Genomic DNA, 288358 nt, shown 5'->3' on the forward strand with positions numbered 1-288358 from the left:
AACGAAAATGAGGCTAACAGTGAGCAATGTACTGATTATTGTTGTTCAGATAAGTCATATTTTGCTGAATATTATTCCAAGTGTAAGATAATGATAATTGAAGATGATGAGGTTTTGGTTTTATTAAACAACGATAACGAAGAAAGAAGTAAAGAACAGTACCCATGTGAAATTAATGAATACTCTCACACTGAAAGCGCTAACTATAATTTTGTTAATAACAAAACAAAAATGTACGAAAAAATTAAAGAGTTTATTAAGTGTGGAGATGCTATGTCTGAACATAAAAGTGATGGTGATCGAGAAGAAAAGATATCGATTTCAGAACCTTCAACACCAGAGTATGAGTATAAAATTGATGAGTCTGAAATAGACAGCGCTAATAATAGGTGGAAATTTGGTGGTGTTTCTATGTTTAAATTGTTTTCAGATAAGTCTAAAAGAAATTGCGAGAAAAGTAAAGAGACAGAGAATTGTGAATATAATTAAAATGTTTTGTAAATTTTATCTTTTAATTTTTACGTCCGCTTGTTTTTTTGTTAAAAATATAATAAAATATAGACAGTTTTAGTGTTATATTAAAAATCATGATTTTAACCCTTTCGCTACGGGGCGATTTTTTTAAAAACTGCACCCATAAACTAGCCATGCTGTACTGAAAGCTCAAACTATAAGTAGATATATGTAATATCGTCTGTAGAAAAGAAAAGGTATCAAAATAAACGAAAAATTTAATGAAATGTAATTATGCTAAAAATAAAAACTAAAGTGTATGTCATTTTAATCTATATAAGTTGTGTGAAACACCAAACAGGTTTATTATCAAATTTTTAGTTTTATACAGTTGATATAATGCTACAATTTGAAACCATAGAATATAAAACAGATTCAAAGCACTTGATACTGGCAAAAATTGCTATATGTATATTTTCTGTAATAATTTGCGAATCCTAAGCTTTGTAGACTTTTTTTATTAATTGTTCCTTTAAATTTAATTTATTTAAACATGTTTTTTATCTTCCTAATTTCGTTCTTTTTTTGAAGATTTTTAATGAGTTTATTCCCAAGCAGTATTGTTGCTTCTTTCGTCTCAAATACATAACATTCTGTGTTTATTATTACATTATCAACATTTATTGTTATATCCACCACTTCATTTATCTTCATGCTTTGGTCAAAGACATTTGAAATTGTAATATAATCTGCATGTCTTACTATAAAGCCTTTTTCTTGTACTATCGATTTGCTTATTATGTTTACATCAGAGCCAGTATCCCAAATTGCTTTAAAAGTTTCTCCATAAAGTTCAATGGTTTTATATGATATATCCTTGTTTATCCTGTGGTATTCAGAGTTTTTTTATCATATTAATTTTGTTTGAAAAGACATCATACAATGATTGGCTCATAAAAAAGTCTCTAAAGAGAAGTTAAGAAAAGTCATGCAAACCAGTTTGAAATATTATAATTTTCCAGCAAAGTTTTCTTCCAATTCACCATCTTTAGCTATTTGTATTGTCTTTTCAAGCCACTTGCTTGTTGGCTCATGGTATTTCTGTTTTGATTCTAGAATTTTAAAAAGAACTATGTTTTTACTTTCCTTTTTTATCCTAATTTTTAGCTGTCTCCATGTTATATTTCTAAACTTTTCGATATTTTTTACTATTATGTTTATCTTCTTTAATATTGTGTATCCTAAAGTAATACTCTAACTTGGCGAAATGTGTTATGGCCTTAGCAATGTCGAATGTTAATTTTCGCCGGTGGGCAATTCGCGTCGCGAAGAACCACGAGATCTCCCACCTGCAGGTTCCTTTCGGATCGCCACCATTTACTACGTTCCTGCAGCGTGTGGAGATACTCGCGGTTCCATTGTTTCCAAAAAGTGGAGCGCATGGATTCGACCTCTTGCCAACGGGACAAGGGGGAGGCGGCGGTGTCCAGCAAACGTTCTCCCGGAAGCGCAAGCAAGGGGGCTCCCATCATGAAATGCCCTGGTGTAAGGGCCGCGTAGTCCGCCGGATCGCTTGACATCGGCGTGAGGGGGCGGGAATTAAGGCATGCCTCGACGGTGCACAACAGGGTGCACATCTCCTCAAAGGTGAGGGTGTGCTGGCCTACCACTCTTGCTAAATGGCGTTTTACTGCCTTAACCCCCGCCTCCCACAAACCGCCGAAATTCGGGGCTCCGGGTGGGGAGAAATGCCATTCGATTTCGGCCTCTCCGAGGAAGGCCGATACCTCGGCTGAGTCGCGGACCGCCCGGACCATCGCCGCGAGTTCCCGTGCGGCCCCGCGGAAGTTCGTTCCGTTGTCGGAATAAATGGCAGAGGGCCTACCCCGACGAAAGACGAACCTCCGCAGTTTTGCCAAGAAGCTCGCCGTGGTGCAGTCGCTCACCAGCTCGGGTCGCGAAGCACACGAACACCCCGGTGTATGACTTCTGGGCCCGATAACCCCGGCCCTTCCTCATGCGGGTCCAGAGGGGGCCCGCATAGTCGACGCCCACGTGCGAGAAGGACCGCGAAGGGTTTACCCGCGATAAGGGCAACGTGCCCATGAGTTGGGACGCTGGAGATGCGCGATGCCTTGCGCATGCTACGCACCTCCAGGTCACTCGTCTAACCGTATCTCGGGCCCCCAGAAGCCAATACATCCTCCTCAGCACGCTCAAGGTGAGCTGGGATCCACTGTGGAGGGCCGTGAGGTGCACACAGCCTCCACCAGCAAATCCACCACTGGGTGCTTCGGGATGAGGATGGGGTGTTTCTCGTCGTACGCGCGGGACGAGTTATCTAGACGTCCCCCCACGCGGAGCAATCCTGCCTTGTCGAGAAATGGGCTCAATCGCCGCAAGAGCGACGATCGCCCGACGAATTGGGATTTCTCGACAGCTCGTATCTTCGATGCGAAGGCGGTACCCTGCAGCCAACGGAGCCACAAGATTCGCGCCCGCCGCATCGCCGATATCTTACAATCCGAGGGACTATTCCTCCTTCGACGAAGGGCCGCGACAAACCGGTAGCAGTTTGCGGTGACGCGCAGGAGCCTCGCTCAGGACGAATCGCTGGACGGGAGGGGAGCCAGGGGGGTCTCCTCCTCGCCACTTACGCGAGCCATCCGGACGCGCACCTCCTGATCCATGCTCGGGGGAGCTTCGCACGACGGCTGCGGCCAGCCGGACCGCGGCCCCGTTAGCCAACGGGGACCCGTCCACCACAGGGGGTGGTTGACCAGCTCGCCGGCGAGCAGTCCTCGAGACGCACAATCCGCGGGATTGTCGCGTGTGGGCACGTGACGCCACGGCGTGCACGGTAACAGTTCATGAATGCGGCCCACGCGATTGGCCACAAAGACGGTCCACGTGGAGGGCGTCCGGGCCAACCACGCGAGCACCACGCGTGAGTTTGTCCACGCGTGGGTCTCTAGACGATCCTCGAGGATCTCGCCGGCGACGCGTCTCAACAGCTCGGCCAGGAGAGCCGCCGCGCAAAGCTCCAAACGCGGAATGCTAACGGTCTTAACGGGAGCGACCCTGGTTCGCGAGGCGACGAGGGTCACCTGGGTTCCCGAGGGCTCGCTCGGGAACGGTCGCGCTAGCAGGTACACCACCACACCATACGCGCGCGAAGACGCGTCTGCGAAACCGTGCAACTCGTATCGCCCCCCCCCCGCGGGGATTGAAAGGTGCCAAACCAGCAGCACATGCGCGGCGCTTAAGAGCGGTAACTCGGCGACGAGTTCGCGCCACGCCTGGTTGAGCTCGTCCGGCAGCGGAGCGTCCCAATCCGCACCCTCCAACCATAGCTCCTACAGCAATATTTTTGCTTTGATTACTGTCGCCCCTGAGTCGCTGCTCGACTCTACGGAGCATGGCTAGGGCACGGCCCTTTGACGAGCCGTGAGCGAGGGGTGGTTCGGTACGCAGGGGGTAACCGAACCACGTACCGCCTCACCCGTCACGGTGATAGCCGCGGGCCGCTTAGGAATGCGGAGGGCCTGGACGAGGGATTCGGAAACGAAGGTCGCCTCCGATCCCTGGTCCAACAAAGCTCTCACCGCCCCCCCCCCCGTCGCGTGTCTCTACCCATACTAGAGCGGTCGCGAGCAGTACGGCCCTGTTCCCGCTCCAGCGTGCGACGCAGTTGTGGACCGCGGACGACGCGGAGATGTTCGTCGCTGAATCCCGCCCGGTTTCTACCGCGGTTGACTCTGGCCCGGCACCAACCCCGGGATCCTGGTGAATCAAGGTGTGGTGCGAGCCGTTACAAATGGAGCAGCGCGACGCGAAGGGACACGAAGACGCGGGGTGTCCCAATCGGAGGCAGTTGAAGCAGCAACCGCGCGCCCTAACAAAATCCCGGCGCAGGTTGAGCGCCATGCCCCTGAACGCAGGGCGCCGGAACAGCGGGTGGTTGTCGCCGCACTTCCGGCAACGGCTCGCCGCCGTCGTCGCAATCGCGATGGAGCGTACCGGTGGTGGAGGTCGGGCCGGCCTACGCTCCGCGGAGGTAGCCGATGGCTCCGGAGCCATCCTGAGCTCCGCGAAGGACCCGGCCCGAAGCTCCAGGAACTCCTCGAGACTGGCGTACGTGAGTGGATCAACGGCGGCGCGGATTTCATGGATTCACGCCTCTCTGGACTTCGGGTCGAGTTTTTCCACCGTTAGATGGACCAGTAAGTCGTCCCAGTGGTCCACCGTCCGCCCCAAATTTCGAAGCTGGGCCAATGCCTCTTTAGTGCGACGACGCAGCAAAGCGAGGCCGCTGCTGTCGCGATCGCGAGTGAGCGGCGCAAGGGCCAGGAAGCTCGACAAGAACGCACTGACCACCAGCCGCTTCCTGTCATACCTCCTGACCAAGGCCGCCCACGCGATGCCAAAATTCGCCGCTGTCACGGAGTAGTGAGCAATCTCGGACGTTGCTTCTCCTTCTAAAGCACCCTTGAGGTACTACAGTCGCTGGACGTCGTGAAGAATCCGGTCCTTCACGACCAGCGACTCAAACTGGTCCGAGAAGCTCGGCCACTCCGTGTAGCAGCCGGCGAACCTTGGCAATGGGAGTCGCGGTAGTTGTACCACAGGCGCGCTACAGGACTCGGACTCCCTTGTCTGGCTCGCGTCAGCCAGCGCAGACGCCCCGCTCCTAAATGAAGCGACCAACTCCACAAAAAAATCACTCGTCTGTTCAAACTCTGCTTCGGCTCGCTCGAAGTACCCTTGCTTGAAATAGTCTCGGGTCTCCCGGTCTTCTGCGGTGGCCTTCAGCTCCAACTGGAGGTGAAGGCGTCAGCACGAGTCCCACTCGGTCCGCAGGCGGCGAAGGCGCTCTTCGGCGGCGGCTTCAGAGAATTTCGCCTTTCCCAGGCGCTTGAAATTAGGCAGGATACGGCAAAGTCCACCGATGGTGAACTCCTGCTCCTTAATAAGCTGCTCCATTTTGGACCCGGGAACAGCAGCAGTTCTTGTAGCGTTTTACTCGACGATCGACTGCGTGATCGTGCAGTGGCGTGCTCGTATGCGTCCATCGACTGCGTGATCGACGCTGCTGATAGAGATATCTGTATCTAAGGACCAGAAATGTTGCGCACGGCACAAAATAATTGCCGGAGGTCGTAAGGAGACGAAAACGATTTAGTCCGACGTCGTGTCGCTTGCTGATTTATTTTGGACTCCACAGGCCACGTAAACTTGTATAAAACGTGTTGCGCACGGCGCAAAAGAATTGTTAATAGTTACAATTGTTGGTGCACGGCTCCGTTCAGCGTATAAAGGTGAAGCACGGCTTCGGATGGGCGCAAGGGCGCAGAATTAAACTCGCGACGTTAACGACCGAAATCTTGACAATCCTAATTGTATTCCAATATTGCATTGTAACGGTTAGTAAGCGGCAGTATATATAGACACCTAGCCGATGTTCAAGGGGAAGCATCGTCAGGTGTCGATGGCCGGGTCATTGCCTTCTAAGGCAAAAAACGCCGCGTATACATACGGCCGAGGCGAGCGTTTGACGGTCGGGCCAACGCACGTTGATCGTGTTATTGTCTTGCCGCCTTGCCGTTTATTCGACAAAAACGGCGAGACGGCGTACACTGAATGTCGAACGTGCGTTGACCCGCGGTCCGCGATTCGGCCGGAACAGACATTTAAAATGATTCGGACAGTAATTTACTCCCGTTTTCAAAACGGGCTAGCTTTGCTAGTTTAATTATAAAATATATTTTTCAACAAACTATTTAACCGTTTGCGTACCACGGGCCACTTTCGCACTCTTCAGATTTCGTGTCGAAAAAACCCAGCACATTTCATCCATGCTGACAATTAAAGGTGGGTCAAATTTGCTAAAAAGTGCTCAGTATTTCACACTTTAGTAAGAAACGTCTGATTTCTCTGTTACAAGAAACAGGTATGTCTATTTAAGACGTGAGAACGAGAAGCGTGGTCTCGTTGCTTATTATCTAAAATAAAACCCGCCTCTCGACTTTTTTCGAAATAAAATCAAAGGGCACGAAAGTGGCTTTCGGCTTTTTTCGAATGTGTTTTTTGAAAACCCCTTGGGACCCAAACGGTAAATGTTATTTTTATTAAAACAAAATATGTTCACATTGGAATGTGGAAGTTTTGATACTAAAATGTATAAAAGCACATAAATTTTATTATATAAATAAAAAATCTATTCTAATTCAAAATGATGAACATGTTGTTCTTTTTACAGAATATTTGGATTAATTTTTTGAAAGCAGATTAGTTTTCATTATTCGTCTTTTTTTAACGTTATCTGAAAAAGAAGGTTAGTCATTGAATAGGCAAATCTGTTTTTACATTGTAAACAACAATAAAATATTTCATTAAACAATAAAAAGAACAAAATTAAATAAGTTTTTAAATGGCTTAGTTAATTTCTTTTTAAATTTCTTAAGTTGATTTTTAACTTGATTTAAATACAATGAATCATTTAATTAAATCAATAAATTTATATAAAATATAAAGCGAATGGACTACAGCAGTATCCTAAACATTTAAAACGTCTTAATTTTTGTTATTTTTTTTATAAATAAGCAACAATTTTAAATTTATTACCATAAAAATTTTCTCGTTTTAGTTTTACCATTATGATTTATAATAGACATATTTTTAAAAATTAAAAAATTCTTATTTGAAATAATAACAGAAGAATAATAAGGTCATAACATTTAATATTAATTTTCAAAAAGAAAAAATAATTTTCCGATATTAAAAAACATTTCCTTTTAAAAAAAAGCTTGATATAAAGGATATTTCAACACTTTTCTAGCTTTAATTTTAAATTAATACAATCAATGAAATGTAAGCCACAAAAAATTATCTATTAAACAAAAAATCTACTATTTAATTTTCAAAATACTAGACTAAACATCACTAGATATCAAGAGTATGAATACATAACAATACTGCTAAAATTTTTAATCAAAAAGACCAAAATTATTGCTTTTGTAGATCTATGTCTTCTACTCTCTTTTCAAAAAACTTTATTGCATTATTTGAACTTCCATGAGAGCACAGCTCGCTAAGAACTTCATCCAATAACATAAGCTTATCTACAAATGTCAACATATTTTCTTTTCCTTGATCTTTAAGCCTATCAACATTTTTCACGCAATACTCATTTATAACGTTAAATATTTCACATACATCGACGCAGCCTTTTACGATAAAAGATATCGAAGTAGTACGTAATGTCTAAGATTATACGTACTTTTAAAGAATGAATGTATTTACATGTGAGAATAATAAAACGTGAATCATGAAGAATATTAATGGAATCTAATGCATTAACTGTAAATACTAAGCTATCAAAGATATTACGAGGAAGATTAAGAATATCGTGATCGATACTTTGTGTTATACAAGTATTGGCAATATGTTTCGTTTCAGTGATTTTCTTATAAATTGAATATTTGTTGTCATATATTGCCGAATAATTCAAACCATCAACAATATTGCTAGTCAGGAATTCCTTTGATTCAATAAAATCACTTTTTATATTCGAATATGCGAAAATAAATCTTTTAACCACCTTTAAAAATTTCCTGTTGACCGTATCATCACCTTTTAAATTAAATATCAATAAATTTTTAGGCCTTCCTAGCTTATCCTCTTTAGTGTCATCTAATCCCAAGAATATCCTTCTTGATTATTTTCTTAGCTGAAATATATTATATCTTATACTTCTTATCTTTGAAACTATATCTTCTGTCAGTATATTTATTCTATAGTCATCGAAAGATATTCTTTTATATATGTTAACCTCATCAGTATAAAAAGAGATATTTTTTGACCCTATAGAGTTTAAATCACTAGTACAAATTGATTCATTCTTATTATTATATCCTTTTTGTATAGTTCTCATATAATTTAAATTGTTTTCCTCTTCATTTTTTTCATTATTCTGACGTTCAAAGTTCTCAAAACATATCTAATTTAGAATCCACATCTTCAAAATAACCATTTTTATCAAAAACACTACAAATATATTCATTATAATCATCTGTTCTTTTATTTCCCACTTCAATAACAATATCTTCTATCACAGAAAAACATTCTTGATCAATAACATCACACAAATATTTATCAAAGTCTTCTAACTTATTGAGAATTTCTATACATCTAAAATATTTTTTATTTTCGATCACATCATGACAAATATATAATCCAAGAAGTCTAAAGATCTCTTCTGTAACTTTCCTTACAGATTCAGAAAGCTCGTCGTCTGAGAAATATTTAACACCTGTAATAATGTCTAGCTCGTTACTTTTTATAGAATAAAAAATATCGCGTGCAAAACTACACGCTTCAATATATATTTTATTAGTTACATGTTCCAGATATTTTTCATACAATCCCACAATATTTGTCAGAATTCCACATATTTCATTTTTACGTCGTAATTATGCAGTAGATTCATAATACTCGCTTAATTCTTTATTATTGGTTAGTATATGCAATGTGGTATTTATATTATCAATATTTTTTAAACACTTCACCGTATAGTTATAACTGTCCATGTAAGATATCACAGAATCACAAAATCCTTTATAACCTATCTCGATTATTTTATCCATAACTTTTTGTACTTTGTGATAAGTATTTCTATAATTAGATTGCTTGTAATTACTTTTCTTATTCTCTAAAGACTGCTTGAATGGATTGAAATCTTTAGTTAGTAATGTTTCCCAATCTATTCTAAGCTCTTTAACAAGCAGATTGGCATCATCCATGGGGTTATAAAATCAGCGATTTAAAATTCAGGCTGTTTATGTGAAATGCAGAAAAAAATATTTAAAATCCAAATAATAATGACAACACTAGAAAAGATTCTAGAAAAAATAAAAATTCAATATGCATTCTTGTGAAAAGGGCAATTAATGAATTATTTTACAAATATCCTTAACTTTTAAAGAGATATAAGTATGTTTAAATATGATTAAAGTGTTACTTTATAACCAAAAATATTTAAATAATGTTCATAAATTTAAAATATTCATTTTTATAGATCAAGTAAAATTTATATACTAAAATAAGATGTTTCTTTAAGGAAAATAGTTAAGCAATGATTGGTATCTTTATAACAACTCTTAAAAACAAAAATACATATAAATTTATAGAAATATGTTTTCCAATCTTATTTTATTAAATCTAACCGCAGATAAAAATATATGATCCAAAAATTTATCATCTTTAGAATGATTATAAATGGGTACATATAAACAGAAAAAAGATAAATTTTTTATATATTATTTAAAATTTACTCTTTTCTGTATTTCTTCAATAAATAAATAGTGGTTTTTTAAAAAAATAATATTTGTATATGAAAAAATATGGTACAAAACGTTAGCAATATTCTATACTAAAATATATTTTCTATTTTTTATTTTATTAGTTTACAAAAAAAATTTGTGAAAAATGATCGGATGTTTTTAAAATTATATTATAATTTTCCATAAAAAATGTTTTTTATAATATTTCATAAATTATTACTAAAATTTTAACAAGTGAGCAAAGATAAATAATTTAGATCAAAGTATTTTATTAATTTTTATTACTAGAAAAGTCATTAATTTCCACATCTGAAATTTCCTCTTCAAAAAAGATTAAATATTCATATTCTGTTTCTGACGTGTTTGTATTTTGATCATTCTCGGTATTAGAATTATTTAACTTATCTACTGAATCAGAAGTTATTTCATCTGTCTAGTCACTAAAAAAATGTTTTATTATCAAGGCATTAATATAGTCTTAAAAATATTCACGTGGTTCATTACCTCCTTCACTCGTATCATAAAGATGTTGATCATTTTGAATCCAACTGCTTTCATTTGACTTATTTAATTCGTTGGGTATTGTTTTAGTCAAGATAAATTTCATATAAAATAAAAATACGATCAAGCAAAATTTTCTATTCATATTTTTGAAGGGATTTTTCGATAGATTTATGTATATTTTTTGTTGAAATTTTATAAAACGTTTTTTTTCATAATTTAAAGAAGCGCAAACTTTTTTTAAGATTTAAAAATTTAAACCTACAAACACAGTGAAAACAGTTTTTTTATACTTTATATATTATATGTGATTTTGATTGATGTGTATATTTTACACATTTATTTACTGTACTTTTTATTTATTTTTTTTATTAACACGTTGAAGATGGCTAATTTTTTATATATAGAATTTTTAACTAGCTGTGACCACCGATGGTAGACGCTGTCCTTAACGTATTAAACTATCTCGCTTTTATTTATTTCATAAAATCATTTTAGCGTTAATTTTGTAAATAATCTATTTTAAATCATTATTTAAATTTTTTTCAAAATCAGTTTAAAATAAGAATTAGTTTAATATGAATCATTTAGATTTTGTTTTATTGTTATTTAAAATTTATATAGTTATATAAGTACGTACTATCCAACTAATATGTACATTACAGGAATATTGATTATTGACCTCGGATATGTGTAGAACCTAAAATACTATATATATATATATATATATATATATATAACTTGAACCTTAAAAGTCTTGTTTTATACATTCATAGGAAATCCACCCTTAAAATATTATATTGACATTACTTTAGGTGACGAAAAGGTTATAACAATGTAACTATTTACAGTTGCCATTTGAATGATGATTGACACTGTGGTATCAACCACATTTTGATCTTAAATACAATTTATTCTTGATGATGAAAGTCGTAACCAATCACATTTTTATTTGTTCATTTTATATTTATATTTACTTATGATATTATTCCGATTGATTGCCAGGGTTAAAAATAAATATATAAGCTAAAACTTGGGCAAGAGATATACAAATACAGATATAACAGATGAGGTCAGGCAGGATGAATATAAATAAAGACTTTAATTATAAAAAATAATTAAACAATTGTTTATTTATTGACGCTACAGGAGAAGCGAGTCAAGAGTGTAGATCCGTATTGGAGATCTACTACAAACATAACAGCCTCCCTGAGGGTTACGCCAGACACTTCTACATATAAATTAATTTAAAAAACATACAAAAATATGTTTTCAGCTTAATCAGAGCAAATTTGTGGACTGATTTAATATAATATAATATTATTTTATGATCCCTTAACCAATCATGAATGAAACTTGGTGTATAAAAATAATGTCATGTTTTTTATTTTCCTTATAGTTTTGTTTATGAGATAATGTGATTTTTATTTGTAAATACGTAGTATAAATGTCGTCAATGGTTTATTGTCGGTTAAATCGTATTTGCATTCTCACAATTATAATTTAAAAGTAGGTAACAGAAACAAAATGTTTAAACTTATCTAAAATTATATTTTATATAAACGAAAAATTGAAATTTTATATAAAGTAATTTAAAATCTATTAAATAGATTAATACTCAAGTTAAAACAAAAAAAATAGATGAACATTACAAATTAAGAATATTAAATCAATTTTTAGCATCTGAAGTTTCATCGTTATTAGGATCATAATTTTTAAACCCATTTCCTGAATCAGGGGTTAAATATACTTTATTATAGCCATCAGAATGATCAATCGTTAAATTAGAAACATCATCTACAAAATATGACCCGCTTTTACCATTTTCATCTTCAACAATAAGTACATATTTTTGATTTGAATAGGTTTTAGGAAATTTAGTTTTTCCTTCTGATTTTACCTTAGCACATTGAGATTTCAAATAAAATAAAAATAAGATCAAGGTATAAATTCTTTTCATAATCATAAGGAAGGTATTTTAAAAACTTTATATATGTTTTTGCTTAAATTTTATAAAAAAACAATTTCTAATTAAAAAGAAAAAAGAGAAAAATTTTAATAATTTTAAATCTAGAAATGTTTAATTAATGTTAGAATTGGCTGTTTTTATTGTTATTAGTCTCGTGTTTAAAATAGAACTATATAGTTTATTGTTTTTATATATTTAAAAAATTGACTGCATTTCTCATGTTTATATTCTGATTTTATTCTTTTGTTTGAATTTTTCAAATCTTTTTTTTACTTTATTTAATTTTATTTTTCTGAATTTTAAAATCTGCTTAAAAAAGGAATAGTTTAATTAAATTATTTAAATTTTAGTCATACCTTTAAATATATAATAAAATAAAAACCTTGTTTACAATAGTTTGAAGAATAATTACTATATAGCAGCATTTTTGAAAAGCATTATTGATTTTTAGTATTTTCATAGTTACATTTTATTTTTTTAAGAAAAAAGATAAATTAATTCTATTTAAAAATCAAATAAGCAAGTAAATAAAAAACAAATAAAAAAATGAATTCAATGTTAAAAAATCCTTTTAATATAAAAAGAAACTTTTTTGGGGTAATATACATAAATTTAATACAAAATTTATAAGAAAAAGATCTTTTCTTTATGTTTAAGACAATTTATTAAATTTAAAATGTTTATAAGCGAATAAAATAATTCTTTTAAGTAAAATCATTTGCATAATTTTATCTTCTTTTATGTTTTTATAAATATTCATTATAAATATCTCAATTGAGCGAAGACGAGGACTGTATCAGGGTGGCTTTGGCGAAGAAGAGGTTTAAAGAGTTGTGGAAGGATCGATAGGAGCTCCATGGTGTTACGAAACAGTACAAGAATAAGACAGGTCATTACGTAACCCGTTAAATCTTTTTAATTAAAAAAATTTTAAAAAAAGAACTACAAATTATTCATTAATTTTTCCAAAAATTAAAAGCTCAAAGCATTTATCATACATTTTCCATAAAAACTCATCAAGTAAGAACTAGAGGTAAAAAAAAAATGACTAAGGTTTTAAGGCGTTTTAAGATGTTGATATTTTATAATTTTATATGCGCCTAAAAAATATTGAAATAGCTTGAAAATATTATATTTGAAAATTAAAAAATACAAAAATGGTTAATATTTATATTTTGTCGTGTTATTTAAATGATAATTTGTTGAGTTAAAACCAATATTAACTGTGGGTAAAATCGACATAAAATTCATAATTGCCACCTAAATAATATTAATAAATTACAATACAGTTCCCTTTTCATATTAGAAATATTATTTTCATAAAAATGTGTGAATTCGATTTATAAAAAAATCCTTTGTTTTTTATAGCATGAGAAAACTTTTATTTTTATTCAAATTTGAATACGAGTCTATTAGCGAGATGTGTTTCATATTAATTAGATATAAATAATAATCTATATAATCTAAAACATATTGTAACGGCGACTTGTCCAAATCAAGTCGCTGTAATGTGAAACTGCCCTGTTGTGAGCAACTCCATAAAGAAAAATAGAAGAAAGGGGTTGCCACAGAGGTGTTTGATCAACGGACAATCGAAGAGTCGGGATCGGACCGTCGAGCGATCAACACCATCTAATTCAAAGATCTCTAACATATTCTAATTCAGTTGTATTATAGTTCGTGTTCTCTATTGTAAATAAAATGCCGCGACGCGGGAGAAGTGTTGTAATTCGTAACATTGGGGGCTCGTCCGGGATCGAAGAATCGATCGGAAATGTCACGCCGGCATTGGAGATCCTGTTTGCAAACCTCCGACAAGAATTATGCGAGCAACTGCAGGAGCAGCAGAGGCAGTTCGAGGCGCGACTGGAAGCGGACAGGCTTCAGCGCGAGGAACGGGAACAGGCTGCTGCGTCCGAACGAGAGGCTCGCATGGAAGAGAGGATAGCAAGGATCGAGAACCAATGCCAGGTGCTATCGGATTCATTGCGAAATTCTGTCTTAAATTCTGCGGCATTCTCGTCTGTGGAACACTCGGAGGCGCGTGTAAATAGTGCGGACACTGTTGTAAATAATGTTAATAGTGTATATAACGCGAGTGTACCTATTGCTCCGAGTGTTCCTGTATTTGCTTCACAGTCGGTGCCATCCTTGCCTGCGTGTCGTGAATCTACACGCTTCGTAACTGGATTAGGATATTCCGTGAAGCCGACACGTTATGACGGTTCCACGTCATGGGATGAGTACCGAATTCAATTTGAAATGGTCGCGAATGTAAATGGCTGGGACGAAGCAAAGAAAGCTGCGGCTTTAATTGCTTCGTTGGATGGTCCGACTCGAGGAGTACTGACTTCTCTTCCCGCCGATAAGTATTTCGACTTCCAAGAAATAGTTTCGGCAATCGAGTTTCGGTTTGGTCAAAAAAACTTTTCGAAGCTAAATTACGTTCTATTTCAAAATTATAAACAGCGGCAAGGGGAGTCAATTTCTGCATTGGCCACGGAGATTGAGAGGCTGACGCAATGCGCTTTCTCAGAATGTCCAATGGATGTTCGGGATCGTTTGGCCGCCTCTCAGTTTGTGACGGCGTTGGCCAATGAAGAGATGAAGAGAATGTTGAGATATGAAAGTTTTACATCTCTTAGAGCTACGGTGACCAGAGCTCTAGAGATGGAAGCTCTCAATAAATTAAGCTCTCAAAAAACACAAACGTGTGAACGGAATTTAAAACGTCCCTTTACTTCCGAGGGAATGCTGGAACATGCGGCTGAACGGCATTCTGAACGAGTGGTTGGACATCAACGGGAGTTGCCGCATTGCTGGAGCTGTGGAAAGAAGGGCCACCTCCAACGGGATTGTTTAAAGAAAATAAGAAAGGAGACTTCGCAGGGAAACTTCAAGAAGTCGGTATAATGGGGGATAGTCCGACTTCATCTTCCGTTTTTCCCCCTGTCGTGCTGCGTTTGGAACCTATTCAGCGAGGGATTTTCTTCGTCGAAGGCATCGTTAGAGCGAAGAAAAGGAAAATCATCTTGGACACGGGTTCATCGGTTAACCTTCTACGGGAAACTTATGCTACAAGGCAGAATAGTTCGGCGAGTATGACAGGAGTGAAGATTTTTTCAGTCTCCGGTCAGAGATTACCGATTTTTGGTAAAAAGCATCTACCTGTTTCTATTGGAGAAGTCGAGACCGAAGAAGAGTTCTCCTTCGTCAGTATGATGGAAGAATGCATTTTGGGAATCGAATTTCTTAAAAAGCATGCCTGTCAACTGGACTTTACAAACGAGGTTCTTCATTTGAAAGGAATGCAAGTGCCGTTGCTGAAGTATGGAGACGATTCGGCTACGAAGGAGATAAAGAAAAACAGGAATACATTAGTACCGGATCATCTTCAGGATCTTCATCAGAGATGTTCTATAAACCTGTCCGCAGAGCAAAAGAAAACTTTTGCCGAGTTATTGACGGAATTTGCAGATGTTTTTGCGAAAGATTCCGAAGAGGTGGGAAAATGTGACGTAGTATGTCACAAGATAGATACCGGTGACAGTCTTCCCATAAAACAGGCACCCCGACGATTACCTCTTCATCGACGTTCAGAAGTAGATGAATTATTGTCGAAAATGGAACGACAAGGAGTCATAGAAAAGTCTCAAAGCCCCTGGTCTTCACCCGTGGTATTGGTCAAGAAGAAGGACGGGTCCATCAGATTTTGCGTGGATTACAGGCGTCTGAACAATATCACCAAGAAAGATTCGTACCCCCTTCCAAGGATAGAAGATACGCTGGACGCTTTGGATGGCTCCTGTTGGTTCTCGACGATCGACTTACAAAGTGGATATTGGCAGATATCCATGGATCCTGTACATAAGGAAAAGACTGCCTTTTGTGTGGGTACTGGATTATGGCAGTTCAAAGCCATGCCATTTGGTCTTTGTAACGCACCAGCTACCTTTGAACGTCTAATGGACAACATCTTAAGAGGGTTAAACTGGAAGATTTGTTTGGTATACCTCGACGACATCATAATTTTCGGTAGAAGTTTTGAAGAGGAAGTACAACGTCTGCGGAAGGTACTTGCTCGCCTAAGGAAAGCTTGCTTGCTGATGAGCCCGAAGAAGTGTAATTTCTTCTGCAAAGAAGTGAAATATCTTGGACACGTAGTATCCGAGATGGGTGTACAAACTGATCCTGAAAAATTGGATGCAGTAAAAAATTGGCCGCTGCCGAAGAATAAGACCGAGTTGAAGAGTTTCCTGGGTCTTTGCACTTATTATCGGAAGTTTGTTAAAAATTTCGCCGATATTGCGAAGCCCTTACATCGTTTGACCGAGAACGAGAAAATCTTCGTGTGGACGGAAGAAGCGGAACATTCGTTCGAGGATTTAAAAAGGAAATTGATGGAGTCACCCATTCTTTCTTATCCGTCGGTTAATACAGAATTCATTTTGGACACGGATGCCTCAAATTTTGCAATTGGAGCAGTTCTTTCTCAAATTCAGCAAGGTCGGGAGAGAGTAATCGCCTACTTCTCCAAGACGCTAGGAAAAGCTGAGAAGAATTATTGCGTTACTCGGAAGGAACTATTAGCGATAGTGAAATCTATTGAACATTTTCATCATTACCTTTATGGGCGTAGATTCCTTCTGAGGACCGATCACGCTGCTTTACGTTGGTTGCTGTCTTTCAAGAATCCGGAAGGACAGGTAGCACGTTGGATCGAGCGGAATCAGGGATATGACTTTGAGGTGAAACACCGGGAAGGAAGACTCCATCAGAACGCGGACGGTCTTTCTCGCAGGCCTTGCGAATCGCAGGATTGTGCGCGATGCAAGCGCCTGGAGGAGAAGACGGAAGAAAATGGAGACGTAGTTCTGCGGACACTCTGCGAAACATTTGATTTTGAAGAGTGGAGGAGAAAACAGGAGGAGGATGAAGAAATTGGTTTCATCCTGTCAAGAAAAAAAGAGGGTAGCAGGCCCGATTGGCAGGAGATTTCGGACAGGAATACGAGAATTAAATATCTCGTATCAATCTGGGATTCCTTGGAAGTGTACGAGGATCTACTGTTTCGTAAGTGGGAATCCCCTGATGGAAAAAGTAACAAGTGGTTACTGATGGTTCCAAGAGAAATGGTAAGCTCGGTGATGACAGATTGTCATGATACACCGGCGGGTGGCCATTTCGGAGTGAACAAAACTCTGGACAGGGTACGTCGAAAATTTTACTGGCCTGATAATCGCAAGGATGTGGAAGACTGGTGTCGTCGATGGGCGGTGGCGGTCTGTGGCCACCCAGGGCGGGAGATAACCCCCGAACTAGCCCTCGCGTAGGAGGGTTGATCGGCCGAGTCGATGGGTGTATCGGCGATGAAGGCATTAGAGACCGTCAGTGCGTCGTACATGTAGTACTTCGCATAATGGCGAGGCCCTGATTTAGCATACGGGCTGTGGCGTGTTCTTTGTACAGCACTGTATGTGCTGTATGACTTCCGACTGGGGAACTGTTGTCACTCGTAGCATCAGTTCCCCAGTTTACGTTAAACGGTTTTTCAGACCGTTTTTCGTGGGCGGAACACGCCACTAGACAACACTCCGCTGGGCTCAGGAATACATGGGATGCAATCAATCCCCTGGGCAACCCAGGCCGCAAGGGGCAAACGTGCCCTAGCCACACTTGAGCCTCCACGAAAAAGGTACCGCTGGATAGCTCGTGTTCTTAAATACGCAGCGAACTGAACGAAGTGTGGTGGAGAGGAAGAGGCAGCCTCTCCGACTGCTGTCTCCCACGTGTTTGCCGTGCGTGGCGACCCTTGTCGTCGGAAAAGAGGATCCTGGGATCTGAGGGGGCCCTCTCCTGCGGGTGAGACGTCCCCAACACGTACCTTTGGCCTCTGCTTCGGCTAGATGGGCGGCTGGACGAGAAAAGCAGCCCTGGTCCAGTCAATCGGCTTGGAACGACCACACGCTTCGGGCAAGTGGGTTCTGCTGGTCGAGGACGCGGGCTGGGTAAGGAAACCGACCCAGCCAGCAGACTATATTCGGTGCGTAGCCCTAACTCAGCCTTTGGCGGGTTCCAAATTGTGCGGGTCGGTGGTGGCCGGGGAGCGCAATGGATGAAAGACCAAGACACATTATGGGTCTGAAAAATGAAAAACAAACAAAAACTAAGCGTCCAAAGACGACGGGTCCAGCTCCTACTCGGAGTGAAGCCGTCGCCGCAGACGCGGGAACTGCAAATGCAGCTGTCAGTCCCCGCGCGTCTGTGAGAAAGACAAGATCCGGGAAGGTGATTAATATCGCCAATCCTCGTGTGATCTTGCAAAGATGTGTGACTCCCACGCGAGCGGTCTCGGTGAAAACCGAGCCCACGGTAGAAGGTACGCCGGACAACGGTAACGTGGAAGTAATCGAACGAGTCGGAGACACGTCACTCGTGAAGGTGCAGTCGGCACCCGAGCGTGTCGAGGACCCTACTGGTGACGGTTGGCAAACCGTCACCAAAAAGTCGAGGCGAGCCAAGCCGGGCGCACCCACCGGCAAGGCCGCAGTAAACCGGGCCAGGAGACCGAAGGGGACGTTCTCCGGGCAGAAGGTACGGCCTCTCGATCTCGTAAGAGACGAAGCCTTTAGGCGAGTGTCCGAAATACGGACCTTTTGCTTTCGACCTGAGTCGAAAGTCAATAAGGAGTCCGGGTCAAAGATACTCGCCGAGGTTGAGGCACTCAACGAGTTGGTTCAGGAGCTTATTTAACGGAATAGCTTCGTCGAAGGGCAACTCGCCGCGGTCAGGGCGGACCTAAAAGCACGTCCTGCCGTAATGAGTGCGATGCGACCTGGGCCGTCCAAGGGAACTCTCCCGAAGACGGCCTGCAACGCCGCGCAGCCGACTTACGCCCATGTGAACAAAGTCGACTGCAAAGGAGCTTCTCCGGAAGCGGGGAGACGGCCACAATCGCAGCATGTGGTAAAAATCTTCCCGCCGAAGGAAAAAGGACAGAGCAGCGAAGTTACGAAGGTTACTGTTCTGTCCCTCATTAAACCAGCGAAGGAGGCGATCCGAATAAAGTCGGTCCGACGCATCCACTCCGGTGGCATCGTCGTCGAGACCGACCGAAAGGAGGACCTGCAAGCCTTCGTTGGCAATAAGAAGCTCCGGAGCGCGGGTCTGTCCGTCTCCTTACCTACCAAGCGGGACCCCGAGGTTTTAGTTTACGACGTCCCGCGTCGGATGGGTAAGGACGAAATTGCCTCCAGTATTTGGAGGCAAAATCTCTGCGATGCGAACCAGAAGGATGTGCCTTCGGGAATTCGGGTCAGCCGCATGGCTGGCAAGACCCCGGAGACAGCCAACTGGGTCGTTGCCGTCAGTCCGCAGAATCTTCAGCGGGTGAAGCAGAGGGGTAGCCGAGTTTACCTTGGATGGAACTCCTGTCGTGTACGGGATTTCGTCCAGGTGCTTCGGTGCTACCGTTGCCAACGCTTCGGGCATACCTCGAAGCGTTGTAAATTCAAGGAGGACGTGTGCGGTCACTGCTCCCAAAAGGGGCATACCTTCACGCTCTGTAGCAAGAAGAGTGAACCTCCGGTCTGCTCTAATTGCAAGGACAGAGGGTAGGCTAGTGCACACAAGTCGCGGGACCCAGCTTGCGCTTCCTATCAGGCGGCGCTAGCTTTGGAGTCGTCCCGTGTCCGACTTGAGTGACGGGCAGACGTGGACTTGTCCACTCCGCCATTCGAACGGCATGCTGGGCGGACCCCTCGGGGTTCGTCCCCTCGGGCCAGGCTGAAGCCCCTCTTGCGGAGATAAATTGACTTTAACACTACTCCGTCAAGAGTGCCTGGATTGGGTTGGACTCGAGGTGGCAGCGGGAGTAGCACGTTGTCTTCCCCTGTCACGATAACGAACGAGGGTAGAGCCAGACCATCGGCACGCGTCGAGAGAGCGGCTAATATAGTCCACATAGGACCCAGGCATAGCCCATCTTAAGACTCACAACGACGACACTAACTGGTGTCGTCGATGTAATACTTGTGTCGCAAGGAAAGGTCCGAGGGAGAGGGGACATGGACCTCTCTAGATTTATAATGTCGGAGCACCGTTTGAAAGGGTAGCGCTCGACATTGTGGGCCGTTTCCGAAGTCTGCGGCTGGTAACAAGTATGCGCTGGTCGTTGTGGATTATTTTACGAAATGGCCGGAGGTAGTTCCGTTGCCGGACCAGCGCGCGACGACTGTTGCGAAGGCCCTTCTTACAGAAGTTGTAAGTCGTCATGGCGTACCGTTGGAACTTCATTCGGATCAGGGGAGAAATTTTGAGTCGGCGGTCTTCAAGCGGTTGATGGTGCTGCTTGGTATTAAGAAGACTCGCACTACTCCTTTGCATCCACAATCTGATGGGCTCGTGGAGAGGTTGATTCGGACTCTGCTGCAGTATTTGTCAATGTTTGTAGCGGATCATCAACGGGATTAGGACGATTGGATACCATTATTTTTACCATCCTATCGCTCAAGCAGACACGAGACAATGAAGAACACTCCATCGATGATTCTCACAGGTAGAGAGCTTCGACTTCCAATGGATCTTCAGAGAGGACTCCCGCCTGAATCAAGATATGAGGAGGACGAGTTTGTTCAGCAAACGCGTATCAGACTGGCTAAAATTCATGAATTTATTCGCCAGAGACTGAGAATTAGCGGAGACAAAATGAAATCTTGGTATGATGTTTACGCTAATTCAATTACGTTTGCTACAGGCGAGAAAGTATGGCTGTTCCAACCACGAAGGACGAAAGGAAAATGTCCCAAGTTGCAGTCCGCGTGGGAAGGTCCTTATGTGGTACAGGACCGCCTGAACGACATTATTTATCGTGTAACTCGTTCTCCGAAGTCGAAACCGAAGATCATACACGTTAACCGCTTGGCTCGCTACGACGCTGTACACAGAAGCCTTTGACTGTCTCTCACCCAAGAAAAGGACGTTTCTTCGCAGAAGACGAGGGAGTGATCTGTGTACTGACACGCTGAGCTCTTTCCATTTGTGGAAGTAACGGTTCGATGGGGGAAGGAAGTTGTATCCTCTGGAAGATTACGTCCTCCCATTGGGGAGTGGGGACGTGTTCTCAGGAGGGTACACCCTTTCCTGACTGGTCCACAAAATGAGATGCACCGGCTCCCATATTACTGCAGGTAGTATCCTGTGGTGATTGGAGGTGCATCCGGGGAAGAGTTTTGGTGATTGATCAGAGCAGGGAACTCCCGGGAAGTCTGCAAGTGAGAAGTTCTCAAAACTTCTTCAAGAAAGAAACGCTCAAGCCTCAAAACGAAGAATTAAGAGGAAGGGTGAGCGACAGAGATTAGAGCTGTACGCGTCGTAGAAGTACTGACGTTCTGCTCAAGGTTTTTTTGGTGGTTTTCCCTTGAGACGGAGGACAAATGTCAGGACGTAAACTGTCTGGAAAAGGCCACCTGGGTAACTAATTACATTCTTTCCTTGTTTACCTACTTTTCAGACAGAAGTACTTGCGGTGGAGGTTACCTGTCAGTTGTCCGATGGAACGATAGTTCGAGGTTATAGGACTGAAGCTGGCAGGATTAACGGTTCGATTGTCGTTGGTCAACACAAGTGAAATTTGCCGCGGCCGGGACGGCCGCTCATTCGGCGAGGAGGGCAATGTTACGGCGACTTGTCCAAATCAAGTCGCTGTAATGTGAAACTGCTCTGTTGTGAGCAACTCCATAAAGAAAAATAGAAGAAAGGGGTTGCCACGGAGGTGTTTGATCAACGGACAATCGAAGAGTCGGGATCGGACCGTCGAGCGATCAACACCATCTAATTCAAAGATCTCTAACATATTCTAATTCAGTTGTATTATATAGTTCGTGTTCTCTATTGTAAATAAAATGCCGCGACGCGGGAGAAGTGTTGTAATTCGTAACAATATCATTTTTAGTATAAATCATCAAATTTAATTATTGTCTTTTTTAAACTCCTCAAATCTATTTTTTTTGTATTTCTATGTTAGCTACTTTCTTTTAAAAAAATTAAAAGTTCTGATAGATTAAACATGAGATCTTTCAAATACGATAACTTTAATATTTAAATCATTTTATTGTAACAAGTCTGACTTTAATTTCATAGTGTTTTATTTAGAGATTTTTAGCCATAGTTTATTAGATTACTGTCAATAAATTATATATTTTTTAAATTATATTACATAAGATACTATTGCAAGTATTGCGGAATCTCTATCTTAATATTCTCTATTTAAGACATATTTCAAAAAAATTATTTAGCTGATTTTGTAAATCCTAAATTTATTTACCAACGTAAACTCAATTCCTGAATATAGTGGCAAAGAAAGTAATTGAGATTGTAAAAAACGGAACATTTAAAGGTTAAAAACTAAAACTATAAAAGATATTTATGGTGTACTCACCATAAGGAGTATCTTATTCTTATTGGAGCTCTAAACTCCAATTAATCAATACTGAAGTTTCATAGGTTAATTGCTAAAGGAGGCTGATCATCTGGGATCAAAAGGATTCTATTGGTCCTACTCCTTATTAAAAAACTATACATATATATAAGGAGGAGAAGCCCATAAGATAGAGAGCATGGCTGAGAAGATGAGAAGAGTAGAGGAGGACAAAGCTATAGTAAGAGTAGAAATGGAGACGCTAGCTATAAATAAAAATTTATTAGATTTATTTTTAAAAGTGGGATACACCACAATATTCAATATTTTATTCAAACCTTGTTAGCTCATAAATTACTTTTCTCTTTAAAAACTTAAACTTCACAGAAAAAGAAAAAATGTAAATAAAAATGTATATATGCTGAAGATCAATTAAATCTATCTTTAAAATACAATATGCACAATATAAACAATCTTCTATCTCTATTTTGATTTTATCAATATTAAACAAAAATCTTAAATGATATGAAACAAAGAGATAGAATCAATTGTGAAACATACACTATAAACCATCTTGACAAAAAATAATACATGCTGCCTCATTTTCATCCTGTTATATTTTTTTTTTTTATTTAAGACGTATGGAATAGCAACAGCAACAATCTCAACTATAGTATCAGGAACATTTGCAGTTATTGGATTGGTATTGTATGTATTGTGTGCTCATGAAATTGGACGAAGTGCAACACTATCAGAATTAGCATTAGTAAGAATGCCATATACAAAAATTATGGTGGATTTCTCTGTATTTCTCAAATGTTTTGGTGTAGCTCTTTCATATCTCATAATAGCTCGAAAACTTCTTCCACCTTTTATATAGAAACAGTTTTTGGTCGTGCACATATTGTAAATCCAAACATTCTTCTCGTTCTATTTCTTGCATTCGTGGGTCCGTTCTGTTATTTTCAGAAATTAGACAAGCTTAAATATATATCTTTTTGTGGTATTTTGGCAATATTTTTTGTAATAATAGCCACAATTTATAGGTATTACTATATAAGTAAATTATATACACCTGTAGTCTACTTTATTACACCAATATCAACTGATTACTTAGGTGGATTTGGAAAATTTGTATTTTCATTTACGTGCCATCAAAACATTTTTGCAGTACACGGTGAAATGGCCAATAATTCTGTGAAGCGAACAAATCGATTGATTCTTGCAGTAGCAACCTCAGCCCTTGTTATGTATATCACATTTGGATTATTCAACTATTTATTATATGGAGTCGCAGCAAATATAAATATAATAAGAAATTACCCCAATGATGTTCTTGCATCAATAGTTCGTGGCCTCTACATTGTTGTTGTGGGAGTTTCTTATTCACTAGAAGTAAATCCTTATAGAGCCTACTTCGTAAAAATGATATCATATGACAAACAGCGAGGAAAGGCTGTCGTTAATATTTGTGTAACAACTCTTATAATTGTATTGACATATTTTATTGCAGTGTCCGGAATGAATCTTGGTATTGTTTACACAATTGTTGGTGCTACAGCATCAACATTTATTTGTTTGATATTTCCTTCTCTTTTTTATTTCAATATGGACATAAATAGATCTGTTATGTTGGACATTCTATCGTATCTTTCCTTTTTATTTGGAGTTTTTGTATTTTTGGCTGCTATATTGAATGTTGGTAGAAAGTATCTGTAGAATATTCTTATAGCAAGAAACATGACTATTGAATTACGGTTTTAAGAAGAATTAATATATACTACTCTGGATTTATTTAAGATATAAGATTGCACAACGGGCTATATTTTATGAAACGTGCAATTATATTTACAGAGATTTTCAATTCAAACCACTATAGAACATATTGTCCCTTAAATTTATGAGCAGTCGAAATAACATTTATATATATAGCTTTTTATAAACAAGTTATATATAATTTATCAGGATATGGCGTTTTAATAAAAAGCAAAAATGATGAACAAATGGATAATAAAAAGAAAAGTTTTGTTTTCTACCCGTACTGAATATAAATTTTTATTTATCATGTTTTTTTTAAAAAGGAATAATAATAATTAAATAAATTTAGGTAATGGCCCGACAATGGGGGGAGGGGAAAAAATAAATTAAAAAATAACACCTAAAAATTTTCAAAAATATAAAAATATTGAAGACTTTGGAAGGTATTTTTACAAGAAAATTTCATACAAAATAAATTTTTTTAACATATTTACCAATTTGTTCATAATCTACTGCAGTATATTTGACCTTTATATCTTTAAATAACATTATCACTATGTATAAAAAGATAACTTTTGGTCAGTTTTTTATTTTACCCTTCATTTTTCATGAAAGTTAAAACAAAAAGTATAGAAAATATCAAAAAAACCCTTTTAAAGTTTTAAAATCGTGTTTATCCCGTTTCGGTCGATATGATAAGGTACCGTAAAATTTTATGCTACTCATATATTAAGCAACTTATGAAACTTTTTACATCTTTCTATTATTTAGAGTTTTCTTTATTTTTGGTGCTTTTTTACTTCTTGTAACCCCTATTTTTGAAAAATTTTAAAATTTTAAAATAAAAATGCCAAAAATAGTGTTAATGTTTATTTTATGAATAATAAAGTGTTAGGGATATCTTCGTATCCCTTAGTGCCTCATCCTGGCCGCCCAGAGGTCGCCGCCGGCACGTCCACCGCGTACCACCCTGCTTGTTTCTTATGGTCACAGTCTGTGTGACCCATGTGCACGCTAGCTACGTTTTGTACTAACGTTTATTAAACCACGTTGTGTTAAGTAATTTACCTGCGTCTCTCACTTCCATACCTCTTATCAGGTTATGGGCCCAGAGCACGTTCAGAATGCAATTAATTGTGCAGTGAGAGCGCATTACTAAAGAAGTGCGCGAAAGCAACGTGTCGGACGCGCATTTCAAGGTTATGTCGTTCAAAAAATTTTTTTTCTTTCTTCATCGTGCATAAAAAGAAGAAAAAAGACCGACAATGGCCGCGTCGCTGCCGGAACAAAGGTCAAGCCTGCCCCGTCCGGCGAAAACGCTACGTCGATTGCCGAATGGCAGGAGCGTGATAGCGAGGCTATGTCCGATATAATCTTGGCGATACAACCATCGGAACTGAAACAAATCAAGGACTGTCTCACTTCCCGCGAATTGTGGTTGAAACTTGAATCGATTTATCAATCGAAAGGACCCGCGCGGAAAGCATCCCTGCTAAAACAAATTGTTCTCCAGAGAATGACGGATGGTGACGACGTGCGTGATCACTTGCGTAATTTTTTCGATGCAGTCGACAAGTTGGGCGAGATGGATGTAAACATCAACGACGATTTGTTGTCCATCTTATTGCGGTATAATTTGCCGGCGAGCTTCGAATACTTCCGATGCGCGATCGAATCTCGCGACGAATTGCCAAGACCCGATATTCTACGTGTTAAAATCGAAACTTTGGACCAAGGACGACGGTGAGAAGCCCCCCTACAGAGAGCTAATAGGTGCACTAATGTACCTAGCTGTCGCAACGCGACCTGACATATCACACGCGGTCAGCGCGTTGAGTCAGTTCAACGATTCCTTCGGCAAAGAACACTGGCAAGCAGCGAAGAGGATACTACGATACTTAAAGGGTACCTCGGACGTGGGAATCGTGTTCAAGAGCAATATCAGCAACCTAACTGGATACGTGGATGCCGACTGGGCGGCGTGTATCCAAGATCGAAGATCGTACACCGGCTTCGTTTTTACAATGAACGGTGGGGCTGTGTCCTGGGAGTCCAGGAAGCAATGGACCGTGGCGCTGTCGTCGACGGAGGCCGAATATATGGCCCTAAGCGACGCCTCAAAAGAGGCGATGTATCTGCTACGACTGGCAAGAGATATGGGAATCGACGGCCCACGAACCGTCAAGCTATTCAACGACAACCTCGGAGCTCAAAAACTAGCAAGAAACCCAGTATTTCACTCTCGCACTAAGCATATCCATGTGCGACATCATTTCGTGCGAGAAGCACTTGCATCGGGGGAGATCGAGCTCGACCACCTGTCAACTGACAGAATGCCAGCAGATGCGTTGACGAAGGGACTGTCAACAGCAAAGCACTGGCGGTGCCTAGATAACCTCGGCATTCGAAGGGCGGAATCTTGAGGTCGGCCGAGTCTTCGAGAGAGGGTGTTAGGGATATCTTCGTGTGGGGACGTGGTTCCCCCACTCCGACCGCCTGCGCATGGCGCAGGCGCGGCGGCTCTCTGACCGCCGTCGCGAGGAGCACATTTCCTCCTCGTGGCTCTCCGACTCTGAACCTCGAACTGTGCACACGTATAGTAGGGAACCTCGAGTATTTAATTTCTCACCATCACCCCTACATTCGTATCCATTTTTTTTTATTTTTTTTTTACGTGGGGGAAATCTGCTGACCAGACACCCCCGCCCCGCCCGGGGGAGCGGAGCGGGGGTAGTGCGGGATTTGACCCGCTAAAACCCCCACGGCGACCTAGGGACGCTGTACCTAACGCTGGCGGACTACGGGGGAGCCACGGGAACTCTTGAAGAACACAACCGCGGCTCCCCCTCGCCTGGCCGACCACCAGGATAGAAAAGCGGTGGCCGGCCGCGTCCCAGGGGGAAATGAATCCTCCCCCCTTGAATCTTCTTGATTCGGCGGTGCGAGGGGCCGCACCCCGCACCGCCACGTCACGGCGGCCGCTACAAAGATGTTCCCAGGGCCCCCGCCCTGGGCACAGCGGCCGCCGGGGGGGGGGGGGGGCGACGAGACACCTCAAAGAAGAGGCGAGTCATCACCCCCCACTCCCAACAAGGGAGAACCTCTTCTATTGGCGGGCGGCGGGCACTAAGTCCAGCAAGAGCTGGTTCACCCGCCGCCCGCCTATCCTCAACTGCTCGAGGGCACGAGGCGTGGGCGCACACGCCGCCCCCGAGCTAGTCGGTCCCGCTCACGACCTCGCCCGGCAGCCTCCTTCTGCAACATTACCTGTTCGCAGAAGGAGATTGCTGCCGCCCATTTTCTAGGGCTCTCCAGCATGGCCCCAACTAAGCTGGAGAGAGCGAGGTCGTGACCGACTTCCCGTTTTAGGACTCGGCGCAGCGCTGAAAAGGTGGGGCATTCCTCCAGCGTATGCTGCGCCGAGTCCTCCTCCGCGCCACAGTGGTGGCACACCGTCGTCGCTTCCCTACCGATGCGACACAGATAAACACCGAAGCTGCCATGCCCAGTAAATACCTGCGTCGCCCGGCAGGTGAGCCTGCCATGCCGCCTCTCCCGTCACGAGGACATTCGTATCCCTTAGTGCCTCATCCTGACCGCCCAGAGGTCGCCGCCGACGCGTCACCGACGTGTCTGGTCCACCGCATACCACTCTGCTTGTTTCTTATGGTCACAGTCTGTGGGACCCATGAGCACGCTAGCCACGTTTTGTACTAACATTTATTAAACCACGTTGTGTTAAGTAATTTACCTGTGTCTCTCACTTCCATACCTCTTATCATAAAGGCGTTTAGAAGGATGCAAATAATTGTTTATTCCCGTTTTCAAAACAGGCTAGCTTTGCTAGTCATTATATATAAAAAGACAACATTTGGCCCATTTATTTATTTTTACCCTTCGTTTTTTCATGAAAGTTAAAACAAAAAGTGCGAAAACTGTTTTTAAATGCACTTAAATTAATGTTTTCATTTTTATCTTATTCTTATCGATATGATAAGTTACCATAAAGTTTTATATTGCTTCTTTATTTGGCGACTTATCTAACTTAAGAAGTCTTTCTATTTTTTAAAATTTTCATTATTTTTGGTCCCTTTTTATTTTTTTAACCCCTATTTTTAAAAAATACGAAAAAATATAAAAAATTAAAAAAACAACGATGATATTTATTTTATGAACAACAAAGATATTTAAAACGATACAGGTAATAATTCATTCCCGATTTTAAAACGGGCTAGCTTTGCTAGTACTTGTATAATAGTTGAAATTTCAAATATGGATTTGCGAAAAATAGTATTTTAAAACATTTAATAGATCTTCCTACACATCTCAAAACCACAACTCCAGCTTCCATGTATCGAGTGTCTGGTTTTGCCTTTTTCAATCCTCATACTTCCGCAACAAACACGATATTTATCACCTATATTTATTAATATTAACTCCGCTGCAAATTTAAAAACTTCTTTCTCAGTCTGTGTTCTTAAAAAATTATTTTTTTCATATTTTAGGGGTTATTTTTTGCCCCCCCCCCCCCATTGCCGAGTCATTACCCCAAACAAACTTCCTTAAAATATAAAAATTAAACCAAAATGATAAAAAAATTTTAAAACAAAATAAATAACCATCATTTATTCACGACTGTGTTATATCATAATTATAAGTAAACTCTATTTTGAAGACTTCTCGTGCATTTTTAAAATATCTTTGCAAATTTCATATCCATTTGTATTACAGAAACTACTTATTTTATCACACATTATATTGGGGTAGTTCTTACAGGTTACATAAAGCAAGTTTAAATGTGCAAGTCTAATTTTTTCATCTAAACACTCCAAAATATATTTTTTAACAGGAACAAGATTTATATTACACTTCTTATATAGTACAGATGCTAAAAGAATAGGCACACAGTATCGTCTTTTTTATTAATTATAAGTTCTATAACATCATCGACGTGTCCAAATGAAGTTTTAATCATGGCATTACCCAAAATTCTAGCCTCTTTAGTATTTAAGTCTAAGCGGATTATATCATATAAATCACTTTTGTGGACTATACTGCACAAATCCTTCCATTCATTCTGAGGAAGCTTCTTCTTGTTACTCAATGTTTTACGAAATTTGTCAAATGGTGTTAATAATAACAATGTATTTAAAAAAAACCAAAACACTATTTTTTATAACAACTGATGTGGCTTTGTTTTTCTCTGAATTTTCTGAAAATATAGTTCTAAATTTTAACTTATTAATTTTAAAAACTACAATTGTTAGACAAGATGAATTTTTGCTTTTCATTATAGACTTAATGGCTATTATCAAGGCATTAAATGTCAAAAATTTTTATCGAAAATATATTTTATTTTATAACGGAATTTTATGTTTTTATAATAATAAGGATCGTCCTTCTAGGAGGTGAAATGAGTGCAATGTACATAGGCCTGCGATTGAGGAGACTACATTTTATAAAAGTCATGATAATGTACCTTATAATGCGAAAAATAAAAAATGAAGGGGCCCAATTCGTTTCTTGCACCGGTTCTAAAATGTAGAAAGACGGGCCTGATACTAATCATTATTTTAAAACATCGTGTATATCGATGATATTTTAATTGCGTCGGAGTCGGAACAGGAACACATGCGTCATATAAATATTGTCTTGAGACGCCTGCAGGAACACCATTTAAGGGTGAACCTCACGAAATGTGTTTTCGCGGTTAAGGAAATAGAATTCCTAGGTTATCTTGTCAGTCCGCAGGGCATTCGTCCCCTCGAATCAGCCGTCAAAGCCATATCGCAGTTCCCGCGGCCCAAGAGGGTCATTGACCTCCGCCGTTTCTTGGGCATGGTAAATTTCTACCGGCGGAACATACCTCATGCGGCACGTTTGCAAGCGCCGCTTAATGATTTCATTCGCGACTCGAAAAAGCACGATACACGCGAGATCAAGTGGACCAAAGAGGCTATTGATGCCTTCGTCAAAACCAGAGAAGCGCTGGTCGAAGCGACTCTCCTGGCTCACCCTCGTTCGGGAGCGGACTTACGCATTGTCACTGACGCGTTCGATCTAGCAATGGGGGCGGTCCTTGAACAGCGGGGTTTAAAATCACTGTGGGAACCCCTGGTATTTTTCTCGCGAAAGTTTTCACCCGCGCAGGTGAAATACGGAGCGTATGATCGCGAGCTGACGGCAGTATTCGAGGCTATTAAGCACTTCCGGCATTATGTGGAAGGCCAGGAATTTTCAATCCTGACCGACCACAAGCCGCTCATTTACGCGTTTCGACAGAAGCTCGAGAAGGCTTCTCCGCGTCAGATCCGCCAGCTCTCGTTCATCGCGCAGTTCACTACGAACATTTACTACATTCCGGGGGCGGACAACGTCGTAGCCGACGGATTGTCACGTGTCGACGCACTCCGCCTGCCCGTGGAAATCAGTTTGAAAGAAATCTCCGAGCATCAGGAAACGGACGAGCAACTAAAGCAATTATGCCAATCCGCCGATGTCTCGATCAAATTAAAGAAACTACTGTTCGGTTCGGACAATATACCAATATTTTGTGAAATATCTGGTGAGACGATCCGCCCATACATTCCCGCGACATTGCGAAGGACAGTATTTGATACTGTACATAATCTGGCCCATCCGAGTGCCAGGGTTTCCAACAGATTAATTAGACAGCGGTACATTTGGCCCAACATTCACCGGGATGTTGCTCGGTGGTGCAAGCAGTGCATTAAATGTCAGCGAGCTAAAGTCTCACGGCATACTAGCCACTTGCCCGAGCACTTTGTTGCCCCGGATGGTCGATTCGACCACGTCCATTTGGACATTGTTGGCCCGCTGCCCGTGTCGGACGGGTACAGTTATTGTTTAACGGTCATTGACCGATTCTCCCGTTGGGTAGAAGCTACTCCTTTGCGGGACACTTCGGCACAGTCGGTGGCAAGAGCGTTCTTCGAAACGTGGGTGTCGCGCTACGGGCTCCCAAGGTCATTACTACGGACCAAGGAACCCAGTTCGAGTCGTGACTGTTCTCAGCCCTGCTGTCGCTAATCGGGTGTGACCGAGTCCGGACCTCTCCCTACCATCCGGCATCCAATGGATTAATAGAACGGTGGCATCGAGCTCTGAAAGCATCGATAATGTGCCACGCGACTAAGGATTGGACACGTATTCTACCATCGGTTCTGTTAGGACTGCGTTCGCACGTCCGAGCCGATGTTGGAGCCTCTCCGGCCGAATTCGTATTCGGGACTACTTTACGACTTCCCGGGGAATTCTTCCTCTCGGGCGATACCACGCCCGATCCGAATGTCTTCCTCGAGGAATTTAAGAAATACATGCGGCGAGTGCGCCCCATTCCCGTCGTTCACAAAAATTGTAAACGGTCATTTGTATTCAAAGAACTAAGTTCGTGCTCGCACGTTTTTCTGCGGCACATGGCCAAAAGGGCGTTGGAACCGCCCTATTCGGGACCACATAAAGTGGTCAAACGCAACTCCGAGAGAGTTTACCAAATCGACGTGAATGGGACGGTGCGCACCGTTTCCACCGAACTTCTCAAACCGGCGTTCCTCCTCGAGGAAGACATTTATTGTGAATCCGGCCACCACGAAGGTGACACGGATATGTTTCCTCGCCCTTAGGGCATACACAACGATGATTACCTACCCCCCGACGGAACACCTACGAGGGGTCCGAACGTGGGTAAATCGCCGCCTTCTCTTATCGTTCATTAGGCTGGGTACGGAAGACCCAGTCTTAACTCCGTGTCCGTGTAAGGAGTGTTTTGGTTTATTTTAAGTTGGGTAGGCAGTGTGTCCTACTCCAACTATGTCTATAGGTATTTTGGACGGTCTATTTTGCTGCGTGACCGCGGTGGCGGGTGTTCGGAACCGCACGCCACCGTCGCTTTGACGGCTTCGCCGACTGTGTTCACTCCCATGTGCCACGCGACAGCAAGCTGCAGCGTGCTAGGTAGGCGAGTGACAATTCTATTTTATGCTTCCAACATGCATAAAGATCTGACTGCCGAGACCTAGGCAGTCAGCCCATGCAGTTGGATCACGTAGAGCTCCTCCTTTTGAGTTTACGGGCGGACGGGCATAGCGATGCCGTCGACCGCGGCGGCGGGGCGGTGTGTCTCCCACATCGCGGCTCCAGCTCCACAGACCCGTGATGGGGAGGAATCTGTGATGGGGAAGGATGGGACAGGGTAGGGCGGATGCCATAGCCCTTTTTCGCCGCAGATACAGACCTGCGTTGCCCGGTCTCCGCCGCGTGGGTGTGTGGGAGACCCTGGTCCGGCGACCAGGACTTACTCACGCAGAGTGAGATTCGCGCCGACTACCAAAATGTAAATTTCAATGTATATAGTAGTGCATAAATTAATTATAAGCGTTCGGGACATTGTCCCGGTAGAGTTAGTACGCCATAAGATGTAAAAATTTTTATATTTATTAATGAAATGAGTACGTTCACACTCGGGGGGGAGTCTGTGGGGACGTGGTTCTCCCACTCCGACCGCCTGCGCATGGCGCAAGCGCGGCGGCTCTCTGGCCGCCATCACGAGGAGCACATTTTCCTCCTCGTGGCTCTCCGTCTCTGAACCTCAAAGTGTGCACACGTGTAGTAGGGAACCTGGAGTATTTAATTTTGCACTGAACCCTACACCCAGACCCACCTGCGCTCAAGGCCATACTTCCCCCTCCATACACGCCGGCGCTTGCCACGGCTGGATTCCCCCCCCCCCCACTGCCACGCGGTTCAACTTACCCATCGATCACCGTGCCTTAGAACGTTATTATCTAACCTACGTTTCGCATTGATGATTTTCGTTGATTTACGCCGATTTACGTTCCTTTCTTTGTTTCGCGTTGTTGTTTAAAACAGTATTACGTTGTTTACGTTGTTATACATTGTTTTTACGTTGTTATATATTGTTTTACATTGCTTTGCGTTCTGTTACGTTGATTTTCTTTGTGTCGCATTGATGGTTTACATTGCTCTACGTTGTTATACATTGTTTTTACGTTGTTTTATGTTGTTATACATTGTTTTTACGTTGTTTTATATTGTTTTACATTGCTTTACGTTGTGTTACGTTGTTTTACTTTGCTTCGCATTGATCATTTACTTACTTTTACTTTGTTTTCACATAGTTTTACGTTATTTTACCTTGCTTTACGTTGTGTTACATGGTTTTACTTTGTTTCACATTGATGAGTTACGTTGTTTTACGATGCTTTACGTTGTTTGCTTTGTTCCGCGTTGTTGCTTAAAACAGTAATATGTTGTTTTATGTTGTTATACATTGTTTTTACGTTGTCTTATATTATTTTACATTGCCTTACGTTGTTTTACTTTGTTATTCTTCGTTTCGCGTTGGTAATTTACATTATTATACGTTGTATTACTTTGTTTTTACGTTATTTTACGTTGTTTTACCTTGCTTTACGTTGTTTTACTTTGTTTCGCATTGATAATTGACACTGTTTTACGTTTCATAATTTTGTTTCGCTTTGTTTCGAGTGGTTGTTTTTACGTTGTTCTACTTTGTTTTTACGTTGTTTAACGTTGCTTTACCTTGCTTTACGTTGTTTTACGTTCTCCCATGTTGTCGTTTAAAACAGTATTACGTTGTTTCACGTTGTTATACATTGATTTTACGTTCTTTAATATTGTTTGACATTGCTTACGTTGTGTTACGTTTTTTTCTTTGTTTCGCATTGATGATTTACTTTGTTCTACGATGCTTTAAGTTGTCTGCATTGTTTCGCGTTATTGTCTTAAAAAGTATTACGTGTTGTAGGTTGTTTAACATTGTTTCTTCTTTGTTTTGTTTTACATTGCTCTACGTTGCGTTCCGTTGTTTTACTTTGTTTCGCATTGATGATTTACGTTGTTTTATGTTATTTTACACTTCTTTACGTTGTTTTACCTTCTTTTTCTTTGTTTCGCGTTGATGATTTACGTTGTTTTACGTTGTTTTACATTGTTTTGGGTTTTTTACGTTATTTTAGCTTTTTTTACGTCGTTTTACATTGTCTCACGTTGTCGTTTAAAACAGTATTATGTTGTTTCACATTGTTAGACATTGTTTTTACGTTGTTTTATATTGCTTTGCATTGCTTTGCGTTGTGTTACGTTGTTTTTCTTTGTTTCGCATTAATGATTTACGTTGTCTTACGAAGCTTTCCGTTATTTGCTTTGTTTCGCGTTGTTGTTTAGAAGAGTATTACGTTGCTTTATGTTGTTATACATTTTTATCACGTTGTTTTATATTGTTTTACATTGCTTTACGTCGTAATACATCCATTCGCATCGTTGATTTACGTTGTTTTATGATGCTTTACGTTCTTTGCTTTGCTTCGCGTTGTTGTTTAAAACAGTATTATGTTGTTCTACGTTGTTATACATTGTTTTTACGTTGTTTTATATTGTTTTACATTGCTTTGCGTTGTGTTGCGTCATTTTTCTTTGCTCCGCATATATTATTTACGTCGTTTTACGATGCTTCACTTTGGTTTTAGGTTGTTTAATGTCGTTTTACCTTGCTTTACGTTGTTTTATGTTGTCTCACGTTGACGTTTAAAACAGTATTACGTTGTTCTACGTTGTTATACATTGTTTTTACGTTGTTTCATATTGTTTTACCTTGATTTGTATAACAAGGTAGAACAACGTAATACTGCTTTAAAGAACAACGTGAGATAACGTAAAACAACGTAAAGCAATGTAAGGCAATGTAAAACAATATAAAACAACGTAAAAACAATTTAAATCAAATTAAAACAACATAAATCACCATTGTGAAACCAAGAAAAACAAAGTGTAATCTACGTCAATTTTCAACGCTTAACGTAGTAAAACAAAGTAAAACAACGTAAAGCAATGTAAAACAATATAAAACAACGTAAAACAACGTAAAGCAATGTAAAACAATATAAAACAACGTAAAACAACGTAAAGCAATGTAAAACAATATAAAACAACGTAAAACAACGTAATAATGTTTTAAACCACAACGCGAAACAATGCAAATAAAACTACATAAAACAACGTAAATCATCATCGAGAAACAGAGACAGACAAGGTAAAACAATGTTAACACAATGTATAGCAACGTAGAACATCGTAATACTGTTCCAAACAACAACGTGAGACAACGTAAAACGATGTAAATCTGTTCTAAACAACCACGTGAAACAAAGCAAAACAATGTCACCCAACATAAAACAGTGTAAATCATCAATGCGAAACAGAGTAAAACAACGTAACACAATGTAAAGCAATGTAAAACAATTTAAAACAACGTAAAAACAATGTATGACAACCTAAAACAAAGTAATACTATTTTGAAAAACCACGTGAAACGAATTACATGAACGTAAAACAATGTAAATCATCAATGCAACACAAAGAAAAACTACGTAACGCAACGTAAAGCAATGTAAGACAATATAGCACAACGTAAAAACAAGGTATAACAACGTAAAACATCAATGCGAAAGAAAGCCAACAGCGTAAATCATCGTAAAACAACGTAAATCATCAATGCGACACAAAGAAAAACAGCGGGACACAACGTAAAGCAATGTAAAACAATATAAAACAAAGTATAAACAATGTATAACAAAGTAGAACAACGAAACTCTGTTTTAAGCAACAATGTGAGACAACGTAAAACATGGTAAAACATGGTAAAACAAGGTAAAACAACGCAAATCATCAATGCGATACAAAGAAAAACAACGTAATACAACGCAAAGCAAAGTAAAACAATATAAAACAACGTAAAAACAATGTATAACAACATAAAACAACGTAATTCTGTTTTAATCAACAACACGAAACAAAGAAAACACCGTAAATCATTGTAAAATAACGTAAATCATGAATACGGAACAAAGAAAAACTACGTAACACAATGGAAAGAAATGTAAAATAATATAAAACAACGAGGAACAATGTAGAACAACGTAGAAGAACATAATACTGTTTTAAACGACAACGTGGGGCAATATAAAACAACGTAAAGCAAGGTAAAAGAACGTAAAACAGCGTAAAAACAAAGTGAAACAAAGTAAAACAAACAAAGTAACAAAGGTAAACAACTTAACACAACGTAAGACATTCTAAAAAAATATGAACCAACTTAAAATCAATGTATAACAACGTAGAACAACGTAATACTGTTTTAAGCAACAACGTCAGACAACGTAAACACTATTCCTACCGGGACCGGTCAAATGACCGTTTTTAAATTTTCAATTGGAATTTCTTACATTCAACGTAAGTGAATCGCCTTTAAACTTTACGACTTTTCCTCATATATATGTATGATACATTTTTCAATATTCACTTATCTTTTTATTGTTTATTTTCTGAGAAATATTTGTAGTCTGTCTTACCTACCACGACCGGTCATTTGACCGGTAGTACGATTTATACATTTTTGTAATAGTTATAAGAAAGTGCACAGAGGCAGAGGCATTTAGAGTGTTGGGATATAAATGGGAACTGTCTACTGCAAAGTTATATGCATTTTTGCAATTATGTATGCACGCGGCGCATATGAGGCTAAGAATATGGATATAGCACTTCTATGGAATAAAAAGTGGGGCCCGCCTTTTTTCTCAAATACTATGAGTAGACATGACTTTACGGAGATTATGAGATTTATTCGATTTGACGACAGAAATCAACGAAGCCAACGGTTACAAACCGATAAATTCGCTATGATTTCCGAAGTTTGGTACAAGTTTATTGACAACAGTCAAAATTGTTATAAACCAGGACCATATATTACTATTGACGAACAATTGTTTCCAACGAAAGCAAGGTGTAGATTCACTCAATACATGCCCAATAAACCGGACAAATTTGGTATAAAATTTTGGTTAGCATCCGATGTACGTAAACGGCTTTCCATATTTGGCATAACCTTGACATAACCATCAGTTCCTCTTGGAGAGTTCGTCACTATGAAATTAGCAGAATCGTATGTAGGATGTGGATGAAATATAACCACAGACAACTTTTTACAAGCCTACCTTTAGCAACAAAACTTTTAGCAAAAAAAAAACTACGATTATTGGGACAATCAGAGCAAATAGAAAAGAGCTACCAAGACTGGCAAAACTGAAAAACGACGACATGGCACTTTTCTCAACCAAACTCTATCGCTCAAATAATTGTATGTTGACAATTTACAAAGCCAAACCAAGAAAGAAAGTTCTAGTTCTCAGTTCAATGCACAACTCCGTACAAGTTGAAGTAAATGACACCCGATCACCGGAAACAATTCAATTGTATAATAGCACCAAATTTGGCGTAGATGCGACCGATCAAATGGCCAGAAATTATTCGGTAAAATCTAAATTTCGGAGATGGCCTTTGCAAGTATTTTTTAATATCTTGGATTTAGCCGGGATAAATGCATGGGTGTTATATAAAGAAACTGCGGGAGGAGAAATTACAAGACAGGAATTTCTATTCCAATTGGCAGAAGAACTTGCCATCGAATATCAACGAGAGCTCGGCAAAGAAAATCAACCAATACCCATCGCAAGTACAAGTACAGGTTCCCGTGAACGGAAAACATGTCAGATAAGGTATTGTAAAGATAATAAGACGAACAAAATCTGTCTAAAATGTAAAAAGTACGTATGCGGAAAATGTACAGTTGAGAAGCCCATTTGTAAAAAATGCGACGAAAAAGAATGAAATGTAGATTATGTACTCTTGAATAAAAGAAAATATATTTTTATACTGGTAAACTGGCTATTGGTCTGCATTCAATATTGAAAATATAAGTTGTGAAAGACCGGTCATTTGACCGGTCGCGGTAGGAATAGGTATACGTAAAGTGTCGGTAGGAATAGTGTAAAACAACGTAAAGCAAGGTTAAACAACGTAAAGCAACGTAAAAACAAAGTAAAACAACGTAAGACAACGTAAATCATCAATGCGATACTAAGATTGTATTTCAATACTAAAATAAAGTAATTAAATCACCTGTTCCGCCCGAATTTGAAGCTAAATCATGTGTTTCGCATGAATTTGAGGATAATTCATATGCTTCAAATGAGTTTGAAGCTAAATCACGTATTTCGCATGAATTTGAAGTTAAATCATATGTTTCACAAGAATTCGAAGCTGAATCATGTGTTTCGCATGTATTTGAAGATAATTCATGTGCTTCGAATGAATTTGCAGCTAAATGACATGTTTCGCATGAATTTGAAGCTAAATCGTTTGTTTCGAATGAACTTGAAGCTGAATCGTTTGTTTGGTATGCATTTGAAGATAAATCATGTATTTTGTATGGATTTGAAGTTAAATAATGTGTTTCGCATGATCTTGAATCTAATTCATGTGTTTCGAATGAAACTCAAGCTAAATCGTTTGTTTCGTATGCATTTGAAGCTGAATCATGTATTGCCCATGCATTTGAAGCCAAATAATCTGTTACGTATGAATTCGAAGCCAAATTATGTATTCCGCAAAAATTTGAAGCTATATCATGTGTTTCGCATGAATTTGAAGCTAAATCATGTGTTTCGCATGAATTTGAAGCTATATCATGTGTTTCGCATGTATTCGAAGCTAAATCATGCGTTTCGCATGAATTTCAAGCTAAATCGTTTCATTCGTATGCATTTGAAGGTAAATCATGTATTTCGCATGGATTTGAAGCTAAATAATGTGATACCCGTGAATTCGAAGCCAAATCACGTGTTTCGAATGAATTTGAAGCTAAATCATGTGTTGCGCATGAATTTGAAGCTAAATCATGTTTTTCGCATGAATTTCAAGTTAGATCGTTTGTTTCGTATGAATTTGAAGCTAAATCATGTATTTCGCATCGATTTGAAGCTAAATAATATGGTTCTCATGAAGTCGAAGCTAAATCACGTGTTTCGCTTGAATTCGATGATAAATCATGTGTTTCGCGGGAATTCGAAGCTAAATCATGTGTTTCGCATGAATTTGGAACTAATTCATGTGTGTCGAATGAATTTGAAGCAAAATCGTGTGTTTCGGATAGACTTGTAGCTGAATCGTTTGTTTTTCCATGGATTTGCAGCTAAATCGTTTGTTTCGCATCGATTTGAAGCTAAATCGTTTGTTTACGCATGGATTTGGAACTAACTCATGTATTGCTCATGGATTTGAAGCTAAATCGTTAGTGGTTTGGATGCATCGTATTCGCACCCGATATCGTCACTCCGCGATATAAACTATCTCTCGGTTCGTAAAGCCGATTACGCTGCGTGACGGAGTGGATCGATATCGTTGTTCGTTTAATTAAAAAGGGACAACTGTTTGGTTGATTTAGAATGTGCCACTCAACAAGAATGAATAAGATTGTGGCTGAATAAGTGTGAACTGAGCAACTGACAACTGATCGATGACTGGGGACTAAATGACGATGAACTGGCGAGTGACTACTGACCATAAGAAGAATTGATTTCGAGTTTTTATACTATTTCGTGGACAGAAGACTAGAAATTGAGTGGCTAGTGACGCGATGGAAGGGGACATAAAGTGACGTAGCACGCAGTGCCGCAGGTATCAAGAAACCCTGGACGGGCGATCGAAGCGGTGCGTGCTCGCGACCCTGCCATAAAAAAATGCTGCCGATGAAGGGGAGTGCATTATTCAATAGTGCAGAAATGGCTTTATTGTCGGAAAGAAGATGGCTCGAAAATCATAAATTTAGAAATTGCAAGGAAGAAGGCTATGACTCTACGACATTGAAAACCTAACGAACGTGACCTTGTGTCGATTGCACGTCGTTCGTTGAAGGACTGTTAATTTGTCTTGTTAAGCCGAAGATTCCCCGTCAATAAATGTTTTTTCGGGGTAAAAAGAAAAGGTAATTCGACCCGGAGAAAGTTAGACGGATGAAGCCCGAAAATTCCGTTGAAGGACGGAACAGTTAGTATCGCATAAATTTGAAGCTTTATCGTTTGTATTGCACGAATTCAAAGCTAAATCGTTTGTTTCGCCTGAATTTGAAACTTAATCGATCTTTTCGCATGGATTAGAAGCTAAATCGCTCCTTTCGCATGGATTAGAATCTAGATGGTCTATTTCGCATGGATTCAAAGCTAAATTGTGTATTTTGCATGGATTTGAAGGAAAACCGCGAATTTCGCATGGATTTGAAGCTACAACGTATGTTATGCATGGATTTGAAGCAAAATCGTTAGTTTCGCATTAAATTTAATTCAAATCGTTTGTATCACCTGAATTTGAAGCCATATCGCTCGTTTCGCATGGTTTTGAAGCTAAATCGTGTGTTTAGCATGGGGTAGAACTTAAAGTGCTTGTTTCACATGGATTCGAAGCTAAATCGATTGTTTCGCATGGATTTGAAGCAAAGCCGTTTGTTTTGCATGGCTTTGAGGCTAAATCGTTTGTTTTGCATGGATTCGAAGCTAAATCGGCTGTTTCGCATGGATCTGATGCTAAATCATGTGTTTGAAGCTGAATAATTGATTCAGATTAATCTGAATCTGAGTAATATGCGTCAGTTCAATTCAACAATCACTCATGAGTTTCGGCAGAATCTGAAGCTAAATCGTAATTTACTTATCGAATTTGAAGATAAATGTTAAGATTTGTCTGAATATAGACCTGGATTATAAGGTTTAAATGAATTCAAGTGTATATTACATGTTCACACGGAATCTGAATTTGGGTCAAAAAATTCACCTAAATACAAGACTAAATCAGAACCTCCAGGTAAATCAGAAGATAATTCATAAGATACGGTAGAATTCAAGTCTAAATGATAAGTTTTGTGTGCGAGTGAAGCCAACGCGGTAGTTTATGCGGAATCTGAAGACAAATTTTAGGATTTGGATGAATTCAAATCATACGTTGCGGCTGGATGCAGAATTATATCGCAAGTATCGGCAAAATATAAAGATAAATCATAAAACACGCTTGAATATAAGGCTAAATCATAATATTCGGCCGTATCTGAAGATCAATCCTTAGATTCGGATTATCTCAGGGCTAAAATTTATGTTTCGACTGAATTGGAAGCTATATCACAAGTTTGGACCAAATCTGAATCTAAATCATAAGCGTCAGATGAATTCAAGACAGAATCATGAGTTTCCGCTGAAATCTAAACTGTATCGCAAGTTTCGGCCGAATCTGAAGATAAATCGAAAGATTTCGATGAATTCAAGTCTAAATCATGAGTTTCGGCAGAATCTGAAACTAAAACGCAAGTTTGTTGCCGTATTTGAAGACAAATCGTAAGATTCGTCTGAATATGAACCTAGATCATAAGGTTTGATTGAATTCAAATGTATATCACAAGTTGTCGCTGAATCTGAAGCTAAGTCAAAAGATTCGCCAAAATACAAGACTAAATCAGAATCTTTCGTATAAATCATAAGATAATTCATAAGTTAAGGTAGAATACAAAGCTAAATGATAAGTGTTGACTGGGAGTGGAGCAAAATCGACAGTTTATGCCGAATCCGAAGTTGAATCCTAAAATTCGGATGACCTCAGGGCTAAAATTTATGTTCCGACTGAATCGAAAGCTATATCACAAGATTCGGGCGAATCAGAATCTAAATCATAAGCGTCAGTTGAAGTCAAGGCTGAATCATGTTTCTAATCTGAAACTGAAGCTAAATCACAAGTTTGTTGCCGAGTTTGAAGATATTTCGTAAGATTCGGCTCAATATGAACCTAGATCATAAGATTTGGATAAATTCATGGCCAAATCAAAAGTTTCCGCTGAATCGGAAACAAAATTATGACCTTTGGATAAAATCAAGCCGAAATCATAAATTGAGACTGAAGCTAAAACTAAATCGCAAATGTCGGCCGAATGTGAAGCTAAATCGTAAATTCAAGGTTGAAATCTATGTTTCGAGTGAATCAGCCAAATCTGAAACAAAATAGCATGTTTCGTCCGAATCTGAAGATACATCCTAAAATTCATATGATTAGATCATAAGACTCTGCTTAATTCGAGCTTAACTCATAAGATTTGGATAAATCTGAAGCTAAATATTACGATTTGGATGAATTTAAGACTAAATCACAAGTTTCGGCTGAATCGGAAGCTATAACTATAACTAACTATAATTAATTATAACTGACTATAACTAACTACATGTAACTGTAACTGATCTTAACTGATTATAACTAACTATAACTGCTATAACAAACTATAACTAATTATGACAGACCTTAGCTAACTATAACTAACTATTACTGCCTATAACTTACTATAATTAACTGTAACTAGAACAAACTAAAAGTAACTATAACTATCTATAACCGACAATAATTAACTGTAACCGACCATATATAACTACAACTAACAATACCTCACAAAAACTAATTATAACTAAGTTTAATAGACCCTAACTGTCTATAACTAACTATAACTAACAACTAAATATAGCTGACGCCCCGCCCGAGGGAGCGGGACGAGGGTAGTGTATATTGGATGATATATAACACCCCTGCCTCCTTGAGGCGACTCGTCACCCCCCCCCCCCCCCAATTCCCAACTGGGGAGGACCTCCTGTGTTGGCGGGCGGTGGGCAATGAAACCAGCATGGTCTGGTACACCCGCCGCCCGCCTATTCTCAGTTAGTGTTGTCGTCAACTGCGTCTCACAGAGACAGGCCGTTCCTAAGTCCTTGATGGACCATACCGGCCGCTCTCGCGACTTTTGCCGATGTTCTGGCTCTACCTTCGTTCGTTGTCGTAACAGGGGAAGACAACGTGCTACTCCCACTACCACCTCGAGTCCAACCCAATCCAGGCACTCTTACGGAGTAGTGTTAAAGTCATTTATCTCCGCAAGAAGGGCTTCAGCCTGGCCCGAAGGGGCGAACCCCGAAGGGTTCGCCCAGCATGCCGTACATCGCCGGAGCTGGACGAGTCCACGCTCCGTAGCCAGTTTCGTTCGTCATGTCCTTTGCCTCTTTGTTAGTCTAACAGATCGTGCGAATTTCCGGAACTCCTTAAAAAGCTGCTCGGACACCAGGCTGGCTTTGTCGGTCGGCCACTGGAAGCCTTCCCGAATCGCCGCCTGGCGTAGGAGTTCCCTGTCCTCTACGTAACGCTGACACTCGTAGAGGACGTGGTTTGGAGTTTCCTCCTCACCACACTCACATCGCTCGTCATCAACCAAGGCGAACGTCTTGAGCTTCGCACGGAAGTCTCCGTGTCCGCTCAAGAACTATGCTACGTCATGGTCGACTCTGATCCAGCTCGCGGAGAGTCGGTCTGATACCCCGCCGAAGTATTGGAAGGTTTCCCTTCCCTTCGTCGAGGACGACCATCTCCGCTGCCACATCTCTAGCGTCGCCTCCCTCAGCCGTCTGCGAACTTGGGCTTCGGTGACGACTTCGTCAGCCAATTCGGCCTGACTTACTTGATACTGGCTCTGTACACGCATCTGAACTCCGCTATCGCCAAGTCCACAGGTATCTCCCCGGCGATCACGGGGATCGCATCGGTAGAGACTGTCCTGTAGGCCTTGACGCAACCAAGCAGAACACGCCTCTGCGCCCTGGTGAGCAATTTACTCGTCTCAGAGGTAAGGCGGTCTGCCCAGCCCGCGGCAGCATACGTGACGATTGGGACAAACAAGCCGCGGTACATAGTACGCATCGTCCGATATCCCAATCCACAGTTCGATTTAGCTATCCTTGCTAGCGCGTTGAACGTTCGCAAGGACTTAGCACTCAAATACTCGACATGGGAATGGATTCCCAGTCCAGAATCGAAGTGCAGGCCAAGGTAACGCACACAGTCCTTGACGGCAATATTTCGACCACCTATTTTCACCACAGGTGGCCTCTCTCTGTTGAGAAAGCCTTTGATGAACAACATCTCGGTCTTGGCTGCAGACAGCGACAATTTCTGCTGGTCGCACCAGCGAGAAATGGTGTCCGCAACAAATTGGCCATTGCTTTCTAGACCTTTCCTGCTGTTCGCATAGATCAGAACAAGAAGGTCGTCTGCATATGCAATGGGCTCGCAAGCGAGCCCGGCGTTCGATAAGAGCTGTAGAACCTCGTCAAAGACTAAGTTCCAACAGCTCGGACCGAGAATTGATCCCTGTGGGCAGCCTTTGGTGACTCTCTTCCGCACTGCATCGCGATCAGACACCATAGTCACCACGCGGCCGTCGAAGTAGTCGACCATCAGTTTAAATAGGTTTCTTGGGCAGCCTCGCTTCCTCATCGCGTTGAGTATGCTTAGCCACCAGACATTGTCGAAAGCACCGGCTATGTCGAAGAGCAGACCCACGACGTACTTTTCCTCTCGACCGGACGCAAGCTCCCTCATCTTTACCACGGCATCAGTCGTGGATCGATGCGGCCTGAATCCGTATTGCCGAACGGAGGCGTAGTCGGGGTGCAAAAACGAACTAGCTAATCGCGTAGCGATTAGCTTCTCCAAGACTTTGCCTACGACCGAAAGCAAGCATATTGGTCTGTAGGACTTTATCTCCGTTTCAGGTTTCTCGGGTCCTTTAAGGATGGTAATGATGGACCCGACTTTCCATTCCACAGGAAAGACTCCGTGTGCCAGGCATCCGTTGTAGAGTCGGAGGAGCTCGCGTGAGATCGTATTAAACGAACGTTTTAAAATCTCCGGCTCGATCCGATCTAGGCCTGGACACTTGCCGCTCTTCAGTCGGTTGACCGCCGATCTGAGCTCCGAGAGGGTGAAGAGACTGGCGTCCTTACTCTCCGGCTCGATGGCAGCTTCCCTCCTGACTCGCGCATGATCCGGGGAGTCATTCGCGGGGCTATCGTCCGGAATTAACCCCTCCAGCAGCGCGGAAGCGGTGGAGTCCCAGTCTGTAGTGTAACCCTGGGCAGTGTTAAGATTTATATTTGAGATGACCGTGCTGGCTGTCATCTTCTGCCTCGTGATCTTATAAATGAGGCCCCAGGGTTCCTTGTTTCCCTGCTCGGTCACGAATGCACGCCAGCTGTGCGACCGAGCAGCTTTGATGGCGGCTTTGTAGGCCTTTCTCTGTTTGAGATACTCGGTCCTCTTGGCCGCCCTCTGCTCCTCTGAACATGCTGCGTTCTGCGAGGCTCGTCTAAGTTTATAGACTCGCCTCTTTTGCCTCGTCAGGTCGGCCGTCCACCATGGGACGGATTTTGAATGCCACTGCTTGGTTGGCATCGAGGAGTCGCACGCTTGGACGATCATTCTTTCGATCTCCTGTGCTAGATGTTCGACTTCCCCCTTATTGTTCAATGGATTGGGGGATATACTCCTCTTACTTTCCTGCAGCGCCTTGTCGAACTCGGGCCATTTTGCGCTTCGGAGTCGGAACCTTGGTAATAATCCGTTCCGGTTGGTGCTGCTGTTGCTACTAATTTCGGCAGCACCGTCCTCGGCGCAAAAACTCAAAGAAAACTCTATGACTCGGTGGTCGCTGGTCGTCAGGTCCTCGCGGACCTTCCAACCTCGCACCTTGTCGCAAATATCAGGTGTCGATAGTGTGACGTCGATGTATGACTGTCCACTAGGGCTGGAAAACGTCGGAGCGTTTCCAGCCTCGTTCAAGACAACCAAGCCATGGCTCACGATAAACTCTTCGAGTTTACGGCCTCTCACGTCCGTCTCCGCGCTGCCCCACTGGGCTGATTTTGCGTTAACGTCGGCAGAGATAATGACTCGGTTATGCTTAAGTGCGGAAAGAGCTCTCTCCAACCACGCCAGACCTGATTCAACGTCATCGGACAATTGAAAGTACTGGCTGATCAGGAAGAAGCTCCCAAACGAACCCGAGATGCTGACACAGGACAAATGCGTGTCGCACAAGTTAGAGACTTTGACCACGGTTAGATCCGGGTTTCTGACCGCTATTGCAGCCATCACCGGATCGCCTGCCGTGATCAGCCTCGTTCTCAAGCCTAGCCCGGGCACAGTACCCCGCCAGCTATATGGCTCTTGTGCAAGCAACACATCTACCCCTCGCCTATGCATCTCAGTCCGGACTTCGTCGGTCACGTTTCGGGCCCGCTGCATGTTATGCTGCATGACCCGTATGACTCTCGAGCGTCGCCGGTCGTTTGTACTATCCATTCGAGATTCAAATTATTCATGTCTAATGCGAGACATCTCCAAAACCAGCGCTTCCTGATAGGAGGCGCAGGCCGGGTCTCGCGACTTATGTTCAAATGGTCGCGCTCTGTCTTTACAGTTGGAGCAAACCGGAGGCTTGCTCTTCCTGTTACAGAGCGCATAACCGTGCCCTTTTTCGGCACAATGTCCGCAGACATCCTCTTTGAATTTGCAGCGCTTCGCCGTGTGCCCGAAGCGCTGGCACTTATAGCATCGGGTGACCTGTATGAAGTCCCGCACACGACAGGAACTCCACCCGAGGTACACCCGGTCCCCTCTCTGCGCCAGCCGCCGACGAATCTGCGGACTGACGGCCACTACCCAGTTGGCTGTCTCCGGGGTCTTGCCAGCCATGCGACTGACCCGAACACCCGAAGGCACATCCTTCTGGGACGCCTCAGAGAGGTTTTGCCTCCAAAGACTGGAGGCAATTTCCTCCTTGCCCATCCCTTTCGGAATATCATAAATCAGGACCTCGGGGTCCCGTTTGCTAGGCAAGGAGACGGACAGTCCCGCACTCGCCAGCTTCTTATTCCCTACGAAGGCTTTTAGGTCCTCCTTGCGATCGGTTTCAACGACGATGCCACCGGAGTGGATGCGTCGAACCGATCTGACCCGGATCGCCTCCTTCGCAGGTTTTACGATCGACAGAACAGCTCTCTTAGTAGCATCGCTGTTCTGTCCTTTATCCTTTGGCGGGAAGATACGCACCACGTATTGTGTCGGTGGTCTTCTCGCCTCCGGAGTCGCTGACTGGTTGACCTTTGCCACTTGGGCGTAGGTCAACTGCGCGGCATTGGAGACCGTCTTCGGGAGGGTTCCCTTGGACGGCCCAGGTCGCACCGCACTCATTACGGCAGGACGCGCTTTTAGGTCCGCCCTGACCGCGGCGAGTTGCCCTTCGACGAAGCTGTTTCGTTGAATCAGCTCCTGGACCAACTCGTTGAGTGCTCCGACTTCTGCTAGTATCTTCGACCCGAACTCCTTGTTGACTTTCGACTCGGGTCGAAAGCAAAAGGTCCGTATCTCCGATACTCGCCTGAAGGCTTCGTCTCTCACGAGATCGAGAGGCCGTACCTTATGCCCGGAAACCGTCCCCTTCGATATCCTGGCCTGGTTTGCTGCGGCCTTGCCAGTTGGTGCGACTGGCTTGGCACGCTTCGACTTTTTGGAGACGGTTTTCCAACCGCCACCTTCGGGGTCTTCGACACGCACGGGTGCCGGTTGCACCTTCACGAGCGTGTCTTTGACTTGTTCGAGTTTCTTGGGTTTCTCCTTCCCAGCCTTGCTGCTGGGGGAGTCCCCCGACTTGGGCGATGTCCCCACGTTACCGGTGTCCGGCGCGCCTTCTTCCGTGGCCTCAGTTTTCACCGAGACCGCTCGCGTGGGTGTCACGCATCTCTCTAAGGTCACACGAGGATTGGCGATGTTTAACACCTTCCCGGACCTTGTCTTTTTCGCAGACGCAGGAGGGCTAACAGCTGCTGTTGTAGCTTCCGCGTCTGTGGCGACGGCTTCACTCCGAGTAGGAGCTGGACCCGCCGACTTAGGTCGTTCGATTTGTATTTTCAATTTAGATCCCATAGTTAGATCTTTGCTTTCATCCGGTACGCTCCCCGGCCACCACCGACATTTTGGAACCCGCCATCAGGCTGGGTTAGGGCTACGCACCGGACATAGTCTGCTGACTGGGCCGATTACTCAACCCAGCCCGCGTCCTCACCCGTCAGATCCCACTCGCCGAAGCGTATGGTCGTTCCAAGCCGATTGACTGGACCAGGGCTGCTTTTCTCGTCCAGCCTCCCATCTAGCCGAAGCAGAGGCCAAAGGTACGTGTTGGGGACGTCTCACCCGCAGGAGAGGGCCCCCTCAGATCCCAGGATCCTCTTTTCCGACGACAAGGGTCGCCACGCACGGCAAACACGCGGGAGACAGCAGTCGGAGAGGCTGCCTCTTCCTCTCCACCACACTTCGTTCGGTTCGCTGCGTTTTGAGAATACGAGCTATCCAGCGGTACCTTATTTCGTGGAGGCTCAAGTGTGGGTAGGGCACGTTTGCCCCTTGCGGCCTGGGTTGCCCAGGTGATTGGTTGCATCCCGATTTCTAGATCCAGCGGCATGCTGCTACGTGGCGCGTTCAGACAACGAAAATGCGGCATTCCGGTCAGACCAGAAAAACCGCATAACGTGACGCGGGGGACTGCAGCCACAAGTGACAACAGTCCCCCGGTAGGGAGTAGTACAGCATATTCAATGCTGTACATGAACACGCCACAGCCCGTATGCTTAGTTCAGGGGCCCCGCCATTATGCGAAGTACTACATGTACAACGCACTGGCGGTCTCAAAATACCCTCATCGCCGATGCATCTGATGCATCCGTCAACTCGGCAGCATTCACTCCGTCGGCGTGTTGCTTTGTGGCGTGTTCAGATAACGAAAATGCGGCATTCCAGTCAGACCAGAAAAACCGCATAACGTAACGCGGGGGACTGAAGCCACAAGTGACAACAGTCCCCCGGATGGGAGTAGTACAGCATGTTCAATACTGCACAAGAACACGCCACAGCCCGCTTGCTTAATCACGGGCCTCGTCATTATGCGAAGCACTACATGTACAACGCACTGACGGTCTCAAGTGCCTTCATCGCCGATGCACCTATCGACTCAGCAGCAACATTCAATCCGACGGCGTGTTGCTTCGTGGCGTGTTCAGACAACGAAAATGCGGCATTCCAGTTAGACCAGAAAAACCGCATAACGTAACGCGGGGGACTGCAGCCACAAGTGACAACAGTCCCCCGCTAGGGAGTAGTACAGCATATTCAATGCTGTACATGAACACGCCACAGCCTGCATGCTTAATCTCGGGCCTCGCCATTATGCGAAGTACTACATGTACGACGCACTGACGGTCTAAAATGCCTTCATCGTCGACGCACCCATCGACTCGGTAGTAGCAACAACCTTCGCGAGGACTAGTTCGGGGGTCGCCTCTCAACCCTGGGTGGCCACAGACCGCCACCGCCTTGAAGCAGTTAGTGTCGTCGTTGTGAGTCTTAAGATGGGCTATGCCTGGGTCCTATGTGGACTATACTAGCCGCTCTCTCGACGCGTGCCGATGGTCTGGCTCTACCCTCGTTCGTTATCGTGACAGGGGAAGACAACGTGCTACTCCCGCTGCCACCTCGAGTCCAACCCAATCCAGGCACTCTTGACGGAGTAGTGTTAAAGTCAATTTATCTCCGCAAGAGGGGCTTCAGCCTGGCCCGAGGGGACGAACCCGGAGGGGTCCGCCCAGCATGCCGTTCGAATGGCGGAGTGGACAGGTCCACGTCTGCCCGTCACTCAAGTCGGACACGGGACGACTCCAAAGCTAGCGCCGCCTGATAGGAAGAGCAAGCTGGGTCCCGCGACTTGTGTGCACTAGCCCACCCTCTGTCCTTGCAGTTAGAGCAGACCGGAGGTTCACTCTTCTTGCTACAGAGCGTGAAGGTATGCCCCTTTTGGGAGCAGTGACCGCACACGTCCTCCTTGAATTTACAACGCTTCGAGGTATGCCCGAAACGTTGACAACGGTAGCACCGAAGCACCTGGACGAAATCCCGTACACGACAGGAGTTCCATCCAAGGTAAACTCGGCTACCCCTCTGCTTCAGCCGCTGAAGATTCTGCGGACTGACGGCAACGACCCAGTTGGCTGTCTCCGGGGTCTTGCCAGCCATGCGGCTGACCCGAATTCCCGAAGGCACATCCTTCTGGTTCGCATCGCAGAGATTTTGCCTCCAAATACTGGAGGCAATTTCGTCCTTACCCATCCGACGCGGGACGTCGTAAACTAAAACCTCGGGGTCCCGCTTGGTAGGTAAGGAGACGGACAGACCCGCGCTCCGGAGCTTCTTATTGCCAACGAAGGCTTGCAGGTCCTCCTTTCGGTCGGTCTCGACGACGATGCCACCGGAGTGGATGCGTCGGACCGACTTTATTCGGATCGCCTCCTTCGCTGGTTTAATGAGGGACAGAACAGTAACCTTCGTAACTTCGCTGCTCTGTCCTTTTTCCTTCGGCGGGAAGATTTTTACCACATGCTGCGATTGTGGCCGTCTCCCCGCTTCCGGAGAAGCTCCTTTGCAGTCGACTTTGTTCACATGGGCGTAAGTCGGCTGCGCGGCGTTGCAGGCCGTCTTCGGGAGAGTTCCCTTGGACGGCCCAGGTCGCATCGCACTCATTACGGCAGGACGCGCTTTTAGGTCCGCCCTGACCGCGGCGAGTTGCCCTTCGACGAAGCTATTCCGTCGAATAAGCTCCTGAACCAACTCGTTGAGTGCCTCAACCTCGGCGAGTATCTTTGACCCGGACTCCTTATTGACTTTCGACTCAGGTCGAAAGCAAAAGGTCCGTATTTCGGACACTCGCCTAAAGGCTTCGTCTCTTACGAGATCGAGAGGCCGTACCTTCTGCCCGGAGAACGTCCCCTTCGGTCTCCTGGCCCGGTTTACTGCGGCCTTGCCGGTGGGTGCGCCCGGCTTGGCTCGCTTCGACTTTTTGGTGACGGTTTGCCAACCGTCACCAGTAGGGTCCTCGACACGCTCGGGTGCCGACTGCACCTTCACGAGTGACGTGTCTCCGACTCGTTCGATTACTTCCACGTTACCGGTGTCCGGCGTACCTTCTACCGTGGGCTCGGTTTTCACCGAGACCGCTCGCGTGGGAGTCACACATCTTTGCAAGATCACACGAGGATTGGCGATATTAATCACCTTCCCGGATCTTGTCTTTCTCACAGACGCGGGGGGACTGACAGCTGCATTTGCAGTTCCCGCGTCTGCGGCGACGGCTTCACTCCGAGTAGGAGCTGGACCCGTCCTCTTTGGACGCTTAGTTTTTGTTTGTTCATTTTTATTCAGACCCATAATGTGTCTTGGTCTTTCATCCAGTGCGCTCCCCGGCCACCACCGACCCGCACAATTTGGAACCCGCCAAAGGCTGAGTTAGGGCTACGCACCGAATATAGTCTGCTGGCTGGGTCGGTTTCCTTACCCAGCCCGCGTCCTCGCCCAGCAGAACCCACTTGCCCGAAGCGTGTGGTCGTTCCAAGCCGATTGACTGGACCAGGGCTGCTGTTCTCGTCCAGCCGCCCATCTAGCCGAAGCAGAGGCCAAAGGTACGTGTTGGGGACGTCTCACCCGCAGGAGAGGGCCCCCTCAGATCCCAGGATCCTCTTTTCCGACGACAAGGGTCGCCACGCACGGCAAACACGTGGGAGACAGCAGTCGGAGAGGCTGCCTCTTCCTCTCCACCACACTTCGTTCAGTTCGCTGCGTATTTAAGAACACGAGCTATCCAGCGGTACCTTTTTCGTGGAGGCTCAAGTGTGGCTAGGGCACGTTTGCCCCTTGCGGCCTGGGTTGCCCAGGGGATTGATTGCATCCCATGTATTCCTGAGCCCAGCGGAGTGTTGTCTAGTGGCGTGATCCGCCCACGAAAAACGGTCTGAAAAACCGTTTAACGTAAACTGGGGAACTGATGCCACGAGTGACAACAGTTCCCCAGTCGGAAGTCATACAGCACATACAGTGCTGTACAAAGAACACGCCACAGCCCGTATGCTAAATCAGGGCCTCGCCATTATGCGAAGTACTACATGTACGACGCACTGACGGTCTCTAATGCCTTCATCGCCGATACACCCATCGACTCGGCCGATCAACCCTCCTACGCGAGGGCTAGTTCGGGGGTTATCTCCCGCCCTGGGTGGCCACAGACCGCCACCGCCACCGCCTTGAAGCAGAAGATCCTGCGCTCTGGCCGAGCAGTTCAGGTTGGCTTGGATTATCGGGCTCGGGGACACCATTAGTCGGCCGTATCCATAACCGCCACGGCCGCAGAAGCGGTGGCGTCTGTGGCTTTAGTGGCCTCATCCGCCTCCGCGGGCGCGACGGCAGTGTCAGTAGACGCCGACTGCGGTCTAGTCGCCGCGGCAGCCGCTGTTCTGGCCGCCGTGGCATTCCTCTTTCGCTTCGGCTTCTCCCGAAATGTGCCGCCTCCTCTTGCTCGCCCCGCACTGGCGGATCACGCCTGGCTGCCGAGTCGGTGGCCGGATGGCTTGCCCGTGCCCGCACAGAGCGGGCAATTGGGCGTGGCCGCACAGCCTGCCACATCGATAGCAGCAGTCGGACCTGTCCTCGGCAGCAGTGCACCGCTGCCTGGTGTGGCCAATACCAAGGCAGCGGTAACACTGCAGAGGTCGGGCGTTCAGGGCCTCCACGGCTGCCTGGGTCCAGCCGATAGTTATCCGCCCCGCGACCGCAACCTTGCGTGCGGCCGCCGCAGGACACCGGACCCAGAGGGTACCCAATCCCGAGAGTGAAGGCCAGATTTCGCCGGTGTTAATGTCCCCTTCGCTGCACCCGCCCACGCGGGCAGCAGCCGCAGCGACCTCTGCCGACGTGGTCGAATCGACCAGGACGCGCACCCTTAGGTCGACTTTTTTGACCGGACGCACGACCTTTACGCCGGTTCCCGCCAGCGCTTCCGCCACTTTTGTGGCGAAGACGATGGCCTTGGCGGCCCCATCGGTGCCAGGGACCTCCAAAATTATCCCCCGGTCACCGCCCTTGGCCTTCCAGCCAACCACCTGAGACCACGCCTCCTGGTTTGCGGAGGGTGGCGCCAGTTCAGTTCGCATGCGAGCAGGCTCCGTCTGAGCCGTTTTAGCGGCCGCAGCTTGCCCCTTCTTCCTGCCTTTCTTCCTTGTCCGAAGACTGAGGGGGGACGGACGGCCCAGATGCCACCGATCGCAGGGCCGAATCCACCTGCGGCGCAAGCTCCCTCCTGAATGATGCCAATTTGGCATCTATCAGGGAGCCTATTTGCGTCAGAAAATCTGCAGGCGCAGCCGCAGGTGAAGGCGAGGACCTTTCTCGCACGGAGCGATGAAGATCCCGGGCGCCGACGATCGGCGGCGAAACTGAGCCCTTCCCCGAGCCCAATGGCGGAGGCATTGTGGCAGCAGCCGGTCTCGCCTCCACCACCTGACGGTGCCGGGCTACCTCCGCCCGCAGGTCCGTCATTTGCCCCCTGAGGAGGGCATTTTCAGCCTCCCAGACCCGGGTGGCGTCGGTAGCTGACCACACTGCCAGCTCCGACATCCCCACCCTGCCATTTAAGGCGGCCACCCTTAGGGCGCGGTTCCAAGTTGCTCTTTAGCCCCTTGGAGACCCCGGAGATCCTGACCATCTCAGCCAGACTGTCCAATATAGCGGCTACCACATCCCGCGGTGGACGGTTGCGGAAATCCTTCGCAATTTCGGTTTGGTCCGAGAGCGGGATGCTCGACCGCGATGGTCTCGGCACGGGGGCACCCGGGTCGAAGGTTGTCGCAGCCTCTCTCGCCTCAGCCTCCAGTTGGGAGGCCTCGGCCAGCTTAAGTTTGGCCTCGGCGAGGCCAACATAGTCGCCGGTCGTCGGCGGCCGGCTCCTCTTCTTTGCGCCGCCAGTGCCCGGGGCACTCTGCGACGAGAGGTAGGCGGAAACAGAGGAATCCGACTCTCCCCCCCCCCCATCGCCGCAGTCGCCCAGGCCTGCCACGGGCCTTTTAACGCCGCGTGTTGCGGAACGCGTCCGTTAATAGGTCTCCCTATAACAGTATCCATCGGGGGGGGGCTAGAGAGTCTACCCCACCTGAAGGGCAGTCATCGGATAAGCGTCGCCCGGGGCCTGCTCGCCCACACCCGGACACGACGGGCTCTGAGGGTTCCGAAGCCCCCTGAGCAGTAAACTCCATACTTTGTTCGGACAATTCCATATAATCATCCTTGGTCGCTCTTAGTTTTCACCGCTCAGACTGGACCTTACCGGCATGGGAGGCCCTGCCAGGAACCGAAGTTCTCGCCGGCATCGCTCCAGTCTTCATTGCGGGTACTTAAGCCCCTATACCACGACAAGGTGGCGACCGCATAGAGGGAATATCGCTTTTTTTTTTTTTTTACATGGAGGTAATCCCTTTACGGATATCCCACCCCCTCGCGAGAGAGGGGGCAGGATTATGCGGGGCTCTGTCGAGCCGCTCGGTCTCTGAAGGGGAGCGATCGGTCCGACAACTACCCGCCAATTCCTCCATGTCCGTCTCGCGAGCTTACAGCGGGAGTCTGGGATCCGCGCGCGCATGCCAACCAGACTCCCACACCTCGTCTTCATTCTTCCCTGGAGGGGCAGATGCTCTCCCCCCCTGTCACCCTGATCCGAAGGCGCTCGGCGACGGAGTGCAGAGCGCCTTACCCCCCCTGTTGAGCCGCCCGATGGACTAGCGAATCCCGTTCGTTTCGCCCGACGGCTCACCGGAGACCACCACGGGCGGCCGGCCAAGACCCCTAGTGGGGCCAATGCCCACCGCCGCGGGATGGCCCCCGCTTCGCGCTGTTAGCGGGTACCCAGCGGAAGTGCGCGATCGGCTCGCACCCTGGGTCTCCGCACCCCCCTACGCCGACCAGGATCACAGGCCCGCCTGCGATGCCGCTCGGTCTCCTCCTTCTGCAGCATGACGCTCTCACAGAAGGAGGAGAACGCCTCCCATGACCTCGCACTCCCAGCCAACTCCGCAACTACCGCCGGGAGCGCGAGGCTCCATCCTACGATCGTCCGCAGGCCACGGCGCACCGAGGCCCACGCCGGACACTCCTCCAGCGTATGCTGCGCCGTGTCCTGCGGATTCCCGCAGTGATGACAGTGCGCATCCACCTCCTTCCCGATGCGACACAGGTAGCTCCCGAAGCAACCGTGCCCCGTGAGCACCTGCGTCACCCGGTAGGTGACCCTCCTTCCGAGTCCGGCATTTCGCCATTCCCAGAACGTCGGGAGGATCGCGCGGACCGCGCGCTGCTCTCCCCTCCCCCTCGCCGCCTCTAATACGAGGCGCTCCCGCCACGCCTCCACGGCGCGCCGCCCAGCGGCCGCCCGTTCGGCCGTCACCTGGAGCCTCCTCTCCCCCGGGTCCACCTCCGCCAGCCGAAGGCCGCGGTCCCGGACGAACGCGTCCGCAAGCCGCACAGCCTCCAAGTCCAGCGGAAGCAGTCCCGAGATTGCCATCGCTGCCGCGTGAGAGATGGTGCGGTACCCCCGCACGACCCGTATCGCCAGCCTGCGCTCTAGACGACGCAGCAGGACCAGAGGTCCGCCACGCCGGCCAGCGACAAGATCGCGCGCCCATACAGGGGCCCCGTAAAGGGATAATCCCCGCACCATTCCCGCGAACAAGCGACGAACCCGCCCGCCGGGTGCCCCCAGGTTCGGGAGGATGCGACCGAGCGCAGCGATCGCCCCCTCCACCCGAGGAGCCAGGAGCTCGAAGTGCCGGCCGAACGTCCAGGCACCATCGAGCACGATCCCGAGGTACCTGAACCCCTCCCCGATACCGACGCGGCCCACCCCCACATCCAGTCCGCAAAGGGGAGGCGCCTGCAAGCGACCCCCACCATGAAACCACATGGCTTCGGTCTTGCTCGCAGACACCTCTAGGCCCAGTGCCCGGATTGCCCGCACGACGCGCGCCGTCCCCACTTCCCCGCGAAGTAGGGCGTCCCGCCATGTCCTGCCGGTGGACACAATCAACGTATCATCCGCGTAGCAGATGATGTTCACACCGGCAGGCATGCTCCCCCCCTCCCGCAAGACACGGTCGTACGCAACGTTCCACAGCAGGGGCCCTAAAACGGACCCCTGCGGGACGCCGCGCACGACCCGTCGGGTCGCCATCCCCGCAGCGACCGGGTACTCCACCCACCTGTCGGAGAGGTAACCCCCTATCGCGCGTTGCAAATACTGTGGCACCCGCTGGTACCGCAGTTCCTCTCTGACGCAAGCCCAGGGGACGGAGTTGAAGGCGTTGGCGATGTCCAGAGACACCGCCAGTGCCACCCCGCTCCCCCGTGTGACGGCGTCCGAGAGAGCCCTCAGCCTGCAGATCGCGTCCACAGTCGAAAAGCCCTCCCGGAAGCCGAACTGGGCACTATTTAATCCGGGAGCAGACTCGCTCGCCAGGTGGGCCACAAGCCTCCGAGCGATGATCCGCTCGAAGAGCTTCCCCGCCTCGTTAAGGAGGCACAACGGTCGCCACGCGGACGGCGACCCCACTTCTTTCCCCCTCTTGGGGATCAACACGAGGAGGCCCTTCCGCCACGCCGACGGAAAGACCCCCTCCCTCAGACAGCTGTTGAACAGCTGTCTTATGTCGGGGCCAAGCGCCGGCAGGGACAAGGCCAGCACCCGTGGACCCCGTCCAGGCCGGGCGCCTTACCGCCCACCCCCTCCGCAGCGCGACGGAGCTCGTCATCTGTCACACCCAGCTCCTCTACCCACACGGAGGCCTCGTCCTCCCGCCGTTCCGCGGCAGGGTCTACGTCTTCCTCTTCGGGGCCTTCCTCAGAAGGAAAAAGGCCCCCTATCACCCTCTCCAGGAGCTGGGCATCCAGCGTCGCGGTCGCCGGGGGAGCCCACGCCCGCAGCTTGTTCATAACAAGCCTGTACGGCCGCCCCCAGGGATCCGCATCCAACGACGCGACGAGCTCCCGCCACGCCTGGTCCTTGGCCCTGGCGATCTCCTTTCGGAGCTCCGACAGCGCATCGCGGTATTCGTTGTAGCGCGCGAGCGTCTCCTCTCGCGCACCACGAGCACGCCGGCGCGCCCGCGTAAACCGGCGCCAGGCCGCGTGGCATGCCGCACGCAACCCGGCAATCCTCTCAGACCACCAATATACGGGCGTCCTACGGGCAACGTCGCTGCTACGGGGCATTGCAGCGTCAGAAATCGCCCACAACGCCTCTCGCAGCAGTTCGACCCCCCGCTCAGGGGCAACCTGCCCATCCCTTGCAAGCCCGGTTGTCCCCCCCCCCCCCACGATGCCGCCAATGCCGCGGCCTTGAGCAGGTCGACGTCGACCTGCCTGATCCCGCATCGCGGCCGTCGTCGGCCGGCCCGTCGAGTCACGGAATCCCGCGCGTCGCTGGGGGCAGCTCCCACGTCCATGACGATTGGGACGTGGTCCGAGGTAAGCTCGATCTCGTCGGCCACCCTCCATCCCGAGACTCGACGCACGGCAGCAGGCGTTGCCCAGGTCAAATCCACAATGGAGACCCCCTGCCACCGCACGCACGTCGGCCGGGATCCCCGGTTTAGTAACCGGAGATCCAGACTCGCCGCCCAGGCCAGCACAGCCTCCCCTCGGGCGTTCGTCCCCCGGGAGCCCCACGCCGTGGCGTGCGCGTTGAAGTCTCCCAACACGAGGACCGGACGGGATGCATATCTCGCAAGACACGCGTGCAGCCCGTCCAGGAATCCCCGGACCCTTCTGAGGGCGCCGTTCGGGGAGACGTACACGCCGACGACGGTTATATCCCCCTATTCTACCGCGACGTACCCCCTTCCCCTCTCCAGAAGAGAGACGGACGGGAGTCCAGGCTCAGCGCACGATGCGGTGATCACCACAGACCCCGCCTCGTCCCCGATCCAAAGAGGATTATCGGGGATACGGTATGGCTCTGCCATTACCCCCACCCCCGGTCCCATCTCGCGCAGGGCCTGAACATATAAGTCCTGAGTCCTGCGCGAGTGGTTCAGATTCCCCTGTAACACCCGCATATTGGGGTCTACTCCTTCGCACCTTCGGGGGCGATCTCCATCGCCACCCCCGTCTCTCTGTTTTCCCCTCTCTCGGCGTGTGCTGCAGCCACCGCTGCGGTGCCCTCCACCGTCGGGCCAGTCTCCCGGGGGAGTGGCTTCCCCACTCTCCCCCGCACAACGTACTGCGCGCACGTCGCCGCCCCCAGGCGGTGTCCGTGCGGCCGACCAAGGTCAGCACACAGCGGACACCTGAGAACCGCGACACACGCCGATGCCCTATGCCCCTCCGACCCGCAGCGGTAGCAACGCGCGCTACGATCCACAGCGCTGGTACACGCAGCCCGCACATGCCCCGGCTGCAGGCAGCGGAAGCACCGCAGCGGCCTGTCCTCTAGGACAGCCACTCTCGCGCTGGACCACCCCACCAGTACGCGCCCCGCCCCGGCGATTTTTCGGATCGCCGCCACCGGACCCTGTGCCCAGCACGCGCCCATCGCGCCCGCCGCGGTCCGGTGGATTTCCCCGGTCTTGATATCACCCACGGAGCACCCGCCGAGAGCCGCGAGCGCGCGCCTTACCTCCTCTATCCCGACGGAGTCATCCAGGCCGGTGATCCGCAGGTCGGCCCGCTTCGTCGGCTGGACAACCCTGGCCCCCATGCCGTCCAGGACAGTGGCTACCCTCTCCGCCAGTTTCCGGGCCTTCTGCTGGCACTCGGGCCCCTTCACCTCCAGCAGGAGACCGCCGGTCCTTGTTCTTCTGGGCCGCACTCCTGCCTCGATGCCCAGTTCAGACAAAGAGATCTTCTCCCGGGCCCTCTTCATCGCCTCCGCGTAGGTCAGAGGTCCTCCCTCCGCCACGGTGATCGCCACGGCCGCAGTGGTCGGGGCGCGCTTCAATCCTCTCGCCCCTCTCGGTGCTGAAGTCGGGGTCGGCTTCGCCTTTCGCGCCACCGTTCCCTCCCCCCGGCCTGCTCGCGTCCCACCCGCAGTTCCGCTTTTTGCGGTTGGCACGGCACTCGCGGGTGCCGCAGCCCGGATCGCAGCCCTCTTCGCCGCCCTCGTGTGGACCGCTGTCCACTCCCTGTTCGTGGCCGGTCCCTCCCTTTCCCGCAGTGTCATCGTGGCCCGCTCGCCGACCTCGCAGCCCCCCTTCGTCACTCTTTGGCGCGGTGTGGGTGCCGGGGTCTCCACCGCCCGGCTCGGGCAAGCAAGACCCTCCTCCACCCGTCGCTCCAGAGCCTCCATTCGGCGCACCATCTCCGTCATGGTGTCCGCGACCCTCTCCATATTGGGGGACTCCTCCGCAGCAGGGATAGTCTGCTCCAGCCATCTCGCGGCCCTCTTCTCGCCCCTTACCACCGCCAGTTCCGCTCGGAGGGTTCGCACCTCCTCGGTTAGCTTCTCAACCAGGTCGGTCAGACGGGTGTTTTCCTTTTCCACTTCATGGGGGCCACCGGTGTATGTCCTCTTGGCGAGGCACGTGATCCCCGCCCTTGCTGTGAGGGCCGTCTCCCTTAGGCTTTTGGCGAGGGTGCCCTTCAAGCCCTTCGAGACGGTGGAGACCCTCTCCACCTCTTCCATGGCCCGGTTGACGTCCTCCAGGATTTCGGCCGTCTGCAGCTCAGCCATCTCGCGGACTCTGCCCTCGACCTGGCCGAGGAGGCCGGCGGGCTTGTTGCTCATCGTCGGCTCCGCGGGTTTCTTCTGCTGCTGCTGTTTTTGTTTTTGGCGTTGCTGTTGCAGCTGCTGTTTCACCCCGGTCACCGTCCGTTTCGGCCTCTTTGTCTGCCGTCGTGGTTGCCCGCCTCGAGGGTTACGGGAATCCGTCGTGCCCTCTTCCCCAGGGCCGGATGACACCGAGGCGTACGTCTCGTCGCCGCCCCGCGAACCAGGACCGCGCTCCACCCACTCCGGCTCACGTTCGGACCCAGAGTCGCCCTTTCCAAAATCTCGATCTTGTGCCCCTTCCTACCTCGATCCGCACAGTCCCGCCGCTGTCCTCCTTGTCGGAGTCTGTGATTTGGTTCCGGGTGCGCTTCACCCCGTGAACCTCCTCCGCGCTCCCTATCTCCATCGTCGTCCTGGCCCAGGTGTCCTCCGCCGTAGCCGCCAGGTTGGTCGCCACCGAGTCGATCCCCGTCAGGTCCACTCGGGCGTCCCTCTCCGTTGTTTGGTGCTTAGTGCAAGTACTCCCAGTGTCCGCACCTTGTTTTCTCCCTATAGCCTTGTTCATCGGGAGAGCCAGGGGTTCCACCCTTCCCGAAAAGCAGTAGTCGGATGACCGTTGTGCGGGGCCTGCTCGCCCACACCCGTCCACAACGGGCTCTGGGGGTTCCGACGCCCCCTGAGCAGTAAACTCGACACTATTTAAAGACATTGTCCATAAATCTTCTTTGGCCGCTTTTAGTTTTCACCGCTCGGACTGAACCTTACCGGCAAGGGAGGCCCTGCCAGGAACCGAAGTTCCCGCCGGCATCGCTCCAGTCTTCATTGCGGGTACTTAAGCCCCTACACCACGACAAGGTGGCGACCGCATAGGGGAGAGGGAATATAGCTGACCTTAACTCAACATAACTAACTATAACTCTCTATAACTAACTATAACTAACTATAACCAACTATAACTAACTATTACTCACTATAGCCCACTATGAATAACTGTAACTACAACTAACTATAACCAACTATAACTATTACTCACTATAACTCACTATGAATAACTGTAACTAACTGTAACTAAGTGTAACATAATGTACTTAACCACAACTCAGTATAACTAACTATGACAAATTATATCTAACTATAACTGACTGTAACTAGCTATAACAATAACTAGCTATAACTAACTGTAACCAACTATAACTAACTATAACTGATCACAACTACATAACTACTTATAACTGTCTATTACTAACTATAACTATAACTGACTATATCTAGCTATAATTAACTATAACTAATTATAACTATCTGTATCAAACTATAACTATAACTAATTATAACTAGCTATAACTGACTGTAACTCGTGCAACCTCGAGCAGTCTCGATCAATTCCGCGGGGTCTCGAGGAGTCTCGAGCCGTCTCGACCATTCCCGAACCATCTCGAGAGGATGCGAGCTGTCCGCAGCTGTCCCGTGCAGCCGCGAGCAGTCTCGAGCAATCACGAGGTGTCTCGAGCAGCCTCGAGCAGTCTCATGCAGTCTCGTGAAGTTTCAAGCAGTCTCGAGCCGTCGCGAGTCGTTCGAGCATTCTCGAATAGTCTCAAACAGTATCGATCAGTCTTGTGCAATCTCTATCAGTCTCGAGCAGCCTCGAACAGTCTCGATTATTCTCGAGCAGTGTCTAGCTGTTTCGAGCAGTCTCGAGCAATTCCAAGTATTCTCAAGCACTCTCAAGCAGCCTCGAGCAATGTCCAGCAGTCTCGTGCCATCTCGAGCAGACTCGAGCAACCCCAAGTAGTCTCGTGCAGTCTCACGCAGTCTCGTGGAGTCTCAAGTAGTCTCGAGCAATTTCGTACAGTCTCGAGCCATCACAAGCAATTTCCAGCAATTTCGCAGCAATTTTTCTTTGGATTCTCGACTTGTGAATTTTGTTTTATTTTTCGAAGTCCACAAACTCGTTCTTTCTCAAAATTAATGTAATCTATGTTTATTGTATTAGCGTCGCAACTAAATAATCGCGTTGCAATAATTTACCTTTCGACAATGTCCCATCAAACAGTTCGTGTTCCGCGTTAAATCATACGTGGCTCGACCGCTCGACCCAACACCGTCCCTACCATACAATAGATTCCGAAAATTACCAAACGACCCCATCTGTACTGCAAGCGTCTTTCCACAAACAAATAAGCGACCGTAGCAATAGTATCTAATTATCCGAAAAGCCGTTATTTCCTGCCTGTAATATTTCCTTCAACGCTGCCTACATCTGGTCGCCAAAATTCTCTCACCGTCACGTATTCCCTTTACCTTCTGCACAACATCAATTACCCAAGGCAATGTCTTTTTCCCCAGTCTTATTACCTGCGACGGTCAACCTTCGAGACACGCGGATTCTTCGCGAGATTCACTCGCAGGTACGATTCATACCTGCAAGAGACTGTTAGTTCGGGACGGTCACCTTTTCCCTTGCTCACAATTTTTTAACCAATCACTCAAAATGACCGCTTCTCTTTCTAGATCCGGAAAACTTGAAAGAACATTGAATCCGAGTGTCTCATTAAAAACTTCACACCCTTAACGAATCTTCTTAAAAGGCAAAACAGACAACGAACAGACAGTTACTAACCAGACACCAACGCGTAATGACTTCGATCAAGACTCCGTCGATAGTCTCACCATCAACTCAATTCATTCTAAGCCAAGTACAATTACTCACCCTAGCGTTAAAAATTGTTATGTTATGTTAAAATATAGTGTTATTGATATCAGCCAGTGTTAAAACCATTCTTTATCAACCTACCATCCGTATCACTCGAAAGAATCATAGGGAATCGCGCAGACTCGGTGTCATACACGATTGAATCGGAGACTTACGACCTCCGTAGATCTAACAGTTCACTGTTCAATCTCACCGGGAAAACGTGAAAAAACAGTTCGGATGGCCATCGCTATTTGCATTATAGTATCGCGAAACCAACTATCGCGGCTTGTCTTGGAATCGATTTCAAAGATAGCGTTGCGAGTATAATCGCATTGCAGTAGCTTTAATTGTTTTTCAGAGCACGTGCTGCAGCTGCAACTCTTCGCCGTGTGGCAGTCGCGATTTTCCTTAGAGTCGCGAGTTGAAGTAACAACGGTTATATTGTAGCGATTGTAAACGCGAGTTGGAATCGGACCACGCGACAGAAAAAGGTGAAACACCATTTCTGTATTAAAAAAAATGCAGCCTTATTAGACCTGTGTCTTTCTTCAGTGCAGCCGTCTCTCAAAATGTTGAGCTGGTACCATCATACTGGACGAAGAGACGCATCCGTCCTGCCGTTACGACGTCCAAGCGGGTGGGTGAAGAAATCCGGGATGAATTTCAAGGGACTGGAGTCAGCTCCTGAGCTATCTAGAAGAATTAGCGTTACGAGGGATCTCCTACGCGTTGTCTTAGCACACTCGACGATTCCCTTTAAAGTTATATGAAAACATATCAAAGTACACGGAAGTTTTCCATTTTGAATTAAATAAATCAGCGTCGCGATAGAGAATGCATTTATCTCGTTTGCTTTTAGGCAGCAATGTCTGTTCCTGAAAATAGTGTTGCAGAAGTATGGTCCACTCGCGCGTTTGTTGGGAATACATATCAAGTTCTTTTTTCACGGAATAAGCACTTTGTTTGTGAAGATAGTATTAAAATCTCCATAGTCCCATTTATTCATGCGAAAGAACAGCATTTATTTAAAAAGGCATTTATTCATTAATATAGATCGTATTTTATCTTTCAGAAAAAGATATGAAGTTTACACTATTAACCTGCAACATTAGCCAATGCAATAATTAGCTCATATTCTGCTCAACTTGTCAACTCAATGTTCATTGAGCATCGTTCACAAAGCTGGAAAATGTGGTTGAGAATCCTACAAGGCGAAAAGTACAAGTCGAATATCGCGCCGCGTGTTTTACATGGAGCATCAGGCGTACGGATGCGCGAAAAGAGTGAGACCGCAAGTACGTTAAAGTAAGACGACCTCGATTTCTCGTCCGTGTGAATACTAACACACAGAGCCCACTGGGTTGTTCTATCTCTCTTAATCATCTCCTGATCTCTTTCTAAATCAATTGCACGAAGATAGGTGCGCAGTAGAATGATGGGGATAGAAAGGTTCTTGAATTAGGAAAAGAAAAAGCTCTTGAATTGAGGGACAACGACTGTACATGAAGAATTCGATCATTGTAGTTGTATATACAGTGTGGTTACCGCATAAATTTTAATAAATGTTGTCCTGTTTGACATACTCAGTAACAGTTCATCTTGTGAAGATAATTGAAAGTTGATCATTATTTTTCAAATAAACTTTCCGTCTAAAATGGCGTTGAATATTTTTAAACAGGTAAAACTGTGTTTTCAAATAATTGTGAGGTTATATCAATCTATTTTTTCGTTGTTTCTTATCACACAATAACATAATTATGTTACATATTTAGGTTTCTATGTGCTATCGTCATCGGCTGATGAACAAAGCTGTGAGGTTTTATGGTATATATGAACCTCCTTATATAATGGTATATTCGTAATTTTTTAAACTGGTATTATATAATGTGTTTATTTTACATTTATTGTATTTTACGATCTTAAATATAGGTAAAACATTCAGGACCACCTCTATATCCTGTACTGAATGTACAAATTAGAGGATATGTGTATCCTTTGCTGGAGAGTTATCAATCTTTCATTGATAAACTTGCAACTGAATTGGATGTAGACATTAATGACAGGTATTTTTATATTTATATTTCTTGTACATGCAACAGTTTATATTTTAGTAATATACATATTTTCGTTCTTACAGTTTTGCTTTCCCACATCGAGATTTTAAAATAGAAAAATACAAAAAACAAAGTTCAATAGTTGAATCAGAATATAATCTTAAACTTTTTGAAAGGGATATAATAATATCAAATTTAACTTCTACGAAATTACCTATTTTTATTAGAATATTAGAAGCAGCTCTACCTATTGGAGTTTCTTTAGAAATAATGCCATACGATCCTGTCTTAGAAGAGAAACGTATGATACCAGATAAAGAACTGTTCGATTTGAAAACTGAATTAAACGAAATAAAAAAATCTAAATAGTAGATTCATGGAAATGGAATACCTAAATTTCATCAATATATGCAATATTGCAATAGTGTAGTAATACAATTTCAAAACAGTCTGTTTTATATAAAAAATTATGTACAAAATAGGCATATGGATATTCTTACAAACAATAGAAATATGTAAATACAGTATTTTATCTACTTTCATTAAAATCTGCATTCCTCCTTTACTTATAAAAGTCCAAAGTGTACAACTTTTATTTTAGAACCCTCTTCTGGTTTTGCAGGTTCTTTTGTTTTGTCACTAATATCCTCTTCTGCAAACACAAATTGAAATCATCATATGTTCATAAAATGTTTCATACTATATAGTTGTAACAATTTTATTGTTTACTTGACAATGGTTGAAAGTCTTTTAAATAATCTTCATTACCAAGGCACAGTGGAAGACTTTCTGCTAATTCACGTTTTGGATCAGTTAGGTGTACTTGAGTAATTGTAGATCGCTTTTGTTTGTGCGATTGACCCTACACAAATTTCTAACTAAATCATACTGATACTAACTAATAAACATACCTTCTGTTTGTACTTACGGTGTCTGGTACAAATATGTGGGTTACTGTATCTGAAAACTTGACCTTTGGTTTTTCATTGGTTGTTAATGTTGCATCTGGGAAAGTAGAAAATGGGGAACAGGATATAGAACTAGATGTAGGAGTTGATATAATAGGCAGTGGAGGTATGTTCGATGATATCTTAGATTCTTTATTAACATTAATGTTTGTACTATTCTGTGGCAATATTAATTTAGAATGTCTATTATCGAATCTATTTTGAATATTGTAAGCAGAAGCATATTTTGACGTGCCAAGCTTCATATTATTAGAAGAGGAATGTATATTATCACAACTTCCATGAAATGAAATGTAATCGAGATCATAATTGAGTCTATATTTAGAAGGCTTAATGGTACCATGCTTATGATGAGTTTGTAAAATGTTAGTTGTAGAATTTTGTTTCTGGAGTAAATGCGATGAGATATTTCTTGTTCTGATAGGTGAAAACGTTTTAATAGGTTCATCAATATCTGCTAAGCCAGATGTGCTTCTGGACAGAGGAAGATTTCTTTTTGGAAGATTATGAAAGTAATTAGTATATGAAGTTGTTAAAGAAGGCGGTGGTGGTGGGATATTGATGTCTCCTAATTTCTTTTCTGTATGAGACGGTTGTATTTTTATAGTTTTGTGGCTGTCATCATTGTTAATACTTTTACTAACAATGTTGCCATGAGAATCTTGTAAATCATTGTCTAGAAAATTAAAAGAGGTTGACATGAGATTACTATGATTATTATGAAAACTTGTGTTTAACTTATTTACTATAATAGAATCAGAAAGTGTCTTCGATGTGAAGTCATTAGTTGTGACTGATGATTTCATATTCTTTAGAGAAGATGAAGATATGGTAGTATCAGGTTCACTAGTTACCAAATTACAAAAGGAAGTGTCATATGTATGTGGAATATTTGTACCAAGTGTGCTAAAAGATGTTGACATGATATTGCTATCAATACTGTCTAATGAAGATTTTAATAAGTTTGGTGGAACATCTAATGCAACTGTTTCATAAATTGGATTGTTAAAAGGAGTTGACATGAAGCTGTTGTCTTGTGTCAACTGTGTTGACATTGCGCTATCAGACATACTATCAAGTGAATACTGCATTTCATCAAGAACAGATTTATTCTGTGCAATTTCTATTGAATTTTCAGTATGTCGATTAAGCAATGTAGTTTTCTGTTCACTGATAGACACACTTCCAAATGAAGTTGTCATTAGATCATCAGAAATATCAAACGATTGTGAATTGTTAGTAGAAGTTACTGTAGATGTTTGTGTAGGATGTGCTGAATGCGTTTTATATAGAGGTTTGTTAAATGATGTTCTTGCAAAAAATGTGTTTAGAAGTGAAAGGTGAGACGAATGATTGAAAGAAGATGAAATGGTAGTGTTTGGCATATTGAAAGATGTCGACACTAAATTACAATCAGGGTTTTCACTAGATGGAATATCAGGAAATGATGTAGGTAACAGACTTTTTTTAAGATTGTGAGCATCGAGAATTGGTAAAGGTGGAATTTGACTCTTGGAATCCTTCTTATAGCTATAACTCTTAGAATGCTTTACATCAGTCTGATTTTCTTTAGAGGAATTTTCACTTTCATCACTGTAAGATTTCTCTCCTTTATCGCTCGTCGAATCAGAACACAGTGAACAAGATGCTCTGGAGCAAGTAGAATCTGAAAATTTACATTATAATTTTAATTAGGAAAAGAAACGTTCTATAAAGAATTTAATTCAATCTTACGTGAACTATTGCAACTGTTCGATCTAGTCAATATGCGTTCCGCATTTTCTTTGGCTGCAGCAGCCATTTCCATATCATTTACAACTAATGCATAAAAATGTATATCCATAAAAAGATCATGATCATTTAGATCTATAGCGAGCCTAAAGGCCTTTTCAAACATTTGATACCTGTATTAGATAATATTAGTATTCTTTCTGACTTCTTGTTTTAAATACAACAATGTGTAAATACCGTAACAAATGATAAAAAAATCTTCTTGTCAGATCTCTTATTTCATCTCCATACTCTTCTTCAATAGCTTGACTAATTGGTTTAACTGGAATGTGAAAACTGCCCAAAGCATTTTGTATAAGATCTGTAACGTTTAACTAAATGTAATATCCGTAATGAGTTATATCATATGTTAATTTGAAAACTTACTTTCACGTTCTGATGTCAATGGAAGTTTAAATAAGTGATTTAAGATCTGATTTAGAGTATGCATACATGCCCGAGGATGAGTATCCCAATTCATAGATAACAATAAAGAAGTTGCTTGCTCAACTTGATACAAAGACAGATATCTTTTAACTAATACATCACCGGATAAAGAATCTCCATCCAGTAGTTTTATTACACCTATAGGGCCTCTATCAATATATTAGATTCATATTACTGATTTTTTTATGTACTGTTTATTTGGTAAGAAAATGTTGATAACATACCGTTGAAAAATTAGCAGTAGAAGAGAATTCCCATGATTATGCCAATTAATGTAACAATTTATATCATTTTTTTTATTCCACTCCATACGTAATAATGCTGGTTGAGTTCTGCATTGTTAATATATATTTTATACATATATGACCAAAAACTCATTGCAATTAATATCTTAATAAATAACTAAAATTAAATAAACTTACCTAAAATATGATGACAAGTCTAAAATATTGGCTGGTGTTACATCTTCATTTAGTGTTTGACTTTTAATACTAGATAAAGAAATATCAAAATGTTGGAATTGACCTTTATCATTTCCAATGATAAATATTATTCCATTACTATGCCATGATGCTAATGTTGGTATCTTGAAAGTTAATATACTATTTTGTATATTTCCGAATACTGCTTATATGTGAAATATGCATTTAACTTACAAAGCCTGCTTTTACACTGGTAGTTGTTGCTCTGTTTTGATCATAAACTACTACAGAACCATCTATGCAACATAAAAGTAGTAATTCCTGATTAGGTGAGAATTTTATGCAGCTTGTATGTGTAGGTAAAGGTACTGATGTTACTGCTATTCTTTGCAATTTATCTTGTTGCGAAATTTCATATGTCCTCCATTCTATAGTCACCTCACCCTATATCATACTTATGATGTAAAACGTTCAATTATAAAATTAATGCTACAAGAATAATGACAATGCTAAATGCTGTAGAAAGTTTACCTTTCTTGATACTTTCTGTTCTACAGAATGAATAATATTATCATGACATGCATCAAATATTATACATAAAGGATCAAACTCACTACGTATGTAACAAATTAATTCTAATTTTAATCTGAAAATAAAAATACCTTGTGCTCAAATACTTTTATCAGAGAAACGAATATGGATTATTAAAACTCAGAGAAGAGTAAAAAGTAAGAAATTTCATACCCTACTAAACGATAAAGATGTATATTTGCACGATCATGTTCTTTCACAGCCGGACTCCATGGATAAACTTCATTCATTGTGGATTTCCACCATATTAATATCTATGATGTTTGAAAGACAGTCTCATAAATTATGTACTTCTAAATAATTTACAATGGGACTTATATATTTTAAATAGTTCCATAGAGCACTTTTAAGACCGAATAATAGTAAATATACTCACCAAATCATTACATTTATTAGTCTGCACTTTTTTATCCAACCTGCGACCATTTGGACCAAACAGATCAATGGTGGATAATTTTGGTTCAAGTTTACTAATTTTATCAAATACATGTTTTTTCGATCTTGTAAAATGTACAAGGCTTACTTGATTATCATTGTAGGTACAAAGTACATAACTTTTAGTAATTAACACTAGAATTAAAAATAGTAGAATATTTACACATTGCTTGGTGCATGAACATAAATTTTGCAAAGAAGTTGGTAGTTACCATCTGATATGTACTCAGAAAGTTTTCCAACAAGATATTTGTCAAAAGTTATTTTATATATATCACTGGTAGCAACATTAACTTGTATTTGTATCAACAGCGCATTATTTAACATTAACTGTAAAACACAATCATCGTACCACTGACAATATATAATCGAATTGTCTTTCAATTGATCCTGAAAAATTCAAAATGTAATAGACAAGAATTATTAATTTATAAATGTAATTTACTGCAATTTTACCTCTAAATATTTAATTGAATCTTTCAATTTATTTCCCTTTTTATTTGTTGGTACATATATCATACCACGCTTTTGACTATATGATCGTTTTCCTTCTTCGTGTATACCATCAACACGTTTATCATGATACCTATGAAAATAAGAGAAAATTTTAACTTTTGTTCTACCTTATATATGAATATCTCATAAATGGATTATTAAATTAATTTAATTTAATAAAATATAATGCAAGTAATCAGTATTATTTAATTTTGATGATACATTTATTCATTAGTATAGTTTATAACATTTATAAAATAATTTATCTTACCTAAATGCACCAAAGTCTGTACTTTTTATATTAATATTGTCATCAAAACTCCATAAATTGACTTCACCCAATAATGTAAACATTATAAGAAACGGCTACTCTAATACCATTGAATATTGAATGTAAAACTGTATACAAACAAAGACACAATACACTTTACGAAGGTTATGTTGCACTGTATAAGAAAAAACTATAATAGCAAGTAATTTAAATCAGACGTAAAAACAAAAAAACACTACAGTGTTTAGATTTAGAGTAGCCGAGGACTCGGACTCATGCTTCACCATTTTGTTACAGAGTTCTATTTTATCGATATCATTTTGCTTATGGTAATTCATTTACGAGCGTGTGCATACAATTTTAAGAATAATTCATTTTGTTTAGTACATGTATATTATTTTTGTTGTAGTTGTGTAATGTTAAAATGAATTATCTTAATAATTAATTTAAATAAATGAATTAAATTTTCCTCAAATTTAAACAATTAACCATTGTTAATTAATAAGTCAATAAAAATATAATTTATAATTTTTAAAAAATAAAGTATTTTTTACAATTTCATGTGAACACGAGCTTTTACAAATAGTTTAAAATTAATTACATTTTAAAATATTCGTGTAACTTTCGCTATCAGCCATCATGCAATAGTTACAGATTTTGTAATGTTATGTTTAATAGCATTGGGGATGAACATATTAATAATTAATTATATCACATGTTTAATTGCTTCGTGTTCAATTACATATAGTTGCCTTTTGCGAATAAGCAGATCAGTTACACTTGATTACTGACAGTTCATGAAATTACTTAATTGTAAAATTCAATATGAACGAAATTTGACGTATCGATGAATCGTTTTTTAACAAATCTGTAGACGAATTTAATTAATAGAAATTACATTTTCATCGTGCGAGGCACGATTGATAAACCGATGAACTGTCCAATAAACTGTGAGAATACACCATATGCTTCCTTCGATTCCTATTGGCAATCTACACACGATTATGTTTTCTGCTACCATATCATACAGCTCGTATTGCGACCTTTCCCTTTTCCTGGCTAAGTTGCTCGGAAAAACGTAACAAACAATTGCATTTCTGTCAGTTTAATTTTTACTCGTCTTTAGTAATTGTAATGTCTTTTAAGTATTGATATTTATAAAAATTAAAAGTCCGTTTTTGAATTTTACAGATTACAGATTTTGTGGCTTTGAATATTCAATAAAATATGAATAGTTTATAAGTTGAATTGAAAAATGTCATGAAGTAACTAGTGAATTTGGACTATTGTTAAAATTGTTCAAATTTTTTAATAATATTGAGAATTGCAGAGTCGAATTAGTAAAAAAGATAATTACATTTTCAATATTTCTCCATTAAAAATTGTGCAGAAATACTATATGCACGTAAGGTAAAATAAACTGATTAATAATGTTTACTTTTAAATTTCTTTAAATAATTTAATATTTTGTTATTTTATAATAAGTAGTGTTATTTATTCTTTACTTTCTATGCCAATACAAATAGTTTAATTTGGCTAATATAAAAATTAAGAAAATTATAATTTCAATAAACTTATTATTAAATGTATTAATACAATAAAAATTAATAACAATAAAAAAAACTTATTATTAATTGTATTAAACGTACTAATTAAGTACAGTTTATGATTACAGCGCTTTTGGCTTATAATTGTTCACTATGGTCGAATTATTCCCTTACTTCTACATGCACAAATGTAAGACACACTCCATAAATGCTAATTAATGTTATTAGTTATTTTTACTTTGGACAGCGTTCAGCTTTTAATGAGATAAATACAGCTTGGTTTGCAAAATTCCAACGCTTTTACTTTGAACAGTGTTACTTATACATATAGTGACATAAACAGTCTACTTCGTAAAATCACAACACGAATTCTATAGTATGCAACAAGAAATGCAAAATTAAAAAATTACTAAATATACTTATCATTATTGAATAATGATAAAGTATAACTATACTCTAAGTAAAAAAACAATTTATAATATAAATATCAAATAGTATCATATACTAAAGTTAACATAATTTCTAAAATACAATTTTATAGAAGTATTGTGTAACTATACTCTTGAAGCTATCTTAGTTTTAAAACAAGAAACTTATCAAAAAATACGCAATTAGAGGATATCTGCTGTCAGATAAGGAAATAATGGGAAATGCATCAATTTCTACTAATGATTCTTGTTACCGACAGTAACGACAAGGCGATAATGTAGAGAGCACGATATTCACGTTTAAAGCGAAAGATTTATCCAAGTGATACAGTTTCAGTGCACGCAGAAAACAGTTTTTATAACAATGGAAATGTGCAGCTGTCTCCTGTCATAGTTGAAGCGCGATATTTAAGTGATGCTTTACTTATTCCATTAGAATTAATTTCCATTAACGATATTTATCAATTTTTTGCTTTCGAATTTCTAAGCAAACAAATCCTTTTTAAAAACCATTTTCTATCGATGCTTTTCAATTAATTAATTTTGTTCACAGGAAAATTTTATTTTGTATTCATCTGTTTTTGTTCCATTTTGGTGCCATTTTATTACTTCGCATACTTATGCTTAATACGAATGCGTACATTTCTAAACTGGATTATTGATAACTGGATGTTCGGAAATGTTTTTTTTCCCTCGGTAGAAATAAGTACGATAAAACAGACTGATCCGCGAATTTGTTGTTGATTTACGTCCCACTAACTTTGCATCAGAAAATATGGGGATCTTTCGTCAGTGCCGAGGAAAGCTTCGCATCCATGTTATAAGGTATGTGCTGAGGTAAAATACATATTAGAATTATATTGCATTACAGTAACGTTGTCGAGAATAAACGCAATCGGGAAATGTAGTTTGTTTGATATATTTATTAAAACATATCGTCATTTGTCATATTTTATTTTTTGCAGTGTAAGAGTCATATATTTCAGCATCATTTGATAAATTGTTGTTATAATTTAAAGATATAAATAAAAATATAGTTTTAAAATTAGTCCTAAATGAATTTACTAATATACGGTGTCTGGAAAATATCTAAAGTTTAGTCGAAATAGAGAAATGTGATTATAGCTAATTGCCTTCATGTAGTATTTCACCAATGATGTCTGTAGATTGAAACAGCATTGAATTGAAATTGAAAAGTTTGTCGTGCTGAGAGACTACACATTTCCAATCAAATTGAACGTTCTATTAATAGAAGGAAAAGGAATATTTTAAATTACCAAAATGAAAAAATGTACGAGAAAAAGGTAAATGACATATATTTATAATGACTGGCTGACATTATATTTATAAATATATGCTGTAGAAAATAACCGTTGCACAAAATATGTTTTCGTAAAACACGAAATCTGTAAAAAAATGTTAACCTTAAACATTACACATCTTTTTTATGCTAATAATAGCTAAAACAACTGAAATGATTGTAATTAGAAGTGGAAAAAAAGAGCAGATTTTAACGATTATGTGAACGATTATATGAACAACTAGTTTTGTTTAACTTTTCACATTTCCATAACTATGTCAACGAAGTTCACAGAATGTTAAGTCATTAAACAAACATATTGATTTTATTTGTTATTTGTCAATCGTATTAAGTTAATCTCCACAGGCAAAATTTTTCATCCAATATAGGGTACAATGGAAACAATGTGGATTATTCCCTGTGGATATGTGTTTAGAGTTTCGATTTAGCCAAGCATAACAAGTAAGTTCTCCAGTATGGAACTTTCAAGTATGTTTTCGTCGAACTTAACTCGATCGTATCACTCGGTTATTTAAACTTCTCTGAATTACCAGCTGCACAGCCAATCAAGGTTATGCTATACATTTGTATTTCATTATTTTATTTACAGTATACTCTCGATTCGTAATGTTGCTGTTAAAAATCGAAATAATTGCAAAATGCGAGACTTAATAAGTACAGTTTTATTTTAAATACAACACGAAAAATTCAGATATTCTGGTTGGCGTGAATCTTTCTGCATAAAATTGTCCATAACGAGTTGAAAAATTTGGAAACAATTCGAAAACAAAATAAGTGTCTAAATTGCTTCGTGAAATAAAGTTCTAATTAGCATGGATGCACCTCGACTTCAGATAAATAACGTCAAATTTTATAAAATCAGGTAATATAATCACTTTAATTTGTTTATAATTCGTATATTTACACAAACCATATTTATTTTGAGGTATTAACATTTTTTATTGTATATATACCGTTGTTTAGTTAGTCTGAAAATAAAGCAATATACTAACAATCGACTTATCTACAATTATAAAAATTGTGGAAAAAAGTAACATCAAAAACGATAGAAGCAATTAAAGAATAAAATTATAAATAGGTTAATGGATTATTATTGGTTATATGCAATTTTTTCTCGAAAATGAAATTCCATATAAAAAATGTTATTCTATAGTTTTTACTCAATTTTATATACGGAATAAGTTTTTCCATTCATATAATAAATAATTGTTGATGTTTTTACATTTCCTTTATTCCTTTAGAAGTTCTTCCCTCTCAAATGAAGAATATGGACATATGAAGATTAGTGATCAGCTGTGCACTTCACATTTTTCAACGTCGATGATAAACAGGGTTAGTGGTTTCAATGTGATAACAACTCGATTATACAAATTTTATCAGCGAACGATGTACTTCTTCTCCGCTCAGATAACATCAAACCGTGTTTTTTATATGAAGTAACAGCGCAATCTTATAACGATTTTAACGTAAACTTTTTCACAGCTCTGTTATATTTCGCAAATAAATCAATAGCTATAGAAAGTTTATTTCGGTCGGATCTATGTATTGTTTATGCTTGTATTTTACACCCTTCTTATATTCCACATTTAATTGTCGCAGTTTCTTTCTGTTTTCAATGAAAATTGAGTATATTTATGTGAGGCGAGATTCAATTTTCGAGGCTAATTCAAATTTTCATTTGATATGTTCATGTTTAATCCTAGAGTAAACCTTTATACTAATTGCAATATTGTAAGTGCGTATTTTGTATCCTTTTTGACCGAATAGAAAGGCTTCAATTTTAATGAATTTCTAAAGATAATTTAAAAAATATTACACATCTTAAAGTAGTGAAATCACAAATTATATACGTTCCAATTTAAAATCGATCTACTTTTCACTTTATTTATATTTTCTTCAGATTAACTTTTTGTAATATTTCTCATTATTTTTTATTCATAACAAGATGTCTCCGACACGAACTTCTCTAATATTGTTGCCCACGGACAACAGGTTGCCGCATCTCACATCACTATCAAATTTTAGCTTTGCTTCTAATGGTCATTTCACGAAATCTCAAAAATATCCATTTCAGTAAAGACGTCATAAATAATGATACACGCATTACTGCTTTAAAAGAATTATAATATTCCAATAGCGAAATTACTTTTCAATGACCACTTATTAATTTACAAGCAGAAATGACTAAATAGGCACTGACATCTCATCTATTCTTTAGTATATCCAACACAATTTTAGGAGAAGAGAAATGGTTGTGACGCTTTTCTCGAGATGGCTGAAGGATTAAAATTGTACAATTTTAGCATGACCCATTTTTCTGTGTATTAATAATAATGTCCCAAATCAAGAGGATGGTTTAAATGTGCCATGATACCAGTGATTCATTTCAATATTTATTTATATTATCGATTTTATTTACTTTGATAAATGTAAATTTTTAGAACAGGGTGTGACTTCTTTAACCCTGTTCAATACTATCCCCAAATGGGAGTTAGAGTAAACCGTGTTAAGAGTTGATAAGTGTAAGCCAAACTTGATTGGCTGGCGATTCATTTCAATGAGAAATATGTGAAATATTCTCGAAGTATGATTAATATGATTGTATTGTCGTATACGAAAAATATATACAATAAATATCCGTGAGGGAGAAGTAAAGATATGCACTGTCATCGAAACATATGGAACAATCTTTATGTATCATGTTATTTTTCTGGAATCTATATTTTCTATAAATGTATTTTTCTATATCATAGTATTATTTTACAAATGAAAAGTAATCCTACGTAAGATTTCTCTTACATTTGTTTTAGTTCCATTTTACAAATGCAAATTTGTCGTGTAACTTATTTTACATTTGTTATAGTTTCATTTCTCAAATGAAAATCAATTCGTCATAGGATTTCTTTGACATTTGTTACAGCTTTATTTTGCAAATGTCATGTTTTCGGTTCAAGTGATTGATACTTTTGACAAATGTTGGTATTTTCAAAGTTATTCCTCAGAGAATATTCCTCACTTGAGTAGAAATGGAAGGTGGTATTTCCAATATTGGTAATATTTATTATCGGTGGTATTTCGTAAACGCTGTTTTCGAAGACTTGTCTACCATAAACTGCTGCATTTCTATCATTTTCGGAATTTTCTCGATGTTTAAAAGATAAAAAAAGGTTATTATACATATAATAGCTCTATCTTAATCATTCCTAAGTGTATCTAATCCTTTATTGTATCTTTAGTATCAATGCGTAAACATTAAGAAAATATTGTCGGAATTGATACAATGCTCTCAGACATTTTAATACTAAGAATAAATAGGCTCTCTCTCTCTCTTTATTTCATGTCACGTTTGTTTTCAGCACACGTGAAAACCAACTCTCGTATTTGCTGCACTCGCATTTATCTAAATCGACATTCCATTCTCGTTATTTCCCACATTGACTCTCTACGCTAGCTTAAGACTTACGTACTGATTATTGTTTTATTGGCAATACCCTCGTATACAGTCAAATCTGTTTTTGTGCGGGTAGATAGGAACCGCAGAAAAAAATCACACCAAAAAATCGCATAAAAAAGACGGACAAAAACAAGTTTGACTGTAATATGGTAGTTACACAATGCGATTTATAAATTGTAGCAATACTTGCATAACACGAATAGCAGTTTCCCAATAATACACCGCTCTAAGCATATAAATTCGTGCTAACAAAAATACGAAGTTGCAATTTCATGTTCGTAGCATATTTATTGCATTATGTTAATTTTATATCGATCCAGCATCATTTCTCCTATGTTAACCATCAATTATTTCACAAACTATATTTTCATCCACTAGATAAAGTCTTTTATTAAATAAATTTTTGGTTCTGCGTAAGCCGTTGCTCCAAAACTATTCCTGCAACTTTTATAATGTACAATGTGTTTCGTTTAACATGGGTATTTTAATGCAAAATTTTCGCAGACATAAAAGAGAATTCAATGTCATGCAACATCGTGACCTTGAAATCACCTTAAATGACCATGTTAAACGAAACACTGTATATACTTTTAATTAAAGTACGGCTTTAGAAGAGAGAGGAATCCATTAACGTATCAACTGTCAAATCAGAAGCTCTGAAACTCTTACAACTACAAAATAATCCTAGTCGATGATGCTGAAATTAGTAAGTTAACATTGATTTAAATGATTACTACTTTGTTCCTTTTGCTTGTCATGCGAATCTTTATGCATTGATGCATGTTACGAGTTACGTATTTTTTTAAAAGGATCATTTTATTTTAATTTTTGTAAAATGACACATGAAATTGGGAATTTCGATAAAGATCTGCAGTCTACCTACAATGACACTTTTTAAAAAGCAACAACTTTTTTAAAAATGGATCAAATGATTTGATTCTTTTTTAAATATTAGACTGTCTAGTTTACTAGACAGTGAGCAAAAAAATATTCGAATTATTAAATATATTTTTTTCCTCAACTTTAAGGACTGTTTTCATCTTGTCAACATGGACGATAGTCTATAAAGAAATACGTATCACATACATTTTTGAGAACTAGTTCTCCAACATATACTGTATCTAATGGTGAATCAAATTTGAATTTTGTATATATTTTTAGAAGAAACACATAAAACTCATAATTATTAATCTAAGGCCATTGTCTTTCAGTCGAAAACGTTTAACGATATTTGGAAAATAACGAAATACAATTTTACAGTAAATTCTTGCGAATTAACGCTAAAAGTTACCGATTAGTTATCGCCAACTATAAAAACGAGCCGCGAGGTTCGAATAATCGTATCTCCTCTTCCAAAATCGTCCAATTTTGTGCACAATCTGAGCATTAATTAGGGAGAATTTATTGTATTTGGAAATGGCATGGAATCATTCATATTTGATTCCAAATTTTGCATACACCATTTTATTACCAAGTGTTATATTTAACACCATGCAATTTAACACCTTGCACTATGATTAGCACTTCTTCCTCCTTAATCATTTTCCTAATAGAAAGAGATAATTTTTGTTCCTTGTATCACGCAAATCAAATTTTGTTTGATTCAGGAGAAACGCATAACATTCATATTTCGTAGATTATGTATGAAATTTTTCTGATGAGTCTGACTCGTCGATATAGTGCAGAGGGATAAAAAGCTAAGTTCAGGAAAAATTGTAAGTTCAAGAAAGCGGAAAGAAAGGATCAAGGGTGTTACAATACATCACATTATGTGAAAAATTTACTTGAAATTTCTCCCATGGTACATGTTATCGAAACAATTATTGATGTGTAAGTAGATACCGCTATACTCAATTGTGACGTTGAGTACGATCGCGATCCAACAACCGTCATGCATATCAGTTGATCTCAAGTGTGTTTTACTATTTCTACAATGCATTAAGCTGTCGAGCAAAGAATTTGTCCAAAATTTCTTCAGGCGATTTTTAATGATTCTGCGTTCATGAAACGCATCATAACTGGAGATGAAGCATAGGTTTATGAGTGCAACATGCAAATAAGTCATTCATCTTCGCAATATCGCTACAAAAACGACCGGATCAGGGCCATGTTCGCGGTTTTCTTCGATTATCGTGATGTTGATTTGAAATTCCTTCCGGACGGAGAAACGGTCAATAAACAATATCATTAGAGCGTCATGAGGCGCATTCTTGTAAAAATATTCGCCGGAAATAACCAGATTTGTGCAAATACAATTCTTAGTTTTTGTATCACGATAAAGTATTAGTCTAAGCAAGCACGAATATGCGAGTCAAAATGTTCAAATCACTATAATCGAGTAAAAAACATAAAATGTAGTTGAAAAACTGGAAAACGCTTAAAAATCACTCTTTTTGAATGGGACAAAAATTCGCTAGATATATCCTTATATGACTTCTCCTATTTCGTAAACTCAAATTACCACTAAGGCGTTTTGAACGATTCTGAAAGCAACTGCTTCAAACAGTTATGTACTGGTTCAAAATTGAAACAGTTATGAGTTCTGTAACAGTCATTTTTCTCTTCTGTTTCAATTATGGTTCGGTTCTGTGTGCATCCTATATCGATTTCATTATGGTTTTTAGTTCTTGTTGAATTTGCAAAAGCATTAATATATATAAAACGTTTTAAGTAAGGTATTAAATGCGGTTAAAGTTTGACAACAACAGCAAATACCTTAATTTTTATTACAGCGTAGCTATTCTATTATACAGGGTGGGCTGAAATTCGTAGTACAACTGAACAATAGGTGATTCTACGTAGAAAAATAAGACAAAAATTTGTTATATCATTTTTTATCCGGGGCTCCGTTTTCGAAAAAAATCGACTTTAAAGTTTGCTCATCTTTGTAAAGGATTTAGTTACCGTCTATTCTTCTACTACAGTTACAGAATTCCAGTCCACTCTATGTAAAACCAGGGCAGAACGAGAAGCAGAACTGAAAAATAACTGTTATAGGACCGATGTAATATCGATTCTGAAGACATATTTTCGGTTCTCATAACTGTTTAAAAAGCCGAAAGCGATATCATAATTGTTTTCAACCCTTGATTTCGTGTCGATTGAAGCCATAAATGAGAATTCGCAGAAAAAATAGAAGGCTACACACCTTCTTCAGCAGTTAAAAAATGTTTTGAAGAATGAGAGAAGCATTGGCGTATGCGTATTGTCACTTTTGGGATCTATTTTGAAAGTGACAAAATAAACAGTGATGAATACGTAAGTAGTTTGTGTTTTATTTCCAAATTCCGGGTACTTTTTTTACATAACATAAGTATACGAGGAATTCGTAAACGACGGAGCAAGTCTCGTAATAGACAGGACTATTAGTTAATGTTAACACCCCGCACGTCTATACGTGTACACGATCAGTGCGACCACCCACAGTGTCTGCGTAGTCAGCCTGCTCCATGGCGATGTCGACTGCGCCACTCTGGTTTCCACTCCCGTAAAAGAAGGAACGCTCGACGTCCCCTTCGTTCATTCACAACCACCTGCTCGCCGAGTAAGCATCGACCCTCTGGTTCACCTGGCTGTCGACCCCTTCACCGACCAACGAGAGACGAACAGGGATGAGGAGCAACAGGACTTCCGGTATCCCCATGACTGCTTCCGTTTGCGCGCTAATACTTCTACTCTTTGCCAGTGGCACAGCCCACGCTAAACGTAAGTAATTGTCTTTTGATTTCGCTCACGACTCCTTAGAACAATTGATTGTTTACCATCCTTGATACAAATATTCGATCGAACCTAATACACGTAATATATACTTTCACATACAAGTATACATACACTAAGATTTCTTTCACAGCTACGTTGACTAACACTTCTTCGTCGACGATACATTTTCAAAAGCGAAAGAAAATTAGTATTTATATCGTATACCAACATCAGTTTTTAATAGCTAAATGGAAAAAATTGAATTTTATTACCATTCGAAACCAGTGAATAACGTCCACATGTAATGGACACGTTGTTATTGTGTAACGAGTTAGGATACTCTGCAATACTAACCAGCCGACAGACTTTTTTATGGTGGAAGTTTTTCGAGGGAGTTAAAAAGAAATTTCTTTCTTTAGTAGAATTTTTATATGTGTGTGTGTGTGTGTTGACATTGTAGGAGGGTAACACGATTCTTTATGCAGCTTTAGAAAGTCATTTTTCTTGTGATACTGTTGTGTAAATTGAATTTCATTTAGACTTATGACTTGAAAGGCTTAAAGGAGTGATCATTTTGATAAACTGAGTTTTGGAATGATCGATTAAAATAATTTACTCTTGTGTATTTTTGTGAGGTGGTAGTTTGACAGTTAATATATAGTTCTTTCAATTTTTGTTTACCGTTTAAGATTTAATTTACTTATTTATGTTGTAAGTGCATAAAATATGCAATCTTATTGTGGGTATCAGTAAAGAAACTTGACATATATAAAGAATATATTAATATAAAAATAATTATGCTTATTTTCTATGAGATGCAGAACAAGAAAACTTGACTCTGACAAGAAAAGTTTTTCATCGTCTTCGAAAATTGAGGCAATCTAACTCGCATTATTAGAGTATTAGGTAACAGTGAACAGTGCATTCTTCCATATTTTGTAACAGGATAAGGACATTCATCGTTTGTTAATATTTCTTTGAAATACTGATGATTTTCTTACCGCAAAGTGTATAACGTGTGTGCAATAATAATTTTTTGTTTAATATTCATTTTAATAACATTTTGAATAACCATATTCATGATTTTGATAAAATATTTTTATATTCAACACATAAATTGAACGCTTTTAAATATTTATTTAGTGGGAGAAAATCGTCTATTCAAAGGTCAATATTATGGAATCCTAAAAGTGACGGATTACTGACAGATTAAAAAGTGACAAAATGCTGAAAATGCCTGTATTTTAAATTGTCAAGCATCTATAGGACTTACAAATTCGTGAAACAAAAAAACATTTCCATTATTGAATATTATTGACGCTTCTTCGTTGATTTAACATTAGGAATTTGTAACTTGTAAAAATGAATATTTTCTTTATCCTGATTTTTATCAAATGATTTATGTGATATTAAATCTCTCACTGTAACTTTGTGCAATTTTCTTTGTGGATACAAAAAGAAAATTTAATAATTGACAGGTGTAATAGTTAGAAAAAACGGGGATGGTAAAAATTGAACAATTCCAATGATGATTTGATTATTGAGATTTAGAAAAGTTGAATCTTTTTATTATTTCTTTAAACTAATAGAATTCGATGCTCATTTTGATTGTGTTTTGCAACGTAAAAATATGAACGAATGTACCTCTTAAAAATTTCTTGTAACTCTATCGTTACGAAGAAGAAGGAAACAAGACAATTTCTTCAATCAATCACGATTTGTATGTTTCCGTATTTAAAATGCCCCACTGAGAAAGGGGCACTCACAAGGCTAAAGCGACATATTTGCACTGCGGTGTCTGTTTTTTTTTTGCAAACGCATTTTTTCAACGCATTGGATGCATTTGACAGCATTTGGACTTGTCATACGGACTATTTGTATCTTCGCGTACTCATGGCATATACAGGCTGTCTGTAAATTGGAGGTGCCATATGATAAAGAACTACATATTAAGATAAAACAGCAACTAAAAAATATAAAATACAATCTTTCGCAATTATCCTCGTATTTCATGATATATGAATAGATTGAAAAGATCGAAAGAATTTATCGATGTACCACTTGCAACTTTTCGAAATTATTAAAGACAAAAAGAAGTTTTTAATTGTTCTTGTTTCCTGTAATTGATGCAGAAATTTTTTATCTTGTACAAAAATTCTGCAATCTACAATTGCAAATTCATGTGCAGCAACCAACAAATTTTCCATGTGATATTTACAATTTTTTGTCACGTCTATATCCCAATAAAAACTAACGAAAATATAATTTCATTTAATCACTGTTTTTTTTTTGTAAACCACGTTGCAACGAATACAAAATCCTCTTCGAAATGAGTGAAATTTTTTTAAGAATGTTGCAGCGTTATTATTATAATCGAAAAAAGCTAATTGCATTGCGTCATTACAAGTTGCGTTATTGCTTTATACATTTCTCTTAAATATGCATATTTAAAGAACATATTCGCATTGCCAAGTTTCGATTAATTTTCCATAATTGAACTTTACACATTTTTTATTTACGACCTAATAATTTGTGATTTTCGAAATTGTATGTTCCCGACGATTTTGTGGTGGAGTTCAAATATTACAAATGAAAAAAGTTAATTGATTGATTGCGTTTTACGTGCATGCATATTGTACAACTTTTTTTCGGCGAGCTTATTGCAACGGTTACATCAAAGAAATATGCACGGTCGTGATAGAAAATGCAAATATTTTAATGGCAGAAAACGTGACAATTACATCGTGAAAATATGTGTACGATATTACATGTGTACATGCACTTGAAACGATTTTCCATTTGTTTCGAATTTATTTAATTAAAACTTGTTTTTTTTTTAAATACCAAAAGATCTTCCTGACCATTTGTTGTTCCGCTAACAAACGTGTTCCCGGTAATCGCGTTTATTATTTTTTCGAATAACCTTTGACGGATGAGCAGTTCAGAGCAGTTTTATAGAAACGGGACACGCAATGTGACGTGCGAAGTTTTAACAAATTCGAACGTGTTAACAAAGAATCAAGCAATGGATCCGAACAACGGAAACCGATAAATTGAATGGGATTCGAAATGCATCTCACCCGACCACAAACGTAATTAATTACATACATTTCTATGTAGGTTTCAGACGACAACTAGAAATTAAAAGGCTGAAATAGAAGAATGAAACAAAGATATAAAAGAAAATAAAAGGTCGAAAGGGAGTTCTATGTTGGAGGCATTATTACGCATGCAAGATCCCTTTAATTTGACTCTTATAACATCCCACCTTTTATCTCTTGATTGTACAGTTTCAATTACTCGTCTCCAATATCAAAGATGCTTCTTAGCCGAACGAGTTATTAATAATACTTTCTAGTCTGGTGTTTACACTTTTTACGGCTCTCCGAAGTGTAAAACACTGTCGTCTGCGACCACAATGAATTAACGCTTAAATTGCTGCAGAGTGAAAACAAAGTAAAAATTATTAATTACCGTCTCTTTAGTTTCACTAAAATATTTATTGTACGTGATATACTGTCTGCAACAACTTCTGGAAGCTTCGCAGCTACAAACAAGATGTTTCGTCCGTTTTTCCCGCTGCATTTGTTTCACAATTTATCGCACACACGATTATTGAGAAACGTGCAAGAGTGACATTTTTATCTCACTAAGTACTTAAAACAAATTATTATTATAATTTATACGGTAAAACAATATATATTTGATTTGTGAATTAATTAGCTATGAAGGATTCATATAAATGATGCTACACACGCAAATCTTTTAAAATTACTCGACTACATTGAAATAATATCCTTGATTTTTACATAGTTGCTTTTTCATGGACATACACACTGGTGTCAATCGGTACAAAATATAGTGCAAATTCTACTCTTTCTTCTTATACACATTCAATTTAATCTTATACATTTTCAATTCTTATACAAAAATTATGTGCAATAAAAATATAATAGAAATATTTGAAAATTTTGATAGTTTCAACGTTTTCTTGTGTGCAATAAAATTACAAGTATCATAATCGTATACAAATTTTCAGTCTAGTTATACAAGATATAGGCAACTCGGATCATTCATAATCACGTATTAGGGTACCGGAGTTGGTTACTGTGAGGTAACCGATAGCAGTGCCTTTGCCCTGTTCTCGAGCATAATTAACTTTATAATTTATCGAATAAGACGTATTCAATTTTGTTATTCTTTTATTTGTTTATTTTTTATAAACAAATTTAATATGTCGTATTCGATAAATATCAAGTTGATTACGCCGGAAAACAAATCAAAGGCGGAGCAATCGATCACTTCACAGTAGCCGGCTTCGCTGGTCTATAGTTTAATTAACTCGTTTACCAGCGGTCATTTAGTCGCTCAAAACTCAAGGATTAGTAAATCAAAGTTTCTTAATAAATTATTTTCGGTAACGTTGAGTTTAATCGTTTTTAAATATTATTATTTAAAAAATGACTATCGAGTCTTTTTTTGGATATACCACGATTATCAGAAGCAGTATTAACACATTGAATGCCGCGTCGATCGCATATGGGTGACACTACATTTTTTATTGTTTTTCACAATTCATTCTTACTGTACTATATACAAACAAAGTGCATTTTACTAGGATATTTAGAATGCAAAAGAGTTAAACTACTGGATATTATGGTACATTTTAACTATCTAGTTTCAGCTTCATTAATATAATTACTTTGATATTGTTGAGATTTTTAGGACTTGATATTGGGCACTTAACGTGTTAACAAGTATGTAAACTCTTAAAATGACGTCTTCGGAGCAAAATAAATACAAGAACTGTTAATCTGGTGACATTTGTTCGACTTATATCAGTATCAAAATGTTAATCATGCGAGCGAAGACTTGTTACTTTCATTCCCTGAAAGTAACAAACGACGAAGTGCTAAAACCTTTTCACTGCCACAGATATATGTATATATGTATAAGTTTTTATAGGTCCATGAATGTATACGAGAGACGTATTTATACGTCCAATAAATTCTGGTTAATAATTCACTGTTTTATTATACTGATTTAATTGAATTTGAAATATCGAGAACTATATTGATGTCTTCTCGTTCTCAACAATGCAATTCTTGCTTTCAGTACTGTATTATTGAGAATTCTCATAGTTAGCTATAATGATTCTCATGCGAATATTCTACTGCAAAATGCCGATATTGCGAAGGGTTGAAGAACTGTAAGTGGCATCAAAAAATTGTCGTCACGAATGTTGCTAACCCCTAACAAGTGTATCCAATTTCACAGGTGAACATAACTACGAAAAAGATTATTTAAAGCAAACGGAGTGGCGATAAAATGGTTGATTCTTGTACAAGGAAACTTGTTCTCGCTATTTTCAAGTTTTTCAACCTGACAGATCTGATTTGGTCAATTTATATGATATTTGAGCAAGTATAAAACTTGGGTCCATTTTTCCTCATTAAATATACTAATGTTTATGAATTTTTGCTATCTTTTTTTGTCATGTTGATTTACGCGAATTCACGTCCAAACATAATACAATATGTAGTTGAACATTTTTGAACATCACAGAATATGCAGTTCTCACGGTAACTCGAATTATGTTTAATCAAAGCTAATCATCAAAAACGTATGACTGAATTAATAATATAATTCGTAGAGATACATCAAGAGATGATTTAAATATTTTACTATAAATATTTTGTTACTAAATTATTGTAACGAAAATTTCCTGTTACAATAATTCTTTTTAATATGGTAATGCAATAAATAGAAGGCGGCATAAACAAATCTGAGAAGCGTAACGCGCAGCATAGTAATGTAAAAATTACTAGATTGCAAAGGGTAAGGCACCGATGGAATACGTAGCACGTGCAACGTGTCCAGAAGTGTCAAGAGTTGCGACACTGTCTCATTTTCTACTATTGTTCATGTGTGCTCCATTTGCTAGGTTGTCTTCTTTATGATCACGTTTGGCGAATCACGTTCTAATAATTGTAAAATAGCCGTCTTTCCTGGTTACAATTGCAAGGAGATTCTAAAATTTTAAATAACTATACGAATTTACAATTTTACAAATGAAATTAAATAGAAGGAAATTATTAACACGTTTATGTTCAGTGCAAATAGCTGTATTCAATTTACTATGTTGCTTATTATATTATATAATTATATTCTATAATTAGTATTTCATTTGCAGATAAGTTTAACTGTTTTCTTCTTCTCAAAACCTTGTTAATAGTTGCAAGAGTAATACGAAACAAGTAAAGCAAGATTTTTGGCACTGCTTTTTAATCAGTAAAACTATTAAATGTAGAAATTCATTCGCTGCATTTTTAAAAAAGATTTAGTATTTATTTATAAAGTAATCGTACATATGTTACTTTTCTAAATAGTTTCCATTATTTTTTATCATTTCGTTTCATCTTTTCGGCAACTGCCGAATTCCTTGACAAAAATAAATGGCGATTTTGATGCAATGAATTCGTCGATACCCCTTTTCGCATCTCTTTCAATTTTTGAAAATTCGTTTCTGTTCAATGATGTTGGAGTGATCGGAATAAATAAAAGTCCGATGTAGTCAGGTCAGGAGAGTACGCTGCTTTTGGAAGATTTCCCAAACCTTTGTTTGTTTTACAATGTGTGGCTGAGCGTTATCTTGTTGCAAGATGACGTGCCGCGTTCCCTTACCTGTAAAGATAGAAAGATACTGACGCCACGTTATGTGAAATCATGTGACATTAGAAGAGTATGAGGCTACGTATTTCTATTGTCTCAAATCTGCTATAATAGGAACAGATTAGGTCACGCTGTTCATATATTGCCACGCGTGGGCGGATTTCACGTATTATTTTTTCTATCATTTCACATGATTTCACGTGATGTGACGTTAGTATGTTTCTATTTTAAACGGTCGTTCATCGCTTATGCGAATCAATTCATAGTACACTACTTCCTTCTCAACCTACTATATGCAGTGAATGTCGATGGTTCTCCAGGATTAGCCCATGATTTTCTTCGGTTAGATTTGCGATACAATACTCACTTTTCATCGCACGTTATGATTTTGTGCAAAAAATCCTCCCGTTTGAACCTCATTAACAGCGACCACTGAGTTTGTTTCTCGATCAATCCTAACTTATTGAATTACTAATAGCTTTCGTTTTGACTGGTTGTCAAATGTTTCGTAATTGTAAGTGTTGTTACTTTGACATTATAGAATGGCGGGCGATTATTTACATTCAAAGTTGATTAATATCATATTTTCTACATCTAATATATTATGTTCCAGAAAGAATTTGTACATTGAACTTTCGATTTTAGAAAAAATCCTGTACCAAGTTTCAAAAGGTAGCCGGATAGATTTAGTCGTCGCAAAAAATGTTCTAATGTTTTTAGAGACGTTTCAATCTTTAGTATTTTCAAGAAAAAAAACGTGTCTTCGGCACTATAGACGAATCTTATTTTCAGCGATCATAGCTTCAGTGGATCAAAAGTACATAAATATCGCATTAAACTCTATTGAACATTGAACTTTAGTATTTCTTAAAAACTTTTCCGGGTCATAGATGTATAATGATTCCCTTAATAACTTTTCATGTACATCGCCGCTATAAAAACTTGGCGGCTTTGAATTAATAGGATTGCTGAAGATATCGTCAACTGATTTAAAACATGTGTCTATTACATGATGTCCAAGCAATCCAAAGGAGTGGTAATCAGATGAATCCATGTCAGATGAATCAGCTTTCAGGCACTGTTTTTTTTCACTATAAACAGGAAAACCCATTAGCTTCAATTACTGTTTTCTAAGACTGAATGCAAATAGTTGAATGCAGTTATCCTACATACTATTAATTTGTAAGATTATGTCAGAGGATTTCGATATTAATTATTAGACTCAATTTTATGCATTTATGACAAAAAATGACTAGATCAAATTGCAATTGATGCACATACTTAAAGAGTTTAAAGACACCGTTATTACTATGATTCAATTCATTAAAATTAATGTGGGAAGAAATAAATATACGTAAATAAATAAATAATCTATATGTTAATAAATACTTAATAATTAAATATAGAACTCTGTTTACCCGATGTAAAATCGGTGGTCTATTGTGCATGGCTCAGATACATACGTATCGTCATGTGTAAAATAAAAATTAAAGCAAGGTATCATGTATTGTTATGAGATGAACAAAGATAAAACCAATTTAAACCAAATTAAACGTATATAACACCATGTACAGTGGAGATCAATACTGAATTAAGGAAATCATTTTTTACATGGAGCCATAAAAATGGAGCCATATACAGTGGAGATCGAAACTGATTCAAGGAAACCATTTTTTCAGAAAATCATTATTGTCTTATCAAAGCAGAATAATTTTAGAAAAAACTCAGGAAGCACATGCGGTTTCATATTTATTTCAGTTTAAGAAATGATTAATCTATTACGTTTAGTGTAATTACTAGTTATAATATCTTATATTCGTCTGACTCAGTTTTGGAAGGGTTTAAGATATTAACAAACAGATAGCAAAATATATGAAAGACAGCAGTACGTTAAATTATTCTCTTTGATGAATAATTTCTTGCTTGATTTTATCTTTCCATTAACTATAATATGAAACCAATCAAAATACATCATTCTATTAAAAAAAAAAAAAAAAAATGATTCGAAAACATTGAAAAATATTAGCTTGGAAAAAAATTGTCTCTGTCACGATAATAGCTCCATTGGAACACATCTTTTATCACACACGTTTCTGCACTATTAGAGTAACAAAGATATTTCAGAGACAAATATCTCACCCTGTGTATTCATGTAACACATACCCTTCGACGGCTCCAAATTAAAAATCCATGTTAAATTCAGCGAAAGAATTAAACACAATTTTTTTACTTATTATTAGATGGCAGATTTCGCGCATTCGTAACAACAGTGAGTAGATACAATTTAACACCAATGAATGCGTTTTCACTCATTAAAGTCAATGATCTCGTTGTACACATTTTACCGATCACACTATGCAGTTTTTTTCCAGCAGAATTTTTTACAAATGTTTTAAAATATTTGAATTAAATTTCAATTCAAACAAAATTCAATTGAAATCGCAGTCCAAAAAATAACCCTTAGACAGCGGTACCGAATCATTTTGATCCAGCCTATGTATAAATCGTTATCTACTTACACAATTATTGGCAATTAAATTAAATAAGTTCCTGTTACACTGGGGATATATAATTGGGAAAACACTAATAGATATACAAGAAGTATTTTCGAAGAATTAATTAATAAAGCTGAAAACGGTAGTAAACATCGACAATTGTATTTGTTATACTCCATTCACACCTAAAATGCAGTACAGTAGAGACTCTCATATCCGAACATTTATTTTTACAATATTCTGGTATCCAGATCTATTATCTAATCATTGTATTATTTAGATACATTATCATCTAGTAGAGAACTTGAGTGAAATTTTTAGATAATAGAATGTTTTGTTATCAGAATTTTACAAAAATAAAACTTCAGATAAAAGAGTCTCTACTGTAGTTTTACAGATATTTTCTGCAGACACCTACAGATGTCTTACAGATATCATTTTGTGATTTATCGATTTTATTAATTGTTCATTCATTGGTCGTTCGAAGGATTTTTCAATATATCACACTTTTAAAAAAACTATAATTATCAAAATATGCTGGAATTGTGTTCAGGGATATATGAACTTAACACTAAAACAGTTGGCTTGGGATAATATTATTCAGCAGATTCAATAACGCTAGTTTCTTTTGTAACAAACTGTTTATAACAAATGTTATGCACCATGATATTTATATGATTTATGATATGTAAGTACAAATAATTTAATCTAAATGGCATTCATATAACACAAACACAATATAAATATAATAACAATAATTTTATTTCCATTCATAGTTTTACGTTGAAGTGTTTGGACGTTTCACAGATTATTTATATTGTAAATTTATATTATGAATTATATTATATTCTAAATTTATGTACAAGAAAACGAAACTAATACACGTATTACATGCATAAAGCCATCAAATGAATGTAAAATGTAGATATTTTTTACTGTTTTCTCATTTTGATCAACATGTTTATACACTGAACAGTTCACCTAGTAAATGTTCAAGACTCTTAAAAATAGTAGCGATATTATAAGGTAAAAGTACATGTTATGAAACGTCGCTCAATTGTGATCCCTACTTAAAACATTAGCACAAATAGTACAATAAAAAATAGATAAAGCATATAAATGTATATTAAAATTTTATTTTATTATTTATACAATTTTTCAATATTGTTCTTCATAAATTCACTCGCACAAATACTATTATGTAACAATCAGCTTTAAAAATAAATTTTTACTCGAATACGGGTGTTTTTGAGCACGAATACAGCAAGTATACTGTTCCATACTGTGTATTTTAAAATGTTGATTGTCCCGATTTAAGGAGCATGGGAATATGGTGCGAAAACGGTGTACCATATTAGGTTCCAGATCATGCTAGACTACTTTACTCGTATTATTTTTTTATTCACGCTAAAAACAATATATGAAAATTCATTACGTTATCTAGAAACATCAATCTATCGAACAATTGTAGAAATATTTAGGAATAACAAATTTTAAGTTTTTATAAAATCAATGATTATCTTATACCCTCAGAAAAGCGTTCCATAACAGGTACTTTTATCTTACACAGTCATGCTCCGTAGTGTAGCTGCATTGATCGCGTGACGTTAATCGGAAAGAACTCGTCTCCACAGCGAATAAGATATCCAGCGAACATTAATTCTAAATGTAACGCACGGAACCGCGGACTTATCATAATTAGCTCTGCACGCGCGCGAATGAGTTTCAGCTGGTGGCAGCTTAACGGAGATTCTCAGAGAACAATACGTCGCATTGTTTCGTCATCTTCGAAGTAACAGGGGCGCGCGTTTCGGCGAATAGCCGATGCAGGGGAATCGGGACGAATGCAACCTCGTTCCTGGCGACACAAATCAGAGATATATGAGGCCAGGTGTGTTGCTGTTATGAATAGGCGAATATGTATCTCTGATAGTCGTCAGTCACCCTGGAATGCGGAAAGGAAACTTGAAGGAGGAAGTTTATTTCGAGAAGTACAAACGGTAGGGTACCGATGCGCGCCGCGCCGCAACGGCTGCATGAGAGCAATCGAACGAATAATTCTTGGCCGTTCGACGCTGGGACAACTTAAATTAGTTCCTCCATGATAGCAAACAACAATTATCCATCCGATGGATCGCGTTAATTCTAGTTCAAATGGAATCGAAATTATTCTCTGTCGTTCCACGAGATGGATTCCTATTTTTCGGGGACATATTTATGTTTGAGCTTATGCGAGATGGATGTTGAATTTGAAACGACCTATAGAAAACTTTTATCTTGCATATCCCCTTGCGAAGTATAATTTCGAGTCGTTTTATTTATTAGGTGTACAAATGAATAATCCAAACTTTTTGTCGACATTTAACCTTTTAGGCACGACGCGCCACTATAGTGGCTTCCGCGGATGTCATCTCTCTGAACGACGCGCCACTATAGTGGCTTATTCTAGTAGCTCACTCGGTCATCGTTTGAATCAAATAAATCGTCTTCATATGCATTGTTTCACACTTCTTTTGTCTTCACATCGATTTACAATATACAGACTTATCTTAACAATATAACTGTATCTTAACAATATACAGACACAATATACAGACACTCTGTACAGTACATATCAGACTCTGCCGTCCAGAGAAATAGCCTCGCGCAGAATTCAGCCGTACCTAAAAGGTTAAGATTTATTTGAAAGGAAAACCAGTGAATTTTTTTATTCACGCCAATCGCCGTTACTTCCTCTAATTTTAAGCCATATTCCTGGCTAGTGGTGAATTCCATTTCGAAAAGATTTCGTACCTTCGTATCCAGTTATTTCTGTAATTCATTCACCGATTCGAAGTACATATTAGACAAAGCGTGCTGCATCGACCAAAACAAATAAAAATCAGAAGTAGCGATGTTCGGTGAATATACTGGGTGCTGTATATTCAATAGGATCTTTTTTGTACCAAACGCAACGTGTGATCTGGCGTCGTCATGCAGTAATTTCACACGTCGCGGTCTTCTTCGGTTTTCTTTACCAGTATACAATCATTTTCGTTCCAATTAGTCGGCGATACGAAATGGTTTGTTGCGTTATTCTCAGCTGCTCTGCAAGTAGTTTTTGCGTTTGCGATGAATCCTCAGCCAGTAGTCTCTCCAAATCATCATTATCGCACTTTTGTGGGCTTCCGATGCCTTGTTTGTTGATCAGACTGAAATCGCTGTTTCCAAACCAAAAATACCAACGCATCGTATGAAACAACACCGGCTTCCATAACCTGTTGTATGGAATGTTGTTATTTCTTCCTTCCGCCAAATAAAACGCCGTATCCAACAACTATCAATCAACACTACATGGTCGCAAAATAGCGGGAAAATCATTTGATATTGTAGTAAATTTTCTAACCACTTAAAACAATTGCATTATCAATTTGTACACCTAATATATAGTTTTGTTAGCATAGTAAATACTGTATTATGTAAACGAGTATTTCATTTCAAAATATTTATATATACTATATTTAATTATTAGAATGTAGACCTTTATACAAAATAAAATTTTACCAATTGTAAGAATAAAACTGAATTGTTTCTGTTAATAATTTTGATAAGTTTAGAATAAAGTAACGATATTATTACATTGTTCTTTTGTCTTTATAATTTGATATTTCAGCCACTCGTTATAAATTAGAATTAAAGTACAGATTTTTGTGCAATATAAAAATCTTCTTTTAGTGTCTATACATATAATTTCCTGTTTCATCTACTCATTTCTGTTATAAATGCATAATATTTACGGCCTAATAACAACTAATAATAGTAATACAAATATAATATTGTAAAAACCAATTGAATCTTTTATGTTATAAGTAGACATTGCAACTGAACAGAAGGGTAGCGCGTAGGTTTTTTGAACCCATCCGGAGTTGTAAAGAGCCCAGATTGAAATATTTCTCTTTAGTTGTATCCTCGCTTATTTGCCACCTTTTTGCTAGTAGATATGCACGACGTTGATTATAAATATGTTTCTCAACAGCTAATATCTTCCTTTCGTGCATTAATATCAAAATCTACTCCTATTGTCCACCGGTTTAAAGTGTCTGAACCTACGGGTTCCTCCAACAATCATTTCGCTAGGATATTTGGGTGGTATACAAACCTGTTGGAATATTTGTTTGCGTGGTTGACAATTTCCTGTTTTATTGTCAATATTTGGAGGTCCTTCCTCAATTTATTGTGGTCATGTACCATAGTACATTTGTTATTATACACAGGACATTTTGTTTTGAAATCTTTCCAATATTTTGATATTAGAGACCGGACCTGATGTCCGGAGCTGAATTTACAGTGGCGGCCATAAACTTACGGATACTTGAAAAATTCAACTTTTACATACGAAAAAAGTTGGTAAATTAAATATAGTCAAGCGTAAATTCTTCTGGTATACAATGAGTGAGAACCCTACTCTATATACTAGTAAAAAGAAATTTGCCTATCTTTTAGTATGAAAAACATTTTTTGACTTTTATTTTCAGATGCACTATTTTAGATGAACACATGCATAAGGACACTTAAATAGATTTAACGTGGAACATTTATATTTCGCTTTCTTATATATTTATATTTACAATACGTCAATATTCATATTTGGGATTTCTAATTCTAACGATTATAGATATTTCTGATTTGCATCGTTTTTCTACGATATATTAGGTGGACCGAAAAGTTATGTCGTTTGTTTACATTAAATTCAAACAGATAAATATGCGCAGAAACGATATTACTTTCCGGTCCTCCTAATATATACCACTTCTGTATATATAAAGTTAATTTGCTATGTGGCGACAAAACTATCACTACAGAATCCAAATCTAAACAGATCATTTACCACGTGTGAATCCCCCACGTGAGTCTCCGATTTAAATGCATTCCAAGATGTTTAACCGAATCTGTTTTTGTTAGTGTGGTATTATTTACTGTTGCTGGAGGACGCATATAGTCCTCGCGCGACAAGAAGGCACCTTTGTGTTTCAATATTCAATATTAGATTTTTTCCGTTAACTGTGCGGTGACCAATTGCTCTGCCTTCGGTTTTTGTTCGGGTATAATTAATTTTATATTTATCGAATAAGATATATCAAATTTTCCTATTCAACAATAAACAAACTGAAAGAATAAAAAAATGTAATATGTGTTATTACTTTGTGATAGTTCTGCGGCTGCTTGTGGGTTTTCGTGTGCAGTTGAAATAGTAAAAATGTTTTCTGTTGCCGAAATAATACCCGAAAAATTAATTCTAGGCAATTTGGATCAATGAATGAATCAGTGGTTGCGCGTATGATAGACAAAAAACTATTGAAATTGTACGTTTTCTCGATTGTCGAAAAAGTAATGTGTCACGCAGGACAATCGTGCTAACTGAGTTTAGCCGAAAAGTTCCAATTTTCAAATCAAAACGCATCCTTGAAGTACCGTACCTGCAGACCTGTACTTGTTCCGAAATTTTTATATAATATTACTTTTTAATTACGTTTTCAATTAGATTCAGAAATCATCGATTTTTCAAGTGCTGCAAGTTTTGTACAAGAATGAAAGTGATTTGTTTGGAATAATTTACTCAATTGACATATTAAACAATGAATAATAAACATATAATTACTGTTGTCTTATTACGGCGTATTATACACTTATTCCTATTATTATACTTATTAAGTTTCTTGCTACCATTCACTATTATTATTTGCAACTGACATTAAAGCTTACCATTCTAGGGACGTAGGAAGCAGTTTAGTATCAAATGAGCATCCGCTCGTAAATCCAGTTATTCTCCACACTGAAAATTTATGTAATTAGGTTATCATTCCAGAGGATGAATCAATGAGAAAATTAGAAGTAATTAAAAAGGAGTACTAGTAGAGAATTATATGAATTAATGTACTACAAGAATTAACTAAACGAATTAAATGTAATTAAAGAGAAAGTATTGAAAAGAAGAAGTAACATAAATGACAATAATGAAAACGTCTGAATTAAAAGTAGAACAGAATATTTATTTATTTCGAGCCTTCTTATCCAATAGGTGTCTTTTTTTTAAATTAAACTAATAGAACTTATGATATCTAAACACTGATAAAGCTAACTACAATATTTTTGATATATTGATATCAAAATCGATATCAAAATATATCTTACATTCAAAATTTGTAAATAGTAATTTCCTAAAATTGTGCAAATATAAAATTCACTTAATAATATTAATACTTAAATTATAAAAATTAATTAATAACTATGGTATGTAACATGCAGTTACGCCAGTTTTCTTAATTTTTCGGTACTGTTTAAGTTTTACTTTAAATGATATTCTACAAGGAAATTTTGAATAAACTAATGATTGCTATGTTTTTAATTTAATAATTTTTTAAATATCACATCCACATAGGATCGTTCAAAGTGCATTACGCACAAGTTTATTCTGGAATACATAATTGTATATTACTATTGTACAATTCTCTTTTATCTTTCTGTATAATAACCACTTGATGTTGAAATTTAACAATTAGCGTTTTCGCACTCACAATGTAATATATTTCATTCGAATATCAATAAATCATTATTACCATTTTACTTAATTTTTTGACGTAGTGATAAAATTAATATAGTAATAACTAAACGAAAAATAAGACGCAAAATTGATGTTGAAATTGAAGGTTATGCGATATTTCTGTAGAATATTTGTATCTTTATTCTGTTGTTAAATACATATAGTTCGGAAAAAGTAGAAATTCTATAAATACTATAGTTATTATAAATTGTATACTATACTCGTCTCTATGTTTCGACATTTATAAATGCTATTTGACTTCATATGTATTTACTTTCCAAGCTGTAACACCTCTCCCGCCAACGCACGTTACGTGTATTTAGTATCTACGCTATTGTATTTCCATCACACTTCCATCTTTGCCCCCAATTATTATGATTATGTTCCATTAAATTGTGTAAGCGATTTTGAATGTAATTTAGTAATACTGCACATTAATTTTCAGAGGTTGAATTCGAATTGAGTTTAACTATATTGTCGAAATTGGCAAATGAATGAGATTTAACTATTCTATCTATCACTACAAAACAGGCCAAGCGATGTTAAAGAATAAATTACATCATATAGATCCATAACGGAACAATAATCAACAATTTTTACTAGATACAACGTTAATGTCAGAAACAACAAAGTGCAATACGCAAAATAGAACGTTGCGTTAAAGTAATTTAATTAAAACACCGACGATAAATAAAATAAAACAGAGAAGTAAATGTCTATAACGTGTGCATATTTTATATTGATCTGAAGGTATAAAAAAGTCCCATTTGTTGTAGTAATCAGATTTTTTTTTTTTTTAAATTACCACATTCTCTAACAATTATAATTGCATACAATTATAAAATAACTACATATGTTAATTTCCTGAAATTTTATATAAAAAATTAATTGGCCTGAAACATTTTTAATACTTCTATTTTTCAGTTTATTTATACTTGACAGTTTTGATACTTTTGCTTTGTTGTATAAATTTATTACGGCGTATTTGTGAAACTAATTACCATTTGTTATTTGTCACGAGTAGCTACAAGGATTTGCAATTAAATCCTTTTGAGCTTCTAAAGCGCAAGATTGAGCCGTCGTAGAACGCGATTACTTGAACTATCGCCTGCAACATTGATTTTTAACGTTCATGAAAAACTCCTTACCCACAATTGCTCTTAAATAATATTTAATTATTTGTGGTACATGAGCCTTTAAACGGGTTTTAGATTCTGGTTGATATTTTTTAAAATCAATGAAGAAACATTTAGTCTTAACAGAATTTTGAGTACTTGACATAAACGTGATTTATACATATGTTCTTTTAAATCACAAGAAATTATTCGATAGTTTCCTAAAGAAAATGAATTATTTATTTTTGTACATTAATGCATCGACGGATTCAAATTTTTATAAAATCGTAGGAATAATCAAATAATTTATTAACGAAGTACAATTATTTCTTCTTATTTATTATTACCACATTAATAAATACTTCGAGATCATAAAAATTATCAAATAATTTACTAATGAAGAATATATTGTATATTCTTTCATATTGTTGCACTAATATCAAATCAGGAACAATGCTTATTCGATAAATGAGTAATAATACAAAGATAGGTGTTCATTAATTATAAATAAATAAAAGGAAAACTCCTAAAGGCGATCCTGTAGCTCCAGCGCTTGGGGCTATGCAAACTTTAACAAGAAGTTGAAGATGGCAAAGTACGACAAGAATATGAAAATAACTACAAACCCAACGGAACGGTTCTGTGATTTATCCGATTGATCAGTCAGGTGGATTTTCGAGGATACATTTCCAGAGATCACGGTTTATGGAGGTATTAATTGCTTCTTGTTTACCGAATCAGTGAACAATTTACCGGTTTCAGAAACGTAAGATTCATAGAAATTTTATATTTAATATCTTTGAACTTTTCGTCATGAACTATTTTTTTTTATACAGAATATCCCCGAAAGAGGTGATCAAACTTCAGTATAAAAATCTCTGCACTCCCTAAAGATGAAAAGAGGTCATATACATAGGTCTGGAAACTCTTCATTTTGGAGATAATAGCAAATTATAGTAATGTAATCGATAGTATCGACAAATAATACTATCGACAATGTCGCAACGCTAAAAAATTTGATTGTCACATTATATGACAAAATTCTCGAATACTTTTTGAACGGATACGGCAGCTATGAAACGTAGATACGAAACGTGGGCCATTGCACAGGCAAGACATTTTCAGTAGTTTCTTTAAGAGATTATGCTCAGTTGGGAATGTAAAAAATTATGTTTTTTGGGGAATTTTTTCTCAAAACTTTTAAAACCCTTTTCAGCCAATGTTCCTTTATTTGAAAGATCAGGCTTTTTGTTACTAATTGCATTTTTTTATTTAGAAATGTGTAGATATGTGAACATTATGGCAGTTTCCCTGAGGGTTTTCCAAAAAAACATACTTCATGGTGGTAAGCTTCACTCGGTTCATGGTTATCTGAAATCATGTACGAAAAATATCTCTTTAGTCGATAATTTGTTCTTGAACGAAGGATTTTTCGAAATATTGAGGTTTGACAAGATGGCAAGCGTTCAAAGTGAAAGTTTTGTTTTTTGATAAAAAATAGCTAGTTTATAGGCTATAAAAACAAAAATACTCAACAGAAAAAAATCCTTCGTCAAAGGACAAAATGTTTATGTTTTATTCACATTGAATCACCAATTCCAGGTCCATATTGATCATTTTCTGCTGAAATACTAGCCTTGAAAATATTTATTTGTTGTTGACTGCGAAGCATTCTACCCTCATGCGTCACTTATGCGTGCGGCGGTCGGCAATGTTTTACAAAGCACAACAATTTTAAACAAAAAGTATTTACAGTAAATTCTCCTCAATAGTCGTTCAGCTTATAAACAAAAATGAACAATTTGGGAAGAGAAGATACGATTATTCGTTTTTATACTTGCCGATTGATATATACAATTAAATATAATATAATATAATATAATATATATAAAATTTATTTACTTACTAGTATAAACAAAGAAGGCAATAGAATACTTAAGGATGAGCTAAAAGGAATTAGAAGTTACTTCAAAATATTGAAGTAAAAGATCGAATGAATATTGAAGTGAATACACTTCAATATTCATTCGATCTTTTACGGTCATCTGGCTGAATTGTATAGGTACTTTGCAGAAATTAATTTTCGTGAAAATGTCCATGACATAAAATAATGTTATGTGAATTGTTCAATCGATTCTTTGAGTGATGTCGACCTTATTACATTGTTTACGAGGTATAGAAGAGATCCTGATTAATAAGGGAATGTTTTGCCACGTTAAAACAACAATTCAATTGCCAGGGGAAATAATTTGTATGCATTCGTACAGAGTTTCATAATTTTGTCAGGGATTTTAATTAATTTCCATCTGCGAATATTTTTTAGTAGCCTCAGCAAAGATGTGTTTTGAAATGCGATATCTAGATATCTAGTTACTTAATATACCTAGAAAAATGTATATACTGTTTTACAATCTCACTTTCCAAAGGTTACCAACTTTACCTTTCCTAAATTAGTACTTAATTAAATCGGGTGATTTAAGATTTCACAATTACATTTTCTCTTAATTAAATTACTAAAAAAACAACTGAAAACATAATTGACTTCAATTTACTGCAATAAACTACGCAAGCTAATAAAACTTTTGAAAAAAGTTCTAGCATCGTTCAAAATCATTATCTTAAAACGAATGCAATGTTTAATCTAATGTTTATCTAATGTTTAATTTATCGAGCATTGTGTTCCCATTTTAATAAAATTAAAAATACAGTTTATTCATTCTTTTATGTATGCAATAATCATGTACAATTTGCGATTCATTGTGTAGGTGTTAATAAACTCTAATTTTAGTTTGGATTTCATTAATCCATTCGATTTCGTTGCGCTCTTTTATGACACTTTTAGTTGAATATTACTTCTATGGGATTTGCTGAAACTATCGGGTCGTAATTAATTGAATTCAATGAACTAAGCGTAGTTATTGAATATATATTTAATTGGTAACTTCGTAGCAATTAAAAGGAAAAGGTTGAATGCTCTTTTAGAGTACAATGCTGGCAGAGTGAATGAAACAAATTGGTCTTTCTCAACTTATTGTTTTCGCGCACATATGCGGCACAATCATATTTATAGCGCGGAGCGGTTTTTCCCGTACGCATATTTTTGCGCTGGCCTGCGCTATTTTAAACCGTGAAAAAGAAGAGACAAAATGGGACGAACACTCCGTGCAAATCAAGAGACGAATGCGTTCGATTTGACGCAACATTGATTCATCTGTCGTTAATCTGTCGCAGTAGATCTTTGCGCAAATTTTTGAACAAAAAATGATACAATCCTTGTACCGATTAGATGATCTGTTAAAATAAATAATAAACAATATATGTATTGATTTGATGTTATGAAAAAATGAATTCAGTGTTATTTGATTATATCGTTACTCTGTCAATTTCTTGCATAAAAATCAGTTTTCTGTCAGTTTCTTGTATACCGCAAACTATGCAAATTATTTACTTGGAAGAACCATATTTGATTTAATAATAAATTATTGAAAATCTATTAGATAATAATATCTAACATGTAATGTATTTTTATTCACTTATGCTTATTTCCTACAAAACATTGAATAAACAGAACGTTTTAAAATACTCATTGTACATACTATACATATACTCTTCTTTATTCTGACCTGTTGTTTCATACGAAATAATAAAGTTCTCAATTTTAATGTATGATTTGTATGCTATTATGATAGAAAAATGTTTATTTATATCAAAAGTACATACTTTTCACATGTTCGTTTATATCGCACGAAAGTTTTTACATACTGTTATAAATAATTGTATTCTAAGAAGACACAGTACATAAATAAGAAGCGTATCATTGAAGTCGAGAGTATATGTAGTGCTGATGAAACAAAATCCACTTATCATCAGCGAACATGTTTTTAACTTTGAAATTAAATTATTATGTAGATTGTGGTTACCATACAAAAATCATCAAGATATTCTAAAATGCAAAATCTGATAAGATTTAATGTAGTTTTGTTGTACTCATCATTTATTGATTGAGACAAAAATTTCTTTTTAACGTTCATTTATTTACAGGATTATATATTTCCAAAAACTTTTGCTGCATGGTTATTATTTACAACTTATGAAACGTACTTTGTACATATTTTAAATTGGAAATTGTAGTTTGACATTTACAATACCTTTGAGATGGTTTGGTAATATATGCAGTACCCATGCAGTTAGTCTATACCTCTAATAGTGAAAAATTAATTAATCAATTTTCCTACCCCGCAACAAATGACTTTTTAACTACCACAAAAATTTCGAGAACTTAAAAATTAAAAAACGTTGAACTTTGCGCAAATTAGTAGATTCTTGTGATGCTAATTATTTTCGTGTTAAAAAAAAAATTGTCGTGGGAGTGAGAACACCCTTTGAAAGAGATCTTGATCCCTCAGATATAGGAAAAAGGTTAAATTAAATGCTGCATTGTTCTATAACGTCTATATTGTAAATAGATGTAAGAAATTTTCAACTGAAATTTCTTTTTCAGAATTCAACCCTCACACCCATTGTTTCTTGAAGCGTTATTTTTATTTTGAATTTTTTATTTTCATGAAGTTTCTGCTTCATAATGTAAATCATTCGAAATCGTTAACTGTTGTAACTATAATATCTAGTCAAATTTGAGAAAAAGTGCACGCACAGTAAAGCTAAATTACTGCAACCTGCACTTTGTTGTATTACTCGTTGTAGCACGGTCGCCGACGCTTGTGGCAAACCTGCAATACGATGAAGTTCAGTGCGACAGAAACTATGCGCACTTTGTTACGCTTATCGTGATTGCTCTCCCGTCACTGTTCGAGGAAAGACTGCGTTACGTGTACGCGGAAACATAGTATGATGTTCCCCAGAAAAATGGAGATTCAAAATGGCAAAGCAATTTTGTTGAATTTTAATTTAGCGTTTCGTTTAGGACAATGGGTTTTTCTTTGTTTTGATAAAAGAGTGTTCTAGAAGTACGCTGTAAAATGAAAAAGTATATGTTTCTTTTAGATTGACCTTAAAATCACCGAGAACTCTCCTTCCACAAAAGTATTATTGTTTTCTATTTCAGTGCTATACAATTTTCTTGAATAATGTATTTTCATTTTTGTAAAAATGACATCATTAAGATGATTCTTCTACTTTATGTTCACATTTGCTATCCGATTGTTCCTTGTTATGCAAATCTATCCTTAATTAATGGTTAATTAATAATATCATTAAAGTTCAATTTAAAGATAAACGAAGGGGTTGTGTAACAATGAAAATTCGCAAAAGGTGTTTATCAGTACCATTCAAGAACTTGCGTCGACGTTTCATAGACTCGCGAACATAAATTACTAGAATGTTTCGAAATTTCATCACCTAGAGTGATAATAAAATTCTGAAGAATGTAAACATAAGAGATTGCTCTACCATAAGTTTCGGTGATATACTCATAGAAGAATCTAGAAAGTTCTGCACGCACAGCTCACATGTAATATAACAATGAAATTTCAATGTAAAGCAATATTTCTAGTAAGAACATTTACAGATTTGTGCTCACAGAATCATAATCGTGATCGTCAATATGATCCTTCGAATTTTACTATTATTAAACTAACTAACGATATGTGTAACATTAATGTTGCAGCGAATAAACAAAAGGTTTTTAAAACAGGATTAAAAAAATTATAGCTTATATTTGTAGATTATAGAAAACAACGTTGCTTTCGTATAAAATATTTCTGTTCATAATTCCTGTTAATATAAAAAAAATGTATTCATTTAAAAGTCAAGGAAACACTTACAAAGAAGATTGAAATATTTTGTTTTCTTATCTATAATTATGCTTTCAATCTAAAAGATTGAGTTTCACATAATTCTTTTCACATTTCTACACCACTCCGTTGCACAGAACAATAAGGAAGAGATTGATGAAGCACCATTTAGTCGAATGAGTGTCATTCGACAACTTTTCTCCATTACTGGGATAAGAACTTCTTCCAAAGACTCATAAAAATCGTTTTCCTCTCGTCCAAAGATTTTACTATTCCCTTTAATCGTCTCATTCGCGACAGCCCTATTCGATCGAGATCTTATTACTCACAATCATTTGACGCGTGGAGACTACGATGGGGATGGATTTCACTTACCGAGGAGACACGAAACTATTTTATGCTGACTGAGTCTGTAATATCTGTCTGACGTGGCTGCTTTATTGACTTATAGCTCACCCAGCCTTTCATACGTTTCAAAATACAGACAGAGATCGATATATCTGATCAAGTATGAATTGGTTATTTAAGGAAAGTAGTGGGTCCATCTATATATATGAGCACAATTTTCTTTCATACGTGTGGCCACGTGGTACGTCAATACTTTATTCGTGTATACGTTGAGCTGAATTTAATGGTGTGCTATGAAAAAATTTCACACAAATTGCAACCATTTTTATTAATAAGATCGAAAGTAGAAAATTAGAATTTATCCTTGGAATTGTTTCCGTTGACTTGCAAGTCCTTGGCAAATTAATTTGTAACTCTGAATTAATTTTCGAAGAGACCAGCAACCATGTTGAATAATGTTGGTATTTTTAAATTTGTTGTTTCTCCATGCAATAACAGTGAAGCATTCTTTTTTTACATTCAAAGGCTTACTTTTAAATGTTTGATAATTCTTTTGGATTATTTACAATAGTTCCACGAATAATTCCATTCAAGAGGAGTAAAAGAAACTGTGATTTGTGTTTCTATTAGAATATTGGATGAAATCAATGAGTCAGATTAATTTTCGCAAAATGTTACAATCGACGAATTTATTAATGACTCCCACGGCTTTTAACAGGATATTCAAAAAAAATTGTATTGTTGCTTCAAACATATCTAAATGTACATACAAAATTTCAGATCACTGTAGTCAATTGTGTCCTTGAAATTAATTGCCATATGTTCCTTTGAAAATACACGTCCGACCTAAAATATGTAATGATGTTTGTTAATATGTGTAAAATCTGTTTATTGATGTTTGTAGTTCCAAATGTACGTCAGAATTTGAAAGTGAAATGAAATTGGAGCAGTCAAAACTGTGGGTCTTAGTTATGCGTGATTTTTGTTGAATCTATTTAGAGATTGTAATCGCAAATTAATATTAAAAAGTGAGATTGCACGATGACATGAAAATTTATGACCAAAATATTTAATGGAGCGCGAGAAGTGTAAAATTCATTAACAACACGCGTCGCAATTTCGTTCCTTGATAGTCTGATCTTTTAAACCGTTTTATCGAATGATTTGTAAGTACATACTTGTAATTGCAGAGTGCTCAAAAGTCACATAAAATCTGACGTTTTAAAAGCGTGCACCAATAACGTTTGCATTCGTTACAACTGAATCGAGTGTCATTTGTTGAAACGAAGTAATACTGTTCCAGTTTTATGTACAGAATGGTTTTCATAAATGGTAAAGGTATTGCGAGCTTTAGTCGACAATTTTGTAAGATTTCTCGAGATGTTTGTAAATACAGTCTTAAAATGAAATTGCTTGTTTCACAAGCAGAGAATATCTTTTCAAAATTTAGACTAAAGTTACAAACTAAACTTGCATCGTTAAAAACAAGATTCTGTGTAATTCAATTTTCATTAATATAAAGCATAAACTAGTTGTTTAAATTTATATATTTTGCATAGATTAAAATAATTCTTCTGTTGTAACGATTTTACAATCTGATACTGTTAATGATATCGCTGACGGAACATTATTAACTTCAGAATACTAGATTTCATTTTACTTTGTAATATTAAAAAATATTTAGTATCCGTCAGTTTTCATTGTTATCGTTTCTAAGATAGATTTTTATCTTTTTCTTTTTGTCATTTCTCATAGATTGTTCGTGTTCTTACCAAAGGCTTTTAAGTACTGTTATATTAATATAACAGTATATATAACAGTATATATCGCTATAGTAATAATTGCAGTTCCTCGTTGTAACGGTACTTTGTTACACATTTAATAAAGTGTAGATTTTGACGATGTAATTACGCTATAGAAAAGAACTTCATGATAAAGTAATTTCAAAAGTTCGATTTGATGTTACGACGATCTTTTGACAACATTTCAAAAAAATAGTTTCGTTGCAAGTTTATACAAAGTTTCTTAATTAAATTAACTTTACCGTATATGTCTCGGAGATCACGAAGAATTGAAACTTATACACAAAAAATGTATCTTGAGGTACTTGTACTATAGATCATTTTAATTATCTTTCGCATATAATGAATTCACTCTTCATTTAATTCGTACATAGTTCCGCACAATGATAGCGAAACGTGTTTGAAAGTATGCACAACGGAATTACGATTATATCTATATATATATATATAGATATGTGTGACACAATTATTAATTCGGGTCTCGTAATTATAAATGGAATCGAAGAATATTTTTCATTATTTTAATCAGAATTAACACTTTTGCGTAGGTCGTTAAATATTATATTTAGAAGACAAAGAAAGTGATTCAAAGATAATATTGACTTGTTTATACAACCTAATTTTTCAAATAAAACATTTATAAATCGTTAATAATAGTATTGCAAATACTAACATTTAGTTTTGTAAACTGCATTATAACACGTCAAAACCCATTGAAAATGATAGTTTATCGTTGATAAGTATACGGTAATAGCATTCTCTTCATTTTCTGTAAAAAAGTTCATTAAGCAAATCCTTTTAATCCATTAAGAAATACGATGCTAATTAGCGTTTGCAGTACTTTGAAATCTGATGGAAGAAAATATCGCTTTCTTTAAAAAAGAAACTATATGCCTTCTTAGACAAGGCATTAGATGCTTTTTCCAGTCTTACAAATAACTTGTTAACGTCTTCGTTAGCTCGTTAACAATCGTTGTTATTACCGATGCTCGGGAGAACTAACAGCAGACCAAGCTTACGGTCCGGTGCACTTAGATCTAGAATTTCTTTCGTTGTAACATGAGAAAATCCTACGTCTCTCCGTTCGAGATAATTCGTAGCTAATCAAAGATGACAAAGCACTAACTAACTCAGTTAATATTGTTATTGTTCATGTCAATAATGATATCCTTTTAATTAAAATTTTACGATACATTCGCGCCATGCGTTGACATATCAGAAACAATAGATAGCCTTAAAAATATGTAATGATGCAAAACATTTTCCATCGATTAATAATATTCGTTCAGAATTTTAATTATGACACTCGAGATAACTGACGTTTTAATATCTTCTAAGATTCTTTACGATCAGATTAACACTTTCTTTGTATAAAATTATATTACAATAATTATTTTATGAAGTGCGAAGTCTTGTTCATTATCCACGTTCCATTCTGAAACAAATGTGAACATACATTTGTAAAAAGTGTGTACACAGAAAAAGTCACTTGCGCTTCTACATTACTTTCCTAATTTGACCAGATTTTTGTTTGATTATTCCAGAAAACAATGTATACTTTTCTGGATTATTTTTGCAAACTAAACCGAAAGAAAAATCTTCTTCGCAATAACATTTAAAAATGTTATTATTCTTTAATAATACAAATGCTTTCTTGTATTTCATAAAGTAATCTATTAGTTCTTCAGCATTAGTATTTCACTAAACATTTTTGTAACTTTGGCTAATCCATTGTCAAAAGATTATATTTACCAGGCACTTAATATCTTTTTACGCTGTCAGGACTCCCCGCAGGTGCACCGAGCAAAATAAAATATCGTTTTGCATTTCAGTCCTCCGTTCTAATAAACAGAAAACAAATAAATTATATTTCATAATCTGTTTCTCGTATGAATTTTTGCAATTCTGGCTATTGTAACTTATCGAAATATTACATTTATTGAGCACTTAATATCATTTTACGCTGGTTAGATTTATGCGTTAGTGCACCGAGTTAAATAAAAATTCCTTTTGCGATTCATTCTTCTATTCTGGTAAACAGAAAACAGATAGTGTAATTATTACATTAGTATATATTAATTATTATATATAATAATAAAGATAGAAAAGTGTAATAAGTTGCTAACTATACTTTAGTTGCAGCAGCAATCTTATCTTCGAAAGTAAATCGAGTAATCTCGGAATCGGATAAAAATCGTTTTCACGAAATTGCATTCAAGAAGACTACCCAGAAATCGGAGGGAAACGAAGTGCACTCTCATTACGCAATATGTATATGAAAATATGTAATCGTTAGACAAGATCCGTTGCCCAACAACTACTTTATATCCGCGAGTTCGTTACGGTCGTTATTTGGTAACGCACCGTTACTGTATTGATTGCAGAGCGAGTATGTCCGATCGTCTGATTAATGAACATCGTTTTTTGAACGTTCCAGTTGCGTAACGTGTGATACGTGACACGCCTCGCCGTGATTTTCAGTTCGTTTGTCGTTTTTATCGGCGCCAAAGTAATTCTCGTACTGACGACGAAGGATAACAGGTTGTTATTGTCGGTCCATTCATTTTGTAGTCGCCTTGTATTGCCGAAAAAGTACATTGTCGAGAAGATAATGATTATTTGTAGGATCTTCGATTTGAATAGTAATGTGAATTTAGTATACTGTGAGAACTACAATCGAAAATTGGAATCTAGAAAATACGGATTCCTAAAATATCGTCTGTAAACATTTGAAAGATTCAAATCGTTTATAAAACAGTTAACTTAATTAGTAAATTATGGCATCATCTCGTATGAAGCAGAATTAATTGTACCGTGAACTACATTCTAAAATTGGGATCTTGAGAAGATTTAAATCTTTCGTAAAATAATCGACTGAATTAGTATATTATAGTCTAATGTACGAAGAAGGAATTAATTATAGCATAAACTACGATTTGAGAATGGGAACGTGGAAAAGTGCGTTCTTGTGCATTCTTGTGCAAAAGTGCATTCATTAAAATTATAGAAAAGTAAACAAAATTAAAGCCTGGAAAATTTGTGCTCCTAAAATGAATTTATTGAAACCTTGAATATAGAAATTATTCATAAATGATGTATTTCTTTCGTTTTTGCTAAAAAAAGAATAAAATTGTACACATTCATTTCTAATCAATTTTGGTAAAATGTATGTCATCATTTCGCTGGTTTACAACAAGCACTTTTGCACACTTAGAGTATAACTTAATCGAACTTCACAGAACAAGTGAATACATGTAAAATTACAAAAATCGAGATTGATTAATAATTACATGTAATAAAAGAGATTTTTAATTACAATTTTTAGTTTCTGATTGCAGGGATTAATTTACCTACAAAATTAAACGCCTGCACTTCATGGAAGAATTGTTATTGTAAATTTTTAACATTCTACGTATATTTACTGTTTGAACAATACGATAGAAAGTGGTAAGATTATTCCTCTGACTTGTGAAATATTTCGCAGAGTTTACCTTTGCGTTTCATGTTCACGTTAGCGTTTAAGTAATATTCCTTTTAATGAGGAGAACTCAGAAGAGCTCAAACTATTTGAGGATGTTTTTGTTTCAACATCGAACATTCCGGAATCTACATTTTAAAGCATAAAGCTTATACTGAAGTTTTACTCGCGCATACCGAGTTTGTCCTTAAGAATTAAGATTTCTAGGTACATTTATCCCATGTATTGTTAGATTTACACACGCATACGCAAGTTTTCAAGAATACAATAAAAAATTGTCCCAACAGTCGATTAGCATAAAATGCAAATTGGAAAACGTTTTGGTAATTAGTAGATGCATGGAAAATATTAGAATTGTATATTCGTTACTTTCATTACAATGGACTAATTAAGAAAGTGTCATTTTATTTTAGTGTCAGCAAGCTTCTTATTCTCATGCTCGATATTAGAAATTAAACTTTTTACAAGCATCGTTAACAAACAATGTATGTAGTAATTAGTAAATAAATAATAAGCGATTCGATTTAATCGAAGTCAAAGCTAGAAATACTAAAAAATTGAATTCATCGTTTTGACGAATTTTCCATGAAACTTTTTCCAGGATAAGAAGCATCCAAACTTTTCTTAAGATTGCAATAGCGAATAGAGACATGAAAGTTTTTAATGTATGCAAATACCGTTTACACCATGGCGCAGGTAGTTCTTAATTGCGGAACGGAATTCTCTTACATTAATTAAGTTTTATCGATATTTTAGTTAACGTAACTTGATTAAAATCCATTATACTTCGTCGAAACTAAGTGAACTTGCCCCGCATGCTTTCAATTAAACGTTTCCTGTGCAAGGAAAAACTACGTTACACTAATTCCGAGATATTGTAATAATCCTTGCCTCGCGTGTCGCATAATTGGCGTACACTTTTAGAACGTCGTATAGATGCGAAATACGTTCGTTTAAATTAGAACATTATTTTTCCAGTTGCATTCATTAAAATCGCTGAATTGATTACGCTCGAACGAAACGCATCGAATAAAAATTGTTTGTTAACATTATTACGAGATGATACAATTACGCGTAATTTGGGATCCCGCGTTTGCAGATTAGGTATATCGTTACGTGTACATAATTAAACATATTTGTTGTTTAAGTCACGCTCATGTGATACATTCAACGTATAATATTTGTTATGTATTTAACGACTGACGCGGTCGAATGGTCATCGCGTTTACTATTATTACTGTTCAAAACCTTAAACATTATTTGGGTTACACGTGCTACAATATTTGCTTAAAAACGTATTATCCATGCTGATTGGACGAATGAGTTCTATACGCGGATTGTAAACAATTTAAGTAACGGTAAAATGTATACAAGCAAATGTTAATTATTATCATACAAGCAATGGAGTATGATTTCTTTTATTCTATACCAAATACAAAGTGCAGCTAACAATAGTTTATCATTCGATTAAGTAAAGAAACAAATTGAGTTTTTAGTTTTTCCTGTTTGAAAATGATTGTCAACAGTAATCTGTGCATTTGTTTATAGTTTCGCCGCTATTAACACGTTTTCTTTTATTTTTTTTGTTAATGATTAAATATATCGCATATTTCAAGCGTTGTTCGATATGAATAAGCTTGGATGATACTAATGAATTTAAGAAGGTGATATCACGTCATTACAATTTTAACCAGAAGCAGAAACGTTTTTTAGATTGGCCAATAAGAGAGACTGCGTAAGGTTTTTTTACAATATTTATCTTCTTGCAGTCTAGTTCGCAATTAACTTCGCTCCGAATCTTTAATGTGCTACGTCATGCATTTTCAACTCCAAATTGTTAAGATTAATTTTGATTTTTACAATTCAATATCGTATCGAAGATGGACGACCTCAAACAGCATTTACGACGTATTATGCTTTTTTATTATAAAAAAGGGAAAAACGCGACCCAAACGTGCAAAAAAACGTGTGTATGGATCGAATACGATTAAAGAACGTGTATGCCAGAAATGGTTTGCAAAGTTCCGTGCTGAAGATTTTTCTCTTAAAGATGCACCACGCGCTAGCCGGTCACAGGAGGTGGATAACGATTAACTGAGAAATTTAAGTGAATGTAACCCGCGGGTTACATTTATATTGCCCAAATCCTAAAAATATCAAAGTCAAGTGTAGAAAATCACTTCCATGAACTTGGAGCTGGCTTGACGTTCGGGTTTCGTACGCGTTGACCGAGACGAATCGCGTATTAATCGTATTTCAATCTGTGATATGCTTGTGAAACGTGAAGAAAGCGATCTGTTCCTCAAGCGAATGATTACGAGAAATGAATAGTGGATCGTCTACGATAACACTAGGCGTAAACGATCGTGGAATCACAACGATAAACCACATCGCAAACGATAACGAAAACAGACCTTCACCCGAAAAGGGTTATGCTACCAATTTGATGGAATTACAAAGGTGTAATATTTGATGAATTCCTTCCAAGCAATAGAGCTGTTAATTTAGAAGTATACCACGATCAGTTAGACAAATTAGAAAGATCCATCGAGGAAAAGCGTCCAGAACTACTGAATCGTGAAGGAGTCTCTTCCACCGAGACAACGCCAGACCTCACACTTCGCTTAGAAGAAGGCAAAAGATACAACGGCTGGGCTGTGGGATGTCCACAACCACATCCATCATATTCTCCAGACGTTGTCCCATTTGTTTACAAAATTCGGTAAATGAAAAGAAACTCAATTCTGAAGAGGCTGTTAAAGAGCACTTGGAGCGAATTTTTTTTTTGGGGGGGGGGAATTTTATAAAAGAGATATTATGAATTTATCCAAAAGGTGGGAAACTGTTATAAAAAAAACAATGGAGAATATGTAATTGAATAAAGATATTTCTTTGTATACAAAAAAACCTCTTTTTATTTACGCGAAAAAGCGCAAAATATTGAAATGTAACCTTTTGACTTATTAAGTAACAATTTATAACGTATTTCCTCTTTTTCAATAATAAATATTAATTATATTATATTTTGAATATTATTCGATATAATCATATGTGAGTGGTCGTGCGAAAAGGTATGGGAAGGAAAAAAAAACGATTTAAAGGAAAATGTGTTTAAAGTTAGTGTTCAATCAATTTTATTGAACGTGTTGAACTAGTTTGCTAATGCTATCAGTGTCAACATAATACACTAATAACTTTAATATACTATTTAATATACAAATATTATACAAATAATTTTAAACTCATTTTAATCGAAATCTGTCTTTCCCTTCCGGTCCTTTTTCGCATGACCATTCACATACATAGAAGTTGTTAATAAATTAAATGCAACGGTATGTTCCGTACCATCGTGGATATTCACGACGCGACGTAAATTGAAACATACGCAAGTAGAAACACCGAGCAATGGTCAGGCTCTACAGCGAATACTAGATAAAGCTTTATAATTAAGTTGCACAATTAGTAAATGAAACTCGGGTATAATTTCTTTAATTAGCATAGTTAAACATTCTAAATTATTATATAACAATTGCTAGTATCTTTATCTTCTCTTGGATTATAAACATTAAACTTGTTGTAATACTATTTCAAATATTATTCGATGCAAATACACTTTGTTAGGAGATACTAATAAACTAATTATAAAAATAGATTTCGTATCCTGGCCAATATTTACTGTAAGTATTAGATTGTTCGGAATGTTTGTTTCAAATATTTTATATGAATTCTCTCCCCCCCCCCTCTCTCTCTCTCTCTCTCTCTCTCTCTTTCTCTCTCTCGTGTGAAACAAACTATCCAAACAACCTAATAAATTAAGATTATTAAAGATTTGAAAAGAACTTTCCGAAGAAAAGAACTTTCACTTTAATATTATAGAAGGTATACTATATATTTTAAAAGTATTAATTTAATAATAATAATTTACAGTATATTTCTATTTTATCAAAATTCGGTAGGATTAATACGTGTCATGCACGGTGCAGCATGCTGATCAACTTTGATAACCACTAATAAAGTTAGTATAGTTATAGTTTTCTTCAAAGCATACAATTGAGTCTATTGAATTATTTATAGTGTCTCTCTTTTCTCGAATTTCGGGATAGAATTTAATTTACAAGATATAATGAAAAATAATAAAAGCAAACGATAAAAAATATGTAAAATACAGAAGATAAAAAATAAGCGAGAAAAGAAATAAAAAATAGAAATTAATATTTTCGTTGATAGAATACAAATCTTTATCCTGTGTTAAGGTCTACCGTAAATGTATTTGTCCACAGCTGTACATATCCTCTGCAATCGTGTGCTACGATTTTAAACAAATCTCGCGAAATATGTACGTCGAAAGAATGACCGGAAAGCCGAAGAAATACTTGATCCATTTACTTGCACCTTTATTAATTAATCGGAACGGAGTGGAAGTAGTACAGCATGATAAATGTTGATCGTTATGACGCGCTATAAATTCAAACGGCATTCGTAGTTTTATAGCGAGACGAACGGCTTTTATTAAATCACTCGATCCGAGGAGTAACGTAATTTCTATCTACAAGGAGGTCAGACGAGTTGCCGTTCCGTTAAGTTGGCTTTTGCTTTCAAACATCGACGACGCCGATCCGCCTCGATCCGTTTCGCAACTTTGTGAATCGCACGACTGTGAAAATAGAGCGTATGTATAGAATATCCTTCGGACGTCATAGAACTATCTTAATTTCGAAGTTTGGCGACATGTTGCTTCAGACAAAGACAAATACAATTCGGGTTTACTCGATCGAACAAATGAAGCGGACCGATAACGATTTTACGCAACGATCGATTAACGATGAAATCAACATGCAATGCAACAGTCTCGTTATTTTCTTATTGCATGAATGATATTTTCGTGATCTGAATTAATATCAACACCTTATTCAGCGGTAGGCTATTAATAGGATTTTCAATTATTATGCCAGGAGGAGTTTCAAACGTCTTAGTATGAGATTGCAATCGCTATTGCACATTATTATAACGCATTGTATATTTTACGTTCATTCTTTTATAACAATGTGAAATAATCAAATGTGCAGTAGAAAATAATGTGTGCATTTTATTCAGAACAAATCATTCCGTGAAGTTGATCAAGAAAATTACGCGATATCTGGACAGTTTTGCCACGTGTGAGTGAAGTTCCACGAAATACAGAACGTCAATTGCGAAAAGAATCGTTACATTAAAGAAGTACATGTTCTCCAACACAAATGATGTTTTATCGTATACGATAAAGTGCCCACGCGAGAATGTCATGTTTTAATTGGGAACAAATTATCACCTCTCTATACAGTGGACAAAGTTGGAATTTCATTTGTTAATCTGGATATTTGTACCAGATTGATTTCAACGAAGTTATTAGCTACCTTATTCCTATTAGTAGAAATCGAACATGTTTCATAATTATTGTACTCTTTGTTGATTAAGGAGATCAATGGCAGAGCTCGAAGTCCACGATTTCATGAAATTGAAATAAATCTGTGACGTAAATACGACAGGAGGGAATGCTCATTCACCTTGATGAATCATTATAAGCAGGTTTATTTTTGCAAACGGCGAAGTAAGTTCAAGTATCAGAGGAATCGAACCGAATGGAATGAAACAATTACTGTCACGAGAAACTCATTGTATTTGCTCTGCAAACATTTGTGTTGAAATCCACGTATATTCCCTTCATATTTTCTTCAGAAGCAAATAAAAATCGACGATTCCAAATAAAGACAGACGGTTTTTATACGTTGCTGCGCGGTTGCTGTATTTTCCAACGATGTTCTTAGTTTTATTTTAATACAAGAAAAATGTGTTTCTAGGATAAACCGAATTTTCTTTTCCCGTTTACGGAAAGGATGGGATCGTGTTCAATATATTATACAATTACCGATAAAAATTAAGAAACTTTACATATCGTTAACATTTGATTAATATTTGGTTGTCAATACGTCTTATTAAATTAAAGGTACATAGTATAGCGAAACGTTGTATATGTATATTGCAATACTGTTGTATTTAGTGCATACAACAGATACGAAAAATTTTAAAAAGGCGAAGGAAGGAGTGAAAGAGAAAAAAACATAAAATAAAAATGGAAAATTAAAGAATTGTAGAAAAATAAAATCAATATTTTCATTGACACAATACAAATATTTATCCTATCTTAAGAAGGTTTATTACAAGCAAGAATATACGTCTGTGTAACGTGTTTCTTAGCTTTTGTCGGTAAGTGTGTATGTAATCACAAATTCGAGTCAAGTTCAATAACCAAGTTTCATTTCATGGATTTCGATTAATACGAAAAAGCAGTACCGTTTACACTTGTATGCAAGTACATCTATCTTGAAAGGAGTCGTATCTTTCACGAGTAATACTCGAATCTTGAAACTCAGAATTCCGCGCGCGTAATAAGATTTGAACAAAAGAAATAATAATTGGAAAGATCGGAGAATCTCTGATACAATATTCATGAAAGTTTCAAATCTATTCGATCAAGATTCGAATATGCTTGCAAATATTACTTTCGTTTATCTTAGGAGTACTGTTTTTATTTTTTAAAGTACTTATTATAGAGTTCGTATTCAATCAATCGAACTTCAAACCTGTTTGCAAGGTGCTTGATCCCATCCCTCGTCAAGAGTAAATCTAAAGGACCATAAAAAAAAATATTCTCTCGACGGTTTTCTGTAAATTCACCTGAGATAAAGTCGGCTGAAAGTTCACTTTTAGATTTTACTTTCGTAGAAAATTATTCGGTTGACGATACAATACAAATGCACTTGTACTCCGTCCACAGAAATTAGGTTTACCACAACTGCATCGTAAAATATTTGTGTCTGAGGTAATTCCTTTTCTATCCACCTCGGCTTGAACCTTAACAGTTCAGGTATCTGGCGAATGAACGGAGGAAGAAGCAATAAAACATCGTTCCAGAGGAACAGAGACTCTCAGAATACAGCCATCATTTTTCTCGCAAATTACTCTTGCCATAACAAGCACCGGATTGTTTAAGCACAAAAGACATTAATGCTGCGACTAGATCGAAGACTTTCATGCAAAATTAGAATCTTTTGTCCAACGTAACTATATTTAAACAAAAACTGATTTCCTTCCTTAAAGAATGTTTTACAGGGTATTTTTCATTATATGTAGAATTGATAAAGAATCGTTTAAGAAAATGAAATCAAACAATTATTTATGAACTTGAACAATTTCTTTTGCGACAATTCTGTCTGGGTGCAGAAAATAAGGTCCACTACTTTGCGAACTTCGACTCATAATTCAATTTCAATTTTAATCATTCAAATTGCTTTTAAGATAAATTATCTCAATATATGCGTTATTCCAAGATATATACTTGTCAATTATAAACTTTTTTCGGGCCAATTTTATTTCTGGAAAAGATAAAAGTGCAAAATATATTAGAAATTGAGCGTACGAATTTTTCAAAATTATTTTCTAAATAATTTCATTTCTCCAGCATAATTTACAAATTTCGATGTTTTATATTAAAATTATCATATGATTAAATGTACATATGTGCATTCAGATATGCATTTCAATTATACTATCTCTACATTTAAAAGCAAATAATGTCTCCATTTCACTTTTTTTTTTTGTACCATTAACAAGATCATATTTCTTTTTGAATGAGCGATTATTTGTTCTGGACGTTCAGTTGGTTTAATGCTTGTAGGATTTTATGTAGACGGACTGCAATACATACATGTATATGTATATATAAATCATGGAATGATATGCACGTTTTGCAGATATGTTAATTAAAAACTGCATATACTGCGTTAGGAAATTTGATATAACACGTGAGAAGCTATAAAAACTATTTTTCACCGACTAAATATAAAGTGTAATTAGAGCAGAAATTCGAAGCTGCGGAGCGACGGAGAAATTATAAGTAATTTTCAGGAAGGAATAAACATTGTGATGTTATTTCGTCGAGATCTGTAATTGACTGTAGAAGAGATGAATGCAAAATAACAATCGAAATTGAAAAAAACAATGCAACGAAATATGCGAGGAAGGAGCAAGGAGATGGAAATCGATAAATTAATGGAGCAACTTTGCAAGAACGTAAGGGAATAACATAACAAGAACGTAAAGGAATAACAGAAAGAGAAAAGGAGGAGTTCATTACTACCTACAGGTAAAATAGAACGTTGCTGCTGGTGTGCGCATAAAATCACGAAAAACCGACAGAACATTCTGATACATACAAACTGATAAGTTCCAATAGTAAGTAATACGAAAACTGAACGATTCGATTGCGAATCTTTATGCAACATTTTCTGTATTAATTACAAGAAACAGGAGCTAATTCGTAACTTATTTTTGCAGCTAGCTTGTATTTCGTTTAATTAAATATTTTCAAAAATAAATGAGAATTGAAGTTCGTTAGAAATCGTACAATTCAAATAGTAATGTGAAAGTGAAAAAGCAGACGTTACAAATTGAGAGGGGAAAAAGCAACAGTTCGTGAAACCAATCTAGAAATGTTAGAATATTTATTATAAAAAGGTGAAAACATAGATGGAACAAAATAACAGAATGCCAGCTGCGGTACGATGAAATTGTGGGCGGGTACTATTAATTGCAACAAACAAAGCGAAAGAAAAACAGATAGAAATCTAGTACTACTGCTTTTGAAACTGTATCAGAAGTGTCCCCAGCGAAAAATTTAATTTCAGTTAGAATTGACCTAGTATTGGTTCTCTATGATGCAGTTAAATGGCGAGCCTTTCAAAGGTTAAAGGGAGGTGCATAGAGGAAGTCAGGTAACTGGCACAAATCACAGCCTATGCTTCTTTTGCAATGTATCAGAAGCACAAGTGTGTTTGCAGTATAGATTGCAAAAACACTTATATTTTCTTATTTATTATTAACTGATTGCAAATTGTTTAATCATTGTCTAATAAACTAATCTCTCTGACATCTCGACGAAATTTAGATCGCTCAGCCCAAGTATAAAATGTTATTACGTTCTGAAAGGCGTTCGAATACATTCGAGTCTCACTGTACATGCTCGGTTGCATCGGAACAATGAAATTATGCGTGCCGTCGAAGCCAATTTACATTCGAAACAACAAAACCGTTTATACCGGACTGAAGTCGAGGCCGCTTGCAGAAAATCGACTGCCTTGGTTACGGAGTCCATTTTCCCGGCCATCATAAACACAAAGGCCCAGCGGCCGTTTGTCGAAAACTCGCGCGGTCCGTAAACATTTCTGTTTCCCGCGATTCGGGGAGGATAGGGAAACAAAAATTTATTCCCGGCGATTCCAGATCGTCGAAAGCATGTCACACAGGGAAATTACACCGTCGCGATGACGCGAGCTGTTTGCATAGGACTTGAAACAACTTTGTCGACGGCCATCGTTTCACATCTTTTCAGCGTTTCGTTGCACATAGGATGCCGCCATTGTTGTCCTTACGAAAACGTCATGTTTGGATCCGGCTTTGCTCATGTTGCCCCTGAAAACTATTAGCATCGTGACGATATGGAAAAATACTTTTGATCTGCTGTCTGTACTTTTGTCTATGGCATCTTGCCAGTTTGCCCAGTTTTGGAATTGCTACATGCATTACATCACAGTGCGTGCAATTTTCTTCGAGCAAATTTTTTCAATTAAAAGTATCTTAGAACGATCTTCGAAGGGAGCGCTTAAAGTATTTTCGCCACCAGTTGGACTAAAAAATTTAGAACTTAAAATTGATAAATTTAATTACAAGTTTAAAATCCTATTTCGAGCATTGAATGGTTTTTTGTCGATATATTTAAAGACGGAATAATAAAAGATGCAATAAAAGAAATAATAAAAATGCAATTATGATTGATACACGTCATAGAATTTTTATTTTGATTACAATCTTCCAATTATCTTTCAATTATACCTAAAATATCTAATTTGTGTGTAATTCTATATGATCGAAATAAATTTTGTCAAAATTGAAACAATATTAAGTAATTCATAACTAACGTGACTATTAATTGTGATAGTTTATTTTCCCGGAATTACTGAGATATTTTACATTAATTTTTTAAATATTTCTTCTAATCGAAAAATTGACAGCTCATTTATACATGTTAAAAATTTGTTAAACTTACATCCGTGTCAATAAATTATACTTTATCTATTTCTTATCGAAGGCATCACTATCTCAAGCAAATAGTATTCCACTGCTCACAGGCACATACAAAGTGCAATAAATTCTATAGAATTTATCTCTGGGAAAATGTTTGATCACGATAATATTTTATAGCGAGTTTGGAAAATAATAAATCTTATTACAAGCAGACTAACATGTCCATTGATGCTTCCATCCGTCATTTTTAAACGCTATTATTACAGTTGCTTTCAAACTCCAAACAATCATTATAATCAATAAAATAATGCAACTTTGTTCGAATAACTTTTGTTCTTTAACATATAGTTTGCAAGTAACTTAGGTGGCATACTTATTGTAAGATGAATAATTTGCTGCTCTGAGACGTCGCACGTCGATGGAACATTTTCGCGAAGATTCGATTTATTTACTGAAACACGATTTTAGCTGAGCTCGTTATATTTTCTTATAAATTGTAGCTTTGTCTATAAAAAGAACCTTGATAACTTCGGAAAGAAAGGGTCAACGAAAAATGTGATACAATCATCTCAAAGTTCTCCTTAAACCATGATATTTTAGCTCAAAAAATTTCCGATCGGAGCTGATCACGTTGCGTGGTCCACCTTTTATATCAAAGTATCAGAAATCAAATTGTCAGCCCTATGCGTTCTTATTTACACGAGCAACGAAGTAAAAAATTATAATAAATAGGTATGAATAATACAAAATATATATTCATAAATAACTTTCAATTCTTTCCTCTCTACGTGAATATATATGTATATATATATTGTCTGACGACGAAAATCAGTTTTCTCAACTAGAATCCCGTTTTGGTCCATTGAGCACCGTTTCCATCGAGGAACAATGTCTCCCCATTAGTATTCAGTAGTATTTCAAGAAAATAGCATTACTGGTGGTAATAAAACAGTCATAGAAGTAGGTCCAAGACATCTGAGAAGTATAGATGTTTAGACTTTTTCAAAGATTTAGAACTGTTACAAGTCCAATTCAGTCCCTGCCAGTAATTCCAGGCAAAGGTACAAATTCGTGACGTCGCTGACTGTAGATGCCCAATCGCTACTCGCTAACACCGTTGCCGTGTATTCCCTCAAATGTCACGTGACCCGGTCCGTGACGTCAGCAGAGTAAGGGCAGAGTGCAGCATAGTCGACCGACGCGATTTGACCAATCACGAACGTGGCAACCCTGCAGCCTTCTACCTTCAGCCCTCTACCTCCAGCCCTCTTCAACTGCTTATCCGTAATGTCACGGATGGAGTCACGTGACATTTAAGGGAAAAACACGGCAACGGTGGTAGAGAGCAATGATTGAGCATCTACCGTCAGCGACGTCACGAATTTGTACCTTTACCTGGCATCACTGGTTCCCGCTAAACTCCACGATGAAAATCACTTTGTCGTATAAATAGCACATGACAGCGCATACAAACAACTCTGCATTCCCGTAGAATTGTCCCGTAGTCGGATTGATAACGATTTCGTTTAGTATTAACGTTATAGAGGACGAGTAAACAAATATTTAATAACATGCAATGTCTAATGGTGTATACACACGTAACCAGCCGCCATCGCGAATGTGCGAACGTTAACAATACCTAAAATTGGAATTAAATAATTGAGTCAAACTTTCAAGGGATAGATGCTGGTGCACATAAACTGCCGGATGCTCTCAAGGTACACCGGAAACCTTGCATCAAGTATTAAGAGACGTTTCTTCAGTGAAAACATGTCCCCCCGCCAGCGTTAATGCATTTCTCCAACGGGTTTTTGAGGCATGAATACCGTTTTTCAAAGAAGTTCACGTTTTTCAATTATTTACTGGATTTTTCTGTGCTTTTGCCAACAATCTATAATTTGACAATATTTCTGAAGTATCCAACTCCGTAAAATTATCTTAATCTTTAGAAAGGTAATTACATTCGTTCAACACAATTATTTACTTTTTGCGACGTATGCGAGTGAAGATTAACACGGAGAAAGATCATGTGGAGAAGCAGAATTTTGAATTTATCACGCGTATGTTTTACATATTGGCAACTTATTTGAGCTGTTTCTGATATTTCTTGTACCATAAATATTTATATTACTGTATTTTAATATCAGATATTGCACAAGCTTATGTAGTAAAAAAATAATGGATAGAACAAGAAGAGGTAGAACTTTATCGCTGCATAATATTCAAATAATTTCTTACTTCAGTTGATCAAATCATTTAAATAAACGTATTCAAACTGACTCGCTTATTATGGAAATGATAGCAAATCCTTAATTTCATCTCAATTAAAATGTGCCGAAGCTAAAGCGAAATAAAAAGTATTTCTCTCTAACGAGAACGAAATACGTGGTGAAAGAATAAAATGCTGTTAAAAAGTTGTATTAACACACTTTTTTACATTTTGTCTTATTCTTTATACTTTCTTCAAACAATTCAAACATACGGCAGTCATTTTCCAAGTATACAGAAAATTACACTAAATTTATCTGCTTTGTTCTTTTTTTCTCTATTCCGGTACGGTTAAAGTTAACGTATTTTGCAACAGGATCGAAAGACATAAGAAGAACGTGAATGATTTTTATACGTCGTCTATGCAGCATGTAGACGGCATCCTTTGTATGCAAGAAAATTTGCTTCGTAGGAAGTTGCCCCTACAATCGGGCTCTTCAGAGGGCTTTTCAAGCTTTTGAAACGCACGAACGAACGCGTTTGAGCGTTGACGGGAAGAAGCTCGTAACGAACGATCGATTAAACCCGGCTTCGTTTACGATTATAATTGAGTGAATAAATTCGCGCGCGACCCTGTCGTTCGTTTTACTTTCTTGTTTTCATTTTTATCACTGCGTTGGTCACGTGCGACAAATCACGTTTCCATCCGAGCCTCGTTTGAAGCGCCTAAGCCAATCCTTGATTTATTATTTCATTGCGAATGGTCGGCTTGCTTCGTGTTACGCGTTTACAATTATATTCCGGTCCATTGAAATGGAAAATTTTCTTTCCATAATGTAAGAGTACATTCGCCATTACTATTTTCGTTGTCTGTTACAATATATCTGCTTGACTACTTTTTCAGAAACGTTAATTCATTCTCATTGTTCAGTCATACCTTGGTTCTACTTTTAGAAATAAGTCGGTTATTTTATATTTCATTTGCTCAGAAAATCTGAAAAGAGAATTTACTAATAATAATAATTTTCAGTGTTACAGCCAAGGAAAGGAACTTGATTTCACAGATATAACCTAAATCCATTCATTCATCTCACTCAAATATTCCATTAATTCCGTCGCCTGTTTTTTAATTCTATCTTAAATTTTACGTTTCATTTTTATCTTTCGAACAGAATCTGCTGAATATGTATACGCGGAATAACTTTTTTTAAATCGGTCCAAATAACTTGAATTCTTTTAGATGTCAAACCGACTAGTTTTCTGGAAAATGAGCGTACACGAATTTTTTAGATTATTGTACAATTAATTGGAATGATATAAAAAAAATTGAAAACGATGTTTCTTAACATTTTCATTTATAACAAAAATTTATAAAATATGTTTCGTAGATCTCGGTTACTTGTACAGAGTGTTCCAGCATCGGTGATATTGACATAACCGAGGAGAGGGTGATTTTATACATATAAAAGAGAACAAATCGAAAATAAGGAATTAAATTTTTTCAGTTGAGGCTTCGTTGTCACGTAAATCGACTTTGAATATTTAGATTTCTCAACAATTTTTGATTTAACAAAGTAAATTAGTAACGATATTACATGTCTTAACTCAAATCCACTCTAAACCCATAGACAGAAATGATGTTGATACTAATTATATTAATACTATTTATAAGTGACATATGACTTTTATTGAGATCCATGCAATGGCATCCATCTAAACTGTAGTTTTCAGTGTGTGTGTTTGTTCAATATTCAAAGTCGATTTTCTGGACAACGAAGCTTGAAATGAAAAAATGGAATTATGAATGACAGAGAAGTTTCAATCACTATGGCTTTCAAAGAAGTCGTAAGACAAGGGGTTAACGTATTCATCGGGTCATCGGTATTCATGTAGAATAATCTTTAATATTTTTCGTACGGATTTTTTATAGCTTAAAGAAAATTGAAAATACGATATACTGTATACTTCTTAATCTTCACTATCGAGGTTGTCCCATTTAACGCCACTCAATTATCTCCTAAACTATAGTTCGTTCCAAGAAATGTTTCAAATGAAACTTACTCTGTTTCGAGGTGGACATTTTATAATGGTCACAAATTTTTACTAAGTGGACGTACTTCCGAGATTTCAGAGTGACTTTGGTTTCTTTTTTTACTATTCCTTGCAAAATATTATTCAAGTACAAATTGCTAAAACTCTCCATTTTTATGTTCCCAAATAGAAGTTTAATATTTCATCGAAGCTTTATTCATTTATCTACTAAATTTCAAAATTAGATACTAACATCATTATACATACACACTTACATGAAACTACTGAACTGATCGAAACGATTTATTTTTATACTTCACAAAGATTCTTGCACAGGTGTTTACTATACTGAAAATTGTATCGAATCTCAAGAAACGTGCTCTTATGAGACACGTGTCATTTTCAGAAATAATTAAAAACATGTAAAATGATCGTCAATGTCTTTCAAATTAATAGCATCCCTTCACATATGCACCCCAAACATTAAAATGCTGCGATTAGGTACAACCATCACATTTGATCATTTTTTCAGGTGGTTGTTCAGCGTTTGGTCATTCCTGTTTCGGTGGGCATGGCAAGAGGTTCGACCCCCATATACGAGATAATGCATTTCCGGAAAACGAGGCAACAGATAGCGATAGGAATCAAGAATTAGATACCATGCGTTTAAATAATGATTTCGCTTTACCTATGCAGAAGTTTGGGGAACAAGATAAATTGCTTCTTCCTCAAACACATCGTTCGGATTCGGCGAAAGTCAATCCTGATACGTTATCGTTTATCGTCGGAAAATGGGTACGTACACCTTATTATACTTATCTTTGACGTAGGACAAAAATCAATTCATACGAAATCTGAATGTATTGAATTCAGTAAAAAAAAATCTATTATTTACACTCTATGGAAAATGTTGTAACTGTATATATTACCTGAAAAGCTTCATTTGTAAAGATCCAGTTTTTATAAAGTAAGAAGTACTTAACTTTACAAAACAAACTAAATAACAACTTCAGGATGAATCAGATTATATTTAAAATGACATTAAAAAAAAGTTAGACGGATAAATTAAAAATTAATGTTTGCATTTTTTAATTGCAGTTGACATCGCATCGTCGGCTTCATCAATCGGACCTGGTGGATCTCAATAACAAATAAATAATATAGGGATTATGTTGTATTTTAGACTTATCGCTAGATAATAAAACATATGAAGTTAATAAAGGCAAGAATGAACAAATTTTGGTTACTATATTGTTCTCAGATCTTTTTCTAATTTATAGATGAAATGAATTATTAAGTAATTGTTGATGATGTACGTACATTGTTTACAGTCACATGAGACAGATGTTATTATACTTTGCTATTGTGGCATATATATATTCCGCTTCTTTTAATAATGAAGTACAATTATATATACATACATATATATTATTTACATTATATGCAAGAATAGAGTGAATTAAATAAAATGTTATTCCTTATCAAATTTGTGTACTTTGATTTCTTCCGTATCAAATATTTCTACTGTATCAAGTATCTCGCTACCAGTACGTCGGTTTTGCGACGCCATGGACGAGATATCTCGCGTCTCAACGTTCGTTATTCGGTGCTGTTGACGAGATATCTCGCGTTGCAATTTCTATTTTACGATGCTATGGACGAGATATCTCGCATTCCAATTTCCACGTTTCGAAATATTTTATACATTGTAAGAATAAAGAATTTAATCTATAAAAATATAGCATATCCTTTATTTATATTACCATCATCGAATTCTTGTCCACTAACAATAAAAGGATTTCTTATCTTAAGTTACTAGATGAAAGAATTTGTTCCTTAAGACAAGAGAAGCGAGATATTTCTCCTATAACCTCGTAAAACAGAAATTGCAATACGAGATATCTCGTCCATAGCATCGTAAAATAGAAATTGCAACGCGAGATATCTCGTCAACAGCACCGAATAACGAACGTTGAGACACCAGATAATAACGAAAGGTTTATTTTTGTAACACTTAAGTCTTCTAAATGTGTCTATTTAATTTTAAAACAATGAAAAAACTGTGCTTAAATGTGTAATACTTTTTTGTTCAAACAAAACGAGCACATTTGTCAAAGAAATGTAATCTTAAATATGTGCTTAAAAATTTACATACTTATAATCAAATTAAATAAGTTTCACTAACCTGTCAATTTCGATTTTGCTGAATCTGTACAAAATCTGTAAAGGACATAAATAAAAAGTCAATCTCCTCTGTTAACCTGTACCCTTTCATGTATTTTTCTATTTATCTTTTGAAAGCTAGATCGCGCATTCACAATATATTTATTTAATAAATGATATTAAAGTGTATGACATGTTTAAGCACTGAAAAATAAACAATTAGCAAGAAATTGAATGTACTTAAATGCATCTCTGCTGAAGATCGTTACTTTCAAAATGTAGGAAGTTAGAAGCTTCGTTCCTTTGTTGCTGAGATTATCACAAGATAAAGAAGCTCGAGGAAACTTTAATGTTTTCGAAACGAGAACTAACTATATGATAAAGCGGAACTGAGGAAAATTGATTGTTATAGAAATTTCGTCACTACCCAAATCAGTATACATACATACTACTGCTTATGTTTGTAAAATGATAATATACAAGTTTGTTGATATTTACTGTTTCAGAGTAATAATTAGACTACGAACCGTTTTGTAAAATAAAAATTGTTAAAGTTAATTGTAAGGAACACAAGTTAGATGAAAATGTCTTTCCTCTTTTAACAATTGTAACAAATTGAAAATAATGTATACATAGTCTCATTACCTTGTTAGATTCCGCACAGCACGAATCCACGTAGTAGCAAAATGCTCAAACTATTAGTCAAACTCGACTGTTGGTAATGTATTATATCTAGCAGTTTCAGCGTTTTGCCATTACGTTCGATGGCATTATGTTTATTGATTAGAAACATTAAAAAATAAATACTGATTCATATCATAACTATTCCATAAAGCAAAAATATATTGAACATTGTATGGATAGTATATATTCTATACTGTGTTGTACACTTTGTACCCCGACTCGCATTGACGACGACCAAGCCAACGCAGGTCTTTTGCTATATCTTTGGCAAAGGTCATCGTCCACAATAACGAACGCCGCACGCTGAGCTCTTTATTCTTCAAGTTGTAATTCGATCTTGTTCTCCATATTCTATATTATTACGCCTCTCCTTAAAAGTTCTAATTTTATTAGAAAGTTCCTCTATTCTGACATTTGCATAAAAATGTATCTTTACAAATTGTACAACATAATTATACTATAACAATGATCAAGAGACATCAATCTGTGGGATAGCTCATTCAAAAACAATTAGTAGAAGTTTGTCAAACTGAGGAACATGAAATCCAAGCAAAAAAAGAATTATAAAGTGATCTCACAAGTCACGTATCAGGTTTTGTCGAAAAAAAATAAATACAATGCAGTCTGAATTAATCAACCAAAATCACATCAGTGAGTAGAAGGTAATCCAACGTAAATACTAGAAAATAAAAGCTTGTAAGTACAATTACTATTTGATAATTGTAATTTTGATTTGCAGATTTACAATATTTTAAAACAAATTGAAGAATTAATGAGAAATATAAAGAAAACATCAGAAAATCATACATAAAAAGTCCGTTCATTGGAATAGGTGAAGTTTGAATTTAATATTTGCATCAATAATTCAACAAATGAAATTGCAAAATGTGAGAAAAGAGTAATCGTTGAATGGATAAAGAAAGCTTTTTTATATTAGCTTGCATTTATATCATTATAATTCACTTATTTCATGCAAGTTTGTTAATGTAGATAAACATTATGATCAGAGAAGCAAAGAAGAAAAAATGCGATTAATCAGAATATATATAAGATACTTGAATCTGGTACAGAAGGAATGGTTATTGTTGAATGAAAAACTATTAGAGAAAGATACAGAAATAAATTAAATTTCAATAATCTTAGAAGAATTGGTCTTCTACACAAATCCAGGTGTCTATCTGAAAATACAATCATAAATTTAATTGAAGTTTTATCAATTTGGTCTAAATTTACAACTGGAACCAGGTCAAGCAAAAGTGGGATTGATAGAAATAAAAGAATTGCAGTCATTTACAAAATTGTATAGACTTGAAGCTACAAATGACAGAAAATTAAGCATCAGTTGGTAAATTAACTAAATACTTAACACAAAGAAATGTTGATGTCTAAGAGTTGCAATATAAATTAAAACATGAGGAAAATAGAATAAGCAAGCATCACGAGTTACTAACCATTATGCGCAATAATTCAAAAGTGGTACATATCCAGATACATGATTTAATGAAACAATTAGATGATAAAAAAAGTATTAGTAAATCAATAGAAACTGAAAAAGTAAATAAAATTCAACTGATTAAATTTGTATTTGAAGCCAGAATTCATAATTTCAATTAATTATATGTATTAATTATATTAATACAATTATATATGCGAACTGCGAGGCAAAAGATGCTAAAAATGCCGAAGTATTTTTATTTGCTTTTGTCATAAATATAAAACTTGATTGTAGGATAGATTTCGAGAATTTTATTTAACTTAATTAACCTTCGATCCAACTTCAAAACATGACTAAACATTTACATGAAACGAGAAATATTCTGCTTAATTGCAGAAGAAGAATAGTATTCAAGAACTCAAAATTTCTCAATTAAAAAGCGATAAATCGTGAACTTGATCTACAATTGAAAGAAAGTAAAGTAGAAATGGCAGAAGATAATAACATCTTGGAAACTGGAATAATAAAATACAAAGATACGTTAAATAAGACATTGTCGAACTAATCGCTCATCAAAATCATAAGAAAAAATTTGACATGTGTCTCAGTTAAAAGATAAAATCAGTTAATTGGAACTAGTGTGTTATATGCAATACAATAAAATACAATGCATCTTTTTTAGGATTTATGCAAGAAAGCAAGAGAAATAAAGTATATACATGTAAATAGAGTGTCCAAGAAGTCTGTCTGAGATCACTTTCTAATTCTTTCTTAGCTTTGATTTCACGTGCTTTAGCTTCACAAGCTTCTAATAATTGTTTTGAATGAGGTTTCTCACAGATTAATATCTCTCAATTATTGTTACAGCATAGTTATGTTGTAGAATGTACAAAGATACATTTCTATGCAAATGTCAGAATAGAGGAACTTTTTAATAAAATTGAAATCTTTGAGCAAAGACATAATAATATAAATGGTTAGACCAAGTTGCTTGAAGAAGGTAGAGCGTGGCGAGAAGCAGCCAAAAAATATGTTCCTTTCATATAAATTAATTTTGTTAAGAAATTCTACTTTTGGAAGAATATAATTTGTTTTTGTTACTCTAAAGAGACCAGAAAGCTTCTTGAATATAATGCGCGTCTAAAAAGGATCACGAAGAGATTAGTGAAATTTGTTGCTTATGATTTTGATATCCGATTTTGATAGTCAAGCTAATCCGCCATCAAAATCAGAACAAAAAAATTGGCACGTGTCTCAGTTGAAAGATCAAATGGTCTGTTCAATAATCTTTAAATTGATTTCTCTTGATGGAAGTACATGAAATTATGTGCAATATAATAAAATATAATATATGCTTATTCAACAAAAAGTCATTGAAAAAGTAAGATCAGAAGAGAAATATATGTCAATTAAGTGCAACAAGTTTAAGTGGCTACTCTCAAGAGCATTTTCTGTGCCCTTATGTGCGAAAAGGGTTCTGATGGTGCTCTTGGAGTAGGTTTTCACGATTTTGTTTAGCCATTGGTTGGTACCCCTTGATTATGGTAGTCTCTGGTAATTCTGGATAGTTCTTCTCCTTGGGGATTATCATCACGTTTTCAGGTTTAGAAGTTAATTATTGGTTGTTCTTTTTGCTATTGATAACTAGTTTGGTTTTTGCTTGAGTAATGGTCCTGTAAACACTGCAGTTTGTGCAAGTTAGGATGTAATTGACTCCTTTATTGAGGATCATTCTTCCACACGCTACGTGAAATGTGGGATGGTTGCCTTTGTAATGTCGTTGTTACAGGTCCTTTTGCTGAGTAGGCCACATAATCTTTGGAGCCACTGTGCTCAAAAAGGTGAGCAGTACCGTTTCAGATAGTTGCCATGTGATCTCCATGGTCGAAGGATCAAAATTACATTTGCTAAACTTTTTGCATATATAATTGTTGCGGTCAAGTGGCCAGGATTTATGGCAGGGGCCATGTGCTTGGGTACCCCGACGGTATGGGTCTGTCTTTGGCCGTTCCCGGGCACAAGCAGCCCCGACATAACGACTCCTGGTCCTTGATTACGGTCCAGTCAATTACGGTTGGGTCTGGCACTGTTTGGGCACGTAGGCCCATCAGCGCGGGATGTTTAGCAGGTGTTAGTTTGCCATTCTCCCTGCTAACTCTCGGCCCACCGTTTTGGGGCCGTCTCACTGTTTTTGGGACTGCAGTGATTGGACCGTAATTCCTTGCCGCCCACCCTATGTTGAGAAGAGTAGGGAGGACCGAGGTTATATTAGGGATGACCCCGGTCCTCTAGTCAGAGAGACATCGTCAGAGACACGGTTTGGAATACAAGAGACATTCGGGAGATACGCGAGACTCACGAGAGACCACAAGGGACTCAAGAGACATCGTGAGAGATACGTGAGACCATAAGGGACTCACGAGATACATAAGAGACTTAGTAATCGGACGGCACACCACGTGCAAAATTCTACAGAGCCCGAAGCTCACAAGGAGCACCAACGAGCATTAACAATAATCTTGCAGAGACATTCAGCTTCATGTATAATATCTTCGAGGCTGATGCCTAGTGAAAAGCCGTTTATGATCCCTTTTTTCTACTTTTTGCCTAGAGACAAAGGCATCTACACCTGTCTGTGTTAAAATTGATAAGTCCAATACCTTATTGGGCTTTATTCTATTGTTGAAGTAGACTTCCGCCTGGAGACTTTCAGTCTCCACTTTTCAGGCCAATGATAACCTTAGTAATATGCATCATTGTATGCTCTACTTTTCCTGCAGAAATCCCTCCTGATTGATACAATTACAGTAGCTGTTCCATTGCATTTCTTCTAATGTATGAGATCTCACTCCTCCATTTTGTTGCTATTGCTGGCTTCAGACAATAAACATCGTTTAGACAAGTCTGGCGAACTCAATGGTGAGTTGGAGGCTCCCTTTTACTTTAGACTGACTATTTTCCATTCCATCTCGTTACCCATTTTGAATGTGGATTTCCGAGCCTGAGGGTTTAGGCAAGTCTGGCGAACTCAATGGTGAATTGGAGGCCCCCCTTTGCTTTAGACTGACTATTTTCCATTCCATCTCGTTGCCCATTTTGAATGTGGATTTCCGAACGTGAGGGTTTAGGAGTTAGTGTCAGTTAGTGTATATGGCCAACAACACACCCTAAAACTATTGTTTCCGTATTTTTAGGAAGACTTTTAAGTTTACATATTTGGATTGTTTCAAATTTGTTAGTAACGGATCAGGATCACATCATGCTGTTCATATCTTAGAGCTCCAAGGTTCATACATATATTGTTACATGTGCACAAATATCACATATTATTTTTCCTTTGATTTTACATAACGTGATATTCGTATGTTTCTACCTTTAATGTTTTTTTCACAGTCATGTGCAATGAGACGTGACAGACTTTGTTTTATGTTGCATACGCAGATTTCCACAATGTATACATATACATGAAATTCACTAAATTCGCTCAACATTGGAGTTTTGAACTGGAGTCTTTGATGTTGTGAATTTTATCTTTCAATAATTTTGGCAAACAGTTTGATCGTTTTGTCACTACGTATATTGGTGTTATTTGAATAATACAAAGTTATTCAATGAAACAAAATGTTAAAATATAGATATTTCTTCATTTCTTATAACACTTACCTTTCTTTCATTTTTTTAACACTTAGCCAACCGAATAGGGAGATCTTCCCGTTTCAAATTAAGTCACTTGATGACTGAATGAAGAAATCTTCCACTTTTACCTTAGCAACGCGTGGTCCTCATCCTGCTTACTTATTTTTGTTGTCATCGATTAGTCTGGACCTGAAATTTTTCTCAATTCATGGAATACTTTTTCTTCCTTTATAAAACAAAATTTTAATTAAACTCTTTCAAAGTTACTAAAACTACAAAAAATAGTTGTACCACGCTTTTAATTTCCTGGTTTTTATAAACAGCATGTAATACAAAATCCTTACCACCAAATATTATTGACCATAAAAATAATTTAAAGATGATTTTTGTCTTTGAAATGATTGAAATGGTTGCAAACCCTTGAACAAGCTTTGAAAGAATAATAAAACATTTTGACTCATTACAATTTTGGTTTTAAACTTTTATTCTACTGTACAATGTTGTATCTTGTTTTGCCATTTGTATATACAATTCTGTTATATGACGGTCGTTTTGTAAAAGATTCGATACGGTACATCAAGCTTTGTAATTTCTCACTTATATACAAATTACGTAGAGTAACGGTTTCTTAATGAGGAACGATTGAACATAGATGATGATCAGATATTTATGTTTTGAAAACTAATCAGAATCTATAAATAAACTTATCTCCAATTGAGTATTATAAGTCAGTGCACGTGAATGTTTTGTAAAAATATTCAATTGTTATAGTTTTCTTTCATGCTCTTATATCAATCTTTTTTAGTAATTATTATTCAATTTCAAAAAGAAACAAGTTAATGTTTTTTTGGTGTCAGAAACTTATTAATGGTATCTAGTATTTATCATTCCACAAAAAAGTACCCCTTTTATTATGGAAACATACGGAAAAATAGTAGTAATTATTTCACTTTGTTGAATAAAAATAAAAAACGAAATGATTAGAAAACATGTCAACACGTTGCACGCGTGTAAAACAAAACAGTTAAATGCAGTGCATAACGTGCATGACTTTTCGGTCTAGAACGATCACAGATCACAGTACACATTTTACGATCAAATAAAATAACATTTTCCGCATTGTTTTCTTTCAATCGCAAAGACAGTAGCCATTAAAACAATTAAACATACATTCACACTTAAAATTCAGAAAGAAGGAACTCAACCAGATCATTGTATGAGTATTATTACTTTTGCTATTATTACGTAGCAGCGCAATTCTTCAACAATTGCATTTTTATTGTAAACCTAACGCTTATGGAACAGTTAATAGTAAACCAAGCAAATCTACGCTCCTTTCCCTTTTCTCATTTTTTTTCTTCATATGTTAACACATTGCTTTTTATTTACGAGTTTTCGAGGGAATTTAGTTTACTTGGAATATAAAACACATGTGTAGAAGTTAGTAAAATGTAGTTTAGCATATGGGAGCATATGTGCACCATTTCTACGAATAATAAAACGTATGCATGATACATTATATCGAAAGAAGAAACTGGAAAACACTTCTACTTGCAAAGCAATGTGTTAACAGAAATTAAGACTTAAGGTTTACGTTCACAAATTCATGCGACTTTTGAAGGAGTATTTGTTAGCAACATGAGTATAATAAATATACACATTGGCCTTGTACGAATGCAAATAAAAACATAAGTGTAACATTGTAGATATCTAATATAATTATCTTACTGAATGTAAATATAAAAGAGCAAACAAATGCCTTTCACTGTTAAGACGTTAACTATTTCATTTTTCAAAAAAAATATGAAAAATGACAAGGTGGAAGATGAAACTAAATATTACATTCGTACATAGCCATACAAGGGACGAACAATAACAAAAGGGTTAATAATGACAGAATGATTTCTACCTACGAGATGAGTTATTGAACGTGAAATGTCAGCTGTAAAACTGTACTCTGATAACTATTCCAGACAATCCAAGTATCTTAAAACTTTAAAGGACATTTGGGACCAGTACCATGTACCCTGCACGTTAAAAACGAACGACCGCGCTTCAGAAGTTGTAATAAATGATTAACGTTATTTGGTCCATTTTTGTAAAACACATTCAAATGTTTCTTGCGATACAATATCATCGTTTTTTGGTTTCTTTTGTAACGAACTATAAAACACCGGTCGGTCATCCAATCTCGCGAAGAAAAGAAGTATTAAATGCGGGAAATGACTGAATTGAAGAGAGACTACGAGAACCGGTTACTATACGCTGATTCTAGTTACACTTACAACTTAAAAGACATTAAATAGTTTTCGACTAATAAAAATAAAAATCTCCAGACTATTTACATACAATTTTGTTAAAAGGAGTATCACGCAACATTTTAAGCATTTGTTCATACATGTGGGTAAACAACGTATTGAAATTCGGGAACGTTATCATAATGCATGAAAGAGATTCGAGAGTAACGCAATTCTTCACTAATCTATTTTTTGGAAGAAAACCCTATTTTTCTTTGCATCGTTCGAAGTCAAATAATCAACGATAATTCGCGTTAAAACCATTTGTTTTCTCCATTCATCTTTACGATCATTGCTGTATACGTTGTTTGCGCTTTCCTTAAGTGTCTGTTTACTAAAAGACTGTAAAAAAAAATCTAAGGACTTAATAATAAGGACGATATTAATAATACTAATATTAGTAACTAATAGGATCACATCTTTGGTACACGATTCGTCGGTTTCAACTCTATTTGCTTCACATGAATACCTACGGCAAGATGGGCCGAATTAAATTCATCTTTACGTTGTATTTTCATCCTAATAGTCATCATTCCTTTTTTGAAATAAAGCAAGTTCTATGATTCATTATCTATTCATTTTCATTGTCACTCACGTATTAATTTTTTGTCAAATGATTTGTCATCTAAAAACGACTATTTTACAGTTCTGCAACAGTCTTCATTTGTGTTATTAAATTCCTCTTTAGTTCCTTAATAATAGGTTTAGAAACTTTCCCATTTCTCCGATATAACTCTCATTCTTTCTTCGTTTTTTATTATTTAGAATTTGTAAAATTGTGCTGCTTAGAAGAAACACATCCTGCAAAAAAAACAGATCATTTCTAAAGATTCGATCACTTGAATTATCATAATTAATTAAATAAACCTTACCCTAATCAAACGGAATGTCTTCTTGCGAGTTAACATATACTAGAAATTCCGTGAGTCAGACTCTTCTCAAGGACAATATGGAACTCGCATAATGGTTCAAGAATATGAATGAGGAAATTTAATAACGTACGATTCCGCAAAAATGAATTCTCTTCGTACATGTCTGCGGTAGAACGAGCTTCACTCATTGGCCGCAACATCACATGAAGAAGCTGCTCCCTATTACACAAATTAATATTTAGTAACATTTATCTGTACTTAATAAGTACTCGAAACAAGATCGCAATTTACCTGGCTGCCAAACAGATGAACAGCTGAAACTTTCCATCTTTACCCAGGGTCTGACTAAACATATTAATCTGATCGATGAGGTGACAATAACATCTTAACGTTGCAAACCTTTGATTACTCTCTACATGCGCGGCTCGCCTATCCCTATTCAATCGTTGTGAATATTCGTCCATCTCCTCCAGCAGTGAAATTTCAAAATTTTCTTTTATGCGCACTAAGAAAAAAAAATACATTAATAAATAAGTACAATCTATGTATTACACTGTCCGACAAAATCAAACTTTTTTTCTGATTTCCTATAGCTACTATGAAATTGTTGTAGAGCTTCACTTCTCAAACAAGAATCCGAAACCCGAATTGCCCCATCACCCACAGTTTTCGAAAAAAACGAGCTTTTGTAAAAACTCAAAACTTTTTGACAAAAATGAAGTATTGCATGAAAAGTATAGAGGAAAGTTTTCCGAATATAATGGTATACAATTTATTAATTGTTTTCGGTCCTAAATAATTATAAATGAATGTCGAAGTTTAAAAAAGTGTCGACGTGCGCAGTTTCTCCGCAGTATTTTTATATTTTTACGAAAAGTTTTTCGTACAGTACGAAAACTCGACCCAGAATCGAATTCTATAGACATTTCTAAAGAAGAAACGGTCTGGTAGAAGTATCGGTAGAAGTATTGAATATTTTATTACTAGTTTCATACCTCTATGTATCAAGAAGTTTTACATTTTAAAAATTATTATTTATTTATGATCGATGTCATTTTATATCTGTATTTCACACGATTTTATGATTTGTTTATAGTATGTATCTTTTTGTTGCAACTTGTATGACCGAATCCACTTTATGGGGATGTATAAATATAATTTATATTAATTTGTTAACACATCTGAAGAAATTTGTAAAATTAGAATGCATTGTTGGCCCCTTTTGTTACCCACTGTAAATACTCTGGTGTGACTTTTCGTCGCGAAATACATCAGAGCTTGGTTATTAGTATCTACAGAAATACATGAATATAGAATATACCTAATAATTTTTAAAGTGTTAAACTTCTTGATAGATGTTGTTAAACAATAGAGGTATGAAACTAGTAATAAAATATTCAAATATTATTTACACAAAGTGGGTGCCCCATTGGATCCCTCAATCGGTGTAGATTACCCATAGCTTCGGCCCTGTTGCGCCGAGAGAAACGAGCAACGGAGCATATGGCGGCAAAACGTTGTGCACGCGTTGCCGATGAATATTTTCTCGGCTTGCTAGAAATATAAATCGTTGCGATACTTATATCAGGCCGTTTCTTCTTTACAAATGTCTACAGAATTCGATTCTGGGTCGAGTTTTCGTACTGGACAAAAAACTTTTCGTAAAAATACAAAAATATTGAGAAGAAACTGCGCATGTCAACACTTTTTTAAATCTCCACATTAATTTATAGTTATTTAGGACAAAAAACAATTAATAAATTGTATGCCACTATATTCGGTAAACTCTCCTCTACCTTTTAGTACCGATTAGAACTTTCTAATGTTTATACTTTTCATGCAATACCTCATTTTTGTCGAAAATTTTGGGTTTTTACAAAAGCTCGTTTTTTTTCAAGAACTGAGGATGATGGAGCAATTCGGTTTTCAGATTCTTGTTCGGGGAGTAAAGCTCCACAAGAATTTCATAGTGGCTATAGGAAATAAAAAATCGTGTCGGACAGTGTTATTTTACTATAGTCTGCACCAACAAGATACACAACTTACAAAGGTAGTCCCAAACGTAAAAGTTTCTACCGAATATCCTCTGGTTTTTAAAGCCAAATAAAAATATTTGTTCTAGCGATGGGACAAGACCGCCTTCACCACAGAGCAAGGCTGTCAAGGATCCTTCTTGGCAATCTCTCCTGTAGTGGAATTTAACGATTGCATTCACAGCTTCTCCTATGAAGAAAAGAAACATCGTATAATTATGTGACAATACAACAGAAACTGAAAGAAAGAAATCTCTATTTATCTGTCATTTATTGATACAGAGAGTTGTGTTGCACGAAAATCCGCAGTCTACAGCTAGAAACTTATAGGTCTGTAGATGTAAGTTGGTAATCACTTACCTAGCATATGCTGCAACTCAACTTGAGATAATATTGGGCGCCTGGGAATACTAGGTGACCTACATCTCGGCGGTGTTGAACATGATTCAACTAATTCCTCGCTATCGATACTGTGAGGTACCAAAGCCCCTACTAACAATCTCTCGGTGGAACCATCGTCGATGCCTCTGCCAAGCCACCTACCGCAAGGAAATTTGAACGTATGTCCTGTGACCTCGTTTCTCACCACAACATGCTCTACCATCCATTTAGGGGAAAGGCCTGTGTTGTCGTGTCCTATGCGTAGCGTTGAGAGCACACCCAAATTTTTATGCTGGAACAAGAATTCCACAACAGAACAATGAATACATTTACGTTAACAAATTCAGATAAGCTAGTAAACACATCAGAGCAGTAGTAATACGAATTTCCCTTTATACGTCTGGAAGTAGAAATGCAGAAACAATGTATTCACAGCCATTAGTTTTCTATATATGTATCATTTTATAACTTACACAGTGTCCAAAATTAAACAGACACTAAGAATGAAAATTCGTTTTACTTATACAATGACCTGATGTATCTGAGAAGAAGAGGACACATACATGAAATACAAATTCTAGTGCTCCTTTAGGTATAGGAACCGGATTCGTTTCGCATAGACTTCCTGAGATAGCGATCCAGCTGTTTGCGGAAGTGGTAGCTGCACTTGCTTTACGACTAGGAAATATAACAACCCTATATGGCAATTTAGTTGTTGGATAGTTATTAGTGAAGCAAAAATAGTCGACTGCATTTAGCGTCAAGAGATGATACAAGAATTGTTCTTTCTCCTCTTCGCAACGCAGGAACGCTGAACGTTTATATTGATTTCTGAAAGGTAATAATATGGAATGTTTATATCGCGGCATTTTAAATAAATTTGTATAAGATATCTTGAATACGCGTATAAGCTACCTTAACAATGTATTGTTGGATAATAATGTCTTCAAATGACGAGAGAGAAGTTTCTTTTCCAACGCTAACCGAACCCACGCTCTAGCGTATCCAATGTGCGTCTTGATGTCTGTCATGGCTTGGACATTTCTGATATCAAAGAGCAAAGAGTCTGGTAGAGGTCTCAGATGCTCTGGACCAATCTTTCTGTCTCCAGGGGATTTGTGTTTGTCTGCCCCGCGCGTTGGCGAGACGTCCGTTTCCAATGCCAAATTCGACAAATCTATTATCGTTCAACAATAGAAAAAATAAGTTAGAGCATGGTAGACCAAGGACGTGGAAAATTATTATTTTCTTCACATCGCTTGAAAACTATTTTCGTCAATCCATGCAAACGATGTTCATGCTTCGGACAAACACAAGAAAATGCATTTTCTTATTTCCATATCTGCAGTCGCATGCTGATTGCACTGTCCCACAAACTCGAAAAGCGAGTAATAAAAGAAAATTCACTTTTGTGTTTAATGCATACAAATTTATAAAAATCATACATTGAAATACAAATGTCTTGGACAGTGTTTACAAACATTCCTACGCTGCTTCCACTAACATGGATCATAACTTAAAAAATGGGACAAGTACCAGAATTAATATGCATAATTTGTGATATTTGAATATTGATAAAACCAATGCGTCCATGCAGCTTACTGACAATTATAAGAATAATATTAAAGGCATCATAAAAGTAATATTAAATGTCAGGCAGAGTGAATGATGTCCCTTCTAGCAAGCCGACACTAGGGCTTACCATTGAAGTTCTCCTTGACATAAGAAGCAATCTCAAAAATATTTCTGCTCTTAAATGATGAAATTAAACGGTCCGGTAATCCGAAAAACTTATTCGAAGGTTTCTTGGCTATTTACAACAGGAAATGAAACAAATAAGAATTAACTGAAAAGAAACGTTGTTCTATGCTTAATGCAGTGATGGAATATGAAAGCTTCATTTTAGTAATAAAATAAACTTCCAAATTACAAAATACCTTATATTTACACCACTGTAAACAGAGAACGAAGTAATATAAGATACAAGGCAAATTATAATGGGAAGATAACATATAAAAATTAACGGTACAAAATAATTAAATCGAAGTTTGACGAAATCATTTCTAATCAAATAAATAAACCTTTGTGTAACATATTTCAGCCAATGTAAATGCATATTGTGCAGTTTTAGCAGAAAACATATATAGAGAGTGATAAATTGTTTATCAATAATGGATCACTTACAACTAATACAGTGCAGAGTATCTACGTATGAGAAACTAATCTCTACTTCTAACACTTTATTTGAAATAAAATAAGGCACGTACAATCGAGTCGTTTCCGTAGCACGCACCACGCTAGCGCTGAATTACCAAATGTGATAAAATATATTAGGTTTCGTGATTTCGGAGATGAAGCACAATTATATATATATATGTATAACATGTATAAGGGTCCACAGGTGTGTATAAACTTACCAGGAGAGAGGAAATTAGGATCTATGGTTTTAGCAGCTTCGTTACACTCTTCCAGTTCTTGGTACATGGTGAGGTGCGACCAAAGAGCACTTTTGCCTTGTTTATTTTGCAATCCGTGGCTCCAAACTCGTTCCAAAAGATCACAAAGACTAGCAACCAAAGTATTCTCCTCTACATCGAACAACGACTCTCCTCCATGACCTAATGCGACAGCTTCAGAACCCATTTTCTCAACTAACATTCTTTTTGTCTTCGATTTACAATCCTTTATCAAGAAATATGCGTGCATTTAAAATTCTATAGAAAATTTGATAGCATAACCGTTTGTTTTTCTAAATACCTTGAGCAATTTTTCAACGAAAGTCCAATTTGCTTGCGCTATCAGTGCTGGACTTATGTCTGCAGAGAACTTAGTCTGTGGCCTTGGTGACTGCGTCTCTTGCGGGGCAGGTGGTTTGCCATTTGCTTCCATGGATTTCATTTTATACTTCCATTGAGTCTGTCCCCTCCGACTGCTATTATGAGGATAAATGAATTAATAATTTGCAAAATACAATTAATGACTAGCTCTACAAATTACTTGAAGAATAACTGAAAAATGGAAAGATGTAAATAAAACTTTGAGTCAATAGTTTCCTGGATTAAGGTTTAACATAATATGGTACTAAAACGTCCATGCACAATGATATGCAAGTTCTTACCGAAGTATGCTACGCATGAAGCAGGGAATAAGACAGTAAACGTTAGTATGTCATTTTTGTGTTTGTACATTGGATATAAGTTTTGGATATAATGTGTACCTTTGAGCTGGTTCCTTATTCAACGCAACACTGTCTAATAGAGGAAAACTTCGGAAATACGCTGCTCTGTGAGGAAGAATTTCGGTCGGTGGGTTTGTTTCGAAGTCCACATTCGTCAACCTCTGCTCCAACACCTTCTGTGATTCTTCTACGCTCTTGCAGGGTTCGTAACGTGTTGATCTAACGATGGCCTCCCCAACCTTTTTCCTGCAGCAATAAATGTAAGTTCGAGAAATTATCCTACATTGTTTTAAAAAACAAATATGATTGCACCAACCTTAGGAGAGAAATTCTTTGATCAAAGACTCGTATGTTGAAATCAAGTTCGCTCCACGTTGACATAACTTTACTGTCTACCAGCGACGCGAACATTTGCGTCTCTAGAAATCTAGACAGGAATGGTAAATGTTGTGTGGGCTGGTCAGATAAAAATGTGGCCTTATCAAAAACGTGCATACTGTCTCTATTATTCAACCATTCGTCTTTGTCCTGCAAAGCAAAAGTATGTTTCATGTAATCTTGTAATGTAATTACATTAATGAATCATATACACTGGGTGTCCTTTTCCAAATCAGTTCCTTACAATGAAATACGGTTCGAATTAATGAAAACTTTTGTCTTGTGCATAGAAAAATATATGATTACGTTAAAAGAAACACAGTAGACTGACTTAAACAAAACACCGTGTAATATCCCGATCCATACCTGGCTTGGTTGGATAACAAAATGTTCATAACTAGAAAAAATCTGTACAAAACGATTCAAAAAGATTTCCCTAATGGCATTATTAAACATAAGCGTCTCTTGATACTCCTCTTGCGGTGTTAGTACCCTCTCTTTCACATTGTCTTCAATCGATTCAATATCATCCACGTTCACTCCTATTAGAAAAGTGAACAATATGGATTATGTAATCAGATCATTCAAATTCAATTTAGCTGCATAATTACCTGTTCGCTTAACAATATCGACTATTTTCTGTAAAGTATCAGATTGCGGTGTTGGCTCAGGTTTATCCCAATCGAGGACATCATGTAACGAGTGTTTTCTACGAGGAAGATGGAACCCAGAACCAGGAAGCGTCAAACTACTAGTCATGATGTCGCCATTGTGATGATTCATGGCCATGTTGTCAGTCCTGCAAGACATTCGGAGTTTTACAACCATAATCAATTAGATTGACGACAGTGTAAGTGATCATTGACTTACTTTCCTGAGTATGGTACTTTGTACTTGTTTAGAAGAGCTCTAATCTCGGCAATGAATTGCATTTTGTGGGGAAATACAGGTAGTTCCTCCGGGAATTGGCTACTTTGTTTATCTATATCTACATAACAAAGGTTTGCCTGCAAATGAAAGGCAGAGTGTTAAGCAATCTTCAAATATAAATTCGTATTTAGGACTAAAAAATAACGAACATCCAAGTATGTGGGCGCAGTATAATGAAGAGTACAATGGATTCTAATTGGTGTGCCTAAACTCCTACGTCCAGAGGACTAACATTTAACGAATTGCTTGAAAATCCAGCACTCACTTCGCTAGCAATTTTCAGCACACCGCCCTCGTTCTGAATGTGCAAACCCATTATGAACGGCACTGGCGCGTCCAAGAAATGATGCAAACTGGCGGGTAAGATGGGCACATAGACATGCTGCCAGGAAAATGGGAAGAGGAGCGCCGTTATACACTCGGATACCACCATCAGCTTGTGGAAGTCCGAGCTCCTAAGCAACACTTGGTTCTCCAACAGGACACAGGTGAACAATTGGATGACACAGTCCGCGCCGAGCCACGTGAATACGTCCTTTAAAGGATAATCCAGCATCGGTAGCTCCTGCAATGGTGTCGGCTGATGTATCACCAGTTCCAATGGTGGTTTCGCTGGCTCGTCGTTTGGAACGAAGAATTTAAGCGACTTCCCTGACAATGGTACGGGCACATTGTAAAGGAGATTGTACACGTAGGACTCTAAGCTAAGACCGGGTCCTGGGTGTCTAGGAACACATCTGAAAATGGACATTTATAATGTTAGCAGGTTTGGTATTATTCAACTAACGTATTTGGAAAATGGAGAGTTAAATAATGTAGTGTTATACTTGGGTGGATGTTAGATTAGTTTATTAGATTTTTAGATTCACTGGATAACTAAATTCTCTATTAGATATCTAAGAACTCATCTGAAAACGGATATTCATGGTGTTCAAATATGCTAGGTTTTTGTGTTATTTTACTAATGTATTTGGGAAATGGAGAGTGGTATTATTTTGCTTGTTACTTAGATTATTTTATTAGATCTCACTAAATTTGCTGGATGACTAGATTCTCTGGTAGAATCTTAATTGGGAATTAAACTGTTAATAATAAATTCTGTTCTGACGAGTATTTTAAAAGAATTTAAGTAATTTATAATCTATGAAATAGATTATTTCTCAAGCACTTTTGCTCAGCGTTAAGAACTACCGATGCCTATCTGACGAGTATTTTAAAAGAATTTAAGTAATTTATAATTTATGAAATAGATTATTTCTCAAGCACTTTTGCTCAGCGGTAAGATCTACCGATGCCTATTAGTACGTGTTTTAATGACCATGCTACATCTAAAGGAAACCTAATGATTTTCTTCCACAAAAGATAAATGATTAAAAAATATTGTGAAAAATAATGAGTTAATATATTCTGGTTGAGCAGAAACTAATTACATACTAATTTACACGAGTACCGTCTCCCTTTTTCTCTGAAAAATATTAAGGTAACTATGAGATATAGCAAGAACAAGGAAACAAACCGAAGCTCGGAGACTTTAAAAAAGGAAATTTAATATGGCCGGTTAGCCCCCGCGATTAATCTTGAAATCCCTCCAGGAACAAAACCCTTCTGGAAAATCCTTCCTACTTTCTGAAACCTGAGAACGTCGACGCGACGCCACGACGTTATGATGAGGATCCCGGGGCTTACTTACTTGTAGAGATTAGTAAGGAACGTTTTCGCCGCGTGAAGGTAAGGCTGCTGGCATAGCAAGGATATCGATTTAGTCACTAGCAACTTGTCTTTGGTAGAGTCATAGTAGCCTAACGCTGCGCTCGGCGAGTGCGCTGATAGCTTGAAGTGCCGTGGCAGCGAGCGGGTGTTGTGACCGTCCTGCCCTTTTCTTACCCTGCGAAACAAAGTTTGTCAAAGATACTACCTTATGCTGGTTCAATATTTAAGCCAGAAGTATGTCCGACACGAGAACATCTCTAACGAAAAAACACAATTTGTCTTTTTGTTAGCTAAATTTGTAGGATACGTAAAAATATTTATTTTGCGGAGTCAATTATCGAGGTGCAGACAATTTCTCGAGATCATTTGAAGGTTGATACATTACACATAGTTACAATTTGTAATTTTATTAACTAGTATTTTTTCGATACTGTGAAATGTTTGCTTCAGAGGGACGATTATCTAGATGGGCATACTTCTTCAAGATTGTTTGAAGATCAATATAATTATTATTTGTCTTTTGTAGTAGCTGAAACGTTACGAGAAAATATTTGCTACAAATAGATAATTATCGAGGTAGACATACTTTCTGAAGGTCATTTAAAGGTCAACGTATTATACTCGATAAGAATTTGCTGTTTCATTAGCTGAACCTTCATTGTTTGAGGAAATATTTGCTACGAGGAGTCAATTATTTAGATGAACATATTTCCTCAAGATCATTTGAAGGTCAACGTATAATATAAGGTTACAATTTGTCCTTTAGTTAGCTAAACCTTTACGATACGAGGAAATGCATGTTTCGAAGAGGAAATTATCAAAATGAGCATAATTTCTCAAAGTCGTTTGAAGGTCAACGTATAAAAATACAAAATCCTTTTTAAAATAAACGCCACCTTGAAAAACTGTGTACTTCAGTATAGATTGAGTTTAGGATTGAAAGTACTCATTTAAAAAATATTCTTTTCCTTTGAAGTGAGAGAGAACCTATTAAAGCTCTAAAATTCAAAATATTAATCCTTTCGTATGACTCCACGAACCGATATGACATTATAAAGAAAAAATCTACAAATCGAAACTAAAATAAATTATTTTTATTATTCCCTTTTATTTACAGAATATCAAATCCAAAATGCGCAATACAATTTTAACATGCCAACGCGAACTGCGACTGCGGCCGGACTGAAAGTTTCAACGATTTTTCACAGATTTCCAATGATCTGCTAACAAAATGTTTCCAACACAAATGACGGTCAGTATCAATTCTTTTACAAATTTTAATATACAATAATGTTTCGGATAGAAAATTTTTCTTATAAATAATTGAAATCATTTCGCTTTTCTTAATATCAATATCAATTTTTGAATTCATAACATTATAGCTGGTGTCGAAACGAATTCGGTGACCTACTATGCTATGACCTTAAACCTTGTGATGACGTTAAAATAATTTTTGGACACGATAAATGGCTTGGCTTTCCAGCTTACTGTGTGACCTCGAAGTATGTACAAGGGCAGAAAACTGCGTAAGGAAAACTCACGTCGGCGGTGTACCGTTTTGGCCGCTGCTCAGTTCCGTGATATGCATCGCTTGCAGGGTTTGCATAGCGGCGCATATTTTCCGGTTCCGGCACTCCTCGTAGAAAACAAGGCTGAACCCGTAGGTTCGGTGCCCGTCCTCCTTGGTGAGCACGAACGAGTGGAACATCGGCTCCACGGAGTGCTTCTGGGTTCGGAATCTCAGGCCGCTCGGCAGGCAAAGCTGAAAGATTGAATATCTGATGAGATACGTTCCGCGCGGCGGCTTTTCATTTGCACCGGCACACCCGGCGATTCTTTTCACAAACGGCAACTGGGACAACTTGCGCTCGTTTCGCAATACCGTTGATCGCCGGGACCATCCCTTGCTCTGTACTTTTTATTCCACAGCAAAGCATGGAGAGAACGCGAGCTAGAAAGCTCCGAGACCTAGTTACATCGGGCTGCGAGACCGTGATGATGCCGCACAATCGCGGGATCTCACTTTGCCGACTACATTCTGCGAAAATTCAGATTACGCTGCCGGTCGGTGCATCGCTGTTCGCGAACCAATCGATCCGCTTTGGACCTTTACGCTGCTTCGCGGAGCCTGCTGCCAGAAAGTGTTTTGCACACTGTGAACGCTTTAGCTCCTGTCACCGTCTCTCAATTGGAATATTCAGTATAAATATTGGGTTACTGTCAAAGAAGTTGCGGTTTTCTCATTTGTTGTGGTTGCAGCCTTTCCACGACAGGCGGTCTCGATTTATGTTTATCATACTTTTCGCAGAAGGTGAATATTGCTTTTAGTGCTTTCCATGCTTCGCATTTTAATGTTAGGTCAAACAACAATCTCATGCAACTCTGTGATTTGAGACAGTGTTGTAAAGGTAGAAATAGGAAATTAAGATTAAAACTAATTGTTTGAATTGTACTCGTTATAAAATATCAAATTGTAAGTTCTTGTTATACTTTTATGCATATTAAGCACTGTTTCTGCGTGACAAAATCATTTTTTTAGTCCATATAGGAAGAATGTAACAATTGATAACAAGATTAATAAAAGAACGTTTAAAAATATTTAATGTAGGACTATTTATAGTGGTTTTTAATTGAGCCGTTTATTTTGAAAGTGGCATAAGTCACTTTACCGTAATGGAAAGTGGTGATTTTTTAATGTTTATACGAAATTATTTATACTGAGAAAAATATCTCAGTATCCTGAGATAACAAATACAAGTAAATCTTCTCGAAAGTTAGCATCCATATTTTTAAACGTGTTAAAACGCGAACCCTTAAATATATCGACTTAAAAACAAAGTGACTTATGCCACTTTCAAAATAAACGGCTCAATTATATGTTTTGAGTTCGTATCGCTGAGCACTGAACGCTCGTATACAATTTCAAAAGAAATGATTTTTCAAACATTTCCGATGAACCGGCCAAACAATGTTTCCAACAAAAGTTGGTTTTTACATATTAGAATATGAAGACGTTAGAAAAAGAATTTTTTTAGAAAAAATACTGGTCACCTCGATTTTTTAAACGTTAATACATACGTATGTTTGACCTGATAATATTCTATCTCGTATCGAGACAAATCCAACGGCCAACTATTCTATAAACTTAAACCCGAAACAACGCTAAAATAATTAAAGCCACAGAAAGCGAATTCCAAAACCACTGTGCAATGAAATTGGTGTACAGTAATGGGACCTACTTCTGCACGCTTTTCTTACTCCCTAAGTCGGCGCGCAAATCCCCCACCATTTTAGTGCGCATCCAATCCGTAATGAACCCTATCTCAGCATTGAATCGTCAGCCAATCAGAGCAACGAAAATTTCTATATCGACCCTCGCTAACGGATCAAGCTGTGGCCTGGAAATGTGCAGGCGTAGGTCCCATTACTGTAGTTTTCTATGAGTTTTTGTTTTGAAAGTTAAAATCGGTAAAACTGAAACTCAGAGGAATTCTTTTTCTTTTCTTTTCTGTTTTATTCTGTTGAATAAACTCTATGTAGCCCAAACAAAGATACTATGATAATAAATTCTAAAGGATAAAAGTAGCCCTTAATGGCTAATTGAATTGTTCCTCGCCTGCTTTATCGTGTTCACACAGACACACAATAAGATATGATATAACTTTATTAATATAATATAACTTTTTTAAAACTAGACTAAATGACTTGGATTTTTTAAAGATGTTGGAGGGGCTAGTTTATTACAGTAAAATGGTATACAATGATTAAAATACTATTTTTTAATTTTGCTATTACTTAGGATACAAAAAAACGTTTTTCAACTCGATCGCGAACATTGCACCTTTTTCGTGATTCTGATCACTTTCGACCAACAACTGTAAGAAATCTGCAGATTTGTCTATACTTCAGTGCCCGTATCTTCACTGTATGTCAACTGATTTCGATAAAATTTTCAACAAGCATATGAGTTACAGAGACCATTATGAGCTAAAACGTTAGTTTTTTTATCTTCCTTTGTTATTTCAAGTAATAGCAGAATTAAAAAATAGTTGAAATAGTTATACATATAGTCCGGTGAAATAGAATAGTCCGGTTTTAAAAAATGTATACCATTTTAAGAGCATACTTTTTGGAGTCACTGTATCTCTGTACTTCATTGAATGATATTAGATCACAAAATGTCTAGCGTTAGAACTCGAAATTAATAGAAATGAAATGAATACCATGCAAACAGCATGCTCGTCGAAGAGGTTCCATGGTACAGAGTCCGGATGGTGTCCAAGCACTTTACTCTTATACGCCCGATCCAGAGGTGTGCATTGCAACGAGTCCCCTGAAACAGAAATCATATCATGCTTCGTTAAATTAGAGTTAACTCGAATGGATTTAGCTGTGATTCCATTACGAATAGTTGGTTCTGCGATTAAAATTCATTTTTATTCACCGCTGGTACGTCTCAGTCATAATCCTTCGTAAATATTTTAATAGAAATGCGCAGGAAGATTCCATGCAACTGAAACTTCATTCAGAAACAGCAATCGTGAGAGCAAGAGAATATTCGCTACAGTAATTGCTTAATTTACAGCTTGATTCACTCGTTAGGAAGAATTCCACAAAATATCCTGCAATTTTCGTCTGTTTTCGTTTTACTTAGGCTTGGCAATTGTGTTCTTATATATATTTTAAACGAATACACCGAATTGTAGCAATGGTAGAGAAAGTGGTAGAGTGTTTTCGAAACAGAACATGACAGAACCTAAAGTAAACGATATTTCACTATGAAGGATAATTTTTTAATTAAATAACTGTACGTTAAGAAGGTTTCAGATTATTGTTTATAAGTTTCTTTTAATTTTCTGTGTACAGAAATACACATCCGAAGTATAAGAATCGTAGATTAATAAAGTAGATAATATTTTACTGTGTATAATAATTTCCACGCTAAATAATTGCAGGTGAAAATGGTTGTGCGGATTATTATAATTATAAATTAAAATAAACGTATATAACACCGAATTATGTAATACAATGTTAAAGAAATAAAGAATTTTATGGTCTCGGAATGAGAACACGACAGAACCGAACATAAATAATTAGATTGCGGATTTTTATACAAAATAAAAATTGTCTGCGTTAATTGTAAGACACAGTGACTCTTTTTCTAATAATTTTTCTGAATTAAGTATAATAATACAAGAAAATTCTTAAACTCTTCAAATACTTGTCGTGTTTTGCATTCGATCTAAACATTTTTCTCCTAAATACATAAAATCCGCAGTCTATAAATAATATTTCACTCTGAAGAATAATTTGTGCATTAAATAATTGCATCTATAAATTTGTTATGATCGCATACTCGACTAAATTGCAATTAATGGGACACGTTGTTCAACGATCTTCACAGTAGACTCTTCGGAGAAATTATACTAACAAACAAGTTCTCATTTTAAGAATAAACGTTGTGACTTCTCGATCAAACATTTAAGCATGCGTATTATGTATGTACATATGCTCTTCGACGCATATCTTTGTCTTTTGCATTCGTCGTCGTGATTTATTTCACGATCGAATAAGATAGGTCTCATAAATGTTTCAAGCCGTTTAAGCATTGCGATCCGAATCAAACGTTCGATTCAAAATTACATTCCAAGGTACGGGAACGAATTTTCATGAAATATACAGTTCTCATGATTTCATAATTCGTTCTCCGTTACTCGACTAACGGGTGCACTGAAGTCGAATCTAAGGCAGTCGTCTTCGTATGCGTGGGCGCACTCGTTTTCCATTTCTCATGTACACTGCACCTACTTCGCATACCGCAATAATCATTTCTCTGCATCGAACTCGAAGATGTGCACAGCGATACAGCATTCTTTCAGAATTTTTCACTTGAAAAATAGTTTCGATTTCACTTCTTCGATTTACAGCACTTAAGTTAAATATTTGATAGAAGAAAACCATCGATAGAGAAAATTAATTTTTAATCGCATGAAGAGCAGTCACCATTAAATTAAATACATATAATTACTTTATATAATTACTTTTATTATATTATTATTATTATATTACTATATTATTACTTTATATAATTACTTTACTATTTATTAATTAATGGTTATAAACGACTACCAATAACCATTACAAATAACGGAAACAGTTTTTGGTTACAAATAACCACTGTAAATGACGAAAATTGTTTTTTTATTATAAACAACAATTATCGATGTCAAGAATGTTAATTCTGTTACAGATAACCGTCATTATTAACGGGAACCGTTTTGGGGCATGAACAACCATTACGGATAACCAGAATTATGTATTGGTTATTTGATGGCGGACATTTTCATTTAAACAAAAAAATGTTATCATTTTAATAAGGTCTTCTTAACAAGCATAAAAAGCTATTTCCCGTTTCGGTTATAACAATTATGGCCTCTGATTTATAAATTTTGGCGCATTCCAGAAGTTGGAAATAGAAGACGATATCAAAATTGGTTCATTGAAAATTCGTTACATGTAAATTAATGAGTAGAAAATTATTTTTACGCTTCACGAAATGGCGGCGCCGTGAGTTGAACCACGTCATTTTACAATTCACCTAAAACTTTTTTGATAATCGTGTTAATTTTCTTTAAAAAAAGTGGAAGACAGTATAAAAATTTTCGAGTAAATTTCCGAAAGAAACCTGTCGCCGATCAAGACGGAGTTTGGAGGGTGGAAGGAAGGGACCCTAAATATAAAATATTATATATTAATTTTTTATTTGGTAGCATCATCATTTATCTTATATGATACCAAATGTCATCTTAATCGGCGACAGGTCTCTTTCAGAAGTTCACCCGTAAAAAGAATTGTCTGCTTCATGAAACAGCAGCGCTAAGATTCGCAAATCACTCTTTCTTACAATAAATATTATTAGTGAAAAACGTTTTTGTTTTTTTTTTAATACAAAATGGCATTAAGATATGTCTATTGGGATCTTATAACGCGTACATTGGAGAATACTAAAATATTTTTTCGTTTCACAAAATGGCGGCGTCAAAGATTGCACTACACTGAAAGCTGGCCTAAGCCGCAAAGAATAAACAATTTTACACAAAATAACCTTTAAAAAGAACACCTCAAGCTTCACCCGACTCGATAATGCATTCCAGCCTTTAATTTCCCTAAAAAAGGAAAGAAAAGAAAAATAACAAAGCTAAGTAGTCAAAGTCTATTTCCATCCAAGGTGATCTCTAGGATGAATCTCTTCAGAGCTGCAGAAAAAAACAAGCTCAGAGTCGTCTCATTGTCAGTGACATTGAGCTTGAGATATCTCAAGATGCAATGCCACAGTTCTCACACTCTGATTAAGTTATCTCAGCATGATTAAATGTTTACGCTGCTTAGAACGATGACTCATTTCAGGATTAAATCGTCCCGGAGCAGCGCCAATTCCAGAGCAGCTGGACATTTACCAGGGCAACTTGAACTTTCGGGAAACTTCGCATTCGACTTCTCTCGAAACCAATGAAAATTTCAACGTGTACGAGTCCCAACGTCAGAGACCCGAAGAAAATGTAAAGTTAGGAAGTTATATCATGGCCACAACAGTGATAACAGTGCCACAGTGTATCGCGTAATGTATAAAACTCAAATACCTGAAATGTTTAACTCTCAAAATCTTGTATCGTAAAGTAGCCACAATTTTTGCTAAATTTACTAATTTGTTGCCAAAGTTAGTATTAAAAATGTGTCCCCAAACGATACATTTTTTTTCAAACTATCACCACTGACGGAATGTTTAGGCTTTTAAACAGATCTTTACAGATTACATTTAGTACCTTAATGCACCTTCAAAATTGCCAAGTCGTTTTTTAAGACTATTGACAATCTCCATTAATTTGTTCAGATAAATGTGTACCAACTTAGATTAGACCTTATAGAAAATTACCAAAAATTCCTTTCTTGATTTTTGGTACGTTAGTGTTTACTTATACTATATTATATTATATTTAAACTTTTTTTATATTGACGTCAATATTAGCTGTCCAATTTGTCTGAAATAAAGAAAATTATAAAATTCGTAATTAAGTGCACGGTTCAGTTAAATGCACGGTCAACGGTTCAACGTAGTTCAACTTATTTTATCTTCTTACTTATTAGTTAAGAATAGTTTGTACAGTCAGTGTACAAAATATTCGTATATCTCTTAGAATGGAAAAAACTTTTTATGATTGGGTCAAGCGATCTAAGTTTTTCGGGGACGTTAGAGGGACAATTGTTAAAAACTTGTTTGAAAAAATTGCAATTGGTTGGAATTATAGAATAATTAAAAAATGATGTTTTTTCAAGTTTTTTTATCTGAACCTATAACAAAAATTTAAAAACTGTATCTTGTAGAAGTAAAACGACAGCCACTAAAAGATGTAAAAATGTTAAAAAAAGCCAATTTCCAAATTCAATTTTCTCGAAAACTAGGTCACAGACAAAAAATAGTTATTCCATACTTTTTCATCTTTTTTTTTATAAGGAATCGCCTGGTGCCCGCTTGTACATACCTTCCAGAGACAGCCTGTATAAAGTCAAATCTATATTGAAAGATCATTAAAGTTAAATGTTAAAACTTGTGTTAAAATGACAATAAGGGAACGTAGCTTTTGTATATATATCTATAGTGTTTTTTTTTAATGCACAATGTTACACATGGCATTTTAGCTTGCAACACACTACATGCTTACAACAACGTTGATCAAGTAATGTTTCGAAAACGTTAATTTTATAAATAATTAAAATCAGCGTAATTGTTTTAAACAAACTTGTATATTTTTTACGTGCCAGTCGATGTACCTTTGCATTCTTTATGAAAAAGCATTAGGGGTAACTTAGATTGAAAATGAATAGATTTAGAAGTTATGAGTTTTATCCCGTGTGCCCGTATACGCGGCACACTGTGCAATGAGCGCATTGTTCTTGGCACGACGTTGCTTAAGTGCAACTTGGAGCCTCGCAGAAGGCAGCTACACATGCGAGGGAACGAAGGATGGTCGGTCGTCTTCCACCCTTTCGTCGGAAAAATTAGAATCTCTCAACGGCAACGTCGGCAACTTGTTATTGAACGTGGTACATATCCTCGGGCAGCTCGACCTGAATGAGACTGTTGAAGTCTTGGCGACGTTCCAGCTGCCTCGTCCACGGCGGACACAAGAGCACCCTTGTACAGGGTTAATCGTTCATGATCGAACAGCCACCAAAGAAAACGCTGAAACGTTAGCCGACACGGACACGGACGCGACCGCTGAAAATTTCATCGAGCCCTCGTATATTTAATCTTGGCGGGGTGCGGGGCACACGGTCGCACCTGTGACACCGTTGCCTCGTTTATGGCAGGCAGGGTAAACCATAAATTCCAACGTTTTAGTAGGGAAAATGGATACAGATGAAATTTAAACGAACTGATATTATTATATCTTTATATAGAATAGAAATGTGGTTATCCAGATGTCCAATTAGATTTGTAAAAACTAACGATTGCAAGTTATAATATCGTATCTCCTATTAACTAACACGTTGAGGCCAACGCAGACATTGTTGTAATACATGCAAAACCAAACCATATTTTTGTTTAGAGTGTTTCGAATAAATTTCATTAAAATTACTACAGTTTTTTATTTTTTAACTTTGAAACTGTCGGACTCAGGAACCTACGCTCTCCAAACAAAACACCCACTGTCGGTCCGGAGAATTTGATGTTCGTTAAAAGCATGGAGTCAAAGTCCGCCATCAGTATCTCCAAAAATAGCTTCAAACGACATTTCCCCGTGAATTTTGTTTACTTTTCGTGGTTTTATATATTCGTGGCAGTATGTATTATGCATAATTGGAATGGAAACATTTTTTTATCCATCCCTTCCTTAGTTCGAACTGCGTTCGTTCGGCTATGGACACTTACGAACTTTTTATATACGGACAAAAATATATTTATTTGCTTACTTATTTATTTCTCATAACGCGAAGACCTCGAATAACTCGTAAAATATTTGTTGCATGAAAAAATGTTTCAGATAAAAGTTGTGCAGCTTCTAGGGAAACATATAGTATTCTAATCAATTTTATGTTATTTTGCTTTTTTATCAAGATATGAAAGTCACCTTCGATTTTCTAAACGGAATGGTTAATAGTTCTTCCCGAATTTGGATAAAGCGTTGAATTCTGCATAAAAAAGTATTACACCAAATGGTATCTAAGATACATAGTTATCGAGATATTAGCAAAATAAGTATTATTTTAAGCGATGTTCGTACTGCTACCCGTTATATAGAATCAATACAATTACGTAATCTGATTATTGTTAAACGAGAAACATTTTCAAACGTTTCTGCTGTTATTGCAGAACTTGCATGACTAATATCTTAGTAACTATGTACCTTAGACCACATTTAGTGTAATACTTTTTCATGTAGAATTCAATGCTTTATCCGAATTCGGGAAGAAATATCGACTATTCCACTTTAAAAAACTGAAAGCGACCTTCATATCTTGATAAAAAAGCAAAATAACATAAAACTGATTACAATTCTATGTATATATTCCCCTGGAAGCCGTGCAACTTCTATCTGAAACATTTTTTTGTACAATAAATATTTTATGAGTTATTTGAAAATACATCCGTCACGCAATTGGGACGGATTATATCTCTAATTTGACATCGGATAAAAAAAATGTTGTGACGTTAGTAAACGTTGATTGATATCGTTGATTGGTATGATAGTATCCATTTTTCTGGTACTTCACTCTTTTCATAAGTGCAGCGGTGCATCTGAAAAATGAAGATGCTTTTTTTCACGAAATCACATATTTTTATTTATTCATATAAATGAAACATAAATGAATCAGTGTTCAATATTCATATAATTAGCGTTAAATAATTTACGCCGATGTATTTTGTCTCATTAAAGTCAACGGTAAATGGATTATAGGAACGGCGTTATTTTAGACTCGGTTTCATAAAATTCCGGAGGTCACTCCAATTTATTATTTCTCGCTTTTATAATTATTGACAATCGGTGACTATAAAAACGAGCCGCAAGGCTCGAATAATCGTATCTTCTCTTCCCAACTTGCCCATTTTTGTGCGCAATCTAAACACGAATTAGGGAGAAATTACTGTATTTGTTTCCGTACTCGTGCAGAAACAATGAGAGATGCCCCCTCTTCTTTCTCGATCTATCTTCTCTTTACAATTAGAATCATTGAACTTGAAATCCCCATCTTCTCAGATAAATAATATTCTTCGTAGTTTATAAATACCAGAAACTCAAGTTTGTATGTATAATAAGAATAATCTGCGCTAATTATAAGATACAGGAGTTACGTAGATATTTATTTGATTTTCTAATCATTTTGACGAGCTGAAAATAAATGTGTAAGAGTTTCAAATAACTTTTAATTTATTCATTTTCGAGATTTTCAAATTCCTTCAATGTTATTTGCTGTTTGCGTTTAATCTATTTATTTTTGTTATAAATGAATACAAAATCTGCAGTTTATTTGTAATTAACGGTCTTGAGGATCTTTTTTTATAATTTTCTCAAGGTTATCTGTTCGTCGTTGGTTTGTGACCAGACCACATTTCACTTTTGATAGCGAGACTGTGGATCTTATTGCATAATCAAAAATTTCCTTACAAATTGGAACGAAACACAAATTTCTTTCACCATTCAATAATTTTAGTTAGTGTTATATTTTGAAGTGATTCAAATCTATCTTATTGTTTTTACCCTACTCGTAATTATAGTCCTTTAAAAAACTACCAAGCTTAGTTTTATAAACTCTGTATCAATAGAATATTTCGCTAAATTTTTTGCGAACTCCACAGATAATATGTATAATAATAACTCGCTTATCAACAACGATGTAGAAATAGCGATCAAGCAATGACTAACGAAGCATAGTGATTTGTTCACACTATTATACAGCTTTTTCACGATAATTATTTCTTTTTTGTATTTGTTCGTTTTATTTCGGTTTGATTTCCAAATATTCAAAACATCTTACAATTTACGAATATACAGGGTGGTGCACCAAACCATTTCCATCTAAATATCTCTTCCAATAGTACGAGTACGATACAAAACGTAGCCTTTTTTCAAGGACATCTTTTTCGAAGTTTTCAAAAGGTCATCGATGTTGATTTGCGTATAAATCCATATCATTTCTTATCGCATTGTGTAGCTGACATTAAAATACGTTCGGGTATGTAGCTTGTACCTTGAAATGACCTTTAACTCCAATCAAGACAACGAAACGCGATTTTTCAATTCTGTAAATTTGCATACTTTTAGTTTTTTTCTTTTTATTGTGAACAACCGGAATTTTGTTTCCCGTGTTTTCCAGTCAATTGTAAAAGAATACATATTTTCATATTTAAACGCGTATCGACTTTTAATAAAAGTTATTTTTAATCGAAAATTATGATTAAAAGAGAAAATGTGTCTAATATTAAGCACCACGCTCTATATCCGTCAAAAACAGCTAGCTGATTGGAATAGTTATTGACAATTATTCAGACGCGTGTCTGCAAAGCGGCAGATTTACATATATTAATTAAAAGTTAGTTCTTATCAAGAATGCAACAAACCTGCAGTCTAGCGATCAGACTATTCTGAACAATTTTCCATGGAGGCTCGAATAGAAAATGATTTTGTCTTTCCAGAATTTCGCGAAAGAATACAAATAATAAAACAGATGATATCTCGTCGGATGTGAAAGCGGAGAGAATCGGTAGTAATGGAAAATGAGCTGTGAAGATCGCGAGGCTGAATGAACGACAGCATCGTGAGTAATGATGTTTGAGGAAGAGTCGCAGGATTGGAAAAACGTAGCAAAAGGCCGGAGCGCGCTTTAAATCCAGGTGCCTACTTTCTGCAACCACTAGAAGTCACTCGGGCTGCAGAGCACTCGTGCATCAGCTCTCCCGTGTTTTCTCTCCTCCCTTTTTCTTAACCCTTCTGTCCCAAGATAAAGGAGATCACACACCGTGAAAATATCACGAGAGAAACGAAAAGAGACAGCTTCATTAATTTCGCCTGCTGCTTGGAAACCCGGTCTGGTATCAGGATGGGCGGGTCAAGTATGAACAAGGCCTTCTTGTCCCGCGATAGCAAATATTGATGCATTTCGTTATGGCAACGCTAACAGAGGACATTATCGAAGTGTTCCATGTCGGCTGTTTCACCCACGACCATGTTGTGCCGCAGAAAAATTCAAAAGCCTCTTTCTTTGGATGGTTTCCCACGCTTTTCATCTCGAACGCCACGAAATCTCGCAAAATTTTCTTGACAGATGTAGTCGGAAGTAACGTACAATAAATTCTCCCTAATCGACGCTCAGATTGTACACAAAAATGGACAATTTTTGGAAGAGAAAATACGATTATCCGGGGACACGACCCCGGGCTCGTTTTTATAGTTACCGATTGTCAACAATTATAAAAACGAGCGGCAAGACTCGAATAACCGTATCTCTTCTTCCCAAATTGTCCATCTTTGTGCACAATCTGAGCGTCAATTAGGGAGAATTTACTCTACGTACTTCTCAACTACGAAGATCGAACTTCGTGGCAAATTTTAGATCATATACAGGGTGTTCACCGTAACGGTCGCAACGATTTTAGAGGCATTTAGGCCAATCTGACAAAAAAATATTTCGAATAAAAGTTATTCAGTACTTTGATGGGAATAAAGTGCATTAATAGAAATTGCGAAAAATTTGTTTATTCAATAAAAAGCTAAGGTCACCTTGACTTTTTTAAATAGCACTATGTATTTTTAACTCCATATTGTTATAGCTGATGAAAAAATGAATTCAGTGATCTGCCATATAATGACCCTCGGATGACCTTGAACTCAAAAATTGGCAATAACTGAGAAACTAAGTTTCCTACGCGTTAATGAAACGTAAACGTAAGTCGTAGTCAATGATACTTTCGAACTAAATGTGAACAGTAAACAGTACTTTTTAAAGTACATATTAATTTATTATAATAATGGCAGCGTTATAAATAACGTAAACGTAAGTCGTAGTCAATGATACTTTCGAACTAAATGTGAACAGTAAACAGTACTTTTTAAAGTACATATTAATTTATTGTAATAATGGCAATGTTATAGGACAAATCCGGAATAGTTTGACTACCGGGAAAAATCGACCAGTATTGATACTGTAAACCAAAGCACGATAGAGATTTGTGCGATGTAAACGAAACAAATACATATTCATCTTGTTCATGGTCTCACAGTATCAATTGTTATAAACAGAAAAGAAAAATGAAAATTGTATCTAACATAACAATACTACAATTTTTTAATAGGAAGTGGTCAAATTAACCCGGACTTACTTCAATAAATGTTCAAAGTAATACTATGTCAGCAAAAGATCAAATCAAAGTTAAGAGTGTTTCAATTGTAATTGTTTACATTCACTTCGAAAGTATCATTGACTATGAGTTACGTTTACGTTTCATTAACGCGTAGGAAACTTAGTTTCTCAGTTATTGCCAATTTCTGAGCTCAAGGTCATCCAACGGTCATTGTATGGTAGATCACTAAATTCATTTTTTCATCAGCCATAACAATATGGAGTTAAAAATACATAGTGCTATTTAAAAAAGTCAAGGTGACCTTAGTTTTTTATTGAATAAAAAATTTTTTCGCAACTTTTACTAATGCACTTTATTCCCATCAAAGTACTAAATAACATTTATTCGAAACATTTTTTTGTCAGATTGGCCTAAATGCCTCAAAAAATCGTGGCGACCGTTACGGTGAACATCCTGTATGTATAGAGTATTCATTTTATCCTGCACATTGAAATATCTCTTTGTCATTTTAGCTGATATCAAAAAATATGTCACGACAACTTTGTTTAGTTCGAAGCTGAGATTATTATGATTCGTGCCTTTTTTTCCTACCAAGTCGTTTTTTCTCAAGTATTGAAGGTCGTCACTATTTGTTGCACATTAACCCCTATTTTTTAAAGGTCATTTAAAGGTTACAGTGTCAGAGCTCGTTGGACTCGTCTTGATGTGCGCCACAGTCCGACGACTTTCAATACTTAGAAAAAATGACTTTGAGAGTAAAAAAACATGAATCATAACAATCTTACAATTAGCTTCGAACTAAACAAAGTTGTTCTAATACACTTTTTATAAGGCAAATAATGCAGATATTTCAATATACAGGATAAAATAAACACCCTATATATCTATAGACACGGCTTCAAATAATTTCCGTGAAACAAAGATAAAATCATTCGCATAGCTGCAAGTTTGAAAGATTGACACGCCGATGTTTTGAACGTGTGAAACTGTTTTAACAGGTGATTTATTCTTAAACTAATTGTGATATCCAAATTTTGATTAGTTACATTTTGTCCGAGTGCTCAGAATGTTACACTGCGCTATAGCTGATGAACATTTTAAATATACAAAGAAAAGGCAAAGTAAAAGAAATTAAAAATACTCGATGAACCAGTTAGCTATTTTTATTAAAGTGCATAATTATATCCTATATAGAATTGAATACATGATAATGTGATTTATAAATTTGAGTGTTATAGCATTCATGCCATTTTGCATCACAATGATAAATGAATGCTACAGCATTCACGTCCGCGAACGTGTTAATGAACATGCGAAAATATTTAACTTTCGAAAAACAAACTCAATCGAATGAATATGAAATATCCATATCTTTAGAATTATAAAATTTCGCAGAATATATTTAAAGTTCAATTCAGATGTTGATTATGTTCGATCTCTGTAATTATTTTTTATCATTCTAGTTTTTTTTTTCATAAGAAAAATTGAAATGAATTACTTTTCGTAACGCACGATGATATAACTTCTCAATGCGATGGGAAGAAGTCCCAATTGTGAAAGGAGTTGTACAAGAGTTAATTCCTCGGTTAACAGAGGAATTAATTACTCTATCGATGTATGTATGCAGCAGCAGACGTTCCTTCACCTTTCACAGAATACTGGCAAGCCATATTCAAAACTAAGTAAAATATCGATCTAGAACTAAAAAAAAAGTTCATCGACCGAATGAAGACGTCGGCGAACGTTAACAAATCATGTCGAGGAACTTTCAGAATGAGCGGTATCTAAAAATTTTTGATTTAAGACATTAACAAAATTAAATTCACTATTAACCATTTTAATAAATTCATTAAATAAATTACTGACACCAATTAATATTAATTATTGATGAAATTTTTGTTCAATTCTAGGTATATTTCTATTAATCCCCAAATTATTTCATGAATATTATATTTGCCTTTGAAAGGATTAATCATATTATAAAAAATGTAAACTTTGGTCGATTAATTCATTTAATTCATATAAATGGAGCTTCATTTTTTTTTAAGAATTATATATATTCACATTGGACGAGAAATTTACTATCATTCATTTAAATTAACAAAAGTTTGATTAATTGGTCTGATTATTTTTATTTCATCAATAGCTACAGCCTTTTTAGGTTATGTTTCGCCATGAGAACAAATCTCATTTTGAGGAGCTATTGTAATTACAAATTTATTATCAGCTATTCTTTATATGGGACCAATATTAGTAGAATGAATTTGAGGAGGATTTTCTATTAATAATGCAACATGAAATCGTTTCTACACGTTACACTTTATTTTTCCATTTATTATTTTATTACTAGTAATTATTCATTTTTTTACATATTAGAGGTTCTTCAAATCCATTAAGAACAAGAAATAAATATTATTTAACAACTTTTCACCCTTATTTCATTATTAAAGATGACCGGTTTTTAAATCAAAATTTTCAGAATGAACGCTTCAGAAATCTCCGTGGCATCTGCATAATTCTTCCGTTGAGACAGCTTTTTTCTAAGGAAAGAGGAATGCGTCCTCTTATCGTGTCGGTCGTTTTGCTGCCGGTCGAAATATTGCACGTCCGTCTGAACAGTTTTGGCATGCTTCCCTGCCGAAATTACCAAGAGGGTTGCTGCATCGGCCATGACAGTTATCGTCGCGGTTGCAACGCCGTAAAAACCTTTATTTCCTTTAGGCTGGATCGACCGTCGGGGATGTTACGTGACGAGGGTTTTCTTCCGCCGTTTCCCGATCATTTTTTCACCCCACCCGAAACAGCTTACCCCTGTGCCAGGCAGAGTTCTTTTTGCATCTTGCGGCCGCAATTCGTACCGATTGTCCTGGGATCGAGTCCTGGGACTGCGAACCGTGGCGAATCCTGCAGCGTTAACGAGGATCTTTACTGCCTTCGTCTTCGAAAGCGATTTTACCAAAGCGATTGGCTCGACATCCAAACCGATGATTGACTAGGATGAGGGTCCCAATTACCGGAGTTGTTCGGAACATCGCCACCTTCATTTATTTTAACGATAATTACAATAATATGACAAAGAATTATAAACAACAAAATTTTAATATAACCGTGGCATCATATTAATAGAATAAAATCATTTAAGCACTCCATTAGTTTACTGGTAGTTCTAAAAAAAGATTACTGAAAAGTACTAGTTGTGTGTTTGCCGCGAACGATAACTTTCGCTCACTGATACGGTCAAGAAGTCGAATTTATGCAAATTGTCATTACTTTGACTGAAACAATATCGTTAGATTTTATAAAGGAAGAATAAAAACACCAACATTTCTTGTACAGTTTTAGACTAAATAAAGCAATGCATATAATAACAAGTTTTTGAACTCTTGACCTATTATCGACACTCCGTAATTATCACTATTTTTATCGATATTTTGTATTATACAATTGACCAAATTAATTTTGTATATACAATTGTATTACACGATGCGCCCAATTAAGTTTGTGTATACGATTGTATTATACAATTTACCGAGTTAATTTTAATAAAAGTCGAACAGTGATCATACAGGGCGGGCCGGAATTCGTAGTACAATCGAGCAGATAGAACGAACTTCAAAATCGATTTTCTCGAAAACGGAGTCCCGGATAAAAAAAATGTTAGAACAAATTTTTTTCTTATTTTTTTCACACAAAATCACCCTCTGCTCGGTAACCATAATTTCATGCTGATGTTATCCGTATCTTATGCATTTATGACAAAAATGAGTATTTGTAATCTCAAACAATACAGAGATTAAAAACATTTTTTTTGACGCCAATATATTGTTCTCGACCTACTAAAATTATTTGTGAAAGAATACAATTTTTAAGTTACTGCAATTTTTTGCGATATGTATTTGCGAGAAAACTGAATAGGTGTTCTAATCTAAACTATAGTAGAAAAATACAAATAAATTAGGACTGTTAATGGAAAATTTCCAACCAGCTTACATTATTAATGAAAGAAAGAGATTCCTAAATGGCTTTTGCTTTCTGCAAGAAATGCAGAAAACTTTTATTTTGCATAAAATTTCGCAATCTAATTGTTAATTTTGCATTGCTTGTAAATAGATAACAAGATGCGTACGTCACAATTAAATAATCGAAACATAGCTGTTCACATGCATGGAACCAATCTGCATTCCGACGTCCTACAATGAATAATTCAAATAATCACTTTAGTTTTGCTTCTGCTTTGATGACTTTGTTTTCAAAGTGATGCATCTGTTCAAAGGATTGTTTAAAGGACTTCGAAGTATCGAAACATTTCCTACAGAAAACGAAAGTTCTTGCAAATGTAATAGTTGAAAAATTGATTTTTTTACCACAAAATGCCACTTTGCAGTGCACCGCGAGTTTCCGTTCGCGCAAACAATGGCCGTCCGAAACCGATCGAATCCGAGGAACTTCTTCAATCGTACGTGTCTTCTGGCACGCCGGGCTCGCCGACTTTTCTGCGGAAGAGCTTCCGCAATTCCAAGCTCCCCTATTCGTCAATACAATCTGTAGGTATACATAGTTGGACAACAGGATCGATCGGGTCTCGCGCGCGAACTTGAGCTATTAAACGTGTCTGGCCGGGCATAGTAAACGAACCCGTGAACCCGGGAGACCAGACCTAACCGGGTTTTCATGATTGCGTCCCGGTTTCCATGTGTTCTCGGAAATTCTGCCCGATTAAGTTACCCCGGCACGGTTTTCCGAGAGTTCATCGAGGCTTGAAGTAGTTTCGGGTTGGTTCATCTCGGAAGTTCGTCGAAGTTTGCTCACAGTCCCCGTAATTAGGTTCCGAGGCTCAATGTCTTCGGATAAATCGCTCTCTTACCCCGCTAACGATAGGTGGCAACGTGTTCTGCGAATTGTATCGGTGTTGTCGCGATTCGGCAACGCTTCACAGAGCTGATTATTTTGCAACTGCTTGGAATTTTTTAGCTTGTGGTAGGGGAGACCGGGGCATTCATGTGATATATATGGGGAAATTATAATATACATATTATAATATTATATATATTATAGATATAGATATTATAATATATTATAATATATATATGGGGAAATTCATGTGATATAAAGTTATACACTAAATTAATTTATCAGTACAATCATAATCGCGTATATCCGTTAAACTATTAGGTCTACCGGAAAGTTCTGTCTGATAATGTCATTGCAAATTTCAATAGATATGCACATATTCATGTGAGACATATATTATTGAAAAATGTTGCTCACAAATTGCCATCACGCTGGCAAGAGGTCATAAGTAACGACGGAAATTATATTGTATAATAAATATTATTAAATTTATGAAAAATCTATTATTTCCTTCCATTTCTTAAACGGACATTTCTTTACCGGAAGGCAGACCTAATATAATAACACTTTTATTTGATAAATAACGTAATAAAGTGTCAGCACCTTAAGGTATTCTTTTTTAAATATACAGAGTGGCTCAACTAACGGGGGGGGGGAGGCACCTCCGTATATTTCCATTTTCTATTATTTTTAATATAGAAATATACAAGTATGATGTTTTGCTATGTTTTTGTTTAGATATCAGTAAAAAAAAAAGTAACAGTTACTTTGAATCGGTGTCGCACGATTGAACTCTTCAATTTTAATTTGATTAACTAAGAGCCTATAGTTTCGCGAAATTTTTTAGACGATTCGACGAGGCGGCGAAAGTGTTAAGTGTTCGTTCACTGGACAAGTCACCGTGCTGGTTATTACCAAATTCGTAACACAGTGTTGTATCGGTGCACGAAGGGTGCAGCACAAAATCGAACGCGATCGATATCTTCTCAACGATTACAGATTGCGCGTTTCGGCGATTCACCATAAATCTCTGTCGGAAGTTAGATCTTTCGAACGGCGTTGAACACGCCTCGCGACTTTTCATACACGCTCCGGGGGCACGCCGTACGTTCTCAGATTTTCTCGAAACGGCGAAGAACGGTGGACTACATTTTCTGTGCCGGTTCTCTAATTACAACGATCAAGAAAGGAATCGTCCGATCGAGTCGCCTGAACTAAAACACTCTTTTTCCTTCTTTTTCGCGGTGTTATTACCGTTGGAAAGTTTAATTGCACACTCGACGGTAATTATTTCGTCCGTTTTCATATACGGGATATACAGTCGGGGAACGGAACGGAACGAAATAAGAAATGGAAGAGAAAGTACGGCCGGAATTATGTACATTATCGCCGAGCAATACTCCTATCGGATTTTTCCTTCCCACAGATTTGCACCACTTTCTGCGGAATCGATACGCCTCTTTTCCAGAAAGCCCTCCGCGAAACCGCGACTCCGATAATTTATTTAAGTTGCCGCGAAGGTAGTCGCGATTTTCATCGAGCTTCAACCTCTCGCGCCTGGTTTTTGGGAAATTGAGGACCTTTCTGGAAAAAGGGCCCATAGGTCTATGGGCACCATATTCGTTCTAACTAACTGCCAAATGTTTAAAAATGTTCCTCTAAAATTTTATGTCAATATTCCAACAATTGAGATAACTGCAGTGCTTTTTGTTTACTCGATCTCTGTTGCATAGCTCGGCAACCGTTCACAGGCCCGATTTTTGTTCCAGTCCACGATGATGAAATTATTGTTAGTTGTTTGGAAGACTTCTACAGTGAAAGTAGCGTAGTGCGACACATTAAATTATCAATAAGTAATTTTTGAGTTAATATTTTGTGAACTGAAGAAAGTGAAACGGAGTTGAACGTAAGGAAAGACAGAAAAATATACCGTAATAATAAGTTTTACGAAAGAAGAAGTTAAAAGGAGAAGAACGAATGGTGAAGAATACAATATAAGCAGTGGAGTTTTAATAAGAAAGGAGAAATTCGCATGCTTCGCATCATATTCTATTACGTCTGTAGCTTAAAAACATTGAACTTTATTCTGTGGATTTTTCGCGAGTAAAAGAAGCGAAAGAAAAAGATGTTCGCAGCTTATACAAATATTTAGATGATAAAAGCTATCAATGGTTATAGACGGAATGTTTAAAGAAAATAATGAACCATAATAATGAACCAAAACTAAAACGAAAACTTCCGACGCGATTTACTCAATTCGACATTTTGGCTTATGGGCCCTTTTTCCAGAAAGGTCCTCAATTGTTGTTTGAACGTCCTGTACAGTAAGTCCTATAATTATCGGCAATTTTGTTTTTCTTTTACAATGTATACCTTACACTAATTAAACAATGCAAAAATATACTAATGTTTATTGTTAAGAAATAAAGATAACACTCTGATACCAAAATCTGTGATCTTTCGAGCTGACAAAATTATTGGCGCAATCTAACACAGAAAGTTTCTCTTCTGTATGAGAACAGTATTACACATTGTATACATATGTATAACTGGCTAAGAAGCCAATTAGTGTAAGAGCATTACCCTTGAAATTGAGTTAAATAAGGATTTTTCAAATAAGCTGTGAACAAATAACGATTCCACTAATAAAGCACAATTTTTATTATAAGACAACGTACAAATAAAATAACCAGAATAGAAACAAAAGAAAGACTGAACAATTTTGTTTAGTCATTCTGTGGTCGATATAAATGCTGTTATCTATTGTTTATTTATAAAGAAATCGACTACATTGATTCATCGACCGGAAGATCCTACGATAAAGATGTGCGTTCAATTAGTCAGAAGTGGACAAATTTTTATGTTTCTGTTATTTATAATAAATCGTTTATTTTTAAAACATCAATGTTTTATGAAAGACTGCCATTATTACAAAATCAATGGAACACTGTACCCTTATTGATATCCATGTGTACCTTTATTGAAATTATGAGTTTGTAGATGAATAATGTTCAGGATTATAAGTGACTTATTGTCAGTACTTTTATGTAGAAAATAATAAGCTGCATCAATTGGTGCAACAAAAACGTGTGATTCTATTTAAAAAAAAATTAAGTTGGCCTTCGTATCTTCTTTATGGATCGACGTAGGAATCTAGGACTAATATCAGATTATACGCTCCCGGAATCTTTACAACTTTTATTTGAAACATTTTCGAGCATCGTCAAAGGTTCGCAAGATATTTGACTTGAACTCATTTGATTTAAATAAGTCATCCTGTACAGCGTCATTCGAATGGAAAGAGTTCGGAACAATAATTAAAAGAGAAAAGACATTTCCATCATATGTTTCTACAAACGATTCAGACAATTTTTATTTTGTGTAAAAATCCGTAGTCCAATAATTATTTTCCTGTCGGTCTAATAAAACGTATAGATTGGAAATGAGGAAAGGAAGTTCACGTATGCTTACGTCGTATTTAACAGATAAATGGTTTTTTAAGCTGAGCAAAACGCGAATTCGATTCGCACAAGCAACGCAGACGAAGCAGAACTCAAAGAAGGAAAATCAGCCGAGAAACTTGAGATGCATTAAAATGCAACAGGCCTCGATGCACTTTAATACCGCTCGGGGAACTCGAATGGAAACTGCCCAGCGAACTTTCCAAAAATCATTTTACGCGAATCGCTCGACACAAAACAGCAGTTTTCTACTCGGATGTTTTTCTTCTTTTCTATTTTTTTTTCTCTCGCGTCGAGAAGGGCTGCCTGCCACGCTATTGCCCGTTAATTGTATTTCCCATTAAAAAGCACGGATCGCGTGACACGGTCCATGCAACGTGCCCGTTTTTTAATTGGTCTTTGCCTGTTCTCGAATTCTTCGGGCTGTTACGCACTACCGAGCTTGCCTGTGATGGCAACGCAACATGTGATAGCGTCGATTTTGATTTTCCTGCTTTCGAAATTTCTTAGCGAAAGCTTTCTTTTTCTTTTTGCTGTTCGAACAGCTGTGTTCCAATGTTGCGACGCGACGCAGCGACTTCCGTTCTTTGAGTTTTTATCGACCTAATCTGAAGGTCACCGTGCCACGTGTTCGTCACAAATACTAACACAATTTTCGATAACGTTGATCTTGAATTCTTATTGAAAGAGCTTTCTTCTTTTCGGCGCCAAAAATGATGTTTCCCTATCTATAATCGTTAGATATAACAAAAAAAAAACAATTCAATCGAACAAATAATTATTATGCTACGATTTTTTTCCATTTTCTTTGTAACGGAACTTCCTTTGTTTAAACCATAATTATCAGGGTCATTTTAATGGTCACCGTATCGTTGACTTCTCTCGGACGGTAGCGCAACTTTTTACAAAGTTGACCATAATTTTTCGTTGGAAGGATTTTCTTCTTTCTGAAACGGTTTCTCTTATCATCCGAAGTCATCCGAAGGTCACCGTGTCAAACATGCTCGAATGATGCTTCTATGTACAATCACGATAACGAAAGCGTACTGCGTCGTTTGAGAACTAGACCGAAGTCTGAAGATTATTATTGACGTTCGGAGTCAATAATTTCTTTGCGAGAAACATTTACACTGTCGGAATAAGAAAAAGAAGAAGAAGAAGATAAATGACGTAAATCGTGGTGCAAATCTCTCAACGAAAAGAAATTGTCCACCGTTTGGTCTACAAAGTGGGGCATTTGAAACGAGACGCCTGAATAACTCGCTTGTTTTTGACAATAGAAAAAAAAGTGTCAGATAAAAGTTATTTGATTTTGAGAGGTACGTAATATGATGTCAATAATTTTTTTATAGGCGGAGACGTAGAGGACATGTGAAGAGATCAAACTTGATTTTTAAATGGGATAACCTAATTTTTTATTCACATTCTAATAGTGCCTTTCAAGACAAATACAATAACCTATAAGTGAAGAAATCATTCAAGATCACAGCATACGAACTACAATGAAAAACAAAGTCTTCTGTTGCGTTTAGGTTTCCGTATACTAAGACGCGGATTTTGTTCTACAGCATCTAAAATATTCATCGCATTCACCTCATTAGCCACTCTTTTAACTCGATTGGCTGTTTTGTTTGCTGCACTTCCCGTTTCTTGAAACCTATTTTACAATATATGACGGCATTGACAATGAAGGTCTGACACGATCGGGAAACCTTTCATCGTAGACACGCACTGCTTCCCTTGGAACTTACGACATTCGCCCTAAATGAAAATCATATTTACTTTATCTGTATTTGAGCCGTTTATTTTGAAAGTGGCATAAGTCACTTTGTTTTTAAGCCGAGATATTTAAGGGTTTGCGTTTTAACACGTTTAAAAATATGGATGCTAACTTTCGAGAAAATTTACTTGTATTTGTTATCTCAGGATACTGATATTTTTCTCAGTATAAATAATTTCGTATAAACATTAAAAAACCACCACTTTTCATTACGGTAAAGTGACTTAAGCCACTTTCAAAATAAATAGTTAAGAAAAATGACTGACATATATTAATTTTGTCCGACGTATTTTACTGAAGTGATGTTTTGAAAAGACAGTGATTTACTAAAATTGTTGAATAAATTACATATATAATAATAATTTATACCATGAACATATTTAATATAAAGGTTTGATTTAAGTATTTTTTATTTTAATATTCATAAAATACAAAAATAATTAGTATATTTTGAAACATAAGTATAAGTAATTTATATGAAAATACATCAGTGCAATTTAATTTTCGTCATCAATAGGAGTGATTAAGTCCTCGGAAACAGGACGAGATCCAGCGTATAAGATAATATAATATATATATTATATAATATAATTTACAAAACTGCACTATTCTTTCGCACTTATAAAAATAAGTCCAGTGATCACAACTTTTTTAAAAATACTGAAAATAATTCAAAACAATACTGTTTGTTATACCGTTAATTAGCAAAACTTCTCTCGAACAAATCTCAATAGTTCTCAACTTATTGATGGCAAATTTTTTTAAAATGAAAAGATACCGTTCAATTGTAATTAGTGTTACCATTAACTCGATTTTTTTGAAAAAGTGACTTATGCCACTTTCAAAATAAACGGCTTATTTGTAGAACGCATTTTTGAAAACCAAATGTTAATGCGAAATCGCATTATGGTCGAAGAACAAACTAATAATAGGATCCGTAGATACAGGCACTAGTTACAATGTGATTCAATGTGTTTACGTTTATGTTCTATGACCCATAACATTGGTATCGAGAGGAACATAACAACAGCAGAACACGCAAGATACTTGAAAAATGTCCTTGGAATAATTTGTTTTTCATTGTATTATAGTTCATATGTCGTGACTTTGAAAAAGGCTTTATCGGAATGTGAATAAAACATTAGGTCGTCCCATTTAGAAACTTTACCTATAAAAAAATTATTGACATCGTATAATGTGCCCCTCGAAATCGAACAATTTTTGTCCGACACTTTTTCTCCAAAAACAACCGAGTTATTCACGTGTCTCGTTTCAAGCGCCCTACCCTGTATAAGATTTAGTTTTGTTCTGCATCATTTTTTTTCAACAACTGAGGAACCTTTCGTTAAATAAATTATATTGATCGTTGTGTCTCCAGAGGTAATATAAACAAACGAAGTTTTTGGTTAAGGATTATTAAAATTATGGATTAAAGTTATACGATGTCGCGAATTTTTAATTGCGAATTTTTTTTATGAAATTATGAATTCGAAATATTAACAATTTTTTTCATTAAGTATTTCTAAAATTATGAATTCAGGTATTATAGAATTTTACGAATTTTCGTTTTTAGCTTGCATGGGTACGATTATCGGTGATCCACTAATACTATAGGAGTAAGTAACCGAGGTGTTAATGGCCAATATTTTCGGTGTAATTTGATAATGGATGGGAATGGGTTCATGGTGCATAGAACACGCTGGGTCTGCATTGATCGAACAAATATGCTGGAAAACCTCGTTATCCCTGCGAGATCCTGATCCAGGCGTGATAGGCGGCGTTTAAGGGGTGTTCTTACAGGGTGTCCTCGCTTAAGGGGGTCGGATAAAGTCGAATTCCTCATTTGAACCATTAACATTGTTGAAAAATCATTGTTATTTATGTTGCAATAAGTGCTTTTAGCTGCTATATCAATCATAATTCACATTTCAATAATAACGATTTATATTTCATCTACTGAGAATCCGGAACAAATCAATAATTTGTTTATAAATATCGTTTCTTTATACTTATATATATAATAATAATTATTATTATATACAGGGTGTCCCAAAAATGTCTCGCAATCCGAAAATCAGGTCATTTGATACAACTTTTTCCTTTACAAAAATTTTCTCCGGGGCACCATTAGCGAGTTATTAACAAAAAGCAGGGACCAATGAGAGGCGAGCTCAGCTGGCGCGAAGCGGCCGAGCCAATGAGCGGAACTGGGCTTCGTGCGCTGGTTGGCTGGGCCGCCTCGCGTCAGCCGTACTCGATTCTTATTGGTCATTGTTTCTCGTTAATAATTCGTTAACGGTGCCTCGGAGAAAATTTTTGTAAAGGAAGAAGTTGCTTCAAATGATCTGAGGAACCCGTCATTTTCAGATTGCGAGACATTTTTTGGACACTCTGTATATGTTTATATTATATATATGTATTCTATGGCACAAAGTAAGAAAAAAATGTTATGTAAACATAGGTCCTATAGAGCTTTATTAAGAAGTTATAACAAAAATTCAGAATAGGAATAGTAATCAACTTGCTGTTACTGCCGTGTGTTTATGTAAGCTGTGTTTATCAATACATTTCGAAATGTATTAATAACCGTTGTTGACAATACATGATTGACATCGATCGAAGATTTTCTTTTATTTTTTATTTTTTTTTTTAGTTGATTACTATTCCTATTCTGAATTTTTGTTTTAACTTCTTAATAAAGCTCTATATGACCTATGTTTACATAACATTTTTTTTCTTACTTTGTGCCATAGAATACACTAACAGAGTTTGAACATTAAAACCTGGGACACCCTGTATATGTAATATTATATACATATAATACTGTATATTATAGAAATGAAAAACCGCACTTTCTTCATGTATCTATCATAAACAGAACGGAAGTTATTGAATTTTGTCCCAAAAACGAGCATTTCGATGCGCTGTGCGACGTATCAAACGATTGAAAAATTGAGTCTCCGTAATGAAAAAGAATGGAAGTTAATGGTGGACCAGAAGAAGCTACACCATAGTAATTTGCTTTCCCGAATATGTCTCTCTGTTTCCTTGTGAACACGGATGACGTCATCATGCACAGGGTCATTTGTGCGCAAAGGGGGTCCCCGTCACTTAAATAGCCGCTTAAAGGGCGGAAGTGTGGTTACAGAACGAACTGTAGTGTGGTGCTCGTATGACCAACGGGAGCATGATCGCTCGACGCTATACGAAATCTTTCTATACTTAGTCTGTCGATGTATAGTCTGAACGAATGAGAACGCAGGCTGATCAAAAAATGATCTTCGATGAACTCCGACCGAAGCAACCAAATGCGATGAAGTTGTTAATTGATTTTTGGATGTTTGTATATACCACTGTCATCGCGTGTTTATTCGCTTCATTCCGTGTCCCTATGGTCGAAAATAGCAATCTATTTTAACACATTCGGAGTAGTAAATGAGCCTCGGCGTATCTATTTTTAAAACTTCGTGGTATAATATTGTTGTGTCTGTGGCTCGATATAGTGATTGAGTCATGGCGCAGTTTATATGAATATGCAGCCGTTGTTATGGATCCTTGAGCGGTCTCATTTTAATTGCATTAAGCTCGATCGATGATGGAATCCAATCTGTGCCTAAACTCTTCATTATTTTATGTACGGATTTCATTTCCAGTTTACGAGAGGAAAACAATGCACCTTGAATTCTTGATAAAGTTGTTCGGAATTTTCTGCACAAATTTGAATTGTATTTCGCTACACAGAAAGGAAAACAGTGAATTTTAGATAATTGTCAATTTTATAGTATAACGTTAACTATTCAATTTTACAGCACAGAGAAAAAACCGTTTAAATGTTTCACAATATATAGCTTGGTATCCTACAGGGTGTCCCAAAATTATGGCATTTCCGGGAAATGAAAAGTTTCTGAGATGATTTGAAGTAACTTTTTCCTTTACAAAAATTTTCTCCGAGGCATCGTTTACAAGAAAAACAGTAACGAAAAACAGTAACCAATGAGGGACGAGCTCGCCTGGCACTAAGTGGCCGAGCCGATGAACGGAACTGGGCTTCGTGCGCTCGTTGGCTGGGCCGTCTCACGTCATCCGAGCTCGTCTCTCATTGGTCAGTGTTTTTCGTTAATAATTCATTAACCATGCCTTGGGGAAAATTTTTGTAAAGGAAAAAGTTGCTTCCAATGATCTCAGTAATCCCTAATTTCCCGAAAGTACCATAATTTTGGGACACCCTGTATAACGAACTAATTCGTTTTAGAACCTTGTTCGCTATAGCATCCATTCGTCTCAGGATACATCCATTGATATTGAATATATTATTATATTGGCAAATATACAGGGTGGGCCAGAATTCGTAGTACGACCGAGAGCAGAGGATGATTCTACGTGAAAAAATAAGAAAAAAAATTTGGTATAATATTTTTTCATCTAAGACTCCGTTTTTGAGAAAAACGACTTTAAAGTTTGTTTTATCTTCGTAAAAGATTTAGTTGTCGTCTACCACAATTACCTCTGTCCGAGATAGTATTTACAGACATTAATTATTGCTGACTATGTAGTAAACGGAATGTTTCCATTATAGTTAATATTAGTAAACATTATCTCGGCAACTGTGGTAGAAGAATAAACGACAACTAAATCCTTTACAAAGATGAATGAACTTTAAAATCGATTTTCTCGAAAACGGAACACCGGATAAAAAAATGTTATAACAAATTTATTTCTTATTTTTTTCACGTAGAATCATCACCTGCTCGATTGTATTACGAATTCCGACCCACCCTGTATAGCACAATTACTATCGAATATAATGATTTCATACAAAATGGGATAAATTTAATGTGAAATAATAAAATATAAGAACGTGTAAATATACTTTTAATGTATTCGTTCGTTTCACAGAGTATATGTACCTATATTCAATTTAATTTAACAACGCAGAGAAAAAGATGCTTTCAATTTTAATTTCCATTTAAGCAGCAGAGGAGAGAACAATGACTTTAAAAGCACAAACCTAAGCGTTTGTGTCTAATTCGTTAAAAGGCTGCTTTATCAACAAAAAAAGTGACATTAAAAAAGACATCGCGCAGTCTAGAAAATTCCAACACAAATTGAGGAGTCAATTTTTCCGTATTTTGCGCAGAATTGGACACCGTTTGGATAAAATGTCGAATAAAATTTTTGTTCCAGAAATATTTTGAATAACTCGATTAAATTCTCCGAATATTTCGAAATATTTACTGAATTAATGTAAAGAAAAAGAGTCAGGAATACGTTTTTCATTATCTTGATTTAGAAAAAAGAATTTATTTCATATATTTCTCGAATCAATTTTTATTGGAAGAATAATGCGTCGCCGTGTGGCGCCATCGTATATAAAAATGGCGACCCCTGGACAAAGGGGAAGGTAATAGAGAAAATGGGTATAGCAGTGGCCAAATTTGCGACCGTAAGGTTAACCGGGCTTTTAAGATTAATTCAATTCATCGCTGTTCAATGACCCAATTCGATGATCGCGCTGCGAGGGTTGAATCCACGAAACTCGGAGCTCGACAAGGGTCGTCCCTGAAATCGAGACGCTTGCGAAATAGCCCTCGACCAGAATCGAATCATCGGTTCGTGTTCGCGATACTTCCACGTCTAAAAATAACGTTCTAAACTCACGTGGCGATGCAACCCTTTCGAGCGAACCGTTTCAACAAAAGGGGTGAAACCCGACGTGTCGGATGCCTTTGCGACAATTAGACAATTTTCGCTGGCGCCACTGTCGACGATTAACGCAATTTTATTTCGTTCGTATTTTAACGACGAAACATTAAAATCCTGCACGCGATAAGTGCGGCGAAAATTTTCTAGGAAACGTTTATCTTTCGAATGCGCATTTCGTGCATTTACGACAGCGTGAGTTCAAAAATTATATTGTAGAAACGTTGGGGAATTGAATATGTATATTGTTATATTATTTTCGAAATGTCAAATGTATAGTATTGGAGGGCAATTAATTTCTAGTTTAAACCAGTTTTTTTTTGCGAACATGGTAAAACATTTCTCTAGGAACGCATAAATGGAAAACAAAAATTGTAGGATAATTTTACACTTTGTATAATTGGGTAATAAAAAAGAAGAACACTACCTCGGTTTACCTCCAGATTTTGTGCAAGTTGGAAGCAAAGCTAAATAGTAAAAACATATTATTACATCATTTCCCACTATAAAATGTATAAAGGAAAGAAATTCATGAGCAGCATACACAACTTTGTCGCAAATGAAATAGGAAACGTTTCTAGCAACATGAAGGGAATTGAAAATGTTGTCACACTATTTTCCAACTATTAAATGTATTGTATTAAGGAATACATTTATGTTTAGCGTACTCCACTTTGTTGGAAACGACGTGGAAAATATTTCTAGCAATGTATGAATGAAAGTAGAAATTTTTAGGGAAATTTTTTATTTTATAAAATTAGATAATACAAAATGGAACATTTCTTAGGGAACGTTTATCTTCAGACTGTAGATTTTGTACATTTGCTATAGAGCGAATTAGAGAAACGCTAAATAGTATAAAAATTAATAGAACTATAAATATTGTTACATCATCTTTTATTTATTTTCTATTATATTTTCTATCTTTCTATCAAACACCAGCTTGTTGCAAACAAGGTAGAACATTTTTCAAACAGCATTAAGGGAATTGAAAATATTGTTACACAGTTTTCTAGCTAATGAATATAATTAAGCAAAGAAATTCATTTCTAACATATTACAGTCCGTTGCAAACAAGGTAGACAATGTTTTAAGCAACTTTAAGGGAATTTAAAATATCGTTGCATCATTTACCAGCAAATAAAGATATTAAAAAAGGAAATTCATTTCTAGCTTACCCCAGTTTGTTGCAAACGAGATAAAAAAATGTTTCTAACAATGCACCAATGTAAGAAAGAAGTTTAATAATTAAAAGATAATAATGTTAAGTAGTAAGCAGGGCAGAAATTATTATTGGTATAATTGGATAAAAATGGAGTAACGAGGGCGATGAAAGTGGAGAACTTAGTGATCTTGGATAGATCAATTAAGGGGTCGCTGTAATGAGAAGTCAGCTCCACTTTTGATTAATTTGAGTAAGCCAACGGAGTACAATTAAACATCAAGTACTAGTCTAAACGTTCTGAAAATCGATAATCAACTAATATTCGCATTAATAAATTTTTATACTCGTCATAAAATCAGCTTCTTGCCACTTTAATAAATGCAATGTAAATACTGCGGCTGCTTTCACCGTGTATGAAAGAACGAAGATAATAACAAGAATGCAGTAAACAAATTTTTTAAGGTATTATTCAGAATCAATAGCAGTTTTAATTGTACAGTTGAATGTAAATTTATAGTATAAAATGCAATAAGAAGCAAACATATTGCAATGTATCAAAGTAAGAACATAATATTGATGAGCCAATAAATAAACGTTTGTAATTGTTATTACAATTATTACTAGAGCCAATAATATATACAGAGACAATAATAGCTTTAATTGTACAGCGAAATGCATGTTTACAGCAAGTTTATTGCAGTATACCAAATACAAATATAATAGCGAGAATCGACTAAACAAATTTTTTATATTGTTATTACAATTACTACTATAGCCTATAATTTATTCAGGATCAATAGTAGTTTTAATTGTACAGTGCGAAATTCAATAAGAAGCAAACATATTGCAATGGCTTCTATGCTGTCGCAATTGTGCATTCAAATTTTCACGTTTCTAAGGTTGCACTGTTAGGATTTCGCTGGTCACTATGATAACGCAGCGGAAAGTTCGCATGAGTCATTGCGGATCCGAGTGTCTCGGGCCTATAGCATTCAGAATGGCCCTTGGGTTCGTGAAAAATACTCGTTACACGGTGTCTCACGCGTTCAACATGTCCCCGAATCAATACTTTCCGCACTATACGAGCCTATCTACCGTTTAATGCTCCTTTTTCGTTACCCTCCACGAGCCTAATCTTCTGCGAGCGCCTTTTATCCCTCGTTTATCTGTCCTGCGCACGGTATATTTTCACAGTTCCATTCTTCAGAAACTATTTCACGAACCAGAGGAATTACATTTTGCTAGATCTAACTGTCGATCGCAAAGAAAAGACGAGCTTAAATTCCGTGTTATTAATCGTCGTGTTTACGATTTACGTTCGAGTGCGTGGTGAATTACAACTTACATATGTACAATTAGTTAAAAATGCACGTTTGATTCTGAATTCTAATTGTTTCTTTTCATTGTACAGTACAGTCGGACCTAAGCAAATTTTATTTGAAATACAAATAAAAAAATAATAATTAAAACAAATTTTTAAAAAACCATAACTATTTAAAATAATTTATTTTAGACCGTTATTTTCAATAGCACTATTTGAAAATAAAAATAATATCTATTCATTTGAAATAAAAATTGACCAAAAGAAATAATGCTGAAAATAATAATGACCAAAAAGATTTTATTTTATAAAATCTTCATAACAATTTGTTTAATGTAATGCTCTCTTCACGTCGAAATAATCCGCAAAATAATAATGGACAAAAAGATTTTATTGCATGAAATCTTCACATTTTGTTTGAATACATATTAAAACATTAAGATTTCGCTTACCCTCCTAACTCCTGCCTTACTTAATGAAGGAACAAATTTTTTTTTTACAAATTTGTGTTGAGTTTTGTTTCCTTTTTATATTTTGAAAATAATAAGTAATATTTTAATTATTAAGATCTTATTTTAGGTTGACCGCAATACCACAATGTTAAATTATGCTAAAAAATAAAGGAAAATCGTTCTAGGAGTGAGAATGTATAATATCATGTCTTTCATCCAGAACGTTTCATGAAAGTTAATTATTTATGTTGCCACGATTAACCATTAACTGATGTAATGATTTTTAGAGGAATGCTTAGCATACTGGTGTCGTGATAGATCCCAAATAAAAGCATCATAAAAAGCACAATGAAATGTGTTAATCTAATTCTATACAAAAATACGAAAATTAAACTAACACTATAAAATTAAATATGTAGGACGACAATGGTGGGATCACCCATTGACGAATCGATTTTTCAAATATCTCAGAAAGTCTGCATTCATATAATATCTTCACAGACAAACTAAGTAAATAAATAACTTATGAAATAATTAAATGAAATAGAAATATAAACTAATAATACGAAAAATACGAATGTTCACAAAGATCCGCAGTTTATTCGGTAGATCTTCCTGCTTCGTGCAGATTACTGTAGATATTTTCTATAAGAACCGTGCAAACACTTCCATGAAAAATATTTATTCCAGCAAAAACACGAATCCGTCTTCGGGTAGGGCATCTCAGTTACTGTAACATTGAGTGCAGTTCTAGTGACGCAACGATTACGCAACAAGCGATACATACTTACTTAAGTGTTACATTTCATGCCCGTTTGAGGACACCGGTAGCACCCATCGTTTAACGAAGAAATCACCATACAATTCTCTCCGGTCGCTTAAGCGCGGTGACGACAGACGAGCATAATATGCAGCGCGCATAGAAAGTTCGCGTCCGAAGCTTTCTCCGTTGGCCGAGGCTGTATATTAGCCACAGTCTTAGCGCGATAATATGCCATCTCTTTACCGTTCTCGATGATCCTCGCGAGTTCTGCAACTTCGCTTATTAAACGGATCTTCGTATATGTATTCTTAAAATCTCGATTATCCGGATCGCCGATGTCCGACTTCTTTATGATCCTAATATGTTTTCAATCGACTCGATATCTGAGACTATCTTTCCCAAAATGTTATGGATCATGTCACACGTCAACGATTCAATTTTGTGAACGCTCGCAAAATACGCTCGAATGTTAAGCCAAGTTCTGAAATAGTTGACATCTGTAGGTGCTTGAAATAAAAAGGACGCATACGTAAAACTGTTTCAAATTTGATTTTTTTTAACATTATTTCCGTCGAAGGTGAAAAAAGACACTTTTCAATCATTTCTATTTAACGGTATTTTTACCAAAGGACTTAAAGGACATCTTTTAAGAACTTCTAATAATAAAATGATTTCCTTCACGATTTTTGTTATAGTTGATCACAATATTAAGCCGGTAAATTGTATAATACAATGGCTAAAATGCTTTTTTTTTAATCTTGCTACTGCTTGAAATAACAAAATAAATGAAGAAACTCACATTTTTTTAACTTTTTCATCTGAACCAATAGCGAAAATTTAAAAAATGCGGCAAAGACAAGTCACAAGCGAGAAAAAGATTTTAGAAGCTGTAGATTTCTCACGCTTATTGGTCAAAAGTTTCCAAAATCGGGACAAAACTGTGATTTCCACGATCTTTAATTGCTTGTAACTTTTAACAATGTGAACCGATTTCGATGAAACTTGCAAAACGCATCTTTGAAATTTTCATTATTTTCTTTTTCATTATTGGTTCAGATAAGAAAGTTAAAAAACTTGAGTTTCTTTATTTATTTTGTCATTTAACGTAACAACAAAAGTAGGAAAAAAAAACATTTTAGTCATTATCCAGTAAATTAATCCCTCTAATATCTAAAATAAATTCAAGTCGTTCGGTTCAATTTTTAAAAAGTTGCAACGTTTTAGAAGGTTATGTCAAGGTGTACGAAGGTGTTAGAAGGTGTACGAATACCTCGATTAAAACATCGATTAAAAAGATGAAATCTGGCATCGTAATTCAATAACTGCTCTATTATCCGAACATTCTCGTTACGCTGCCAGTCCGGATAATCTATGCTTGCAAGAAAAGATTTTTCCATAAAAAATGCTGGTCACAGTTTTTGGCTTGATAATATTCTAGCTGGACGAATTCAGCGACTATACTATACTATAATCTTACACCTTGAAACAACGCTAAAATAATTTTGGTCGCGGACCACATTCTCAGACTTGATTCTTAAAATCAACAGAGTTGATTTCTCCCTTAAAGTAAAAAAGAAACAGACACGAACGAAATACGAATAAATTCTTAGGTAAGTCTACTGATCACTTCACCGGGGTTCCCCTGTAAGTAACTGTTTTACTATCCGAACATAATCAATGTTCTGCCGTGTATTGATCGAAGATGGTTCGCTGTATCAAATTAAGTACCTGATCGCGCGAGTCATTTATAGAATCGTCAATTAGGTATGCTGCAACCGGGCCAGAAGTCATCAACCGTTCAGTCATATTCGCGGCGCTCGATCGAAGGAGCCAGCGGAAGATTAAGTCCACTCGGCGACTTTAATTGCTACCATCAACCGTTCTACGGGACTAATCTCCGCTTCGGAATTCCGTGAACGAAGTAACGACGATAATCCAATGGCCCGTGCAATTTGGCGATCACCGAGAGCCAACGAAATAGTGTCAATTAGTCCCGTAATTCCTTTCTCCTCGTCGCGTGCTATCAACGTGTTTGCCGTTTGCGCTTTATCATTCGAACGGAAATGAAACTCTATGCCTACTCATCTTTTTTAAGCATTCAACGTTCTCAGGATTTATGCCAGAAAATGATTCCCAGTCTGAAAATCTTATCAACTTTAAACCTCAAGTGCTGTCACGAAATTCTGTTATAAACCGTTTAAATGGAAATGACGAGTCTCGTCCGCGAACAATTCCTGTGCCGAACTCGAATTTGATGGTTTCGAAAAATATCCCCATAATGCATAATTTATTCACTAGTGGTCAATTAAACACGTGGCTTATTATTTACTATGATCTGTTTTACCATTTGTTCATTTTGGACACAGCTACATGGCTTCAAAGTAGCCCATCTCCAAATCGTTCTAAATTTATATTATCGTTTATAATTATTTTGTTCTTTGAAAATAAATAATTTTTGCAGAATTTCATGTACATACTTGGTATGTACTTGAATTACGTCGCAGGATACTATTTTATCTCTTACATTTTTTGAGTTATGTCCAATTGAATACGTTGAATTTTCATTTTATTTTGTAATTACGAGTTCGATGGAGTTCAGTGTTCGCTTTGATCGCATTTTGAAGGGTGATGCCTTACATTAATAACAAAATAAAAATTGGCTGTTATTAACTGCTATTGGAGAAATCGTCTAATAATAATGCCAAAATGGCACGTGCCACGAACGCTATCTAGTTACGCGAGATGTTTTGAATAGGTTGAGTAAAATATCAATATTTCAACTATTCGCATTCTATTAAAACTAATGAGATTAATTATTTTTAATAAAAAAATTAAATAATAAATTATTAATAAATAAATTATTTTTTCTTTGAAGACTTTTGCATATATCCGATCCGTTCATGTCGAGTATGAGGAAAAGAACGATCAAGAAATCGAAACCATTTATCAATAGAACACTCGAACTACTGGTTTCGGAACGATATTCGTAACATGAAAATGGAGAGGACGTTAAATTGAATTGAATCGAATTGAAAACAAGAATTTTATTTTTAAAAAGTTTGTTTATAAACAATTAAACAGCATTTCGTTTTCATTATTCTATCCCAACAAAAGCTCGAATATATGTACTAGTAATATAAAACGAAAAAGTAAAGCTTAAATACATAATTTTAGTTGTTATATGTTTTTTCCTGCCTTTTGTACGGAAACCAACCACCGTGCGACGCCCGGCGCATATCTAAATGTTTAAAGACAACGTAAATTTCTTCTAATTGTTAAAAACAAAATCATAATATCTATGCGTTCTCTTGTCCTTTATTCCATCTAAAGTTGTGTCATTATAGATATAATCAATTATTAGAAAATAAACAATATTAAAAAGGAATTTATATAGTTTGTAAATATTAGGTCTACCGGAAAGTTCTGTCCGTTTTTGAATTGAAATATAACACAATTTTCATACATTTAACCCTTTCGCTACGGGCGGATTTTCCGCCGCGGTACTTCTGCTGGACGGCGCGCTGCGACATCGCTGCACGCTACAAGACGCCGATCGTTGCGGAGGTACCGCAGCGGAGAACCCGCCCGTAGCAAAAGGGTTAATCCAAATAAAGTTGAACAAAATTGAAAAAAATAAGGCATATCTATTTATCCGTTGTTGAGAGAAAAATAAGGTGAATTAGCTTCCTGCAGTAAGCACTGACTTTATTCGCTACAAACGATCAAACTTATGGAGGGCCACTATAGTGGCCCTTAGTACCTCGATGGCATCTTATGGAGGGCCACTATAGTGGCTCGTAGTACCTCGGTGGCATCTTATGGAGGGCCACTATAGTGGCTCGTAGTATCGAAAGGGTTAATAATATTTATTGTAGAATATACTTTCCATCGTTACTTATGACTTCTTGCCAGTGTGATGGCAACTTGTAAATGCCATTCTTAAAAAATGATTTATTTTTAGAGGCGAAGAATTCAACTAGTGCTTGGTTGACATCAGCTTCAGTTTTGAATTTTTTTCCTGTAAAAAGTTTTGCAAAGAGAGAAACAAGTGATAATCGGAGGGTGCTAGGTCTGGGGAGTAAGATGGATGTGACAGAATTTCCCAGCCTAGCTCTGCGATTTTCTGACGAATCGCCAAAGCAGCATGTGGTCTGGCATTATCATCGGTAGCCATGATTTCACGATCGCGTCTCACTTAATAATGACATGAGACATCTTTGTTTCAGTTTATTTAGGAGAGTACATGTGTGTAAATGCAATGATAAAGAGAGATAGTCATATATGTCTCAAATCAACATGTGCATATGGATTGAAACTTGAAGTGACACTATCGGACAGAACTTTCCGGTAGACGTAATATAAATAAAGATAGTAACTGCGTTTATACAAATGTATTAAATAAAAAAAAAAAATCATAAATATTTTAGTTTTACTCTCTGATAACTCCTCGCACAAAGTTGCGCTAAATTAAATTGTCTGCACACGCACGTTTCTTTGAAAATAAATCGTAAGTATGTTGTACTTTATTATTATACTTTATACGTTATACTTTAATTATTATTATTATTAGTAGTAGACTGCTGATGTTTATGCATTTATGATATTTAGGTATTTTTCAATAGCTAAGAGGTGCATGTTAAGAAATATTAATGGCTAGATTGCGGTTGTTATGCATTTATGACATAAATGAATAGGAGATATGTAAAAAAATGAAAACGTCAGAAGCGGTTGAAAATATTGTTATGTTGTTCGAACTTATTGGAACTGTTATGAAAGGAAATCAATTTCTATTCTTCTTCAGCTTGTTGTAATCAGGATAGACAATTGTTATTTTGCACGAGGATCCACAACCTACTAACCGGTTGCGCTACAACAACAATTTAAACTCGTGATGAACATTTAACACGCGATCTACTAAATACGAATGTTATTCGTTTCTTCTGGCACAAAAGAAAATTTGATTCTTCTGTTATCGAATTCTCGGAATGAAATTCTCATTCTATCAAGGAAATTATTAAGAACGAAATAGTGCTAATCAATCCAGCTGAAAGAAAGATCATAGCGCAAAGGGTTAATGACAGTGCTATCTTATTTCCACGAAAAGGAATTATATCTATGTATATTGAATTAATTTTCCGTTCTGGCTTCTATGAAATGATCCGAGGAAATTGTGATTTGCATTAAGATCCGCAGTCTAATTGTTATCTTAATTTTGAATACCGATAGTCTGAATTAATTAATGAAATTACAATGATTAGTGAACTGCGAATTTGTATGGAGAATGAAGATTATGCGTGTTAATTGTAAGACACAAGGGCTATATAAACAACTATTTCCTTTCAATGTTTCGAATTCGATCTACTAATTTTTGTAATAAATGCATAAAATACGCAGCCTAGTGATTAGTAATGTTAATGACACTTTATTAAAATTTGATCTAGCATACAATGAATTGTATACGAGAAGTTTTACTGAAAGCATCATGGATCAGAGTGAAACCTCGATTATCAAAATCTTTAATATCCGAACTGTTTACAAATCAATCGTTTAAAAATCAATGAAGTACTTTAACGCCGTCTCTAAATAACAGTTCTATCATCCGAACGTTTATATTTTCTTGATCAGCTCGGATCATCCAAGTTCGAACGTAATTCAACGTGATGCACATTGTTTTGATGAAAGTCTATCAAATTTATAAAAACGAGAAATTTTAGAGGTATCGTCCGAATTATTAAACTTGTCGTATCTAAACACGTATTTATACGAAAAACGAAGACAATATTATTCGATTCTAATGTTACTGAAATGATATAGATAGCTTCTTGGTGATCGATATAGAAAATTTTAACTTAAGAGTTAAGAGTTAAGACTTAAGAGTTAACAGCGACACCTAAAGGATTATCAACAATCTGTAAACACGCTGCAATTGTATTCCCGTAATTAATAGCGTCAGTTCGAATGCCGTTCTTACTAGGCCACCGATAGCCTATTACCGATAAGATACTGTTCCGAACAATGATCACGTCATCACGCATCAAAATATTGTTTTCTGTAATGAATTAGTGTTATCAGGAACTGATTAACAATAGTTATCTTCTCTCGAATCATGGTTATTCAAAGATGTGACCGATAGTGACTCTTATTAGTATTCGGATAGAAAATAAAAAATAACTGTGTTAAAACAGGAATAAACAACTTGAATTTTTTCAGATGATAAAGAGATATGTCTGCTAAACAATTACTAGAATACTTTTGTTGATTTTGCTATTGTTTGGAATGACAAAAAAAAATTAAAAAATTCCTATTTTTAACTTTTTTATCTGAATCTGTAACGGAATTTTAAAAAATGCGGCTCGTAGAACTCGGTAACTTACCGAAATCGGTTGACTTTGACACGAGCTATAAACAATTTAAAAATCGCGAAAGTCGCAGTTTTGTCCCGAATTTTGACACTTTCATCGCTTGTAGCTTGTTTAACCGGGTTAACCGATTTCAATGAAATTTTCAGCACGCATGTAAGTTACCGTGATCTACGAAAGGCATTTTTTGAACTTTCGTTCTAGACTTAGGTAAAAAAAAGTTTTAAAAAATTAAAAAAATTAAGAAGTTAAGAAAGTTAAAAAAGTTGAAAAAGTTAAATTGTTTTGTCATTCCAATTATGTAATAGCAAAATTGAAAAAAGGTATATTATTTATTGTTTGGTAGACTCAAAAAAAGGCCTCTAAAAAACAATTCAAGTCGTTTAGTCCTGATTCAAAACAGTTATTCCGTTTTAAAAGGTGTCCAAATATTAATAGGAGTCACTGTATTTACCATATTATCGAAATCCTTCACTGATTCGTTCGTAAAACTCTTTGGATGAGGTCGAGCATAGAATACATACTTCGGAAGATTAGTTCAATGCTCCTACTAACCCTAACTACTTGACGAATTCGTGTTGGCAGCTGCACCCGTGGCGTTATCGCATTCTATCAATCAAAAAGCACCATTTAATCGTTGGTTCGTGTGTTTGTTAAAATGCGCGGCCACTGTTCGTACGATCTAAGCGGGCTTATGTCGTCGAGAACATATTGAAAATGATATTGATCGAGTCGAATTGTGTATACATGACACAAATTCGTCGCTTCCATTCTTCATTGATAACAAATCGTGCTTTTTCAATCAATTTGATGCACATTCTTTTCGTTTTACGTTCGATCTGTCATTGTTTCAAGTAATTGAGCACTATTTTTATTTGCAAATATTAACATTTTTCGACGAAACTTTGAAGATACCTTTTCTAAATTGCTACAAAGTTGTCGCAAAGATATTTTTTCATATGTTCGAAAACGTTTTGAAAAATATTTGTTTTCTTGAAGGATATTCGTTTTGGCAGCCACTGTGTTTGTAAATGTCAACATTACTTAAACGAACTTTCAGAAAACCGTCTTTAAAATGCAACAATGTTGTCGCAGAAATATTTTCTAATAAATTCAAAAAATTTTTGAAAAACAAGTGTTATACATTGTTCTAATTTCCACTTTGAAATATAATTCTTTGAAAGATCTTTGCTACCACGGTCACCGTGTTTGCGGATAGCAACGTTTTCGAACCAAATTTACCAGAAACATTGTTCATAATACGTTCATAATACAAAGTCATCGTAAACATATTTCCCGAAAAGTTCGGAAACATTTCGAAAAATACTTCAAAGACGACGCTCTTCGCTCTATATTTTCGTCATTACGTTTGCTTTGGTGAAAATTTATTTAAAATGATGAGAAGTTTATTATAAGAATGTTCTATTGAAGTGTGATTCATTCTGTAATTAAACTTTCAAAAATAATATAAATTAATAACACATTATTAATTCTATCCTATTGAATCCATTCTATTGAATGGAGATTATAGAATTAATTGATGAAATAATATTCCCACAATAATAAGAGAATTTGAATAGTTTGAGTAACGCGGAGTTATCCCTATTAATCCTAAGAAATGTTGAGGGAAAGAAGTTAAATTAGCTCCGATAAATATTATAATGTATTAAAAATTTAATAATTTTTTATTAAATAATACTCCAGTAAAAATTTGAAATCAATGAATTAATTTCGTATCCGAAAGGTCTCTAGATTAATTTCGTGTCTCTCTTTCGCGATGCAGCTTCCGTGGACTTCACGGTTGCACTGGTGCATCTGTTGCAGCTGCTCCCAGCATGAAGTATCTTTAGAATGCTCCCTGTTTCTTTGTCGCGGGCCGCTTTATCCGGCAACGGCCGTTTCCAGAAAAACTGCAGGAAACTTCCGAGCCATCATGTGGATAATCCGCCCACATTGTATGCAGCTCCTTTTTTACTTTCGCTCGTGCTCCGAATCGATCCTGCGAAAGGAAATCTTTTTCTCCCACAGATGAAATCGCTATGCCGTCGTTTCTGGTAGACTCGAGAAATTCCGGGAACACGCAGGTAAACCGAAGAAAGTAAGTTCTCGTTACCGAGACTTTTTATTACCCTAATAATGTTATATTAAGCTGTTATATTAGCTGTATTACCTACATTTACGCTCTCTCTTATGATTAATTATTTGCTACATTGATTTCTTTTAAAGAAGATGGAGAATTAACCTCAATTTAGTTCGCCGTTTAAATCGAGCAAAATCCATTCTCCATTTTGTAAATACACTACTGTGAATAATTATAGACTTAGAATAACTTTTACATTTTTAGTGATATTTAAACAAAAAATATATAAGTTCTTTTTTAGTTTCTGTTTAAATATCACTAAAAATATAAATGTTACTTTGAGCCTACGCACACCACTGTACGTAATTTATTTATTCTGTTTCATATGGAGTTCCAATGCAATTCTAAAAATCTTGCAACGATTCTCAGAATCATTTTTGTGTTTTCTTGTAGCCTTTGTAGGAAAAGTTAACATGCTTGCTGTTAGACTGATTTGGGACCGAGTACCAATTAGAACCTGATAGCTGCAATTTGTAAAACAAATGCGCCGAGTTAGGATACGTAAATGCACTTCGCAGTTTGCACTTGCTCTATCAATAGCATTCATTTAACGCGACACGGCTAAACAGGGAGGAGGAACGAGGTCGAAGGTCACAATTCAACGAAAGAGGGAATTATCTCCTTCTTGTTTCCATTGCTCACAATTAGTCTTTGTTTCGCTGCACGGAATCCACTGCATGTCTCACAGGGATTGATAACAAAGCTCTGTACAAAAATCTACATTTTAGTAAAATTGTACTTACCAAAGTTTGACATTTTACATGTTTTCATATGTGATTGGTTTGAGCCGCTTTAAAAGTAAAGATTTTGTAAAATAATATACAGTCGAAACTATGCTTCTCTGCATGCTGTTCAGAAATAATTGTACAAAACACCTCACGGTAATGTTTTACCGATTTTTCCTTTCCACTTGAAATTGGCAAGACACTAGAACCTTTAAAACAAGAGTCCTAGAAGCGACTAATATATTATATGTTGTTTTATAACAATGACAAGATTAGATTTATTTAAACTTCGTACGATTTCTATTATAATGTAGGTATGCATGGGCAAAGAAATTATATCTAAAAAATGCGCATAAACATTTCAATAGCATCGAGAGCTGTAAAAAGATCATCAGAAACCAATTATTTTCACAAGAAAATAAATCAAGCATACAAATATTGAAAAGCGTTCAATTTAAAGCAATTATTATATTTATGTATAACGCTTTTCAGCATCTCATATACGAGTTTATTAAATAAATGAATTTTCAGTGGGCACATAATAAATAGATTGTGTATATAAATATATATATAATAAATATTTTATGTAAACACAATAAAAGATTGTTAATTGTAAGATGCAGTACCCAATTAGAAGTTTGTATTGATATTTTTTAATTCCTTTAGAGTGCCATTTATTTTGAAAGTAGCATTTTGTTTTTAAGTCGATATATTTAAGGGTTTGCGTTTTAACACGTTTAAAAATATGGATGCTAACTTTCGAGAAGATTTACTTGTATTTGTTATCTCAGGATACTGATATTTTTCTCAATATAAATAATTTCGTATAAACATTAAAAAATCACCACTTTTCATTACGGTAAAGTGACTTAAGCCACTTTCAAAATAAATAGTTAAGAAAAATGACTGACATATATTAATTTTGTCCGACGTATTTTACTGAAGTGATGTTTTGAAAGGACAGTGATTTACTAAAATTGTTGAATAAATTACATATATAATAATAATTTATACCATGAACATATTTAATATAAAGGTTTGATTTAAGTATTTTTTATTTTAATATTCATAAAATACAAAAATAATTAGTACATTTTGAAACATAAGTATAAGTAATTTATATGAAAATACATCAGTTCAATTTAATTTTCGTCATCAATAGGAGTGATTAAGTCCTCGGAAATCGTGTTTTGTTTCAAATTTTTAAAATAACTGTAGTATATTGGGGGTATATAATTAAGCAAGTCCATCGCGTCTTTGTATTTTGCTGAAGAAACAGGACGAGATCCAGCGTATAACGGATCCATTTCTATTTGTGAATAACGCCTAGGTCTTCCTCTTTTTGGTAACAAATCCAAAATTAGAAATTCATCTTTTTCATCTAAAGTTAGTTTATAAAACATTTTATAGGGAATATCATGGTAAAATCGTATCCATTGAATTTTTAGCCAATTAACTTCGTTTTGGTCTGTATTTACTTTTCTTCTTGAAACAGATTTTTCCAATGATTGTGTTGAAATAAAATCTTTCTCCTCCATGTTGTGTACTGTGAAGGAATTAATTTCCAAAAAGGAATTATTTTCCCGCAATTAATTTCCTGAGTACAGCGACTTACGCCACTTTCAAAATAAACATGTTTGTCATATCGTTAATTAGCAAAACTTCTCTCGAACAAATCTTAATAGTTCTCAACTTATTGATTGCAAATTTTTTAAAAATGAAAAGATACCGTTCAATTGTAATTAGTGTTACCATTAACTCGATTTTTTTGAAAAAGTGACTTATGCCACTTTCAAAATAAACGGCCCATACATTGCATCTACTTATTTTGTCATAAATGCATAAAATCCACAGTCTAAAAATGCGAAAAGTTAAAAGTAACTTACATAAGTTAAAAAGGTGCTACATTAGCGATTCCAGCAACAGTATTTATTTGCTGAATTAATTGTTCTGATATCTTCACAATGAAGGCTGGTCAATGTTAACAATATCGCGTCCAGGAAAAGGAAACAGGGTCTCTAAATGTCATACCCGCTTGAGCACGACACAGTATCGTTTGCAGTGGGTAAGTATCCTTACTCTCTAGGATGTGCCCGGAGTAACTCAATCCTGAAAACTGGCGATCGTGGCCTGTCGTGACCGATGAAAGTACACTTGGTATTGAGTTACGACACACTTGTTTCGCTAGGAATTCTACGGTCGTTGAGTGCGCCACACGTGCTCGAAAAATGCGTCAGCAGCCGCGCGCTATGTGACTCTAATCTAGATAGATTTTTTATAAAACTTCCAAGCTGCTTTGCTTTCTACTCTAACATTTTCACTGAGTCACGCGTACATTCATTCTCCCGCAATCAAATAATATTTAAATTTTAATAGGTTAAAGGTTCGATTTTTAAACGGCAAGTTTAACACAAATGAGCATAATATTCTTAATCTATTTATGTACATCGTTTGCTTAATTTTTCTAGATTGAAAAAATTTTCATCGAGAAGTTCAAAAGCGTTCGGTGTTTTATTTATCAAACAAAAGAAAAAGAAAGATCAGACGAAAAAAAAAAAGGAGAGAAATAATTTATCAGTATGATAATGGCAAAGGAAGTATCTCTATGACCACTTGAAACAATGCTGTATAAAGGAATTGACGATAAGCAAAAATTGGTGTCTACGCATTCTTTTCAGAGAGCTTTTCTGAGAGCTTTGCTCTAAACGCATGTGAACCAGTTTTTGTCTTATTTTTACCTTTTAATTGTGACTGAGGATTCTAAAAAAAATTCTGTTTCTTCTCAGGGTTCTTAACCACACGTATTGAAGAATTTCTCAAATTTTTCATTCGCAAACTCTGATCGTGAAAAATGAAGTTCAACTCGACTCAAGGTACATAGATTGAGAATAAAAACGGTAAAATGTTGAAGATAGCGGTTATTTTGCTGGTTATTGTTGGTTTCACTAAATGAAACACTCGATACAAGGATGGATGGTACGCGACGGAAACTCAACATGGCCGCGAAACGTTAATTCAGGACAAGTGTCGCAGGAAGCTCGCGTGGGTTACATAAACAAGCGGCAGGAGTTTGCGAGTGGCCGCTTAACGGAACGAGCTAGCATCCAGTAGACACGTGCGTCTTTTGCCGCGGAATTTTCCCAGGAACACAGTCGGGGCAGACTGTAAAACGATCCATCCGAGTTGTTCCCGGAAAACTGGACCGAACTAGAGATGTGCAGGCTTCCTGGGAAGAAACGGCGCACATCCTGCGCCCCCATTGTTCCAAGCCACGAGTAGGCTTACAATCTGCGACGACCGTCGCCCACCCACGAATCGAATATTCATCGAAATATTAATGGCACTGACCCCGTTAAGACACTTATATGAGACATGTACGTGAAAAGAATTGCGCGAAAAAATCGCCGAAGTATTTGAAGAAACAAGAATATGAACATTTCAATTGTTTTGAGTCTTACAAGCAACAAGTATGTGCCGCCTAAACTGTAGATTGCATTTAAATATATAAGAAAAATGTGTGGATCAAATGTAAAACATTTAAACATTTAAAGAGTTTAAAAATACTGTCGTATTGCTTTCAATTTTCTAAAATGATTAGAAAAAGAAGTAAATGTGTATGTAGCTTCTGCAGCTTGCAGTTACTGTAGACAATTTTTATTTTGCATAGAAATCTGTAGTCTAGTGTTGCCTTAGGGAAATGAAAAAAGTTTGAGATTATTTAATCATATCCTGGAAGCATACAACGTAGTTAAATAATTGAAATAATATTTAATCATATCCTGGAAACATACAACGTAGTTAAATAATTGAAATAATATTTATTCAATTATTCAATAATAATTGAAAAATCTGAAACAATGGCGGTAGGATCAATGTTAAATTCAATGATTTAATCTTTGTGCACTGTTGAAAACATTTTTATTCTGGAAATTGAATTGGTTCTGGTCCATTATAGCATGATATGAGTTATTGGTCCATAAATCTAATGCGTGGGGAAAATTGATTTATGTAAATTAAAAGTTTCCAGTTTCCTTGGATAATTCTAATTTATATATACAGGATGTCCCATTTTAATCACTACATGCGATTATATCCAGAACTATTTATTACTTGAAATCCAGTATCGTTATTTTGTTCGTAAGTGTAAGCTTGAAGGACATATGAAGTTAATCATTATTTCTTTTAATGGAATCATAATTTTTTGTACACGATTCGATGTATCTTGGAATTTTGAATAAAAATGTATAACCTACTTATGTCGAAAAACTATTACTTTGGTAGATATTTTAATTTTAATACTACGAATTTTTTATGGGGTTACGTGAAGGAAAAAGCTTTTAGCCATCAGCCGACAAGTATTGAAGATATGGAGGTCCATTCAAAAGTCTCACAATGGAACTCACGAATATGGGTAACGTATTCGAACATTTGTAGACACATTAATATGTACGCAGTTTTCGCTGCTTGACTCTTCATTTTTTTTTTTAATAAAATGATATAAATTGTTGCAATTATATCATTATTTTGTACATCCTAGAAACAAAAATGCCAAGTGTTATTGAATATTACGCAAGTGTATACATATACTAATAATAGAGATTTACAATATTAAAATAAAAATATCTCCCAAAGTAATGACCTTCGTGTGTCCTTCAAGCGTACACTTACGAACAAAATAGCGGCACTGGATTACGTTTCCTTCGAAATAAAAAATTTTTGTATGAAACATTTTTTCGAAGTTCTGGAAATGGGACATCCCGTATATGTATTATAAAATACTGCTGGATATTGTATCCATTTGTTATTTGGTAAATTTTTTACCACCTCTGACAGGGATTATTTATCGTTTAACGCAATAAAAAAAAATACACAGGGAATCCGTACGCGACAAGTGTTGTCAACGGAATAATCGAATGTATGTCACAGAATGAAAAAGTTAAGTCTTTCCATATAAAAGTAAACTGATCGATCGTGTTGTGTTTATCGTGTTGCGTGCTACTAATCATTTCCGATAAAAAAGTTGTGTAGAATATTGACTCAGATTTGAATGCCATAATTGCAAACAAACGTTATCTGCAAATGTTTGGCAGTTCGATTAACACTTAATACCGTTTAGCTGAAGAATGACATCATCATTTACGGAGGGAATCTGAATATATTATATACAAGAAATGACGAGACAAAATCAGAATATGTTATATACAATTTACAGATAAACAGTTGATGAACGAAACTTCGTCTCGCGATAAATCTAAGCGAATTATTGAGACCAATTTATCCCTAAATTACTTCACGTCTAGTTAAATTTATTAATTTATTTCTTCAAAGACGATGTCAATCAATTCTTGCAACAATTAAAATCAAATTCTGCATATTTTTTAAATACTTCTATGACGAAGACAATTTCTGCTACAATATACATTATAATAAAATATTGTCATTCAACATCTTGGTAATTTAAAGATAACACGAATACATAATATTAATAAAGGTTCTATAAAATAATTTGATAACGTTGCTTACGTTGAACAATATCCGTGTTTGCGACATTTTGTTATGACGCTGGTAGTACTTGGTAAAAGGGGATTAAAAATAAGCGACTGAAAATATCGATTTAACTGACATTAAAAAACTGTGTAATTAATAATATGCACGCTAAAACCGAGCGACCATCAACAAATCAAAGTTACCTTTAACACCGACAATAGACGAAAACATTTTGCATTATTTGCTGTTGTCAGTAATTTACGTATGCAAAACATATCGAGCTTCTAGCCATGGATGCATTGGCGTAAGAACTCCACCGTATTATAAACGTGGACGCGCAGATGTTCGATATTCAATATTATTATCCCGTGTATCGGGAAGAACCTGGCGATAACGCGCGCAGGCGAAACTGTCATCGAGTTTGTCAACGGAGCCGGATTTTCTATCGAGCAGCACTGGCATCGATGAAAGTTCACGTGTTCATCACGTGCAATTAAATGAAAATCATGTCCAGGGAACCGCGAAACAGAGACACGGCGAGACGCTGAACTAAATATGCACCCTTTAAAAAATTCTGTTAATCCATCAAATTGTGATTAAGATTCATAATATCAGTATTTATGTAAACATTGCGATCGCGTTCGGGTCACATAGAACATCAGTATATTATCGTTATGTGGTTGCGAAGTACAGCGATTTCGAAAATTGCAACATCACTATCACTACGCTGCAAAAAAGATCGTGGAACGCTCGTGGTATAGATTGAACTCGTTCGAAGGTTGAACACTCGCGGCCGAGATTCGTCTTGGCAAACAGGACGCGGCGCGATAGAGACAACGCATTGACAGACATCGGGGGAAAAAGTAGAGAAGCAGCTTACCGAAATATTTGTCTGGCTCCAGGCCCGAATCTTTGTCCAGTCCGCATATGACAAAATAATCCGCGAACCTCTGTGGATGTTGCTCGGGTCCGCGCATTATTCCCAGGCTCCCGTTCATCTTTTCCGGATACGAATCGGATTTGGCTCACCGGCACGGAACACGAAACACCCTCACGAAAACGATTTCCACATCGTGAACCTCCACGAAACTGTCATTTCACGGGAGAGCGAAACAACAGCTGATGTTGACGCGAACCGAACGCAACGCACGACTCTGCGGAGTGCGGGCCTCTCGCCGCGAATAATTGATCTTTACTCGGTACCATGAAGTTCGCTGCGAAACGATGCGCGCATACCGGCGCCGATGATGGCGCGGAAATTTGAACTATGGAGCTGAGATTGAAACTGATTGAACGATGTTTTTCGTTAAGAATGATATCAAGCTGTAAATAAGTACAAATATTTTTTTAGGTATAAAGTTCCTCATCACTAAAGATCATGTTAAATTAGTTAAGTTAATAGACAAGTTTATAATTAAATAAGTTAGATATTGTTAAGTTACTACAATTAAGTTAGAACAATAAAATTGTTATACTTTAATGTCAGCGCCAAGGTCTAGACCTATGGGCTTAAAGTAGTCCAAGTTCTCATTGTAATCTTTATGTGAATAAAAAGTTCTTACAAAAAGAAAAACATAACGCGTTAAAAATGCCGCAATCAATATTTTCATTTCAGAAATCACTACATTTTGGTCCTACACCTTTCTCAGGACACCTTACATTATCTTACTTGTGTGGATGTCATAAAAAATAATTGTACGCGTGAAAATAATTTAATTGACTGTGTATTTTGTATTGGAGCGTTCAAATTAGAATTAGATGTCAGTCAATTAAAATGTTTAATCCAAGAAAATATAGTTCGATTTGATAAACAATCTCTAAGAAAAAGAAAAAGATTTTTATAGAGAATGTTAAGTAACGTACAAACTCCATCCTTATATTTTTATTACTATTTAAAATTAAATAGATTTTTTACTGATAGATAACGAAATGTAATCGAAACCTTTTTCTTTAACAACATTATTTCAACAAATTGTCATCACATCTTTTGTTTTATTTTCTCTCACTCTCGAATCTTAATTTATTTCAAGAATTTCACGGCATTCCTTATTCGTTTATACCTGCTAAAATCCGATTTAGGATGGAACAAAATGAACTTTATGAAACATTGGTAATACTGGAGAGAGGTCTGTTACGCCATCTGCATAATTGCAAAGTGCACAAATGTTTGTTCACTCATGGACAGGTTAAGACTCCTGTGACTTGACACGAATTTCTTAAAATACGATTGCGCTGTAGGGGATTTTAGTATTTTCACATTTTTACGGATGATGGAGGAGGTTGACAATATTATTATTCATTCGTTGCGTCAAATAGGCTGGTGAGTTCCTTTCAGCATGTTTTCGGAAAAGTTTTATCTCGTTTGACATTCGATGTCGACTGAGTTTTGTTACGATCAAAAGTGGGCGGTAATGTTTGTTTGAGTCGAGCGTGATATTTTTCAACAGCATTTACCTACTTGTTTTTCGTTGAGATTTCGAAATATCTGTACCATGTACACAGACGAGAAACTTAAACTCTAAAAGGCTACGAAGTCCATCTATATTTTACCGGCTAATTTTGATAATGTTTACGGAAGAATAATAATTAATAAAATTTAATATTAATTTTAGAAAAATGTATGTGATATTATTTTGTACTTCAAATACATTTTAATAATGTATTTATTGAAATAAAAATATAATTTCTATTTTACAAATAACCACTAATTTTATATACATGTTATTTACATATATAACTTTATGTCTAATTATTAACTAAATTTTAGTGACATAGAAGAGAGTATAACAAATCTGGGTGGTTTTACTACAGAGCTAGTGGTAGAAGCAACAGTAAGATGCTTAGATATAATAAGGCCAGGTCTTGGAGTATCCATAGCTTTACCTATGAATATGGCAGCCCGTTTTCGATTGGGCGCAACACTTGCTCAAGCATGTTCGGTAAGATTTCAACAAACAAAAACCATTGTAATCCAAACCACCATATTTTTGGTTTTCATTAATATCAGTTCATTAATTCAGGACTTAGGATACAAAGGTGATATTGGTTACCAGACATTTCTATATAGTTCAGAAGCTGATCTGCGAAGAGTTTTCATGTTCCTCATTGAAAAGTTACCAAAAGAACATGACAAGACTATAAATGAACCGATTAGCAATGTTGCATTATTAGAGAAGTCTATAGCTGCAGCAATATCGCAAGGCCTTTCTGCCCCATGGTTGCCACATTATTGTCATACAAAGGGATTTAGAAATAGAGGCAGAGCAAGTGTCCCTTATGTATCTGTAAATATAGAGGTACCAATAATGAGCAGTGATGAAGGTAACAATTAACATACACATGATCTAATATTACATTTGAATGCTTGATCAGATTAGATAAAAATTTCAATTATGCAGAATATCAAGACTATTGCATACACTATTTGCAACCTGTGCCTAAACAAATGCAAAATCAACAATCCTTTTTACCTTCTTTGATATCCTACAAAGCAAGAGCACATCATACTCAATCCACTAATATTATTGATCGAATAAATTGGTTAAATAAAGTACATAGTGAAAAGATTACCGACATTAACACATCGAGCGAAGTCAATGTTCTCAATAGGATTTCGATAAAAGAGACGACGAAAATTATTAAAGTAAGCTTTTTAGAAATGATGTTAATGTCTATAAGCATCCATTACTTCAAAGTACAATATCTTACTTCACCATTCAGATTTTTATTTTATATTTAGCAATCTCATGTAAAGGACGAGGGTACTTCAGAATCTACATTATCGAAACAAGAAAACGTAAACAAGATGAAAAAACAAGAATTAGAGGTAGAGAAAATCAAAGTAGAGTGTGAAAGTCTTAGAAGTAATATGGAAGAGTTGCAAGATGAAATTAAAAAATTAAATACTAGCTTAACGCAAGTAACAATCAATTATCAAAACGAGGAAAAAGAATTGACGATAAATGAGGAACAGAAAAAGATCAAAGTTCGAATTTACGACTTGCTGCAAGACGGTGAAGAAAATATTAAAAAATTGGAAACGACAATCGAAGCCACCACGAACAAATTACTTAGTCTAGGCAACCAATGGGAGAAGCATAGAGTGCCACTGATTCAAAAATATAGGCAAGAAAGAGAGAAACACTCAACGAAAGCTGTGAGTATTATCTTGGTAGCCAAGTGTAATAATGAAATTCTATATATCTAACCCTTAAATTTGTATGCAGAGTGCAAGCCAAAAAAAACTTGACGAAATTAAATTGTTAAAAGAGAAGGGAAGAGAACTTCAAGAAGAATGCCGTAACAAAGATCAACAATACTCGCAATTGGTCGCTGAAGTTCAGAAGCTTCCTAAAGAAGTCAATAGATCGGCATACACTCAACGAATTTTAGAAATAATCAATAATGTTAGGAAACAAAAAGACGACATCAATAAAGTTCTAGCTGATACACGAGAAATCCAGAAAGAGATTAATACGCTTACGGGTAGAGTGGAGAGATCGTTCACGGTGGTCGATGAATTAATATTTCGAGATGCAAGAACAAACGAAGCATCGAGGAAAGCTTATAAATTGTTGGCTACACTTCATTCTGATTGCAGTGAACTTGTAAATTTAGTCGAAGAAACAGGTGCCACTATACGAGAAATCAGAGACTTAGAAGAACAGGTAAATAATAATTCAACAAATATTAAAAATCTAATATTTGTTTTCATAATTTTACGTAATATATATGTTACTTTCATAGATTGATTCTGAATCTACGAAAAATGTCGGAGCAAATTTGGAGAGAATAACTGCTGATCTGAAACAAATGAAACAAGAAACAGCAGCATTAACTGCACAATTGCAAAATAAATCGTCGTGATTGTTATATAATTTATGGTATTACAGTACATGTCGTGATTACTGCGATCAGGTAAAGATAAGATGAATTTAAAAAAGAAATTAGTAAGATTTTTTATATAATTAGTGAAATCATATTGTCATGTTTACAGAACATTCCTTGCAAACAAATGAAGTTAGGAATACGACGACCAAATTTTCTAGTACTGTAAGATCTGAGGCACACACTAGCTGCCTATAATGCAGTCCTTTTAAGTCGATTGAGACTTAATTGTTGAATATGTACCTTGGTCTGAAAATATGTAATTTTAAATGTGCTTAAAATTTGGCCAAGTGTATGGACATACACTCATTCGATACTAACGCTCAAAGGGGACGTTATTTGTTACAGAGCCTAATAATTTTTTAGCATAAAATTTAATTATACAATTAACTTTCATATTTGTAAGGATAAGCGGCTTTGGAGAAACCCTCCTATAAACGTATGTAACACACATATAACAAGAGAAAAGAACTCTTCTAAGTGAATATGTACAAAGTATGGAAGAGAGAGATAAATAATATGTAATATATTTTTATTGTCTCTTACCATGTTCATCCTTTCAAAAACAAATTTTGTTTAAACGCAATTTATTAAATAATTTTTTAACTACAATATTATTCATCAATTATGAGAGCGTCAGACTTAATTATTGTATTTTCAAAATGTGGGTGGTCTGTATACTTCTTTTTCCTTTAATTTTCTTAATTTACGTTCTGCATGATGTTGCTTAAGAACACGTTCCATTTCTTTTTTGTCTGCTTTTTCTAGTTCCTCTATTTTCAATTCTATCTCTTCTTCATTATCAAAAAATGTCAATAGTGTTTCCTGTTTAGCCAAAGACTTCTTGATTTCCTCTACATTCTTTAGTCTAACTTCACGATTATGCATGTCTTTTTGTTTCTGTAACACTATTTCCCTTTTCTTTATCCAATCATTGTATGCCTGTAATATCAAAAAGTGTTTAAATAATTACATAATTATTTGTTTAAAATACTTTTCATTTCTTGGTTTATATACCTTTAATTGCTCTGCTACATCTATATCTGCTTGTTTATCAACAGCAAATTTTACTTCATTTTCTATTGCTTTAGATAAACTGTTTTCACAAAGTTTTTGAGTTTTCAATTTGTCAAGTTTGAGCATTACATTTTTTATTTCTTCCTCAGGTATACTTTCATTATCTTTCTGTATCAAATCAAAAACTTCTTTATATACAACATCATCTTTGACATCTTTCAACCATTCTTCTATTACATTTGATACTTCTTCATACTTTTTATATAATATTAAACCTCTTAATTGACATGTTCTTCCTAATGTGTTACACATAAGTTTCCCATAAAAAGCCAAAGTTTTTCCTACTAAATCACGTGGATCTGTGAGATCAAAATGGTCATCAAAGTACTCATTTTGAAGGTAACGTACACGTATTTTAATTTCTTCACCAGTATCTTCCTCTGGCTGTGGTTTTATCCAAACTTCAGGTTTTTCTAAATATTTATGACAAGAATAAATGGATAATGCATTAGTTATTGGATTGGTGTTGTCTTCTTGTAGCATAGGTAGTACAGCAATTTTTGCAGCACTAGCATAATCTTCCTTTTTTAAATATGTATCCATAAGAATATTATAACACTGATAATCTGGAAAAATTCCATAATTAAGTCTGTCATGCAAAACAGTCACAAGTTCTTCTGTTAAATCATTATCCAATAAGTATCTAATGGTAGCGTGATGCGTCGACTCCAATGTATTCGATGTATCGGAGGTTAACCTCAAATTATAAATTGTGGACAACAATTCTTCCACCTGTTCTTTGTCCTGTATTGTATTTGCAAATAGATCAACGTCGATCGCGCTATATTTGCCAGTAATAGAATATTTATGATCTATCTCTATGAAAAAATTATGGGGTTTAATTTTTTGCAATAATGGAGACTGAAGTCGTGCTTGCCATGCTTCTGTGCACCGGTACGCTTCAGCCAAAAACGATCTTCTCGATACTATTGTCTGTTGAAACACACGGCAACTTTTCCTTCCATATTTCAATGTTTTCAACATTTTCCACCGAATGTATTTTTAGTGACACATAACTTTTGAAAACAATTCTTGCGGATGAAAGTCTCGCTTAGCTTCTATTAGATTATATGGTTACATTCATGCCGTTATGCCTCACCATAATACAGTAGTGCCTCACCATAGTAAGCCAAGATAGGGGCAACTGACTTAGAATTATGAAGCAGATAGAGAAATCTGATTGGTTAACGCTTCACAACTAAACAGTGCTGACCTTACAGTTCTAGACAAGGAGAGGAAGTGGCGAGTGAGCAGGAGAGCACAACCGCAAGTGAAACAAATCACACCAACGATCAATGTAGCTTGTCTCGCTAAGTCCCGGGTTACCGCACACTATGACGACCCACACATAGAAGAAAACCATATGCGTATATTAGTTTTAGAGGTTTATATCAAGTAAATCTGACGCTTTAATATCGAAATGTGCAGTTCGTAAGTGGAAAATTTAGATTCCCAAAAGACTAAACTGGGGTGCTTCGGATGTAGAAATATCCGTTTTGCAGTTATTGCGGAGATATTTACAATATTCGGCCAGAGTGGTGTCAATTCACGAGCAAGACAACACACGATGGCCGCCGCTAACAGTTTTTCGCAAATATCGAGAGATATAGAGCTCGAATCGAAAATTCACAACCGAAGACCCCGAGATAAGGCATGTACAAAGGCAGTGAAATGTATTTTCAGTAGATTACTTAGTTTATTAAGACACACGATTACTTGATGTGAATTGTGTATCGGAAACACCATCTCGAGCTTCCGACATTCTTCACTACTTGCGTCACAGTTCTCTTCCAACCAAAAGATGCACCACAGCGAGCTTGCCGGTAACTATAGTTACTTACAGTCGATAATACAGATCGAAAAATTACATAGTTTTACACTTGGATTCAAAATATTTTGAATCAAAAGACGACTAAACATGGTTGCCACATTACATTCCCCGCCGCAATGTTGCCATGTGGTCAAAACCGTTTCACAAACTGAGTTTCATAAACCGATTCCTGCTTCATGAGCCCGTTCTGCCACGCGCTAGGTTACATGACCAGGGGAAGGTGGTGTGCGGGGCAGTCGTGAGCGGCGCGGCAGTTGCAGCAAGAACGCTTGTCGAATATTGTAAATATCTCAACAATAATAAAGAAATGGACATTTCTACAACCGAAGCCCCCCAGCTTAGACTTTTCTGAATCGAAATATCCAACTCCCGAACTGCTCACTCGAATATAGGCACGTCCATCTTACTTGATACGAACAGATTGATACGACATTTCTACAACCGAAGCCCCCCAGCTTAGACTTTTCTTTATTATTGTTGAGATATTTACAATATCCGACGAGCGTTCTTGCTGCAACTGCCGCGCCGCTCACGACTGCCCCGCACGCCACCTTCCGCTGGTCAAATAACCTAGCGCGCGGCAGAATATCTTCGTGACAACTGTTCGTATCAAGTAAGATGGAGGTGCCAATATTCGAGTGAGCAGTTCGGGAGTTGGATATTTCGATTCAGAAAAGTCTAAGCTGGGGGGCTTCGGTTGTAGGAATGTCCATTTCTTTATTATTGTTGAGATGTTTACAATATTCGACGAGCGTTCTTGCTGCAACTGTCGCGCCGCTCACGACTGCCCCGCACACCACCTTCGCCTGGACTAAAAACTAGCGCGCGGCAGAATATCTTCGTGACAACTGTTCGTATCAAGTAAGATGGACGTGCCAATATGCGAGTGAACAGTTCGGGAGTTGGATATTTCGATTCAGAAAAGTCTAAGCTGGGGGGCTTCGGTTGTAGAAATGTCCATTTCTTTATTATTGTTGAGATATTTACAATATTCGACAAGCGTTCTTGCTGCAACTGCCGCGCCGATCACGACTGCCCCGCACGCCACCTTCGCTTGGTCAAGTAACCTAGCGCGCGACAGAATATCTTCGTGACAACTGTTCGTATCAAGTAAGATGGACGTGCCAATATTCGAGTGAGCAGTTCGGGAGTTGGATATTTCGATTCAGAAAAGTCTAAGCTGGGGGTCTTCGGTTGTAGAAATGTCCATTTCTTTATTATTGTTGAGATATTTACAATATTCGACGAGCGTTCTTGCTGCAACTGCCGCGCCGTTCACGACTGCCCCGCACGCCACCTTCCCCTGGTCAAATAACCTAGCGCGCGGCAGAATATCTTCGTGACAACTGTTCGTATCAAGTAAGATGGACGTGCCAATATGCGAGTGAGCAGTTCGGGAGTTGGATATTTCGATTCAGAAAAGTCTAAGCTGGGGGTCTTCGGTTGTAGAAATGTCCATTTCTTTATTATTGTTGAGATGTTTACAATATTCGACAAGCGTTCTTGCTGCAACTGCCGCGCCGTTCACGACTGCCCCGCACGCCACCTTCCCCTGGTCGATTAACCTAGCGCGCGGCAGAATATCTTCGTGACAACTGTTCGTATCAAGTAAGATGGACGTGCCAATATTCGAGTGAGCAGTTCGGGAGTTGGATATTTCGATTCAGAAAAGTCTAAGCTGGGGGGCTTCGGTTGTAGGAATGTCCATTTCTTTATTATTGTTGAGATGTTTACAATATTCGACGAGCGTTCTTGCTGCAACTGTCGCGCCGCTCACGACTGCCCCGCACACCACCTTCGCCTGGACTAAAAACTAGCGCGCGGCAGAATATCTTCGTGACAACTGTTCGTATCAAGTAAGATGGACGTGCCAATATGCGAGTGAGCAGTTCGGGAGTTGGATATTTCGATTCAGAAAAGTCTAAGCTGGGGGTCTTCGGTTGTAGAAATGTCCATTTCTTTATTATTGTTGAGATATTTACAATATTCGACGAGCGTTCTTGCTGCAACTGTCGCGCCGCTCACGACTGCCCCGCACACCACCTTCGCCTGGACTAAAAACTAGCGCGCGGCAGAATATCTTCGTGACAACTGTTCGTATCAAGTAAGATGGACGTGCCAATATGCGAGTGAACAGTTCGGGAGTTGGATATTTCGATTCAGAAAAGTCTAAGCTGGGGGGCTTCGGTTGTAGAAATGTCCATTTCTTTATTATTGTTGAGATATTTACAATATTCGACAAGCGTTCTTGCTGCAACTGCCGCGCCGATCACGACTGCCCCGCACGCCACCTTCGCTTGGTCAAGTAACCTAGCGCGCGACAGAATATCTTCGTGACAACTGTTCGTATCAAGTAAGATGGACGTGCCAATATTCGAGTGAGCAGTTCGGGAGTTGGATATTTCGATTCAGAAAAGTCTAAGCTGGGGGTCTTCGGTTGTAGAAATGTCCATTTCTTTATTATTGTTGAGATATTTACAATATTCGACGAGCGTTCTTGCTGCAACTGCCGCGCCGTTCACGACTGCCCCGCACGCCACCTTCCCCTGGTCAAATAACCTAGCGCGCGGCAGAATATCTTCGTGACAACTGTTCGTATCAAGTAAGATGGACGTGCCAATATGCGAGTGAGCAGTTCGGGAGTTGGATATTTCGATTCAGAAAAGTCTAAGCTGGGGGTCTTCGGTTGTAGAAATGTCCATTTCTTTATTATTGTTGAGATGTTTACAATATTCGACAAGCGTTCTTGCTGCAACTGCCGCGCCGTTCACGACTGCCCCGCACGCCACCTTCCCCTGGTCGATTAACCTAGCGCGCGGCAGAATATCTTCGTGACAACTGTTCGTATCAAGTAAGATGGACGTGCCAATATTCGAGTTAGCAGTTCGGGAGTTGGATATTTCGATTCAGAAAAGTCTAAGCTGGGGGGCTTCGGTTGTAGGAATGTCCATTTCTTTATTATTGTTGAGATGTTTACAATATTCGACGAGCGTTCTTGCTGCAACTGTCGCGCCGCTCACGACTGCCCCGCACACCACCTTCGCCTGGACTAAAAACTAGCGCGCGGCAGAATATCTTCGTGACAACTGTTCGTATCAAGTAAGATGGACGTGCCAATATGCGAGTGAGCAGTTCGGGAGTTGGATATTTCGATTCAGAAAAGTCTAAGCTGGGGGGCTTCGGTTGTAGAAATGTCCATTTCTTTATTATTGTTGAGATATTTACAATATTCGACAAGCGTTCTTGCTGCAACTGCCGCGCCGATCACGACTGCCCCGCACGCCACCTTCGCTTGGTCAAGTAACCTAGCGCGCGACAGAATATCTTCGTGACAACTGTTCGTATCAAGTAAGATGGACGTGCCAATATTCGAGTGAGCAGTTCGGGAGTTGGATATTTCGATTCAGAAAAGTCTAAGCTGAGGGTCTTCGGTTGTAGAAATGTCCATTTCTTTATTATTGTTGAGATATTTACAATATTCGACGAGCGTTCTTGCTGCAACTGTCGCGCCGCTCACGACTGCCCCGCACACCACCTTCGCCTGGACTAAAAACTAGCGCGCGGCAGAATATCTTCGTGACAACTGTTCGTATCAAGTAAGATGGACGTGCCAATATGCGAGTGAGCAGTTCGGGAGTTGGATATTTCGATTCAGAAAAGTCTAAGCTGGGGGGCTTCGGTTGTAGAAATGTCCATTTCTTTATTATTGTTGAGATATTTACAATATTCGACAAGCGTTCTTGCTGCAACTGCCGCGCCGATCACGACTGCCCCGCACGCCACCTTCGCTTGGTCAAGTAACCTAGCGCGCGACAGAATATCTTCGTGACAACTGTTCGTATCAAGTAAGATGGACGTGCCAATATTCGAGTGTGCAGTTCGGGAGTTGGATATTTCGATTCAGAAAAGTCTAAGCTGGGGGTCTTCGGTTGTAGAAATGTCCATTTCTTTATTATTGTTGAGATATTTACAATATTCGACGAGCGTTCTTGCTGCAACTGTCGCGCCGCTCACGACTGCCCCGCACACCACCTTCGCCTGGTCTAAAAACCTAGCGCGCGGAAAAATATTTTCGTGACAACTGTTCGTATCAAGTAGGATGGATGTGCCAATATTCGAGTGAGCAGTTCGGGAGTTGGATATTTCGATTCAGAAAAGTCTAAGCTGGGGGTCTTCGGTTGTAGAAATGTCCATTTCTTTATTATTGTTGAGATATTTACAATATTCGACGAGCGTTCTTGCTGCAACTGTCGCGCCGCTCACGACTGCCCCGCACACCACCTTCGCCTGGTCTAAAAACTAGCGCGCGGCAGAATATCTTCGTGACAACTGTTCGTATCAAGTAAGATGGACGTGCCAATATGCGAGTGAGCAGTTCAGGAGTTGGATATTTCGATTCAGAAAAGTCTAAGCTGGGGGGCTTCGGTTGTAGAAATGTCCATTTCTTTATTATTGTTGAGATGTTTACAATATTCGACAAGCGTTCTTGCTGCAACTGCCGCGCTGTTCACGACTGCCCCGCACGCCACCTTCCCCTGGTCGATTAACCTAGCGCGCGGCAGAATATCTTCGGGACAACTGTTCGTATCAAGTAAGATGGAGGTGCCAATATTCGAGTGAGCAGTTCGGGAGTTGGATATTTCGATTCAGAAAAGTCTAAGCTGGGGGTCTTCGGTTGTAGAAATGTCCATTTCTTTATTATTGTTGAGATATTTACAATATTCGACAAGCGTTCTTGCCGCAACTGCCGCGCCGTTCACGACTGCCCCGCACGCCACCTTCCCCTGGTCAAATAACCTAGCGCGCGGCAGAATATCTTCGTGACAAGTGTTCGTATCAAGTAAGATGGACGTGCCAATATTCGAGTGAGCAGTTCGGGAGTTGGATATTTCGATTCAGAAAAGTCTAAGCTGGGGGGCTTCGGTTGTAGAAATGTCCATTTCTTTATTATTGTTGAGATATTTACAATATTCGACAAGCGTTCTTGCTGCAACTGCCGCGCCGCTCACGACTGCCCCGCACACCACCTTCCCCTGGTCAGGTAACCTAGCGCGTGGCATAACGGGCTCATGAAGCAGGAATCAGTTTCATGAAACTCAGTTTGTGAAACGGTTTTGACGACATGGCAACATTGCGGCGAGGAAGGATATGTGGCAACCATGTTTAGTCGCTATCCTTCCCTTTCATCTTTCTTTCTCTCTTCCGTCACATTTTTACCGATACCCTGATCACAGAAACATATGCGTGTGCCACGTGACGGTCGAAAATATTTCTAATTTGGTTTGTCTAATGTCCGTTCGCAACCTTTTCGCGCATCTGTATGCCTGGTGTTTCATCTGGAACACGTGGCGCGATATTCGACTTGTACTTTTCGCCCCGCAGAATTCCCGACAACACAGTCCAGCGCATTTGCAAACATCTTGAAACGACGATCATTTCTTCAGTTATTAAAATTTTCGAAAACCCGTCAGTTACATGATTTTGTTAATTCAGCTATCCCAGTACTTGTCAACTGAAACGGGTAGCAATCAATGCTCTACTATACGAGAAAGAGTTTCGAAAGCAGCGAATGATTTCGCAATTTTATACGATTTTTGCTTGTAAGAATCCTCAAAAATTACTCTGCAACTCACTTTTAAAAAACCTTTCCTCAAGTACTGTACATTCGCGTTTCCGATTTAGCCTTAAGAACCAGCATTGTCATAAGAGACATTTGAAAATAAATCGAATTATAAAATATAATCGAGCTTCAACACGTTTCTCACCCGAGGTTCCAACAAGGTGATTAAAATGGTATCATGTCAAGTATTTGGCAACGATTATGACGCTTTAGTACAGAGATATTTATGATAACTTTATGTACTATTGTATGTACTATTGTACAGAATTCATGTGATATGCATTTGCATACATCCTATATATTGTATATCCAAGAGAAACTGTTTAAATCAGGATGTACATTTACGGTCATAATAATGTTATGTAAACGATTTCTAAATTTTATTTAAAAACAAACAAGATTAACATTGTTTTTAATGGTAGTTAAAAGTCTATTTGTGTCGAATAAAGTAATTTCCATAAATATTGCGAATTCAAAGATATATCGTCATAATCTTTAATTTATTGTTTTCCTTTAAATATATTGTATTTATCGTGACAGTATTTGTTATTAGAGGAAAGAATAAAGTCAATTTCCATTTGTGATACAGTAAAGAAAGTGTAGACATCGATTTGTCCACGGTGGGTTTTTAGGCGACTAAAGACGGTGAACGTTTTTCAATATTTCTCTGTTCCCCTCGAGTGTTCACCGATGCTCGCACACAAAACAGGCTACTTTAATACTATTTTAATCAGTGTCTTCTTGTAATTAGTAGCAAAACACACAAATCCATAAAGTATAGCCGACGAGTCATCGTTCGTTCATCACTCATTAGAACCTATCCTTTTGTACAAAATATTTAATGTATCATAAAATCTGATACCTACAAGTAGTGTAGTATCGACTATACTTTTGCATAAGTTACACATTCATTTGATTTTAGTTGATCATTTTATACACATTGATCTTCTACGAATAAAGGAATCGCTCTATAATTAAAGAAATAATTCATTAGGTATGCATCGCAAGCGCAAAACTTATCGCTAATCAGAAATATTTAAAATATTTGAAAGTATATATTGGGTTGGCAACTAAGTAATTGCCGATTTCAGTTACAGATGTCTCTCACTCCCATTTTTATGACATCCGTAAATGTTATATTATAAAATTATTATTATTATTATTATGTTATTTTTTATTATCCGTGAATGTTAGCAACTGGACAAATTGAATGCAGCGGTCAAGGAAAAGCGACCAGTATTGGTCAATCGTAAAGGTGTCATTTTCCACCAGGACAATGCTAGGCCGCACACGTCTTTGTCCACTCGACAAAAATTGATGGATATTGCTTGGGAATTGATGTTACACCCACCATATAGCCCTGATCTCGCGCCATCGGATTACCACTTATTTCGATCCCTGGACAACTCCCTTCGTGGTAAAACTTTTAATAATGATGACGCTGTAAAATCTCACTTAACTCAGTTTTTGGCCGAAAAGGATCAGACTTTCTACGAGCGTGGAATTTTCAAGTTGTCGGAGAGATAGCAAAAGGTCATCGAACAAAATGGAAAATACATTACAGATTAAACTTCATTCCAAGTAAAAAAAAATTTTTTATTTCATTGAACAAACCCAATAGTTTCATTTTCGATAGCGTGAAAAATACATTCCATAGAAGATCAACAACAACTTTTTTTTTCATTTTCAAGCCATTTAGAACAAAAAGAAGTCGTCTGTAATCTATAGTATTATCATTAAGTTTACATTCTCTATTAAACACTTATTAATTAAACAATAATATCGAAGTTAATGCATACATAAGTAATGTAAACTGTAAACTGAATTTATAAAACTACAAAATATACTGAGATAGACTTTGAAGTGATAAAGAAGTAAAATACATTAAGAAATGTGTGGGTAACAGTTCACTGTACATACATGGAATTACTTTACATATATGTACCAAGGTTTCCATGAGTTTGTAATGTAATACAAATACGTCTCTTGGCAAACGAATATAAAAACACTACTTATCTCTAGATTAAAATTGTTATTGCTCGTGGTGCTCCTTGTGAGCTTCGAGCTTTGTGGTATCTTGCACGTGGTGTGCCGACTAAAAACTCTATTTGCTAACCGGGTGCTCCAACGATTAGCTTCCCGGGAGACCTCTGTATCCACTGACGACTCAAGATGTATCAGGGTGGATGCACAGCTCAGGACTCTCGAGCAATCGTGTGGCCTCCACGAGGTCACCTCGGTTAGCCCTACCTTTACTTCAGGGTGGGCGGCGAGGAAAACCTGCCCAATCATGGCAGGCCCAAAAGCGAACGCTAATTGGTTGGGAAAGGGTACCGCGAACGCCTCCAGATGAGCTTCCTCCTCATGGGAAAATTTGGAAATCTACCCCATCTGGAAGCAATCGCGCCGAGCGGTCCCAGTCCCAACTCCGCTAGCGCCTGGTCATAAATCAGAGATAAGGCCTTCACGGAGGACCACCATAAACCTGTCGACGGGGCCCATGAGAGTTACGAGGCGCGAAAACTAACACTTCTGCCACGGGGTGACAGGCCCACCCCCCTAGCCATCAAGGACCCACGTGTCTGGCCCCCGCCGTGAAGCCCAGATGGGGAATCCCTAACACTCTTGTTAAGATTTAGAACAAGAGTCTCATTATGACCTTTATAAACCCTAACATACCGCCCACCTTGAACTAATCTAGTTCAATTGCACTAAAAATTAAGCGAACATATCGTAATATAATGCTAGTGGTTATAAACTAGTACAACAATGAACTATGACAACAGTTGAATAATGTGACTAAAACTACTGAACGCAAACTATTTCTACTTAGTGTTCGCTTAGTCTTCTATGGGCAGCACACAAATTTTAGACGCTGGTCTCTTGAGCATTCCACGGGTAGTGCGAATGGTGGACACTCTGCTGATGCCATCCTGGCCCGGATGCAGCTCAACCACGCGTCCCAATGCCCACTTCAGGGGTGGAAGATTGTCCTCCTTGATAAGGACCATGTCCCCGACCTTGAGAGGACTGCCGTGTCCCTGCTTCCATTTATGGCGTTGCTGGAGATTATGCAGGTAGTCTCGCTGCCATCGCCGCCAAAAATGTTGGATCGTTTGCTGTAGCAACTGGAACCTGTTAAGCCTATTTTGACGAATATCAGTGAGATCGGCATGGGGTAGAGCCGTTAATGCTTCTCCCACAAGGAAGTGACCAGGGGTTAATGGGTTGAGATCGGATGGATCGGAAGACAATGGATATAGGGGACGGGAATTGAGGCAGGCTTCAATTTGCGCCAGTATCGTGCACATTTCCTCGAATGTGAGCCTTTGCTCCCCTATCACGCGCCTCAGATGTGCCTTTACTGATCGAACCCCACGTTCCCATAAACCGCCAAAGTGTGGAGCGCGTGGTGGGATCAACTGCCACTGAATGTGGTCTTGGGCCAACGTCCTTGCGCATTTTTCATTGTGAGCACGGGATGCCAATAGCTCACCCAAATCCCTTAATTCATTTCTCGCCCCAATGAAGTTTGTCCCATTGTCAGAATAAATGACACGACACTTTCCTCTATGCGAGATGAATCTCCGAAAGCAATTCAAAAATGAGTCGGTGGTCAAGTCTGTCGATAATTCTAAATGAATTGCCTTTGTGGTGAAACATATAAACAAACAAAGATAAGCCTTTCTTATTGTCCGAGAGCGCCCGCTGTCCACTATCAAAAACGGGCCGGCATAGTCTACGCCGCAGGTAGCGAAGGCGCGAGTGGGGTTAACCCGATCGGCAGGTAGAATGCCCATTTGGGGTTGCGCGCTGATAGGATTCGCCTTGAAACATTTTATACAACCGCGCAAAACCTTACGCGTAATCCGTCCACCAGACACAATCCAGTAGTTAGCGCAAAGAGAAGCGCGCGTCTGCTGGCAACCAGCGTGAAGCAGTCGCAAATGCTCGCGCCTAATTAATAACGCGGGCAATGGACCCGAATTCGGTACTAATATCGGATGCCTCCGTGCGAAGCTTATCGGAGCGTTCTGGAGGCGACCGCCCACCCTAATGATCCCGTGATCATCTAAAAAGGGATTTAAGGACAGTATAGAACTAGATCCTTCCAAAGGGTTCCCGGCCCTCAACTTGTTCATCTCCTGGCCAAAGTGTTGCTCTTGCACGAATCGACTTACGACGCGCTCGGAGGTCCCGGTATTCGCGGAGAAACCCGTTGTATTGTGCGTGCAGGTCAGGATTTCTTTTGAACTTGCGCTCCAGATTAATTAATCGCCGCTCCGCTTGAGTGCGCGACTCGCCTAATTGGTGAAGCCTCTCATTGAATGGAATGGCTACGATGAAGCGACCTTCCTTATCGCGCCTTGTGTTTTTGGTGAAATGCTGTTCGCAAGGATCGCGGGGATCGAACAGGGGAGTGGAAGCACTAATTTCCTCGACCTCCCAAAAACGCGACAAACTGTTCTCTAGTTCGGCATTGGTTGCCGCGTGAAATGACATGGTCCTTGATTGCGGTGTCGGACATCGCAGACTACCGCCTAACACCCAGCCGAGTCGGGTTTTCTGCAATGTTAAATTCCCGGTTCCCAATTTGATCTGACCAACGCATAAGAGATCCCAAAAGATTCCTGCTCCTATTAACAGATCAATCCGACCCGGCGTCTGGAAATCGGGATCGGCTAATTCTAATCCGGTTGGTACCGGAACTCTGAACGTGTTCAAAGGGATGTTGGGCATTTCCTCCGTGATAGTTTCTATCACCAAACAGGAAAGACGCGATTTGAAATGGCCCGATGCGGATTTTAACCTTATCTGAGCGGAGGATTGGACTCTACTTTGCACTCGTCCCAAGCCACCGACCATCTTTTCGGTGGGCAGACGAGGCAACCCCATGCGCTCGCAAAGCTCTCTAGTTACGAAATTTGCCTGTGACCCTACATCTAACAATGCTCGGCATTTGTGATACCTTCCCTTGCCATCAGCTACTAACACCGATGCCGTTGACAGAACTACGCAATCAGAGTGGACGTTAGCGGAGCATGCTTGTAACACGTGCGACGAGGATGGCTCGCGGTCTTCCTCGCTGACCAGACTTTCCTGAGAAGTCGTCTCTCTATGGAGCAAGGTGTTGTGTAGCTTTCCGCATTTTCGACACTTTGACCGAGTACACGATTTCACACTGTGGCCAGGCAGTAAACAATTGAAGCACAACCGTGATTGCTTCACCGTGTCGAATCTTTTTGAAAAGGGCATAGCTAGAAATTTGGGACACTGCGCAATCACGTGCTGCTCGTTGCATATTGCACATTTATCTATTTTGCTCGCAACATGAATCGCGGGTACAAAGGTCCTGATGGCTCTTTCACTATGCGCTTTGTTCCTGGGGCGATCAGCTCCATCCTTACTAACGTTCGATCTATTAGATTCTCTTCGGTCGAGATATTGGGACCGCTGCTCTAGGAACTTTGATAGTTCACGAAAGGTGGGCAACGAACTTGAGTTCGTGGTACTCTTATCCCATTCGTCTAGAGAACCCGCGTCTAGTTTTCTAGCTAAACAGGCGCTAATGAGCGCATCCCAAAGTTCCGCGGGTTTGAGAATTGATTCGAGAGCACGCACGTTATTAATTGCAGTATCTACAAATTCGCTAAGCCCTTTGCCACTCGGCTTCTTTAGTGGCTCTACATCTAATATGGAGTTTAAGTGGTGGGTCGCGAGCAACTTCGGATCATTATATTTTTCCTGCAGCCGTTCCCAAGCTAATTTGTAGTTGGCTGCAGAAACACTATATGACTCGATGACGCGAGCGGCCGCTCCAGTCACCGACGACGTTAGGTAATTGAACTTGTCGATGTCACCTAGTCTTTCGCTATCGTGCACCAACGAGATAAATGTGTCCCGAAAACGGATCCATTGGTTACAATCCCCTTCAAATATGGGGAGTTTGATTGTGGGTAGACGAACCGCGGGCAAGGCATCGGACAACGACGGTGTAACGCGATTCGAACTACTCGTCGCGGTAGCGGAGTCGCCACGAGCCTCTAATAGGCGTGCTTCGGCCTTGGACATCGCACTGAAATACGAGTCCTCAAACTGCTCGCGCTCGGCTAACTGCGCTTCTTCCTGCGGGGTACCTATGACGGCGCATTCTATTCGAGTCTGGACGTTATTGAAAAGTTCGTACAGGCTCTCATTTGCTCTTACGCGTTTTTCGAGGGCCATTAGATCCGCGTTCGCGCTCTCGGACTCGAGAAACCTTTTAAATATGGTGAGCCTGGCCTTCACAGACCCGCGCTCAGTAAAGAATGCCTTTGCTGCCTCCATGACGTGCACGACTGACAACAAATTAAAGGGATGGTGACTTACGGACTGGATGGAGTGAGATCAGCTTGACTTCTATCGTCCCACAGGATGCCCGTTGCTTCCTGGCGGCTAGCAGTCCTTTCTTGCGTGATCCTTGCCCAATGTCCGCAGTCTCGTGCACGAAGCGTGGACCCTGATGACGGCTGTCGCTTGTTCCTATCACGTCCAGAGGGGTGGTGAGCTCAATTCCCACGCACGGCAGCCGCACTGGATGTACAAGCTGACAGCGGACTTCCAATAGGTCGAAGTTCTTCTTCAAATGTTATTCGGCAAACCGGCTCGAATAACTCAACGATGATGTTCTTACTGGCAAGAACCAAGGAATACACAGTGGACTGTATCTAATTACTCGAGTATCCGGCTCTGGCGGATCAAATGTTATTGGTCGATGCAACCCTTGAAGATGCACGCCGCTTGCTGCTATCACGTCCAGGGGGGTGTTGAGCCAAGTCCTCACACACAGGCGCCTCACTGGATGTACAAGTCGACGGCCAAGTCTTCCAACAATGTCACAGGACTGTGTGGACCTTTCCACACAATATCCGGCTCGAAGGACCAAATGTTATTGCTCGTGGTGCTCCTTGTGAGCTTCGAGCTTTGTGGTATCTTGCACGTGGTGTGCCGACTAAAAACTCTATTTGCTAACCGGGTGCTCCAACGATTAGCTTCCCGGGAGACCTCTGTATCCACTGACGACTCAAGATGTATCAGGGTGGATGCACAGCTCAGGACTCTCGAGCAATCGTGTGGCCTCCACGAGGTCACCTCGGTTAGCCCTACCTTTACTTCAGGGTGGGCGGCGAGGAAAACCTGCCCAATCATGGCAGGCCCAAAAGCGAACGCTAATTGGTTGGGAAAGGGTACCGCGAACGCCTCCAGATGAGCTTCCTCCTCATGGGAAAATTTGGAAATCTACCCCATCTGGAAGCAATCGCGCCGAGCGGTCCCAGTCCCAACTCCGCTAGCGCCTGGTCATAAATCAGAGATAAGGCCTTCACGGAGGACCACCATAAACCTGTCGACGGGGCCCATGAGAGTTACGAGGCGCGAAAACTAACACTTCTGCCACGGGGTGACAGGCCCACCCCCCTAGCCATCAAGGACCCACGTGTCTGGCCCCCGCCGTGAAGCCCAGATGGGGAATCCCTAACACTCTTGTTAAGATTTAGAACAAGAGTCTCATTATGACCTTTATAAACCCTAACAAAAATAATGAATGATAAGTATACAGGGTGTTCCACAATTACTTTAACAGCCGAAAATGAGGGGTAGCTGAGGTCATTTGAAGTAACTTTTTCCTTTGCGAAAATGCAATCTGCGGCTCTGTTTACGAGTTAGTAACGAAAAACACTGACCAATGAGAGGTGGCGGCGCGAAGTACGAGAACCCGCAGCACGAGGCTTTGACAGATGGTCGGGACGGACTCGAGCCGCGTTCGAAGTATTGAACAAATCACGTAGCGAGAACTTTCCGGATTTTTTTTTTATTACGTAACAGTGATATTTTTAAGAAAAACGCTGTTCACCTTTACTTTAGAACGTCTGAAGAATATTTACTAATTTTTCGGACCCGAAATAATAAGTAATTTAACCGTGACGGCCGTTTTAATTTTCTAATGTGCATGACACCTCGTGTGTAACATATGAAATTTTTAAGCAAGATGTACAATGAAAATTAACAAAGTACGTAAATGATATTTTAATTTAAATAATTCCATGTCCGAACACAGTTCGACGAATGATTCGCAAAGCTAATTTAATAAATAATAATCGTGTTAAAGGACGTAAGGAATATATTTGTTAGAGAAATATGAAGAATATTATCAATTAGAAACTCACCCATTTAGTTGTAAATCCACTTCATGCACGGAAATGTATGCAGGAGGATAGTGCATTGACCTCGTACAATGTATGATGAACTGCACAGCTGATCTGTATCCGACGGCGACGAACAGAAGGATATCTCCGGGCAGGCAATTTCAACGTTTACTTTCACTGCATTATCAGTAAACACTGATTATCAATAATATTTATGGACCAACTTTCCTGGGATTGTATTTTTTTTCTTTAAATAAGTAAAGTGAAACGTTATATACATTCATTTCTGCGGTCTTTTAATCACGTGTTTTTATAAATCAGTTTTCGAATATGTAGGAAACGCATTATAAAATTCTTCGACAATTCGCAGGAAACAAATTTTGGACCGGCGTTTCCTGACACAGGAAAATAAAGTACGTTCTCGAATGCTATACGCGTTCACTTAATATGTTTTCCACATTCACACAATTCCTTAATCGATCTTCAATTTCTTACATCGTAAAGAAACCATAATAAATTACTTATATTTAACATAATTGTAAAAGTTTCAATAAAACCAAAATTTAGTACGTTGTTACAATATCGAGACAAACTTGATATTTGCGATATATGTATATGTATATATATGTACATACAAATCAAACTTTAGAACGTTATAAACATGATAGGAAATTTTTTGAATAGCACAATTATCAAGAAAACAAACTTTAGAGGAAGAAGATGGTCCAACGTACTCAACAGGTGTATTTTATGTAACACATCAACACAAAAAATGTAATAATTTTCACAAAAATAAAGTTTTCAAGCTGAAATATTTTTTCAGTATATGTACTCTATACTGAAGAAATAAGGATATGAATTTCACACTATGATAATCTTTAAAAAAAAAGTTTGTTATGCCAAAATTTTGTTTACAAAATTAATTTTTACGGATTTAAATCCAGCGTAAAAAAATGCTATAAAAATATATATTTTCAAAAATTTGCCTTGTTAGGATCAAATTCTATTCTCTTATCACCAATGTTTAAACATTCAAGTAGGTGTAAACACGCAATAAATATAAAGTTTCTTTTTCGTCCGAAAAATTATTGCGACCAAAAAGATTCTAATTATTGTAATTGTAAAGAAAATAGTACGGCAAGGAGTTAAAAGAGTCGAAATAATTACCCAATTGTTAACGCGATACACGAGTAACTTAATTTATAAAACTGTTGCTAATTGTTTCTAACTCCGTTAAAATTCCCAGGTATCCATCCATCTTAAGGAATGCATTGGACTTTCAGGGTCTTGTGCAGATAGACCAACCATACCATACGCTAACGGTGAAAACAAGTAGAAACTGAAATAACAATGCATTTAATCTTTCTGTTATTCTATTTATAACGGCATGTATTTCTTCGGAGCATAATACTTACCTATACACGGTACTCGAAATAACGAAAACTAATATCGTATGATAAATCATGCGGCCAATGCTGTTTGGAAACAGAATATTTAAAGTTTCTATTATATAGTTCAGAGTTGTCCCAGTCAGCATCGAGCTATATAATAAAGCAGGGAAGTAATGATGAAAATATAAAACTCTGTTCATGGCCCAAAATGGTGCATAATGCAATACCCAGCCGAGAAACAACCATTTCCCGGCGCATAAGATTTTGTTTCGCTGTATGAGTATAGCAGGTTGATCTGTGCAACCACGTTTCTCTCGTACACAAGCATGAATATACAGAACGACGAAAAGTATTAAAAATATTATATTGCCCCACCATATGACTGGATTTCCTAGTAAATATATCCTTAGATTGTTTCCCGAGAAGAATTGACCCTGGAAAGATTATTAAGTAAAATAAACTTCGATATTCTTATTACGTGAGAAAATATGAGACTTACTCTGTAATTAATGGGCCATTGCCACGGCCGCGACGATACTTCTCCCTCTTTCACTTTCAAGTCTGAGTTTCCTTGTAGCATCACCGCATGCGATTCGAAGAATCTATTTAAAAATCCTGGTGCGTAAACTTGGAAACTAACATTCGGCACTGTGTAAAAGTAACAGATTAAACAAATAGTACTTTATCACTAATTAATATACGAATGCCTACATTTTGCATAGTTGTTATCTTCGATGTTCCACCGTGCATTCTTATCTCTCATATTTGGATTGCAGGAGACCTCCTGCTGACTGTATGCCCTGTGACATCACACACAAAGATTATATCTTTCGAACAATGGATATTCTTCTTTTCCAAAATTCAACTGACCATTTCGGCAACGTCTTTCCGCTGCATGTTAAAACACAGTGGTGTAGATAGTGTACAAACTTCAATTTGCTCGTTACCGTTTCAATCGCGTCGCCATCTCTACCATTCATTATTAATACTTTCCATACATCGTTAGCGTCTCCAGTGCCATTCTAAAAGATAAAACCATCATTAAATTCTGTTATCTAATATATTGCAATAAGATCAACTCGCCTCGCCATATCCTGTAACTTGATAATGTTTCTTTGACAGCGGTGCGTATTCTTTGTGAGAATGTAAATTACGATGTGTGATAACGTGCTCTAATCGTATGAGATCACCGTGTTTAACGAGTATCGGTTCGTCTGGAATATCATCAGTATCTAGTCGTTTTACTAACCACAGATTATTGTCATCTTTGTGCGAATATGTAGTGATCTGAATCAATTTTAGACGTTAATATTCTTCGAAAGCGTGATGCCGAAGTGTATAAAAATGAGATTAGTACTTGTTGTTGTCTAGCTCCAACACCCTCTGGATAAAGGTGCCAATGAGAGTGTAAATATCCTCCTCCTGTACGGTGATTCTTCAAAGTGATAGTTGCACCATAAGCTAATTGCCTTGGCATTGTTGCATTATATAAAGAATTTCCTTCTAACAGGGACTGAAATTCAGAGCTGTAGAACCCATCTCCACTTCCACTGAAACCGTTCAGATTTTATTACTTTTATAAATAGCAAACATATATTTAAAATAATTGTTTTACCTTTTATTTAAAACAGAAAGATGAATGTAAAAGAATAACATATATAATACTATAGGCAGCAGAACGAGACAAATGCATCGTGCCAACAAATGCTTGCCAACATAAGTCTATAAAGTGTAAATACGGATGTAAATGTACGCACATCAATCTAAAGCGATTAAAGATACAGAGAGAGAGGAACTTACAATAGGTTTTGTAAGATCTCCTAATTCTCTCCATAATTCAAAAGCTGTGTAAAGCCCAACTAGAAGGACAACAAACAGACCAACAAATTTTACGCTAATCGTGCATGCAAGCGAAATTCCTGTGAAAGTTAGCCATCCCCACCATTTCCATGTGAATGGTTCATTACGTAGGGATCCCATACGAGCCATGCCCCATGTTGCACACATCACGAAACATAATAGTATAGGATCCAAAAGTATATATTGGTTTAATGTCAATAAGCCAATATCTGCAATATATTGATTATTTAAAATCATTTACTATTTAATTATTGGAAATACTAAAAGTATGCATACCAAAGAGAACAAATAATGCAGAAAATGCAGCCGCCTGAATAGACTTTGTCAAATCCCATACAATTAAGTACGACAGAGGCACTATAGTTGCACCTAGAAAAGTACAAAACTGAAACATATAACATATCTAATTTAGTTGTAGTTGAATATAACGTAAATCAGTTACTTTGTAATTATAATTCATACTTATAAGTCAACATAATGCTGCAATTTGATTACTCTTCAATCATACTTACAAGTCTCATACCAACATATTTAACATTCTCATATTTATCTCCTGGCTTCTCAAAAGCAAATGTTCCATCATATCCGGTTAAGTACCCAGATAATCCTATTAACATCTGGAAACTAATAATGTAGAATCTCTTACCATGTACACAAAAATTATATTGATGCAATAATTACCTTTCCAAGGGGTGGGTGAACATCAAAGAAGAATGTTCTGTTTATATACCAACTTCCCATTTTACCAAAATGAGTTTCATCCCAGCTAAAAATTAACATAAATATATACATATAAATGTGAACTGCAAAGAAGTATTTGGTGTACTTACCAAACATGCTGCGGTTCCGTTACTTTATAAAATCTTGTTCCTGCTGTGAGTATTACAATAAGTCCAAAAAATAGCCACCAATTACTATGAAAAGTATATTTAAAATTATTTCATTGGTATCGTAGTTGCATATTTCAAATTTACAAGTGCATAACAGTGCGACTATACATACGTATTCATTTCATCCTTTTCTTCACATGAAGACTGTTTATGTAAAGACGAATTTTTTATTTTGTACGCGTTTTCTAAATTACTACCTGCGTTCTTCATCTTATGTGTAAGTTACGCTACATTAAATGAAAACAAATATATAGATGACAAAAAAAAAGGGGCAAAAATATATACAAATAATACAAGGGTCTCGAATATATGACACAGGCAACAATCGCGCGCCTAGAATACCTGTTGAATTTCTCGTTTTCCAGGTCCAGCATAAATCGAGAAAGTACCGCTATTGTGTTACAGTAGCGTATCATTTAGAAGGAGAGCCCCATTTACAATCTTCAAAAATTCGATTTTTGTACAACTATTGCTGATGAACTTAAAATCTCGATTAAAAAACTAAATTTAACCATTTTTGGCATAAGTAATGTGCAATAAAATTTGACCAATATCATAAAATATCTTTCCAAGTTTAGTAATAAATGTAATAAATGTACAAAAATTTCAAAAATCGTTTATCGTTTCATCAGATTTTATTTAATTGTAACGATTAGAAGATACAAATTTCGCGCCACTTTTTTTCCGGAATCGACTGACAGTTTCGGTTGTTTCGATTATTGAATTATGTAATACATAAATGAATATAGTATATATCATATCTGAATACGCATCAGTACGCATTTCGATAAGTAATACTGACTAGATCTATGTACTCATCTCTGGTATGTCAGGTACATATTTATAATACTTATTAAAGTGAAATCGCGAGAGCATATTATTGATCTGCATTTTTGAAAGAATGCGGAATTTATCATGAACACTAGTTACATGCAGAAATGATTTCAGGAATTAGTTTCAGAAGTGATTTTATAAATCAGCAGAAAATGGATGTACTGGACACATCCAATGGAAAAGGATCGTTCACTAGAGATGTGTTGCAGAGACTGTCTAGTCGAAGACAATTACCAAAGAACATGTCTTTCTTGAATGCAGAATTGAACGCAACAATGTAAGGTTTGGAAAGTGGAACAAATTATGTAGCTGAATATGTTGAAAAGGAGAAAAGGGGGTTGTTATACATACAATTTCTAAAGGAGGAGTTGGTAGAGATAACATGGCAATAATAATGTCACATGGAAAATTGCAGTTTTTTACAAAACTGTCAGAATGAGACAGTGTATTATGCCACTGGAAATGACAATTTTGAACCAGGAGATTGCCATTGAAAAGACAAAGTGTGTGTTTAAAATAAATACAGTACTTCACTTACACCAGCAATATCGAAAACCATTTGGGATCACTATTACCAGGTTTTACGATTGTCTCGTCTTCTTATAGCACTGCAACATGTACATGGTAGATATAAAAAAGAAAAATCACAACATAAATTTCATTTTCAACTAATAAAATGAAACATTTCAACCAACAGCTTCAATTTACAGTTGGAAAGTCCCAGACAATTTTGGGTACAAATCTGCGACTCCAGAATTAAGAAGGAAATTGATAGAATATAGACAATAATAATTATAGACAAAAATTTGGATTATTTTAATCCATTCGACATAGTTTTGAAGACTAGCACGGTCCATATGAAACGAAATATTGCATACCGTATTTCTAAATGATAGTGACAGGTAACATAACTTAGCTGGAAATCCTGATGCAAGTTTATTAACTGGATTATGGTTATTCGGGTAAGTGTTGTCTGTGCGATTTAAAATATATCGACAATACCGAATTCACCTGCATTACCTATCGAATGCATTGTAGACAAAACACAACCGTCTATAATGGATAATTTGGACGATAATTGGTTGGACGCTATCATCGTCTTTTTCTGGATGCTAATGCACAAACCAGGCTTGCTGTATAGCGACATGTGTTCTATAGTAAACGGGTGTCATGACATTAGAAATATTACTACAGATTGATGAGGAGGCGATCAATATCAATCAGTCACTGATCGATAAAGGATTCGCAAGAGAAAAAGAAGCTATTTTTCATGGTTTAATCATGACTTACGAATGAACCAGGCGAGCATATCTGACGAACAGTGTTATCATTAAGAACTGTTACAATATAACCAGGATTACGCTCAGAACGTTTATCCTAATCCATCAACCGTTTCCGAGTATTACACATCGATGAATATGTGGGAGTCATTCTCGTCCCTGAAGATTGACTTGAAACACTATAGTTGGCAGAGACAAGAGGGTACACATGGCCATGAACTCCGTGAACGCTGGTCTGCTGTAAACTGAATGTTGGATCCTTATTGTACAGTGTGCCACGTGGTAGTGAACGATATTTATGATCTTCACAGTCACTTGTTCACCAACAATCATGGAGAGAAAGAGAAACAACTAGGCATTAATTACAATCAAATAATGGAGTATGTTTATTAACGTAAGAAGTAGTATTAATTAATATTGTGTTAGTTTACACGCTTGATAAGACCTGAGAATCCTGAAATTATTTTGAATTTGTTTTTACGTATAAATATATTTCCTCTCTGTTTTAATTTTAGAACGTAAGTAGTTAATCTCAGTTCAAACGTTTAATAGTCATATTTGTATAAAGTTACCAAACACGAGAAAGAAATATATAAATAAAAATTTGTTTACAAAGATGGTGCTGACAAATATACAGATGCGTTGGGATATTTTGATACAAGCAAATGACAATATACCCTAAACTTCTCTCTGAAGATATCTCGCACCAGGTTGAGAGTATAGCAATCGACCTGGAACGTTAGCGCCAGAAGCACTAACATAAGTTCCAGGTGGCGGTGGAGGATATGGAGCAGGTGGCGGTTGTGGTGCTCTCACTGGATATCCAGACGTAATTCCTCCCGTTTTCGCACCCTGTATAAAAGAGAATGCTATATTGTTCAGATTCTGTAATACTTTGATTGCAAGAAATACCTGTGGTGGCTGTTGAATTGGAATAGCTCCACCATGAACGGTAACATGGCTACTTGGCCGCAAATAAAACTTATCCTCCGCGTAGGCACCTTTGTGATCCAGTGAATGCAAGCTTGTTACATACGCTAGAAAAACAAAACATGTTTCAATGCTTCGTTAACTTATGCGGCTCAATTTTAATAAGATACAAGATCATGTTGTACCCGTTTGATGTGTTGAAAGAGTTCCTCTATTTCCAGAAAGGTACACGGACTTGGTGGGTTCGGGTTCCCGAGACGGTTGCGTGGTAGGTGCCGAATAACTATAAACGCTTTGACCAGTAGGTGTCGAATAAAAACTGGAGGCGGAATACTGATTGTTTTCTGCAAAACAAGAGAAAAGACGAAAGTTAACACTGAGAAAACTTAAACGATTCTATTGACGGTTTAAAAAAAAAAAAGCATGGAAATTAAAGGATTATTCACTCACTGTTCCAGAGAACAGCTCGGGAATCGCCAGATCTCCTAGCAGCTTCCTCAGATTCTATAGAGGCACAAATATCTACGTTTAATATTGTGTCTCTCTTATTTTTATAAATATATATCTTTTAGCGCAAAGGTAGAATTTCAATATGAGATTGTACTTACTGGAAGGTGCAGGATTATAACTTGGAATCGAAGGTGCTGGTTTATATCCATAGCCGGCATGATATGGAGAGGCTGTTGGTGGTGGTGATGGACTGTGCGTTCTCTTTAATGGTCCCTATAGAAATGATGATGTGAAATGTGTTACTTAAGAAAATATGCAAATAATATGAACTTACACTAGGCAGTAAAGTATGCGTTGGTGTGCCAACAGTAACCTTATAAAGAGGACTACTGCTTTGTGGTAATGGAAGGAACACTTGCGGATGAACCACTCTAGGGCCTGCTCCAGGATATCCTCCCACTGCTGTTAATACTTCAGAGCAGACACTGCAAAATAATAATGATCAATTATAATGCATCAAGGAAAATTCTTCTCCGTAAGAAATAAATACAGACTTTGCTTCTTTAATTAACTGCCTCCTTCTGTTGTCGTCTTCGTTCAAAACTTTCTTCAATTGTAAGAACAACTGATGTTTTTCGTCCTTCAATTGGGAGAGCTCGTTCTCAAGAGTGGATATTTGTTCTCTAGTTTCGCCTAAAGTCATTACATCTTGTTTCTGCTGGCGTTCCCTTTCTTTTCTTAATCGTTCTTCCTCTGCGTCTGCTTCTTGTTCTGCATATGTATTATATACATATATATATATGTAACAGCTGTAATGTTTTTATGAAGAAAAAAATGCTGACTATTAATTGTGAGAACACTATATATTATACACGTATACGTGATCTTGAAGTTAGTCGGCGAAAACGGCAGAAGATTAAAATATAAAATTTAAGCAGTGGTTTTCGTGTGAATTTGTTACGAAGCTGAAAACAATGCAGTTTTGTAAATAGAGTGACTTTGGCAGAATTTCATATGCGAATTAGGTTACCTTGTTTCTTTCGTTGTCTTTCTCTAATAATATGAGTTTTTAACGCCTGCCACATCTGCTCACTGCGCTGAGGTGGGCCCACGATCACCGCCGGCATTTTTAATCGATTGTTTCTTCAATTTAACACGATATGATTCATCCCAATAAAAGTTATACCTGGATTTTCAGATGTACTTTTTGTATACATCCTCGTCCTGACAATACCAGCGCTGATACATATGCTCATACGCACAATGTATATATATACTACATTCTATGTATGCACATAGAATGTCATACATACGGTACATAACAATTCTCGCTGTACTATTTTTTAACACCAGATGGCAGATATGCACCTCGGACGGACTGACGCCAACTAATTCTGAAATATAGTCGCGCAAAACACTGCGAAAAGTTGAAATTGTAATTTCAATCTTGGAGATATTATTGAGTTGTTTTTACATTATTAAGTCGTTTTGTGTATAGTGGATAATATTAATAATAAATAAATCAAACTCAGTAAGTAAATGTCCTATCCCAATTTTTTACATAACCATGTTTGAGGTGGCGCAGGTTATGTTGACATTCGTGTGAACGTGTATGTATATGTATTTCTGTATTTATAAGCATGATGGTTTACGTACTATTAATTTCCTTTCACCAAATTTCATCAAATATACTTTTTTGGATTAATCTTGTATTACGATTGTTTGAATTTGAAGCATAATTTCGAAAATGGTTAACATGTTTAAGTGAATCAGTACAACATACAGTATGCATATACCGAATACTGTACATTGCATTTGTATAAATTCCATTTTAACAGAATCTTTTTTTCAGAGACCAATTACTATAGAAAGAATTAATTTTTTCTGAAAGTTTTCAAATAAAAACAAAACATGGCACACTATAAAGGAGCAGCCAGTGAAGCTGGCAGAGCAATGCAGTTAATGAAGAAAAGAGAAATTGCTCAACAAGAAATAGAATTAAGGAAAAAGAAGATAGAAGATGACCTGAAGATTCACAATATAGAGAATAAATTTGCAACACATTATAATGCTGTTGAACAGCAATTGAAAACATCTACGATAGGTTTAGTCACATTGAATGAAATGAAAGCAAAACAAGAGAACATAGTTAAAGAAAGAGAGAGGAAACTTGCGCAAAAAGAACGCGAAAAAGAACAGGAGAAGGAACGTGCTCTTGCTGCAAAGCAAGCTGAAAAGAATAAACAAAAGAAACAAATACAAGCTTTGTCATTCAGTTTAGAAGAGGATGAAGTGGAAGTATCCAGTGAAGAAGAGCCAGAAGTAAAATTAGAGAAAAAGATGGATAGCGATGATGATAAACCAGTGATAAAAAAGATTAAAAAAAATCCAGATGTGGACACAAGTTTTCTGCCTGACAGAGAAAGAGAAGAAGAAGAAAATAGGTTGAGGGAAGAATTGAGACAAGAGTGGGCAAGAAAGCAAAATGCATTAAAAGAGGAGGAGATTGAAATCACTTTCAGTTATTGGGATGGTTCTGGACACAGGCGAAGTGTTATTATGAAGAAAGGTAAGGGCCTATATGTTTATCAAATTTTTATGAGATTATATTAGTCTCTCAAATAATTTCATACTAATTGTTACTAGTTCGCGCTGTTGGCAGGTAATTCCATTTACCAACTTCTTCAAAGATGCTTGGAGGTTTTGCGGCGTGAATTCAGTGAATTAAAAACAGTCATGGCTGACCAATTAATGTACGTGAAAGAAGATCTAATCCTGCCACATCATTATACATTTTATGATTTTATTGTGACAAAGGTAATTGTTGCATGGAATAGGTAAATGATTTCACTATCCAACAACAAATTACATAGAAATTACATGCTGATGTATATTCTAGGCACGAGGCAAAAGTGGACCACTTTTCACGTTCGATGTTCACGATGATATTCGTGTCATGCACGATGCTTCTGTTGAAACAGAAGAGTCCCATGCTGGAAAAGTTTTGCTCAGGTACTGAATTTTTTTTTAATATTAAACATATGACATACTAACGTACTTCTGTTTTACTAATTCATCAATTATTTCCTAGGTCTTGGTATGAAAGAAACAAGCACATATTTCCTGCCAGCAGATGGGAGCCATTCGATCCAACCAAAAGTTACGACAAGTACACGGTGTCCGATAAAAATAGGAAAAAGGATAAAATTTAATATTCGTAATATAGAAAATTGTTGTACAGGGTCGACAGTGCACATTGTGTTCAATATAAAAGCATAAGTTGAATATATTCTTGCAGGTATTAAATATTCGAAACATGTATTAATATATATATTTAATTATAGTCATTTGAAATTTACAATTTCCTTAATCAATAAGGATAGTGAGTAGGCACTGCTTAAACTAGAAGCCAAATGTCATTGTGTATTCTGTACATTCAAAATAATGCATAAAAATTCCATTAAGCTATTTCTTAGAAAAATATTTCATATATATACATATACATACATACATAATTATAAATATATATATATATTTATGTATATATATACATATATTGTTAATATTTTCAGAGATGTTTACCTTAACAATGATCTCATTTGTTGTTTTAGCATTTGATTTTGTTAAAAGACCTGACAATACTAGAAGAAATTCGATACTCTTTCGAAGAGAGTTTACATATGTATATGATGAATTACATAATTAATTTTTAGAAAAGTACATCTGCCTCATATGTTTTGTCTCTTTTTCGGCGACATTTAAAATTGACGATGGATTAAATGATACAGGCCTCTTTAATCACTTTGTCCAGAGAATCTTTATCAACATCTTGCAAGCTTTTCATTATCGATACAGTGTCTATCATGGAAACCACGGTATTCGTCTTAGATATGCTATCATGTAACCTCACCAATTGCCCACGATCATTGCAGAAATTCTTATAATAGACCTGTTAATTTAAAAATTTCAAACAGCATATTTTCATTACGAGCATGTCTGCCAAAGATTCCATTCACTCACTGAAAGTTTCTTGTCCAGTTCTAAGAGTACATTCTTTGTGTCCTCGTCGATAACATACGGATTAATATCAAAATCTAATGCATCAACGATTACCTCCTCAGCGATGCTTATCGTATTCATTGTTTCCCACTTTTCGTTCTCGACATTGTTAAGCAATTCCAAATTGAGGTGGTTCGACTAATAAAACGCGTTGATCGTAACATTTTAAAGTTCAGAAGCTCCAAGGAAGATGATTTAATACTTACTGAATTATGAGGAGAGCTAACGTTCATGGTATCTCGGTTTCTAAATGCTTGCAGCTTAAAATCGTTTGCTCCGAGCGATATGTTTAATACATTGTTGGTGTGTGATTCTGTCGTCGCAGTGGTTGAATCGTGTTTTTCACATTTCAAATACAATTCTTTAATGTTTTTTCTTTCTTTTTAATTATGTAAATAAATAGAGTATTAAACATATATATATATATACATATATGTATGTGTATATGTACATATACATATATACATTTACAACATATGCTATCTATAACAGCTGATGATAATGTTTTCACAGTTTCACAAACTGACAGAAAAAATATATTATTACCAGTTCCCTTTGTTTTATTTGCATATCATTTTTTATTGTCATACCTGCGCTAAGTGTTATATATGTCGGACACAATTGAAGAAACAGCTGTGTATTCTCAGCTAGTTTACCATTTTCAGATGGACTGGTGGCTGATAAAATGTTTTTCAGCCTCTTTCGATTATCACATTGACAAATCAATGTATCTTCTCTTGCTTTCTGTGGTATGATTTATACATGTTCAAAAGTTGTTCTAATAACATATAACGAAGGGATATTCACCTTTACTCGGAGATTCATTCTCTTCATAAGATTATCAAGATTTTTCATCTCTAAAATCTTTTTCTCTATGCACTCCTCTGTCGCGTTTGTTTGTCTATCTGAATGATCGATATCATTCTCATTGTCACTATCATACGATTCCTCGGTGAGACATGACTCTAGGGATCTCGAGTCTAATTCACTTAATTCCTTTAACGACCTTAGCTCCTTCAAAGCGACCATCGTGTCGTCTATATCTGTACTTTCGTACATTATTCACCGTTCTAATCATATACATAGTCGTACAACAATACACAGGATGTCTCAGACACATTTATTCTCTCGCTTGAGATATCCTGCGTACATGGAAACATGTACACAACGTTTCACGGCGTTGTATGTACAACGTTGTACAGCATTTCCTCCGTAGCGTTGCGTTTCGGCGATCCACTATTCCTACGTATATCATGGCACAACCAATCACGAGGCAGCGGCCAGGACGAAGACAAAATAACTTCCGCTGCTCCCGAATGTCGCGCGCGACCTTACGAAGGAAATGCTCTATCTGAATTCCCGCGGAAATTCTGAGATGTGCAGAAGCGAGATCGAATCGAACATTGAAAGGACTATTCTTTGACTAACGATTTACACAAGTACATAAGAGAAATATTTCTCACACGACAAGGAAAGTCGTGGCTTTCGCACGAATGTACTCCCTTGTAAGAATGTACAGATTAGGTCGTCCCTTAAGTTCGTGCTGTCATTTCAGTTCGCGCATCCGTTGATTCCGTCAAAGAATTTCGATTCTAAACGCCAACAGAGCAATTAAATTATCATGTTGTAGTATCCAATAAGTGTTTCTATCGCTAACGTTAACGTGTGGTAAAACTTCTGGACATTTAGTTGCTACATTTCAGTGGACCCATTACACTTCATCGACATTTTACTCCCTGATTATCATCTTTTATAGTATAAAATTGATTTCTAGGTAAAAAATTGATAAGTGTCGACATTACAAGAACACACAGTAGAAGAAGAGAAGTATTCATACACCGATCTATATCTAGTCAAAAATCAAACTTATCTGATTATGAACACTAAGTTAAAAATTATTTTCATTGCACTATACTTCAATAGAAAACTTATATTCTCACTGAATAATCTGATATAATTTTTAATTTAGTGTTGCAATGGAAAATATAACTACCAGCGATATCTGGTGTATGAATATTTTCTTTGTCCACTAACGAAAACTCTAATACAGTTCTACATTTACGTTACGACGATTATAATGAAATAAATATGTAAAAAATGCATATAACGAAGAAGAGTGTTCTTTTTGTACATGTTCTAGGCATGTCGTAAACGCAGATATATAAATATTGGAATAGAAACCGTCACGAATTTATGGCACGACCTAATAATAACGGCGATGAATTATATTAACGTCTGTCAGCACACATCTGCCTTTTCTTAGGCATTATTACTAGAACTAGGTAATACGAAAGTACCTCTTTTTGTTTTCCACGAAATTTTCGTGTCATCTATTTCATCCCAATCGGTAGATGTATCTGTTGCTTGGGTTTTGGTTTGTGTTTTAGGTACTTTTTGTGTTTGTCCTTCTATGTTGTTGCTCTTTGAGACACTGGTAGAACAGGTTTTTGCTTTGGTTTCAACAGAATGAACATCAGTAGAGAAAACATGTGACGATTGATTGCTGTTCGTTTTACGACGCATTGTTGATTGTGTTGTGCACTCTTCCTCATCGCTGCTGCCTTCCGTGTATAGTTCCTCTCCAGATATCCATAGCTCTTCTTCCTCTTCCTAAAAAAATGTAGGCTGTACAATGTGCAACCATATTATTATTAACACTAGATGATCAATTAGAATTGTTCTACAATTCTTATCTTATAATCATTGTGACGTCAAAAGTGTTTTCAGCAGAAATTGTGAAATACATTTGATTTTCGCATGTAGAATAAAGCAAGATTCAGTCTATAAATTTTTAAAGCAAATTATGCAAGGTATACCTTTAGGAAATTACATCTATTAAACAAGATGCATAAATACGTTTTTGAGCTAGTTTAGAAAAAAGTGAGAGTCCTACCTCTTTTTTTATTCTGGCAAGTTGCGATTGCACTGTGCCTTTCATCAACTGCTCCTGTGATGTCATGTTAGTTGTCATTCCAGTGACCAGCCTAGTCCTACATGAAATACAGAGAATAAATAAATGAATAATTTCGTGGTGCACGGTATGCAAATATTGCGTGAAGAACGGCCAAGTGCATTCGACATTTATAGACCGTCAACGTGTAAAAGGTCGGATCAAAGGGCCAACTGAACCATGTAATCGCAACTCTATCAATGTAATTGTCTTTGTGAACTTTAGACTAATCCAATCATAAAATCTTCGCAAACTTTCCGAAACAAACGAACGATCAATGGAAAATTGATTGCGGCTGCGTTCACGGGATTTTCCGAATTTTTTTTCTTTCTCGCAATTCGATCGATCCGAAAAACACTGTGCTACGAGTCCTTGAACTAGCAAAATCTAGAGCAAGGGCGATACGGGTCAGGGTTATGCGTCACGTTAACAATGCATGGTGTTCAAATTCAGGGTCATCAAAGTTCACTATTTCATATTCGAAATCTTCCACACATGGTCTTTCTTTTATTAGACTTGTGAATTTTATGCATGTTCAACTTCTAATGCTGTAAGGTACACCGAATATCTATAATAAGGGAAAACATATTTTAACAAAAATGTTCTACATTTCGTTTGCAGTCACAGAGAATACAATTGTCAAGAAAAACATTTATTTGAATAATGATCTACTGTCTAGTTGCCACTGCCATAGTCCAAGGGTATTTCAGTCGACACGTCTAAACGCGCATTTGTATAATGAATATTTTTCTTAATGTCAGTGCTAGTTCTTACGTTACACCATCTAATATCATATTTTATCATACAAAATAATGCACAAAAAGTATAAAATTCGGTGCCAACAAACGTAGGCAAAAATTTTGTATAGATTTTGTTTATTCGTATAAACCGAGTTTCGTTATTTACAACGAAACGTCAAAAATGTACGATGATAGAAAACAACGATGTTCGATGACTTCGTTACCTTGATTTTGCGGACCGCACACTGTCAGGGAACACGAGATTCGCGTGGTAACTTTGATTGTCAACACTGACAATTTATTTTTAATAATGACAGGTGTTATCGGTCAATGTTTCTGCAAATCTAATCGAACGTTTTATCGATTCAAACTTTGTCTACGACATGTTTGGAAACTGCTATCATGGCTCGTGTTTCACGTGACACTTCTGTCGCGGTTAATTGACAAATAGATCAATGAAAACAAAGAGTCGTGACGTTTCTTTCTTTCTTGTTGCACGATTTAGCAGGCAGTCGAAAGCTGCATGAGATACTCCATACTGGCTTTGTAATCGCGATAGCAGCGGCGCCTATGGCCAGATACAGCTCGATATATAAATAAATGTATTAGCTCGCTTGCGCGGTGGACCACTTTTGTTTTCTCAATGTGATCTGATTTTCTTTCGCTTCTTTTTTCGAAAACATATTTGTTCGCAATTTCATTGAAAAGGCAGGAGCAGTAATGACGAAAATATTATTTTATATTTATCAAGAGTAATCGTTATTGTACAAGTACGGTTGAACCTCGGTAACTCGAAAGTCTCTAGAAGATAATAATTTTCTTTGTTCAATTATAAACCGAAGATTTATAATTCGAGATCCGAGTTACCGAGATTAAACTGTATTACATAATACGTATGTCACATAATACTGAATTACAATGTTGGCTCTATACACGTGGGGTCCATGTACGTTATGTTCTCTGGAAAGTGGTCCATGATGATAAACCTCTTTTCACTAGATTCACTTAGGATATCGATGAATCCAAACCAGTAAATTACTAGTCCTGGACCGAATCTGTTCCAGTAGCTTAGAAACTGCTCTTTTATGTACTTGTGATGAATTTCTAAATTACCAAATCTTGCCTTGGACTCTATCCAATTTATTATAAAACCATTCACTGCTATTGGAACTTCCAGTTTGAAATCTGGTGTTTTGTCATATCCTCTTGATCTTAAGTATTCCTCATTACGAAATGCAAGATTGTGCTCTGTCAAATAGTTCTGCAGTTTTAATTCGTATTCCTGACCAACAGACCTAACAGATTGAAAGTGAAATAAATAACACCATACAAACTAATATAGAATTATCTTGCAATAATCACTCACAAAGAAAGAAGAACTTACACTCCAGTCGCATCTGCTATGGGTCCGTACACGTTATCGTATAAAACACACTGCAAGAGAAAGTATGTATACATTCAGTGATTTGAAAATACATAAATTGTATTAATCTAAGTTTGGGATAGTGTTGTTATTACCAAATACACTTCGTATGCAAGATCTTTATCTTGAATCAGTGTAGTATCTCTGAATAATTTTCCAATTTCATTTCTAGAAACTAAAAATGTATTGTTATTTACAATAATTTATTTACAATAATCTATGTGGTTTACTAAATTAGAGAAAAATTACCGCTATGATCATGTATTTCACAGTGTTTTTCAAGAATATTCTTAGCTAATAATGCAGGAGGTACACTGAGATCCTTTGCCAGTCTTAATAATATACCAACAGATTCTCCATTTCGTACAGCTTTCATGTAACTATTGTTTAAACAGTATTACATAACAAAACTCATACATGTTTCAATATAAAAAGTATGCAATATAATGCTTACATGTCGTAATAGTTTTTGTTACTGCCAAACAATTTGTTATGATTAATTTTCATTTTGTGTTGTATATCTAAGGATAATATCCCATATAGCGTATTTGCTGGAATGCTGAATGACAAAAATAAAGATAAAGAGCAAATAAATATTTATTCGAGTATAGTATAATAATATAGTGAAATAATCATATTAGTATTAAATAGAAATGATCTTACTCTTTGTATTTTTGTTTCAATACATCTCGACAATCCTTTGGTAATCCTCGATAATCTCGAATTGTATTTACAATGTCGTTGTACACTTCCAGCTTCATTCTTGATTATTATTTTTCAAACTGTCAATAATAAATCGCGTTGTCGTTTTGTCAACTTTTCTGTTATTGTGAATACTTCGTTTTGTTCAGGATATTTTCAATAAAAGTTAACAATTGACAGGCAGGTAATTATACTATTTATCCTATCAGTTGTAGTCAATTGATTGTCGAATTTCATCGAAGCTGAAATTTCGTTCAATTTCTTTAAAAAACCTACGCTGTTTTGTTTTTATTTTCGTGATAACACTGTTATACCATGCGTGCATGTGTGTATGTACTGAGTTACAGCTCTGAGTGGATCAAGCACTACATGTAATTTCGGGTCACACGTTCTGAATTACCGACATCGCTCGAGCAGTGGCACTAATTGTGTTACTGACTCGTATGTAAGTACATACATATGCAATGGCCCACGAAAATAAAAAAAATGTTAGAGGGACCAAATTACCGAGATCTACAAAATGTATTTTTTAAATTTTCGTTATGCATAGCTTCAGATAAAACAGTTAAGGAACATGAGTTTCTAATTCTTTTTGTCGTTCCAAGTAAAAGCAAAATTTAAAAAAAAGGTATCTTCGTCATGGTAGAGTAAACTAGTCCCTCTATCATCTCCAGAAAGTCATTTAGACCAGTTTTAAAAAACTGTTTGCTCGACTCTGAAATCCCAAGGCATGTAAGTAGCGCGAGTCAGTGATAAATTAAACATCGAATAAATTCGTACTACTTGCAAGATTTCGAAATTTTTGCAAATAGCACAAGGCAGGAACAAGTTGGGAACAGGAATGAAAACAGGAATGGAATTGTTAATGGGAACGGTATCGACCGAGACACCGTGTCCAGTTTTCCTCGGTTCGTGGCCGACAGATGGACGGAGAATGTGCATTTATTCGCGAGCAGTAACGGACGAGAGGACAGATTGAGACAGATGTCGCGTCGGTCGGCCGTTCGACCGAAAGTTGGCGCTCGCAGTCTTTCCGTTGTCAATAACGGACGCAGTGTCCCGGCACAAAATTCCGGAAACGTCTCGTTTGTGGAATTCGGCGGCCATCCGGATGTAATTTCGAGTTGTCGCGGGTTGATTCGTACGTGTGCGAACATTTGGGAAAAGAGGACGCATTGTCGATCGTGGCACGCGAATCACTGCATCGGAAGAATTCGCAAAACGGGCGTGCCTTGGATACTCGGCGACGAGACGAGACGAAACGGGACGAGACGGGACGGGACGAGACGGGACGAGACGAGACGGTACGGGGACGAAACTTCCCTCGCGCAAAAATATACAACGGCGATACGGAAACCGAGGAACGGGCAACGATCGCGATCGCGACTGCGACTGCGACTGCGGCTGCCACTGCGACTGCGGCCAGGACAAAGGGGACGACACGAAGTACGGGAACGGCGGTTGGTTCCACGGGGACGTCCACGACGACGAGGATCGAGCGACATCCCTCGGCGACGGTCACCTCGGGGACGATAACCGACGATAACGGGGAGAATATCGAGGACGTTAACGAGGACAAGAGCGGGAACGGAAAACTACCGCGGTGCAGTGGAGGCTGAGCCAATGCGACGCACCGCCGCGCGGATTTGAATACGAACGAACCCATAACTGTCAACGGTCGAATTCGAGGCGCTCGCGAACAAACGCCGTCTCTCTTCCTCGCGTATATCACAATATATCGCGGTTATTCGGTTATCCGGTGAACAGCCGGCTATTGCTCGGTGGTGGCTACAGGAGGTGGCGTGAGAACGCAAATAAATGACCATGGATCACGGCATGTGCGACATTCAAACCGGATACAGCATTAATATCAAGAGGACGGACGGTGAGTAGATTCGCGCACCGCAACTCAGGTATTTTTAGAAATTACCCCGAACGGCCGTAGCAGCTGAGCCATCGGTGTTACGGAGTAGTCGCGACGAGACGTGGGTTTCTTGCGATTCTATGTACGAGTATGGCAACGCGATACGACCTAACCCAGTCGGCTCGACGACGCTCGTCGATCGTCTCCGTAGCGGCGACGAGCAGCATCGATACACCGAATGTACATATGTATTCTCGGCCTTAAAGGAACATTGCGGGATCGGGTGCGTGGGTCGCTCGGCGAGCACCAGCGTCATGGAAACGCGCAGTTGGGACCGGTTCCGCTCTCCTGTCGGAAACTGGTGCGAGAAGAACACATTCGAGACCATACCGGTGACTCGTATTCGTTGCCCGTTCGCTCGACCTACGAATTTACTAATCCGCGCACACCTGTTTGTTTACCACACCGATTTCCATCGCCCTTGCTGCGCGATCGAAAAGGTGTCGCTGCGCCATGTTTGTTTTCCCCCCTTTTGTTTCTTGTTTCAAATTGGCGCGTTGCGATGTCGCGGCGCGTTCGCGATCGCGATTGCGATTTCTCCGCCGCGGCCGGAGAAGGTGTAGGCGGAAGACGAGCGCACCTATCCGCGAGCGACAAAGATATCCTTTCACCGCGTATGCACCGTGCACGCGTCCGCGTGCAACGAGACCAGAACGAAACCAGTCTTCCTCGAGTCATTGATCGCGCTTCTCTTACACGCTCCAGATTTTCACGCGAGACAATTCGTGTCTAGAAGCGTTGATTCGCGTGCCTTCGGGTCTTTTACGGACCACGTACCGATCGCACAGCATCAAATCATCGGGCCGGGACTCGGACACGACTTCCGCTTGGCTCCGATCGACCGACCGAAAAAGAAAACATCGTTGCCGAATACCCCGGTGCTGACCGATTCGCGATCGATACATAACGGCCGAAGGAACCGCGCGCGACAGAGTACAGTTTTTCGAGAGGATGTCGAGGATATCGATCGTTGCATTTATTTCCACGAAACACATTAGAAATACGTTGGATTGGAGATTAGAGGTACGGTAGGAAGACAAAGTCGACGGTACGCAATGGATCGCGACGCAACAAGTGGCCGTGGCGCGTATGAAATTTCGTAGCAAACGGTTGTCCCAACGTTGGGTCGCCAGAGAAGGATTCTCATCGCGCTCCTCTCGTTCGTCCTTGCCCGAAAGAGCGAGCGGCGCGTGGTTGTCGCACTACACGCGCCACACGCGAGCGTAGGTGTCGTATCCTTATAAGGGCCTTCGAATCGCAAGATTTCTGCCGCGGCGAATCTTGCCTTATGATCTTATTGTATATATAAGTATATATATATATATTTTTATATAAGTATATATACAATAAGATCATAAGGCAAGATTATATAATATAATATTATTATATAATTATTATATTATATAATATATATCAATCAATATATATCAATATATATTATCCGATCTTGAGTCATTGAACATTGGTTTTTCTCGAGATGCGTCGAAAGTGTTCGATGGTACTTTCAATCGTAATTTTGGTGTTCTCAAAAAGAGCAAGAGCGAATCGAACGGCAGATACGGGACAAGGATTTATGATAATATATGATTATTGTTTGTCGCAGGTCGCGTCCACTCGGCTGTCGTTTCTGGAGTGAATTGGGAACAGCGAACCGTCACCGTAGAATGGTTCGAACGAGGAGAGACCAAAGGAAAGGAGGTAACGTCGAGAGATCGCCGAACGGGGATCCTTTGTTCAGAGATTCGTCTAAAATCTAAAGCGTGTTCCCTGGTGAATTTGCAGGTCGAGATCGACGCGATCCTCGCGTTGAATCCCGAGCTTATGAACCAGAAGGCGATGGGACCTCCGCAGACGCCACAGATCAACAACCATTCTGTCTCGTCCTCCAGAGCCAGGGTATGTATATAGCGTCCTACACGCTCTCTCGACGTCTAGGATAGCAGACAGCCAACCGCGTGACGGTTCGCGGGAGGTCGATTCGCCATTCTGCGATCGCGTCGCGGTCGGTAGTATTATCGGGATTTTTCGCGTCGACTCGATCATCCGTTTCATCCGTTTCTCTGGTCATTCCTTCGGTGTAGTCGGGCCGTCTGCACGCCTCCGTGTCGTCGCATCATCGTACCGTCTACCGTATCGCCGCGTGGACGTACCCCCCCCCCCCCCCCCCCCGCAATCCCCAAGTATTAAGACACCTGCTTATTTGGTACAAATTGTAATATTTCATTCAATTTAGGTAATGTTTTTTGCAAGTCTGCAGTATGACATCATATTGTCGAAAGTACATATTAAGTTACAAGCGTTTGTCATTTGTGCAATTAGTTTATCCATTTATTGCATTTTGTTCATTGAAAACGTGTCCAGAGTACATTTCGTACTCTTCGCTAGGTACAGGCACGCGTCGATTCTCGATGTTTTCTTAATACGTTGAACATACTATAAAATGCATGGGAGCAAACGGGATAAAGAATAATAGAAGGTCTAATAAAACCGATGCCGAAATTAGTCGAACATAAAATAAACATCGTAAAGAACATTTTTCCGTGCACTTCTGTTGATCTGACAAGAAAATATTTCGAACAAATATTTATCGGCTCCCTGATCGCTGTACGACAAAACATTTCGTTTTAAAACACTGCTATCTTTTCCAATAAAATATTTCAATATATATTTTTCAATATATATTTTTTACTTCACATTAATGTAGCTCGTGTCAAAACGAATTCAACGACCTATTATAGCATGACCGAGAAATTTCAGTTCAATCAGCAGAAACGATTAAAGATGAAAATTTCTTTATTTCAAGATACATCAATCAGCAAATTGATAATTTTATTAAGAAAACAAAGCTATTAGGGCGGCTGTGACCTAATTATTTTATTACAAAAGTGTTATTATTACAAACAAATTATGTTAAAACCTATGTTCGAACTGGAATCCGTGTTCTACAACAGTTTAATATAATTAGCTTTGAAATAAATTTCAAAAATTATAACAATTTCCTGTCGGGTTTTCATAATAATAATAATTTCTATAAATGCCCTAGTACTTTGGCGATGGGGGAGGGGGCGGGGTATATTCGCGCGAAGTCAACCGTTCCTTCGTCTTCGTTCGTCAGCGATACGATTGGTTCGAGAAAGCGCCACGGTAGGCGGCGACTACACCGACGAAGTTTGCGCACATTCGTCGTCGACGTCGGCGCCCCGACCTCGACGTAGTCGCTATCTCGTTGTTTCCTCGTTTTCGCTACTAACACGTTAACATCTTTTTTCCTCCATGGACGCTGCTCATTATCTCGGACTTGGGTCGACGATGGATCATCAACGACCTCGGAATCCTCTCCAAAACCGATCCTAACCGCGACCTTGCATCTTCGTCGCGGTGCTAAATCGAAATGTCTGCCGGCGTCTCGTTCCAATTGTTTCGACTCGTCGATCCACCTCGATCCAACACATCGATCCCACCCGTTGATCCGCGCGATTCGTTACGGTATGGGTGGCCGAGTTGGGTGCTTGCGCGCGATAAATCGACTGTCACGACGCGCGCAGGATTCTTCTGGCGACGATGACGAGGGGATGGACGAGTCGGAAAACCACGAGGAAGGCTCCCTTGGACGGCATGGCGGTCATGCGACAAGAAACGGCCTTGCGTCCGCAACGCTTCCTGTACGAGTCACGTCTACTCTTTCGGTAAACGCGGATCCCACGCTCCGCGCTCTACGCTCTTGTCCTCCGCTCTTCTGCCCTTGCCTCCCGCGTTCTCCAGTCTCCGCTTTCCGCTTTCCAATCCTGGATCACCGAGGATCCGAACTGCTCGACCGTGTTCGGGCCGCCGCGGCCACGCTGCACAGCATCGCATCGCACCGCACCGCACCGCACCGCATTGTACCTTCTTTCCACCCCTGTAACATCGATCGTGTTCGATCGCACGCGGCGCGCGAATCGAGGGAAGTGTCGCCAAGCCGGAACGCGTCGTTTCGCAGCGCGTTCGGATCCTCTTCTCTCGATCCGACATCGATCGGCACGACCGTCGTTGTACGATTCTGATCATTTCCATGCTTCTCGCGTCCCACTTATCACGGTATCCTGTCGAGAATATACCGTCCAGAATCTCGCGACGGTTTTTGACCGGACTCTACGCCACTCCCGACCTCGAGTCGCGCTCGTTTGGTGAGGAGACGCGAATTTCATACGAATCTATTTGAACGCTGTTCGATCACAGTACGCTAAGCTATAACACGGTGAATTCTCTCAAATTGTCTCTCGGCTTGTAAACGAAAATGGCACAATTCAGGAAGAGGAGTCGTACTTGTCGGCAATCGGAAACTATAGAAACGAGCCGCGCGAGGCTCGTCGAATAATCCAAATGATCCTCTTGCCAAATTGTCCATTTTTGTTCACAAGCTGAGGGACTGTTTGCAAGAGTTTATTGTACCACGCCACCAGGCATTGTCTATGCAACTTTACGATACGTGTTGTCTGTTTCTTTTTCCAGCATTCTATGAAGCAGTCGATCCCGGTGAAAGGTACGTTTTGCATAGTCGTAAACGCCACGCTTCGCGTTCGAAAGTTTTTCTTCGGGATTTCTACGATCGATCGGTTTTCCTTTTGCTGGAGGAACGAATATGTACATATATCGTCGAACGGTTCGCGTCGCGCGCGTCTGCCGACCGCCGTCCATCGATTTTTCAAGTTGCCGCGAGCATGTGCCGTTAACACGCGGTGTGCTCGTCCGCATCGTACGTGCAGAACCGGACAGTCTGTTCGAGTACGAGGTCGCGAATCGTGGCTCTTGCCGCGAAATATCGACGTTTTCGCTGTACATGCATAGGCGCAAGGGCAAGGACCTTGACGGTGACGAACTTTAAGCGACCACGCGTCAACTTTTCCGTATTTGCTCTCTCTCTCTCTCGCTCTCTCTCCCTCTCTGTCTAGTGGCCTTTTTTTATATTTGTCGTTATACTTTCGCCTTCTTCATCGTTCCCTTTATCCTTCGTCATTCCATCTGCCCGCGCCTGTGCCTTTGCCCTCGTCTTTACCTTTGTCTCGGAATCGATCCGCGGAGGTGAAGCGAGGCTAGGCTAGGCGAGGTCGCAATTCTCATTGTTCGTCATGAAGTTCGATCCGTTGAGTTATTGCTTCGGGAAGAAAAATAGAGTAACCAACGGGGACGACGGAAGCGAGGAGGACGTGCGATCATCGCCGGAATGGATCGAACACGGTAACGTTCCGCGTTTTCGCGACGAGAGGGATAAGAAAGAGGATTCGTTGGATCGCTCTCGCTCTCGAAGCCCGCTTAAAGATCGTTGTGCTTAACGTGTCGTTTGCAGCGGGCTCCAATAGGCAATTGTCGCGACAGACGGGTCGACCGACAAATATAATGCCACCTGCTACGCCAGTCAACGGACACGGAGATTCGGTCACCGGTTTAACGGCGCGGCGGGAACTCGAAAACATACCGCCGACGCCTACAACCGGTGCTGTTCCTTTCAACGTGAACGCCCAAGGGAAACCGAAGCAACAGCAGCTGCAACAACAGCAGCAGCAGCAGCAGCAACAACAACAGCAGCAACAACAACAGATACAGTCTCAGCAGCAAGCACAGGTGGAGAATGGTCGAGGCAGACGTTCGAACGTTGTCAAAGAGGTCGAGAGATTAAAGAAGAACAGGGAGGAGAGACGACAGAGGCAAGCGGAGCTGAAGGAAGAGAAAGAGGCTATGATGAATTTGGATCCGGGCAATCCGAATTGGGAGTTTCTCGCGATGATAAGGTCAGTGGTGTATCCGTGTTTTCTCGTTGTCGGTTTCTCATCATTCTCCGGTGCGTTACCGAGTTCCTTCTCGTTTTTTTGTTTTGATTCCTGTTCGTAGGGAGTATCAGAACAGTATAGACTTCAGACCATTGCGGGACACGGACTCCGTCGAGGACCATCAGATCACGGTGTGCGTGAGGAAACGACCGCTGAACAAGAAAGAGAGCGCGCGCAAGGAGGTCGACGTAATCAGTGTGCCGAGCAAGGACCAAATGGTGGTGCACGAGCCGAAGGCCAAAGTCGATTTGACCAAATACTTGGAGAATCAGATATTTCGATTTGATTACGCGTTCGACGAGACCTGTACCAATGAGATCGTCTACAAGTACACCGCGAAGCCGCTGGTGCAGACCATTTTCGAGGGTGGCATGGCCACGTGCTTTGCCTATGGTCAAACGGGCAGCGGGAAAACTCACACCATGGGCGGCGATTTTAACGGGAGGACGCAGGACTGCAAGAAAGGCATATACGCGATGGTCGCCAAGGACGTGTTCAAGTGTCTCAAATTGACCAAGTATCGGCCTTTGAATCTAGTTATATCTGCCAGCTTCTTCGAAATCTATTCCGGGAAGGTGTTCGATTTATTGGCGGACAAGGAGAAGCTCAGGGTCTTGGAAGACGGGAAACAGCAAGTTAGTTTTCATTCTTTTTTCCTTTTTCCGATCGTTGCTCGTTCGGCACGCATGCAATCGCCTCCGATCGTCGACATTAACCGTTTCGCCGGCTTCTGTTCCAGGTGCAAATCGTCGGATTAACGGAGAAGGTCGTCGAAACCTGCGACGAGGTACTCAAGCTGATCCAACACGGGAACAGTGCCAGAACGAGCGGCCAGACTAGCGCAAACTCAAATTCTTCACGTTCACACGCGGTCTTTCAGATTATAGCTCGAACGCCAGGCACACATAGGGTTCACGGAAAATTTTCTCTGATCGATCTCGCTGGAAACGAGAGGGGAGCCGATACGTCCTCCGCCAACAGGCAAACTCGTGAGTCGACAGTTGAAATATTAGGTCGATTCGTAAGTTCGTGCCGCGAATATGTTTATACTTTTTGACATGTTCAATTGATCTCGTAAAGGAAATTTTTGTCTCGAAGATCAAGCACGTTCTGGACGTACAACTGACGAGATGTCTGAAATTTTGATCAGCCTACAAATAATCTGTCCACAGATACTTAAAAAAGATGGGAACAACAAACTATACACTTATGAGATATATATACACTATATACTATAATACTATATATACACTTATATATACATGATCTAATAGTTTATTGAAACCGACACGTACCATACTCGACAGCGAACCGTTTCATTTACAGTTTCTACGATTTCTACAATTTTTTCCATTTTTACTTTTATTTGACAGGAATGGAGGGCGCGGAAATCAACAAGTCGCTGTTGGCTTTGAAAGAGTGCATCCGAGCACTGAGTCGCAAGGGCACGCATTTACCGTTCAGAGCGAGCAAGTTGACTCAGGTGCTAAGGGACAGTTTCATCGGCGAAAAGTCCAAGACTTGCATGGTAATCTAAACGCTGATCGTGTTTCCACGTCAACGCGGACATCGAGAGTGTGCCTGTAAAACGGATCGTCGCCGTTTTTCGTTCGCAGATTGCCATGATCAGCCCGGGAATGAGTTCTTGCGAGCATTCGTTGAATACCCTGAGGTACGCCGATCGCGTCAAGGAGCTAGCCGCGACCGATCCGACAGAAATGAAAGTTTCTCCGACGGATGAAGATCGAGAACCAACGATCGACGAGCAGTCCAACACTAGCGTTCTATCGGACAGCGATTTGGCGCAGCTTCGTTCCCTCAACGTTAGTTCTGTTCGCTCTATCAACAACTGTCGTGTTTCCTTACCATAACCGATATCCTGAGAATGAATACTTTTCAGGAAGGTGAAATTTCCCAGGATCTGTACACTTTCCACGAGGCCGTGTCAGCGTTGCAGTTGCTGGAAGAGGAAGTTTTGGATACGCACAAAATGGTCATTGAAAATACCACCGGGTTTCTCAATGACGCTCGTACCGTATTTAGCGCAACGCACGAAGTAGACTACGACCAAGAAGGTAAGATTCGACGATCACTCTTTACTTCTTGATTGTCGATATTCGCGCTCCATCGCGATCGTTTCCGCATGGCTCTGTCTATTTTCGTTTCCGATAAGCAAACGTTTCCCGTTTTCTATCGGTCAAATTCTTTGTTTGTGTTCGAAATGCCAAACCTCGTTGCATGGACTATTTATCGATCGGTACTGCGGGGCTTCTACGGGTAACGCGTTTGCTCTTCCGATCGGCGTCGATGAACCGGTTGATGCGAAACGTGAAAGTTCCGTTGCGTGGGTCTAAGAGGAAACAGGATGGGTGGAGGGCAGAGGGCGGAAGGCGATCAGGGTACGGCATGATCGACTATGAAATTTTGCAACAGATTCGCGCGGTAAAGGTAAGGCATATGCGAGCTGCACGTTAAAATGGAACCGGAATTACGGCAGAACGGCGACTGCTACGACTACGACTGCGACTACGGATACCACTACGGACACGGATACGGACACGGATACAGCTGCGGATACTACTACTACTACTACTACTACTACTACTACTACTACTACTACTACTACCGCGACTCGTGCTTCGTCCACTCGAAATAAGGCAGTACCACTCCATAGAGTTACCTACATCTCATCGCAAAATTACGTGCGGTCCGAGCCAAGCGAAATCGTTGATGAAACTACAATGGATTCGTTAAAGAGCCCTTGGAAGGAAGACACGGAGTATAAAAGAGACGTTGATTCGTGGGATATTAGCAACCACGGATCGAACGAATGCCTAATTGAAAACGACAACAGCCTGACACCGTTAGACAACACGAACAACATATTTTCGATCGCCCTGCGTGTATCGAGGAAGAACGAGAACGTGTCTCGAGGAACGAACACTACTCCAACGTCTACGCGAGTCAGATCGTTCGGTCAACGATCCTCGACTAGAAACAAGAATACTTCGTCCAAGTATCACTGGTCCGGCACGTTTAACGATCGCGCGAGAAAGCGTTCAAATTTCCGTCATTTCGACGACGGCAACAAAGGCGACAACCGTGACGCCGACGACAGTGGTACCGATTACAATTACAATTTGGAGTCGCTCGATACGGACAAGCCAGCGAGAAAAAAGAAACTGGTTTGCTACGATGAATCGGAGCTCGACGTGCGAATCGAAAGCAACGAAACCGCGAGAAGTTACGGCGATCGAAGAGCTGTTCGCGTAGCTAGAATCGGTGCCACGGCGTTGAACGAGTTCGACGCGACAGTTCGAGAAGCAGATCGTTTCAGTCGTTGTCTGTCCTTCGTCGTCGACGACCGCGAGTCGTTGTTACGCGAAATCGATCGAAGAGATCGCGACGCGTCCCTTTCAAAACCCTGCCACTTACCTCGCAGATCACCTTACCTCGAATCCGTGAGATTTTTGCTGACGGTCGTGAAAAACCTTATTTTCTTTTCTTTTTTGCCCACCGCGTACGTGGCTTTTTTCTTTTACGTAAACAAAACGCAAGGACAGTAACGAGAAGGCTCGATCTTTTCGATCGACGCGAATACTATTTTAAGAACTGTTTTATTTTTAACGTATAACGATTATTCCATTAGTATTATACATTGTATATTGACATATTGTGTACACCTATGTACGCCAATCGTATTCGCGTGTTTCCGTTCGCGTTCAGACGATATACGTAGAAGAACGAATATTAACCTTTTGAGCTCTGAATACTCCTGGCCGAAACAGTTCGTAGGGACGGACCGCGGCTATCGCTGACCATCGCTGGGGGCGAAATACTTTTTTGCCACACTGAAGTGACTATTCAAGGCGCAAACAGTAATAAATTATAGTAATAAATTATAGTAATAAATTATACAAGACGATACTGCTGACTGAGTCGTTTTGAGTGCTTTGAGTCGCGAAAAGGTGACCAGTGCAGGTAATTATTTTGAAATCTAATTGGTTAGAGAGTGGATTTCCGTTTCGGAAATTCCCGGGGATTTTTATGACCCTAATATTGCCCAACCGCTACCTAAGGAAAGCAAATTACTAACGAGTGCCCCTGTATTAATTTTACACGAAAATAACTGCGTATTGATTGAAAAAATCGACAAGCGCATATATGCGCCCTTAGTCCAGGCCGATGACTTGGAGAAAGCACATAAATGCGGCCGCAGGCTACACGGATGACTTTCGCCAAACGCATATATACGTCCATAGAGCTCTAAGGGTTAATCCCGGAGATTTCGTAAACGTGTCCGAAGGCATGCGTCCAAAATTGTGAACTCCGGCGTGGCCTAGCCGGCAAGGGACGACAGTGTTGCGGAATCGTCGATCCGTGTTGTTCTATCACCTATCAGTATTGAATACTTCGACTTACGAGTTCTAGTTAAAACACCTTGACATTGTTGTAATCCGCTTGTCGCGATTCACGATCCTGTTTCCGGCGAAAGACGAGATGAGACGAAACGAGAGCGAAGCGCATTCCAATGCAAGATTTCGGGAGACGGACACTGTCGTGTACGGGCAACGATCACATTACTTTGTAGCTAATCGTAAGGAGCGCCAACCGAGCAACAACTTTTCATCGTAACGTCACGAACCATTGCAGATTTGAGACGGAAAAGAGCAAAGTTTGAGTCGCCCTACCCAAGGAGGTTCTCGTTGAATAGACGTCTGATAGAGAGAATACAATTTTCCGACGGTACGAAATTCATTATTTGTCTCGCAATCACCGAAGTCATTTTCCGATCAAATCAATTTGCCGCTTGTCTTAATTCTATAAGCAGCAGCAACGGCAGCGGCGTTAGTGTACTAATCGTCATCGTCCGCGGATAAGACGCGAAGGTATCGGGCTGGATAAAATCCTCAAAAATAATGCTTCGAACGAACGAAACGATCGATGTCGCGGCAGGGTGGACGGCTCAACTTTTCGTCTTGCCGTCGAATATGTGCCTGCAAATCGACTGTGACCATCGTTTATCCAGATCATGTATTCTCCGTGATCTCCGAATACGCTCGATTTTCCTCGTTCGAGCTGCTGTCGCGCGTTTACGAGTGAATCCTTGATCGATTGATTCACGCGGATCCTGAACGATGCATAAGCTGTTGTCGCTTTAAATAAATCTTATTTTTGTGGATTCGTAATCTAACGGTACATTGTGTTTTCTTCGCACTAATTCCAGAAAAATAACCGACGACTGAACGAGACGGACCTGTACGAGCGGCGCCCGTGGAAAGTCCGTCTCGTTGTCTCGCCATCTCGTCATCTCGCCTTACCACTTTGTTCTCGTCATACCGGTGAACCAACTAACCGACCGATCGATTCTCTTCGGCACGGTTCGATACACGATACGACCGAATTCGCGACAACTCGCTTGCGTTCACGCAAATTCATGAAACATTTCAGCCTCACAATCGCGAATCACCGATCACTAATCTCTAATCAATCGCTAATCAATCGCTGAACGAGGTTTCCGAGCCAACTATTGAAAGCGTTTTGTCTGTTACAGCGTATGCCCAAAAATGGGAGCAGCTACTGATTGAGCAGCGCAACACCTTGAACGTCGCAATAGATCAAGTGAGTCAGTTTCGCGGACAGCTGTTGCAAGAGGAACAGATCAGCCAGAAGATGACGCGAACTCGTAACCTGCGACACAACTAAACCCGGATTTCTTTCACGGAACAGAGTGTGAGAGACCGATACAACACAGTGGGTTAAGCAGGCAGGGAGGCAGACAGATGCTTTTAGGCGTTTCTCAAATACAAAAAATCTTCATTCGCTTTTCATCCGAGCATATCCCACTTTTTCACAATACGTCGTCGATCGTGCTACTCTATCCTCGACGTGATCGTACTAATTTACGTACAAGGACAAACTTCTATTCGGATCTATCGGTACCTTAATCGCGCATACTCGCAAAAGTGCGACGCGCGGAAACTTTGTCGCGAGAATAATATCGAAACCATCTTTTATTCTAGCTCGTTGAACGATTCTTCTTGCCATCGTGCTATTTAATAATTCGTCGTCCCGGTACATTCGAAAACCTCGCTGCAAGCAGCGACGTCCGGATTAAGTTAAGGACCGTTAGACGGTGGATTTCGGGGCATCTCGCTCTGTATGCGAACACGTGAAGCGATAAACACAAAGCGACAAACGCGATGCTACAGAAAACTCGAAGCGACGAGCGTCCACGACAAGAGTTCATACAAGAACGAAAAATAAAACTAAATGGTTCGTAAACGGTACCTTTTCGTATACTGATTCTGTAAAAGCACACGCCCTGCTTATTCGCGATGGATCGATCGATAACGACCCATGCCGAGAACGTAATCGGTGGAAATTCTGCTCGAGGATTTACATTAACAGTAATCTCCACGATTAATTTAATCGACTCTTCCTTTTCCTTTCTTTCTTATTCCCTCGCAGTTTCATCGTTTCAATTGGATTGGTGTTTTTACCGCTTTTGCCATGCTGCGCGAGTTTTATTTCAAAACCGGAGAGCCATTTTGCAAACAACGTTTGTCCATCGTCGTGGACGTTGAAGTCTTCAATGGCGAGCGACCGCGAACAAACAATATTTTGTTGCTATTAAGAGAAACTCCGCGAGTTCTTTCCTCCTCTAAACAATCTCGTCCGAAACAAAGTGAACTCGGTAAAGTGGTCGGAGAAATATCAAACGAGTGTCGAAAAGGCAAGCAAAGGGTAGAGAAAGCGATCGAATGCTAACAAACTCTCAAGTGGTAAACAGTCTATTCGCGTTGTTGGTAAAGTATGATTTTTATAGAAATATATTTATATAGGTAACAGTGTCGTTGCAGCGCATATTTGTGTATAGAGAGAAAGAAAGATGGAGAGGAGAGGGGCTTTTTTGTGCGTATGTGTACACTACTGTGAGCGTGAGCGTGAGAAAAAGAGACTCGAACATTTGTCGTATCGAACGCAAAATTTCTGTTCACTTATGATACGTATTAAAACTGAAACCGCTTTAAAAATGGTAAGAACTCCTGCCTCTTACATGTTTTTCTTTCGCAAAGTACCATCAATGTTTCCTAATGTCAAGAACCAGGAGCATTCGCGAAGTCTATTCTATGTATATTTTCGAAGCGAGATACAAGAAACGAGAAGATTTGACTCGTCGGGGTAAATCACTCGGCTGGAGAACGGGAAGAGCAAAAGCATAACGAGACAAGCAGCTAGTAGCGCGATCGTAGTTTCTTAATGCTCCGCATACATCATTCGTCACGTTCTCTTCTCCGATATAATTCCAATAGTCTGAATCGAATAGGGTCGTAACAGAATAGATAAACAACAACGAATTCCAAAATAATACGTTTATTAAAAGCCGCGTACATATTTACAGTTGGGCATCGCAAAAGACTTGACCAGCAAGCGACAATTGCGTGGGCTCGTATCAACAAGGTTAATTATCGTCGACTATGAGCGCGTATGATCGCGTGGACGCGCTCACAGAATTATGTTAAGTTGGCCGATAAGTCATTGCGTTTTTCCCACAGATGGCAATAGAGAAAAACGCAATGACTTATTGGCCTATTAAATAGATCTCGTTACCAAAAACGTGCGTGTATCGCGGAACCGATTCTACGCACGAAGAAAACCTAACGAAAAATCACGTACGCGGTGTCAGCTGTTTTCCCGAGCAGACACAGATCGATAGGTAATAAAAACTATCGAATCTAATAAAAACGATTTTACCCTGTGGAATAGTAGTTACCCGATTCAGACGCGTGATTCGGATTTCAAAACGAACCTTTTTGCGCGTCGACTCGGTCCCGCAACGTTCCCTCCGTGCTTTGGCAACGTACACATACACAGCGTATCCCTTATTATAAAATCATCACAGTCTTTCGTCGAATTTCGTACTATACATCGCGTACATCGATTTCTTGTACAAGCGACAGAACGTAGCTGAAATTAGTGGAAGCATTTAATTCCGGCGATCGGAGGTAAAGATACTTTGTAAGGTCGAAGCTACGAGAATCGAACACGCTCGATACTCGGTCGTCGACGAAATTTCCTATTCTTCTTTGGTCTATAAAATACTTGAATGAGACGACTGGCAACGGTGAATGATCTTTGCTCAATCGTCGCTGAAGGCGTCCGAGAGATCGCTGACTTCCTCGGTGTCGATCGTTCTGCTTCTCTCGGGGAAAAATGAATCCTGGCTAAGAGCGGGCACCTGCCTAGAAAACTCGCTTGTGGCCCATAAAAACAGATCGAGCGTCTGTTCGGTGCACTCTGCTATGAATCGAATGAACGGCCGCACGTAGCCGGTGTTCGCGATTTCGAGATTTTCATAGTAGGTGTGCCGATGCTGTTTGTGGATGATAACGGGTGGATAGCCGGCCTGCATGAGGATCATGTTCATCAGCAATCGCGACGTTCTGCCGTTCCCGTCCGAGAAAGGATGTATGCGCACCAATTTGTAGTGCGCCAAAGCCGCGTATCTGCCATAGCAGCAACGGTATCGGTGTGTCGGCAGTAGCAATTAGTCGCAGCGTTTAGAGCAGCAGAGCAGCGGTAACAGCAGCAGCAGCAACAACAACATGAAGAATAAGAAAGAACTGCGTTAGTCGAGTGTTACCGACGGTAACACTTGGACAGGAGATGATTTCCTACCTAACAGGATGCATCCGAATGGCGGTTTCGCTGTTCAACCAGAGCATAAATTCCTCCATGAGATAGTGTATGTCACCGGGACCGGGCGGCACGTGACCACCGACGTAAACCTGGGTACGGCGAAACTGGCCGCCTTGGACCGGATCCACGTGTCCCAGAACGCGCTTGTGTATCTCCAATATATCCTTGATCGAGATTGAGCCGACCCTGTTGACCAGAGTGGCGTTGATGTACTTCATAGCCGCGTCCAGACCCAAGATCTCGTTGTGCTCATCGATACTTTTGCCGGCGACCGCGGTACGCGTCTCCACGATGGCTCTGGTTTGAGCCAGGTTCATCGTGTTCCCCTCGATGCCGACCGTGTGATAAATGTGCTGAAAGTAAGCTTCCTTTTTGGCGCGTATCAGAGCAGCGTTCTTGTCGGGAATCGCTGCGAGCGCGTCCCGCTTCTCGTCTATGCGCCGAAGGGTGCTACGGTCTAGCTCCTCGACCACGCGTGCTGTCCTACGGCTGTTGATCAACGCCTCCTCGTGATTCGGCTGGTAATTGAGGGCGCGCGCGTAATACTCGTTCGCTTTGACCACGTCGTTTTGCGCGTACTCGAGAAACTCCCCGTAACGGTTCAAAACGTCGGGATGCCGGGGCGCCAGCGCGACCGCGTGCTGGAACAACTTCACCGCCTTCTTTTCCTTGCCGGAGAGCTTCATCTCCAGAGCCAGCTGCAGAGACGTCAACGCCTCCGCGGTCGAGGTCACCCTGTCGCGGTTCGTCGTCGCGATCTCGCTGAGCCAACCGTTGCCACGAGAAGACGGCGGCACGGCCACGTCCAGGCTGCCCTCCAACACGTTCAGCGCGCTCTCCGACGGAAGCGGGACGAACGCGCGCCGATAATCCGGTTGCTCTGTAAACGGGGAACACGAAGGTTAGCGAGGTTATGTTCGACTAGCCGAACGTAGTCCAGCTTCCGATGCTTTACCTGGCATCTCGGCCGACGACAAATGGTCGATGTAGTAGCGGGACAATAGCGCGCCGATCGCGGCAACAGCGATTCCCGACGCGAACACCAGAAATACGACCACGCGATTCACCGTCATCGCGACGCTGCTTGCATTCTTTCGATATCCGTGTCTCCCGTTTACAAGGACGAGTTCGTCGTAGAACACGGAAACCAGACTCCGCTGTGACACCACCATGTCTCTGCGAGTAACGGGCCAACTCGGCAGCAGCACGGTTTCTTTCGGATCGCGAGACTGGACATCGTGTTTCCAGCTGTCTTGTCGACTGTTCTCGACGCGCTACACTCCAACGGCAACGTTGCGGACGAACCACGAGACCGCGGTAGTGTCTAGTCGCGCTGCGCCACTCATATCGCGTACACTCGATACGCGTTAGCGATATTAATCCACGAATCGTGTGGTTCTTCGCGATTGGTTCGGAAACGTTGCTCTGTTCCCATGTTCGTCGCGCCGCGGGCCAACAGATGTCGCCAGCGGTTCCCGAACGCGACGGCGCTTATCTTTCCTTTCCGATAAATAAAAACGATACGATGCGAGACGCGGTCCGCGGTCAGCCTTTTCGAAAAGCAGGGTTGCTTCTTTCCTCCGCGCTCTTCCTCGCTTCTCCTCGCACCTCTACGTTTCTCCTTGCTGCTCCTCGCTCTTCTTCGCCTCTTTGAACAGACGATCGCTGTCGCGCTCACAATTTTTCGGAAGGAGAGCGGCGCGAGGAGGTGGCGCTGCCGCTTTCGACGCCGCCGCCGCCGTCGCCGCCTCCACCGCGTAACTTCGTAGCGAGGAGGAGGCGAAACGAGACGAAACGAAACGAAACGAAACGAGGCGAAAGGATGCATGTGCATGCCGCTTGCCGCTTACGATTCAGCGAGAACGGGGGAGGCGGAGGTAGAACGAGAGGTAAGTCGACGCGAGCGAATAATAGTCGAAACGACCCTGAAACCGAGGTCATCGTTGTCCGTTGGCCCGAACGATGCCCGAGAGCGTTCGTTCCTCCTCGGGCTTTGACGCGTTTCGCGCCGCGAACGCGAACGCGCGCCGCTCTTTTTTTCTCTCTCGTTCTTTTCGGTAAAGACTCGCGAGTTGCAAATTCGAGCATTCGAAGGTTCGCCGACGCGACGCGATGCCTTTCTTCTGGCTGCCACTCCGTTTCGCTCCTGCGGACCGAACAGCGATAAATATACCGGGTGGGATAGATTATAGGTTACGAATGCGTTATCGCTATCGGCTCGGCCGCCGTTTCTTCTAGCGTCGTCGCTATCGTTTCGCGCGTTGTTCTTCGGCACAAGCTCGTGTCTCGCGCCCGATGCAAGGAGGGTCGCGACAGCTAGCCAAACTTTTCGTTTGTCGGCCCGACGAAGCTCGACTTCGATTCTCGATTTTCGGCCAAAAGCGACCGCGTGCAACAGGATCGCCCACCTCCGCCCCTCGACCACGCGAACCGCGGCGCGCCATCGGAAATGCTAAAACGCGACTCGCATCGTTCCGCGCGCTCGGTGTACAGCGTAGAGTGTAGAGCGTAGAGGAACGGTGTGTTCACTCTCCTCTCGAGCTGTTTGTAGCACCGACCGGTTCTGCTCTAATTGCGTTTCCCGCGTTGTATGTACTTCGATCCCTTCGTTCCGTGTTCGTTCGTTCGTCACGGTTCCTCTTTCCTGAATCGAAGCACGACAGCGTGCACCGAATTTCAACCGAACACCACTAATCGTGTATCGCGTCGAAATCCGAATTACGAGCTGAAAGAAATCGAATCGCGCCAGAAAATACGATCCTAGAAAAATCGATAAAAAAAAAGGAGAATTTCGTTGCTCGATACGACGGACATGTTCGCGCGATTTCAGTGGTTTTCTTGGCTGGCATTAGGCGAACGTTTCCGATTCGAGACGCGCGCATTTGCATTTCGAGGAGGAACCGTTCCGCGAGTAAATTCGCTCGACTTTCTCGCTTTTAGCATTTCGCTTTTCGCCTTCGCGGGGATCGAACGGAGAATCACGGAGCACTCGCGCGAGCGAGGTTGCGGGGTCCACGCGTCGGCGGGTCAACGTTCTCGATCGTTCAGCCGGGTCACGTTCGGGACAAGCGCGAGGAAAAGAGAAAGGTTCGGGGTGACGGAGATGAACGAGGAGACGACCGAGACCAACGCGACACCCGCGGGACAAGGCGCTAATAACGCTAGGCTCCTTCGATGGGCCGAGGGGGCGAACGATTTTCATTGGTTCGTGTCCAGAAACGTTTTGCAGAAATATTCCGACGTGCTGGCTGCGACGACCGTACTCTGCCAGAAAGTCGTTGCCGGGTTGGTTTCGCTTTGTTTTAGAAGAGCGGACAATGAACGGATTCGCGTGGGCCGATACGTACGAGGAAACCGCGCCACGCGATTCCTCCTCGACCACGACCTGTTCGGATGTCCCGCTGCGGCAGGAGAAGCGAGAATGTTCCCCTCGGTGGTACGCAGACTCGCGCTGCGCTGTGCCGCGGCGGCGGCGGCGACGGCGGCGGCGACGGCGGCAGAGCGGCGGCAGAGAGTTGCGATTTGCGAGGCGTGCAATGTGCGCGCAGTCAGACGTACTCTGACCTACTCGCATTGGAACTGGGGATCGCCACCACCTCCGCCTCAGAGGTGGGAACGACGAGCGGTTTCTGCGCACTTTGGGAGAACCCAGTGACTCTCAGCGGTCGGTGCAAGCCGATCGTGTCTCGCTCGACCACGCGTTGCGTTCGAGGGGATGCTTCCGTTTCCGTTTCCGTTTCCATTTCTGTGTTCGTGCTCGTTCTCGTTACCGTTACCGCCTCTCTTACCACCGGATCCATCTTCCTCGAACGTCCGCAGAATTTCGTCGACAATGCCCGCGCGGCCTCCCGGACCACCCGAGAGCCAGCGCGAACCAACGATTCCAGCGAGCACTCGCGTTTTACGAAAAATAAAAGCGAACTTTACTTTATCGAGGAAACCGTAAAAGCGGTCGAGCAATATCGGAGCGGCGTAAACTTCGCGGTCGTCCTTCCTCGAGAACTCGGCTCTCCTTTTACGGCGAGGAAGGTCGAAACGGAAAAAAGCGGTTCGTGGAAGGCGTCTATGTCCGATCCTTGGTCGGCCGCTGGCCACTGCCCGCCGTTGCCCGCCCGCCACCCTCCGCCGCCCCTACGCCTCCCGTCGCCAGTCGCCCGCCACCGCGCCGCGACGGCCACTTTGTCGGCGAGTTTATTATTCGTAACGGAGAATCCGAGAGGATCGACTGGATTATCATGAAGGTTCTCCGTTTCCGACCTCTCCATGCTTTCCGATCGGTTTCGCTTCGTTTCACGGGAATCGGCTTATTTTCGATGTTCGACCAGAAACGGCCGCGATCGTCTCGATAGCTTCGAATCGTTCAATTCGATCGGCTTTCGCTCGCGTGTAATACCAGAAAAATTGCCGAGAGCTTCCGAAGCTCTCGGAATATTGGGTTGGCCAATAAGTCATTTATTCATTTATTTATTTATTTATTATTATATATTTATATTATATATTTATTATTTTATTCATTTATTTATTTATTTATTATTATATATTTAAAATATATATTTATTATTTTGTTCATTTATTTATTTATCTATTTACTGATCTATTTATTTATCTATCTATTTACTTATCTATTTATTTATCTATTTATTTACCTATTTATTTTTCTATTTATTTATCTATTTACTTATCTATCTATTTATCTATCCATTTATCTATCTATTTATTTATTTATTTATTTACTTATATATACAGCTAAGAGCCCATTTTTATATTACAAAAGAAAAAGCAAATATTAAACATTGCAAAAGTTGTATTGAGGAAGAAACGCGACTTTATTGGCCAACCCAATAGAAATCCGAATCGGCTTCTAAGTTCAGCACTGTTCACACTGTTCACTTCCGTGATAGTACGAATAAAACCGTGCGCGTCTGACGGCGTCTCGAACGTTCGCGATGTCGAAGGAATGGTGACCGTGGACGATCGGGTTTCGGTACCACGAGGATTTACTCCGATACTCGTGATTCTCGAGTCGTTGGTTTCGCTCGCGTTCGACGAGAAGAAGGGACATGGTGCGGCTTAAACGATCGATCGATCGGTCGTTCGATGAAATTCTCGAACGGTCTCTAGAGAGACGGTACATAACCTCTAACGTCTTCGATCATCCGTTTCATTTCGATTAGATCGCGTTTCCATCTAGGCTTCGTTTTCCCACGAGAGAAGCGGAAGAGGGGGAGGAGAGGGACTCTCGACGAACGGGCAGAGGAGAGCGTTCACCGAGATTTACGAGCGGGTCCCGCGTCTCGCCCCTCGCGTCTCGTGCCTCTTCTCCGCGTTTTATCGACAAACCAATTTCAGTGTTGCCCGCATAATTGCCTCGGCGCGTGTATCCACTTCGGTATCGCGGCCCGATGAGAACCGCTTGCCGATCGTTTCGATGGTTCCGCGTTCGTGTTCAATACGAGGAAGAAGCGACGAGGAAACTTGCCTGCACCGCAGCCGGATTCTATTCGACCAGGGTCCCTTCGAAATTGCGCGCGGCTCCACGGTGTGCGTGCGAGAGAGGTTCGGAGGCTCCCGCTGGCCTCTCCCACTGCCTCGCCCGCTACCTCTCCCGCCACCTCTCCCGCGGCCGCTGCCGCTCTCGCACGAGTTTTCGCCCCTGCTTGCTTGCTTGCTCGTCTTTCGGTTGTCACGAAATCGGACGTGGCACGGCCATTGAAACTCGAGATTCTCCCGAGACGAGCCATTCAAAATGCGCACCGTCCCGTACAATCTCCTTTTCCCTTTTTCTCGTCTTATGGACCCTCGCATTATGGAACCTCGCCTTATGAAAAGAAACGAGGGTCGAGGATTCGAAACCGGGGATCGAAATAAAGAAAGGCGGTCCTTCCGGATCGCCAGCCGGTGCGCGGGTGCGTCTATTAGTGCGAGCACGGCTGCGTACGCGATTGAGAATGTTCCCCGGGAGTAGACATTCCGATTGTCTGTTCGCTGTTCGTCGTATACCTGACGCGAACAAACTTCTAAAGATCGGTCGTGTACATGTGAATCGGAGCGGATCGATCCGACCGCGAAAATCCGGCACCTTGTTGATCCCGCGTTCGAGCCCGTTGGGAACCCATATTCATAAAAAGAAAGAGAGGAGAAGAAAGAGGCGAGGTAACAACGGACCGTCCGCGCACAGTGGAACAAACGGTGAATCTAGATGGAAAATATCCTACTCGGCCGTAAAGCTACAGTGGGCCATAAAAGTGTTCGTACACCTTTTAAAACGCAATAGCTTTTTTACAATTGGACGAAATGACTTGAATTTTTTTCAGATGATAGAGGGACTAGTATACTAGACGATGACCAAAATGTCTTCTTTTTTTTTAAATTTTGCTATTAATTGGAATGACAGAAATAAATAAAGAACTCCCGTTTTTTAACTTTTTTATCTGACCTTGTAACGCAAGTTAAAAAAAAGATGCTTCTCGTCGATCTCCGTGAGTTTTGCCGTCTTTAATTTGTTATAACTCGCAACAACGTCAACTAATTTCGATAAAATTTTCAGCAGGCATATAAGTTACCGATATCTACGAGAGGCATTTTTTAAATTTTCATTATAGACTCGGATAAAGAAGTTAAAAAAACGGGAGTTTTTTTCTTTTTTTTCTTTTGTCACTCCAAGTACATAATAACAAAATTTAAAAAAAGCATTTTGGTCATCGTTTGGTAGACAAGTCTACCAAGTCCCAAGTCCTACAAGTCCCGCTATCATCTGAAAAAAATTCAAGACCTTTAGTCCAGTTTTAAAAAAGTTATTGCGTTTTGAAAGGTGTACGAACACTTTTGTGGGCCACTGTATGTAAACGGGAGACTTCAAACTTTCATTTCCTGTTGCTTTCAATCGCAAACCAAATTTTTTAACTGTAAAAAACTTCCAAGAAAAATTTGTATTACGCTTGTCTATAAATAACATTTACGAAATATAAAATGTAATGGAACATAAGTGAATATAACCCTTTGCATTTGAGACTATTTGAACTGCAGAACGAAGATATTTGTTTCAGCCTACAGTATTTTCATTTGGTATGATTGTTTTTATTTGATACATATGGAATTGAACGTGAAAAATTTGAAAATATTGCGACGAGCAAGTTAGCAGATATTACCAGTTCAATTTTCAAAAAATCAGTTATATGTATATTGCCTAAAGTTCGTACCATATCAATTCCAGAAGCGGTATCTCTTGGCATTACCGCAATTTCTCCCGAAATGCCAAATTTCGGGTCGCTGTGAATTTCCCTGTGCCAGTCTTACGCCTATGTAATTTATTGCTACGTCGATGCTAAGGGTCGACGGAGTCGGCCAAGTGTGTGATGCGGCACGCGACGCGAATTCCCGGAAGACAACACAAAATGGTCTGTTTGGGTGTGAGTCAGATAAAAAAAACCGCGCAGATATAAAGTACGTAGTAGGTACATACTACGTACGTGACCGTCGAATCATGGCACGTGACCTCCGAATTGCCTTCGAATCGTGTCATGCGACCTCCGAATTGCCTTTGAATCGTGTCATGCGACCTCCGAATTGCCTTCGAATCGTGTCATGTGACCTCCGAATTGCCTTCGAGTTGTGGCAAAAAATTAGAAATAACAAAGTTAAATCATCGTTTTTATTCTAGCATTACTATGTATTCATATTAATGTACACCGGCATGTTGGCCGCTGAGTTTTCCTGCCGACTGCCACGAATTTCTATAAAAACGAGCCGCGAGACTCGAAGAATCGCGACTTAGTATTCTCGGATCCACCGGTTTCAACATTTCTGGCAGAAATTCCTATATTTAGTTCTTCGCTTCTAAAGTGAACCAAACGGCAGAATAAATTCAATTTATACGGGGTGACCACCCAGGATTCCAGAACTTCGTCGATAAACAAATTTGTATACCGGCTTCGATATATCTACTCGCGCACGACGATATAGATCATAATCAATTAAAGTTGAAAAACAATTACTAGCTGTTCTCATATAATGTTCCTCATAACTAGACAGCGGATCTTTATGTACCATAAAAACTGTCCACGTTAATTGTAAAAAACATAAGTTAGATGAAAATAAATCTTCAGTTTCACTAATTGTAATAAGTTGAGATCAATGTAACAATGCCTTTAAATTCTTCTAATGTCCCTCGAGTTTTGTATTTAACCTATACATTTCTGTCATAAACACATACACACATCGAATCCGCAGTCTACTTACAACACGAACGAATGTACAATTTCATCGTGTTACGATTCCAAGGTTTCTCGTACAACGATTCTGGAACAAGAACAAATATTTAGAACAGGGGTGTCAAACTCAAAAAAAAGAAATCAATGTTCATAGAAACAAATATTTTTATTTTGACTAGTACATTGTAACAAACATATATAAAGTTAAATTATTGTTTACGCCCTGATACTTGACATCAAAAATGTTCATCTCGGGCCGCGAGTTTGACACCCCTGATTTAGAAGATACATGCATACATCTAATACTTTTATCCACCTAGATCGTCAATTTGTTCCACCGCGCGACTCCGACTCGACCGGGCATCCTTTTGCTTCTCGAAAGAGCCGACACGTCGCGACGTTCGCGTTTCGTAAACTCGAAGCAGTCCAACGGCGACGAACGTGCAAGCGAGCGGGCGAGCGAGCGAGCAAAGACCGAGATGACGCACGGGAAAACTCTTGCTTCTCCTTCGTCGTAACTTTTTTCTCGCGGATACGGCGAACCCCGATTTCAAGTACTGTGGAAAGCCCGCGCCACGATCAGTTAAATATAACTCGCGCGAATTCTCGCCTCTACTCTCGACCCACCTTGCCCCCCCCCCCCGCTCTGCTCCCGCTTACTACGCCGTAGACAGTAGACGAGCGTTTCGTTCGAAAGCTCGTAAACAGCGCGCATAAACTTGGACGACAGCGTGGAAACGAGGGAATGGTGGTGGTGGTGGTGGTGTTCGTCGTGGCTCTGGAACACCGCTCGGATCTCGTTCGGATCGCTTTCGGATCGCATTCGGATCTCATTCGGATCTCATTCGGATCGCATTCGGATCGCATTCGGATCCCTTCGACCGGTCGCGTCGCTCTGGCCCACGATCGATCGTTCTCCTCCAGAGAAAACTCGAGTATCGCGATGGAAAGAGCAGAGCACAGTGTACGCGAGCGCGCCGCGACCGCCTACGCTGCCGCCAAATACATATTCTCTTAGGTTAGGTTGGGATCGAGGGACGGCGCGGTACGCGAAGCAATCGAGGGTTTCGCCGAGGGCCGCGGCGAATCGATACGACGAGAAGCAAAGGGGGCCGTGAAGGCGTCCCGAATTTCACCGGAGGATTCTCGCGGAGAGTCGACGTCGACGAGGCTGCGAAATCTCGCGGCAGCGGCTCGCGCGACTCGCAGGACGCGCGCGGCTCCAAGACGATAACCGTACGCTTCCTTAGAAAATTTCCTTCTCGCGGCCGTTCGTCGATTCCCGGATGGGTGACCTACTTTCAAAACACGTGTCGTTTTACGATCGTCGCCACCCGGCCGAAAAAACGTGTGCCTCGGTGCCTCTCAAAGCGCCCCGAGCGAGCTCCGAGCTTCAAAACAGGGGTACCATTGTACCAGGACGACAGCTGCGTCGCGACCATTTAAACCCGGCTTTATTTAGCGATCTCGTATAGCCCGTAGAACGACGAGGCCGGGGCATCGTCACGATTTCGACGATATCTTCTATCGGGATTCGCTCGCGTTCGATTTCTCGCGTGCTGCCCTCGCCCTCGCTAATACACATTGCTCGTGGAAAGAACACACGTATTCATTCGGGAATCGAACGCCCGGCGAAGCTCTCCTTAATCGCACGATTTTCGCGTCTCTCTACGGCTCGACCGGCGCGAACCGTTTCATCTCTTCCCCCTTTCCTCTCCCTCTTCCTCTTGGCGATTCTAGAAATAGCGGAGTATTTTCCCTCGGAGGGAATCGAACTCGCGACCTTACCAGTTACACACCTCGACCGCACCCCGTTATATTTTTAGAAGGTAAACCGAAAGCCGCGACCCACCGTTCCCGGTTCTCGGTTCGAGTTCGCGGCTGCGATGCATCACGAAAGCGATCCGATCTAAACACCCTTGTGTAGGAGTCCGGCGTATTTCTGACGCGTCTTGTTCATAAGGATTAGGAGAGAATGCGTCGTCGTCGGTCGTCCCGGTTCGCTTAATTGGTTAAAGCAGTCGCCCGACAAGCGCGGAAAGATCCGGGTTCGAATCCCGGTCCAATGATATACAAATACAGGGTGTCCCAAAAATGTCTCGCAATCCGGAAATGGTGGGTTCCTCGGATCATTTGAAGCAACTTTTTCCTTTACAAAAATGTTCTCCGAGGCACCGTTAACGAGTTATTAACGAAAGAGCAGTGACCAATAAGAATCGAGTACGGCTGACGCGAAGCGGCCCAGCCAACCAGCGCACGAAGCCCACTTCCGCTCATTGGCTCGGTCGCCTCGCGCCAGCCGAGCTCGCCTCTCATTGGTCACTGTTTTTCGTTAATAACTCGTTAACGGTGCCTCGGAGAAAATTTTCGTAAAGGAAGAAGTTGCTTCGAATGACCTGAGGAACCCGCCACTTTCGGATTGCGAGACATTTTTTGGACACATATGATCGGTCGTAGACTTCCCCCATTTTCTCCTACACTTACGAGTACGAAATGCGCCCGTTTTTTCTTTCGTTACCGTTTCGCTTGTATAAACCGGCAATTTTTATGAAAGTCCGATCTCTCGCGTAGATTTACTCACTCGCGCGTTTCGTTGCGACGCGGGGTTCGGGTTGGACTTCGAGAGCGGAGTTTTCGACGAAAATCCGTGCGCGCGTCCGTCGAGAGAGGCGTTCGCGCGACGTCCTCTGCGGTTTCGCCATTCTCCACCCGCCATCAACCGCGGTCTCCCGACGTCCGCCACCATTCGACACTATCCGCCGCCGTCCGCCGCCGGCCGGCAACAATTTTGCATTCGACGGAGGGGCAGGTATAACTGCCGAGGACGAAACCTATTTCGTAGAACCAGTTCCGTCGGAGAAGCCTGGAGATTTACGATCGTTCGGGGCCCCCTTTCGAATCGTGCCCGACTCCGTCCGCCGCCGCCACCGCCACCGCCGTCCTCCCCCCCCCCCCACCGCTTCTCGTCCGCGCCGCTGTCTCCAACTACGTTCGATTCGGTTTCGTGGAGTCACGCGTTTGATTTTCGCCGAATCGCCTGCGATGCGCGACAATGCGTGACGATCCGACGTTGCGCGACGATGACGACGGTACGGTAATTTCTCTCGCGACGTTCCACAGCTTGAGAACGTAAATGGTCAACTTGCGAAGAGGAGATACGATTGTTCGAGCCTCGCGGCTCGTTTTTTTTTTATAGTTGTTGATAATATCGGCGACTAGAAAAACGAGCCGCCGCGAGACTCGAATAATCGTCGTATCTTCTATTCCCGAGTTGTCCAATTTCGTTGTCAAGCTGGGGGACAACGTGATAGAAATTTATTTATTTATTTATTTATTTACTTATCGAATGTACACGGGAAATCAGCCATCAATTATAAAATTACAAATAAGATGACTACAGTTCCTGAAATTGATATGATAACAAAATCTTTACGGGCTATAATAACGTTGCGTTATTAAGTAATACGCCTTAGATTCTGTTTGAAAGAGCATAGTGGGGGATTGAGAGGATTTACAATAACGTAAACACGATTGAGTCCAGTATCATAGCTAGACTACGGATGTTTATACAAAATAAAAATTTTATTGAGTAACTGTGTAAGACAACAATCGAATAACAATATATTTCTCTGTTTAATAGTTTTAACACGTTATATATACATATCATGCACACGTCATATACATATATATATATCTGAATTTATACATATATATACATATATATATATATATATATATATATATATATATATATATATATATATATATATCTGAATTTATACATATATATACATATATATATATTTTTATACATATATATATATATATATATATATATCTGAGTTTTCGTAGCTTCGGCCAATTAACACTAAACCAACCGATCTCTAATGATGATTAGCGTGCATTGACTCGTAAGAGTGAAAAGATAGAATTCATTTGGATTTTGTAAAGTTTTAATTATGAGACTTGTTTCAATAATATCATTTATTCAATCATTTTCCACGAAGAAGTCTCGAAAGTTTGTAGTATCGTAAAATAAAAAATCGGTCATAAAGTATAAAGTAAACAAAAACAAACATTAAAAATATACTAACATTGGTAATAAAATAAAATAATAAAATATAAATTATGCCTACACTAACAAATTATACTTATATTTAAATTTGTCTTTAAAATATTATAACCTTTTACTAGTTACGATGGAATTCGTTAAAACATTGTAAAGATAATTGGGGTGACTCGGGACAATACGTTATAGTCCTCCGTAAATTTTTGTTTGCTTCGTGGCGCCGGGAGAAACTCCACCGATTCACGCTGGCCGTTCAACAAGTTAATCGACAGAAAATAATGCAGCTCCAATTGTTTTCATTATTCTGTACATTTCTTATCAATATTTGCCATAAATGCATAATATCCGCAGTTAAAGTTGTTCCACGTTTCTGAATTACGGAGAAGATTTTTGGATTCGAGGATGAAATATTGAAGCATTCGACCGTGACTTCTCTTCGATAATGCTAGATAATTGTACGCGACGCTTGTACATATACCGTGGGCCGTCGCGAGCCCAGAGATTACTTCGGAAGGAACCCTACGTCGCGGAACACTGCGTCGCTTGTAAACGAGAAATCCATGGAAATGAATCCGGATCTTCGCGCTGTTCGCAGAGACTCTTGTCGCGTGTTGCATCGTTCGAATCGAATCGGAACGTTCGCCTCTTAAACGCACTCAAGGTCGTGCCGAACGAGCCAGGGTTGGTGCAACGTTCGCCTGCATCGCCGACACACACGCGGATCTTTCGTTCTCGCTAATTTTAAGCGAGACTTTCCGGACACGTGTTTCCCAACCGTTCCACGCCGCTTCGAAATTAAACAGATTTATCTAGCCGTTTATTCGACTGGGCGTTTGTCCAGTGCCGCGTGCTCCCTATCCCGCCCGTCTCCCTTCCTGTTTACCTACCTGCTTACCTGCCTGCTTGCCTGCCTGCCTGCCTGCTGCTTGCTTACTTGTCTGTCTGCCTGCCCGCCTGCCTGCCTTCCTTCGTACCTACCTACCTACCTACCTACCTACCTACCTACTTACCTTTCTACCCACCTACCTACCTACCTACCTACCTACCTACCTTCCTACCCTCCTTCCCAGCTACCTACCTACGAGCCAATAACAGAGTTACCTGCCCCTTGGTTTTGTCCGTTTCTTGCATCAATCTCTGCGTTCATATTTTTTAGCTCGAAAATATCACGAAATATTCGGTCGATTCCGTCGAAATTGTAGACGCAGCGGTGCGCGCACGATCGAAACCAAGTCTCGAGCAAAGGGAGAAGAAAGGGACTTTGGGAAACGGAAGGAATCGAACGGAAGAAACAGGCGAGCATGAAGAAGTCGAGAAATTTGTAGAAACGCGGCGCCGATGGTTTTCCAGCGTGTTTCTTCGAAACTCGTACGGCGAGCCGCGAACGAGACATCTATACTTCGACGTTGCACTGTGTGTGTTCCGTGATTCGTGTCTTCGATTCCATAGATCATAGGTATATCGCTACCCGCATATTTAAGTTCCAGCATAGGCTCAAACGTGAAACGTGAAATCATGAAACTGAAGTCTCAAACTAGAAAACTGAAGTTTGAAACTGCAAATCTGAAACCGCAAACTGAAAACCGGAAACCTGAAACCCCGAATCTTAAAGCTGAAACGTGAAACCTCGAACCTCAAATCTTCAGCTTGAAATCTGAAATCTAAAACATGAAACTGAAAACCTGGAACCTGAAACCTTAACTCTCAAACCTGAATCGTGAAACCTCAAATCTCAAACTTGAAATCTGAAACCACAAACTGAAAAACTGAAACCTGAAACCTCGAATATTAAACCTGAAACGTGAAACCTCAAACCTCAAATCTTCAGCTTGAAACCTGAAACCTCAAACCTGAAACAGAAAACATGAAACGTGAAACCTGAAACTTGAAATCTGAAACTGCAAACCTGAAACCTGAAACTGGAAATCTGAAACTGCAAACCTGAAACCTGATATTGAAAATCCGAGATTGAAAACCTTAAACCCTAAACTGAAAACCTGAAATTGAAAATCTGAAACCTGAAACCTGAAACGTGAAACCTCAAACTTGAAATCTGAGACATAAAACTGCAAACCTGGAGACTGAAACTGAAAACCTGAAACCTAAAGCCTGAAACTGGAAATCTGAAACTGCAAACCTGAAACCTGAAACTGAAAACCTTAAACCCCAAACTGAAAACCTGAAACCTGAAACGTGAAATCTGAGACCTGTAACTGCAAACCTGAAGCCTGAAACTGAAACAGAAAACCTGAAACCTGAAACCTGAAATCGAAAATCTGAAAATTTAAACCTGAAACGTGAAACCTTAAACTTGAAATCTAAGACCTTAAATTGCAAACCTAAAGCCTAAATTTGATAACCTGAAGCCTGAAACTGAAACAGAAAACCTGAAACCTGAAACCTGAAATTGAAAATCTGAAAATTTAAACCTGAAACGTGAAACCTTAAACTTGAAATCTAAGACCTTAAATTGCAAACCTGAAGCCTAAAATTGAAAACCTGAAGCCTGAAACTGAAACAGAAAACCTGAAACCCCAAACTGAAAACCTGAAACCTGAAACCTGAAACCTGAAATTGAAAATCTGAAAATTTAAACCTGAAACGTGAAATCTCAAACTTGAAATCTAAGACCTGAAATTGCATACCTGAAGCCTGAAACTGAAAACCTGAAACCTGAAACCTCAAACCTCAAACTCAACCGCAACTGCAATCACAGCCGCACCCCCATCCGTGACTGTTCGAATACACGTACCAGTGTACCCGTACCCATCCCTGTATCTCCAAGCATTTGATCGTTCGCGAGTAGAATCCTTCGCTTTCACCGAGGTTCTTTCGAACGTGAGCCTCGCCCGGTCATGGTTGCGTAACCAACAAACTACACGACCTGGTTCCCATAATTGCTCGATGCTCGCCTGCGTCTGCGTCCGTCCCGGTCGCGGCGATCCTAAAACGTTTCAAAAATACGGTCTAACCGGAATTCGAAACATCCAAAAGGAAGAACGAGCGGCTCTGTAAAGAATCGCAAAGATTGCTCAATTTACCGTGATCAGCGGTTTCCGAACGCATCCCGAACGCAACCGGCCCTTTTAATGGTGAAATACCTCGTCGAATAAACTTATTTTTTTCGCTAGTTTTGAGAACATTTTTAAGGAAATGCGATGAGAAAACACGGCAAATACGAATAATTTTAATTTATTTACATATACATATACATATATATTATATATTATAATATATATATATATATATATTATTTGCATATACATATATATAACATATATTAACACACTATCGTCGGGAAGGATATTAACATCTTTCTATAAAGTTATTTTTATAAATTTTGTTATATATTTGAAAGCAATCTCTTTGAAATCCTGAACATTCTGGTTACATACTTATCACAAAAATGTTATTATTAGTTTATATTAAATATTAAATATTTTGTAAAAAAATCGGTTTTTTCAAACTTCACTGTGGCCCACAGATAGTGTGTTAATACTGATAGAGAATCGATGAATCAACAGGTAGGTATACATATACGTAAACTCGTTTTGAATTGTGTGGCATTGGCTGCAAATATGTTCATTTTATCGCTGTTGTCATTGGCAAGTTGAAATATCCTGTAAAATATTGCTTTGCCGTCGGAGTCGTGTGCCGTGGTAGCAAACACGACGCGCGACGGGCCTATACGCGGCGCAGCGTATATCAGCACCGATGGCAGCGCGGGTTTCCGCAGTTTGCAGTAGACTTTTTGCTTTCCAGTCGCTTTGCCACGAGAGGGAATGAGTTTTTCGGTCGGTGACGCTTGTCCTGTAGCAGTCGGGAATAACTCTACGATCGCATCAACGTCCGCGTCCGCACCCGCACCCGCACCCGCACCCGCAGCCGCGTCGCGCCGGTGTTCGTGTCTCTCGATACCGAGAACTCGGGCCGCGGGACAGTGCTCGTCCTCCAGCCGCACCTTCGAGCCTTCGAGCCTTCGAGTTCACGCGAAAAGCCTCCTCATCCGTTCGTTCCTGTTGCTTCCGCTTCGCTTCTGAGTTCACGCTCCTCTCCTTGTCGCTCCGCGTTCATCGACATTCGAAGCTCTTTGTCACCTATATCAGCTACAGCTCTACCTGTGGCTTTGCTTACAGCCTGCAGCTGTCCAAGCGCCGACACGATTCGATGGAACTTTTCTTTTCTAAGAGAGCGAGGAACGCGGCGAAAAGATGCGGATTGAGAACGCTAGATGCCGAAATAAATAAAAGGAATAGATGCCACACATCGATGTTTCGTTCGTGATTTTATGTTTGTTTACGATCGCGACTATGTGCACGTATTATTCCCAATATTTTCAATATTTATTTTCGATATTTCCAATATTTATTTTTGATATTTTCAATATTTCCAATATTTATTTTTGATATTTTCAATATTTCCAATATTTATTTTTGATATTTTCAATATTTACAATATTTATTTTTGATATTTTCAATATTTCTGTTGAAATTTTAGCCTCGAACAAAAATTAATCTATAGTTTACTTAGTACTAAGATACTAAGATATCGGTTTACATTTTCGTCGGTTCCGTCGGCGGGCAACGACGGTGATGTAAACTGTATATAATAGATACCGCGATACATCATCACCGGTACCATTAGATACACATCGTGCCCTGACTGTTTGGGGATCCCAGCGTCACGTATACAATGTGAAACGCGACAAATAAACGTCTCTGATTGGTGGATAAGACGAACCCAAAAAGGGTATAAAAGAAGCGTTTTTTCTTACCGGACTCTCTGTAGAGTTTGGTCGCTCGATCGTTTTCGCCCATATACCTTCTCTCAATAAAGGAATAAAATAAAGTCTTTTTAAGAAAAGAATTAGAATCATATTCATTTTCATTCCATAATCCCAACAATATCCAATATTTATTTTTGATATTTATTTTCAATATTTATTTCCAATATTTATTTTCAATATTTTCGATATTTATTTTTAATATTTTCAATATTTATTTCCAATATTTTCAATATTTATTTTCAGTATTTTCGATATTTATTTTTAATATTTTCAATATTTATTTCCAATATTTTCAATATTTATTTTCAGTATTTTCAATATATTTATTTTCAATATTTATTTCCAATATTTTCAATATTGATTTTCAATATTTTCAATATTTATTTCCAATATTTTCAATATTTATTTTCAGTATTTTCAATATATTTATTTTCAATATTTATTTTCAATATTTATTTCCAATATTTTCAATATTGATTTCCAATATTTTCAATATTTATTTTCAGTATTTTCAATATTTATTTTCAATATTTATTTGCAATATTTTCAATATTGATTTCCAATATTTTCAATATTGATTTCCAATATTTTCAATATTTATTTTTAATGTTTTAAATATTTATTTTCAATGTTTATTTTCAATATTTATTTCCAATATTTATCTTTAATATTTATTTTCAATATTTTCAATATTTATTTCCAATATTTTCAATATTTTCAATATTTATTTCCCACATTTTCAATATTTATTTCCAATATTTTCAATATTTTCAATATTTATTTCCCATATTTTCAATATTTTCAATATTTATTTCCCACATTTTCAATATTTATTTCCAATATTTTCAATATTTTCAATATTTATTTTCAATATTTATTTCCAATATTTTCAATATTTTCAATATTTATTTTCAATATTTATTTCCAATATTTTCAATATTTATTTTCAATATTTTCAATATTTATTTTCAATGTTTTCAATATTTATTTTCATATTTTCAATATTTATTTTCAATGTTTTCAATATTCATTTTCAGTATTTTCATTATTTGTATTGAATTGAATTAAAATGGATCAGATTAAATTAAATTTGATTAAATCATCCGACTTTTCAATTACGTGTCGTTGTCTCGATCCACATTACCCCGGATAATTGAGGTTCTGCTGTAAATCAAATCGAATCAAATCTTGCTGAAATCTTGGCCCGATCCCGTGCGATCGGATCGGGCGAATTTTTCTAAACGGCGAGTCGACGAACGTAAAACGCAGAGCGCACCATCGCGAACATGCGCGCGTCATTGCCAATTCTCGCGTTTCCCGCCCTACAGATGGGTGCACCTATTAATAACCAAGCTCCGCGAATCGCTCGACGAACCGTAATGACGTTGCCGAGGACCTCGTTTATTCGCAGCGAGGAAGGTTAACGAATCTCTTTAATGTTCGCGCCCTTGGCGTGCTGCCACGCGGAATTTCAAGCACGAGCATCGGAAATCTCTCGATGCCCTCGCGCTCGCGTTCGCGTTCGCAAACGCTACGGCGAGACCACGTCGATATCGCGCGCACACTGAGGTGTCGCGCATCAGCATACAAATTCTTGGCGTTTCTCGCTCGATGTTGATCGCGTCTTCGCCGCTGCGTCGTCACCGGCGACCATCGCTTCCCTCGGAGCTCCGGATTCCGGAGCGTAGAGGAACGCTGAAAATGGTACGACCGGAAACGATCGTACCCGAAGTTCAGCAGCAGCCTGCCGAAGCAGGCTCCAGATAAACGTAAACGGTAGTCTCGAAACGCTCGGTGCTGCGATCTGGAGAGATTTCTTCTTCGAATGCTTTAACAGCACGACTATTGCTATTCGTCTATAGGGCGTTGAATGGTAATGTGAACGGTCCTGAAATCGGTGCACTATTCTAAGCACTTGCGAGGCGTTCGACTCGTAGAAGATAGTTTACTCTTGTGCAGGAATTCCATAGAACGCTATACGGTCAACAGAATCGCATATATGGGATTATCATAACCTCAAATCAGACCTTCGTTATTCTAGTTTTGTATGCTCGATTGTTATTTTCCTATCTATTTATATTGTTAATAGGGTCCCTTAACCCGTCAAATAAATAAATATATAAACACCTAAATAAATGCATAAATAAATAAATAAACGCCTAAATAAATAAATGCATAAATAAATAAATAAACGCCCAAATAAATAAATGCATAAATAAATAAACACTTAAATAAATAAACACTTAAATAAATAAATACATAAATAAATAAATGCATAAATAAATACATAAATAAATGCATAAATGAATAAATACATAAATAAATGCATAAATGAATAAATACATAAATAAATGCATAAATAAATAAATACATAAATAAATACATAAATAAATGCATAAATACATAAATACATAAATAAATGCATAAATAAATAAATACATAAATAAATGCATAAATACATAAATACATAAATAAATGCATAAATAAATAAATACACAAATAAATAAATAAATAAATAAACGGTAACGCAGTCTAGTTATTATCATCATTATCATTCTTATTATCGTACACTTGTACACTCTCTATATCTAACATTTCAACTATCTGACACACGAATGTTATTCGTTCCTTTTAAATCGACGACCAACCGGACGAAGAACCTCCACAACGACCATGTTTTCCAATGTCGTTCACAAGGTCCAGCGACGATTACCGTCGGTTCGGGACAACGTCCCGGCGACGATCGATGCCGCTGATTCATTCGGATTTCTGGTGGCCGCGCGCGGTCCACCAGTTCGTTGGTCTACGTATGTCATTAAATGTCAGAGTTGACATCGTTTAACCCGTCTTCCCGTTGCTCCCGACACACAGAGCTCCCGGTTGTTGGCCGGTCTCTCTCGGCCGCGTCTCGCTTCTTATTTCTCGCTTCTCATTTCTCGCGACTCGCGGCTCGCGGATCGCTGCACGATGCTCGCTGCTGCCTCGCAGGCTCTCTGACTCGCGCCAGGGCCGTCGGTACGAGGTCAACGGCAAATGGAATCGTTGCCTGCGAACGCACGATCTCGTCTCGCTTCACCTCGCCTCGGTTCGCTTCTTGTCACGCATGGTTCTCTTCTTGTCTGGACATCGCGTGTTTTCCAAACACCACGACCAACAACGCCTTTCCCTTTTTCCCTTTTCCCTTTTCCATCGATCCACGGCGCAGATATCGCCACGGCGCTCGCGAACAACGGCCGCAACCGAGAACTGGGGTAGATGTGCCAATTACGGTAAATTCTCTCCAATTGTCCCTCAACTTGTAAACCAAAACGGACAATTTCGGCTGGTCTAATCGTATCTCCTCTTTCCAAATTGTCCATTTTTGTTTAGAAGCTGGGCCACGATTGGGGAGAATTTACTGTGCTGTGACCTGTTGGCAGACTTCGGGAGCTCTCGTTATTTAACACAACTTTAGCAATTATATAGGGTGTCCCAAAAATGTCTTGCAATCCGAAAGTGGCGGGTTCCTCAGGCCATTCGAAGCAAAATAAATATTCTCTCCGATATTATAATATATTATAATATTATATTATATTATGTTATATTATATTATATTATATTATATTATATTATATTATATCATATTATATTATATTGTAATATTAATTAATTATTAATATATTTTTTCTCGTAACATTTTTCTTTCTCCTAATATCTAAAGGAGATTTTGTACTTGTGCGATGGGCAAATTTCTATCGACAAAAGAAACTTTGAAATTTGCCCTTAAGTCCTGAAGAAATGTCATATACATACAGGGTGTCCCAAAAATGTCTCGCAATCCGAAAGTGGCGGATTCCCCGGGTCATTCGAAGCAACTTTTTCCTTTACGAAAATTTTCTCCGAGGCACCGTTAACGAGTTATTAACGAAAAACAGTGACCAATGAGAGGCGAGCTCGGCTGGCGCGAGGCGACCGAGTCAATGAGCGGAACTGGGCTTCGTGCGCTGGTTGGCTGTGCCGCCACGCGTCAGCCGTACTCGATTCTTATTGGTCACCATTTTTCGTTAATAACTCATTAACGGTGCCTCGGAGAACATTTTTGTAAAGGAAGAAGCTGCTTCAAATGATCCGAGGAACCCGCCATATCCGGATTGCGAGACATTCAGGTCTTAAGGGCAAATTTCAAAGTTTCTTTTGTCGATAGAAATTTGCCCACCGCACAAGTACGAAATCTCCTTTGGATATTAGGAGAAAGAAAAATGTTATGAAGCTAGTTATACGTACTGTGTGTGCCTGTGATCTACAAAAATTAGTTAAATAAAAAATGCATACAATCGGCATAATAAGAATTGAACGCTTAACGTTAAATTAACGCTTTCGTAAAATTGATATTTGTATAGCAAAATTTAACCCTTCGCACTCGAAGCTATTCGAACTGTGAATCTTAAAATCATTTTTCTAACTTATAGTATTTTCATTTTATATTGCAAACTGCATTTTATGCATATGAAATTGTTACACCTTTGACAATTTTTTAAATCTAGACTTTGTTAACATAAAAATTATCTTGGAACGCGATATAACCATTTTAGTGGCGTATCTCCACCGCGCGAGTGCAGAAGATTAATATAATAATAAGTCATTGAAAAGTTCGTCAGTCATTGATAAGTCATTATATCGTTGAAAAGTAAAGATGACTGCTTTAAAAAAGCTTCATATTTGCATTTCTCCTCTTAAAAATCTGACAGAGACGATTTGAGATTTGTGGTTATGTAGATCTATTCCGTGGTAAGCAGCACAGTAACAAACGCATCGTGTGAAAAATTGGTCCGGTTACCGTGCACAGTAAATAAACTACTAAGATTGAAGCTAAAAACAAAAATTCAAATAAATATTTCTGTAATCTCGATGCGTTTTACCAATAATACAATTAACATTGTGACATCTTACCTAGAACGATTTATTTGATTTGATTGATAATTTTTACAGAGAATTTCGCGAATTCAGTATCAAAAGATTGAAATAATTTTTCTGGGATTTGAAGAACTTTCATCGTGAACACGTTCAATTTTAACAAATAAATAACGAACAGAATTTGAATTAAAAAATTTGATACGTCTTATACGATAAATATAAAGTTAACCCTTTGCACTCGTGTGGTGACTCTGAGGCACCACTAAAATTGTTAATTCACGTTCCAAGATAATTTTTATATTAATAAAGTTTAAATTTAAAAAATTGTTAAAAGTATAACTGTCATCATCACAAGTCATCGCAAGACTCAGTTTCATATGCATAAAATGCACTTTGTCATATAAAATGGAAATAGCATAAGTCGGAAAATTTATTTTAGATTCACAGTTAAAATGGTTTCGAGTGCAAAGAGTTAATTATTCTTGAAAATAAACAAATGGCACAATAATTGGCTGGCCCACAGTAACCGGCACCGCTACCGTATGCCGCGCATTTTTACCGAATTCAGTGGCGCGCGATCTCGGCCGTGGAGTTCCGAACCGTGCGTGTTGTAGTTCACGTCATCTTCTTTAGCTACGCAGCCTCGCGCGAACGCGAATCCGATTTAAACAGTAGACGGTCGATCGGTCAGTTGGTCGATTGAGCGAACGAGCGAACGATCGAAAGGGCAGACAAGAAGGCGAAGAATAGCGGCGGTGTGGAGGAGTCAACCGGTCGAACGGCCAGCCAGTCGTCCAGCCAGTCCACGGCTGTATGCGTAGATACGTAGTGTAGAGTGTAGAAGCAGCCTGTCAGCCAGTCAGTCTCCGGCTACATACGTACACGTATAGCTGCGCAGCTGTTAATATTCGGATGTCGGGGTCCGGGTTCGTTTGGACCCCGAGTTTAAATATTGTTCTCCGACTGCATATGTATCTAGTTTCTGTCGGTTCACTGAAATGTTCACATGTTCAATGAGCTTTGTAGAAAAACTAAAGTGTCCAGTAGGAGTAGCTCGTGTCAGTCACCGATGACTCACGATATACGATTGAAAAAATTGTATTCTCGCATCAATAAATTTTCAATCATTTGAAGATCACAAGAGAATGTATTTAAATATAACTTTGTCGCCAAAAGAAATTTTGACGAGTATTATTAACGCTATCGTCTCTAAAGTGACTAACGCGTATTGCAAAAGACTTTTTTATTGAATCGTTTCTTAACACGTTCGTCGCCGCGTCACCCAGATCTGGTATGCTTCCGTGGGGGCCCCGTCACCCAAATATGGGTGACGCTCTTCTTATTCAATTTATAGGACTTTCAGTTGGATTTTAAAAGGAATAAAATGGAACAAGCACTGAAATATAAATATAGGATATACAACTTAAAAATACTAAAAATTATATATATATATTATACTATACTCTTTACTAATTTATATTTAGTATAACACATTACAATATACCATGTCGTATAGTGTGCGTTGAAACATTCTAAACACATTCGAGGTGATTTTGGACAATTCGAATAATAGATCGTAGTTTTTTTACATTTTTTTCGCTTCTTCACGTTCAGGTTATGACAAGGTTAAATTTATTTAAAAAATTTATCGCTCTGTTTATGTTTTCGGTGCTCCAACGGTCGGATTTATGCCCCGCGAGAAACTCAACCGAATTGCGCTGGGCGACGAACGTGTTAAAAGAGCCTTCAGTTTCGTAAGTCTTCATAAATTCGACAGTTTGAAAATAAAAAATATGAGACCGGCCATTTCGACCGGCGCGTGGTAGATTTAACGTTAAAACGCGGTGTACACGAAACTGCTTGAGTAAAGAAGCTCATCTAAAAGTATACAGGCAGCTAGCTGGCCATTCCGCCGCGTCGCGCCGCGCCGCGCCTCGCCGTGCCTCGTTTTCAGGCAGGCCAGGCATCGAGGCTGCCCCCTGAACCGGATCGCGGCATTAACCTCCGCCGGCGTTCTATATCGCTGTACGCCCCTACGCCCCTGCCTCCCCGCCGCCACCCTATCAACCGTCGACCCTACCATTACCACCATGACCACCACCACCACCACCACCATCGCCGTCGCTGCCGCTGCCGCCGCCACCGCCGCCACCCTCTCCTGCGCCTCTCCCCCGTTTCTACCTCTTCCCTCCTTCCTCCTTCCTCGTTCCTCCATCCTTGTTCCCTCCCTCGATCTCATCGACCACCTTCGCGTCGATGATTCTTCCCATCTGCTCCTCGCGGCCTCGCGGCCCGGCCGCCTAGCCGCCTCGCCATCGCCGCCGCAACTCTCTGCCCGAGGATTTCCCACACAGTTCGGCGCGACTTGTCCGTCTCGCGACGCAAAAACTGCATCGCCAGGCCGCGGCGACAATTTACGCGGGACAGCGGCGCTCGTGGCTTGGAGCTCTATGTGTCCCCATCTCGCGTCCGATGCAAGAAAATCGAATTACCGCGTGATGAATTCTCAAACTCGTCGAAAGGGATCGGACGCGAGGGAAGAGAAAAGATTGACGAGGCACCGTAAGCGCGAGCCGAGATGGGACGAAACGGAACGAAACGGGACGAAACGGGACGAGACGGGTCGGGAAGGATGAGACGAAGCGAATCCAAGCGATGCAAGCCAAGGCAAGGCCCGCTGCGAGCCGAACCATCAGGCTGAAGAGCACGGCCGCGCTCGCGCGCAAGAGAGAGAAAGAGAGAGGGGGGACAGAGAGAGAGAGAGAGAGAGAAAGATGAAACGAGGCAGGACGAAAACGAGCAAACTCGAGGTTAGGCGATGCGTGTAGAGGGGCGTAGAAGAACGGTGAACGTCGCCGAGCGGCCGGAGAAGGAGAAACAAGGCGAACCGAGGTCGCCGCCGGATTCGGGGGACGCTGTCGGCCAAAGCGAGTGCCCCGATCCGCGATTATTCTATCATCCGTGCACATTGGTTGAAACGTTGGAAACGTTTCATGCCGAACGCGATCTTTTCTTCTGCGAATGCCGACCGCCGCGAACATCAAACGCCGCGCCGAACTCTCGATCGCGTTCGTCGGTTTGTCGACTGCGCGATCTCAAGGTCAACTTCTCTCTGCCGCGCGTAGAATCCTTTGCGGCGATCGACCGCCGTGAATCGTGGCCTCCTGCTTTTCTCGCGAGCCGTCGCGACAAGACCAGCCGACTACGATTTATCCCGTCCTCGTCGCTCTCGTCACCGTCACCGTCGTCACCGTCGCTTCACTCGTCGTTTACTTTTCTCGCTTCTCGCACTGTTCGCTTTTTCGTTAATCATATCGCCGCGTATGACGCGCCACGTAAACACTCTTTTGCAAATTTTTACGATTTTCCTATTTATTTCGCCGTTCATTTATTTTTCTATTCGTTGAAATATAATATATAAATATATAATATATAATAATAATAATATAATAATAATATAATAATAATATAAATATGTAATAATAAATATATAATATATAAATATGAATAAAAGCAATGAGATTTTGAAGAGTCGAAAATTAACGCTAAACCTACCAAGCAGTAATACCAACTGGCGCGCATTGCTTCGTAGAACGCGAGAAGATCGAATTAATTTAGATTTTGTAATGGGAAAGGACAGATAGCGAGCAAAACGGTAGTGGCGAAGAGTGCGCGAAACAGGGACGGAGAGAACGGAACAAGGAAGGAACGATTTTCCTCGTCGAGGAAAAAGTTATTCGCCCGAGAAACTGCGAGGGGAAGAGTTTGCCTGATGCGAGCAATACGTGGGAACAGCGGGACAAGGGAGGAGAGAGGAGAAACACGGAGAGAGAGAGAGAGAGAGAGAGACGTGAAAAAAGAGAAAATAGAAGAGAGATGAGAATGGGAATAAGAATGGAAACCGCAACGGAAATGGAAACAGAAACGGGAATAAATCTATACAAATGCGATGAAATGTGATCGGGCGCGATCGTACGCGACGCGATCGCGAGAGACCACTGGTGAACTTTGGCCTTGCGCTCGCGAGGGCAAGGCCAGCGAACTGCAACGTTTACTCGAATCGCGTCGGCCAGGCTCCCCTGGTGTCCTCGATGCATCGCGATGGCGATCTACGATGGCCGATCCTTTTCACACCCAGAGGAACTCACCGCGGAACGACTCGCTTGTTCGCGACCGATCCGGTACGGCGCGGCGCGTAGAGGCGGCGTTACGGTCAAGTTTTACGGCTCGGGAGTTTTTCCGGCGACCCAGGTGTGTCTGGTCTGGTTCAGTGGTGCGTGTTTCTCGACCGCCGGGCCGACCCGACACCGTCGCGCGGGACGAGCGCCGCGAAAATATTGTCCCGGCGAAAACGATCGACGCGTTCCGCGCATTCGCGGCCTTGATTTCCGCGAATCCCAAGGCCGGGCCAAGCTCGTCGAGGTCGATCGCGCGTCGAGAACGCTATCGATCGTCGGAGACATGGCCCAGGGAGAACGTCGAATTCGACCAGGCAGTAAGCAGGGACAACATTTTCCCCGGACTTTCCAATTCGGAACAATAACACGGTTCGCGATCGGGTTGGCAATGCAGGACGCAGTCGGTCGCATCGCACCGACGGAACGGGAGAACGGAGGACGGTTTCGTACTGTCACGCGACACCTCGACAACTTGTTTGCACTGGCACCGTCCCGGTCGGCGGCCGCGGCCGTCCGATTCGCGGCGCATACCGCATGGCGCAGATTCTCCAGAGCTTCGGGCTCTTTATCGATATCCGTCGTTCGTTGACTCTCGACACGCGTTCTTCTTCTTTCTTTCTCTCTTTCGCTCTTATTCCGCTCTGTCCCTCTTGTCCTCGAGCTCTCGCGCGCCGTTTTTTCTCGGTTCTCTGGTTTTCGTATAAACTGCCGCGGATCGGACCGTTCTCGTGATGCACGTTCGCGAATTTGCGCGATCGCACGATACGATCGAGGCAGGTCAACGAGCCCACGGTTGGCTGATTTCGGCACGCGGTTACCGAGGTTGCAGCGGAGATCCGCTTCGGTGAATTCGCCCGATTCGATTACCTTTCGATCGCACGCGCGCCATCCAACTTTTCCAATTCGTTCGAGACTCTAGAGCGTAGAGGTTAGACCTCCAGGCCCCACGTCAGGCGACATAACCTTTTTTGGCTGCCGGTCGAAATCAACTAGTACGTGACGACGTTAATACGACGTTTCTGATCACTGATATTTTCAAACCGACTTTCAGCGAATAATAATATAATAATAATATATATATATATATATATATATATATATATATATATATATATATAATATATAATATAATAATAATTTTATGGAGAAAATAAATACAGTGCGCAGTCAAACTTTAAACACGAAAGTTCAAGATTATATAGAATTATAAGAAAATAATTACAGTGCGCTTCGAAACTTTGAACATAAAAGTTCGAGTTCATATCAGAATTATAAGAAAATAATTGCAATGTGCTTTTAAACTTTAAACATCATGAAAGTTTAAAAGCACACTGTAATTATTTTCTCAATAAAATTTGCCTTGTTATTCACCAAAAGACCGTTTCAAAATGAAAGACTGTTTCGCTAAAAGACTGTTTCAAAATCATCAGTATAAAAATTAAAAAAGATACGTATATGTTTTTGTTCTGTTAGTTTAAAAATTGGCGTTCACACCCGTACACGCGAATGAATAAATTAAATAGATGAAAAACAAACATAATTGCGAAATTATCAAATGGTCACTTGGTGATCCGCGAGGTCATAGGTTGCCGACAGTTGTCTACTAGTAAACTACTATTTCAATGGACTATTACGTAGTGGACTATTAATATGTAGTTTCACCGTCGCGTCAGGTCGTTCACCGAAAAACGTTATCAATCGTTCGCGATTCGATCGTCTCCAACTTTCTTTCGGAAGAATCGAATTCCGGTGATTCGATAGCCGGGCTTGTAATTATATCGGGCTTGTAATTTATGCGTGTTACGGTGTACCGGCCGGCCCGATTTTCGGCCCTTCGAGCATCCTTCGCTCCAACCATTCTTTCCCTTTTGCCGACACATTGTCCCAGTTTGCAGCTGTCCCGTTCTCTCTCTCTCTCTCCCTCTCTCTGTCTCTATCATCCTCCGTCTCCTCCCCTTTTCCTTTCTCCACCACCTCCACCGCGATTCCTCTAGTTGATTTCGTGCGAGAGTTCATCCGCTGATCGGCCTAGCAATTTCTACGGCGCAGTTCAAGTTTCGTAGAACCGCGGCGGGACGGGGCGCGTGGTGGCGCGGGCGGCGCGGGCGGCGAAGGGCGGCGGGGGGAGGCGAGCATGGGGAGCGATTCGCAGACGACGCGTCTGCTCGTGCGCGCTCGACGCGCGATAAGATAAATACGAAACCCGCGAAGGCTCGTCGCTGATTCATCGATAGCTGTTCGCAACTGCGTAATACCGGAATGCTGTGCTCGCGGTCGCTCACGCGAACCAGATCCAGACGAAAAAGATCAATGTTATCGCCGCTCGGCAGATAGATATCGGTCGATACACCTACGACGTGATCGCGATACGCTTCTCGACCTTGACGATCGATCGGCCGCGCTTCAACCTTGAGCCGAAACACGCGAAAATTGATCGCGAGTTTGTTCGATTACCAAGACCGTTCTCGTAAAAGCGGGGACCGAGTTCGTATTATATCCGTGATTCGAATCGAATTCTTACAAATGTTCCGCCGCGCCGCACGGTGTAACGAGTGTATCGACAAAAAAAGATGAAAAATCAATTTTCCATTGAAATAATGCCAGTTTACACACTGCCAAGTCCAGACTGTTTTTCAGACGAAGAGAAATTTTTTACTGAACATTTTTGTATCAAATATAGAGAAGAGATATTCGTTTTTTAAAAAAATAAAACTTCGTTGATATATTTTCATCGAAACGATCGTGCATATTCTTCCAATGTTTCCTGCCAGATTTTACGGTTTTATTGATTTCTGCCGCGTGTATGGCGGCATTGGACCGTTAAGGGTTAATAATAGTAGTATTGGTATTAGTATTATTAGTATTATATACAATTTTTGACATCAAACAATTGATGAAATATACTGACTAGTAATATTTCAAACATAAATAAATAACTAGAGAATCAATATAATTGATAAAATACATTGACGAGTAATATAATAATTAAGGAATATATAACATTTTCTAATACATATTTGAACATAAATAAATAACAAGAAAAACGACGTAATTGGTGAAATGACGAGTAAGATAATTAGAAAACAAATGCATTTCTTAATATATTCGAATATAAATAGATAACAAGAGAAACAACAATTAATCTTGTTTCTTTCGGTGTGTTTCGCCACAGCTCGAAGAAATCGTTATTACTAGGCTGCGGATTTGATACGGTCATGATAAATATGGGTAATTAAAATTGAAAACGATGAAAATGTTAATAATATAATATAATAATCTATATAATATAATAATATAATAATCTAAATTATTATAAAAAGATAGAAATTTCTCTATGTATATATATATATTACTAATACTATATTATAATATAATATAATATAATATTTATATAATCTATATAATATAATAATATAATAATCTAAATTATTATAGAAAGATAGAAATTTCTGTATGTCTCCTTTCTTGTTGCAATTGTCGAAAATCATTTTTATTTTGCATAAAGTTGTGGTTGTTACTGATAGATTCGAAAAAATAAAATATCTCACGACGTGTACCAAATTGAAGAAAACAGGAAAAGTAATTGCGAACAACAACATAAAAAAACTAAATATGTTTCGTTTTATTTTTATCTTCGCTGAATGTTGGAAAATCCACATTACACAAATGTAATGTGGATAAAACGAGTAACTGTAACTCACACCCATAGATACAATAATTTTCAAATATGTATATAACAACGATAATGAAACACTTTTAACTTATTTATGAGACAGAAACAGATAACTCGTACATACAACAAACTTTCACTTAGAAAATATCGAGCCCGTGTAAAACGTATACATATTGGCTCGCGTGTCTTTCCTCGACTTCTAATCGAATTTCTCACCTTTACCTGTTATTTCTACCGCCAAGTTACGTTGCTCTTATGTCGGAAGAGTGTTAATTATCTATTCGATGGAAGCAAATATGAAATTGTGTTTTTTAGTTTTCAACGCCAACCGTCACGCCGTGCGACGCCAGGACACGAAACATAGCACCAAAGAATCACGGATCGCCGTCGGCGACCTTCGAAATCTGGCTCGATCATTTTTAACGGTTGGTGATAAATCGCCGAAACGATCGACGTTGCACCGAATTATGCGATGAAAGTAGAATTAGCTGTTCACACTTGTCTTAGCATTATTTCAAGACATAAGGACCATATTATATGTATGTACAGGTCGTTGGACTCCTCTTGGCGTCGGCTGTAACACACTATTTCAAACAGAATTACGTAATATAATTTCTCAACGTTATTATAGTCCGTAGAGATTTATCATATAATGTAAGGAATTGCGGTTATTTTATTTTTTTTAATTTTAATTCTATATCAAGTCATACTAAACCTTTTCTTTTTTTTGTAATTTTATAACTAATGGCTAACTTCCGGTATATATTCGATGGATAAATAAAATATCGAATAAAAAATATATACTGCTAAATAAACGATCAAGGAGACCTTTATTGCTTATAGAAAAAAAATGTTTAAAGAAGTTTTTTTTAAATAAAGGGCATTATACATATATACGTTAAGCATCGATACGAGAGACCTGACTTTTCGGCCTACGAACAGTTAAGTGTTTGGACGTGATCCACTACCGTGCGGCGTAGCATGGTGTAACACGATGTGTTTGAGGCGGGAAACGAACGAAATGGAACGGAGCTAAAGGAATTTCGATGCACGCCACGGCCAAATAGCCAAACGGTGAAACGGCCAAACGGGCAAACAGCGTAGCTCGGCCGAGCCAGCCGAACGAACGGAGCGGTCGAGCAGAGTCGCCGGTCGGATTTCCTCGCGGCCCATCGGGTCCCGAGAGAATCGACACGGGCCACCGTGCGAGTAACCCGAAACCAACCGGCAAGTTTTTCTCGCCTATTTGTTCCCGTCGGCGCTGGCTCGCTCGCTTTCCCCCCTCCCCCCTCCCTCCCCCATCATTTCGCCTCGAAGCCTTCGTGGAAAATACGCAATCGTTGCTAATCGTCCCGCGAGAAGCGAAATCGAGAACGGCCGCGCGCGGACATGCACGGACACGCGCGAGGCCCCATGGACGACCGGCGGCCGCGATCGTCTTGAAAACGTTCCGAGGTATTTTTCCGATAAAACGTGCAAACAACCGAGAGAGAATCGCAGCTGGCCGGACTGCGTCGCGATACCGCGACGCGGCATTGCCAGTGCTAATGCACCGAGGTCACCAGGAAGCCGCTATCTAAGGCACACGCGGTTGTGAGAGCCCGATATCGCTCGCGCTCTTTCTTCGTAGCGAACAGCTGGTCGAGCTGAGTCAGTGGTACGGCCTTGATTGCGCCGTAGCGGAAGATCGGTCTTGCTTTCGTCGCTGCGCGCGGGACGATGCGGGGTGGCGCGGGGCGACGTGGGGTGACGCGGGCCGACGCGGGGCGACGCGGGACGATGCGGGACGACGACTCGGATCCGTGATGTTCTCGCTGGCTCGACGCACACGCGCGTGCACCGTACACACAGGCGCACGCGGCGCGTAGAGCGCCCTTGCTCTCGCCAGAAACCGACGGAATATTGGGGTTTCGTATTCCCGCCGATTTTCACGGCGAGCTCACCGCGACTCTTTCTCTACCAGAATTGCTTGCCCGTTCGATTTTATTCTCATCGCGTTCATTATCAACGCGAGATAGAGCTCGAACTCCGGCCGTTCCCGGGTCGGTCCGGTCCGGTTTCCGATCGCGTCATCCGTATCGCTGCGACACGAGAGATTTTGCAACGCTTCTGCAACTCGTTCCATGCCGCGTCGATCCCCCGCTCCCCTCCCGGAATTTCTTTCCTTTGTCGATCGGTTTTGTACGTTCGCCGTACGCGGATCGCGCGCACCGGGCTCCATAGCGACTTATCAGGATTGTTCGTAACGCGATCCAATGCGAGCCGCAGATAGCTTGTTCCAAGAAGATTATCGGCCGCTCTCGAGCTTCAGCCCCGAACGTGCGCGACTCGGGGACACCTTATCGATCGTTCGTTCGAAACTGTTCCGTGTAGATCCAGCATCGCGTTTCGGTCGCTCTGAATTACACACCCGCGGGTCACACGCCGTGGAATTCTGCGAATCGGCTCGGGCCTGCACGACCCGGCCAGCGGCAACTCGAAAAGTCGACAGATGTCGAAAGCAGGCTGAAAGCCGAGGGGGCCGGAAGCCGAAAGCTGCGAACCAAATACCGAAAGCCGAATTCCCAAAACGGAGATAGTCTGAAAAGATGAAAGCCGAGAAGCCGAATCGATTTTTTGTATCGATCCGGCGAAATAACATGCCCGATAAAGCTCGTGCGCAACGTTCGCTTTGCAAGACAATAACGATCGCGGTGATTCACGGTGACCGATAAAGATGGATACACCGTAACTGCGTCTCGTACTTTGCCCTTACTGTCATTCGAGCAAACGTCATTCCCGATGAAACGATCGCATCGTACGTATGTATCTCGTCCAACGATTGTCAGCCTTGCCCGTTTCTCTCCTACCTTCTACTTGAGACATTTCGGCTCGGTTTTGTTTCGCGACACTCGATCCCGATCTCGTCGAATCCGCGCGATGGATCCCGAGCGATTCGTCGCGCGCGAATCCCGAATTCGAGGGAAGTCATGGTGCGAAGGTGCCCGAGGCTGCCCGGAGGGGGATCGTAACGTTGATCTTTCAATTTGAGGCGCATTAGTTAACCCCTTAACGCACAGTTTTTTTGGAAAAAAACCGGCCAAAAAAGTCAATTTTTTTTTTACGTAAAAAAACACAATTTAGAACATTGTCTTGGAAAAACAATTAAAAGAAAATACAAAAATAATCAAAATTGTTATTTTAATTTTGGATTTTGATCCACATTGCAGAAAAGAGCCGAATATATAACACGTACATCGACTTTTTTATCTTTCTTTTCGAATTGCTATTTCGGAAAAAACATATTTTTATCAGCAAAAATATTTATATAATATTTATATATATAATATATATTATTATATATATCATTATATATAATTTATATATGTAATATTTATATAATAACAATAATACTAGTATTTATTTTAAAAAATTATACAAAATTTTCTTTTGTGTGATATATTTCGAAGCAAGGTGCAGCAATATAACCTTCCATGGAAAAAGGCTATATTTTATTCTTGGATAAATAAGTATTACAGCTTACAATCCCATGTAAATGATAAATATCAATAAAACGGTTTTTTTTCTTTGCTTTCACATTATTATTTTCAATTCCCGATTATATTCGAGCGTGAAAAATTATAGCAGCATAAAATACAACGCCGCTCGAATTATTTCGAGTGTGCACAGTATGGCCTGTTTAGCACGCTCGAATTAACTCGGGCATACAAGTTAAGAGGTTAGTGTAATTTTGCAATGTTGTTATAGTCCGTAGAGATTGATCATATTAATTTAAAGAAATGTGGTGTCGTATTTTTATTATCTTTTAGTAATTTTATAACTAATAATAACATATAATATATATATTATTATTAGTTATAAAATTACAAAAAAATAATAAAAATACGACACCGCAATATATATATATATATTTTTTTTACAATTATATATATATATATAATAACATAAATAATAATTTATTTATTTAAAGCCTTTGTTACAGAGGGCGTAATAAAAAGGAGGAGATTTAATACAGCAATCGTGCGAGTGCAGAGAGAAAATTTCGAATTGTATCCTGTGTTCGGGTATTCGTGGATTCGAGGAATCGAGGATTCGGGGATGTGAGAATTCTCGATCGCGTCGATCTCGAGTACAGGGTCACCGAGATTCTTTGCTGGCTCGCGGGGCTTCCGCCGTGCGCGCGCAACTTCCTGATCGTGAAAGAGACACGCTCACTGCCGGCACTCGGCGAGGTCTCCTCGCGTATATGGCTTTCGCTGGGGTTCGCTTTGTAGAGCGGCGTGGCGCGGCGGGAGACACGAGGAGGGGCGAGACGCGGGACGCGAGAGGCTACAGGCGAGACGCGAGGCGCGACGCGGTCGTGAATCACTGCTCCCCGTGAGTCACCGTGCTTCGAGCTTCGACGGAGGTGCAAAGTATCGCGGTGATACGCTGGCAGCCGCCGGCGAACCAGCGTCTCTCCTCTTCCGAGTAAATTCGGTTTGTGTCCTGTACCGATCGTACGAACCTCCTCCGTCGTTTCGGTGCAGAATGCTTGACTGCGAGATGCTGTGGCTGGGTTCGCGTGCTCTCGAAAAGAAACAACGAATCGGCGAACACCGGCTGTCGATCGACGACGGGCGATCATCGGCCAAACGATGCGATGCCGATGGGTCGAAACACAGCGAGAGGTATCCGGCTGCCGTCTGCTGCTCGCCGCTTGCCGGCTGACGGCTGCCAAGCAGCGGCCAGGCACCGAGCACCGACCATCGTGTACCACCCTCGCACTCTTCGCCTACTATCGCGCTCACGCTCGCACTCGCGCTCGCATTCGCACCCCTATCCACTTTCTAGTCGCCCTTTCTCTCGCGATTCGAAGTTTTCGATCGAGATCACCGAGCCGATTGCTCGCACGGTTTGTCCTGCTATGGTTTATTTATTTATTTATTGAATATATATGTAGGGGAAATTATCCAGTAGTTATACAATTACAACAACAAAAAGATACAACAAACACAGAGGTTAGGTGATAAATTAATGTGATAAATTCCTAATATTTTCAGCCAATATTACAAAATTGTACGCCTAAACCGCAGATTCGCAGATTCTCTATTATATTAATATTAGCTTTTAGTTTTGCATTGTAAAAAATGGGTTTTTATCCGTATAAATTAAATTAAATTAAATTGAATTGAATGGAATTGAATCGAATGGAATTTAATCGTATTGAATCGAATCGAATTTAATCGAATGGGATTGAATGGAATCGAATTGAATGGAATTAAATCGAATCGAATCGAATGGAATCAAATGGAATCGAAAGGAATCGAATTGAATGGAATTGAATCGAATCGAATCGAATGGAATCAAATGGAATCGAATGGAATTGAATCGAATCGAATGGAATTGAATCGAATGGAATTGAAACGAATTGAATTGAATCGTATTGAATTGAATCGAATTGAATCGAATGGAATTGAATGGAATTGAATCGAATTGAATGGAATTGAATCGAATCGAATGGAATCAAATGGAATCGAAAGGAATCGAATGGAATTGAATCGAATGGAGTTGAATGGAATTGAATCGAATGGAATTGAATCGAATTTAATCGAATGGAATTGAATCGAATTTAATCGAATGGAATTGAATGGAATCGAATGGAATGGAATTGAATCGAATGGAATCGAATGGAATTGAATTGAATGGAATTGAATGGAATTGAATGGAATTGAATGGAATTGAGTGGAATTGAATCGAATTGAATCGAATGAAATCGAATTGAATTGAATTCAATTGAATTATACGTCTTAAATTTTGTTTGAAAGAATATAGCAAATGGTCGAAAAGAATATATAGAAGAATGTACACTATTTACAATAGAGAAAACAGGATTGAGCCCGGTATGATGTCGCATCGACACGAGACGTCCGATTTCCCACGTTCGACGTTCGACGACAAGAGATATACGGCATTCGAAATGCCGTCGATCGAACGCCGCGTGCAAAATCTCGAGGCAAACACGGCAGACCGCGTACGGCGTACGGTAACGCGTTTTCCCATGCAAAAGGGAAACCGTTTCTCCGAGGAGAAGCTGCTACAGCTGGAAGAAGAGAAGGGAACGAGATCCGCGTATCAAGAAAGAGTGGGACGCGAGTATCGTGACGAACAGATGCGGGAACCGGCGGAGGAAACGAGAGAGGAGAGCGAAAAACCTTGAGGCTAGCCGGGTGGTATGGCCTCGACTTCCCTCCTCAAAGACCTTCGTCTTGTTCGTCTTTCCGTTCAAATGTTCAAAGGCAGAGCGCCTCGGCAGAGCGGATGCTTTTTCAATCGCTTTCGTTCGTAATTCGAATGTGGAGACATATAACGGGGCTTCGTATCGTCGATCGATACACATCTCGAGGCGATAAAAAAACACTACCGATCATTGGTAGACAATTATTGACAGAATTTGACAAAGCTTGACACAGCTTGACAGAGTTTTATAGCGCCTGTTAAAAAGTTTTATTGAATTTAACAGAGCTTGGTAAAGTTTGTCGCAGCTTGACAAAGTTTTACAGAGCTTGACAGAGCTTCAGAAAGCTTGACGGAGTTTGAAGGAGGACAACAGAAGTAGAGTGGGGTATTAATCCGATTTCGATGGTTGAAAGTCAATTTTGTCGAATTTGTTGTAGATAGAAATTAGTTGTTACCTGGCATCTAATTGAATCGAATGAAATTGAATCGAATCAAATTTAATCGAATGGAATTGAATGGAATCGAATTGAATCGAATTGAATCGAATGTAATTGAATGGGATTGAATCGAATAGAATTGAATTCAATTGAATTATACGCCTTACATTTTGTTTGAAAGAGTGTAGCGGATGAAATTGAATCGAATCGAATTGAATCGAATGGAATTGAATGGAATTGTATCGACTGGAATTGAATGGGATTGAATCGAATGGAATTGAATTCAATTGAATTATACGCCGTAAATTTTGTTTGAAAGAGTGTAGCGGATGATCGAACAGAATATATAGAAGAATGTACACTATTTACAATAGAGGAAACAGGATTGAGTGGCAGTCAACCGCAGATTTTCTTTTCGCTTTTTTTTAGTAATAATAACGTTCGTTCGTTTAAGGGGATGAATTCTTTGTTATGCAATACAAACGTACAACAACGACCACTGTGCGAGCAAAGAAAGAAGAAAAAGAAAGAAGAAGGGAAATGTTGTAACAAAATTTGCTATCTTAAATGCTCCACAAAATTCGGGTATCTGAAGACAAGTGAAAATCGTCAGTCGTGGCTTGCCGCACGCAAAGCTGAATTTTTAAAGGTATTAAATGAGCTGCAACAAAAATCTAACGGATCGCTGAGACGATTAGCAGCGGTGAATAGTCGATTTATACAATTATTGCTGCCGTAGAGTGTACGGCGGAATTCCTCGGCTAGAAGAGAGCGTTTCCTAAGAGACTGCGTTGGGACATACGTACGTACATATAGGGTGTCTCAAAAATGTCTCGCAATCGGAAAGTGGCGGATTCCTCGGGTCATTCGAAGCAACTATTTCCTTTACAAAAATTTTCTCCGAGGCACCGTTAACGAGTTATTAACGAAAAACAGTGACCAATGAGAGGCGAGCTCGGCTGGCGCGAGGCGACCGAGCCAATGAGCGGAACTGGGCTTCGTGCGCTGGTTGGCTGGGCCGCCTCGCGTCAGCTGTACTCGATTCTTATTGGTCACCGTTTTTCGTTAATAACTCGTTAACGGTGCCTCGGAGAAAATTTTTGTAAAGGAATAAGCTGCTTCAAATGATCCGAGGAACCCGCCATTTTCGGATTGCGAGACATTTTTGGGACACTCTGTATAGACAGAGTGTTCGATTAGAAATGTTAAATATTTCAAGGGGTGATTCTGTAAGCTAATATAATTGTAGAACAAAAATCAAGACCAAGAATGAGAATTTTTTTGTAATTAAAAGTCCCTCGGATCGTTTCCTCCGGTAATTCAAGAGGAATCTAAATTAGGTCAAGAAGAGTGTAAAACGATTGATGTATCGCGTGAAACTCGAATTATTAATAACTTATAAATTAAAGCGTTACAGTATAATTATGGTCCTTGTTTTTCGTTTTAAATTAGCTTGTAGAATCGTCCCCTAAAATATTTGACATAGTCGAACTTTTGTTTAAATGTTGTTACCAGGCTATCCGCAGCTTATTGCATGAAATAATAATGTATGCATTATTTGTATCACTACTGTCTTCTAACTGTACGTTTTTCAGCAAATAAACGTCGACCAGCGAAATCGGGCACCGAGTGTCCACCGTGAGTCGGCGCGAAGCGAACTCGATCGGCCAACAACGATTCGCACGGAGTCGAATGTTTTGGGCTCGCGTACTCGTGCTCTCGCAGCCGATATAACGCAGCCGAGGACCGTGAACGTGTACACGAAATCGGGCAAGCCAGCCCTGCGCGAGGTTTCGAACGTTGAACATTTTCTTCGCGGAATCGCGAATAAGTAGGTCGCGCGTGCAACGCGCAACGTGCAACGCGACGCTACGCTCGCCGCTTGCTTGCTCGCTGTTTGCCGATTGCCGCGGCTCGGCCCGAGAGCCCGAGAACAGCGATCGGAGACCACGGGAGCCAATGTCGCAAGCTCTGACTAACGGACGCAATTTTTCCTCGCGAGACTAGTCGCGCTATCGAGACAACGCGGCTATCGAGGCTATTCGTTTCAACATCGCGCACACCCACGCTTCGCGTCGATACGGCGCGGACAAGATTGGATACGATACGCTTCGATTCGATTCGATTCGATTCGACTCGATTCGTTTCGACTCTCGATATCACGGTACGATTGAAACGTCAAAGAATTGCACCGATCTAGGGAATTCGGAAGCGGACGGAGATCCCGGATCCTGAATCATGGATCATGGATCACGGTTCACGGACGCAGCGATTCACGGTATATGGTAGATCGAACAACGCCGAGGACGATCGCGACGAGGTGGGAACGAAGAAGGTAACGATTGTTCGTGTATGTAGAGTATATGTCAAATATTATAATAATAATAATAATAATAATAATAATAATAATAATAATAATAATAATAATAATAATAATAATAATAATAATACCGATCCTGAATCGATTTTTTTCAAGCGATTTTCGATCGTTTCTTTTTTCATCGATCCTTAGATATTCGACTTCGAAACGAATCGACATTTTTAGTTACAAATCGATCTTCGCTACAAAATTGCCGTAATGCCATTAACATTTACTTTTACTAAATTCATTGTCTCTAAATAAATGGTTAATAAAAATTATGATTAACGTATATACTTTATTTATTATTAATTCTTCGTTTTTCCAAGTTGCTAATAAAAAAATAAATAAATTGTAAATTGTAAATTGAAAATAGTAAATTGTAAATATAAATAGTAAATAGTAAATTGTAAATTCTAAATTGTAAATTCTAAATTGTAAATTCTAAATTGTAAATTCTAAATTGTAAATTGTAAATTGTAAATTCTAAATTCTAAATTGTAAATTCTAAATTCTAAATTCTAAATTCTAAATTCTAAATTCTAAATTCTAAGTTGTAAATTCTAAATTACAAATTTATTTATTTATTTATTGAATATATAGGGGAAGTTATCTATTATTTATAAAATTACAGGAAAAATAAATAAATAAATATAAGTTATACAGTCAATATTGTATTACTTTTTTATTGAAGAACTTAATTTTGTAAATCGGTTCGAAATAGGCATAAGAATTAAAGCATTGCATTTTAGGTCCGATTTACGAAATCGGGTTCCGCGATAAAGGAATAAGCCGTGCAGCATGCACACGGATATAAATAGCATTTCGATCTATATTTTTAACACACTGTACTGCGAGTCACAGATATCGTGCTTTACTCGCGCCTAACCGGGGAAAATCAGTGAATTTTGAAAAAAATCCGCTTTTTAAAAAAACATTAAAAACTGACAATAAGGTTTTGATAACAATTATTATAACGAGGATTTTTATGATATCACAGAGGGATTCCTTCAAATATGTAACGAAATTAGAAAAGATCAAATTTTTTAAAAAGATATTAATCTTTTGCACTCGCGCGCGCGGGTGATGACTCCCAGGCACCACTAAAAATTGTTATATCGCGTTTCAAAATGATTATAACGTTATGTTTTTTTTTTAAACGGCTCAAATTATAACTATCGCGAGAGTCGCAAAACTCAATTTCGTGTGCATAAAGTGGACTAAATCATATAAAATGACTATAGATCGGGGGAAACTATTTTGTATTTAGAAATAAAACGGCTTCGAGTGCAAAGGGTTAATATGTACCTTTGCTGCACATTAGTGTGTTTAACACGTTGAATGCCACGCCAGTTTTACAGAAATTGTCCGTGGCGCCACGATGAATTTTCTTTCATGTGATACATATAATGTTGAAATATTATCTGAGATAGATAAGTTACAGTGTATAACCATGTTTGACATGTTAATTGCGACGGGGATCACTGTTTGAATTGACGATGGTAATAATACAAAATTTTAGATATTGAAAATTATATATATTATAATATATATAATTTTCAATATCTATAAAATTTTGTATAAATAATATAATTATATATATTTTTTTTAAATTATATATATTTCTATCAATTTGGGCGCGCCGGTCTCCGGTGGCCCCTATGACGTCACCGCCAAGTTAAGTGCCGGTCACCGGTGACCCCCGTGGCATTCAACGTGTTAAATCGATTTTCAAAGAATCGATTTTTCATGATCCGATTTTCTAGCGAACCGATCTCTGTTCCTGCGATTCGGAATCGATTTTCTTGCGAGAACTGTCCATCCCTAGTACATACATACATACATATACAGTATGTAGAGCATATGGAGAGCATGTATAGAGCACACGTAGAGTTATAGAGGGACGCGACAACGCTCCAGTCAACTTCAAGCGGAAACAAAGAAAAGACCGAAGAAGGATGAGAACGCGTACGAAGAACGAGTCGAGTTTACGACGTCCAACTTAAAACCGTCCGCGTGATTCATAGCGTTCGTCGCGCACCGCCGGTCGAGCAAGATCGTTCTCTCTCTCGAGCGACCGGTTTTGGCAGCAAGTCTGTGCGCGCGCGATACACGTGTTTCCAATAAGCTTTTATCGACGAATAAATCAGTCGCGACCTTATCGCGAGATTACGATGTTTGCACGGGTCGAAACGAGCGCGATCCGTCGACGAATCGGCTCCACGACTCCTCGCGCTCCAGCATTCGTCGCGGCCTTTGGCCCTCCACTTACCTCCACTTACCATCTTTTTTTCCATCTCCGCTAACTTCCATTTCCATTCCCATTGCTCGAACAGACGTTTTTCCTAATCCGCCGGCGTGTTACTCTCCGTTGGAGGCATCGACGATCCGACATGATCGATGGCCGAGACACCGCGAACGAGAGACAAATGATCGATGATCGACGAACGATACGGCGAAGACCGAAAAATTTGTTTTTCGAAAGGTCCGTCGCGGGGCGGCGCGGCGGCGAGACGCGTAGAGAGACAGACCGTGGTCTCGGGCTCGCTACGGCCGCAGGAAAAAACGAAAAGCCACGGTTCTCGTTCGCAGAGACCGCGAGAGAGTCTTGGCCTCGAGAGCCTTCCACGAACGGAGATCGTTGTTCGCTGTTCTCGCGAGAGGA

At 38.8% G+C, this 288358-nt stretch overlaps 14 protein-coding genes and 5 long non-coding RNA genes across 40 annotated transcripts; 9 read left to right on the plus strand and 10 right to left on the minus strand.

The window, feature by feature from the left end:
- Positions 1-63936: 63936 nt before the first annotated feature.
- Positions 63937-65146, plus strand: mRpL48 (mitochondrial ribosomal protein L48). 2 transcript variants are annotated; one of them, XM_033478098.2, is made up of 4 exons: positions 63937-64243; positions 64338-64389; positions 64495-64628; positions 64703-65146. In XM_033478098.2, the coding sequence occupies exons 2-4, from the start codon at positions 64387-64389 to the stop codon at positions 64986-64988; spliced, it is 423 nt and encodes a 140-aa protein (XP_033333989.2). In that variant the 5' UTR covers positions 63937-64243; positions 64338-64386; the 3' UTR covers positions 64989-65146. The 2 variants fall into 2 exon arrangements, with proteins under 2 accessions (XP_033333989.2, XP_033333988.2); XM_033478097.2 differs by having other exon boundaries at positions 63942-64243; positions 64338-64415.
- On the minus strand, positions 65058-70319 carry frtz (WD repeat-containing and planar cell polarity effector protein fritz). 2 transcript variants are annotated; one of them, XM_033478096.2, is made up of 15 exons: positions 70019-70319; positions 69709-69838; positions 69465-69642; positions 69194-69387; positions 68971-69071; positions 68758-68872; positions 68461-68670; positions 68227-68390; positions 68029-68136; positions 67745-67953; positions 67556-67679; positions 67322-67491; positions 65548-67253; positions 65388-65481; positions 65058-65271 (listed from the first exon to the last, which is right to left on the minus strand). In XM_033478096.2, exons 1-15 carry the CDS (start codon positions 70099-70101, stop codon positions 65186-65188), a joined length of 3672 nt encoding a protein of 1223 aa, XP_033333987.1. In that variant the 5' UTR covers positions 70102-70319; the 3' UTR covers positions 65058-65185. The 2 variants fall into 2 exon arrangements, with proteins under 2 accessions (XP_033333987.1, XP_033333986.1); XM_033478095.2 differs by having other exon boundaries at positions 65349-65481.
- A 9908-nt stretch (positions 70320-80227) lies between these two features.
- Positions 80228-124554, plus strand: LOC117224928 (uncharacterized). The gene is made up of 3 exons (XM_033478150.2): positions 80228-80473; positions 123601-123863; positions 124167-124554. Exons 1-3 carry the CDS (start codon positions 80380-80382, stop codon positions 124221-124223), a joined length of 414 nt encoding a protein of 137 aa, XP_033334041.1. The 5' UTR covers positions 80228-80379; the 3' UTR covers positions 124224-124554.
- Positions 90375-96634, minus strand: LOC117224929 (uncharacterized). 2 transcript variants are annotated; one of them, XR_013034665.1, is made up of 4 exons: positions 96489-96634; positions 95377-95446; positions 93773-94779; positions 90375-93719 (listed from the first exon to the last, which is right to left on the minus strand). It is a non-coding gene; the product is annotated as an uncharacterized LOC117224929 (long non-coding RNA). The 2 variants fall into 2 exon arrangements; XR_013034664.1 differs by having other exon boundaries at positions 90375-94779; positions 96489-96625.
- A 1489-nt stretch (positions 124555-126043) lies between the features above and the next one.
- LOC143260456 (uncharacterized) lies at positions 126044-127901 on the plus strand. The gene is made up of 2 exons (XR_013034667.1): positions 126044-126577; positions 126655-127901. It is a non-coding gene; the product is annotated as an uncharacterized LOC143260456 (long non-coding RNA).
- A 3551-nt stretch (positions 127902-131452) lies between these two features.
- On the minus strand, positions 131453-192516 carry pns (DENN domain containing pinstripe). Of its 5 annotated transcripts, XR_013034666.1 has the most exons (22): positions 192209-192516; positions 146989-147098; positions 144307-144527; positions 142746-142940; positions 141321-141792; positions 140996-141132; positions 140737-140924; positions 140492-140667; positions 140064-140275; positions 139787-139993; positions 139327-139501; positions 138987-139251; positions 138837-138872; positions 138272-138379; positions 137485-137746; positions 137133-137400; positions 136549-136861; positions 136202-136378; positions 134447-134660; positions 134156-134374; positions 133879-134084; positions 131453-133752 (listed from the first exon to the last, which is right to left on the minus strand). XR_013034666.1 is itself a non-coding variant. In XM_033478047.2 (21 exons), the coding sequence occupies exons 1-20, from the start codon at positions 192324-192326 to the stop codon at positions 134185-134187; spliced, it is 4044 nt and encodes a 1347-aa protein (XP_033333938.1). In that variant the 5' UTR covers positions 192327-192516; the 3' UTR covers positions 131453-134084; positions 134156-134184. The 5 variants fall into 5 exon arrangements, 4 of the variants coding, with proteins under 4 accessions (XP_033333938.1, XP_076382000.1, XP_076382001.1 ...); XM_033478047.2 differs by having other exon boundaries at positions 131453-134084; XM_076525885.1 differs by lacking the exon at positions 138837-138872 and having other exon boundaries at positions 131453-134084.
- A 954-nt stretch (positions 192517-193470) lies between these two features.
- Positions 193471-196744, plus strand: LOC117224886 (coiled-coil domain-containing protein 22 homolog). The gene is made up of 8 exons (XM_033478084.2): positions 193471-193648; positions 194096-194267; positions 194349-194649; positions 194727-194971; positions 195068-195484; positions 195555-195995; positions 196075-196245; positions 196325-196744. The coding sequence occupies exons 1-7, from the start codon at positions 193596-193598 to the stop codon at positions 196192-196194; spliced, it is 1749 nt and encodes a 582-aa protein (XP_033333975.2). The 5' UTR covers positions 193471-193595; the 3' UTR covers positions 196195-196245; positions 196325-196744.
- LOC117224887 (uncharacterized) lies at positions 196731-198527 on the minus strand. Its single transcript, XM_033478086.2, has 2 exons — positions 197233-198527; positions 196731-197157 (listed from the first exon to the last, which is right to left on the minus strand). Exons 1-2 carry the CDS (start codon positions 198274-198276, stop codon positions 196873-196875), a joined length of 1329 nt encoding a protein of 442 aa, XP_033333977.2. The 5' UTR covers positions 198277-198527; the 3' UTR covers positions 196731-196872.
- LOC143260459 (uncharacterized) lies at positions 198524-199451 on the plus strand. Its single transcript, XR_013034672.1, has 2 exons — positions 198524-198723; positions 198795-199451. It is a non-coding gene; the product is annotated as an uncharacterized LOC143260459 (long non-coding RNA).
- Positions 199452-213205: 13754 nt separating this feature from the next.
- On the minus strand, positions 213206-217430 carry twisted (Protein O-mannosyl-transferase 2). Of its 4 annotated transcripts, XM_076525893.1 has the most exons (14): positions 217180-217430; positions 217008-217091; positions 216859-216943; positions 216690-216794; positions 216454-216562; positions 216118-216386; positions 215933-216039; positions 215675-215867; positions 215401-215604; positions 215188-215339; positions 215029-215117; positions 214817-214965; positions 214342-214751; positions 213206-214265 (listed from the first exon to the last, which is right to left on the minus strand). In XM_076525893.1, exons 1-14 carry the CDS (start codon positions 217275-217277, stop codon positions 214160-214162), a joined length of 2160 nt encoding a protein of 719 aa, XP_076382008.1. In that variant the 5' UTR covers positions 217278-217430; the 3' UTR covers positions 213206-214159. The 4 variants fall into 4 exon arrangements, with proteins under 4 accessions (XP_076382008.1, XP_033334029.2, XP_076382009.1 ...); XM_033478138.2 differs by lacking the exon at positions 215933-216039 and having other exon boundaries at positions 216260-216386; XM_076525894.1 differs by lacking the exon at positions 215401-215604.
- Positions 217431-217772: 342 nt separating this feature from the next.
- Positions 217773-221128, plus strand: LOC143260457 (uncharacterized). Of its 2 annotated transcripts, none has more exons than XR_013034669.1 (5): positions 217773-217900; positions 218016-218178; positions 218264-218525; positions 218612-218863; positions 218940-221128. It is a non-coding gene; the product is annotated as an uncharacterized LOC143260457 (long non-coding RNA). The 2 variants fall into 2 exon arrangements; XR_013034668.1 differs by having other exon boundaries at positions 218317-218525.
- Positions 219544-221829, minus strand: LOC117224919 (uncharacterized). 3 transcript variants are annotated; one of them, XM_033478142.2, is made up of 9 exons: positions 221592-221758; positions 221404-221526; positions 221116-221332; positions 220896-221046; positions 220720-220834; positions 220562-220615; positions 220297-220455; positions 220094-220218; positions 219544-220033 (listed from the first exon to the last, which is right to left on the minus strand). In XM_033478142.2, exons 3-9 carry the CDS (start codon positions 221262-221264, stop codon positions 219860-219862), a joined length of 927 nt encoding a protein of 308 aa, XP_033334033.2. In that variant the 5' UTR covers positions 221265-221332; positions 221404-221526; positions 221592-221758; the 3' UTR covers positions 219544-219859. The 3 variants fall into 3 exon arrangements, with proteins under 3 accessions (XP_033334033.2, XP_033334031.2, XP_033334032.2); XM_033478140.2 differs by lacking the exon at positions 221404-221526 and having other exon boundaries at positions 221592-221829; XM_033478141.2 differs by lacking the exons at positions 220562-220615; positions 221404-221526 and having other exon boundaries at positions 221592-221829.
- Positions 221830-221933: 104 nt separating this feature from the next.
- Positions 221934-223904, plus strand: LOC117224920 (protein FAM50 homolog). 2 transcript variants are annotated; one of them, XM_033478143.2, is made up of 5 exons: positions 221934-222092; positions 222414-223130; positions 223224-223378; positions 223461-223573; positions 223653-223904. In XM_033478143.2, the coding sequence occupies exons 2-5, from the start codon at positions 222473-222475 to the stop codon at positions 223771-223773; spliced, it is 1047 nt and encodes a 348-aa protein (XP_033334034.1). In that variant the 5' UTR covers positions 221934-222092; positions 222414-222472; the 3' UTR covers positions 223774-223904. The 2 variants fall into 2 exon arrangements, with proteins under 2 accessions (XP_033334034.1, XP_033334035.1); XM_033478144.2 differs by having other exon boundaries at positions 221937-222171.
- On the minus strand, positions 223881-225679 carry LOC117224922 (uncharacterized). The gene is made up of 5 exons (XM_033478146.2): positions 225428-225679; positions 225211-225364; positions 224827-224999; positions 224582-224758; positions 223881-224510 (listed from the first exon to the last, which is right to left on the minus strand). Exons 1-5 carry the CDS (start codon positions 225677-225679, stop codon positions 224337-224339), a joined length of 930 nt encoding a protein of 309 aa, XP_033334037.2. The 3' UTR covers positions 223881-224336.
- A 981-nt stretch (positions 225680-226660) lies between these two features.
- On the minus strand, positions 226661-228874 carry LOC117224925 (uncharacterized). The gene is made up of 3 exons (XM_033478148.2): positions 228535-228874; positions 227514-227610; positions 226661-227230 (listed from the first exon to the last, which is right to left on the minus strand). Exons 2-3 carry the CDS (start codon positions 227589-227591, stop codon positions 226880-226882), a joined length of 429 nt encoding a protein of 142 aa, XP_033334039.1. The 5' UTR covers positions 227592-227610; positions 228535-228874; the 3' UTR covers positions 226661-226879.
- A 154-nt stretch (positions 228875-229028) lies between these two features.
- Positions 229029-231270, minus strand: LOC117224924 (CDAN1-interacting nuclease 1). The gene is made up of 6 exons (XM_033478147.2): positions 230397-231270; positions 230188-230292; positions 229983-230113; positions 229829-229908; positions 229695-229744; positions 229029-229605 (listed from the first exon to the last, which is right to left on the minus strand). The coding sequence occupies exons 1-6, from the start codon at positions 230492-230494 to the stop codon at positions 229224-229226; spliced, it is 846 nt and encodes a 281-aa protein (XP_033334038.1). The 5' UTR covers positions 230495-231270; the 3' UTR covers positions 229029-229223.
- A 205-nt stretch (positions 231271-231475) lies between these two features.
- Klp10A (kinesin-like protein 10A) lies at positions 231476-245212 on the plus strand. 7 transcript variants are annotated; one of them, XM_076525891.1, is made up of 13 exons: positions 231483-232320; positions 233963-234057; positions 234142-234255; positions 235905-236045; positions 236851-236881; positions 237686-238127; positions 238228-238801; positions 238906-239155; positions 239540-239694; positions 239783-239989; positions 240067-240241; positions 242820-242912; positions 243721-245212. In XM_076525891.1, the coding sequence occupies exons 1-13, from the start codon at positions 232254-232256 to the stop codon at positions 243870-243872; spliced, it is 2496 nt and encodes an 831-aa protein (XP_076382006.1). In that variant the 5' UTR covers positions 231483-232253; the 3' UTR covers positions 243873-245212. The 7 variants fall into 7 exon arrangements, with proteins under 7 accessions (XP_076382002.1, XP_076382003.1, XP_076382004.1 ...); XM_076525887.1 differs by lacking the exons at positions 242820-242912; positions 243721-245212 and adding an exon at positions 240600-242136 and having other exon boundaries at positions 231476-232320; XM_076525888.1 differs by lacking the exons at positions 242820-242912; positions 243721-245212 and adding an exon at positions 240600-242136 and having other exon boundaries at positions 231477-232320; positions 235905-236021.
- Positions 245213-245527: 315 nt separating this feature from the next.
- Positions 245528-248182, minus strand: Fic (FIC domain protein adenylyltransferase). Its single transcript, XM_033478139.2, has 3 exons — positions 247825-248182; positions 246849-247749; positions 245528-246676 (listed from the first exon to the last, which is right to left on the minus strand). Exons 1-3 carry the CDS (start codon positions 248039-248041, stop codon positions 246310-246312), a joined length of 1485 nt encoding a protein of 494 aa, XP_033334030.1. The 5' UTR covers positions 248042-248182; the 3' UTR covers positions 245528-246309.
- A 180-nt stretch (positions 248183-248362) lies between these two features.
- Positions 248363-277477, plus strand: LOC143260458 (uncharacterized). 2 transcript variants are annotated; one of them, XR_013034670.1, is made up of 2 exons: positions 248363-248758; positions 276994-277477. It is a non-coding gene; the product is annotated as an uncharacterized LOC143260458 (long non-coding RNA). The 2 variants fall into 2 exon arrangements; XR_013034671.1 differs by lacking the exon at positions 248363-248758 and adding an exon at positions 271061-273322.
- The last annotated feature ends 10881 nt before the right edge of the window (positions 277478-288358 follow it).

The sequence above is a fragment of the Megalopta genalis genome, chromosome 13, assembly GCF_051020955.1.
Source record: "Megalopta genalis isolate 19385.01 chromosome 13, iyMegGena1_principal, whole genome shotgun sequence".
In the NCBI taxonomy this organism is placed as follows: Eukaryota; Metazoa; Arthropoda; class Insecta; order Hymenoptera; family Halictidae; genus Megalopta; species Megalopta genalis.

Excerpts from the sequence above, each read along its gene's own strand:
- mRpL48 (XM_033478097.2), top strand. The coding sequence starts at position 64,220 with ATGGCGTTGAATATTTTTAAACAG. Across the intron at positions 64,244-64,337 it reads CGTTGAATATTTTTAAACAG|GTTTCTATGTGCTATCGTCA; the intron begins GTAAAACTGTGT and ends TTACATATTTAG. Across the intron at positions 64,416-64,494 it reads ATGAACCTCCTTATATAATG|GTAAAACATTCAGGACCACC; the intron begins GTATATTCGTAA and ends TCTTAAATATAG.
- frtz (XM_033478095.2), bottom strand. The coding sequence starts at position 70,101 with ATGTTTACATTATTGGGTGAAGTCAATTTATGGAGTTTTGATGACAAT. Across the intron at positions 69,643-69,708 it reads ATTCAATTAAATATTTAGAG|GATCAATTGAAAGACAATTC; the intron begins GTAAAATTGCAG and ends TGAATTTTTCAG. Across the intron at positions 68,391-68,460 it reads CCAGTGTAAAAGCAGGCTTT|ATACCAACATTAGCATCATG; the intron begins GTAAGTTAAATG and ends TTAACTTTCAAG.
- LOC117224928 (XM_033478150.2), top strand. The coding sequence starts at position 80,380 with ATGAGGAGCAACAGGACTTCCGGTATCCCCATGACTGCTTCCGTTTGC. Across the intron at positions 80,474-123,600 it reads TGGCACAGCCCACGCTAAAC|GTGGTTGTTCAGCGTTTGGT; the intron begins GTAAGTAATTGT and ends TCATTTTTTCAG. Across the intron at positions 123,864-124,166 it reads CGTTTATCGTCGGAAAATGG|TTGACATCGCATCGTCGGCT; the intron begins GTACGTACACCT and ends TTTTAATTGCAG.
- pns (XM_033478047.2), bottom strand. The coding sequence starts at position 192,326 with ATGAACGGGAGCCTGGGAATAATGCGCGGACCCGAGCAACATCCACAG. Across the intron at positions 144,528-146,988 it reads ACGAGCATGCTGTTTGCATG|CTTTGCCTGCCGAGCGGCCT; the intron begins GTATTCATTTCA and ends TCAATCTTTCAG. Across the intron at positions 140,925-140,995 it reads AAAGTACCATACTCAGGAAA|GACTGACAACATGGCCATGA; the intron begins GTAAGTCAATGA and ends AATGTCTTGCAG.
- LOC117224886 (XM_033478084.2), top strand. The coding sequence starts at position 193,596 with ATGATGGAGGAGGTTGACAATATTATTATTCATTCGTTGCGTCAAATA. Across the intron at positions 194,650-194,726 it reads AATAATGAGCAGTGATGAAG|AATATCAAGACTATTGCATA; the intron begins GTAACAATTAAC and ends TCAATTATGCAG. Across the intron at positions 195,485-195,554 it reads AGAAACACTCAACGAAAGCT|AGTGCAAGCCAAAAAAAACT; the intron begins GTGAGTATTATC and ends ATTTGTATGCAG.
- LOC117224887 (XM_033478086.2), bottom strand. The coding sequence starts at position 198,276 with ATGTTGAAAACATTGAAATATGGAAGGAAAAGTTGCCGTGTGTTTCAA. Across the intron at positions 197,158-197,232 it reads ATGTAGCAGAGCAATTAAAG|GCATACAATGATTGGATAAA; the intron begins GTATATAAACCA and ends TTGATATTACAG.
- twisted (XM_076525893.1), bottom strand. The coding sequence starts at position 217,277 with ATGAAGAACGCAGGTAGTAATTTAGAAAACGCGTACAAAATAAAAAAT. Across the intron at positions 217,092-217,179 it reads GAAAAGGATGAAATGAATAC|TAATTGGTGGCTATTTTTTG; the intron begins GTATGTATAGTC and ends TACTTTTCATAG. Across the intron at positions 216,944-217,007 it reads ACGGAACCGCAGCATGTTTG|CTGGGATGAAACTCATTTTG; the intron begins GTAAGTACACCA and ends GTTAATTTTTAG.
- LOC117224919 (XM_033478140.2), bottom strand. The coding sequence starts at position 221,688 with ATGCCGGCGGTGATCGTGGGCCCACCTCAGCGCAGTGAGCAGATGTGG. Across the intron at positions 221,333-221,591 it reads AAGACAACGAAAGAAACAAG|AACAAGAAGCAGACGCAGAG; the intron begins GTAACCTAATTC and ends ATACATATGCAG. Across the intron at positions 220,456-220,561 it reads CCGAGCTGTTCTCTGGAACA|AAAACAATCAGTATTCCGCC; the intron begins GTGAGTGAATAA and ends CTTGTTTTGCAG.
- LOC117224920 (XM_033478143.2), top strand. The coding sequence starts at position 222,473 with ATGGCACACTATAAAGGAGCAGCCAGTGAAGCTGGCAGAGCAATGCAG. Across the intron at positions 223,131-223,223 it reads AAGTGTTATTATGAAGAAAG|GTAATTCCATTTACCAACTT; the intron begins GTAAGGGCCTAT and ends CGCTGTTGGCAG. Across the intron at positions 223,574-223,652 it reads GCTGGAAAAGTTTTGCTCAG|GTCTTGGTATGAAAGAAACA; the intron begins GTACTGAATTTT and ends ATTATTTCCTAG.
- LOC117224922 (XM_033478146.2), bottom strand. The coding sequence starts at position 225,679 with ATGTACGAAAGTACAGATATAGACGACACGATGGTCGCTTTGAAGGAG. Across the intron at positions 225,365-225,427 it reads GAATGAATCTCCGAGTAAAG|AAAGCAAGAGAAGATACATT; the intron begins GTGAATATCCCT and ends ATCATACCACAG. Across the intron at positions 224,759-224,826 it reads TTAGCTCTCCTCATAATTCA|TCGAACCACCTCAATTTGGA; the intron begins GTAAGTATTAAA and ends GCGTTTTATTAG.
- LOC117224925 (XM_033478148.2), bottom strand. The coding sequence starts at position 227,591 with ATGACAACTAACATGACATCACAGGAGCAGTTGATGAAAGGCACAGTG. Across the intron at positions 227,231-227,513 it reads TTGCCAGAATAAAAAAAGAG|GAAGAGGAAGAAGAGCTATG; the intron begins GTAGGACTCTCA and ends ACATTTTTTTAG.
- LOC117224924 (XM_033478147.2), bottom strand. The coding sequence starts at position 230,494 with ATGAAGCTGGAAGTGTACAACGACATTGTAAATACAATTCGAGATTAT. Across the intron at positions 230,293-230,396 it reads TTGAAACAAAAATACAAAGA|CATTCCAGCAAATACGCTAT; the intron begins GTAAGATCATTT and ends TTTGTCATTCAG. Across the intron at positions 229,909-229,982 it reads TGAAATACATGATCATAGCG|TTTCTAGAAATGAAATTGGA; the intron begins GTAATTTTTCTC and ends ATACATTTTTAG.
- Klp10A (XM_076525887.1), top strand. The coding sequence starts at position 232,254 with ATGACCATGGATCACGGCATGTGCGACATTCAAACCGGATACAGCATT. Across the intron at positions 232,321-233,962 it reads TAATATCAAGAGGACGGACG|GTCGCGTCCACTCGGCTGTC; the intron begins GTGAGTAGATTC and ends TGTTTGTCGCAG. Across the intron at positions 238,802-238,905 it reads TGGAAGACGGGAAACAGCAA|GTGCAAATCGTCGGATTAAC; the intron begins GTTAGTTTTCAT and ends CTTCTGTTCCAG.
- Fic (XM_033478139.2), bottom strand. The coding sequence starts at position 248,041 with ATGGTGGTGTCACAGCGGAGTCTGGTTTCCGTGTTCTACGACGAACTC. Across the intron at positions 247,750-247,824 it reads GTCGTCGGCCGAGATGCCAG|AGCAACCGGATTATCGGCGC; the intron begins GTAAAGCATCGG and ends CCCCGTTTACAG. Across the intron at positions 246,677-246,848 it reads ATTCGGATGCATCCTGTTAG|ATACGCGGCTTTGGCGCACT; the intron begins GTAGGAAATCAT and ends CTGCTATGGCAG.